A 288,358-nucleotide genomic window follows, 5' to 3' on the forward strand; every position below is an offset into this window, starting at 1 on the left:
GGTTTATACCGTTTCTATATTTGGTTTCATAAGCAAAGTAGCAAATTCAAATGAGACCATTGGTTTTATTTATTTATTTATTTATTTATTTATTTAAAAATAGAACTGCAGCTTCATTTTGAATATCAAAACAGGTGCATCTCAATAAATTAGAATATAATTGATAGTTGAAATAGCAGTCCGGTGAAAAGTATCCCCATTTACAATATAGATGCTCAATAATTGGTTTCTGCTCTTTTGCATGAACTGCTGGTTCAGTGTGGCTCAGTGTGGCAGCTGGTTGCCTTCATCTGCTCCGATGGTGTCGTTTGTCTTCATAGGTTCTGTATTAAGATTAGGTTAGGGTAGTTTGCTCGAAATCTAAATGAGGATCTCCATATTGTTTGTTAACAAAGGGAAGCATAAAGTGCTCTAAATGTTGATTGTTGCGCTGACGTTAGGTTTGCTAAAACAAGGTGGAACAACACCGGCAGATGCTGTTTCTTCCAAAATTAGTGGGAATTTCCACAGTCAGTTTTATGAAGAGCTCCACTAAAAAAAGGCTGCACCTTTTTTCTACTTTACTTTTTTTCCTTCCACACAACTTCCCAGTAATATACTAAGATACAGAACTCAACCAACTTGATAATAATGAATTTTTATTTCTTGCAAATTAGAAGTCTTTGCCTTGATTTTCAATGCTGATATTTGTAAATTATAGCATTTTTTTCTGTCAATGGTCTGATATAATATTCAAATTTCTGAGAAATTAAATTTGGAGTTTTCATTAGGTGTAATCAAAATGAATGGAAATGACACTATATTACATGCAGGTTTTTTAATGATATTTTAATTTACTTGGATTCACCTGTTCACTTTCAATTCCTGCTTTTCTAAATAAATCAGTTATTTTGCTAAAACGAAACGGCCAGCTTTAATCAGAGAACATAAGGTCTGAACAGTTTTACCAATCCAAAAGTAAGAAAAGGCTCTTGCTTTCCTTCTAGTTGGGATATATTCATTTTAAGATGGAGCTGTGATTAAAGGCTTTGTGACAGATTTCACAAGGGCTGTTAGGTGAGAGCAAATTCCCACAGCACTTTGATTTTCTGCTGTGATGGACTGATCATCGATATTTTATAACTTCATCTTCTGTTTCCTGCAACATTTAGGAGGAAGTAGAGAAAAAAACTAATGACAGTTGTGAGGTGAAAAAGACCCATCATGGAGTTTGTTAAAAAAAAAGAAAAAAACTCCAAAACATTCTCCAAATGGATGATCGCTCCTGAAGGAGCTGGAAAAATCTTTTCTCTGTAACTCTGTGAGTTGTTTATTTTTTTTGCTTGCATTTTTGTTTTTTTATTGAGAATATGAACATATAATAATAGTGGCCTTTAGTCATTTATAAACCAATTTTATCACACTAATCATCATACAACTCTGAAGCCCTCTGTATCCACTCCCTATTAAGAAATTTCACATTCTGAATTTTATGAATACAGTACATGTTATTAAATAACATGAAACATAACAAGAAAGTGTAAGAAATGGTTTATCCTAAAATACCAGAGGTATAAGAGAAATTATGTGGCATAAATGGTGAATAAATGTGCCAAACTGAAAAGAAACCACCAACAAACCCACTTCATATGCAGATGGTACAGGATTTTTCTGGATTTCCTTTGAGATTCTGTCTCTCATGATGCAGACCTCTCCAAAATGGAAAATCTTTTAAAAATGGAGGTGTCTCAAATATGTTTCCTCCCACTGTAAACATCAAACCACTTCTGAAGTAGTAGCTAATCATCAAAAATGTTTTTTTAGGGATATTTAATTATTGTCAACACTGCCTGCTCATGTGATGCCGTGGTAAATTACGATCTTGTCTCCTGAGACTCGCCTTAAATTGAACTAGATTTTCCCACTGAGGGGGAAAAGGAAACATTATTCTCTTCATAATCAATTCTGTGGTACGAAATAAACCTGATAAAGAGAGAAAAACAAACTGTTATCACCATATCATAAACTCTGTATGTAGATAGTTAAGCTTTTGCTAATTCACGCTGTGGAGTAACAGATCAGACATGTGGATGTGCAGGACTGCCACACTTCAAACTACAATCAGATACGTTATTTATGCAGAATTTCTCTCTGCGGCTTCAGCAATTGTTTCTCGCTGGGTTTTGTAAAAACATAAGGTAGTAGCCAGACTTTGTGGAATGGGAATGAAATGGCCAAAATAAACAAAGAGGACAGAAGCCTCTGTGCACTGTGAAAAACAAAAACAGAACAGCATGGCATTTCTTGGTTTTCATGATTCAACTTTTACAAAGAAGGGGGAAATCCCATTCCAGTGACTGCTAACATAACCATGATGGGGCAGCAAGTGGCTACAACGTCTTTATCACATTTTAAAAGCCATAAAAAGCATTCTACGTTTAGCCGGTGATTGTGTTTCTGCAGCAACTTCACAGAAATAAACAATAGGAAACCATTGTGTCCACTGAACACATCAAGGTGTAATGGTCAGAACAAACTACAGGACAAAAGTACACCCTTTGTCACTGTGTGCCCACAGTTGATGTGTTGCAAACATTAGGACCTGAGTTTATAGTGGCCTTGTGACTGGGTCAGAGCATCCAGCATCCCTGTCTGCAGTGGTCAGTCTCTATTTAAAGTGGTCCAAGGCAGGAGAAGTTGTGACTCTGTGACAGGGTCATTCATGTACAGGCTGGCCTCTAGATAGACTGGATCTATCCAACAGAAAAGACACCAAATTGCTGATTAATTTAATACCAGTTCTCACAGACCCTCACGGTGTGTTGCCCTGCTGACTCCTGTCCAGTGCTGAAATAACCAACAATCTGATGTATTAAATTATCTTTCATAATCCCTGAGTGGCCCAGTGAGCCTCCGTTGGCCATCTGGGGAACACAAAGCACCACGAAGCGAAAAGAAGGCAAGTTACATTAGCATGATAATGACAATGTTCTGCTGCAAAACGTCTTGGTGGATGTTACTTTGACTTTGACCCATCCAAGCATTGTTATACACCCATCTATGGAAGCAGTGCAGTTGTCTGAATGTACCTTCTCTGTTTGAGGAACACAACATGTTTGAGGTGTTTACTTGGCCTTCAAACCTCCCAAATCTAAATCCTCTGGACTGACATGAATCCATAAAGTTGCAGCCAAGAAGGGGGAACCAGTCCAGTATTTGGCTGGTGATCATAATGATATGCCTGATGTTTTTCTCTTTGAAAGAAGAACAATTTTATCATTCTATTAGGGAGCATAAAATATGCTATTTTTATTTTTTAACTTTATTTTTGTTTACTTGTGACATCTCTCTTTGGGCTTTCAGTTTCCCCTCTGACTAATCTGTAATGCGGTGACCTCCACCTCATTATAATCTGGACAGCAGGTGTAAAAACATAACACACCCGATTTAACAATGCCTTGGTTTGTTTGCTCGCAGGAATTTGAGCCAAAGAAGATGCTTTCATTATTGTTAGTTTTCCCTTTAGTGTCAAATGCTTAAAGTGCTTTGCTGAAAAGAATCTACCATGATTGTCTCTGTAGTCACTAGAGAATACATAACAAACCGCATGTTGTAGGCGAGCAGATGAAAACACTCACAACAGGATTCAGTTGAACTAAGGAGATGCATGTTTATTTCTTGTTGTTTACTCAGTATTACTGTGAAAAACTGAAGGTTGGTGAATTAAAACCACAGTTCATTTTTAAAGAACTCGTTTTGGGTTTGTCATGGAGAGCTAAACTGTCAATGTACAGTCAACGACCTGCTTTAGCTCCATGGTTTTATATCTGTTTCACTGACAAACATTTCAGTTCTCTCTTCTGCCTGATGTTTGATGAAAAGTAGGATCTGTTTAGTTTGTATTTTCCTTTCTGCATGGTTTTAGGTGTACCTCTTTTCCTTCTACATTCTTTTATTTTGTCTAACGTACAGAATTAGTCACTGTAAAAAGCTAATTGTGAGGACTGGGTTCGTAGAGTGCTCATTGCCAAACACGAGAGTTAAAATTTAGAAAATTTAAATTTGGTCAAATTTTCCAGGCCCTCCCACCAAACTGTGAGCGACATCTTCTCTGTGGATGTTGGAAAACATTTGCTTTTTATATTTATTATCATTATTATTACTTTGCTAAGCTAGATAAGCTTAACATATGCATGTAAATGTGGAGCCAAGGAGCCACAGCACCAAGAACACCGATCCCTCGCCGCAGCGGATCAGTCATGTTTTAAAAACACACTGAATGAACGTAGTTTTGGACGGACACGATGCTGGAGGACGTCTCTGGGACAGTGGAGGGATATGTTTAAAGGAAAATGGAAAACAGAGACCTTTCATGCCCCAGAGGGGGGGATCTGTCAGTTATAACTGAGGGGACAACTTTACTTCACGGGACATTTTCTTGTCAAATGTATTTATACACAGTTGTAACATCCAGTTGCTTTATCTGCTGTAAATAAACAATACCACTATGCATGTTTATCTGGTGTATGAATGTGAATAATAGCAATAAAAAGGTTTAATGTGTTATTTGTTGATGCTTTGCCAGTTTTGTTTGAAGGTGTTTAAGTAGCTTTCCATCATCTAGCAGCAGCGCTAAGAGCTGAAGAACCGACTCATCCTTCAAAAAAGATGGAGATGCAGCTTGTAATTTTAATAAAGGAACATTAAAAGACTGGTAATAAACATTACTGATTTCTTAATAATTTTATCGGCGAGGAGATAAGAAAAGAAAATCTGCTATTGTGCATATCGGCTTAGAAACAAATAAAAGCAGGATGGATATTTAGTTCAGATCCTGACGAGGTGAAAGAACGATGGTTAAACGAGTGATCGTGCCATCAGTGATACATCCTTTGTTGTTTTTCCTGAATATCGCTCAATTCCAAATGCAAAGTGAGGAAGTGTCAGTACATCCCATCCCATGCTAGGAGAGACAAACACTGCTGCTCGTCTCAAAGTAACCAGTAAACAGACCAAAAGGTGGAAAAGGTTTCTGCTCGCTGAGAGACGGAGAAAACTGAATATGTGAAAACGAGCAGCTGCCTCTGACCCTCAGTCTTCCTGTCCTGATTGGACGGTCGTAGTGCTGGAAGCAAATGAACAAGATGTGGTTCGTTAACTTCCTAATCATTCTCTCTCTTCCCTTCTTTTTCTTCTTCCTCAAAATAATGTTAGGTGTTAGAATATTAGGCTATGAAATCTGTTCTTAAAAACTATGAGAGATCCTTAATCTTGTGATTTAACTTTTAATCAGTTGAGATAATAATTTGAAACCTTGAGTCACTTTTCATAAAACCTCCTCTTTATCTTTGTTTTATCATCTTTCAGGCCTTTTCTGTCAGAAAGTATTTGGACAAACAGATATTAAAATAAATATAATCCTTGATTATACTATTAATTCCTCTTGTTCTGTCCTTATACATACATGAAGTGTCATTTCTTTTAGCAATACTAAATAAATCATAATTTCATGCGTTCACCGCCTAAAGCAGCTTGTTCTTGCAGGTTTGTGGGCAAGTTAGTTGGAAAGAGTAATTAGTTACTAATTACTGATTACTTCCCCCAAGAAAATGATCTGGTTATTTTAATAATTATTAATTTTCTAAAGTAATTGGTTATTTAATTACTCAATTAAAAAAACAATGCACAACCTGAATATACATTTCTTTCTGCATATTCAATAATTTACAATATAATCAAATTAAACTGTCTCTTTTTAAAACTTGATTTGTTTCAGTCTTTTAACTTTATGCTCAGTGCATCACCAAAAATTATTTTTACACAACTTTATTAAATATTTACATCTATTCTCTATGTATTCTACTATATTTTAAGAAAATCATGTCTTTCTGACGATTCCACTGTTTAAAATAAAATAACTTTTGTGTTAAAACTCCTTCGTTCAAATAGATGTAAAATACAGCAATGAAATGAAATCATTTCAATCAAAGTCTCTCCTGAATGCAATCAGGATTTTTAACATTTACGTCTTTAACAAGGTAAATGACAATGACATGTGATTGTCTTGAGACGCTCAAATGCAAAATTACAGTTTCAAAATGCAGAGTGTTTGTGGAGAAGTAACAGTAATATAACTACCTTTTACTTACTTTACTCATTACTTGAAAACTGTAATTAGGTTACAATAATGCAATTAATTTAAATTCAAATCAATGTGCATATTCACAAAAATGTAATGCCAAGGCACTTTACACGTGAAATATGTCCAATAATAATGAAGTCAATACAAAAAAACTGACTCATAATCAGATTCATCCTGATTTACAATCAAATATAGCCAAATGATGAAGTTTCCCTGCTTAGCATAATAAATATAAATGCTGCTCATGTTGATTTTATCTTTGCTGAATGCTTCGGAAGGTAATCAGGACAAACTGATTTCAGTCGCTGCTGTTTGAGCAGCAGAGTCCCAGTGGGAGGGTCTGTGTGGGTCTCAGTTCCCTGAAGGTTTGGAGCAGAAGAAGAGATGATCTAAGATCCTCAGACACACAAAAACACACTGAATTAGTTTTAATGGGAGAGCTGTGCGAGATGCTTTCGTTTAAGGATATATCAGGTCACTTTGCTCTGCCAGGCAGCAGCAGATCGCAGATTCCTCCTTTTAATGATTTCATTACCCAGCTGTACCCAGAGGATAAACTAGAGAGGAAAATGCTTAAAAATAGAAAAAAGGTTTATGGGCCTCAGAAAAACTCTTGCATTACTCTTTTTGTTCTTTATTCCTTGATTTGCCTTACCAAAATTTTAGCATATTTACAGCTTAGGCTTGATATTTACATAGACTAAAGACACACATGACTTTTTATCTCATTGACATTAAAGGTCATATTTAGTTTTTCAAATACATGAGTATCCTCCTGAGCATTTTCACATCCAAACTTTGAAGTATGCGGATAGCAGCTTGTGTTTTGCTGATATAGAGATGGATTTATTTCATTAAAAAGATGTTCTCATGAAAAAAAAACACATTCAGTGGAAATACTGAAGAAATATCTTCAGAAATCAGCAGTTTGGACACGACTGTGTCTTCTGACTGAAAAATGACTTACAACCAAATTTATTACAAAAGGGCTTAAGCACAATGAAGGCAATGTTCTGGACCTTAATCTCAGTTCCATAAAAAATTAGGACAAAGCTGTAAAAATGTTCCCTACAAACCTGCCTAGATATTATTTTACAACTTAATTCTGCTTTAAACGTCGTTAATCTTTCTCCGTGGCCTTTCTCCTGTATTTTTTGGTCTTCGTGATGCTTTTTATTCACTAATGTCCTCAACAGATCTCATCAGAATTAACAGAAATAAATAATTGAAATAGCTCCCCTTTAATCAAAATGTTTCACATTTTGAGTTAAATTGTTGAGATAAAACTAACTTTTTCATATTTTCTAATTTAATGACACTCACCTGTATGTTGCTATTCATGTTGCCATATTATAGTGGTGATTTAGTTGCGTCACAAACCATTTAACAACAGCTCACACTGATCCCTTCAAGGTAACAGCAGGTTCCTTTAAAACCCCAGCGGGGCACTGACATGTGCTGCTCTGTGTTGCCACAAGATGGCAGTATGGAATCAAGGAAGCGCCGCTGAATACACTGCAGTGCAAAGAGCTGCACAGTGCGCCACACGTCACATGTTGATCCACTGAGACACAGAGAAAACAAACAAAAACTGATGGCACTGATGATATTTTTGATATCTTGAAATGTAAAAACGGTTATTCTCTGTCTTGTGGTGAGACCCCAGAAAAAAAAAGATTATTCCAGAACAGGAACGTTTAGTTTTTAATGTTACTTAGAAACTGTGGAGTACTTATTACTTTTACACATTTAGAGCACACTTAGAAAGTCCAGATAATATTTATACTCATTTAGAAACCCAGAACAGGGATTAGAACTGGGAATCTGGAGAAACTACATTAGCAGCTACTTTGTAGACTCCTATTCTTCCAACCCAGAAATGGAATTAGACCAGGTGATATTTATTTATACTTATCTACCGACCCTGGATATGAGTATCTAGTTTATTTACTTTGGATCAACATTATTAGCTTTTTCTTCTTTTGCTCTTTCGTTTGGTTTGTTATGTTGTTTGTATTTCCTTTTAATTCCTGTAAAGCGCTTTGTATTGCCTTGTTGCTGAAAACATGCTACATAAATAAAATTACCTTTACCTAACGTTGCAGGGACAGATGGGATTCTGAAGCCAATGTTGTGAATGCAAATCTAGTAAAAAATAAAAATAAAAATGAGAATATTGTTTAAATTAGCTTATGTACTTAGGCTAAGCATTGTCTAAATGTTCTGTGACATGAAATTAAAGTGTAGCAATAATAGAGACTATATAAAAGAGCTACTGGCGTTATATAGAAGCATTAAGAATAATTAAAATTATGGATGTTCAGATTCGTAAGCCTGTATATTTAGTGCAAACTATGAGGGGTTTTTTTTTCTTTTCAGAAATCTTTGTTCAAATCTGAAATACAGTCATTAAAACTGAACTACAGTACTGTGCGCTTTAACTAGACCCCTTTTTGGATTTGTTTAAAAAAGAAAAAAAAATCAGCCAGACTATAGAGACTTCAGATCAGAACTGCTTGATGTCTCTTGATAACTCCTCAAAACAGGAAGGACTAGAGAGCATGTCATTTAAATGACATCAAGAGGGAGCTGTGGGGCATCAAGGACTCGCTAAATGTAGCAAAAAATACATTTGCAGTCATAGAAAACATGTAGGAAAATGTGTTACAAAAGAAAAGAGGAGGGAAATATAGAACCTTTTGGTTTTTACTCATGAGTGATACATGATGGCAGCATTCGGGTTTGTTTGCTTTAACTGGCACCTTAACTAAAGTGGAGGGAATTAAACAAAAGACAAATAAAAAAAATAAACTTCAGATATTGCAATGTCCCAAAGCATCCATCCAAATGAAGAATGATGACCTGACCAGAGAATGAAAGTTTGCAGTCTTGAGTTCAGACCTGAATCTCACCAACTCAATGGAGGGCAGTGAGCTTTAGATGCTCTCACAATCTGACAGATTTACAACAACAAGAAAGAACGGGCAAGTTTTACTATGTCAAGATGCTGTGCTGTCATAAAAATGGTTGAATTTTCTATATTACAAAAATCCAACACATTAACAGCAATGTGCAGACTTTTTGCATCCACTGTCAATGCATGTAGCTGCTTTTTGGCAGTTTAATTGCTAAAAAATAGAGCTACGTTTACAGAATAGAAACTAAGCATCTGGAGACAAATTCACTAAATGCTCCTTACAAAGACAGATGTAGTTTAAAGGTTGAAATGAGTCATTTGACCCATTACCTTGTATATCAATACACATTTTATGAACAATACTATTAAAACGCTATCATAGGTGGCCAGTTTGCATAAGATGTAGAATAATTAGTACAATCAAGACTTTTTGTTTTACACTGGAACAGAGAAAGAATGCAGTGAAAATTGCACACAGTATAATGTTTAATATAGGCTTACTATAAAATAAAACAGCATAGCTGCAAAGGTTCAGGGACAAAAAGTTGTCCAAGTACCCGCAAACCATTCTGTGCGGCAGCACTTGAACTAAATGCAATTTTATGCACCTCTTAGCAGCCATTCTGTGTCAATCAGCCTTCCTTGTAATTTCCACATTTGGGCCAATGGGACATTATACTGCAAATTGAATTTCAAATCAAACCTTTTAAGCGCGTTCATTTAGCTCGCTATGTTCAAAATACTCGCCAATTTTTATCACGAGCGCCACCGCTCTCCAAACCTTGGTTTTCTCATTATCGCCTGGTTCAGATTCAACTTCACCGTTTGCTTTACAAATTGAAGTAGACCACATTTTTTTCACACCAGGCTCTGACTAATCAGAGTATAAAGCACAGGTGTTACTAATCATATTAACCATATGTCTGTTCTATTCAGTCTGCCACTACAGCATGACAGTGAGCCAGCATGTGTTATACCTGCAGCTGCTGAAAGGACTGAAATCATCCTTCAGTTTATTAATTTCAGCAGCGCTTTTCACATTGTGATAAGAAGAGAAAAATGTCTGTGGAAAAGCACAGCTGCTGGTTCACTGCACCTGCACAGAGTGACAGGTGAATATGGTCACTTACTCTGTTCAGCTTTCACATCTGCACTCCGGCCAGATCACAGGACGACCATGTGGTCAGTTGTGTGGTTGTGTGCGATCTGAAGAACCAGCAAACCGCTTCCACCAGCAGTGCCCCTACGATAAGTGAAGACACCAAAACGGCATCCATTCAACTGTTTTTCAAACTGCTAAATTAGCTTGCTTTGCCATTATTACTTTGTAGTCAATTCTGTGAACAAAACACTTCAGATGTTCTAAAACACATGGATTCTCAGTCGGTTTGCACAGTTAGCTCATGCTTAGTCCCTTTGCTGCTGCTTCACAAGAGTCAAGAAAAAGTTTTAAAATTCGACCTCGGCTCAGAAAGACTCATCACCGCTGCAAATAGTCGTGCAAATGTTGTGGTACGTCTCAAAAGAGGCAAAACTAACTTACAAGGACTGTTCCAGCAAGACGTAACAACTCGATTTAAGTCAAGTATTCCTTATATTTCACTTATAGTAAAACATTTTCCTCATGTTATAAGTGAAATAATTCAACATTGGAACAAGTTATTTTTCATCAATATTAAGGAACTAAGCTTGTTAGAGCAAGTAATGTTTGTTTCGTCTTATTTCAAGAAGTGTATAATGATTCTGTGCAGATCTCATTCACATTAGAAGAGTAGCATAGAGTTATTTCACCAGACTGTTGATGGTGATGTACTTAAAACAAATTTAAGTAAAATAAATTTTCACTGATCAAAAATTCAAATTAAAAACAACACTAACAAGTCATGCTTTATTGCTTTCATTTCAATTTGATATCACATCCCACCGTGAAAAATACTCCACTAGATGCAAGAAGAACAGACTACACCCATTTATTAACTTAATTAAAGAAGAGGGTTTTAAAAAGCAAAATAAAAATAATTTATGACTCGTATCATGTCCTGGTTGCCTTGAATACAGTTAAAATGATCTACATACTTTTTTTCCCGTATGGAAATCAGGTAATTAAGTTTCATAGAAATTTTGTGTGTTGGTTTGTTTTTACAATAGAATTGTTTTGTGGCCCACAGCTACTTTCAGCTTGACAGAAGAAGTTTGAACGCCTCTGATTTAGCGGCTGTCTTCCTGATACACTCCGGGATTCTTGCTGTTTCATCCTGCGTAGCGGCGCTGATGCTGACTCATCATTTTCTAGTCCTTGACCTCCTGCGCTCGTTTGGCACGCATTCTCAAGATAAAGCCCTTGAAGCACAGTGAAGAGTCCCTTTGTCTCGATATCAAGGCTGGTGTCTCCTCCCTTGGCCAGGCTGGTAGAGTAGAGGGGGATCTGATGAATGGCAGAGCGAATGTAGTGATGGCTCGGACCTTTTTCAAGGGCATGTCTTACCATCAGTAAGGCTTCCTGGGAAGGTTAGCGACACCAGAGCAGACGAAGCAGATGAGCCTAAGGCTGCTGTTTAAGCAACCAGGCAAATCACCTTCCTCCCAGTTTCATCTTTTGAATAGAAATATTGTCTGCTGTAATTTATGAAGGTGCCCCTCTACTTTTTGTTATGACTTTTAGTCCATTACAATAGTCTTTTTTTTCTCTTTTTTTTAACTTATTTATAAAGCAGCACATTTTATTTATTTATTTATTTTATTTTTATTTTTTTTGAAAAGTCATACCAGAGTGAACATTGTGTAAGTCACGATGTGACCAATATCCAGATGACTCCATGCTGTCTGAGGGAGGGAAAGCACAGAAGCTGAGCTGGTTGTCATGGCACCTTCAATTATTTTGTTTCACACAGTCAGCCAGTACAGATGGGGCTCTTTAACACATCTCATCAAATGTGCCTTTTTTCATCTTGCTACAGAAAATGAACTTCTCACTAAATGTATCTTTCTCTCTCTCTCTCTCTCTCTCTCTCTCTCTCTCTCTCTCTCTTTGTGTCTCACACACACACACAGACACACACATGTTTGTTTTTCTAGGCCTATTATTACTTTATTAAATCAAACCTCCAGCTGCTGCTGACGTCCTCACTAAAACCAGGAAGATGGAGCGCCTCAGCCCGGTTCTAAAGTCTGTACACTGGCTCCATGTAGCTCAGAGAACAGACTTTAAGATGCTGCTGTTGGTTTATAGATCACTGATTGGCTTAGCATCACAGCACATTAAAGATCTACTGTTATTGTATCAACCTTCCAGTTCACTCAGGTCTCTGGTTCTAGTCTTTGGAATCTTGAACAAACGTCCAGAAAACTGCAAAACAGCTGAAACACTGAGTTCCTTTAATCAAGACTAAAACCCCATTTGTTTAGAGTTGGCCTTAATTAATAATAACTGGAACATAGGTAAGATGTGATGGGATTTTTTGTTTGTTTACTGTGTTATTTTTCATCTCGTCAAGCAGAGTGAACTGACTTGAAATGTGTCTTACAAATAAAGTTGACTTATTGACTTTCCTTATTTCTTTGGACCTGTGAGCAAACATGACCAAATTAGAAGTATGTCTGCATCTCTGAGCTGTTCTGTCTGTGATCTCTGCTGGCTTTGTCGGACTGCAAACCTTTTTTCCTCTGCAGACCTGCATCCAAGCCTCTCGGGTGCTGGCCGAGCAGCAAAACCAGAAGCTTTCAGCTTTGGGAACCCAAAGGTTTTTAAAGTTGCTGCAGTATCCACAGTAACAAGCAGTACTAATTTCAAAGCTAGTTGCACAGTCAGCTTTGACCCTTGAATCTGCAGTCAGAGGATGCCCAGCATCACTACCTTATAAAAACAATTTCTCTCTCCCAGTCGGCCTGCTTTGTTGTTTACAGGTTTGTTCTCTCAGAAGTAACCCTGTAACATGGAGGAGGAGTCCAAGCCAGAATCCGCGTATTTATGATGCTTGTTCTCCATAATATGCCTGTCTCGCTCTGTGTGCATGTATTGTTTTGTGTGTGAGCTCTGTCAGAGCTCATGATGAGTCATAGCTCAGTCTGGAGCCTCTGCAACACAGCAGGGAGTTTAGAATATAGAGCAGATCCGGTGTTTCACCAACAGAGTCGGGGAGACGCTCACACACAGGTTTGACAGGATGACTCTGCATTTATTATGCGTGTGCAAATGTATTCGGTTGTGCATATAAAGGTTGTGTGGATAAATAATATTTTTAAAGGACCAGTATTATAAAAAAAAAGACTTTCTGAACTTTACATCATTTTATAATGTCATTCCCTCATCAAAAAACATAACTCAAATGTTTTGATTCTTTCATGTTTGAGGAATCCTTGAAACGCCGTCCAGTGTTTAACGGAGGAAATCTGATGTGATGACGCGCTGAAGGCTGAGTGCTGAACAGAGCAGGAGCTTCTTAAAGAGACAAGGACCCAATTTGAAGGCGTTAAATTGCAAAGTCAAAATTGAAGGTGACATAATTACTTACTTCATTGTCTTACAAGATGTGGCTGGAAAAGAAATTACTGTCCCATTAAAACATAGTAGATTCAAATAACGTCAAATATTAGACGATAATAAAATCTCATGTGGATAATTCAAAGGGATTAATTCACAGTTTTGTTTTTCTGGAAAAAAAAAAAGTCTGTAAAGATTGCAGTGGATACACTACTAAAAATACAAAAATCCTTGCAACATGGCGTAACGAACCTCCAGTGAGCAATAAGAAATCTCATGGGCACAATCAGACTCTCAGATATCAGTTATTTATAGTAACACCTGATTTCCCACAGCAGAGAATCATATGGTCTGTCTGTAATATGCAGCAATTTGATCTTATTCAGTTTTTTTACTGCAACCGTCAAGAGACTTCCACATCCCTGATTAATTTGACTAAGTCTGAGTGAAGAGTACACAGCTACATTAACGCCGTTTCCTCTGTTGTATCGTCACCATTTTCCCCTGCACAGTATTTGAGTTTGATCTCCCTGTGACTAAGGAGCGTGTTCTCCCTCTTCTCCACCCCTGCACCTCTAGAGACTGCAGAGGGCTCTCAAAAGAACAGAATTGTGTGATGTATATTTCAGTGACTTCCCTCAGCAAGCCCCATCTTAAAGACCCATCTTATTTTCTTCTCCCGCTGCCTTTCTGTCTTCCATCATCTGTTGCAGTGGTGGTTATGCAGTCGTGACCTGGGTTGGTGAGTTTTCACTCCAACAACTTTCTGCTGCAGCCCTGATCAATGACTTGGATTTAAGCTTTTTGATGTCATACATCAAAGGTGAAATAAGGACTTCACAGGAGGAACTGTCTCCCATTTACCCCGGTGGGTTTCCATAGCATCCTAAATCTATTTGACTAAAGTTGTAGAGAAAATCCATAGTTGACAAAAATACTGTCTCAAAGGACAAAGCTGCATGTCCTGCAAAAACGCAGTTTGGCACACGACTGAAGTCGAGAAGTCTGCTCAAATTTATAATAGAAAAAGTCCACATTCATTTTTGCTGGAACAACATTTTTGTCCTGAGATGACATTTGTTGTGAATTGGCTGAACTGAAGTCCTTGAATTACATGAAAACTCCTTTCACACAATCACTTATCCACCCTGGATTTCTATAGTGTTAGGTTATTAACATTTCAGTATCGTGTTTCTTCATCTCTGATACTGTAGCATAGGTGCTGCATTTTATAAACATAATACAAACTTATTAGGCACAACATTATGGCCACCTACCCAATAGGGTATTTTTTGTCAAGGTTTGGACTCCACTGGACCCCTGAATGTGACATTGTATCTTGCACCAACATCCATCATTTTCTTTACACTCTTGTCCCTTAGTGGGGTCAGGAGGGGTGCTGGTGACTATCCCCACCTAACGTTCCGGGCGAGAGCCGGGGTTCACCTTGGACAGGTCGCCAGTCTGTCACAGGGCACAGAGACACACAGAGACACACAACCATGCATACACACTCACACCTAGGAGGAATTTGGAGAGTCAATTAACCTGACAGTTATGTTTTTGGACTGTGGGAGGAAACTGGAGTACCCAGAGAGAACCCACGCATGCACAGGGAGAACATGCAAACTCCATGCAGAAAGACTGGGGTCGGGAATCGAACTCAGAACCTTCTTGCTACAAGGTAACAGCTCTACCGGCTGCACCACTGTGCAGCCCTCGCACCAACATGTTAACAGCAAATCCTTCAAGTCCTATAAGAGTTTCCGCCTCCATGCATCTCTTTTGTTTCTCCACCACATCAGCTGATTGGACTGAGATTTGGGGAATTTGGATTATTTATCCTGGTGAAACGGGCCACAGACATTTGGGAAAGCAGTTTCCATGAATGAATGTCCAGGTTTTCAGTACAGGTCAAAGTAACATCCACACTGATGGCAGGAGTTAATGTTTTAACCAAAAGACATTGGACACATCATCACACTGCCACCACCATGTTAAAAATGCCAGAATAATGATAAAGTTGAGTATGATTTTCTAAAACAGCATCTAAAATTTACTGTCCATAATATATTGTTGCACCAGTACTGAATAAAAAAGTAAGTAAATTCAGTGCTTACATTTAAGACAACACATAAAAGCAGTTAAATCAAATTGTATAATCTATATTAATCTATGTGTTAATCATGCCACTTTTGCATAAAAAGCATAAATAAATGTCAAATCGTGTGTTAGGTAAAATAAAATATAATTTTTTTGTATGTTTGGAGAGATTTTTCACACATTTTAAAAGCTAAACTTATTTTTGGGGTGGAAGATTTTACCAAGTAATTGGGGTGCAATCAGAAAGTTTTCATTGCTGTAACTGTCATAAACAGCACATCTATACCTCAGGGTGATTAAGGATCCACTCAAGGCATGAAGTACATCTCTGAATCATGTACAGGGTCGGGTTCATTAGCAGGTTTCAGAGAGCTTGACCTCTGCATGACCTCGTGCTTATTTACAGTGCATTGCAATCAGACATTAATGCTCCTCTGAGATTTGGGCTAATTTGGTTTCTGTAAATAATATCTAATGTAATGCAGACACAAAAGCCAGTATTTGTCATTCAGTGACACAGTTGCTGGATTATAATTACTTTGTATTATATATATATAAAACAGCGTATATAAACCAATCTCAGGAGAAAACACAAGCATCATTACAAGCCAAATCAAAAACCTTCTTTAGATGAAAGTTGAACTTTCATTTTATTTTTTTATTCTCCCTTTACAGATTCTGTTTGTTTACAAAAAATGCAGTAAGGTTCAGCAGGGGGTGTTCACTGTGAAGGACAGAATAAAAAGCAAAAAGAAAATAAATTTCTAAAAGTAAAAAAGTTGAAAGAGACAATTAAAAAGTTTCAAAGTGAATTCATCTGGAACAATCTTTACAATCAGCAGGAGAAGACAGGAAGTATCCTCAATGACATCCTGGTGGTGTTATTATATCCATCCATCCATTGATGGAAAATGATGCATCATTTTCAAAATGTAATAATAAAAATAATGTAATAAACACAACTCTATCATGAAGGTTTCAGAGATTCCTTGGACAATATTAGTGAACATATTGTCCATGACTCTATCACTTAACATAGTACAACATTACAAAGTATGGAAATGTCAAAGAAGTGTGGGTAACACTTTATTTGAAGGGGGGTGAATAAGACTGACATGACACTGTCATAAACATGACATAACACCTGTCATGAACATGAATAAGCCTTCATGAATATTTATGACTGTTGTCATAAAGCGTCATTTGGTAAATTATGACACTTTTAACACAAAGTTGACATTATTCAAAATGTCTTTGTTATGACAACTTGACATTAACCAAAAAAACATTACTGACATAAATTTGTTATAAAAGTATTACTGATTGTACTTTAAAAATTAGGTAACTTTATGTTATTAAAGGTAAAGTTTAAAGAGTAATGATTTCTTGGTTAATGTCAAGTTGTCATAACAAAGACATTTTGAATAATGTCAGCTTTGTATTAAAAGTGTCATAATTTACCCCATGACTTTTTATGACAACAGTCATAAATATTCATGAAGGCTTATTGATGTTCATGACAGGTGTTATATCATGTTTATGACAGGTGTTATGTCATGTTTATGACAGGTGTTATATCATGTTTATGACAGGTGTTATGTCATGTTTATGACAGGTGTTATGTCATGTTTATGACAGGTGTTATGTCATGTTTATGACAGGTGTTATATCATGTTTATGACAGGTGTTATGTCATGTTTATGACAGGTGTTATGTCATGTTCGTGACAGGTGTTATATCATGTTTATGACAGGTGTTATGTCATGTTTATGACAGGTGTTATGTCATGTTTATGACAGGTGTTATGTCATGTTTATGACAGGTGTTATGTCATGTTTATGACAGGTGTTATGTCATGTTCATGACAGGTGTTATATCATGTTTATGACAGGTGTTATGTCATGTTTATGACAGGTGTTATATCATGTTTATGACAGGTGTTATATCATGTTTATGACAGGTGTTATGTCATGTTTATGACAGGTGTTATGTCATGTTTATGACAGGTGTTATATCATGTTTATGACAGGTGTTATATCATGTTTATGACAGGTGTTATGTCATGTTCATGACAGGTGTTATATCATGTTTATGACAGGTGTTATATCATGTTTATGACAGGTGTTATATCATGTTTATGACAGGTGTTATATCATGTTTATGACAGGTGTTATGTCATGTTTATGACAGGTGTTATATCATGTTTATGACAGGTGTTATGTCATGTTTATGACAGGTGTTATGTCATGTTTATGACAGGTGTTATGTCATGTTCATGACAGGTGTTATATCATGTTTATGACAGGTGTTATGTCATGTTCATGACAGGTGTTATGTCATGTTTATGACAGGTGTTATGTCATGTTTATGACAGGTGTTATGTCATGTTTATGACAGGTGTTATATCATGTTTATGACAGGTGTTATGTCATGTTTATGACAGGTGTTATATCATGTTTATGACAGGTGTTATATCATGTTTATGACAGGTGTTATATCATGTTTATGACAGGTGTTATGTCATGTTCATGACAGGTGTTATATCATGTTTATGACAGGTGTTATGTCATGTTTATGACAGGTGTTATATCATGTTTATGACAGGTGTTATATCATGTTTATGACAGGTGTTATATCATGTTTATGACAGGTGTTATGTCATGTTTATGACAGGTGTTATATTATGTTTGACAGGTGTTATGTCATGTTTATGACAGGTGTTATATCATGTTTATGACAGGTGTTATGTCATGTTCATGACAGGTGTTATGTCATGTTTATGACAGGTGTTATGTCATGTTTATGACAGGTGTTATGTCATGTTTATGACAGGTGTTATGTCATGTTTATGACAGGTGTTATGTCATGTTTATGACAGGTGTTATATCATGTTTATGACAGGTGTTATATCATGTTTATGACAGGTGTTATGTCATGTTCATGACAGGTGTTATATCATGTTTCTGACAGGTGTTATGTCATGTTTATGACAGGTGTTATATCATGTTTATGACAGGTGTTATATCATGTTTATGACAGGTGTTATATCATGTTTATGACAGGTGTTATGTCATGTTTATGACAGGTGTTATATCATGTTTATGACAGGTGTTATGTCATGTTTATGACAGGTGTTATATCATGTTTATGACAGGTGTTATGTCATGTTCATGACAGGTGTTATATCATGTTTATGACAGGTGTTATGTCATGTTCATGACAGGTGTTATATCATGTTTATGACAGGTGTTATATCATGTTTATGACAGGTGTTATATCATGTTTATGACAGGTGTTATGTCATGTTCATGACAGGTGTTATGTCATGTTCATGACAGGTGTTATATCATGTTTATGACAGGTGTTATGTCATGTTTATGACAGGTGTTATATCATGTTTATGACAGGTGTTATATCATGTTTATGACAGGTGTTATGTCATGTTCATGACAGGTGTTATGTCATGTTCATGACAGGTGTTATGTCATGTTCATGACAGGTGTTATGTCATGTTTATGACAGGTGTTATGTCATGTTCATGAAAGTGTCATGACATTCTTATTCACCCCCCTTCAAATAAAGTGTTACCGAAGTGGGTATGCTTTTATTAAAAACAGTGACAGTGAATTCATCATAGGATTTGCTAACAACATAAAGTGTAAAATAGTGAGGGGAAAAAGCTTCTAATTAAGCGCCCACTGTTTATTAATCATCAACAACATTTTGATATTTTGCTGTTTGCAGGTCTTTACTTTGTTTTTCAAAAGTTTGGATAATGACGCTTTCCTTACATTTTTGGCCTGTGCACTTTGATTATCAGTGCAGTTTTTTTATTTTTTTAAGTTTTACTTCTCTGCTCCATCAGAAGAGTTGCTATGAGCCTTGTCAAATTGAGCTCTCAGATCCCCCTGATCAGAACAGCGTGGGAACACATGGATGCAGAGACTTACATGAAAGCTCCCGAATGCTGTGCTGGGGAACCAAAATGTCAGCGGCATGCCTGTAGTGTATTAACTCATATTGATTGGATGGATTTTTTTTTTTTTTTTTTTTGCTACCAAATTTACAGAGAGTAGTGCAAAAATCTCTTTTTTTAATGCAGACTGTTTATATTTAAGTAGTGGGACTGTGTAAAACCTGAGAGTAAGAAAAGATGTTATGGAAAGGCAAACAGAGACAGTCAGTTTTAACAGACTTGCAGTTAATCGTGGCATTACTTTTTATGCTACAGGTCAGAGTGTAATCAGGCTTGAAGTCATAAAATTGAAACTTAAGTGTTTAAATTGGTGATTAATTTGAGTTAATTAGCAAGAAAAGGTGATGACTTTTTCACTTAGGGCCTCGTTGGCTTAGATGCTTTTTCCCTTAATGAACAAAATCACATTTTAAAAATTGCTTTTGTATTTACTCAGGTTGCTCATTAACCTGAGTAACAAGAAAATAACCCCGTGTGACTTTTATTGGGTTTTGTAAAAACTCACAGATATATGTCTACAAAAGAAGAGAAGAATCATTCATTTTATATTCACAAAACATTCCCTAATAAGCCTCAACAATCTCTTTGAGACGCAACAATTTCATGTTTCCAAAGCAGAATAATATGTCACAAAATGGAACCACACTGTTGGTTCCACTGCTAATCTGGTGATTTTGTTTGCATGGCACCATTTATCTACTTTTCCACTGACTTTTACACCAGAAAACTGAGCAACAACATGGCACTGGTCTGCTCTCTTGCAGTTTACCTTGAAACTATCTGAAACCAAGTTCTGCTGAGCACCACTAGAATGACCCAAGTACATTCACTGACTCTTGTTCCCACAAAAACTACTAACTACTAACTTGCATGCATGAAAACCAACCAGAAGGGAAAGTTCAAACAAACAAACAAACAATAGAATCTAATAACAATCCGTGCCATTGTGACTGATTTTTCTTCGTCTGTGTTGGGGATCACAGGATCAAACATGTCAGAATAAAACCTCCTGCAAATTAAATCCAACTCTGATGTTTCAGAATAAATGCTGCAATCTTTCAGAGGATGATCAGCATGAGTCATGATGGAAACTCACCCATTTAACATACAAACCAGAACTTGTTAGATGTTTTTTCTCAGTCCATCTTTTAAAACCTTTATTTTGTGAAATGTATCAGTGAAAATGCGTACTTCGTTATCCGGTTGACATTTCGTTGTCAGTATGTATTTGTTTGAGAGAGAGAAAGAAAACTACAACACTGTTTAGTATCTCTAAATTGCAGATAGAGGAAGGACTGAAAGACAGACGAAATATTTTATTTTGCATCCAAAAACAACCTGAATTGAACTATAATGTTTAAAACTGAGATTCTATCTCCTCACAATCAACGATTCTTTTTCATAGTCACATAACTAAGGTGTCAACATAACCTGATAACATAAAAATGTGGGCTGTGTTATTACTGGTGTTGACAGTTTTGAACTTTTTAACTTCTGAGCGTTGTGAAGCCAACTTTAGAGACAAACATTACACACACGTTTAATCCGCCATGCGTTCTGATGCACAGAAACAAATCCGACGCCGTTTCGTCTCTGCCTCTGTCACTCTCGACTGTTGCTGTCTCGACAACAAACTAAGTGAGATTTGGCAGCCGTGGGGCTGTGCTTGCCTCACCTCGCTGAATCATGATCTATGATGTTTATACAGCCATAAAATCCCCTCCAGAGGTGAAATGCTCGCTGCTTCCCTTAATTAAGAGCAAGCAGACATAAACACAGACTACCACGCACAGCTCAGACACACACATACTCACAAGGGAAACGTAACACATGCATGATTTAACACCCGCGCAGACATACAGGTTAAAAAGCCATGCCTCGTACAAAGTTGCAGAAAATGCACAAATTCAGTCACCGCATATATTTTTTGTTTTTTTGCTTCAGGCGAAGGAAAAGTAGATATCAGACTCAGCCTACATCAGTTTTTACATTCATAATCATCAAGAAGAAATTTAGATGAGACAGATGTCTCCCTTGGTGCTCTTTACACTCAAAACACTTAATGTCAGGACGGCGATCAATAAATAAAACTTTAATTTTCTTACTCAGGTAATTCTAAGTGCCCATCTCTTTACTTTAGTTCAGAGAAATCCAGACTCTTGGGGACAGTAAAATCAGAGACTGCATATTAAATGGAAGCATAGATTAGAAAAGTGTTGAGAGCTATGATTTTATTGTCAGTGTTAGTAGTGAGGTGTACACACTGCACAAATCCAGACATCAACTCAAGGGAATAAATCCAGCTGAAAACAGTCCACTGTAGATGAACTTGTCTCTAAGGGCTCCAGTCCTTTAGTGCTCATCTTATCCCGAGCAGATTGGCCTGTTCGCTGCTGCTTGTTGTTTAGTGAGCTCTTATCTGCTGCTCTGAGCGGAGGCAAGTCGAACATCCATGGAAACACATGGCTACTATCAACAACATCCTTCACTGAAAAAATATGTACTTGAAGCATTGTTTCATTTGACAACTTTTTCAATTTTACCACAAGGCAGCAGGTGGAGGCATAGTAAAAACAGAAAGCATGCAGGGTATTCAAAACATGCAGTATCTGATTATTACAAGTCAAGGTTATACTTTTTAAAGTTTGCTCAATGAGTTACAATTGGAGATAAACTTTTTTTCTCTCTTTTTTTTAACTTTTTTCAGAGGAAAGCTGAAATACTCTGAAACTATTTAGATTTTATCAGCATGTCCTAAAGCAGGAATCCTCGACTCCAGGACTGCAGAGCCATCGTCCTTCAGGTTTTAGGTGTCTGTGCTTCAGCACACCTGAGTCAAATAAACGGGTCATTAGCAGGACTCTGGAGAACCCGACAACAAACTGAGGTGGAGATTCAGGCATTTGATCGAAGAGTGTTGAACCAGGGACACATCCAAAACTGTGCAAGTCTGGATTAAAGGACCCCTGTTCTAGAGTTTCAAAGAATCTTTTACAGAACCGACAGGACATTTAAGTACCAGTTTCAGTTGAAACCAGATATTTACATACACCTCTGATAGCTTGGCTGATTCTTTTCCCATCTGAGTTTGACCGTTTGGATGCTTACGCTTTTCCTTTTTCATAACTGCTCAATTTGCATTCTCCTGTTTTACCCAAATGCACCATGTATGTGTGATGCTAATCTTTATTGAAGAGCTAAATTTGATTGGCTTGATTGTGTTTTTCCAAATGGCAGCTCACTTGACTGCAGTTGCTCAACATACAGCATAAAAACGATGCTGTATTTATTTGATACGCATGTAAACCAAAAGAGCTGTTACCAAAATTGTTTGGTATGAATTCCTGCATTGTTACAACTCCTCTAAATACTGACACATTTCAGCTTATTCACTCCAGGGGAATATTTCTCCATTGTTTACCAACCTACATCCGAATCACCTGTTGGTTATTTACGTCACATGACTCATCTGTCTGGCCTTTCGTCTGTTTTTCTTTTCCGTGTGTTCCTCTGATTGTGAGTTCTGTTTTCCTTGCTGGGCTGGACATGATAAGATGAATTGGGATGTTACTGGTCAACTCTCATTTGCTTTTCTCTCAACACAATAGCAGGATGTGATTTCCCCTAGTGGCAGTCTTAAGCCTGCATGCAGCCTGGACTGCAGAGTTGTGGCCTTTATGATCCGACGGCGACCAACATAAGTAACATAAAGACTATGAGGAAAGCATCACACCCCATATTTAGAGTCTATGAATAGGCCTTTACCCCAGACGTGCTTCTTCCTGAAAAAACATTTTACATATTGCCTTCAGTTTTCAAGAACAGCAATTTAAGAAATCGGCATACTCACTCCTTGCTCATGTACATTCTTTTCTAAGATACTGTACCTGCGGGCTTCAGATTGCCATTTGCAGGTCAGCCCTTCCCTTGGCCAGGGATTGAACCCTGCACAACTGGCTCCATGAGTGACGCCAGGGAATCTACGTCAACATTTTGCTTGGCGAGTTTCCAGTGTCATGAACTGTGGGGAGTGCAGAGGAATGGAATGAGGGGGAAAAAAAGACCAGGAAAGAGAGCAAATATTTTTAACTACTGCAGTGCGTCACAGTAATGTATGGGTCCATCTGCTGAGGACAAAAGCACTGAAAAGGAGAAGTGTCATCTGCCAGGATCAGATCCTGACGTCATCAAAACAATCCATTTCCCATCTTATTATGACTCCATTATGACCACAGAAGGTGATAAATAACTCTATGTATTTTGTTCTTCGTTTTTATAGCATTTCTTTACTGCATGCATAAACAAAAGAGGCCGACATGCGGGACATGCTTGTGTGTGTGAGTCGTTTGCTGTCAGGAGACTGTTGATTCAGCTGGAGTCTGAGCGCCTGACAGCCAACTGACATCCTATGTCATCGGGTGCTGCTGCACAATCATGACTCAATAAGCCCAGGAAATCAGGGGCGCGCAATAGCGTGAAATACACACACACACACACACACACAGACACACACGCAGAGAGATCAGGGCTAGTGTAGAGGAGAGAGCAGCTGAGCAGAGGTTAACCTGCCTCAGGGGGTTACTGGCTTCAACTTACATCCAAGGCCTCCCTGCAGATTACAGTTTGTGTGATTATGAGAAACCCTTCAGGGTGAGCAGGTTTTAACTGGGGTTAATCTGCTCTCTAAAGGAACATTCTGTCACAGAAAATCAAAACATAAGCTAGTATTTATTCTAAATCATCTTCAGACACACAGGTTGTTTTGCGGTGTGAGATCCTTGTGTTGAACATGTATTGTTTAAAAAAAACAAAAACACATTGAACATTTCCATAAACTATAAAAGCAAATATTAAAGTCCAGTATGTTGCTAGCAGCACATCAGATTATCATCAGATCAGGAGAAACTCTGAAGCCCGTGTCTTGATTGATCTCTGGTAGTTTAAGTTTCACTAATGCTCATTTCTGTTGCTGGCGATTAATTGTGGAATAAAAACAGATCAATCTGGCAGGTCATTTCTGCTCCGGAAATGTTCTGTCTATTTAGGATGAAAATCCCTCCAGTTGTGCTTTGTCATCACTTCCACCAGAGTCGACTGTTAAATAATGCACCCACATGGCTCACCGAGAGGTGAAGAGAAAGGACATAAACTTACCCAACTCACTCAAGTTTTCCCAGTGTCTCACTTTCCCCAATTTATTATGTTGCAGCTTTTTTCCAAATTGTATTCAATCAATCTCTTTCCTCAAAAATCCAGTGTGTTTTTGAGGCACTGGCCAAAAATGTTGAGGATTTTTGGCTAATGCTACAGTTCACTTCAGTGATATTTATTGTGCTTCTTCAGCCTTCAGGTGGACAAAGATGGAAATGTGCAGCATATTTACACAGGACGTCCAAAGCAGGTTTAAAAACAGACAAAGCAGTACCTTCACTGAAAGAGTTCATCAACTTCAGGGAGACTTTTCTGGAGTCTGTTAGCTCAGACTGGCTCCCTGTGGTGCAGAGCCACAGGCTCCGCCCACCGGAAGCCCAAACAAAACAAACAAAAAACTAAACAATTACTTGTAACTCAAGTAAACTCTTATCAAAATGTACTAAATAAAATAATCATAACACTGTGAGAAAAAAATAACTAAATAAACCTGTAAAAGAAAGCACTCAATACGTCCCGATGACATCATCACAGCATCATGTGACTCCCTCTGGTCTTTACAATTTAACTTTCTCTGGACTCACTGTGATCTTCTAATAATTTAAATCAAGTGAAAAGCATAAAGTCCCTTTTTAAAACATTCAGGCTTCAGAAATACTCCCTGAGCTCCACTTACCTCAGACTTTCTTTTGGGCAGTTTCCATAAAAACAGGCATCAGCAATTCACGGTTGCACTTTAAATAGGATAAATCAAAGTCAGACGTGTTTACTTGGACTTTTACCTTGCATTTTATCAGATTTATGTGTTCTTTTCATTTGAGCAATTAGTTGGAGATCAAACCACAACAAATTTGGAGTGAGTTCCCAAAGTGTTTGGGCATCTTTTTATTGAATTTCTGTGAGAGAAGGATTCTGCATCTCTTCTTTTATTTGTGGTCTCAGGTTTAAATCAAGCCAGGATCCCAGAGTTTGATGGATGGATAAATCAGGTGAGGTGATATAGAAATGGATTATGATAAATAATTTAAGATCCTTTTCCATAAATAACATGACATGTAATCAATATGATGTTTGTTTGCATCATTTACTACTCTTAGCCATTTTTGTGAATCGTTCCTGGAGATTTTTATTCAGCCTTGACTTTTTGTCCTTACCATAATGTCACTTCCTTTAAGCGTGTTTTTCCTGTGTATCCCACGCAGTTCACAATCCAGAGTGGATGCAACAAAGTGCAACAGATCCAACAGCTGCCAGCCTCCTAGTGACCTTTGGGCAGAACCACAGTTGGAGCAGAACAGCTGGTTCTTCCTCGGCTCTGAGAGAAAGACAGACGTGACGGGACCCTGGAGCAGAAACTCAAGTCGGTTCCCAGAGAGCAGACAGCCGTGTCTGACCCAGTAAACCTTTCCAAGTCAATCCATGATGGTTGCTTTTCTTGAGAGCTGACAGATTAAAGATGATTCTGAACTTTGTTTTCATTTTCCTCAAGAACTTGAACCCATCAGATTAATGTTAGGCATAACTAAGAATCGTAAGCTTCTGAGGGTCCAGAACATTTTTGATGAAGATTGAATTTCTAAAAGGTTTAATTACTTTGTCACTATTTAATTATTTAGTAATGACACCTCTCCTTTTTAGCCCTTACAGAGCCAGTTGTTATAAAAATGCTACATATATTAAATATGTCTTAAAAAATTATCTCTTTAAAAACTTCTGCACTTTCATCACAACTTTTTAACAACGGTTTTACATGTGTTGCACTGAATAGTAGTTCATCATGAGCTCAGCGAGCCTCAGTCCCACCAGGTGTTTGCTAATTGCTGCTGGCTAGTCTGAAGGAGCTGAGTGGGGGATTTTTGGACCAGAGCTGTCCTGTGAGGCGGTGTTCTGTCAGATAGCCATACGCTGTCAGGATAGCATACATGCAGTTAGTATGCATGCCCACGCATGCGCATTAAGAAGACCGACCGTCAGTGGAGTTGTAAGTTCAGCAGAGGGAACAAGTTATGACGAAAAGAAGTCATTAAATTGTTTATAATATGATATAATATGATAACTAGATAGATATGCATGTGTTGTCGTGGTTTCAAAGTGTATTTAAAGCAGAGTCTAGCTGCAGCTGCAGTCAACTACAACACAGGCCCATGTAAAACTCATTAACTGCTAAGTCGGGATGCCATAAAGCTGTTAATAACCAAGTGTATGATGATCTACGTCATGATTCTATGTTGCTGATTAAATAAAATCATATGGTAATGACAGCGTATACATGTCTGAGCTAAGCGTACGACTATCTGACAACATATGCTGATCTGACAGAACAGCGGAAGCTTGGAAACTGCAGCTCTGAGGAAGAGCTGTGTCTGTACACAGCTAATTGGTTGCCATGGAAATTAAAGGATTTCTCAAACCTTCATGAAAGAATCAAAGGAACATTCCAGGTATGTTTTTGAATAGAGAATAACATAACATGAAAAGCTAAGAACAGTAAATTTTGCAAATTTACTGACTTTTAACAATCTTATGATTAGTCTTAGTGCTCTTGTTTCTTTTTCTATGAATTTATCAAGAAACTCACTTTTTGTTGTTGTTTTTTGAACAGCCTGTGTTTAGCAAGGGGGTTTTGTGGCAACCAACACTCTCATGGATTCCTCCAATCCTGCGCCTTTAGTGCTGACAGGAAATAGAAAAGTGATGTCTCTGTTGGGAGGCCATGTCAAGGATGAGTGCAAGGAATTAGTGATGGTTAAGAAAAAGAAGGCCTCATTTTCTGCACGTTGTCACGCAGAAGGAATCACATCTAAATGCTCACTGTAAGCCACTCTCAGCAACTACACAGAGACGGCGCCGCAATGAGCTAAAGCGTGTCGTTTTAATGGCAAAGGAGGCAAAGAGGAAAAAGAGAGATCTACTGACAGGCGTGAAATATCTACTGTGGGAGATCTTCAGTTCTGAGATGACCTATCTCACCGCTGTGAACAAGTAGCAATTATTTTACAGAAAGGGGCATGATAGGGCAGGATATGGGAGCCCAGCTTGTTACCCTGCACTATTCTAAGTTTACAGCCATCAAGGCCAGAGTTCATGAGAAAGCCAGCACACCCCAGGGCTTTTTTTAGATTCATTCCTCACACACAATGCATCTTTGTTGGATGCAAGTCCAAGATACATTTAGAGATGTCTACAAATGTTGTTTTGTGCATCCTTTTTATTGTTTGTGTAAAAGATGAGAGACAGATTCTCAGGGGGAACGATGGGGAATTCCCTGGTCTCCTCAACAGAACCTAAAACTGTCCCTTAATATCCAGATCAATAATAATAGATCACACTGGTGAAAGTGTTTTTGACATGATTGTCTCATCGTTTCTCTGCACAAATGTATTCTTCCCTTTCCCAGCTCTGTGAAGGAGACATTGCTACATGCAGTCCCAGAATAACTCAAGATAAGCAAAGGGCAGCAGGGAAGTTTTTCTTTATTATTGAACAAAGCTGCAAAAATAGATCTATAGTGAGATCGCCACACAAGGTTTTTCTTTTCTCTTTTACACCTTGGGATTAGCGTGATATGTTTCAAAATATTGTTTCTCATTGCAGAAAGAAAGACTGATTGTTTTCATTGTAGTAAAGAAAAATAATTTTCGGATTGGAAACATGATAACATGGCTTGTTGATGTTATTCTTTTGCTTTCTTTTCATTCTTATTCCGCTCCTTTTCCTCTGCCAGGAAACGTTCCCATGGTACCTCATCTCTTCATCTGGTTCCTTCTCACGCAGCTGAGATTATGGAGGAAGACTGGAATACTTATAGTGCAGAAAGAGCTGCAGATATATCCCGTCTCACCGCCAAAACAAAGCACTTAGCGTTGAGGATGGCCAGATGGGAGCAGGGCGACCTCCGTCACCGCTCGTCATGACAAATGAGCGTGGTTATGAAATTTCAGGGAGAGTTTATTGAAATGTGGAAACAAGAGTTGAGTTTGTGTACAGCACATCTATAGGACTCAGGGGAAAACAGATGTTATAAATGAGTGCCTTCTCCATTCTGCGTGCAGTCTCCCTTCAAACAGCGTTACTAAAGAAAATTTAATTTGCCCTGTTTGTAAAAGAGGTGAAAGTAACTGGAACAGAAAGTCGGTGCTGGCATCTGCTGTTGGATGTGGCTGCATAGCCAGCCAATACAGCATGGAAGAAGGCTAAATTAAAAAGGTTTTTACATGCTCTAAACCTTTACTGACATCCTTGAGCCATACCACGCTGGTTGATGGTCAGTGGCTCCACCCAGTCACTGGAGCTCTTCCCGCTCACACCACATTGTCCTCTTTCTGAAGTTTAAAAGTAGACTCGGTTTCCCAAAGCCTTTTGGCATCTTCATTTATTGATGGTAAATTCTGTCTAAGTGCTCTCTTTAACCAATGAGAAATGTACTTCTTGTCCATATTTAAAATTATAATCTATTTTCTGACTGTGGCACCATAAATTTAACCCAAAAATGCAAGAAAGTCTTTTCTGTCGAAGTATAAGCTCTTATATAAATTGCTCTGACATGATTTCATTTGGCTTTTCTTGTCCAAACTCCTTCAGGCTTTAAGCATCTTAAGGGCCACTGACTTTTCTGTCTGTTACTGGTGTCACAACAAAACCTGTCACAGGTGCCTGGTGCCCTCTCTTGTTCCATCAGTTTTTCAGGATGACGTGTGGCTGGCCGTGAATTGTATTTGATTCACCTAATGTCTTGTTTTCTACAAGGTTTCTTTGTTGCAAAAAGGTTCTAGGTTGGAAATGTAGGCACAGATTGTTTTGTGTGGTGATGTACGCACACACGTTTGTATTCCTACTTATATTAGGACTTTGTATTGACTTCTTTTCATTTTAGTAACTGCAATCATTTTCCCTAACCACAACAATTACTAATATACTTAAGACTATCATGCTACTGATAAGCTGAGGAAACTACTGTTGGTGCTTCCATCTAACAGTAAGGCTGAAACTGATGGTGGAGGTAAAGAAACTTTCTGTATTTACAGATAAAATACATATAGTTTGGGGAAAAGTGATGCTAATGGTGTGAAAAGATTACCAGGAATGTAACAACCAAACAACTTTATGACCACCTAAAATGTGTCACACTATATTTCACACTTTAATGGGATTTTCCAAATTTGATGCAATTCAGTTTAGTTAAAAATGGTCTTGGAGGTTCTTGAGACTTCAGGACAATCTTAAGAGGTTTAAAACAACATGTCTACATTCAGAGGCTGAGGAAAGGCTTCTTGATTTATGATAAATAATAAATGTGACTGGTTAAATACTCACAGTTTGACATTTTCATATAGATTAATATCGTCATAAGCAGCAACTCAGAAGATTAAAACAACATTGATTAACCACCAAATTTGAATAAAGATATAAAACATACATTTTTGTAAGACCTTGTTGATGAGGGTAAAACATTGATACCATTTGCAATTGAAATAAACTGTAACACCCTAAATGCAGCACAGTAAATTCAGTCCCTAATCCACTTTGCATTATTAAACCTTACTCTTTTCAAAGGCTTTTTGATCTCAGCTGTTTCTGCAGGCCCAACCACAGAGGATATATTACTGTATACGTTTTCCTCTTTCAAACCCTTCAGATAAGACCAATATTAATGACCGTGCTATGAAGCCAGAAACCACCTGTCACATTCGCCAGAAGCCGTGGCAACGGTTCTGACCTTCTTTTACGCTAAATCAGCAACACGGCTCGAAGTCCATAGGGCCCGAATAAGTTGAAATGTTAGCTGTTAGCCTTTATCTCAGAAGCCACTGCATCCTAATGAGAGTCTGTCATCCAGAAGTGCTCTGGCCTCTGCAAGTGAAGCTGGTAAATATTTAGTGAGGGCTCCAATTGCTGCTCCTTCTCCTATTTGTCGCCAGGTAATAATGGATAGCCCTGAACAGCGATGTGAGAGGGAGAAAACGGCAGAACATGCTTTGCAGAAAGATATTGTGTGCAGTGTCTTAAGTAACTCTATTCTTTAGCTGTGCTGTAATGAGGCTTTATCTTAAATTTGCAGTACGATCTTGAGTTTCCTAAAACGTAATCTCCAGCTATAAAACTTTTTTATTGTTCTAATCATTTTCCTCACGCATATGAGGGATTTGGTTGGTGTGAAAATATGGCCCCAACCAGAGAGAAAACAGGCTTGTGTGTATGAATCTGTTTTCCATTAGGAGTGTACAAGTAGCTGAGTGAACAGCTATGGCTGGTAGCCAAGGAAAAATGTTTCTGCAGGGTCCGGTAAAGACGGATCGCTTCAAACAGTGAGGTCAGCTGTAATGGTTGATTTTTCTTGAGGCTTCTCAGGGTCGGCTGGCTGGACAATCCTCCTCTGCACTTACAGGAGGAACAAGGTAATTATACATCTGTATAAACAGGCCTGACTGACAGTAGATGGGAGTGTTGTGGGAGCATGAAAAGAAGGAGGACTATACAAGTGGATAAACAGAGACAAGTGATGGGTCCTGCCCTGTGTAGCCTGCTCCTATAGGGAAAGGGGAGTCTTGGTTTGTTTGTCAGACAGGAGAATTGGAATCATGTAGTATCATGGGCTGCTTGCAGGGTCAATGGGAGAGGCTTTAAATCTTCTTCACAGCCCTTGGGTCTGTTTTAAAGACAATGTGGATAAAGACAGAGGAACTTTCTACACGGCGCCGTGTAGGAAACACTTCACCTTGGTCCAAGGAAGAACAATCAGTCAAGCTCTTTCTGCACCTGGTCCGCCTCCGTGATGGACGTCAACAGGGCTAATTATGTGGGATGTTTAAACTCTCCATCCCAGTCAAAACATAAAATCTTCAGAAGTATTCAGAAAATAATTGTAAAAAAAATTTTTTTACACTTTTTTGCAGTAAAAAGAGAAATTGTGGTTAAATTCAGATCCAGAGAAGCTTAAATGTGGTGAGATTATAAAACAATGTCCCAAACCTTGATGGACATCTGTTGGACCAGCAGACATCCGAGACTAGAGAGTGTTTAGCTTCAGCTAGCGTAGCATAGGCTAAGTGGAGCGAATCTTATTCATAAAGTCATTATGCTATTTATATAGCATAAATATGACTTTAAAACAATGTTAAATGAAGAGCAGCTTCACTTTCACCAACGTTTCTGAAAAAAGCTATACTGAGTGCAACAAAACCAACCCTTTCATGTAGTTGTGCCAAACTACCAGTTGTTGGATTCAAACAAAATACCTATCAATCACTCCACATCAGTTTAGGTGAAATTCTATTTTACTTCATTAATTTCACATAAACATTTTTTTTATGTTGCACATTTCTGCAAATTATTTCTTTTTATGACATTTGTGAAAAGGTTGGGGAGGTTTTGTCAAAAATGGAACCGCAGTCTGTCTCACAACAAAACAATAAGATACAATCAAGATTGTGTCCGTAATGCAACAAAACACTTCAAATTATGTTAATAGTTTTATTAGTTACAGTAAGAACAAACTCATTTTGGGACAGTGGGCCTGGTTGTCTTTGTTTCTCTCTATTGAGATTCAAAGTATAATATTTCAGATTTGCTTTGCTTGATTAGACTGAATGAAGACTGAAACAGTGCATATTGCTCAAGCTGTAGCAACCCAAGAACATAAGGGAAATGAAAGCACTTTATCTGGAGGAAAAAAGAAACATCATTAATCATCTCAATGCACCCAACAGTGTGTTACTGTGTCCACCTGGTCTCTTGCCAGTTTATTCATCATTTTTATTATATATTCAGTGAAATGAATGAGAGCTTTACAAGTTTGCTCTTTGTGTGTAAAAGTGTCTGATGAGGGAACAGCAACCAAAGCTAATCAAAGCTGTGCAATATGGTTATCAGTGTAAATCTGAACAGTGGCTGCAGAATGGAAATATTTTTCATATTTTCAGGACTAATCTAATCCAGTGTTTTGCTTTTTGAAAACACCTTGAATCATTTTGATCCATTCCACCCATAAAACTGAGAGACAGTTCAGTGGACAAAGCTCATCTTTCCAGAACTATTTAAATGCTGCATTTTATTTGGAAAGTAGAAGTAAAAGCAATTATGAACACCCAACTCAGCAAGTCCACCTCTGGCCCTGTGCACTCTCCTCCCATGTGCAGTTAACCCGGCGTCGCTTGTTCTTCACCACATTGACCAAGTTGGGAAAGACAGTGCTGACTTCAAAGAAATAATATAAAATAAAATAATAATAAAAAAATATTACAAATCCATAAAATTTCCCAGAATATATTTTGATAGCCTTGTTTGTATCTGGAACCATATAGTCACATTCCAACGGATGCCAATAGATTAAATTATTTTTCAAGGAAAAATAGTTGAATGTTATTTGTAACAATATTGGCAGTACCAGCCTAAATTCATAAAGTTTTGTAAAAGTAACAGTTTGTCATAAAATATTGTTGAATAAAATTAAGCTTTTTCATCAACAAAAAAAATGGCAAAAGACAGTCACTATTTTATCAGCAATGAACCCAAATAATAGTAAAAAAATCATACAAAACCCACAGTTTATCTTTAAAATTGTCCTCATGTGACTAAACGTGAGACTATAAAGGTCTCAGAGTCTGGAGGAAGAGTGAAGAGTGAGACATGGAATCCAAGTTGCTTTAGATCCAATATGAAGTTTAAATTGCCAAGTGCCATGCCAACATTTAGAGACGCATGTTAGTTCCAACAGGGAATCTGTGTAGTATTGTCAAGAGGAAGATACAAGAAACCAGAGCCAAAAATGCAGATGAGCTAAAGGGCATTATTAAAGCAACCTGGGCTTAAAACCTCAGCAGAGAGGCTCATCTCCCCCACGTCACAAACAGGTGCTGTGCTGTACATGGACATGCTTTTAGTTCATTTCTGTGATTAAATACATATTGAATGTCGGGACTTTATTGAGATGCAAACAAGAATCATCAACAATAACATTTTAAGGATGTCACTTAATAGGAGTTTCGCTTTGTGACTTGAACAACTAAAATAAATATGTGTTGACGTTATCTGACTTCAGTAAATGCACCTGTACTCAAGACTTTACTGAATGTCGAGAGGTTTGGAGCAAGAAAGGTGGCCAAAAAACTGCACTATTGCAGAGGAAGAGACCGTTTAATGTGCTCATTTCACACGTCATTAAAAGTAGAGCCTGTCCGGAGACTCTGGACACCGCGGGGGAGGGACTCTGGACGCCACATGCGCAACAAGTCCGAGGGCGCACAGACTGCGGCGGCGGCAGCGGCTGGGATCCCGGCGCGCTGCGGCTCGGAGCGGAAAAAGGACTTGACGCTGACCACGAGGAGGAATTTTGATTGGCTGATTCATCTTCATTCTGGTTTGGGCTGAAGGACGCACAGCCGCCAAGTTTATCGCAACTTTTGGACGTGCGTCACTGGAAGTTTTCGTTAGACCTTCAAGCATAACGAAGACGCTGCGGAGTTCTTTTAAGAGCATGGAAAGTTTACGGTGGCGGGATTATATTTCTGGTTTCACAGACAGAAGAAGTTCAGCAGAGGATTTAAAGCGCTTTGTGACTCAGCAGGTGACCGACGCGGTGTGACACTGTCTCGACGTTTGCTCCACTTTTACTGAACGCGATGTGAGATGGTCCCGACTTGTCACAGAGGCTGGGATGACATAACTTGAAGAGAAAAAGGCTCCCTCTTTTAAAAGCAGCGTTAAGCCACGATGAGAGCGCTAGGCTTCCTCTGCCTAACAGCCCTGCTGTGGGAGGCGAGCCAGAGCAGCAGAAACTGTCCGGACCTGATCGTTGACAGCTGTCACTGCTCGGCTGAGAGGTCCAAGGAGCTGAGCAGGCATCACGTCCGAGTCAAAGTGCTGTGTGATGATGTGGACCTGATGGACACCCTGCCGCCCAGCTTCCTCCCAAACAGAACGGTTTCCCTGTAAGTAGGAGCCATCATGAGTTAAACATCACTGACAGCTGAGTAGACTCAGAGCCTTTACAGAAGTCAAAACAATCACACTATTATCTGTTTTATAGGAGCTTTATATGAGTAACGCAAAGTAGTGCAGCTGTGAAAAGGTGGCAGAAGGATTCATTGTTTTAAAAAGAAATCTACAAACAACCTGAGAAATATAACACACAGCGTCTCCCTCCTCTTAAGTGGATATTTTGTATTAAAACTTTCTTTCTAGTAGCTTTGCAAAAATGTAAAAAGTTTTCCAATTCCTTTATGTAGTTTTTTTGAAAAGATGGATGGAGAGGATCTGTTTACACCAATTTTAAAGTCTTGCCACAGATTCTCAATTACAGTCTTCTTGTTAAAGCCACTTTGCAGGATTTTATTTTATGTGTCTGAGTAAAGGGGGCAGGATATAAAAGTGTGGGACACTTTTATTTTTCAAATGTTTGAAAATAACATATTCCTCCCTCTGTCACACCAATTCCAATAAAATAAATATATGCTTGTGGATGTAATCTGACTTTATGTGAAAAACTTAAAGGGATATAAATACTTTTACAAGACGCTGAATGAATTAACTCGGCAGGAATTTGTTTTAACGGGTTCAACACCATGCATGGCAGCAGACAAACAGGTTTAAGGAGGTAATTTTAAAATAGGTCCAGAGAATATTTCTAGTAGAAAACTTAAAAAGGTCACTGAAACTCTATTTTAAGTAATGATTGCTAACTTTAAGACACTTTTTAAGAAACAAAAATCAGAATTAAGAATAATGAAGACATGAAATAATGCCTACTTGGAGAAAGTGAAGACGTTATTTATCAAAGATTGACTTAAATTAGGAACATTTCAGTAATATAAATGTCTAATTTCCGCATAATAAGTATTGATCATGTCAACAGTTTTCTTAGTTTAAATATTTCTAATTAGGCTTAAAATTCACAGCAGATGTCAGCAACAGCCCATGTTATCCACACTTAGAAATCAATGAGCTAGGGGATAATTATTGAACACATGTAGAAAAGGATGTTCAAAGGTGTGGAAAGCCGAGAAACCAGCTGAAATATGTCAGTACTTAGAAACTATTTTTGCTGCTTTGTGCAAACAAATATTACTGGAAACATCTGCTGGCCAAGGGGGTTATCGACGTAAATCCATAACTTTCTACTCGTAAGGGATTTAGAGTCCCAACCTGCCTGTGCAAATGTTTATTTATGGCTATTTAAAGTCGGTCGTCGCTGAAATTAGAAAAAGTTTCTTTCTGCTAAAAGGTCAGAAAACACTTGTGAGGAGAAGGCATCTCTCCAAGGTTTTGTATGTGGCACAAAATGTTTCTCTGAAGTCGCACTGACTGATGGGACGCTTTACTTTCTATGAATTTTTGATGAAGTAAGTGTCGCTCATTAAAGTTTCTTTATTTGAACTTAATGTTTTTGAAAGATTTAGTGAGAACAGGAAGGGCAGATGAATGGTGCTATTATAATCTTATAATTCTGCTTGACAAAATCTGCTGCCTTTAGATCCTGATTGAATCTGGAGTCTCTCGGCTCTTTGCGTTTTTGGTTCTAAGTTCTCCATAGGCCAAGCCAAAATATGTCCTGCTGTTCAAAGGTGATGAATAGTCAGATGTCAGTTTTTTAGATATATTGATAAATGACTGATGTGTGTATCTGCTTAGATTTGTTGAACTCTTAGTTCCCTCCGGTCTCACTGATCTCTGTCATGCTGAGACTTTGGTGATGCCTCCTGTTCCATCTTGATGTTTGACCTGTTGATTTGTGTGATCATTTGAAAAGTCGATACTTAATAAAAGCAAAAAACGGAAAGACCATGGAAGTTTTTTCTGTTTAGTAGATAAAAATGTTTAGTGTTTAGTGTCTGATGTTGTGCTTCTAGTTGTGTCAATTTAGGCTTTTGTTCAATTAGAGGTGAAATACTTTTTAACAGCTTCCCAGAATGTAGTGGTTATCAAGAACCATTTGTATTTAGTTGTGGTTTGTTCACTGATTGTTCACTGCTCAGAGGTGATTAATCTGAAATCTGATTTTTTGGTGCTTCTCTAGTATTCAGTGCTCGAATCAACAGAATTATAAAAGGTAATGTATATTAAAAACAATGCGTAAATCAGAGAAATGCGGTTCTGCTTCTGCTAAATATCAGATTTTATGTGTGATTATGCATGCATCCAGTGCTAAAATGTGAATTATTTTAAAGTGTAGTTCTTTCTTTGGAAATATTTATTCCATCTTTGCAAAAACGCTTCTTAAATATTAATACTTCATCTTGTGATTTTGCACTTAGTTTTCCTATTCCTTACTTTTATTGCTGCTTTCGAGCTGCACCTCTCTTGCTTTGTCCACGTAAAGTGCTCGCTGTTCCTTGTGCAACGTATTATTTGCATTGCATTCAAAATTATTCAAACACAAATTGTGCAGGTCCACAACTGAGAAACCTCCTTTAGCATTTAGTCCTGTCTCTTTTTGCAGATCAAATAGCACTTCAAATGTTAAAAGCGTTGATAACTCTTCCCTGCATATCACCACTCTGTCTCTTTTCAGGTGCACCAAAATGCTGTGAAATTAATAGACTGCTTTATTATTAGAAACTAGATGCCTGGCTTTGGTGGGCAAAAAGGGAAATTGTAAATGTGAAGGCCCTTGATGAGTCTGAGCCAACGACCACTCGTTCCAAACTACAAGCACGGCTGATTAATGAAAGGCACTTTGCATGCAGCCATTTATGTAGAGTGACATTTCCATTCCTTTATATGGGGAGTGGTTAATGGCTTTGTTTTATTTTTTAACATTTGTCAAAATGGAAATGTTTTGTTGCCCACAGTTACTAAAAAAGGGTCTGTATGAATAAATGAAATAAATGTAAAGCATTTTCCTTTTTATTCCTTTATTTCTGAAGTTAGCACTGTCATTTAGAATATTACATTCAACAATTATCAGGATGTGTAATGTAACCATAGGGCTCAAATTAGGCTTTTTCATGGTGGACTGATTGCAATTTTGTAATTTTCTTAAATCCATATATGATATAAATTAGACATACATGATTTAATAGGTGTGTGTGTGTACCTTCTGCAATATTTTAAATGTGTTTTGGTCATCTGCAGAAAAAACACCAACAAACCTTTGATGGTGTAAATTTGACCACTTTTTTTTTTTTTTTTTTGCCAGAGTTGCTTAATTTTCATTAGTTTCATCTTCATGGAGATGGTTGTAGTTATAACTGTAGTTATAATTATTAACTACTGTTAATAATTATAATTATTAACTGTAGTTGAGGTTGGGGCCTTGCCAGAAGCTTAATGTTGGCCTGATCAATACATTTCAATTTAGGTGTGGGGATCAATGTTCAGTCATGTCTTTCAATGATGTGCTCAAATTTCAGTAGATGAATACGTCATTCATCCCATGACTGAAATTTGGGTACCCAGTTGCCCAAGAGTCCAAAAAAAAAACACAACAATCTAAACAAACAAGGTATATTAGACCAAAAACATTGCACTACTACTAACATCACATGACCCTCAAGTTCATGAGCCCCTCCCATCATCAAGTTGTTATACAGTCTAATGTCAGACTAAGGGTCTAAAGATCTCCAGAACCTCCCAGTCCTCCAGTGTAGTGAGATGAGCCTCTCATTGTAGCGGCTTCTCTGCTTCACCAGGATGTTATGGTGGGAATGGTTACCACTCTCCATAATGGTCAGCATTGTGCTGCTCATCCTTCTCTCCTCCGCAGTCTCAACGATGTCCAAACTACTGCCAAGTAGTTCTCCACCATTATTATTTCAACTACTAACAACAACCCTTATCATTATCCTCAGCATGATTCTCCCATCAGAGGGGTGCTGGTGCCCATCTCCAGCTAATGTTTCGGGCAAGAGGTGGGGTCACCCTGGACAGGTTGCCAGTCCATCGCAGCCTTCAAGACTCAACTAATTTTGTTTTTGACCAAAGCCCAAAGCAAGCTTCCCTAATCTCCACTCACCTCTGCACAGAGTAGAGTTCCGTTCTCCAATTGGCTTAGCATAGGGCAATAATGTTGTTGCGCGATGCATGTAACACACATGAATGTGCTTCAAAGCTCAGCACAGCCGGAGCCGTTTTCAATCTAAATGGCTAATTAGAGAGCTCCAGTCTTCCAAATTAGCTCCAATAATCTTAGAGGAACCTTAACAATGCTGTTTAAATCACTTCTCTCCTTGAAAGACGAACCACCACAGGAACTGGAATGTCAACAAAATGTCAGCAAGGCATTGATTTAGAGTTACATACTATCTTTTTACAGAAAACGAAGCTATTAACCCTCCTCAGCATGCAGACTCTTTAGTGACCCCAGTCACCAGTACAGGTCTGTACTGTAGCTGTCGGTGATTAGGAGCAGCTATTGCTGCCCGCTGGTGGACTATCTGACTGCCCCTGGGCAGCTGTGGCTACAATTTAGTGGCCTTTAGTGATGCAGAAAAAAATGTATCTTACAGAGAATCACAAGTCTTAAATCTGGAAATTCTGAATCGATTCAAATGAATCTCCAGACTGTTTGAATAAAAACACTGGTTTCCGAATCAAATCCTGACCCTAAAAATCAGAATGGAATCGCTAGACACTAAAATATTTGCACCTCTAGTAGCGCGTCACCATCAGCATGTGAATGGGTGAATGACTGAAGGTAGTGTTAAGAGCTTTGGGGTCATCTGGACCAGATCCCAGCCAGCATGCCTAGTTGGGCCCCATGTGGGGGAAAGTAGGGCTGTTATATGGGTTCCATATGGGTTTGCCCATGTAGGGCCACAGCCCTCATGGGCCCTCAATGGACAAACCCATGTGGGGCCATCGTGGAACCCGCGGACAAACCCATATGGGACCCATATGGCCTGCCCTCCTTTTCCCCACATGGGGCCCACCTAGGCATGCTGGCAGGGATAAAGCACTATACAAGTGCGGGTCATTAATTATATTCGTTTTTATCTTGAAATCTGATGGCTATTCTGTTAAAGATTATCTCTCCAATAATCAATGATTGTTGAGACCATGACCTCAAGCCAAAGGAAAATTTTATGGACTATGCTGCATAAAATTTTTTTTTTAAAAATCGCCTAATTTAAATGAACTCAACCGTTCCTGAGAGAGTCCATTTCAACAGCCCAAAAATAAATATGAAATTCATGACACTGATGAGTGGAAGTTAACTGACTGGCATGCCATGACATCCATGACCTTGTTGAGAGAGTTATGGTTCTGCGTGTGTGTGTGTGTGTGTGTGTGTGGGCGTGTGTGTGTGTGTGTGCACGCGCTTTATGCGGCTTTGGGACCCCTGGGGATCTGTGGAGGTCTAAAGCTCGCCTTGCTCTGTGCCTTGCTGAACTAAATCCTACAGCTAAGTTGTGCAGGAAGCAGTTTTCCTGCATTAGGAAACATGACCTTTGTCGGGCTGAAGTGGCCTCCCCATCCACTCTTTTGTTTAGATGTGATGTGTAAATATAGGGAAGCATGTACATACCACTCTCTCCCTGCACACTGCTTGGATCTCCAGAATCGCTCCCTGTATGCTCCGTTCTCACCTCTTTGAGGAACTTGTCCCACCGTTTCCTGAGTGACAGCTTAAGCACAGATGTGTCACTTTTGAATGTTCTCCCCGAGAACCAAAAGCCATCTCTTGTTATAGGCACAGATTGGGGTATGTTGCTCGGATTTTTATTACAGCATCTATAAAATGTTTATGAGGAACAGGCCCTTGCAGCATTGGAACACCCTGCTAGTGCCAAAGAGAAACAATTCAATGAGCAAATCAAGGAGCAGTAGCATGAATAATAGAGATGGAAATGAGCTGTATGCAGGAGTGAGTCAGTAAGTCTCTGCGCTGCATAGTGCCCTCGATTAACACCTGTGCCTGTGTTTTCCTTATCATCTGTGCTGCGGGGAGTGGAAGTTAAGGAGTTCGGCCTGACAGCTTTGCCAACCTTGGGACCTATCGTTTGTAATTGTTTCTGCAGTTTTGAGCAGCAGCGTTCCTCTGCAGAGCAGCAGCCCAGATTGCAGCTGACACCCATCTTGGGTTGTGCGCTAACAGGCGGACACGTCACCTGTTAGCTGAGACTTAAAACTACTTATATCACATGTTGTCACATTAGAGTCACAAACATCAATGTGTTTTATGTTATAGACCAAAGGAAGGGGAATGTTATAAAATTAAACACAGTTTTCACTATTTTAGGAGGAAAATATGTCAAATGTATATCTTGTAATTGGAATTCAGCCTTCATGTGCCAATATTTTGTGAAACACCATTCACTGTAATTACATCTTTAACTCTTTTGGAGTTTGTCCAGAGCTTTGTTCATCTTCACACCGTTTTCTTTTTGCAAAATGATTTAAGTTCAGTCAGTTGGATGTTATCTGTGAACATCAATATTCAATAGTTGCCACAGATTTTCAATTCTCATCCTCATTCCTGCCATAGAAAAGCATTCCCACATCATGGTGCTGCCACCACCAGGTCTCACCTTAGCGATTGTGTGTGTGTGCAATGGACAAATTTTCATTACTGAAATCTGAAATATTGAAAGCTTCTTCGTCGTGTTTGTAAATAATTCACTTGAAGAAAAGTGAATTGCCTTCAAGGTTGGCATTTCCTGACCCTGAAATAGAAAATAGAAACAGAAAAAACATGTATTCAAGGTTAGGATATTATAAAATAAAAAAAAAAGTCAGAAAATAAGTAAGTAAAGAAATCTACATGGAAAGTCAATTAATAAAAGAAACTGTGAACAAACGGGTTTAGTAAAAATGAAGAGGAAAAAACAAGTCATGAATGGAACCAGTATATTTTCATAAAACCAATTTGTTCACATTTTAGTGCACCAAGCTGTAGAAACATCATATGCATGATTTTATTTTTTATTATATTCAATGAATAGTTATTAATAAATCAATCCCTTTTTCACAGATGGTTTTGTATTGATGGGTGCAGTTTGCTAAAGGCTTTCTTTCTCTGCTTCCCAAAACATAACCGCTTTAAAGAAATGAGCTCAACCTTTCAAATCGAGGGAAAACCTGCATCAGATGTGAGACATTAAAACAGAAGAAGACTTTTAGAGCAAAATATGCCAAAATAATAATATAAAGCAAATGTTTTTTTAGTAATTATAGCATTTTATCCCTGTTTGGATCCAAAATTGAAATTTAATGATTCATTCCACCACCCTTGCTGATGAGCATGTGTATGTTTTCTAATAGATATATTGTTATGAATGTTGGCCAAAATGTTTGGTGTGCACCCTAGTGGTTTGTGGCAAACTGTAAATGTGACTTGTTAGTGCTTTATTTTTCACTCCAAAGTCAGATTTGTGGAGTTGTTGTGTCACCAGATTCTCCTCGAGCTGCGAATCTCTGCATCTCCTCCACAGTTTAAACTCTCTGGCTGCTGCTCTGAATATTGCCCTCCTTGCTCTTCTGTCAGAATTCATGGATGTTAATTTTATAGTTTTGTCAAATGCTATTTACTAAGTAGGAGAGCTGTGAAGCAACTGGTTACACGAAGTTTCTTTCAGAGGTGTCTGAGTAAAAAAAAGGGTGCTGACATGCCTCACTTTTCAGAAAACAATTTATTCTCAGATATGTACTACTTCGTAGTCTGTCACATAAAAGTCCAACAACATTAAGGTTAAGGATTTGTAAAATACCAAATGTGAAAAAGTTTAAAGGGTATTTTTACATCCACATTTGCTCTCACAGGCCATTAGGCAGATACACACAGGATTGTGCTTTGTGCATGCAAAAAGCTCAGCTGCTAAGAAAACCAAAAACAGATCTACCTCTGCTGTGTCCCAGGTGATGTGCTCAATTTGCATACTGTTTGTGCTTTTTTATGATTTACCTGCTGAGTGTGGAGCATGTGGGTTTAATTTAACTTTCCCATTTTGAAGGTATGTGCAAACATATTAGTAAATAAAATAAAAAAAAATAGGTCCCACTAAAACATTCTTGAATTTGGCTGCTCTAACACACAAATGAGGCAAAGTTAATTTCTTTAAATTGCACATAACGCATGCTGCAGCTTCATGGAGCAACAGATGTTTGCACTGTTGCCTCACAGTAATAAAGGTCCTGAGAACAAATCCAGGTGGAGATCTTTCTGTTTGCATGTTCTCTGAGTGCATTCAGGGATTCAGGCTTTTCCTCAGCATTCAAATTAAAATGTTTGCTTAATTGGCTGCTCTAAAATTGCCCTTACATGTGATTCCATGCATGCACTTTTGCGTGTCCCGTGTGTGTTTCTGTGTAACCCTGTGATGGATTGGCAATCTGTCCAGGGTCCGCTGCTACTCTTGCCTATTGATTGCTTGACATGGGTACCAGCTCCATATGACCCAGAACGGATTGATGAGAAAATGAATGAAAGGAAAGCTACACATGCTACTCTGATTTGTGGGGTTTGTAGAACTGTTTCCTTCATTAAATCCCTAAAATTAGGTTAATAAACTGCTGTCAGACCAAGGGAAGACACAATTTAGCCGTTCTATTGATCTCATTGAAAAAGCATCAAAGCTAGAATTAAAGAAATCCTTTGTAGTAATAAAAAGCACAACTGCCAGCTTTAATGTGAAATTTGGCATGTTCAATTTTTGTTTTATTTGATCATTCTTCTTTTGAATTAAGAAAACATTTTGGCATTTAATCTTTCATAAGTTTACCTTTATTTTACATTGTACGTGTGTAAGTGTGCCTGCACTCCTTTTGAAGGCTGAACTCTCGCGCGTCATGCAGTTGTGATTTGAAGTCGGCAGAAAGTGAAGAGCTGCAGCAGGAACCGATTTTAGGAAGGAAATAAGTCGCAGTCAGTTCATTTGTGCTGAAGATGTTGGTTTTGAAGACGCTGGTATGGATCAAATATATGACGTGCAAAACTTCCTTCTCTGTTGTGTCAAAACAGAGTAGTAGAATAAATCTGTGGAACTTCAAATTTAAATCTAATTTATTTACATGTCAATTAGATTTTAGTACCTCAGTTCACTGAAGTATGAAGATTTTTATTGGTCAAAAAACATCACATCATCTGTAACGAGTCAAAATAATTCCTATTTTATGTATTATACAATTATTGGTACATTTTTTTCCATTTTATTTTCAATGTATTACTTGTGGGTTGCACGGTGGAGCAGTCGGTCGCGCTGTTGGCCTGCAGGGTTTGGGTTTGAATCCCAGTTTCTAGTCTTTCTGCATGGAGTTTCCAGGTTCTTCCTCTGCATGTGTGAGTTCTCTCTGGTTTCTCTCACTATTTATTTATTTTTTTTGCCTTAGATTGGTGATATACTTTTTGTGTTTAATTTTTATATGTTGAGGCTAATTTGAATAAAAACTGTCATTAAACAGTTGAACAAGAAGGCGTCAGTGACGTTTTCGTGCTCAGGGTCGTTCACTGCTCTTCTGTTTGTTGTCTTTAACTAAATTGAGGCTTTTCCAGATTACTGCTTGGTCTGTGAGGTTTTAGAGATCCTCTTAATCTTTTGTGAAGGAGGTTAAGAACGCATGAAACAGCCAAATTAAAAGCAGCTCAAAGTGTTGTACTTTGGATATTTTGCTACTGCATCACAGACAGCTTGTTTGAACATGTACTGAACAATAAAGGGACATTTAGATTGATCTACTTTTGTCATTCTAAATAAATATAGCATGACAGGCCATCATAGATATTGCATCACTATAAATAAAATTGTGTGTATTCTTTTCTTTACCCCTCTTTTATTCACTCTATCTTTGTTATTCTCCCTCACTGTTATTCCTCGGGGGCTTTTTTTTTCTTGTCTGCCGAGGTGCTGTTTGTGCTCTACCCTCTTCAGAGTTCTGAGTACTTATCCATGAATATTTCATTGCGCACACACACACACACACAGCCCCTCTATGTACTCTTGTGCATTAGCTCATTGACAAACCACGTGAGCGCCCAGCAGATCAAGAAACGCAGAGTGTAAAATGCATTAATGGCTTTGACACACATCGACACGGAGAGCCTGCTGTTGATCTACACAGACGTGACCGAGAGGACTCTGATAAAAATGTTGCATGTGCCGTCATTCTGAGAGGAGTGGTGCCTGTCTCGTCTTCTCTGCCCCCCTGTTTGCTTCTGCTGCGCATTTCCCAGCGAAACCTTTTCTGTTATAAAAAGCAAAAGGTTTCATCTTTAGATGGGTGAGTCATCTAGGCTCCAGAGGGGGGGGACTTTTAGATCCTGCCACTTTTTCACTTTGCAATTCCTAAAGCTAAGAAAATCTGCCCTTGTGTTGTCGGCGCTCCCTAGCAGCTTAGCCCTGGCCTCACTGTTCTTGTCTGTGTAATAGGTAGTGGCTGATGAAGTTAGTTATAAATTGTTAGTATTTTATTGGGTCTTCCTTGACTTTTCAGTGCAACTATATTGTTATATCATCAGGAACCGGCGCAGACCTGCTGACCTGCAGTTGCGCTGCCTGAAGTTGTCTGGCCATCAATCATGTGTCGCTCTTTAAAGAAACAGACGTTTTGCTTTAAAAAATAATGATTTGATGATCTGCAGTCCACAACTGCTGAAGAAGGAGGTTATAAATTGGGTTTGAATAACCAGCAATGTGCCAAAGCGCAAGCTTAGCATGTGCAAAATATTAAGCAATGACAGATGGTGTGTGTGCTATAGATACTTGACTGTGTTAAATACCAAAGTTACTCAAAGAGCCATAAATTAGAAGGAGCAAAAGAGGTGAACTCGGAAGCCTGTTGCTTTTTCCCGTTTTCTGACTCGCAGTAAGACATCCTGAATAAAACCTCAGTGTTGTCGTGTGTTTTCTCCGTGGGGAGTGATTGAGCTGTGTGTCCTGGTTTAGGCGCCGATCTATGATCCTGTTTGTGTGCAACCAGGCGGTTTCAAAGTGAGCCTGCATGTACAGAGATGTCTGCTAACTAATAGGTATTCTTATCACTCAAACTACCTCTTTTTATGTATTTCTTCACTTTCTTATTAATGCTGGTTTTTGTGTAGCACCTGCTGCTCAGAACTTCAACTGATATTCAGGTTGTGCTCTTCCCTTTTTTATGTAGAAGTTAGGCCTGGCAGTGGTTTCATTAAAGCTAAAACCTGCTGTTAGACCCTTGAATTCAACTTTTTAAAAGTTTGACAAACTTTTCATATCAAAGAACTGAAACAGAACTAGAACCCATAAGCTGCATCCTGAGCAAGGGGGGGAAAAATGAGCCGAATCAACTTTACCCAGAATTCAGATTTAGACATGCAGCCGGTTTGGTTTGCAGTTACGCCTCAGAATTTACCCAAACATCAGCAGGTGCCACGGGAAGCTCATCACATGAATAACACATTAGTTCTCAAAATTATACACAACCCTGATGGCTTTTCAGGTGTTTGTAGGGAAAAACTGAGACCAGTATAAGTACTGTCTAAACTTTGATAACATTTAATGTGACATGCATCCTGTAAAATCCTACTATTTCAGGAAACATTGAATAAGGTACTCTTTCATGGTGTATAGTGATGTCATGAGTAAAATCACAAGTTGCAATTTCTAATCCAATGATAAGATTAAAGTTACGTATCCAAGTCACTACGTTACTATTTTCACCATTTCACAGAGTGAAAAGATCACGTTTCGCTTGCTGCTCATAATAATGATTGTTTTATAGGGGTGACGGTAAAACAGCATGTCTGTCATCTGAAACTGTGTTTTTAAAACTTTATCTTTCCATATTTGTGTCTTATAGAACTAGTTGACGTTATAATCTCTGCTGGATTGGTGTGTTGGACCACTGCTTCTCTGGGAGCTATTTCTGTTTCTGTTCCCCTGTAATAATAATCTCCAGTCAAACATGTATGCTGCATGGCAGCCAGGATGGTTTGCAGGGGGAGAACTCTGGTCAGACCTCCCAGAAATATCCCAGCAGTGGAGGAGGCTGAAGAAGCAGAGCTGAGCCGATATGAAATCTGGGGAAGGAGGGATATGAATTTCATAAAGTTCGCCTCTGATTCTGTTATTGTGGAACAACAGTGATGTTTGGTTACTTTTCTTTGTCTCTAAGGAGAAGTTTATTGTTATGATTGAGTCATTTTTTCTTTATTATTTTCAGGGAAATTATTCAAACTCTATTAATTAATGAGAGAATTATTTAGTGTTAGTCGACTAAGCCTAACATTTTAGCTGACTAAATGTACTCTAAATGTATTCATCTAAAGCATAACATCCTGAAGAAATTGATTTTTAAGAGCCTTTTACGTCGTTATGAAAAGTAATTTCTTGCACCTGGGTAAGAGATGCATCTTTACATGTCTGCAGCTGGAGCAAAAATTCAGGAAAATAGAGTTTATGGTTGATAAACATCCTGTTTGCTTAAAAAAAACATTTTATGATGTTAAAGAATCTGAGTTTGTGTCATTGCGTCAAACAAACGTAGGTCTTGGACTGAAAGAAAATGTGTTCATTAGTGTATTTCAAATCTGATTCTGTCCTCGTCTATGTAAATTACCTTTTTAGTTTTTCCTCATCAATCGTTTTTAGACACTTTTAAGAAATCAAATTCCACTGTTTCTTTGAGATTTTGTTCAAATGATTAGATCCTAAAAAAACACATAATTATATATTTCTTATTTACAATAGCTTGGTAAAGTTTGCTATTTTTTCTCCAATTTCAGGAAGTGAAAATCATTCTAAACGGCTTCATCACACGTAGAGAAAAGTTTCAAGTCATTCTGAGGATTATGGCTTAAAGTTAATACAATTCCCAAATTCAGCCTGTCAGAAAATTAGAATATTGTGAAAAAGTGAAATACCAGAAACTCATGGTGTCACAACGTAATCAGCCAATTAACTCAGAATACCTGCAAAAGTGCCTGTGACTGCAAACCTGACAGTGAGTGACATCCTCCACAAACGGAGAACAAAGCCTAGAATTAAACACACGTTTCAGAATCCTGAAATGTATGTCTATAATATCATATGTGTATTGATATTTTGTGATATTCCACTTTTCTTAGACTCTGAATGTTGGATTTTTATTATCTGCAAGTCATAATAATAAAAAATGCTAGAATACTTTTTAAATAAAGCTACGTAATGAGTTTCACTTTCTTTTATAGATGGACATGCATGTCAGATAATCATTTATCTTCATATTTTAATACAATTTCAAATTTGTCTTACAATTGAATGCAGCATCTGACAGTCTACAAGCTACATCTTGGGTATTTCAGAGTAAACTCTTCTTTGCAAGTGTTTGAAACATTTCTATTGTTACAAAGGGGAAGGGTGTTTTTGCAGTATTGGATTAACAATCAGTCCTTTCATCACTTTTTACACAATTAATCTATTTATTTATTTATTCCTTTTTTTCTTTCACTTTGAAGGACCTTCACTTTTAAAGGTTTGAGAGAAATTCTGACTTCTTGGAAAATGACAAAAAGTACCTTTTCAGCTTTTTGAACTTTCCCTCATGTTTTCCTGGTTGGGCTCTGTAAAATGTTTTCTTTCTCTAAGTCGCACTTCTCTGATTTAAAAAAGAAAAAAACTCTTCTAACAAGCAAGGCTTTGGAGCTTAGACAAAAACAACCTCTGGCTGTACAAAGACTATCCTCTGATCTGCACACAACAACGCTGTGCAGACAATTTAGCATAGAACTGAAAATAAATCGGATCTTAAGGGTTTTTATTAGCAGCAGTTCAGAAATTAATTTCTTCTCCCTGAAAGATGTCAAAGATAACAGTTTGGACAAATGATTGTGTTTTTATTGCTATTGATACGAAGAAGTAAGGTCTCATAGTAGATTTTTTTGTTTTGTCTTTTGATAAATTTTATACAATTAATCTACTCATAGATTCTGTTTCTTCTTTTACTTTGAAGAACTTTTAAATGTTTGTGTGAAATTCTGAGCTCTTCCATAGAGACAATACGTTACTCTTTTCATCTTTTTTAACTTTTCCTCATTTTATCTGGTTAAACTCTTATCTTCAACTCAAAGTTGGACTTCTATGATTTAGAAATGATACCTTTCCAATAACCAATCATAAATTAATTTATTCAGATTTCTTTTCTCAGTGAGAGATGTTAACAACAACAGTACAATGGACAGATAATTGTATTTTAGCAAAAACAAGAAATAAAACCAGTTGGATAAAGACATATGTTTATTTTATATCTTTTATGGAAGTATCTCCTACTATAAAAATCTTATTCCTAATCCGCTGTTCTTAGTTTTTTCCGTTTTAGCACTAATTTTCCCCGCAGCTTATTACTCTCCTTATGTTTCACACATTAAGCTGTTGACACTGGATTGTGTGAAATTGATAGAATGTGTGGAAAAAATGAGCAAGTAGAATTTTGAAATGCCTTCAGAAAGCTGAAAACGTGTTGAACTGAGACCGTTTTAAAAGACTGCAGATTTTCTGGCTTATTGGAAGCAGTTTATTATGAAATGATTTAATCAGCCCACAGTATTTGGCTGTGGCTGGAACACAGTAAGCAGTGACATGAACCATTTGTTGCAGCCCATAGAGACAATACTGAGTCTTTGCTCTCCTCCCCTGTTGAAAGCAGCTTATCTACAGAGAGCACAATTAATAATGTAAATAGACAGTTGAAGGTCTCCTCCAGAAGTTTGTCATGGGCTGTTTACACAATGTTCAATTTGGTTTTCTTTTTTTTTTTTTGTCTGGGATTTCCTGGACATTACACAGGACCTGAAATATGTATGCAGGGGTCTGCGAGAAGAGGCGGATATACAGAGCAGCACAGGACACACTTGAGTTTGTACAAACATGATGAGTCTGTCCTTTACTGGAAAGTCTTTCTGTTGAGAGGAGTGAAGCAACAAAGAGAGCAGATAGGAGAGAAGATACACAATGCAGAGAACTGTTTGGTGTCTTGACTTTATGCCAGATTAACGCTACTGTTTTCATGTGGTAGACCAACACAAAGTAGCACATGCAACTGCATGGGAAGAAATAATTCATGCTTTTTTTTTTTTTTTACATTTGTATTCATCCACTCTTCCTCTGTTATCCCTAAATAAGCATCATAAAGATCAAGAAACAGCAGACATGTTGTAGTTAAGGCAGTGGTGAAGGTCAAAGCACAGGTTAGGTTACATAATATCCCAAACTTTAAGAATCTCACAGAGCTTTATCCTAACATCTGAAAACAAAGAATGTGGCAACCAAAGTAAACCATTCAAGACTTGGACATTCACCTAAACTGACATGCTGGTCATGGAGAGTGGGAATCATAAAGGCCAGCGGTAACCCAGGAAACATGCCTCCAGTTCACAGTGAAATCTTTGACAGGACTTGAACATTTATGTTCATTGAAACTTTACATCCAGTTTGATTGACCTTGAGCAAACAATTTAAATCTGGTAGCGACATGCCTCAAAAACCCTTCAAACCCACAGCCTAATTCATTCGTCTACTAAGTCTTGGCAGGTCAGTAAAAATACATGCCACACTTTTCAGATAGTTTAAAAAAATAAAATAAACAAGACCTTTTCACGTCACATTTTTACTATACTTTGTGTTGGTCTAACAAACTATATCACAATGAAATACATGAAACGTTGTTGCAGCATTACAAAACGGTAAACAGTTAATATTGAATACTTTCAAACAGACTAAAACAAGCTGTGTTATTTTGATAGATTTTGGTGTCAAAGTATTTCTTTGACTGAAAATTACCTGTTTAAATTTTTTCTTTCGGCCGCCTTCATGCATGTTGAGGTCTGCTGCAGTTTTCTTTTGTTTCAAACTCAGAGAAATGCAGTTATATGAACTACAAGAGGCTAATTTGAAACTTGACTTACAGTACCTGAAGAATAAAGTACTGTTGGCTAAAAATAACCTCTCCACAAGTATTTTGATAATTATTTTAGTGATGATTTTCAAGTTGTTGAGGTTGGAGTGCCTTGTTGCCATTATCATAATCATTTGCTCTTACAGTCAGAAGAAATATCTTTGTGAAATTTAAAAAAAAATCTGACACAGGTGTGAATAATTTTGCGCCTGACCCAAAATTATGACACTATGAATATTGACTGTGTCTGTTTACATTTTGAATACAAATTAGGAGCTGAGAATTTAAACTCTTTGGTTATATTGGTCTAATATTGCATTCAAAATACAGCTGTGATTACTTAAACTTTTTTTTTCATGATCTTGGTGGAACAAACGAACTCAACACACACAAAAAATAAAGTTATCTGAAATTTGAAGAAACGTGATCCCCAGATTTTAAAACCAATCACTTGCTGCTGTGATGAGCTGGAAACATTAAAATGCAAAGAGCCCGACTTTACAGGACTTAAAGGATCTGCTGCAATGGTAGTGCAAATTCAACGGAGTGATTAATGCAAGGGACCTCTAGTACGTCTTAGGGGTCTTTCTTCGTCAAATCTCACTTTCCTGCTTTAGGAATGTGCTTGATCACTTAAAATGACCGAGAATAAACCATAATTTAATGCTTTTTTTAATCACAAAACTAGTTGGTACACTGCATTCATTGCTAGTGATGTCTTTAGATTATAAGATGGCGCCTACAGGTGAATCTGAATGAATTGTAATATTAAATATTTTTTTATTTCAGAAATTAAATTCAACAAGTGTATTTTGTTTTAGATTTAGTGTGAACAGTGATAAACTTGCTGCTGTGATGAACTGAAAAAAAAAAATTAAACACTTTTGTTTTTACTTTTAGTTAAAACACTTTTTTATTTTTTGTAAAAAAAAATAGTCATCAGGCGAAAAATGACTTAATTCTTAAAAAGGCTACTTAGGTACTGAGTACTAGCAGTGCAGTTTAATCTGATTGAATTAGTGAAAATGATGTAATTATACAGACAAAATATAAAATTATGAGTAAATGTAAACCACATCATTACAACTTAACAAATTTGGGGAGAAGAAACACTTTCAAATCTGTTTTCTACAAGATAAAACATTTAAACCAGTATTTCCAGTAAATAACATGTTAGAACAGTGCAAAGTACTTCCAGTGACCATATCTATTTTGTACTGTTTGTTCAGTAGATAAACATACAATGAAGATTTTAACACTCTTTTTAACGTGGAATAACTTGAGGTGAGTAAGTATCTAGAGATTATACTCAAGTACCAATAGGAGTAAAACTTATTCCTAGAAGTTCATTTATAAAAAGTTACTCAAGAATGCTACTTGTTTTTACCTACAGCTGCTTGTAGACAGTGAAAACTCAAAATTCAAATAGTTTCTCTTGTCCTCATTTCATTGACATTTAGCACTTGGAAAGGAAAGCATGTCTTGCCACCCTGCAGTAGGAGAACTTGCCAAAAGAAAGCAATGCAACTCTTTGGTCAGCAATGTTTCCTCCAAACTTTTGTTCAATTTAAGTTCAGAACTCTCCTTGCAGCAGATCCGCTGCTTTGTCTTGTGGCAGAAGGATGCCAGCTGCCAGGATATATTGACTCCAAAGGCGTTAAACTCCATGCGAACCCGGTGGAGGCAGGTCAACTGTCCACCCCCAGCGGCCCAACAGAGGCCACTGCGAACATAAACTGCTGCCATCCTTGAACTGACACCAAGTCTAAGGCTAGAGAGGAGCATCGGGGGTATAAAAAATAATCTCTCAACCTAAACAACAAGACTATTAGTGTAATATTTTGCAAATCAGCTTGAATTTTCTTGGATATTGGCTGGGAAATAATAAGTGGATGGTTTGTGCTTTTACAGACAATCTGTCCTGAAACCCAGATGATAAATGGCTCTTATCAGATGAAGACACAGTGGTGGTATGGAGTTGAAAGATTAACCATATTTCTTATGTGTGTTATTTGTATCTGACTGGTATTTTATCTGGCTTTTTAATTAATCTTACAATGAGGGATAATCTTAAAATGTTGATATTCTTGGAAGCGTTTATCCAAATTTCACATTCAACTTTGTTGAATGTGAAATTCAACACATTCAACAATGAGTTGGTGTGCTCACTTCAACATCCATTCAAATCACGATGGACACATTCAACTTTGTGTCCATCGTGATTTGAAGAGGTAACTTATTGTTATGACAACTAGCAATAGTCATTGAAGATCCTTAAGTACAATGCAGAGTCATTTCACATACACATTTGATTGTCTAGTTAAATTAGGAAAAAGATGCTCTCACACACACAGCTTCTTCGATCTGTGTGACCACACTGACAAACATTTAGCCGGCTGATTTTGCTGCATTGAGAATCTTCACCTCAACATTTTCAGTGGACACACTTCCACTCCGCCCCCCTGGCAGTTTGGCCAGCAGTTTGCCCACTCAGCACAACTCATTGTGGGACCTCACTGCTTAATCCTAGAGTTAAAATTGAGTATATGTTTCCTTGCAGCTCTAACGAGTGCTCTGTCGTCACAGTGGAGGCCAGCGACATCCCAATTACCCCCCTCTTGCTAAACCTGGCCAATTATTCCCAGAGCCAGGCTTGTTAAAGGAGGACGGTGCAGGAGGGTGATGGAAGAATCTGACCTTGTGAGAGTCTGTGAGAGGGGGGGGGGTCGTTTGCTGACAGGAGATGCACAACATCACACATGCAGAGGGGCGCTCAAGGCAAGCTGATCACATGGAGGGAGGGAGGGAGGGAGAGAGAGGGAGGGAGGGAGGGAGGGAGGGAGGGAGGGAGGGAGGGAGAGAGAGAGAGAGAGAGAGAGAGAGAGAGAGAGAGAGAGAGAGAGAGAGAGAGAGAGAGAGAGAGAGAGAGAGAGAGAGAGAGAGAGAGAGAGAGAGAGAGAGAGAGAGAGAGAGAGAGAGAGAGAGAGAGAGAGAGAGAGAGAGAGAGAGAGAGAGAGAGAGAGAGAGAGAGAGAGAGATGCAACAATCAATATTTCAGCAGATATAAAAACCGGAATCATCATCCTGTGTGCGTTTAAAATGATTTGAAACTTGGGTGCAGAATGAGCGCTACATTTATCATTAGCTACTGGCCGTACGGGAGCTTGGCTTACAGCCCTGTAAGAACTACATTTATTCTAAAGCTGACAGTACCGTCGCAACTTTCTGGTGTTGATACCAAAGTGAAAGTCAAAGTAATGAATCTGTTGAAAGTTCTTCATGGATAGTATTGAAATTATTTCAGTACAAAGACTTTGGCTTTAGATCCAGTTTTGAAAGAATCTTAGAAGTTGTGGCACATGTTGCTTACATGTGACAATTATTTATTGCTTTTAGCCACACTTTGTTATTCTCAATGTTAAGTTTCTGAGTGTGGAACATTTTTATGTTTAAATTGAAATAAATTAAAACCAACAAGGACATCTTTATTGGATTTATATCTGCAGTATGTAACTTTAATTAAAAAAAAAGTCACTTTGTTGTGACAGGATTTTATAGACAGATAAGAGCTCCCAGTACTAATTACAGAAATACACAACTTGGTCAGAAACAACCAATCAGAGTTAGGAGGAGGGTCTTAACGCTCTCAATCATGCTCGTTCTCTGCTATCCTACGGCGTCGTCCCTATAACAGAGCCGGCCAGGAATGCTCAGGTTGGTTAGAAAGGCCACTGTTGATGGCAGTTAAACAGTTTTCCTGTGATGGCAAGTTTTTTCTTTGCCATTAGAACATTGAGCAGCTTGATCAACAAGTTTATACAAATATGTAAAAAAAAACAGCTTTTCTTTTGTAAAAGTTGCATATCGTAGCTTTAAGGAAGCAAATTGAACATGTGAGAGCTTACCATGGTCTGATTTATACCTGGGACCTTCTTCTTGCAAGGCAGCGGTGCTACAGACGGTGTCACGTTACGTCCAGCTCCCCATATAAAGCCATTGTTCATAAACCTTCAATTAAGGAATTATCAGTAAGTTATTGACTGTGTTATCATGGGAAACAAAAACTTCCTGTTTTGCGTATTGTCATTTTAAAGCGGGGGCTTTCTTTATTTTCAAAGTGAAGCCTTGCAGTTTCCTTCTTGTTTCTACCTGTCTGCCTCTAACGGCCCCGTGAGTTGGTGTGCTCACTTCAACATTGACAGACTGAGAGCGAGGCTGACCTGGTGATACCTCAAAGGAGAATTGGACTTTTGTCTGAGATGTCTTGCCTGAGCTGCAGGTTGCAAATGGTAACAAAACACCTGATTATATCCATTGAGAATGTATTTCCTTCGTTGGCAAAATTTGCTATCCTGACTCTTTAGATGTATTAGATTTTGGTTTGGATTCGGTGTGTCAGCTCAGTTGTATTTTTGAAGGTCTGATATACTTGGGAAGTTTAGCTGAGCATTGTTGAGGTACCAGAAGGGAAGGCATAGTGTGTTCTGAGTATGTGTTTGTTTTCCTGCCTGGTTTTTCACTCTCCTGTGTTCAGGTTTGAGAAAAAAAAAATTGAGCTACAAGACCCAGTGGGCTGAATAATAAGACAAGATTGCATGCGTGTGCGCGTGCGCGTGTGTGTGCGTGTGTGTGTGTGTGTGTGTGTGTGTGTGTGTCTTTGGCTGTCAGTGAGGACAATTTTTCTATTTTTGTCAGACTAATGCATTACTCAGAGAAACATACAGTTTATCATTTTGCATTCAACACAGCCATAATTCATTCAAAACAAAGTTTAAAAAAAAGGAAATGCAGAGACAGCTGCCACTGAAATAATCAAAATGAAAGCACAGACTCTCCTGAATATGAATTCATCACCTAAATATCCCTGTTGTGTCTTTCATTGATTTGTTCAGTGTAGTGATGCTGTCCAATGGATGACTGAATTGTGCTGAAGTGGCGTTTCTGCGAGAACTGCCATTACGCCGCTATTTTGACACGGAGAAGCAGAGGATCTTGGATCATTACCCGTCTTAAACAGAAACGGCAATAAACAAGTCCTGAACGTGGCTTGGATGAGTAATTTACATCTGCAGCCTCATCAGACTTGAATCCTTAACACTCACTGGCATATCCACAGAAGATAAACAATTCATCAGCCATTTGACTAGGCAATTTTCAACAACCGTGACAAAAGTTTGTCATAGTTAGAAATGGCATGAGTTGGTTACAGGCATCAACGTACACTAAGGATGTAAAAAGTTACAGTTTAATACTTTGATACCGTACTCCGCTTTTCTCTGTATAAAAATGGCTGCACCTCAGCCGACATGTCTGCAAAACTCCTGAAGTTTGCTGAGCTTGGTCTGATCCAGGACAGTGATGAGTCTGTGTTCAGTCAAGAGGTGGATTCACTGCCACCCAGATGCACTCCCCTCAGCTGTAAGGTCCGGGGTCAGGAAAAGGGCAGCTAACATCTCTGCAGACCCCACACATCCTGGACATAACCGTCACATGATACAAGATTACAGATGTTGAAAAATTCCTAAATGTGTGAAAAATGTGACTCGTTTTTTTCACAATCTTGGCAAGTAAAGCTATTCTGAGTCTGATCTTAAAGATTTCTCTCATACCTTTCCAATGGTCTAAAGTTCTTTCAACAAAATACCAAAGAACGTGCCAGAGAGGCTTGAGGGCTCTTAAGCTGAATGCTACATGGAGTAATGTTGCTCCAAACTCAGTGAGAAATCTTCATTGAAGTGCAGACTCATCAAAAAGTGCTTTAACTTCACACCAATAGGAAGCTCTGACACAGATACAAAGGTAGCCTGTTGCAGCATTCTGTTGGTGCAAATCAGGGGTATTTGTTGTTTTCTTTTTTCACCCCAAATGGTTCCTGAATAATTGAAAAGCATCAACAAATCTTAAAAGTCCCAAAAATAGACACAGGCTCGTGTAAAAATAACTTCCACCTAATTCACCAGATGAAGACATGCTGGAAGTAACTGGCTGTTCTTCACAAGTCATTTTTCACTTTAGGAAAAAAAAAATAGTGGTGTTTTAGTATTACGGGATGTCTTGCTGTGAAATCTTGTTACATCCCTATTATAAATGTACCTCAGCTTACTCGGTCTGTCAGCTCACCTTGACTTCTTCTTTTTCTCTCCACTTTAAACAGAAACCTGAGTAACAACAAGATCTCGCTGCTGAGAAACGGCTCCTTCTATGGCTTGGCCGCCCTGGAAAAGCTGTAAGTACTTAAATCAAGCACTCTTAACTGCTTTGTCCTCCCCAGAGTCCTAGTAGCTGTCATCACGACAGCAGTATTGTGCTTTTAAGCGGTAAAAAGGCAAACAGGGAACATGGTGGGAATTAGGAGATCTTTGTCAGTTTCTACCCTGCAGGAGGCTCTCCTGTGTTTTTTTTTTTTAACTCCTTTCCCTTGTGTTCGACTTGCACTGCGGCAGTAAAAAGTCTTAAAAGGGGATAAAATGGAGCATTATATGAAAGATCAGTGAGGTTTGACTGCCGACTGACGAGCCATGTCCATGTCGATGAGTCTTGTACCGCATGCAGAGTCCCAGAGGGTTGCATTCATGAAGCCTGATTATAAGCTCCGTGTCGGCTGCCCCAGCTTTGCCCCCTGAAGTCATCTATTGATTGCTTTCACCTCTGTCCAGCGCAGTGATCGCTGATTTTCCACCTGATGGTGACACTGACATCGGCTACTGATTAGGAAATCAGAAGAGAGGCCAACACCACACAGAGCAGACAGCTTGATACCGCACTCCCCTTCAGTCAGTCATCCACATGGAAGCACACACTTCCACACACACAGAGGCTACAACGGTGACTGGTGTGAAAATTATGATAGTCAGTTTGGTCCCTGTCTCCCTGACTAGTTGACAGCTCAATCCACACTGGAATACTGTCAGTGGAATGATTGTGTCCACTTTCTTCTCCTCTTTGTGACGTTGGTGGACCTTTTGGATGATGTCACCCGTCTCTCTGGGTCTTATTAGTCGCATTGAAAATATCTACTTTCATCCGTCCGGCTCCACTGCAGTAATGAATGGCTGGCTTTTAAAGGCGCTCGGCCAAATGTTTGCTGTGGCCGCCCTTTCAGAGCTGCGCTTTGTGTGGCCTACGCCTCCCCTTGGCCCGCTCCGTGGCCGTGTTCTGTTCGTCCACCTTTCCCTCATGCAGCCTTTGGCAGTAAGGCGTCTGTCGCCAGCAGCCGATGCAAAGCCAGGTAGCCACAGTGGGTTGAAAGTGGCAGCCAGATGTTCCTTCGTCTGCCCCAGCTGACCAACTTTCTGCTTGGACGGTTGGCTAGGTGACTGGACAGGATGGTTGAGCTGAATTGGCAGCTGATTGACAAGTCTAATAGGGCGTGTGTGTGCACCAGCACTGCTGCAGCTAGCCCCACTACAGCTAAACAAACACACATTTTAAAGCAGCTGTGGAAATTTAGCTTTCTACATCTTTTGTATTCACCACTTGCATTACTCAGACCATTTTCTTATTTATGTTTTCATAAGTCCTTCATTATGAGGAATTATTTTCCTATCCAAACCTAATAGATGACTGTTGCAGATCAGTCAACAGAGATTTTTAACCAACTGTTACAGCCCTTGTTTGCTTTTTATTGGGGTGTGCCAGTCAAAACTGCAATCAGTGAGTGAGCATGTAGCATATGGTAATATGCAGTGCTGAGCAAATGTCTCAGGTCATCCCTATTCAGATGTGTCCAGTAAGTGAAATTTTCTTTGTCAAATGTGGAAAAGTCATTTAAAGCAGATTCTGAAAGTTTTCTCATCTGGAAACTGGAAGCAGACTTCTTATCGATCTTTCCGTCTGTCCCAGTTTCAGTGCACACATGAAATAAAACACCTTAGAACATTTTTTATTTTTAATATTCTTATTTCTGTGGTCTTTTTTTAATTTGTGCACCCATTTCAGGTGCTCATGATGAAGGATTGCGTTTTAGCAGGGGTCTGAACAATTTTCAAAGCAAATGACAATAAAGAAAAGTTTTATGTCCACAGAAATCTCTGACAGACTTTCTGCATGTTTACTGATCAGGAAAATCACTTTTGTACATTCGTGTCACCAACATCAAGTTTAATAGTAACATTTATCTGTTAGGTTGACATTAGCTACTCAACATGCTACACCATTGTGTACCATCACACAATGGTTATCACACATTAGCTAATCTTATATGTTCACCATTTTTATAAAAACATTTTTTATCAGGACCATATTAAAAAAATAATCTGAACTCTCTCTTCCCTTTATGTTGGTTGCTGGATTTCTCTTTGCCTTTCGGCTTTCCGAGCACAAACGTGGTAGGTTCTTATGATAATGTGTTATTATTCCCATCATAATTCTCCTCATCACCATCTGAGGTCACCATAAAATTTGAGTTCTCTGAGGAAAAATCGCTTCCAAAGAGATTTATCTGGGTAGAGCAGATAGTGTCTTCTTAAATGCAGGGCCCCTGTCTGTTGGATGATGGCCCCCATATGGACACCGGCCCATTACTGTCAGCCAAAATGAGTCCCACAGGGGCGAAGCCAAAACAAAGCCCAACACTGTTCTCTGTTCAGTACACAGAGTCTCGCTTTAGCAAAGGTTCCCACCGCAGAATGCCTCACTGTTAAGGGCCTGTGTGACATCGATGAGACTGGCATAGTTTTCAGTTCTCATGCTAATTCTGTAGCATTTTGAAGCTTCTAAAAGACTTTTTTTTTAAATAGCAAATTTGGATTGAAAACACTTTTAAAAATAACTGACTTAAGCTGGTCAGATTGTTGAAACAATGTCAAATATCCCATTAGCAGAAAACAAGATGTTTATTTTTGCATCTTAAGGCCCTGAACCTTTGCAAAACTTGCACAGATTCATTGCTTCACATGACATTAATTCATTCTTAGCTGAAAGGAAATACCGTTTTTTTCCCCTGTCCGCCTGACCAAACATTATTTATCTAGCCAGAGGTATTTGAAGTCCAGCTGAATGGACAGAAGTTGCTTCAACTCGGGGCAAAAACAATATCAGAATTCTAGGTGGCATCTGCAATAGATCATTCAGAGAAGTGGATATCAGATGTGCAAGGAGGCATCTTTCCAAAGTTTTGCAACTCTCATTTTTACAAACAAAGTGACGTTAAGTCAGTCTTCCTCATGAATGAGTGCCTGGGCAGTGATTGATGGAGTGGTACATCGCTGAAGGATGCATCCTTCCACTGGTGTTGCAGAAAAATGTATGTACAAATGCAAGACTACATGTCGAATATTTGGGAAAGTAATTATTAATTTTGCAACTATAAGTCAAAGTGAATGTTTTTTAGAAGGTGACAGGTCAGAGGTTAATGGATGAAGTTCTTGTTTAGTCAATCATATCTAATTTGCCTTTATGTAGTAATTTACTATCAATAAGAATTGTAAAAAGTAGAAAAAAAAAATTAAAATAAATATTTTTGACAGGAAGCGAGCTGGTATCAGATTATGATAGTCTTATGTAAAATTACCAATGCATTATGCTGGTTAAGTAATTAATGTTATATCCTTGGGTACAAAGTGACAATTGGTGACAAACTGAGTTGGTTAAATCATGAAGTTGGACATTTTCCTTGAACAAAATATTCTTTAGGAAGTCCTTGATCATTTTTTTATTTAAGACCCTTAACATAAGGTTAATATTTTGCTACTTAAAGTTAGATTTGCATACAGTACCGTCTCTAAAAATCTTTTTTTTTCTCAATTGATGGAATGTTTCTTTCCCCCTTTGTTTAACAAAAGACAAATATGATAACGCCTTACATAAACCAAAGTTCTGTTTGGAAATATAAATCATTTTATTGTTGTATCTAAATCTCTGACCAAGTTTGGAGAAACATTCAGGCATTTGGTGTTTCTCTCTTCTCTCCTGCTGCTGGATGTCGTTGATCACAGATTTTTGGCTGCTATTGAAAGCAGTAGCAGATGAAGCCGGTAAACCTCAGTCATAATTTCTCTCCATCTTGTCCTTTGTTTCTTTTATCCTTTTTCTGTTCAAACAAAAAAAAGCAAAAGAAGCAGGATGGATTTAATCAAAGTCAAATAATTGTTTTTATTCTCCTTGACATCTTGGTTAGTTTTGGTACAATATCTCATAAATAGGACAGTGAAGCTGCTGCTACAGAGAAATCTTCCTCATGATTTCAGACATTTACTGAGCTTTTCTTTTCACCATATCCTCTAAAATTGACTCAGACGGTGTCATGTGACTGTTTTTAAATATTTTGACTGTGCTCTTAAATGAGAGTGACTGCTTATTTCTCCCACTATTTTTGGAGCAATTGAAATGAAGAAAATCAGAGCAAATATTTTAATGGGCGACGCTCATCGGGAGGAATAAGCTGCACTCCAGCAGCGTTGAAAAGTGTTTACTCGTTGCTGAGAAATGGATCCAGACTGCAGAGATCTTTAACAACAGAAACGCCTTTGAGATCATTTCTTTCACTAACAGCCTGAGTAAACTCCAGAAATACGCTCGTATATTATAGAAGATTTTTATTTGATTAGTATGCATAACTTAAAGTGTCAAGTCACTTTGTGCTTTGTCTTTTGCCGTGTAGGTTAAAAAAATAATTAGCACTGGAGTCATGTCGTCTTTCTTCATGTAATGTGTATAATAGGAAAACAAACATGGGAGGCTCCGTTGCCATTTGATGGTCTGGCTGTGCTAGTTACAAAGCTGTCACAGTGCACACACATTCACTCACTTTAATTGGACTGACCTGTCTGGCTGTTTGCCTTCCTTCTCTTCTCGTTGAGCTTTTAGCACATATTTACAATTCATTATATAGTTATCCATCTCCGTTAGGGTTTAGGTGGATGGAAATAAGGGATAGGCCTTCATCTGCAAATTGACCCATGAATGTCCAACATTATTGCATGGATTTAGATTAACTTATGTTGTGTGGGTTCACCTCTGCCTTCAGTGTGTTTGACGTCTTTTTTTGCCTGCCAAAGCTTTGCAGTTACTGTACATATTATATCATGATCATTAGGATATGGGTCATGTCATTAAAATCTTTTTAATTAGCAAAACACATGCCACTAAGTGAAATAAAAACCTCATTGGTAGATGTTTTTTTCACTTTAATTAAAGGAAAATAAAGTTTTTTAAATTGCAGTTTAAAAATATATATATTTAAATGCACCACTGGTTGTCATTAATATTTTATATGGCTTACTGCCCAGAGTGGTGTCCCAACAAAGGGGCGGCATGATAAAAATAATTAGACTGACTTTTCTGCAGAAAGAGTTAAGTGTTTTCCCTCTTTTGTTTTGCACAGTAAAAACTGGCCGGTCATACGACTGTGCTTTTTCTGTCTACTGGTGCTCAAGCTACTGTTTCATTAAACATCCATATTTAAACTTTAAGGTCTATAAGGACTCTGGACATTGTGTTGAATCTTCTCTGGTTAAAACCTTAAAATATTTAGACAGGTCAAACCTGAGCTAATCATTAAAACACAGAGGAGGACAGATGGGACCCACTCATTCTACCTGAACTGCAGATTCTCTAAAATACAGTTTGTGATTTGTGAAAGTTGTACTTTATTTGTGAAAACTATACGTGTTGTCCTTTGATTACATTAAAAGGCTTTTGTCACTTTTGCAAACCTGACATGTTTAAAAGTTTCCAGGAGGTAAGTTTTAAAAACATAAAGTCTGATTAACATTTTCCTGCCTAAAGGTTTGCAGATATTTTTACTGCTATGTTGTACAAAGTTAAACGTTTAGACTTCAGCTAAATTATAAATTTTATTTGTTCATTTTAAATGAAAAACATCTACATATTGCAATGAGCCTTTGTTTGATATTTTAGTTAAATAACTTAGCACTAACTTTTTGATTGGAGTTGTATCCTTTTTCTTCTAAGACTTAAGTTTTAATTTTCCCCCAGTGTACAACTGGGAGGTTTGACATAAGACACATTCGTGGATATATGTTGTTGTCTCATTTCGCTGAGTGGACATTTAAATTTAGTACACAACGCAGCATCACTTTCCATTTGGACGAGTGCCCAAGTAAGAGCGCCAAGCTGCTCTTTTATTTATGCATGTGTTTCACATTGACCCCAAGTGCATCTGATGGTATTTAAAAAATTATATCAGTGCTGAGAATTAATGGCTAATATTAAAAATAAAGTTTACTGAGCACATCCTGCTGCTTTTCGTGCGAGTCTTGTGAATGAGTCTGTTTGCTTTAAGTGAGCCTTTAAGTGATGTTCTAATTATTTGGAATAAATATTCCAAATAATTCACTTCAAACTATAATTTGGCTACCTTAAATTAAAGTTGCAGTAGGTAACTTAAATAAAAATGTTTTTTGCGTATTTGTTAAAACGATCTCTATGTTCTGACAGTATAATATGAGATAATAAGAAAAAAAGAGCTTCCTACTGCCAATTGCAGAAATACACAGATCCCAGTCAAAAACACCAATGAGAGCCAGTAGGACGTTTGTAGCATTGTCAATCAAGCCTGTGTATGTGCTGCAGTGGAAATTGTCTTAGCTTTTCCACAGAAGCTAACAGCTAACATCTTCTTTATCGCCACTCTTGGTGGGTACAGCCAATCGGCACCAGGGAAAAGCAATGATACTCCTGGACTGGCTGCTTTACAGAGAGCAATCAGAGGCAAGTCAAAGTGCTGCAGTTAGGTCTTCCAGCTTATTTCAGCTCAGTTACGTTCCACAGAAATATTTCCGTGAAAACTTAAAACTCACAAGACGAGACAGGACAAGATTTTATTTCAAGAAAATGTCAAAGATCACATTTATGCTCCTAAATGGTCTTTATTTTTGCTTTTTTTATTTATTTTTTTTTATTTTTTATTTTAGAAGAAAATCAACACACTGATGTCCTTCTTTTGACAGAAAGCCCAACATTTACCAGGCTTTTTGAGCTACAGTGCAACATTTACCAGTTTCCAGCTACTACTGATGGCGTACACTGTGATTGTGATGTAGCTCACCGTACCCATAGACATCCAGGAAGCTGGTTGTTATGGCAATGATTTTTGTCCCTGCAAATAGGCGGGGGTCCACTGTAATCAGATCCACTTTAAGCATTTGGCAGTGGCAGCATTGGGTGGAGAGGAATTCTTCATCAGCGCAGATAGAGCATCTAGATGAGGTTAAGTAACGTCACTATTGAGTCATTGCTCTGACCCTTGAGTGACATTTAATTTCCACAGCAGTGATGCATATGCAACCAATGATCAAATATTTTCAGATGCTGGATTTTTGTTCAGTTCTGCTCACGTGTCTCATGTATCTGTGTTGTTCATCTCTGAGGCAGAAGGAAAATGCACAACAGTCTGACAGCGGTATTATGAAGTCTAAACAAACAGAGTGCTTACTAAGAGCTTTGGCTTAATTCTTATATTCATTGTCGGACAATCAGAGAAGGAGAATCATGCTTGTCTTCTCAGATGCACTGGTGATGAGACACAAGTGGGCAGATATGAGTGAACGAGTTCAGTTACACCCCAAAGGGAAAAGACGTTGGAAAAGAGGAGGAAAACCTCAAAAACATGGGATAAAGACATCTAAACACCTCTAATATTATTAAAACAGTTCAACCATAACATATTAAATATACTTAAGCTCTCCAAGCTTAAATTATTTTTTATAACTAGTGCAATATTTCCTTTCCAGCCTTTAGATAAAACTGCAAACCTCACATCTAAATTTTGCCCTTTCAGTGACAGATAATGAATATGCTGCTGTCCTCAGAGTCACTTTGCTCAGAAAACTTTGTGCAGGCTTAGATATACGGCGCAGTTTAACAGAACTGGGAAGCACTTCAGTAGCTTTTTAAACATTAAGCACAAATTGTGCAGTTTATACAGTGAGCCGCTACCGCTCCTCAAACAAGCGCCGCATGGGAGTCGAAAATGGTCATTGTTTAAACATTCATCTCATTTGAGCGACTCCAGCTGTTTCTACAGATATGAAGGTCTGGCCTCCACGCTGTGGTTATATTCTGTTTATACGTGTGAAGGAGTGTTATAAATGCTCAAATACTCACCACGTTTTTGTTTACTTCAGCTTAAAAAGAAAAATAGTGTTTTATAATACATTTCCGTAGTTGCATCTTTGAAAGATTTAATCCTGCTGTTGTCAGCTGGTACAGAATAGTATACGTTTTTTTTTTTTTTTAATCATAAAAACTTTATTAACATTTTTATTTTTGCTGCAAAATTGAGAATTATTCATTTTAGCTTTGGTTTAATTGCTGAGCTTAATCTCAGAGTTTGTGCTTTTGAGTGCATCTGCTTAATGTGTCATCATTTGCTTTTGTGCCACCCTGCTAACAGCTGTTCTCTGTTTTGTGTGTTGATGTTAATTAGTTTTCTGCCTGCTGGGTTAGACCTTAGAGATGGATACTTTGCTCCGCTGGGATTTCAGCATGGACGTGTTTCTAGCAGATGGATCCACTTAGAGTTGTGAACTCATTATTATTGCAGTATCATCCTCTTGCCTTTTAAAAATGAGGAAAAAATTAAACCTTTTAATGTGATATTTATTTAGTGGGATAAAAACTTCCATCAGTTAATTATCAGAAGCAACGTTTCTGATATTACTGAAGTTAGCGTTTTTACAGCCCTCTTCTGCCATTAGGACATCACTTCTCCTGAAACATTTCATAAGGTTGGAACTATAGCTGCAAAATATACTGCAAATGTCTTGTTGTTTTTTGTTGTTTTTTTTTTCAAAATCTTACAGTATGCAATGTAAATGTATGTTTCATTAAGAAGTGCTTGAAATGCAATTATCAGCTATATCGGCACCTTGCATTTATTCTCCATATGCCAGCAATATGTGGTGATCCTTTCTTAATCCAACAGAAAATGTTTCAGGAGGACTTTAAGTTGTTCTGGTAAAGTTAACTAAACTGCAGCTAATTTTTAGTTTTAGTTTTAGTTTCCTTGCTTAAAAAAAGCAGATGTTGGTGGATGCAACTTTTTGAATAAAAAATATGTTGAGATGGAAAGAGTGATTTTTTTTTTCCCACTGGAAAGGCAACATAATATCAAATTTCATTGTCACAAGATGTATCACCAAAAACATTCCCTGTTGCATATTTCACATAATATAGTGGGTCTTAGTAAGCTGTAGTCATAACATGCAGAGAAAGGGAAGTTTGATCACTCCTCTTTGCACAGTCCGCCTGATTATCCAGAGTCCTGAGCCATCACTCGTACTTTCTTCTCTTCTGGTCACCATGTGTAAATGAAACCGCAGAGCACTGGGAATGATGTAGTGTGCATGCCAGTCCTGTAGGGGGCAGTGAAGCTATAACGTTGTGATCCAGAGGCATTTTCACAATTCTTTGCTTGTATAGAGATGAACATATGATCTGGTGCATGTAATCTTCGCATCTTTGCGAAGAAGATGTGCAGCAGCAGCACAGACGGAAACACGGAGGGCCGCCATTGTTGCTGGGTAAAAACCGGGCCCACCTGTGTGACTGTAAGATCATGTGACGCCATTGGTTCCAAATGTTTTTAGTTTACATTTACTTGAACATGGTCAAATCTTTGCATCTTTGTCCGGCAAAACGTTTGTTACCATGGAAGCGTGGGGCCAAGACCCAACTCTCCGGTAAATAGGGTCGAAAGCACAAACTTCTAGTTCTTACCAGTTGGTGACGGTGAAGTACAATTAGAAAGCTGTGGGTTTGATTCCACATCCCTAACACCACATATTGATGTGTTTCTGGGCAAAATATATCCTCACACCTTTGCTGGAATATTTGGTATATACAGCATAATTCAGGGGTATTAAACACACACCACAGGTTCCACCATTCCAGTTTCTGTTTAACAGACGCACAACTCATGCCAAAGCTTTGAATGCAAAGATTTTCACGTTGGTTTTATGCTGACTGAAACCTAAACGTAGGGTCAAGTCTCGGCATATTCAAAATGCTTTAACTTGAACAAAATGTTGTTTTTGTTGATAGTATTTTATAAGCTGATGTAAAATAAAGAACTCATAGCAACTGTGAGTTATATTCCTGCTTTTCTTGCAGATATGATAATTACATAACATTCGTCACGTTATTGATTTTCCTCTTTATTTGCATTCTTGTCAGCTCTGGAGCTGCTAATTCTAAGATACAGGCTCTGAGAAATGGAGTTATTAAAGGTTATAAACATTTCTAAATGCATAGGTAGTTTTTCACTGCTGCCGTTTCCTCTGCAGCTTTTTCTGAAACATTTGAAAAATGGTGCTTTAACATAATTGCTTTGTTGAATTGTAATTCAACAAGCCTTTAATTTTGGTGTTGAAGTTAAAACATCAGTCAGTGTACATACAGCCATGATTTAGATCTATATATTTTGTTTAGTTTTAGATAATGCAACACTGTCTGGTGTAAAAATGAGTGTAGCAAATGATGCAAAAACACCAAATGCCAGAAAATGAAAATAGTGTTGGCTGCCTTATTAGTGATTTTCAGTTGTGAAATTGATGCAATAAAATCAATATCAAGGAAACTACTTTTGATCTTCATGTGAGAGCTGAAACCTGAGAAAACAGTGATTAATATGAATTATTTGCATATTGCTACTGAGCTTGCAGACGGAAACACTTTTAACCTGATGTGTAGTTTGGCATTTGAGCTGCACAGACTGTAACTTCACTGTTTTCCCTATGTCTCCAGAGATGAAGTACGGTTTGCTGTGATAAAAGTAAAATGTCAGTTGTCCAGGATGAATTATAATTTTCGACCACAAATAAACATTCTTAAGCAGCAGTAGCACTTTCGAGCTTCTTTCATAACAGAGAGAAGACGTTCTGCTGACAGCATGCTTCCGAGGAATCTGAGGGACAGAGTTTAAGTTGGATTTGTAGAATATTGGATGTCTGGGAAATGTTGAAAAACAATTCACTATAAGAGTTGGTTTTTATTCTAAAAACCTGCCTTTTTAATCTAGAACACATTGAAACTTTTAGACATTACTTAGATATATTTCTTCAACCAATAATGATCACTGGCTTCCTGTCACAAACAGGAAAAAATTATTTATATGCAGCAACTTTTTGATGCTGACTGATCAAACTTACACAGTTCTGTTTTGTTTTATCATTATTATTTGTGTTTTTTAAGAGCTACAAATCAATATTCTATTTTGGAAACTAGAAGGACCATTAACCATTTGAGTCAACTTTACTTTTTGTACCTGAACAATTGAAAGAAATGTAACACCAAACTATAAGTAACCCTGAAAACGGTAAAAAAAAAAAGAAGCAACTTTCTGTTACCTGGAAACTTTCCCAGATGCTGCAGCTCTTTGTTGCACCTTTGAAAATCCTGGACTGTGACTCCACAGACTTTTCTCTTCGGTTATAGTTACTCTAACAATTCAACACAACTTCCACCACTCCAAATGCTTTTCACAAAACAAGCAGAACTGTTGTGTTTTCTTTCTCTCAACACTAAAATAGCTGAGAAGAACCAAAGTATGACTTTTGTCAACACTGTACCAGAGGACCAGCCTGATGTCTAATGCAAGAATGGTGTCTGGGTTGAGTTTGATGCATATATTTACATGAACTAATCCTTTCTCTAGTAATATATTCTATTTATTGCATAAGATATCTCTTTGCTTATGGTGCTGAGTTTCTAAAGAACAATTACTTTTCTTTATTCAGCACCAAACACTAAGGAGTTTACTGACAGAGGATGTCACGGATCATTTCTGATCATTAATCATGGAAAAGGATGTAAAATCCACTTTCAGAAAGTTTCCTCTGATTGTTCAAGCCTTTGGCTCCCAGACTGTTGTATTCTAGTGTGAACTCTACCCGTCCTGGTCCAGGTAATGACATGCACTCATAGTTCATATTTATTTGAAAAGCCTTGCTGGCACAGATCGGTCGGATGCTAACGGTGTTACCCTCGGCACCAAAGTTTATTTTATGTGGTTTCATGAAATCTTCAAAACAAAAATGGTGTCAGTTTCTCAGTGCAAATATGTTTTTTGTTCTAAAACTAAGTCAGAAAAGAGAATATGCAAGAATCTTATCTAAACACTTAAAAAACTAGTTGTTTTGTTATGATAAGGAATCCATCTTGTCTTAATAATGCTCCTACGGTGATGCATTGTCTTTGTGCAGACTCACGGAGCGGTGACCTCTGCCCCATGTTAAGGCAATAAATCGATGAGTGGCAAGAATTTTGAGTATTCAGCACATTCAGGGATGGCAGAGCGCTGAGCTGCATGATGGTTCAGAATAAAAGACGGTGCTCCGGGCCTAACCACTTGGCCCACTTGCTTTTTTTGTAGCATATTATGCACCATCAAAGAGAGAGGTAGGTGCGAACAAAGTGGGAGATAGCCGCTGACTGACCCGACCAGAACCTGGAGCTCAGTTTCTCAGGAAGACAACTTTCCTGTCCTTTCCAAAGTATGCAGTTAGAATAGGAACTTCAGGAGACTGCCTATTAAAATTCCTCGGTGATTCTGCTAAAAAGTCAATCAGCAAAAAGAACTACTCGTCTCAGCTTCAAGGTCAAACCATAAGTGAAGTTTTTTTTTAAATGTAGAACTTTAGAAAATTGCAAAATAAATGTATGAGGTGTGTGTCATTCATGCATGTCTTCCCTCAAGATGAAGCAGCAGCTGAATGGTTATTTGGGAGTCCTAACATTTCAAGTCCAAAGTACCTTTATTCATGGAGTAGACAACAAATCACACATCATTAGCCATAAAATGAAATGTTATACTTCTAAAGGAGGCCTTTCATTTTTATTAATAGACATGCTTTACATGTTCTACACTAACATTACTTCATGGAAAGTAACAGCTTTCCAGGAACTGCAGCTAGCAGTAGACAGATGCTTATTTGCTCAACAATGCATGTGTTGGTCACTGTGTTGGTCTGTTTTTTTCTTGACTCGTGCATCAGAGGAAGAGTTCAGTCATTCGGTTGTAGTCAGAGGTTTGTATTACACATCTGCAATGATATTTCAAAATAAGAGTTGGGTAATTCCATTTCCTTTGTGTGTCTCCACCACAGGCTTTCTGTATTCATAAAAAAGTTTCTGACACAATTACTTCTGAATATTTGATAACTTTTTTAATCTGCAGCTTTTTATAGTTCAGGTCCAAAATCTTAATGTTGGCCTGCTTCATATGTCCAAAACCAGACCTAATGTGTGTAAATCAGAATTATGCTAGAATAACCCACTGTGTGTGTTTTAACAATATATTTGATTACCTGAAAAATTCCATCTACTTTGTAGAGTTAATCACAAGTAAACAGGCGAAGCCCATAACATTATGCTGCAATATTCTTAAGTTTGAACCCCGAATCTTGGCTAAAAACATACTTTTTGTTATTATGTCTAAATAGTTACATTTCTGTTTTGTCTGACTTTGTTTTCTTCAGAATGTAAACCAGTTTGACAAAAGTTCAGTCAAGCTTGGTGGTCAGTTTTGGATCTGGGGTTTATTTTTGTGGTCTGGACTCTCTTTCTGTAGTACAAATGTATAGTTTAGAAACTGATTTCGTTTAACTCTTCAAATTTGGCAAAGAGTAGCTAGAGTAATGATAGAAGTCAATAGTAGATGAATGTGCATGGTTAGTTGATGTTAATATCCAACCTTTTATTTCCACATTAAGTATCTGTTACTTTGTTTGTTAGGAAAAATAACCCAGAAAAGAAAAGTCTGAACTGTTGCTCAGATTTTGAAAGAAGCACAACCAGACTTCTGCTCCTCAACACACAGAGCATACAGGGCAAAGTTAAAGGAAACCAGGGACACAATTTCAGGAAGTTTTCCTTGGCCTCCGAATAAAAAGCAGAGAGGAGATTTTTCTGAGATCCATTTTTAGTATTGTGAGAGCTCTGGGGAAGGCGGGGTGGATGGACAAGGAGTGCTGGTCTGGAACTGCCACATGTGTGTTTTTGCCTCTGTGCTGGATGTGGTTTGGGTCTCCAGCTAGCAGGAAATGGTCTGTGTGGTCTAGCTAACAGGTGCAAGTTAAGTTACTGAAGCATGACACCAGCATTTCCAGCAAATTATGACTGTTAAAATAGCAAAATTCACTGCTTTAATTAGACTTCTTGAAAGTTTCAAAGCTCTCTTTATTCCCAAGCAAAAGCTGAACATCCTGAGTGGGCTTGACCGGCTCCATGGATGTGTCGATGGAATCATAGTTCATTGCTTGTTTGTATAGTCTGCAAACAGAAGGGCACTAGATTTGATCTGACAGCTCTTTTCTCACCTGTGATCAGATGGATGGATAAATGGGAAGTGTAGTCATGTCTGACTCTTTCTGTGTGTCTCTCTCCTCCAGGTACCTGAAGAAGAATCTGATAAGTACCGTGGAGCCTGGAGCTTTCCGTGGTCTTTTGGCCTTGAGGAAACTGTAAGTGTGATTAAGAACTGAAATAGCCTGATGCAAGGAATCCTGCAAAAAAAAAAAAACAAACAAAAGGCTAGATCTGAAGTTTATTTTTTATTTCTGTTAGTTTTATCCCAGAGTGATCCCATAGATTTTCTGGATCCTTTAGTTAAGTCATGCAGAATACAATAGAAGTAGTCATTATTTTTTATAATCTGCAGTCTAACTTTGAAAATAAAATGCCATAGCATTGTAAAAAATAAAGTTAACTCATATTTAAGACACAAATTAGCTGTTCCTGTTGCTGCTAAAATAATGAAAATATATTACTGTCATGTCTAACCTTGGTGTAGTTATTTTGGGTTTGACAAAAAGACTTTCATAAAATTCACAAAATGAAAAATACAAGTGAAGTGAATAAAAATGCATTGAAGTTTGTGGTGGCAACGTGACGAGATGAAAAGCTCAAGGGGTTTGAATAAGTTTGCTTCTTAATTTATCATGGCATTTCGGTGCATAGATCAATAGTTACATGTTAGTTTAACAAAAATACTCAACAAAATATATTTTTTATTAGTGTTCTTTGCACAGTGCAGATTTTTGATGACTGGCCCAAAATAATCTCTAACATTAACTTGGATGAACGTACTATCACCCTACAAAGCTGTTCCCTTTTGGATTATGTGTTTTAGAATGTTTGAGAGTTTTTATAATCATAAAAATAGCAACAATTACAAATCAAAGATTTTTCTTTGCTGTTTTTTGAAGATAGCTTTGACTTTATTGTCAAAGCTGCCGTTCTTATACTGTTTTTGCACTGAGAAATAACAAAGTGTTTTGTTTCACCTGCATTTTTTCAACCTCACTATATAAAAAAACATTAATATTTGATGGGTGAGCCATAATGTGTGGAATGCAAATAGGGGGAAAAGGGAAGCAGGAGTGTGCAGGAAGAGCAGCTGTTTATTGTTTTGGAAGCATCAGGGTCAGAAGTCCTAGTTATTGTTCAGCCGCATTCTGCAGCACAAAAATAGAGCATTAAGAATAAGTAGACCTTCACACCCAGCAATAAGCCATAACAATGGCTTTTACCACTTATAAATGGTATTTTTATTTGTTTTTTTTTCATTCGAAGCTTTTAAAAGATTCAGTGTTTAAAAATAGAACGAACGTGTCTTTTTATTTCTAAGCAGGCCCAGCTTCTTTCTACCTTCGTGCTTTCTTCAGTGATTGCCTCAACATAAAAGGTTAAGGAGTGAGGGACATGATTACAACCTGGTAGTCAGTAGGATCTGGACTGGCAGGGATGCAAACAGTGAGTTAACAATATTGATTCTGGGCGCGTGTGCACGCAGCCTTGGGGAGAAGCAGAGGGCTAATTTAAGTTCTCCCCAACTGGTGATTATTCGAGTGCTCTGCTTATTTTCCCACAGCTGCTCCAGCCCAGTAGCTCTTTAATTACAGTGTGTGTGGGCGCGGAGATTTGGACACAACAGCGCTCCGCCACTCGCATATGGGCGCCTGCTCCAACTGTTCATATCTGTTTGTGTTTAGAAGGATGTGTGTGTGTGTGTGTGTGTGTGTGTGTGTGTGTGTGTGTGTGTGTGTGTGTGTGTGTGTGTGCGTGCGTGTGGGGGTGTGTGCGTGTGTGTGTGTGTGTGTGTGTGTGTGCGTGTGTGTGTGTGTGTGTGTGTGTGTGTGTGTGTGTGTGTGTGTGTGTGCCAGCAGTTGTTATGTGAAATGTGAAATTTTGCAAAAGGTCAGGACGGATTCCTCAAAGTGGCATAGATGACAGAGAAAAAACAGCGTTTTCAGCTGCTTGGGTTCCCTGAGCAGGCAGGCATGCATGGAAGCACATATTACCACAGACGCATCTCTGATTTCTGTTCCTACTTATTCTGACGACCATGTCAAGAAAATGCTCCTAGTCAAGTGAGGCATACTTCTTCTTTGCCTTTTTGTCCTTACAGGGATCTGTCCGACAACAGAATCGGCTGCCTCTCACCTGAGATGTTTCTTGATCTGGGCAGACTCTTAAAATTGTGAGTAGCTACCTGTGTTCTCAGAGGTTTTGTTTTCCATTCTGTCTGCAACGGCTAAAGCCCGACAAGTAGCTGCAGTTTTGCATAAGGAATAGTGAGAGTGAGAGTTGTTGGCTGTTTTTGGACGTGTGTGTTTTCTGTTTTCCACCAACAGAAATTTATCTGGAAACATTTTCTCCACACTCCCGACGGGACTCTTCACACACCTCCTGGATCTGAGAGTGCTGTAAGATGAACAAACAATGCATTTATTTAATGGGTGGTAAATATACTCACTTAGTCTTTACTCTGTTCAATTGCTTGTTAAACCAGTGGTGAAACAGCCAATCACATTGCAGCAGCAATAGTAAAGACAGCTTGGTGTAGAGCAGCAGAATGGAGAGAATCTAAAGGGGTAGTATTATGTAAAAATGACTTTTTTGAGCTTTACAACAGGTTGCAATGCTGGAGTTTTGCCTTGATTCTCTCATACATGTTTGAGAAATCCTTTGATCTGGCTGAAGTGTACATCTGCTAAGCTCATCATAGAAGCTACTTCTCAGTGCAACGCTGGCAAAAAAGTTGGTAAAAATGTCATTAAAGGGTTAATAGAGGAGCGATGTTGTGAAAGCAAAGTGTTGGAAAGAACAGGACTTTCTTAAAGAGACAGAAGTGTAATGTAAAGGCCTTAAATTATGAAGTGATATTTTCTTTCCGTCATATTTGATATACATAGTATTTTTATAACAACTGAAGGTACCATAGTTACTCAGTTGTGCTATAAAATGATGCTATGTGGCAAGAATACATAATATGGCCTTTTAAGTGACCGTGGACGTTGTCAGCACCAGGTGGGCTGGTCTGAGTATTCAGAAATTGCTTGTTAATGGGCAACTTCTCAGGTTTGCAAGCAAGAGAAAATATCCAGATATCAGCAGTTGTATGGTTGAAACCGACTAGCTAACGTCAGAGATGAGAGGAGAATGGGCTTACTGTTTCCTGATGACAGGCAGCGGTAACTCAAATGACCACTTACTGGAGAAAAAGGGTCCACTCTTCATTTAAAATTATGGTTCCTAATGGGAACAGTGTGGATTTTTTCAAGTGGAAGACTTAAAATGCCTTGGTTTCTTGGGCAGGAGTGATGAGAGGAGGATTTAGTGGTTACAGTATTTGGGGCCTCATCCCACTTGGATGTTGCTCAGGTCTGTTGCAGAGAAGAAAAGGTAAAGCCAGTAAGCAAATCCCTCGATTTATCAGTCCGTGTACGTTCCAGCTCTCACTATGATCAATACTGAAAGAATGAGATCCTGGATTCAAGTGGCTGAAATGAATTTGCTCCATAAAGGAGGCAGACTGAGCCTTAGAGATGGGGTTAGGAGCTCTATCATCCAGGGTCAGCTCAGAGTGAAACAGCTGAAGCCAGTTGAGGTAATTTCATGGCGTCTCTTGCATCCCTGCCTTCCTTTAGAGGCACACAGAATGTTTTACAGAATTTTGTAATGGCAATATGGACCAAGTCTATTTGAAATGTTTCTGATTCTGTGTTGAAATTGTGCCATGAAGATTTAAGGCAGTTCTCATGTCAAACTGAGGTCAAATCTGGTGAAGAATTTGACTCACTGATTTAATATGAATAGTGAGTCAAATTGTGGTAGTTTGTCTTTAAAATAAATCAGTGGATTTAAATCGATAGAGAACACCTGTCCACATAATAATTTTCCCCCAAAAAACCTCTTAAACTCAATTTCTAACGTTGATGCAAATATTTAACTCTGCTTCTTTGCATGGGATGGAAGAATTACCTCCTAAACTCTAATTGTCACTTTTGTTCATTGTGCAAAGTTTGTTTCTGTTTGGATTGCAGGCATTTTGCATGTTGAGCTAACTGCTGCAAGTGTGTCCTTGACATTCAAGCCCTACTGAATTATATCCTGACTGTATACTGGTACTGCCACCAGGAACTTTGGCACCGAGACCTTGTTCTGTGACTGCCAGCTGAAGTGGTTGCTCGTTTGGGCTCAGCAGAACTCGGTGAGGGTTGGTAATGACACGGTCTGTGTTTTCCCAACCCACCTCCATGGCCTGGAGCTGCGCAGCCTGCGAGAACAGCAGCTCAAATGTGGTAAGACCTTCTTTTCTATAACTGTGTAGGGCTAACACAACTCAGACAAGACGAGCTCCGAGTTCCCTAAATGTTGCATCATTTGTGAACAATCGTTGAGTGAATGTATACATGCTTTTATTTATTTTATAATTATTCTAAGTTGGAAACATGCAACTTGTTTTTATATCCACTTTCTTTACTCTGATACTCCTAAATTATCTAAGTCAGCAATGTTTTAAAGTCCACCTCAGACCAGCTATAAAGATGTGGAGAATTTTAAAGCTGCTCTTTCTAAAATAATATATCCTAAATTGTGAGTATCTCACACAACCGCAAATCCACCTAAACATGGCCAAGGACGGTATTAAAGAATCAACCAAGGTTCCTCTGGAGGAGCTGGAAGTAGATGTTGACAGAACAACTATTACTCCACAAATCTGGCCTTTATGGAAGAGCGGCAAGAAGAAAACAGCTGTTGAAAGAAAACCATGTGACTTTACATTTATTTAAGGTTTCACAGGTGGTGCAGACGACGCAGCAAACCTGTGGAATAGGATGCTTTGGTCACATGAAAGGCATAATGACCTCACTGTAGGTTTTTACAAAGATGAGTGAGCAAAAATGCTTCCCTGGTGGGGATAACTTAAAAAAAACCAATGCATCTGTAATTTTATTGAAATGTAGTTTTAGAGAGTATTTATTCAGTGGAACAAATGCATGCTACAGTTTCCTGGACTTCATCTGTAAATATGAAAGCCGTGTATTGTTTCCCTTCCACTTCACAGACATGCATTACTTTCTGTTGGTCTCAGGTGTTACATTTCCTTCACAACAAAGAGTGAAGGAAAATGCAAGCTGAAGAGATGCATTTACTAGACATTGTGTGTATTAAAGACAACAACATTGAAACATCTAACGTATGTTTTCTGCTCATTTAGGGCAACAGATTTTTGAGGATATTAAAATGACTTCATCAAGCAAAAGGGAAATCCAACAGTCTTTATCTCCTTTTATCTAAAACTGAAACTGTGGTTGTCTTCCCAGCCTTTCTCTGTCCTTCCCTCAATTTTCCCTCTTTTTTCCCTCCCTCTATCTCCTCACTTTGTGCCGCAGTCCACAGGGGAATTGTATTTCATATGTGATAGAATCGTGCTCCCCTTCTCCTTATATCTGGATTGTGCCGGGGACATTGCTCGGGAATGAGAAAATGTCTGTGTGTTTGTCCTCGTGTGCGTATATGTGTGAACTACAGGCATCTAACATGAAGACGCACTGTGTGCACAATGCGACACCGCTCCCAGGAAACTAATTAAGAGATATGCGTTTTGGTGTGCATCATGCACACGATCCCCCTCCTGCAGTTCTTGTTTTTGCGTACACAGCCGGTGCTATCCAAAGATGTCTAAACCAGAGACATTGCAGGCTGATTTCCTCCAGTCCTAACTGGATGTGTTCTTCATTTAGTCAAAACAATCCAAAGCAATTACAGGCTAATTCTGCACAGTCCCCAGACAAAGAGCCAAGAGAGGAATCCAGTGGCAGGACAAAGAGCACTCGTTTCAGGCCCTAAAGCATCCATTATGGGATTACAGTGATAACATTATGGGCGCCATGCTCGTGCAATTCTTGGCCTTCATACAGCACTCTACACTAACTTCATCTTACACCACCTTGTTTGTTCACTTGGCAGCAAGCAGTTTGCAGCTGGATGCTGTGAGATGCGGTCAGAGCCAGGCTTTAGCTGCTATTTGTTGGTTGTTCTGTTCAAATGTCTGCACTTCTTTAGAGAGTCATTCACAGTCCAGGTAAGGTTGAAGCCATTATTTATAAAAATGCTTTTGAAAAACGGAATAGAGCATGAATATACCTCAACAACTCAAGGTACTTTACAAATATTGACATTTATTGACTCATTTTTTTATCTGCAGTTTTTATTAAAAGGATGCATGTCACACCCTGTGTTACTTGGACTCTTTGCTTCTGTTTTTCCTTCTATTGATTTCTTATTTTCCTTCATACATGTTTGTTTCCTCTCTTGGTTGAGTTATTTTCATCTGATCAGTCCTGTCAGGTTTTACTCTTGATCTGCTCTTAGTTTTATTCTTTGTGATGGTTAGAGGTAGATTAATTTTCCCGGTTGGTATTAGTGCCACAGACTCCCAATTAGATTTAGACTTAGACTTTTTTTTTAGCTATTCTAACATATCCATTGATTTTAAGCTGCTCCATTGTAGCTTTGACTGGATTTTCTTTTTGTCCCTCTGGCAGGTGGACCAATCTCAGGTCTTTTTCTGCTTTCTTTGACTTGTTTAAAGGCACAGCTCACATATTTGTTTATAACCCAAACCCACTTTAAACCTGACCTTCAGTTTCAGCTTCTGAGCTGATAAGAGGCTGTTTGCTCCTCATTGTTCCCAACAAACCTCTGAAACCTTCATAACTATATTCAGATCAGTATTTATTGGACTATATTAGTTATGTGACCTTTGAAAGCACTTTGCTCAAGATTTGGATTATCACAGTAATGGAGCTATTTACATTCCGCACTTTTCAGATTCATTTGTGGGGAGAGAAAAAAAAATCATGCATTACTTTTTGTTAAAATCCCAACAAACTGTTAGAGTTTCTAAAATAATAAAAAAAGTTAAATGACATCATTTGCAAAGTTTTGTATATTTATTTTGCTCTGCAGCATCCTGAGTGTGATGGATAACAGATGTTTGCCATTCTGACGCCGTCGCCGTGGTGATGCACTGCAGATGAGTGGGAACAGAGAAGCGTGCTGGGCTTCCTGACTTCAGGTGCTTCCTGTGTTCAGAGGCATCTGCTTCATGCGTTTGGCCGCTGCCTTCTTGTTTTAAAACACCGCTGGTGTAAGACAGCAACACCCCAAACATGAAGTACAGATAATATGGTGTCTTACAAGTTCAATAGATGATTCTGCTTTCATTGGCAGTTTTTTTTTTAATTATTCCTATGATGACAGTGTAGTGTAACTGCACGTCTCAGAGTGTATTCTTGAGGGTGTTATGGTCTCAACCGTCTCATTGGTGAACTATCCTGTTGCTGGTGTTGCTTGAGGCCTCTTTTGTTGCATTAGTTTCAGCAAAAGAGAGTCAGGAAAATATCCTGAGGCTGAACCTCTTTACTGGCTGCTATTTGTCTTGTTCAGCAACAGAAATGACTTCCATGACGAGGAGTTTGACTGAAAGTCCGCCAGTTCTGTCTGTCAGTTGTGGTGTTTGTGGAGGGATGCAGCAGTTTGTTTAATATAAGATACTTTTAAAATTTGTGAGTTATCTTTCTGAATCTTTTCTTTTCCTTTCCACCTCAGTAAGATTGCAGGGGAAGGGTTTCACGTTCCCCTCATGTTACTTTCCTTCTCGCCGTACAGATGGTCCTTTGGAGATGCCGCTTTTCCAGCTCATCCCTTCCCAGAGGCAACTTGTTTTCTGTGGTGACCAGCTTCCCCTGCAGTGCACCGCGTCTTACCTCGACCAGTCGGTGGAGCTGTGGTGGCGTCACAACGGCCACGGAGTGATCACACAGGAGGACATGGGCATCTATGTGGAGAAGACTCTACTTCATGACTGCTGCTTGCTCACCAGGTACCTGAGGAAACGTGAGCTGAGTTCTGATTTCCTGGTGATTGGCTTGTTGCACTTACTTATAATCTCCAAAGTCTGTCAGTAAGTAGGTAAAATAGAAATTTCCTGCTTCACTTTCAGAATTAAGTGCATATAGCCTTATATAAGTATTTTCTTTACAATTTGTCAGGTTCGCAAATACAAATCTGAATGTACTCTTGGGGGACTTTAGGTGATATACTAATACCAAGATGATAGATGGGTTTCTTTTTTTTCTTTGTTTTTCAGATAAAAGTCAGAAAAGTGGAATATCTCCACAAGATGCTAAAATGCTTCCCTACTCATCATTGAAAACATTTCAGTCACTTAAATTGGATAGAGAGCATCTTTCAACAGCAGTGTTTACGCTTGCATAGATCCTCAGTCAATGCTGGATGGTGCCTGAGCTATTACAACACTCAGTGGTTTGCATCTAGGCCAAAGCTGTAAGTTTTGGTCTCATCTGACCAGAGCGCCATTTTCTACTGACCTCCATCAAGTCCAAATGTTTGGATTTCATGATTTAAACTTTGGTTTGGCTCATCCACAAAACGGGAGAGAACCAAACTGCAACAAACATATTTGCTTATATGTAGTTTAGCATAGTAGTTTAAGGAAAACGCAGCTAACATTCTCTGCAGACCTCACACATCCTGGACACAAACATTTACCCTGTGGTCTAACCTGCAGGCTGTCTCTATGATTAACAGAGCAAACGTCTTACAGCCTGAATTGTCAGCTAATTTGCTGTGAAACAAAATAAACATTTTATGCACAGTCACATGACAGTCAAACCAATTTTTGTTTCCTTATCTCTAGAAAGTTGGCTACAAATAGTTGCACATATTGTTTATCCTCAATTATTTCCTGTATTGCCAATCGATTTATGATTTATGTTGTGAGCGCTTTAAAACCAACGTCATTTTCCTTGTTATTCTGATTTAAAAATGGCCGCTACATACCATGGTCTGCAGCACCGGTGGTCAGTGTGTGTCGTTTCATAGAAAATATTAGGAATTCATTGTTGTGCATCTGATGCCGTAGGTGTGTTTTTATTCTTAAGAAAAACTTTGAAAACTCCATATTCTTTTCTGTACACATCACAAATAAGCAGCAAGTCATGTCAGCTTGTTACTTAAATTCCTAATTAATACCTTTAGGTTATATTGTCACATTGCCATGTAACGTTTTTACGATGCAGCACTCGGACACGGAGACCCGTTTCTTTTCTGTGCCTCAGTCACTCGGAGGATCTTGGGTTTTTCTTTTATTGCCGCCCTTGAAAGGACACGACAGAATTGGCTTGGCATGGCACCAAAACCTCACAGCAATCCACAGCTCGTCTCTTGAGATTGGCCGTCCAGTCTGCCCCCCCAGCGCTGGCGGGGCACTGGCTGATCACACGCTAAGAGGAACAGATGCTGAATCATAATTGAGGTGATAAAGTGGACCGACATCACAGACGTTTGTACTTTTTTTCTTTGTTATTGAGAGACTGCCACAAGCCTCTATCCTCTCTCTCTTTGTCTTGTACGTATGAGTTATGGTGAACACATTTCGGTAATGGTGTCGCCGTAGTTTTGGGACGCTGGAGCTCATTGCTGTGGATTATGTTTACTGGTGCCTCTTCTGACTTAGAGTCTCTGACATAAATATTGATGGGGAGCTAACAGAATTATGTTTCAGTGTGTCAAGAAGGCCTTAACGTTGTTTTATTTTCATTTGGTAACGAGAACAGTGGGTACATTCCTGGAAGGGTCCTTCACTTCCCTGGCTTAAAACACCACACACATAAATATGCGTCCAAACCACCCAAAATGTGCCAACTATATGTAAAAATGTTCTCTATGATTCCTGCATGTTACTTAGTAATTCAAATAAATTTATTTTAGGTTATTTTTGGGGGGGGGGGACAACAACACAGTGCTGTGACAGGTTTTCGCCCATGTGTCAAATTTAATCCAGAACTGTTTTTTAATCATATTTATAAAAGCTTATTTAATTCCTAAATGCTATTTTTGGCTAAATTTCAATCTCATTTTTCACATTATAATATTGTAATTGGTAGTTTTACTTGCTTAAGTGACAACACATCACAGTACAAGAAAAATCACAAAATCTTACCAAGTAGTTTATGTCTAGTTTCTACACAGCAAATCCAGGAGGCTTTTTGGAGAGTTGGTACCTTAACTCTTATAAAGTCTTATCAAATCTGCTGGAGTTAATCATTTAACACTTACTAACACTAATTTAGTGTTAGATCTTAATATTAACTCTCAGAGTATTTCTTTAACTTCTTAAGAGTTATTTGTAATTAATATTAAATAGGTACTTTGTTTTGAACTTTTAAAAATTCTTTGGAAAATAAACATTTAATAAAAGGGCAATGATTTTCTCAAATGCATTTATTTCAACATGTGCACCATAATTACAAAACATATTACAATGTGGAATAATGTGCAGGTTTCACATGTCGCTTTCCTTCACATATTGCTTTTTAAAAGGTCTAACATATCAGCTGGGCAACACAAAATGCAGTATGCTTAATACATAATATGCATGAAATTGTGGATAAAGTAAAGCCTGTACCAATGCATGCAGTTCATGTAATATGAGAGTTTAACAGGTAGATAGCCAGATATGTACATTACATAACAGACCAACCTGATATTCAGATCCATCATTTCTTATCCTGTTTCTGTTGATAAGAGACAGATCCACTCTGCACTCCACCAGAGAAATGTCCACTCACCAACAGATTGTCTTCAGGTTGTTGGGCTGTTCGTGACGTTTGGCCGGAGACACAAACATGCTCCTCTACTGCATAGGACCGTCTTCAGTCTGAGTAGGACAGCCAGTGTCGGACTCTGGATCATAACAAACAAAAAACATAACAATGAGGAATGGAACAAAGGAATACATTTTTACTACAACTCTAACAACAAGCCTCCATTACAGAAATGTGGAGTTTCACAGATATTAACACTTGCATAATCATTTTTGGAGCTTGAATCTTCGAAGAATCCATGGAGGGATCAGGAGGGGAGGTTAGGCTGACGACTGGCGATTTATCCTCAACCAGACTGATTCTAATATATACAAAAAGGCAATAAAAGGATTAAAACATGCTGCAAAACGTATATAAGAAGACAGAACAGCGGGAATAATGCTCTCAACGTGAAAAAGCCTTTTACATTTTTTGAAAGGAAAAAAACGATCAGAAAGGTTGATAAATCTGACCAATATGAATGTAAACGTTCAACATCACGAAAAAACATACTCCAGATTATTACGGATCTGTTCAAGTTAGCCAATAATTTGATTAAATCTTCACCGGCTCGATATTTTTCCAACAAATACTCCGCTAACATTCGGCATGCTAAGCTAAATATGCTAACACCGAGCCGTCTGTCATACAGGTTGAGCTCAACTCAAAATAATAGTTATAAACCAGCTCAGAAAAAAAGTAACTTACGAAGCGCCGTAAATAACTCAGACATGTGGAGAGTAAATAGTCCTGAAATGACCTGGCTTCTGTCGCTTCGCTTCGGTGGGAATCTGTGATTCTGGGGCGGAAGCAGTGAATGAACTCCTTCAGTGTTAGAGCCGCTGGTGGAGTTCAGAGTTCAGAGGTCAAGAGTTATTGGTTCCATTTTAACACCTCTAGATTTGATACGGAAACACTTTGTTTTAACGCTGGAGTTTAACTACTAATAATATACACCCCAGACTTACATAAACAGAATGTGACTATACGAGTAAAATTAACTCTGCTTTTGCACAAAGTCTACTAACACCAAAAGATTTGACACTTTTGAATGTTAGTACTTGAAATAAGACAAAATTAACTTTCAAATAACTTTTCAGCCAAAAATATGAGCGTATGTCAATAGTTCCTTTATATTGATGAAAAATGCTTCTTTCATTAGCAGATTATTTCACTTAGAAGAAGATATTTTCCCCATGTTTTTAGTGAAATACTCTGCAGTGGAAATAGTTTTCTCTTATTTCAAATATACAAAGATGTTTGCAGGGACTGGACCAAAAACACTTGTTAAGATTTTGTGTTTTTACAGTGCATATGTGTTTGCAATTAAAGCATAAACTTGCATGTACATATTCTTATGGCCTTCATCTCATATTATTACTATCATATGTTCTCCAACAGAGTTTCACCAGTAGCTTTCCTACAGAGTATATGTCGACAAGGAGAGTGACTCGTCTTGCTCTCCTCTTAGACCTTATAAGCTTATTCACTGCATGAGAGAAGGCTGGTTAGTGGGTTTTTCTCTGTAAAGGTTGCATCATGCTGGGTTGGCCATTTTGCGCTGTAAATGTATCCTAGAGGAATCCTCTGTCTGCATATCTTGCCGAGTTCAGTCAGCTGGAGTCTTGCACAAAAATTCAAAATCTGTTTATATTCATCACTCTTAGAAGATTAGTATGAAACCTGAAATTTTAAACTGTTGTAAAAGGATATTATAAACCCAGTAAGTGACTCCTAACACTGTTTTATTTTCGTCTGAACTTGAATGTATGTGAAAAATTTTTTGCATTTCAAGTTCATCTCAAAGAACTCACAATTTTTATACTCAACCAGGTGCAATTTGGAGGTTTGCAGGTTGCACAGAAAATGCCGATCTCTGTGCGACGAGCATGGACTTTTTTTTGTTCTGCATGGTGAGATCATTTTTGTTGCAGTCAGGGCAGTGACAGGAAGCAATGCGCCAAAAGCATTAAACTCTCACACTCCATCACATATAATAGGGAGCCAGCTGCACTGTTGATGTTTCCAAAAAGACTTCTCCAAAACTCTGCAGATACGGTCCTTCTCTGACTGATAACAGATTGATGTCAAGCAATGCTTGCCACGTCTGTAAGAAGATCTTTCAGTCTTTATCAAATAATAAAATCATGCTAAATCAGAAAGCCTTTGTGTTTGTAATTGCACTCCTCCTCTACATCTAGAGACCAATATGCATTTTCTTCACCACAGGTGGAACCAATTTGGGTCACGTTTCTTTTGGCACCTGAGAATGGCTCCCTCCTTAAAAAACCCCCAGCAAAAATCTGACATTATTTCCATAATTGATGAATGTATAACAAAGCCAGTTCCAACAAAAACAGTGTGCTCCTCACGAGCTTAATTTTACATTTTTACCCTCTACTTCACCTTAAACTGCGAGGAGCAGTGGAAAATCTGTGCTATTTGCTTTTCCATCAGTTGTTTATGTAAAAATCTATGTATTAAAAATGCATTGAAAGTGCTTCTAATGGTATGTTGTTTGAAGTGTAAGATGCTCATGTCAGAATGGTTCACCTTGGCTAACTGTCCTCTGACTCGGTCAGCCTTGCCCTCTCTGGCCCATCAGAGGGGAGAGACTGAATACACAGGATTTAGCACATGGCTTAAAGCCCCTGTCTGGATTTGTCGCACAGAGTTGCAGCAGAGTGAGCAGCGATGCCAAAGCCGTGCAAAGTGACCTCTTTGAAGGTGAACCCAAAATGTTTAGCGTGTATTTTCTCAGCTAAATTGTGTTTCATCCAGTTTTACGCTATGCTTGGTAAGTTGCCAACGTTGGCAGCAGAACATGACGGGTTCCTTCACTTGTTAAAACTTCTCTTGTGATATTTATGAAATGAAATTTGTTTTGTAATTCTTTAGGATTTCTCCTTCTTAATAATTCACCTCCCTACTGTTCTAAGTGCACACTGTGCTCTGTCATAACACGCAGTTATTTGCTGGCGCAGGAGGGACTTTAAGCTTCTCCGTTTACATTTCTCACATGGAGCAGCAGCAAAGAAACGGGCCCTGTGAGGCCTGATGGCTCTCCAACGTGGGCCAAACTCCTGCTGAGTAATGGTGTTGAGCCAAACTCCCAGTGTTAGCTATGCTAGAGGCAGAAGTGGGACCAGCCTGAGATTCATGTTTCATTAATCAAACATTTTAGAGCCCTGTAGCTAGCTGCAGCAGACACTTGGGATGTATCTCTCTTAATCCTCTCCATTTTTAATCAGGCTAATCTTGCACAAAATAAGGAACCTGTTTGAAAATATTACCGAAAGCAAAGGAAAGAATAAAAAGGCTCTTTGAATTATCCGTCATCCTTTAAGCATTTTAAGCATTGCATATAAAACAAAAAATAAAGTTTGTCTTTATTGCTTTTTATAGTTTTTTTTTCTACTGCACTTATCCATCCATTTATCCCACCATCACTCATGAAGAAGACATGACAAAACAAGAACTGCCCACCATTCTCTACCTGAGGGGAGTGACCCACCTGTTTCCAGTTGAGAGTTTGAAGACCTTAAAAGTATTTTAGTTTTCCATAAACCAGCAGCCTTAATAACTGCCTTGGGGATGAAATCGTCTGCTTTCTTCAAATTACACGAGGTTTGTACAAGGAAATCCCCATGACCCATCCAACGACTGTGCATTGGTGAAGATCCGGTCCACTGTCAGGATGAAAGCTTCACAAGTTACAAATTCTGAAAGTAGAAGAAGGCAAAGTCTTGATCTAGCTTTGTGCTTCCCAAGTTTCTTTTTGGTGGGTATTTTGCAATGTTTTTTGTGGAGTTTTTTCAGTCTGTCTTAAATATTTCTCTATGCATGCTTTTGTACAGATGTTGCCAAGGAAACCGGTTTGGATTATCTTCCAACACTGTAATGAGTTTTACCTCTTGTTTCATCACTTCACTGTTTGCCAGTTTAGGTCTTTCAAGAAAAATAGAAGCTTAGTTCTAATGAAATACATTAAACAAAGGCAAAGTAAGACGTTAATTAAAGGAGATAGACGTGATATACGGTGTGGAGTAATTTAGAGATTGGCAAAAATTTCAGTTCTGAAGCCAGTCAGTTTTTATAGCCGTTCTCATCTGTGTGTACAAAATAAACGGCCATTCATTCATGCATGTACGTCATATTGCATCTGTTCTGACAGTTGAAGCCAGAAATGTACATTACAATCTAATGGCCTCCTGAGCTCAGAAAAAAAAAACAAACCAAAGTCACCAACTGTCATTAGCAAGCTTTAATTAAAAGATCAGTGCTTCAGAGCATTCAGGGGGTGATGGGGACAGACTGAAAGTTTACAGTCTCATAAGCAACATTATGTAAATCAATTGATGAATGTCTGCGCAGACGCATAAATGTTTCTAATGAGTCCACAGGGAGCTGCTCCACAATGATGCAGTGTTGCTGTGGATGTAGGTCAGGGCTTTGTGTAAGGCTCGTTTGGGGCCCTTCTCATCTGATTTTCCACAAAAGTGCAGTTATTTATTCAGTTTAAAAAAAAAATCTATTTGATGCTTTTGAATTGAAAACTGAACCAGTCACTTTGCTCCTGTTGTTTTGTTTTTATGGATTAGCAGGTCAGGGTTGTGTGATTGATCTATCACAAAACAAAAATCTTCAGTAGTGAAATTTCTGCAGAGAGACAGAAGCAGGAGCAGGCAGTTGTGTCTTGGTATGGTCAGTAATTCTCTGTGCATTCCCCAGCATGTAATGAGTTGGCACATGTTCAGCAATGATGTAACTGTTCCCCCTGCAGACAGCTCATAGTTAGAGAGAGTGGAGCCACGTAGCCTTCCATACATCCATGGATGAAAAAACAACTCATCTGGTCTGGAGTTATTTCTGTAATCGTGCTGCAGCCACGCCTCCACTTCTGCATTCTTAAGCTTCTCATGCGTCTTCTCCCTGATCTTGCTGTAGCTTAGGATTACAGTGTTTATCGCTCCTGCACTCTTTTTCTGCTTTGCCTAATACCACCACTGGCGGGTTAATTAGCCGTCATCTGTTCAACAGTTTGAACCTGGAAGTGTTTTAGGATCTTGACCTTCTCATTCTCAAAGTCACCCACTTTGACTAGTGGACTTCCAGCTCAGAGTTGACAGATGTTCCTTGGTGTTTCATCCACATTTTATTTGCTAAATGCTGAACTGTTTTCAGAGGTATTTTTTTGTACAGATTACATCTATGTCCTGCAGAGAGCCAGTATTTTTTGCTGGCATAATTAGCTAAGAGTTCTCAATGTCTAGTACTTCCTCATTCTGTCAGTGGTTTGAACCATGAGAGCTCATCTCTCCATGATTACAGGATTGTTTCTCCTTGTGCTCAGGTTTTTGCTACCTGAGTCGTTTACTTAGAAACTCTTCAGTTAGAATCATCTTCCTCATTCTCCTACTTAATTATCTTTGTTGGATTTTCTTTGCACTGTGTGGAGCTTTTATGTCTAAATATCTGTGACCTCTTTGTCCTCCTCTGCAGAAAACGGATCTATTGACAGATTGGGGTTATCATTTAGGTGACTTTCTGCCATGCTCACTGTTTTTATTTGGTAATGGCCGACTTCCTAGAGGCCTCATGAAGGTCACCACTCTCCATTTTATCAGTATTGCATACATAATTTTCTTAATGGCTGATCTTTTGTTATAACTGGAGTTTCTTAAGGGCAGAAATATATTTGAATCACAAACTACAGCTTCAGTCTTCAGTAAAGTTTGTGATAATGTTTTTGTGGTCTGTGAGACGAAACAGACTCAAGCAAGCGTCAGGAGTTCCTGGGAGAAAACCTGCCTGACTTGATCTATTTATTTAGTCTCATGTTGGATTTGAGAAAGGAAGTTGCTGCGTGCAAATCCTACAAAATCAATAAACTGGAGGTCTTTGTTCTTGAGGAGTGGCCTGAGATTCCTCCTGAATGGCACCAGAAGCTTGTGCTTGACGTGGAACTGTATTTGCAGGGCCATCTTAACCATGTCTCCTTTCCTTGCTCTAGCCCCGCAAATAGTCATTAAAATGGTATATTATGCTTAATTTGGAGAAACCACCTGTCATAGCAGTTGTGTTGAGTTATGAGTAGCTGGATTGAGATTTTTTAGTCAATAACCTTCATGGTTTAAATAAAAAAATAAAAACAGTTTACCATTTTGTGTAGACTGTTTTTCTTCTGCTGGACTTGTGTGTGTGCTGCTGACCTGATGATGTTTACTTTAAGGTCAGAACAGTTAATGTGAGATGTCACAATAAGACAGTAACTTACTGATTTAATCTGTTACAGTTCAATCCCCAAACAATCAGCTCTAGTGAGGAAATTCTTCCTACTTTACGATATATTACTGATATAATCAGAAAAGTGTTTGTGTTGCCTTGTAACAAACAGATATTGCAGAAACACAGTGATGGTGAAATTCTACCGAGTCATTATCAACATTTGTCTAGAGGCAGATCTTCAGCTGTGCACCTACATCTTTACAAACTAATTCATATCTGATATTATGAAGCAGTAGTGAATAAAACAACAGCTTTAAAAAATGCATGAAATACAAATAGTATGACTAAACGCACAATTTCACTGAGAAAAGGCAGATCATTATTTTAGTCTTATCTTTGGTTCACTCTTATATAATTCTTGGTGCTATAAATACCTGTAGTCATGCATCATGGTCATAAGCTCTGCTCCAATCCTCTAGTATAGGAAACTTTAAGAGATGGATATCGATTTAACCTGATTTATTATCTGGTATTGTTTCTCTGTTTGCCACCTAAACTTTCTGCAAGATGTTCTCAAGCTGTGTAAGACATGCCTGTTGACGGGCCGCATTCTTTCTTTTCTGTTGCCTTTGTCATTACGTCCATTTGGTTATCATGCATATGATATTGAATCATCATTGGATCGCCTAAGGTGGGAGTAGTTAGAAGACTATTTGAGCAGATGCCTGGATTTTGCAGTTGTTGAGATTTATAGCAAAAAAACCTGTGAAAACATTGCATTGTAAATCTGTCACTATGAAGCAGCCAGCCCCAGGTGTTTTCAGCTAGTTCTCTTATCATTTTTAAAATATTTTATTTTGGGTATTCTGTTAAACACTGAAGTGTTTGAGCAATACCAGAAACTCCTAGGCAATACCAAGAGCTTTACTCTTTGACTTTAACCTCACACGTCTGAAAGGGTACGCTTTGTTCAGACAGAATACATTTCTGATTGCAATAACTAATGTCACCATGTTTCTACAGATTAAGAAATGCTTGATTCTCTCAACTATTCATATTCAAGATTGACATTTGGTGTTCTGGAAGAATAAGGAGGTTGTGTTTAAAGTTACTCCTTCTCAAACATAAAGCATTTCGGTAACACTTTATTTGAAGGGGGTGAATAAGAATGTCGTGACACTGTCATAAACATGATATAACACCTGTCATAAACATGATATAACACCTGTCATAAACATGACATAACACCTGTCATAAACATGACATAACACCTGTCATAAACATGACATAACACCTGTCATGAACATGAATAAGCCTTCATGAATATTTATGACTGTTGTCATAAAGCGTAATTCGGTAAATTATGACACTTTTAATATAAAGTTGACATTATTCAAAATCTCTTTGTTATGACAACTTGACATTAACCATGAAATCACAACTGTTTAAACTTTACCTTTAATAACATAAAGTTACCTAATTTTTAAAGTACAATCAGTAATACTTTTATAACAAATTTATATCAGTAATGATTTCTTGGTTAATGTCAAGTTGTCATAACAAAGAGATTTTGAATAATGTCAACTTTGTATTAAAAGTGTCATAATTTACCGAATGACGCTTTATGACAACAGTCATAAATATTCATGAAGGCTTATTCATGTTCATGACAGGTGTTATGACATGTTTATGACAGTGTCATGACAGTCTTATTCAACCCCCTTCAAATAAAGTGTTACCAGCATTTCCATATATGGATGATGATTTTAGCTCACTCCTTATGTTTTTGCTGAAAATATTATTGTTTGGTTGACAAGAATCACTTTTTAAAAGTAGTTCATCCACTAATTGTGTTTCCATGTCTTTGCAAAATATAAAAATAAAGTTTTAGTGAAGACCTGTGATACAAAGAGCATCACTATGGATTGTGAGACTGAGCTCTGTGCATGTGAACTGGTGAAGGGAGTGGATTTTGGACCTTTACATAACTTTTAGGGGCTGCATGGCCAAACAACTGGAAACTAAAACTTGTAAAAAATGATGACATTTGCCCATGGAGAGGCAGTAACAAGTATAGTATGAAATATTGTGTGGAAGATATTTTAGTAATGATAGAAACATATTTATACATATTAACATTTTACATAAGGTAACATAATTAGATCATATTATTTCCAGGTTTAGTCCTTGTTTGGATGCAGAAGTCTTGCTGGGAAAAGTTTCAGTAAAAGCTTCAGAAAGCTGTCATTCAAAGCCGTTAACTATTGGTATAAAACTAGCTAAAAATATGATGATCAGCCTTAATTTTAAATGAGATGACATAGAAACACGAGCACTGGCAGCACAGACCCTGGTACCATCTCATTCAGATTTTCAAGTTTGATCTTGACCATTAAAAAAAAGTCAAAAAAGAGGCTTCTGGACTAATTTAACTTATTTTCTGAATCCTCTTGCAGTTTCCCATCAGAGTAGAGTCTTCTGCGTCGCTGGTTTAGGGAATCGTAACGTTGTCTGATTTGTGTTTTCCTTCACCTCCTAAACAAGCAGCAGTGGAGATGGGCTCCCATGAGAGACTGGTGAAATTTTATATGGGAATGTTACTGAATAAACAGGTTACCTTGCCTTGTAGATTCACATCATAAACACATGGCTGTGACAAAACATGATATGCTCACTGTTCTCTCTGCTGCTTGTTTTTCTCTCACTTCCCTTTCTGAGATTTCCACCTTGATGTGGAATTCACAGCTGAATAGATTAGAATAAGAAATGCCCAAGCTGGGACCTGTTGTGTTGATGTGGGCTTGGTGCTCCAGTTTCTATCCTCCCACCACACGCACACACACACACACACACACTTCCCATAATTAAATTGGGAATAAGTTCTTTTCTTTGGGTTCTTGGTTGTTTAGTTGTACAGTGGCTTTCAAAGATCTATACACCGCAGTTGAATTTTGAAATCATGATAAATATATTTCACATATTTCTCTACTTTCATTGTAAAATATTCAGTTAATTAAAATATAATGCTGAACTAAAGAGCTCCTCTTTATTACTGTTGCATCCGAAGTGCACAAAAGAGCTTTATAAGAGATGCTTCCTCCCAGCAGCTGTTAGACTCTATGATCATCTCCGCTCCCAAAAAACTCAATAAGTGCTTAAATGCCTGATTGTAAATTTTACTCATTTTAAACAATATTTCTACTGGCATTTGCACATCTTTGTTGTTTGCACAGTTTTTAATCTTTTATGTAAATAGTATGTCGTTTTAATGCAGAAATACACATGCACATATTTTTTTCAGACACAAAGATTGATGATGGGTCTGAATTTAAGAAGACTAAATGCTGAATTGGACTGTTAAACAACGATAATGTTGAAGTTTATTGATTATTTCTTTTAAATAATTTTGTCCCAGACTACTTTCCATTGAATATATGCATATATGTCATGGTAAAGGTAGAGAAAGTTTGGAAATTAGTTTTTTTTTTTACAACAGTCGTGGGTGGGAGGCTTGTACAATAATTGTTTGTAATGCTGCAAGTTCTAAGTAAATGTTCTATTTATGTATGTACATAAAGGTATAAAGTGAATGATAGAAAAAAGATCAAATCTGATGAAATAGATATTTACATTTTTATTAAATAACACATATATGACCACCTCTTTATTGACAAAAGATGATTTTAGTGGGGAAAAAACACTTTTTGCAAAAAATGACTTTGACAATTATTCTGTGTTGGACCTGGAGCTTAAACAGCTCCCACTTTATAAAGAAGCAGCATTTCCATGGTGACTATTCGCGTTGCTTAGTGATCTCTGCCGACTTCTCCCCCTTTTTGTTCAGAGTGAGTAAAAATCCTCGAGATTAGTCTCCTTGGTGAATGCTTTCTATTGTCACTGTTTCACCATCTTTTGTTTAATCAGACATTTTCCGCTGGGATATGCATCTCTGTTTCAGAGTAGGGAAGATAAGCGTGAGTAATGATCATCTTAAGTCCCAGCCAACATTTTAAGCTGCCACATACTCAGACAGACACACTCTCACAAGGGTCTCTTAAATGAATTAGACTTTGTGAGACACATATTGTCTCTGGTGTTTGACTGCATTCATCGCCCTAATCCCAAAATGATCCAAACACCACAGAATTAAGTCCAGAAACAAAACCCTTCCAAAACGTTATTACATTTAATTATAAATTGAAATCCATATCCTAAATCAACACTGAATATTTTAATCCACACACTGGATGAAAGATGTCTAAGGCTTACAGATAAATCTCCAGTACTCAAGCCACAAAACAGGCTATTTAAATTCACACTCTCATATTTCTCTCCTTTCCACCAGTGAGGTGATCCTTTCCAACATCGATGTGGCTCTCGCCGGAAACTGGGAGTGTCTGGTGACCAGTTCCAGAGGAAACGCATCTCAGCACATGGAAATAGTGGTGGTGGAGACTTCTGCCCCGTACTGCCCTACAGATAGAGTCTCCAACAACAAGGGGGATTTCAGGTGAGTCTGCATGAGCTTATCTTAAAATGCAACGTCAAATTGTTTATTGATGGTTTTACTCAGCTTCTTATAGATGAACATGTCTGTTTTCAGTTTGAATACTTGCACTGAAAAGAAGTGCAGCTACATGTTAAATGTGGTCTTTTTCTGGTGTCTTGTTCATAATGATTCAAAAGTTCATACAGTTTTGAGTTTTTGTTTTGCATATCAGGTCTAGTGGATTGACTCTGTGTCATTACCTAAGTAGTCCAGAAAGGACAAATTAAAAACAGCTTCTTAATCTGTCCTTCCACCTTTTTCAGGTTATCGAAAACATCCAAATGAAAGGATCCGAAGTCAAATAATTCAAATGTATTTATATAGCACATTTACACTCAAAGAAACTCCATGCTTTCACAAATTGCAGTACACAGGGTAAAAAGAAACACAGAGCAACAGATTTATATGTAGAAACAGCTTGTAAATATGCATAAAATTAGCTTTTTAATTTTAAAACAGATTAAATAGAACGAGTGTAAAAATCTGTAAAAAAAAAACAAACAAAATGCAGTAAGTAGAGGTAGAGCATTAGGAGCAGCAGCTCAAAAAGCTCCCTCACTCCTTGTTTTTAATTTCAAAGCTGCGGTTTTTACCGACTTGATGACTCCAGTCCTCAGACTTTAGCACTTCTCTAGTCACAGCAACTGCTCAAAACTTTAACTGTATTCTGAAAATCTGCAGGAATCCAGTGTAGAGGGGCAAGTTACAGCATTACACATCAATTTCAGCCAGTCAGTGGATTTAACCATTTATGTGTTAAAAATCTAGATACTCAGTATCATTATTAAGAATGTAAGACTTTACCTCTCCTAAAATCCTCAGATAAAACCAACAAGGAGGAATTAACTACTGAAATGTTGTTTTTTTCAGCTTAAAATACTGTAAGTATCAAGAAACAAACCTAGATTTCTGACAGCAGGGAGGTCATGTGAGGTCAGCACACCTAAAGGTGGTAAACACATAGTAATCATTCCAGTGTTTTAATGAAAACTTTAAAAGTTTTGATTCAGGATTTATTGTCATTAAAACAGTTGTAATGTTCTGTTTCACTTTCAGTGGGAGGTTAATTTGATCACCATATTCAAAGTTGTTAAAAAGCCTAAATATAATATTCAAAGATTAACCCAAAGGCAGCAGATTCATAGAAAAAAGAAACGGGCCCAGACTGGATCCCTGTGGACAATATACTGACCTATATGGACAGAAAAACTATTTAATACTTGATATAACTGGAACCATTTACCACACTATTCAATCCCTGCAAACAGCTCAACATGTGAGCCAAAACTACCAAATGGTTTTTAAAAGGTGCAAAAGCACCAAGACAGCAGCGTTTCTCTGTAGTCTGCAGCTAAAAGTAAATTAACAAAATCTTAAGATTGCTTTAGAACTATGAAGGAGAACATTAAATAAACCCTGATGATATTTTGGTCTTGGAAGTTTAGTTTAACAACAATGTAAATCTAAATGACTAAATTGGTCTATTATCATTTTTGAAGCATTGCCAAAATAAAGAATTTCACGTCAACACACGACACAGAAACACTAGTTCATGGTTTTTATTTTCTGGAGATTAGATTAATGACTTTACACTCAAGATGCTGTAGCATCATCCAAAATGCTGCAGCCAGAGTCCTGACCAACACCAGAATCAGGTCACACCAATCAGCAGGTTCTCACTGATGTCGTCTCCTTTAAATCACAACTGAAAACCAGAGTTGTTTACATCTCATTGTGATCTAAAGATCTCCATGGTAAACCTTTTGCACCATCGCTGATCAGTGATTGGAGAGGGAGATTAAAAACAACCAACTATGCTTTTACAGAGCTTAACAATTTCTTGAATTTCTATATTTTTTTAACTACTTGTTGAAAAATAAAAATTTTCATTCAGTTGTCAAGGATTTGATATTGAAATCTGTTTTTAAGCAAGACTAAGATCATTTTTGTAATTTTAATGTCCTGTAAATTGCCTAGTGTATGAATGAATTTGCCTTGCTTTGCCTATTTATTACACATTTATTGTATCGGACTCAAAATAGAGTAGCTGTAAAAGCAATCCTTTCCTAGAAACTTAAGTGTACAACTTGTTCTGTGTAATTAGCGGTAATGGGCAGTAATCACTGGCTTTAAAAGCTCTTACTAGGAGGTCTCCTTCAAAATAAGGCTCTAGTTTAACCTCATTATGAATAATTCCTCCAGAAATTCCTCCAAATGAAATGTGATTTATCACCAGAAATTATTTTTAAATCACACCACTCACTTGCTCTGTTATTACCTTTATAGTTACTGTGGAATTTTGGTTCTTGAGTCTTTTTCCTGGTTCCTGCTTTTTTTTTCTTTCTTTGTTTGTTTTATTTTCAGCCTGAAATCTCGTCTCATTAGTCTAAAATGCAAGCCCCAAAGTCAGATAGTCTACCTTTTCAGATTATGTAAACCAAATGAGACCTCTTGTCTTCATGAACCAACATGTCTCCCTCTACCCATCCTGCTTTTCTGTGCCGTCCACTCCAGCCTTGTAATGATGTACACTCTTTCACACCGTCTGCCTCTCTCTTTCATGCGGCCGTGTTATTGTCATGTACTGTATGTTCCCTTGTAGATGCTCTACTTTACTGCCCACTTTCCGAACAGCCAGCTTCAAGGCTTTGTCTCTGACACAGGATTGGAGTAATGGGCTGGAAAATGAGCCTGTTTTTTTTGTAGGGGTGAAATTAATGCCATTTATTACCAAGTAGCTCCTGCTCCAGCTCCAGCACCAGCAACATGAATGAAAAGAGAAGGGGAGCAAAAGGGGAGAGCGGGCGGGGAAAGGGTAGTGAGATGCCATGTCTCTAACCTCTGAACAGATTACTCGCCTCCTAAGCACCCTGCTTTAATTTTAATTTAGATTAAGTCAAAGTGTGTCGACAGTAAGCACTACGTGACATATTTTGTGTGGTAGACTTTTTAAGTAGCTGCAAGCAGAAAACCAGAAATTGTGCAGCAAGCGATTTTCTTTTAGGTAATTTAAATCATTACAAAGCATCTGTTTCCAAATGCTACACAGTGATAGGAAATGTTACAATCTGCACTTCCAAACTCTTTTAAATCGTTAATGAAGTTTTAATTGTCTTTTTGGGAGATCAATTGATTATGTAAAACACTAGTTTTTTAAAAAACAATTTGTATTTATCGTGACTCTTCATTAGTCCACACAGGCTCATGTACTTCTGTAGATATTTGGTTAAATATTTCTTTAAAAATGTGCATGTTAGCATCAGAAATGATGGGTCTTTTTGAATTTGTTGGATTCCTGGTACTGAAGTGGCTTTTCAGCACCGTCCATAAATAGAGTTGAGGTCAGAGTAACTTGTTAGCTTTCTGTATGGATTCCTAACCACTTTTAGACCCAAGTTTGGGTGCAGTGCATTGTCTGAACCCCCAACTGTCTCAATTCCGATTTTTTTGTCAATTCCGATTTTTCTGCCGGGGCCGTTCACACTGCCAGTAATTGCGACCTGTATGTGTTTTGCAGTCTGTACTTGGTCTCAACGGGCAAACAACCTGAAAGTGTCCCGCATGTGCAGTAGAGGGCGCTATAGCGTCAGCGTTCTCAGAGTTCTGCCAACCGCCATAAAAAGAAGAAGTAGTTCTCGGTGTTTGCGGAAGTAAACATGGAGGCTAACGGTGGAGCTTAGCTTACATATCTGAAGTTGTTGTCCAGCTAGAGAAGCATATTAACAACTTAATCCTCATATTGTCCATTATGGTTGTTGTTTTCTTCCCGCTTGCGCAAATCAGGACGCAGAATAGTGAGATTTGTTGAGAATCAGTGACGTTCAGTTCGGATTAATGCGACCTGGACGTTAGGTCGCATTTGAATCGGATACGTATCGGATATGGGTCACATTCGAAAAAGAATCTGACCTGTGCTGTTCACACTGCCATGACAAGATCGGATACAGGTCGCATTACGTCAAAAAAATCGGAATTAGGTCACTTCAGGCTGCAGTGTGAACGCACCCTAAGGGTCATCCGGCTATTTGACATGAAGTTATACAATTTAGAGGTATTTCTCCTTCTTCTTCATTCCATTCACTTTGTACAATGCCCTGCTACTTGCTGCAGGGAAACAGACTCCTAGCATGATGCTACCAACAACATGTTACCAACAAATTACTTTTGGAATAAAACAGCAAAACATTAAGTTTCTTGTTGACTGTTGTTAAAGCCCTGAACTATAGTGTGGGTAAAATGTTTGGATTAGATTAAAAGAGTAAATCAGTGCCAGAAAGCCAGCAAGTTTTAATGGATCCTGCCAACTGTGTCATAAGTTATGGGCAAGTATCCAACCAGAATGAAGTTGGAAGCTGGTTGGTGGCTAAAAGGAGGAAGTTTCTTCTTATTTTGCTGATACTTATCCAAATGTTAGTTGTGTGTCTACTTTTCAGCATGTTTGCTTAGCTTTCTGATACTGAGTGTTAATGCATTTCTGACTGTAACTACAGATGTTTTGCTGGCTTTGTACTGTGAACAAAACTTTATTTGGCCCAACACTAACAGACAGTGCCCTGAAAATGATCTATTTGCCTGATAAGCCAATCTGACTCCACGTCCAGGTTGGTCAGCAGAGCAGCGCTGGGTGCTGCTCTGTGATGACATTATTGAGAAAGTCTAATTTCTTGCTCCAGAGGAGATTTTATTGAACTTTGCATGGTCATCAAAACAACAGTAATGTGAGAAATCGGTTTTAAGTGGAATTGGGTTGTTACATCAGAGACACATTCACTGACATTTGCCATCCTCTACTTTGGTGCACATTAAAGTGTTGTGCATGCATGCAGAAATGTTAGGTTCACACTCAGATCAATCTCCTCATTATTTGGATCTATTAAAAAAGCAGCATGTGCACGGTTTTTGAAAATAGTGTGAAAGGTTTTCAGAGAGATCTTGCATGCACACGGAGAAAGTTACACAACTGTCTCACTTTGTGACAATGGCAAATGTTTTTAAAGTCATTTATCAGAATCTAATGAAATGCTGCAATAAAATATTTAATGCAAAATGTATGATTTAAAGGAGTGTCTTAGGTAGAATATGAAACTTGATTTCTAAATCTCAGGTTAATATGTTTCAGAATAATTTCATTCAATGATGTATTTTTGGGGCCAGGTGGCCGAAGACTCTGGCCGGGATTCTGGCTTTCCTGCCCTGCGCTCCTGCAACCTTTGGATCTGCCCCCGGCCCGGCTGGCAGCACTCCCCAGCACTCCGGCCAGCGGGAGAAGAAAGCGTGGCGACGATGCGATCGCGCTGGACGGTGGGCTGAAGAGGACTACACTCAGTGCCCGTATGCCAGTGAGCTGACCCGCGTGCTGCACCAGCTCACTCAGGTATGACGGCTCATAACGAAACCAAACTGCTTTTTTTTTTTTTTTGTTCTGCAAAACATTTTGTTCATGTTGATTTTTTTTTTACTTGCTTGCTTTGTTTTAAATAGCAAAGAGGTGCATCTCAATAGATTAGAATATCACCAAACACATTGTATTTTAGTGGTTATAATATATGATATGATATAATCATTATTCAGAGTAATACATTTTAAGTGTATGTTTGTTTTGTTTTATTGTTTGTTTGAAATTGCAATATATCATAAGACCTATTAAAAAGATGTTTAATGTAGAAATGTTATTTTATGGCATTTAATGACAGGTGAAAAACCTGAGTGAAGTTGGCTTCCCCACCTTATTCAAAGTGAAGGTGTAAAAAGTTTGTGCAGCTATAATTTTAATGATAAATGTTTCCACAGGTCATGAAAGGTCAACCAGCCCACCAGGGTAGTAACAACATGGGTATCTGTTTTGGACTTTTATCAAATTCTAAGACAATAAAGCTGATTCTAAATTAACTTTATCATAATATTCTAATTTATTGAGATGTACTTGTAGTCCTGAAATGAAATGCTGCAAAACATTACTGTTAAAATTGTTGAAAACTGTCAGTCTGACTATTTTAACCTAATATTGTCTCTAATTATCACTTTTTATTTCAGATACCAATTAATATCAGCAATTCCCAGCCGCTGGGTCAGCAGTTAGTGGCTTTCACCAGCAGGGCTGCTGACTTTACTGACGTTATGGATGTCATCTTCGTCACTCACCTTGTGGAAAGACTAACAAGACTGCTGGAGAAAAAAAGAGATGTAAGAGTGAAGGTTTACCTCTCTGTAAGAAAGTACAGTTTTTACCCGAAATGAACTCTGGATTCCAGAGGCAACAGGAAGGTTTTATATCAAGCCAAAGGTTAATTATGCAGTAGGAACAGTGCTGAGGCTAGCAAGTTAGAAGAATCTGCATTCATTTTCATTTACAGGGTTAATCAACATAGTTCACTTGAGTGGAGATATTATTAGAAGATTCTTAGTGTCCTTTTATCCCAAGGACAATGCACAAGAGGCCATCCTCATTGAGCCAATAAAAAATAGTCAAATGAAGCAACAATGAAATATATAATGAGTAAATAGCAAACCGCCATCCCAAAGCAGCGATTAAGCGCCTTTGGAGCTGCTAATCTAAATTAAATCTCTCTTTTATGAATGAAGACACCATTGTCTACTTTGCAGTTCTGACTGGGGTTATAAATGTACCTGTTGGAGGGGATTTATTTGATGTTAACTGTGTGTGTGTTTGAATAATTGTGTCTGTACTTACCTATTTCCTTGCAAAAGCACCCACTTTGCCTCCACATTGCCAAAAAAAACTATTTATTTTTATTAGAAATTTATGTGACAACAAAAAGTAATACATCATTGCAAAATGGAACAAAAAGATACAGTGATGTCCATTTGTAGCTCTTCTAAATCTGTTCGTTGTAGAGTGTTGCAATTACAGTTTCAACTCTTTTGGTATGTTTTCACCAACTTTCAACATTTAGTCAATCCCTCAGTATGAGAGATTGCTGGAAAAGTCAACAACCCAATGCAAACAACTTTTAGCTGTTGCCATTCGCTCATCCAGGAGGAGCGAATGCTGCGAATCAGTGGCTTGATCAAATCTGTTGGGTTTCCTTGGATAGAAAACCTTTTAAGCCATTTGAATAATAAAGTGAACATGACTGCATTGTTTAATCAGTCTGAGATGCTTAACTTGGAATATATTTCATTAGATTTAATTGACTTTTTGTTATGTGAGACAACATGTGTTGCAAATTAGCAGTTAATAAATAAACCTATTTGAGTGAAATTGCCACCATCACCATGTTTATTGGTTGGGATGTCACTTTTCGAGTAAAAACGTAGGCCAAAGGTTTAAACTCCAAACTGGGCTTCTTCTGGCTTTTCTTCAACAGATTCTCCCATTCATGCTTTCTGTTCACTGATCTGCTCTGACAAACTACAGTAACTCTTTGAATATGCAACAAAATTAAATTTCCCTTTGGGATCAATAAAGTGAATTTGAAACTTCTGCGGTCTTCACAGCTGAATTTATACTACGACGCACACTTCTGAAATCAGTTGCCCATATTGGATTTTGTTTAAGGGTACTGAATACAAATGGATGCCACACTTTTCAGAGTGTACTTTATAAACATGGAAAACCATTTTGTTCCCCTTTCATAGATAATGTAGTAGAGTTGGCGTCGCTCTGTCACATACAATCCTAAGAAAACACACTGGATTTTGTGTTTGTGATGTTACAACATGGGAAACCCAACGAGCTAGAAATGCTTTTCAATCCTGGTGCGTAAATGTGGCTGCTCGTCTTTGTGCAGTTGGGGGACTACATCTCAGGCATAGCCAGCAACATGATGCTGGTGGAGGAGCACATCCTGTGGATGGCGCAGAATGAGGCCAGAGCGTGCACGCGGATCGTCCAGTGTGTGGAGCGCATTGCCGACTTGGCGCTGACGGAAGACAATCGGGTCATTTCTAAGGTGCGTTACACCTCAGGTCAGAGAGAGGTTAGATTCTCTTTCTAAATATCTCCCTGCTTTGCTTGCTCTTTTGTCTCAGAATAATGAAGTCTAGATGGGGTTTAATCAGAAAAGTAGAGTAATGAAACACAAAGATAAATTGCTTCCTCCCATTGTTTCATCTTGCGTCTCCCTATTCTCTCCTTCTGGCTGTCATTGGGGATAAAAGCATCTGCAAAATGATTAATATAAAATCTCTGCTCCTCTTCTTTCTCTTTCTCCCCCCACTACCCCGCTCTCCTGAACATTTGGGGGATTTTCCATAGGTGTCTGCTAATATAGCTCTGGAGGCTTTTCTGATCAAGCCGTCAAACTTTCTTGGTTTGTCCTGCACGGCGCTCGAGCAGACGCCCACGTCCACCAGCCTGCCCGTCCCGCACAGCCACTCCTACCGCGACAAGGACAAACACGGAGAGCCGGAGGCCGCAGGAGAGTCGTTGCTCAGTTTCAAATGCCACACTGTCAACAACAGCGGCTCGCCAGCCAGTCAACTCAGCAAGGTAAGACGAGCAAATAAGCAGTGTGAAAATGTGTAAAATGTCCCAGTTGCTCCATTGCTTGGTGTAATGTATCAAAGGAATCAGGAAGTGACATGGTTTGTGTGATTTTTGACCACACAGTGGGAGGCTGTTTGACAAGCTGGAGCCTTGTTTTGTGTGCCGTAGATCATCTCGGGGTTGCTCTTGGGTCAGTCCTTTCATACAAGTCAGCAGCTTGGGAGTTTGTGAATGAGAATCAATCTTCAGTGATGGATATGATGGCCTTGTGTTCTTGTCGCTTTATATCAGCGCCACCATGGCCCCAGTTGTGGCTGTCCCAAATGACAAATAGATGCATCTGCAGCAGGCGGGCCAAGCAGTTTTATCCCCGGATCACCTAAAAAATACGACATAAAATTTCATAGAAAAAAAACAATCATTATGTATGTTTTTAAACATATAAGTACGAAAGGATAAAAATAAGTACGTGGATCTTTTTCCACGTTTTACGGCGTTTTAGTTGTGTTTGATTTCCTTCTGCTTTCATCTGACTGTGTGAAATCCCTCTGGTCTTATCAGCGTTTTCAGGGCTGCTTGTAGCTCCAGGCTGTGGAAAACGTCTCTTTACGTAGAAGACTCTGCAAAGATCGCACACTCAGAAATCATAGTTGGGCAGAAAGTAGAAGAATATTATTAAATCAGTAGTTAGCTTTAGACGGTGTTCCTCAAATGTGATGTTATGGTCATGGTTGTTCCTCCTGCCTAAAGCTCACATGCTCTCATCAATGGCATATTTTTAGCTATTAATTATGTTTTAAAGCAGGTCTTTTGGGAGTGCACTAACAATAAAACAACTTGCATAACTTTAAAAACAAAACTTAGGTACAAGATATTTAAGTATATTGTAATTATTTTTTGATGTCTAACAGCTAAAATACATGAATATTATTTGGATAAGTATCAGGTTTTTGTAGCTATCAGTAATTTTCTGAAATGATTCTCCCTCTTATTTATATAATTTGTAAGTCTCCTTTCAGTCCTGACAAGCATTGTTGAAAATATAAGTAGCTAACAGCTAACGTTCAACTTGTTTTATCCATCCAGTATCCAGTCTTTTGTGTGTTTGAGATCATTGCTGCGTCGAAACATCCAAATTTATCTAAATTGCAGCCAACTAGTTGTGATTTGAAGTGAGGTTGATGGTTAGTCCTCTGTCTAGATTACTCCATCCAGTTTTTGCAGTGCACCAGTTCACTGACAGCTAAACAAACCACTCAGCTGATCACCATCAGCTGAGTGGTGTTGTGTTGCTTTACCTCGACTCCTCCAAGTATCGTTCCTGACATTCTGCTAGATCGCTCCCTGCCCCACTTAATCATGAAACTTTTCTCCAGACAGCATTAAAACAATAAATTATAACCTGTCAATTCAACATTAACTTAAAAAATAAAAAAGTATTGTCGCTTTATATTGTTGATTCATATTACCCCATTAAAAATGCCTGATCCTCAGATTTAATGACATCAGTGCTGAGTGGATTGAAACTCCAGACTGACGCTGTTTGTCTGACTCTGTTTGCCATGTCACCGTCTTGCCTTTTTATGGTTCTGGCTGAATGTTTTATTGTGGTGTGATACTGCATAAATATTTTGGATCAATCCTGATATGATGCCTTGTTGAATAACAAATAAAAATTCAAATACATGCACAGAGCATTCCAAGTTTTGCATACTTACTGAAATAAGAAGGATGATGTGAAGCAAATACGTAATTTAGGAAACACAGACACGATATCTTGCTGTCAGCACCTGAATGATTTTGACAGAACTTTGTACAATCTCATCATAAATGATCCACTTAGTAAGCAATCAGACATGCTGCATGCTTGGATCGCTGACTCTCAATTTAAATTTTTTCTTGTTAAAAATGGTAACCTTATTTACAGTGAACTAGTGATTTATCACCATGCAGGAGTGTTACTAGATGAGCTGCATAGTCCATTCTGCAGCCAGTTTTCAAAGGTGTCCGTTTTTAAAAGTCTGCTTTTAAATCTACTCCAGATGTTATTTCATGACCCTAAACGGGCTTTATGTTTAAGTGTTCCATAGTTGCTGAATTAAAACCAGTCTGCATAAAGTTCTCCACGGTGATATAACAGAGTCTATTAATGCTGCATTATGCCTCGTTTGCACTGAGAAGTATGGCACAGAAGGGTGTGATCTGGTATGCTATTGTGTCTGTTTTTATCATTAAAGTGGCATAAGAGGGCAACAACACTGAAAAACGATATATACTCTCCAAAGTGTCATGATCCGTGTTTCTGTTTATTTATTTTTAAGGGTTTTCTGTGATCAGTTTCTGTCCTGGTCTTCCCCGTTGATTGCTTCCCAGGTGTGTCTAGTTACCTGATTACCCTCCCTGTGTATTTAAGTCCACCTGTCGTCTCTGTCTCTTGTCGGGTCCTTGTCAAACGTACGTTGTATGTCATTTGTCTGCTTGCCACCACAGTTGAACTGTAAAGTCCTGTGTTGGTTTAGCTCTCTTTCACTCCTTAGTTTTTCAGTTGCTACCGGTAATTAGCTGTGTGCTAACTCTCTGCCGTGCTGCCTGTTCTGGACTGTTGTTGAGCTTTCCTCATTAAATCCATCATCATCTTTATCACAACCTGGGCCTCTGCGTCTCTCCTCACCACCTCGCAACCACCAAACATGACACAAAGAAAACTGGATTTTTAGAGCTAGATGTAATCCTTTGTGAAATTTCTGATCTTGACGTCTCTTCAAGCTATGCAAATTTTCCATTTGAAGTGTAAAAGCAGTGAGTGCAAACACACGTCAAATTAAATACTTTATTTCAACCGGGACAAATCCCTCCATGCAGTGTTGGCGAATGCAACAAACGCAGCGAGAGACGGGAAACAGAATATTCTAAGTGATGCTGAAAACAAATGATCCGACTGGAAGCAAATGCTTTATGTGAAGCTCTTCTAGATGTGAGGTGTCAGGTTCATAGGAGATCAAATGTAGTTTTAGCAGCTGTTAATGAATGGCAGTGAAAGCCTGTTGAGTTAAAGTTAGCATCATTTTCCTTCACCAGAAAGGTGGCATGGCTATTCAGAGCATTCATTGTTGTGCACATTAAAAACACTGAGTATCACTTATCAGAAACAGATGAAATGCTCCAAAGGAGCAGTCAAAGACACGCGCTCCCATGTGACTCATCAGTCGACTTGTCTACCACTGCTCAGTTTAACAGCCCACAGTGAAGACTCCGGACGCACACAGCTCTGCAGCTTAACGAGGAGGTGCTACAAAAGGTGATGGCATGTCGGAAAAGATCCCAGTTGAGTTCATGGGATGAGCTAATCGGGATGCTAACTTACTAATAACTTAACACTCCCTGTTTTTGTGTAGTGACAGATGGATAGGTTGTGTAACCGTGTTGGTGTGTGTTGCAGATTTCTGCCCAGGTTTCTCTTGAAAATGAGTTTTACCTGGTTAAATTAAAGAATGATAGACAAACTTCACTTTGACTTGACTCCAAGACGTTATATCTCATACCAAACGGTGCCTCCTGCCATGCATGTCATTTTCTTGTTTCTGTAAGCAGCACATTTCGTCTAATGTGCTTGTGGATGAAAAGTGAAAGCATGCAAACAGTCATATTTACCTGCTTTTCTTCTGTGATGTCAGAACGCTGTGCAACCCAGAACGATAATATGAAGAAAACTAAAAGTTAAAAGTCCAGATGTTGTGTTCCACTTTGTTTTGCGCAGCGAATCTGATGCTGATGTCGGCTAAACATCTGGTGACAGTATTGTTTTCCAGTCCAGAGCAGGCATACTCCAACATTTATTGTTGCTTTTGGTGAGAGTGTTGTGTAAGTCAGCAACAATGATAAACCACACAGTTTATATATAATAGTTTTATTCAGAACTGTGCAATAAATCATGTCATAACCATGAAGCAACATCAGTGTGTGGAGCATTGCAGTCGCTAAAGAACGCTTGAACCCAATGTGTGAAAAACATAGTTGTTGTAATATTATTAAATATTGTGATGATAACATTGCTTACGATCAGCGCACCTTACTTTTTCCTCATCACGTACCTCAACACTCTTTGTGAACTTTAGCATATCGCCTTCTAAAAATATTGTCATAATATTGTGAGTAAAAGGCAGCAAAGTAGATCCAACTGTCGCAAAATGTTATTGATATGCAGACTTTGCATGAATAATCCTACTTCATTTTGCTATTCCCCACAGATATTGCTATGACAGTTGCAGTTTAATAGGTTGTGGATATTGACTGGTTCAGACTCCTCTCCTTGTGTTGGTTTGTATTTAGTTCAGCTCTCTGTTCTCTGTATCAATTTATTTCTGTGTCTTTGCTTCCTGCACTCCCCAACTGTCCCTCATCTCCTCATTAACTCACCTGTTTAGCATTCCAGCAATCAAGCTCCCCAGTATGAATATTAGTTGTTTTTTCTCAGTAGGTGTTGCAGCCGTCCTGTGTTCCTCTTGTGATTTATTAGTTTAAATTTTCCCTGCACTCAATAGATTTCTTGTTAGCTTTTGATTTTCCCTGTTTTAAGTAAAAGCTGTTGCCATTACTGACAGAACAAGGGTACGTCATAACGATCCCAGAGACTCTGTGCTGCACAGATGCTCTCCTGTTGGAGCTTTTTTTTTATTCTTCTGTTATATCTTAAAATGTTCCTGTTTTTGTTGTCGTCTCTAAAACTCCCCATTATTTCTCATCTTGGGGTCATAGGAAGCAGCTGTTTGTTTGTTTTTTCATTAGCATAGAATATGTTAGCTTCTCAGATCAGTTGAAAGCAGCATGAAATCAGTTATCTGTAACTCAAAATGCATTTAAATTGTTTTTTTTCGAATAAAAACAAATATTTTCTAATAGTAAAAGGGTAACTATATTCTGAAGGGAAGCTTTTAAAAAAAGCCCAGCTATGCATCAACTCTTCTGTCACAAACTATTTCCTCTCTTTGTGTGTAACTGATTGCCTGGATGAGTGATCTGTCTCCAATCTGGCAAACACTTACCTCTTTTTAAAATCCTTTTTATGTCCAATTGCACTTAGACTTGCAGCATATGGCCCTGCTGATTGACACCTTTCCAAAAAGTGCCAACATTATGCATTACACCTCTCAGACATTAATGCTTGTGGCTTTATGTAATGTGTGTGTGTGTGTGTGTGTGTGCGTGTGTGTGTGTGTGTATATATATATATATATATATATATATATATATATATATATATATATAGACACGTTTTTTTTTTTTTCATTTCTTTAAACAATTCCTTTAATATTTGAAATAAATTAACTGCATTTTTGTTTTTATCCCGGTCGCTGATGTCAGCAGTTATAGTCTACATTTCTGAAAAAGTTACATGGATGGCCATGCATGTTATATTTCCAGATTCTAAAATGTTTTAACATTTTCTTGATCTGTGAAAACCAAGTATTTCCAACATTTTGAAATGACTTTATTATTAATCCTAGTAATATTGATTTTGCACTGCACTTTGTTGTGATGAAGCTAAGAACAGCATCTGGCTCCAAACCAGTTTTTTCAATTTTTGTTCGACAGTAATTTGACTGGTTTGGCTGAACCTAAATAACAGGTCTTTAAGAGGATTAAACTTTCATGGAAAGAGGATGGATGTGTGTTTTTCTAAATAAACATAACTCCCACTGCAGTAAAGACTAAGTGATAAAGAAAAAGCTAAGGCAAAGCTCACATAAGCACAAGGATTTGCCTGCACAGAGGTTTCAATTGAAAACTGCTATGCACACTCATTGTTGTCTTGGTAGCAAAGTGTATTAGAGGAGATTTGGCTGCAACTTCCTCCCAAACAATCACATCTGCTTCTTCATTCTCTCCCACTTTCTCAGGGTGCATGTGAGTGACTGAAAGCTGCTCTACGATGTTGATTTAGAGACTCAAACTGATGAACTGCAATCAACTTGCTACCTCTCACCTAATCCCTAATGATATGGGGAACAATGACGTGAAAGGCCTGCTCTAAAGCAAGTGTTGGGAAGGTCTGAAAGTTGTTTCTGCCAAAATATTACAATACCTCACCAGCTGGAAGTGTAACGACAGTAAGACTTTTAAATTAGAAAATCTCTTAGTTATTTGTCACGTCTAAAGAAAGAAATATGCAAATAGATCCACACGAGGCAGAGGGCATTTGTCATTTTCAACATTGTGATTATTGCAGACTTGACTGCCTTGCACAATAATTATACACGTTCAATCTTTGCACAGTTTCTCATTATAAATGGATATTTCAACGTGTTTGAATTTCATGTGATAGAGCAACACAAAGCAGTCCGTTAGGTGGGCCACTGTAGGCCCTTCATGGTGAGCGTTTGGGTCAGGAGCAGCAGAGCGGCCTGTGGCAGCTTTTAACTGTGAGTCTTAAAAGTCATTTCAAAAAGTTTTCAAGATCTTCTCAGTGGTTTTCCTGGAACATAAGATCTAAATTCGCCCCTCAGTTGGTAACTGATGACGTTCTGCACAGATTCACAACTAATCATCCTTAAATTACACAACCATACGGCATCCTGTCTTATTTCCTGAGCCAATGGGCATAAGCCTTGAACTGAACTGTAGCGTGAAGATTTCATAAAGGGGACACAGTTTGAGACAATATTTCCCATTTCAGATGTTCCTCTTCTGGGTCATTGACAGGTGATGTGTGGTTGGAGCTTCCCGTCTCTCACTGACCTCCAGAGGTCCACAGCTCTCTGCATGCTGCTCAATGCTTTGCTGAAGTATTCATACACCGTTTGTCATAATAAAACCACATTTGTCAATATATTTTACTGGACTCATTTGTGATAATGAAATATGCTTTTGCACGCAACAATCTGAAAAGTATAGAAGCCATTCATATTTAGCCCTTCAGCCACTACGTTGTAGCACCAGCTTTTTCTGCATGTACTTTAAAGGATGTCGATTAACTGAAGTTCGCTCAGTTTTTAAGTATTGCTACTGATTCTCAATTAGATTTTATTTCAGTTTAAGAGATGAATATCTTTAGCTCTAAACCCATTCTACTACTTTTGTACTTTTTCAGTCTTCAGTGTTGCCGTGCTCTCTCTGTTTTCAGATGATTATCTAAACAGCGACAGTGAGACGTGCAGGCATGGAGTATTGTTTTATTCCTCAACTCTAATTTAAGCGTCTCCGCAGCTTTTTCACTGACCTGTCCGCTGTGTTTTCACGATGCTGTTCACTGATGTTCTCTGAAAAACCTCTGAGGCCTTGCTGGAATTATACTGATGTGAAATTACACACAAGAAGACTCTGACTTCTAAAGAAAATAGATTGTCCGGGATTTTATTTCACAAATGCATGCCACAGTTTGCGGATTTTTGTTAAAGAAGTTTGAAAATATAACATTTTACTTCCACTTCCCAACTACAAAGTATTTTGAGTCGCTCTATCAAATACAATCTTTTTAAAACACACTGAAGGTACTGTGCATTAGCCTCCTTTAAGGCTGGATTTTCTTTCTACTTTAACTTTGAAAACTAAAGAACGACAGCTTAGGGGGTAGAAAATCATACATTTTATGAGATGCAAACTGTGTAGCTGTGGCTTTTCTGCTGGATAAAGTGGGAAGTTGTTCCCAGGCCACGTTCCACTCATGGCTACAATAAGGCTCATAGCCTACATGTATCAACACCAACGCATAGATTATTTTGTCTGGAGCTTCTACTCAATTACTTTACATACAGATATCCATAAACATCTGATCAACGACATAAGCATCTCCTTCTCCATTTTTTAAATGTCGGGGAATGAGTTTATTCTGACCATATCATCCACCAAAATGTGCTGTGGAAGCAAATATCTCTTCATTATAACCTCATGGTCTCAGCAGTGAGTCATTATTCAGCCATGAGGAGGAAATATTTACATTTCTGCATCTGAGACCCACAGAAGCAGCATCGCTGTCACCATCCTGTCATAAACACTAAACAGTCTTAAGGATGTTGCCAAGAAGAAATTGATCCCTGAATCATCTGCATTAAAAGCACGTTTAATATCCTTCCAAGCTGAACCATCACCATCATCACTGATTTGCACAAGAGAAACAGAGCAACAATAAAACCCAACTGTCTACTGCACAGGAAAATATTGACATCACACATCATTCAAAAGAAATATAGAGAAATCACGAGCTCTTGGCTTAGAAATGATCAATTTGATGCAGTTCATTTATGTAGCGTCAATTCACAACACGTCATCTCAAGGCACTTTACAAAAAACAAACTGCTTTAGACTTAAACTTAAAGTGAAGCACATGCATTCCAATTGATCCAGACATCACAGCCGATATCAGTTTATTTTATTTACAAAAGACAAAAAGCCCTGCAGACTGCCTCAAGTCATTGACTTGCAGCATCACTTCTCCTGAACGAGCACATAGCCAACGATGCAGTAGACAATCACTTGTGTTGTCATTAACTTTGTGACAATCTCGTACTGAGCATGCATGTAGCAACAGTGGTGAGGGAGAAACCTTCAACAGAACCAGAACCGGAATCAGCTGGGTGTGAACAGCCATCTGCTACCACTGACTACAGAGCATACACACACACACACACGCACACGCACACGCACACACACACACACACACACACGCATACACACACACACACAGAAAAACAAAGAAGCAGAAGTACTGATCAAACTTTGGACTTGATCATAACATACTGTAAAACATAGACATCTAATTCCTTTGAAATAATTTTCTCTACTTTATAAATGTACTCAAATGTAATTTTTTTCAGTGTGCCATTATGCACCTGCAATAGAATAATTTATTTTATGTATGCAGCTTAAACGGAGAGACTATGTTCTAAGACAGAGGTGACCTGCTTCATTTGAAGGCAAATACATCAATCAATAAAAAATGCAATATGTAAAACATAACCCACAGCCATACAAGAAAACCAAATAGAAGAGAAACTGAAGGTGACGTAATCATTCCTTTCTGATTGGAGTTTGTTAGGGATGTATTATGGATCGGTTTCCAGTAAGCAGCACTTAAAGTGCTTAACTCCAGGATGAATGTTGCAGGGGCTCCTCATTAGCTTGTTGACCTGTGACTCAGAATGCAGGGGCCACACATTAGAAAAAATCTCCCTTACATGTTTGACATACAAACAATTTGAGGTTAATTGGATGGACGCTCAGCTACGATTAACTGACAAAGTCAAATGGCTCCTGGCATTAACAGTAGATCAAAAAACAGGCTTGTAATTGCTCTTGCTTTTTCTTTTGATGAAGCGGGGATTGAGCTTGTGTGTGAGTTTGGGAGCATTTATGCATACTTGTGTTGTTGAACTTACTTATGCATGCAAGCTGATATCATTTCACATCACGGATTTGATGAAATGCAAAGTTTGAATCTTAAGTACGAACTGTTTATGTATGCGTGTTTGACCGCACATCCATGCATTACTCTTCAGTGTGAAGGTAAATTTTTCTCCCTCCCAGAGGAATCACATCTTTCTTTCTCTTTGCAGCTCGGTGATACAAACAGGCCTGTGATGCAGCAGTGAGAGGCCTTGAATGCTAAACACATCATAAGAGAGGAAAGCACAGGGGAAAAGGGGAGGGGAAGCAGGAGGAGGGTAGACAAAAAAGAGAAGTGGGAATGCAGGATAGTGAAAGAGAATGGATACAGTACAGCCCAAAATGACAAATGAGAGACTAGAAACGGGGCTTCTACTGGAGCAAGAAGCGAAGCTGTGAGATTCAGTGGGAATAAGAGTAACATTAGGAACAAGAGGAGAGAGAAATTGCCTAATCAATAACTGGAGATCAACAGACCCTTGGGGCTACTGTCTATTTCCATTGACTCAGAGAAAAAGATTTATTTCCATTTTATGAAAAGACAAGGAAGTTGACCTCCTACCTCATGTATTCTGTTTTCAACATGAATCCATCTCACTGCAATTATCTAAACTTTTTTTTTGCATTTTCCTAAATCAAAGGCTAGAGTTTCCTTTTTTTTAAGTTACTTCTTCCCAAAGTGGCTTTAATACATTATCAAACATCACATTGAAGGATACAGGAAGCTCCTCTGTGGGCTGTGTTGTCCGTTGCAGAGTTTAACTGCTGCATAACAATGATTTCCATCTCACTCTGCACCACAGGGCACAGATGAATGGATCCATTTGCTCATTTCTGATTCATCTTTATTCATCTAATTTTTTTCAGCACTTTGCTTAACACCATTTCATCAGACGAGGATGTTCATATAATTCACAGATGTATCTCAACAAACACGGCCACTGCATAAAATTTTATAAAATATAGGAGTTCCAGTTTTGAATTCATGAAGTCATGAAGTTTTTGATGCTATTCTGTGACGCTACCTGCATACAGTCAATTCGGAGACATTCTGAAAACGACAGTCATGATGACAACGGGACAGAAATGAACTGAACTCTGGTGAACAATAATTATCATTTTCATTTGTTTCAAGTCTGATGAACCAGAAACCAACTAAGACATGCATTACACCTGCCCTTCGGGACTTTTTCTTTTGTAATCAGAAGAAAAGTAGATATTGAAAATATAAAAGTAAATACCTTCCATTACTCCATTCATTGCCGTTTCTTCATCCAGAATCGGGTTGGTAACCAGTTCATCTTTTGGGGATCTGAAGGTATTCCCATCCCATAATGGATGTACGGTTCTAGGAATCCTCGATCACATTCCCAAATCACAGCTGACCCTGTAGAGGACTCTGCTTCCAGTTCCTCCCCAATGATGGAGCTCCTTCGCTTCATAAGGCTCAGCCAACCCACACGACCAGAAGGTTCATAACAGCTGCTTCGACCAAGGGTCTCCCTCTTTTAGTTGTTGACCAAATTGTCTGACCTCATATGATGGTCAGCATCCGCACTGCAAAAACACAACAAACTTTCAGTTTTCTGAAAGTTTGTTCAGGAATAGTGGAGCATAAAAACTGAGTGCTGCTTTTTCTGATTCATTATTATTCATGATTACCAAGGTTTCTTATAGTGAGTCCTCCTGAATTGACTGCTCCGCATCCGGTTGTCTGTAATGTACCTTTAAACTTTGACTTTTGACCTCTGCACACTCTGCTTGTTTGCACTGTTTCGCTGCCAGTTTTTCTGTGGACTAAATAAACTCTTACTTGTTCCTGACAAGTTACAGAATCCATTCCAGCTGCAGGCAGCTGCCATGTAAACAAAACAATAAAACTGCAGTTTGTAATGCCAGCGTGAAACGCATAGCATGCAGAGAACAGTGAGAACAAACATAGTTAAAGTATTTTTTTCTTGAAGTACCCGAAATGGGGTCTCCGACATGCTAACTCTCTTTCAGTTAAGCTACTTATTATAGCTTGGTGCAAAATTTCCCCTCTTGCAGGAGGACTAGAACCATCTGTCAGCTTTCAATGTTCTCTGAAGCAACCTTGAGATTTATTTTACCAGACGTGGCATTTTTAACAAAAACGGCACGTCTTCAGCCAACAGCACCAATATGGTTCAAATCCCAGAGTAACTCAAAGCAAACAGGCAACAGCACATTCCCTCTCCAAATAACAAATGAAGTCCAGCCAGGAACAGAAAGTTGATGGTCTTGGCAACAGCCAGATATTTGTTTTGCCTTTCTAGAAATTTTCGGCAAGACGTATGCAGGAATAGTGTTCTGTATAATAAATGCTTTTCCTTCTTCATATAGTAAATCTTCTAATTCTAACAGTTTAAATGGCTGTGTCAACTTGGTGACAGTTGATGATATTTTATCTCTGAGGCCAATTATCTGAGCCTCCACATTGACATGACATTAGGTCATTAGACCAGGCAGGAGCTGAGCTTCCTTCCCTATTATAGTCAGATGGCATTTATCATCGTTGCCTTCTCATTTGCACTTAGTTGACCCTTCCCTCCAGTAATAAAGAGGTAGGTTGGTTTGCTTACATTGATTTACTCTGCATTTTATTTATTATTATATTTGTTTTTTGGGGTTTGTGGAGATTGTAATGCATTATTGCTATGCATGCATAGTTTAGATCAGAGTTGTCTAGAAATGTCATGTTAACCTGGTAAATACGTATGAAGACCAGTTTTAATTTGTTTGGGACCTTTGACCTTTTGGAATGTCCAATTATGTTTTAGTTTCAACCATCTGACCCAAACAGTCATCCTTATGAAATGTACAAAGCAGACTAAGAATCTTAGCTGACCTACCTGGTCACGATTTTAAGGACAAGTTTGGTTTTCACTTCAGTTTTGAGTTCTGACATTTTTAATGTTTTGGCACACGTTTATTTATCTGTCTTTTGTGTAGTCCTTATTTCATTCATCCCTCATTCAGTTATGTTCTTCTGTGTTTGGTTGCAGTCTTTACAGACTGTGTCAAAGCCATTCTCCCTCGGTGCCTCAGTTCATGCTCCCCCACAGCTCAGTGCGCCTCGTTCACTAAAATAAACTCACCTGAGCATTGCTCTCCCGGTTTATGTGCTCAGTCTTTTATTCAGTCACTGCTGGATTTTCCTGTTGGTTTCTTTTCCTGTGTGTTCAGTCCCAGTTGTGTCTCAAGTTTTGATTCCTGATTTTATTTAAAGTTTATTTAAAAAATGATTCTGCCTGCCTCATGCATTTGTTTGGATATTTGACAAAATTATATTGACTATTTTTGGACTATAGACAACCAGTTTAAATTCCAGTCAGAAAACTGGTCAAATATCCAACCAGAATTACAACAGAAGCTTGTTGACCATTTCAAAAGTTGTCAAAGAGCATCATTTAAGCAAATCCCAGACATTTAGAGTTTCTATTTTAATATTTATTGAATATTATTACTGAATCCCTGTTTTTGAAATTATACAACTATTAACAAAAAATGCTTTTCAAGCATATCATTAAACAAATATATAAAAAATAATGAGCACAATGAGTGTATGTAAACTTTTGACTAAAAATCCAACAGCATAAGCATTTTTCATATTTTTCCTCACCTGTTCTCCTCATGCTCTGCTCAGCTGTTTGAAATGTGTCCTGAAGCTGGAAATGCTCAGCCAGATTACTGAGTTCAGCTCCGACGCTCAAAGTATTCCAAGCCTGTCCTGCTTTATCTGCCGCCTTTTGCTTTTGGTGTGAAAATCAAAGTTGAACTGACTCTGTTCTGTCCTCCTTTCTCTCCCCCCATTTCATCTCCGAAAGCAGGCGCCAGCTGAAAGTAGGGTGAAGCACCAGGGCGTCCTTTGCAGTTCAACTCGTTTGGTCCCTTCATTGGCTTCTCTTCCACACCATTGTGTTTTACTCATGCTGTTCCAAGCTACTTTTGCTCTCGTTCTTGTAACTTGGCTCCCATGTCAGAAGGAGGGTTGTGAATTACCCTGAGGGAACATCTTGCCCAAGGTCGCCATGAAAGCACAGCACGGGATACGTACAGAAAAAAAGAGAAAAACAAATGGATCTTGTTGACTTGATTGGATATGCTGCTTAGTAATGGATAAAGCAAAACATCAAACTCGCATTGAACAGCTGTTGATGTAACAGCCTGTCAATTCTGCAAATCTTGATGCAAAGCAAATTTTTTTGATGGGGATTTTTTTTTTCTTGACTATAAACTTTGCATCTGTTCATTGTCAGCTCCTAAGTTTAACCTGAATGTTTTCACATGTGCCCCGTCTGTAGGCTGCACAGTGACTTCAGACAGGTTCATTTCTACATAATATTAGAAGTTAATTGATTTTAGTAATTTAAGAAAAAGAAATCTCGCAATGTATGACATTTCCATGTTTTTTGTTAATTTTGAGAATCAAATGACCTGATATCCCAGGCTGACATTGTACATGAGTCAGTTCTCAATAGTCTCACTTAATTACATAAAGGTCAAATAATAACAAACAAAAAATGAACTGTCAACCTATCCAGGACTCTTGTAGGCATCAGATGCAGCGTCCCTGCAGTGTAAACAACTTTAAAATACAATTTTTGATAAATAAATGTTCTGTTCTGGCAGTCAGTGACGTACTCCACAAATCAGAGAAGGCACAAAAAGTCATTACTTCCTGTTGAGAGATTCCTAGGTTGCAGTGTATTTAGGGAAAGTTGAGTTGAAGGAAAAAATGTAGGAAAAAGTTTGAAATGTTTTCTGAAGCACAGTCAAGTCAGGAGTTTAGGTACAGTTAAAGTGTGGACTGGAGCTGGAATCAGTTTTTCGATAGGCGGCACAGATTTTATGAAACACTGAGTTTTGCGTTTTTATGGGCTGAAAGCCATAGAGCTTTAATTATCAGTTTGTACTTAAAAAAATGTCTCACATTTTCAATGTGAATGACTGACATTATTAACTTCCCATTGTATTTTATTGAGATTCTGCTATTTATTCCTTGCGCTTTTTGTTAAAATGCTCCATCTGCTCTGTCTGTGTAAAACTGCCTTTCTCTGCAGCTTCTTCCTCTTCACGTTTTTGGGAAGCAGTTTATTGTAACGTCCATGAAAAAGATGGAAATGGCAGAGGGGAGCTGGGCTATTTCCTAATTATTCTGTAGTGCTTGCAAGTTGCACCATCTGTCGAGCTTCTGCCACTCCTTCAATTAAGATTCTTAGATCGGCCAGATTTGAGTTTTACTGCTCAGCTAGTGTTTGCTCATATGAAATCTGCTGCAAAAGCACCGGCGTTCACAAGTTATAATTACAGTGACAGTGTTCTGCACTCAGCAGTGGGATATCGCTCGCGCACTCTGTATATTTCTCTCTAATTATTGTTATTGCTTGTGTGGAAATAGTGGTTCTCACCCCCTGCCGTAGCCACTGCTGCAACGTTCAGGGCTGTAAGTTTGGCATAGCAGTTACAAGTCCTCCCACAGAGTGTCCATAATTTTGCATTTACTCAAACAATATAAGCTGCTTATTTTTAATGCTCTGCACACTGACGCAGCGACTCGCACAGATTCGAAGTGTTCCATGTATTTGGGATTCTATTTGCGAAATCTATCAGTAGGTTGGTTTGGTTGCTGTAAAAGCTTTCCATCATGCTGTGATGCAGAATAATCGGAGCCAGCTATCTGGTTGGTGTCCTACATGTTCTGGTGCTGCTGAAGAGTAGCATGCTGGAAGAAGTAAAACTAATTTTATCATAAAAATAGAAACTGAAGTATTTTCTGAAACATGTATCGGGCTTCCACAGGGACCAGATTGGGTGTGTAAAGGTGACAACAGTCATGTTGTACAGACTGACAGAGGCGACTTGATGGTATGAATTAGGTTTAAAGGCTCCAGCTTCTGTTTCATTGAACATCGTGTTATGATTTCCTCTCAATCATTAACTTTTTAGCTTTTGTTTACAACTTAATGAAATCAGTTTGGACAAAGTGAAACTGCTGTAAAAAGAGTAAAAACAATGTGTTTACTTTAGAGTATTTTAGCTCCAAAGTGTTGTGGGAGTGTTGATAGAAGGCTCTCTTTCACTTTTATCTTTTCTGGGTGAATCTTTAGTGGGAGGGTAAAAAAAACCAAAATCCACCTACTTTTAATTAACACCAGGTGTTTATTTATTGTCTCATTGGGATTTATTTTCTCTTTTGCACTTGTGTAACCACAAGGATCACTTCGAAAGACAGAGTAAACCTCGTCTTTTGGAGAATGTCACTGAGTACAACGGTAAACTGCTCAAAAGGTTAAACTGACGATCGTTATATCTTACTGTGGAGTTAGTTTGGATGCGTTCATATATTTTGGTCTCTGTAGAGAAAAGATGTCAGATTTCAGTACCTCCCTCCAGTGGTCTGCATCTTAATCATTGTTGTTCACACGTTTCTAAAAGGAGGAAGGAAGTTCTGTGCTGCTTGATTACAGATGCACTCAACAACTGAAAATGTGATTTTATTTTCCTCAGCTCTATTGACCTATAATCTACCGTATGACACGCCTCACTGAGCCGTTTCAGTTTTTAATGTGAAACATTTGTAAGATTTTCCTGGAGACTCTGTCGTTGTGAATGATGGCATGATTCAAACTGATTGCACCCTCTCTTTATATTTAATAAGAAGGATATTGATATTGATCCAACAACAGTTGCTTGTTAAAAATGGCTGTTTAGAGGAGTGTGCTCATATGAAGTCCTGCTAAGAATAAAGTTGGAGGAGAAGAAAAATGATTTGCTTTGATTCCCTGCCTGGTGTGATGACAGCTCACTCAAATGAACTAATGAGCTTCTCCGCTGCCGGTGGGAGTGTATGAGCTTCTCTGAGTCTAATTATGATCCTAAAGCATTCATTAGGAGCAACTGTTTTACTTCAAGGCGAGAAAAGCAAACTGGAAGTTTAAATTGTGAGGATTGATGGTTTGCAGGTTAATAGTCTTGTCTTGCTCACTGTTGACTGCTTTGACAAAAAAAAATTCTTTTAAAGAGTTAGTATGTAAAATCAACTCGCTTCATATTTACGTCATGTTGAAGCTTTGTTGGTATCCATCCAGCTGTGCAAAACGTCTCGGTGGACTTGGCTCCACGTTTGAGCTGCAGCTCATCCTCAGAGCTGCAGCTTCAAAGCTACCAAGCTCTCACCTCACAGAGCAACCTTTCCCCACTCGGCTCCTTCAGACTAGCCAGCAGCAATTGGCAAACACCTGGTGGAGCTGCACATCTGCTGAGCTCATTATACCAACTGTTTTGGTAAAAATGTTGTTGGTTAATAGGGTTTATAGAGGAGCGTTGTTGTGATGACATGCTGAAGGCGCAGTGTCAGAAAGGGCAATTTCAAGGCAATAAATTACAAAGTAATATTTATTTAAGCCATATTTGAAATGTATAGCGGATAATACCGCCCCTTTAATAGTATTAAAGGAGCAGCTGTTAGTAGTGGCAACTGTCAAGTTAGCAGTCTTCAATTTTTCATTAGCATAAATCCTCAAATAAATATTTGAAATATGTAGGGGGATCAACTTCTACACTAATATGTGTGTAATTACCTATAAAAATACATTTTATTTAAAGAATTGGACACCTGAAGTTCTTAGGTTTGGAAACACATTCTGATTTACTGGGATGCATCTCTTGGTGTGAATCGACATTAAGAACCAGAAAACGGATCCCTGCCTCGTTTTCTTTGCAGTGAACTCTGCAGCCCTGCAGCTTTATAAATCAACCAGAGGGCAAAGCTGCATCAAGCAAACAGAACATATAACAACACTGTCAGAAGACCTACAGAGGAATCTGTGTGCATTCATAGTCGCCTCCTGAATTTATTTCTGTTTATTTGACCTTCTGTCTTGTTTTTTGTTTGTTTGTTTTTTTGTTGTTGTTTTTTAAGTTTTCTTTTCCCAAAAAGTCCTTCACAAATATCCAGGTATCATTTTGGAGCCACAGGGAATGCTTTTTATTTATTTATTTTTTTTTGCAGATTTGCTCCACTGCAGTAATAATAGGTGTTTTATTGCTTTAGTTTTATTGGTTATTTTAGTGGGGCTATGGTATATTTTCAGTGGAGCAACATTATTGTAATCCAGTCAGAATAAGTAAAGAGATGTGTAAAGTAGAGTTATAAGTCTAGTGAAATGCTGGTTATATCCCTTTATTACAGAGCAAAGGGGTCAACTGCTACAGTCGTTCTGCTGCTTGTATTTAATCTGCGGTTTATTGTCCATGTCCCTAATTGAGTCACCTTGTTTTTCTTGCTCCAAATTAGACAATGCATATTCTCAAACTGAGTCCAGTAATACCTGCATTAAAAAGACTGAAGTGTTTACTCTGTTACGTCTAACACTGACCTGCTGGAGTATCTGAAGCAAGACCGGATTGCATTAATTACAATAAAAAAAGTGATATTTTTCTGCACTGGCCTGGAATTTTAATGCCTCATCAGGCAACAGTTTGTTGATTTCGGCAGGAGCGAGGAGAGGGCAGGGAGGACCGGAGGGGAGGCTGCTGGTTCCTTTTCTTCTGACACTGTGCCAGGACTCAAGTTGACCTAAACCAAATAAATGTGCAAGTCTAACCTTTTTAGAGCCAAAGTTTATCTCATTTCTTCCTAATAGTAAGAAATGAGTAATACACACAATGATATACTCAAAATGCATTGCAGAGAAAGGAAGAGTAGGAAGAGAGCACTCGTACTCTGACCTTTTGGGTTTTGCCCAGTGGAAGTGACATGGTCATTAACAGGTTCAGAAGTTATTTAAATCTAACCTAAAAGGAACAAAAGTACACAACAGCATTCCTGTTTTTCTTTTCTGCACACACACTGCAGACCACCTGGTTACACCCCTCCCACTTCAGCATATGTCACAGTTTGTAGTCATTTGACAAACTTTGAAGGCATTTTGTTAAAAATCGTACAAATGTACGTAATAAATCCTGACCAGGTCTGATTAAAGCTCCTCATGTCACCTGCAGATAAAAAAAATGGTTAGTGGAAACTAAAGATCAGTACTGCTGTCCATAAGATGAGGCAACAAACTTCTGACCAAGCAAACAAGTATGGAGATAAATAATATGTAATAGTATATGATACTGGATTTGTAATCTGCTTTAGCCTTTTTGTGTGTATCTTAGGATAGTTGTATCCAAGAGTATCTTTAATCCATGAAAGTGACAGTTTTTTTCCTAATTGTACTTTTAAATCTAACATTCTAACTAAATCAGTTTCTCAGAGCATCACAAGGCCTGACAGCTCACCTTCTGGGATGGTCACCCCTGAAGATGGTTTGCTGTCAGCTGTTTAGGAAATGTGAATGGTCTTTCTCACTTGTAAAATAATAGACTTCAAATAGTGTGAAAACCCGTTCCATGTTGATGGGCTGCAACAATTGCTCCTACATGGTGAAAGCTGATGTCTTTCCAACTTGGCATTGTGTTGATTTGATACACGCCATAATGTTCCAGATCAGCAAACAGGGGAAATAAAGGAAACGTCAGTTTTTAACGCTGGATGATGAAAACTCATCCAGTGTGAATAGCAGCACCTGGGTTGCCTCTTAAATAAATTAGAGGCAGAAAGGGTATTGTTAGTTTTTAACACATGACTTTTATTCCAACTATGAAAGTTAGCATATTGTTGGCAGTTTACTGGCGATACTAATCACATGACTAGTTAAGTCATGTCTGATTAAAGCATTGAGCCACGTTCTGCTTGATGGCATAAGTAAATTTGTATTATTCCAGTACATTATTATTCTATTATTTATGTTCATTGGGAGAAATTACATAATTACTGAGTGCAAAATATCTGCTAACAATCCAAGTCACATTTAATGTCAAGCTACAGGCTACCCTGATTGCCTCATTTCTCACTGCTAATTAAAAGCAGAATCTTAGCCCAGTAATTACAGATTACAGAGAAAGTGTTGGAATTTGTCCAGAAGACAAAGAAGCAGAACCATTTCACCCACAAAGCCGAAGTCAAAAACCGGTTCTTGCTTCCGAGTGAACAGCGTAAGAGTTCAGGTAATCTTCCCAGCATCTGTCTGGCTGTTCTGCCTCAAATAACAGGAGTTGTCTAATTATCCCTCCTGCTCTGAATTTGTTCTTTCTCCTCCTCCATCTCTCTTGTGCACAGCGAAGTCTCCAACCTTTTCCCCTGCTGCGTAATCCAGTGCAGTGCTACTCTGTGCTCTTCTGAGGAGCGTAAGCAACTCCGGGCCCCACTAATCCATGTTGGCGCTCTCAACCCTCTCTCTGCACAGATTTTAAGATGAAGGATCATCTGCATGTATTTCCCAGAAGCTCATCTCGTTAGCTGCCTCACTTTGCATTCACATTGCCTCTGGCCATGTTGTTTCACTTCGGTCTATTGACATACACGTGATATAGTCAGCTTGTTACAATGAATCCTGAGCTGTTTCACTGAATTAGATGTATAATGAAATTGGTGTGGCTGCACAGCCGGTAATTGGGGAACTGAGTATATTCAATTCATACGAACAAACCAGAAGGCTTATTAAAAGAGAAGGTCACTGTCGTATTTGAAGGTAATCAACATTTTGCTGCCACACACAAATATTGAACTTCTTTGCACTTTGTTACATTACAAACTTTTCTGTATTTACTGGGACATTATGTGACAGACCAGCATAAAGAGTGGAGTAATTGTGAAGTGAAAAGAAAAGGATACGTGGATTTTCAAATTGAAAATCTAAGTGTTGCATGTATTTATATTGATGCCCCTAAATACAATCTGTAACAACTAACTGCCTTAATAGTACACAGTGTGCAATTTAATCCCAGAATAATTGCAGTTGTTAAGTGAAGGCCTTAGGTTTGTTAAAGAACATCAGTAGAGAAAAAAGCACCATGAAGGCAAAGAAATCCAAATCAGCTGCAGCTTATAAAACAGTATTCCAAACTTTGACCATCTTAATGAAATGAATGCAGCACAGCCAACCATAATATGGCTCTTCTCCTAAATCAATGGACCAACCAAGAATGGTATTTCTCAGGAAAAAAAGAAAAAAGGCAAGAAGTCCTTGAATATCCTGGAAGAGCCACAGCAATATGCAGGCCATATGGGAGAACCTGCTAACAGGACGGCTATAAGACGTAAACTCCACAAAGCTGGCCCTCATAAGAGAAAGGCAGGGAGAAAATCAATATTCGAAAGAAAGCCATGAGACGTCCTGTTTGCAGTTTATTAAAAACCATGTAGAGGACACAGCAAACCCGTGGAAGAACGAACCATGGCCTGATGAGACCATGCATGCAAAATCCTGAGTGGTTCTAGCATCACGGTGGCAAAGTTCAGACGTAAATGCTATTTGAATGTTATATTCACAGACAGTCTCCATTCAGTGATGATGGGCAAAACATTTCAGTGTGCAGAGCTGGTAGAGACACACCTGGAGAAGTAAGTGCAGCTGAAATTTCAGCAAAAAGTGACTCAGGATAGAAACCACACTTTTCACCATTTTTTAAGGCAACCTTTGAAAATCTTGTATCAAATTCCTCCAATTTCACAAGATGCAGCTCTTTGTGTCGGGCTGTCACATAAAATCTCCATAAAATGCATTAAAGGTTGTGACAAAACGTGAAAAAACTCAGGGACAGGAAGTACTTTTTGTAAAAGTACTTTCAACATGACGGTTTTAATTGCATGTCCATTTCATAACATCATTCTGAAAAGAACAGAGTAGAATTTATGTCCCTTTAATAAATAATATAAGCTCCAAAATACTACTTTGATTGGAAGATTTGTTTAAAATGGTTATAAAAGGGTGTGTAAAATTGTGCACCATAGCACAACATACCCTCAAATCATAGCAACCTGTTTTTTTTTTAAGAATGTCCCATAAGATTTTCATTTTTGTTCCTAAAATGTCCTACAAGCATTTTTTTTTTTTTTTTTACTATTATTTATATGGACAAGTACCGGTTTGAAAAGCATTTAGTCATTAGCTCCCAGGATATTGAGCAACAATCTTCCTGTTGCAGCTTCTCTTATTAAATGACATTATTTGCCCGGTGAGCTCTCAGCCTTACGGCTCTCCTGTAAGCTATTGGAGTTTTCTAAGCTTCCCGCTGTTGAAGTATCTACTCACACACTGACTTTCCACAGCCTGGTGAAGTGCATCAAGTATGTTTAATATCTCATGTTAAAGATCTGGCTTCTGTTAGGCTGATTGCCTGTGGAGCTATTAAAACACTGACATTTATGGTTCTTAAGTGTTTAATTTGGACTTGTCTGTAGTGTGTATTGAAAATGAAATATTTTTGGCAGTATTTGTTTTTAATTATGAACAGCATTTGTCTTTCTGCTCTGGAAAAGTCCCCCAGTGTCATGCAGGAGGTCAGTCATGACTTGACAATTGCATTCAGTTATTTTATGTATGATTTCAACATTTCCATGGACAAAATTGCAAAATTTACACACTGGCTGTTCAGATACAGGAAATCGGTGTGAGGTGAGGCAGTGATGAACTGTGAACTGCTTCATTCAGTGTCACACACACAGAATGAAGCAGGCAGTTTACAGTTCTGCATCCTGTTTGTCTCAATGTTGCCAGTATACATGTTTGCTTACACATGTACTGAACATGTCTAATATATTTAATGAAAATTAGCATTTTCACTGCACGCTGTAGCAGATCAGAAAAAGTGGAGATTTGCACCGATAGGGGGCAGTGCTGAGTCCTATATGTGCAAAAGGCAACAGAGGTTCTTCTTCTGAAAAGACTGAAAACAATCGGAAAAAAATACAAAAAATAGTCTGAGTCTCTTCCTTAGGGATCATTACCACTACGGCAAAACATTACAATTTATGCAACACAGTGATGGAGATATTCACTCCGTTTGTATTTATATGCAAGTAAAAGTAAGATCATACACGATTTTCAATTTTAATAGTAAAAAAAAGAGATCAGCCAAAAATGTGTAAATAAAATTCCCTCAAATGTATGCTTTTATTTTTAATTCTGTCACATTTTTGAATAGTATGAAGTTTATTAAAGCATCTTTTTTCAAAATAACTGTTTTAATTCAAGTCAAAATTGCAACGTAAGCTTTTATTTTGGATTTTATATATTTGTACACCCAACTCTGAATGAGCTCACCAGTCGTTAACCTCACCACATGTCACTAATCCACAACACTTACCGTGTTTTACTTTGGTTATGTGTCAAAAACAGACACTACTCGTTTTACAGTTCTGCATCAACTTTATATTTGTCTGTTAAATAAAGTCCCAAAATGCGGTTGTAATGTGACAACAACGTGAAAGAGTTCTGGTGGCATAAAGACTTTAGCAGCATAATAAATAAAAGTGATTAAAACACTGAACTCTGTAATTAATCTGGTTCATGATGATTCACATGAACTCACTGGATCTGTAGATTTATGGCTTAGATCAGATCAGTCTAGTGTAATCCCTTTGATTCTTGCAATGTGTTCATTATTAGTCGGCAGATTTTTTAATGAGCCATTAGTCGTATTTTAGAGCATCCTAAGATTTTACGCAGCACACTGTGTTGTTAAAAATGTTTATCTGATTTAGGATATTATTCTGTTATGACAAGATGATTCGTGTTTTCCTCCTCACCTGAGGGTCTTACTTACAGAACTTCATCACTATTTTTATTGATTACTTCCCAGAACTCTATTTGTAGCTTAAATTGATACCAAAGTTTGAATTGAAGGAAGCATTTTTATTTTCCAAATGAGTCCTGATCATTTTCAAGCTTCAACGTGTCGATCCATAGCAGACTATTCTCTCCCGATGAAAATCTCGTTGTTGTGACAGTAGATGTCTGCGAGGGCTAAGGGCTTGAAAGCAGACGGCTGATTTTTCTGCTGCACACACAGGTTTAGGAGGGCTGAGGTGGGAGGGGTAGATGGAGGGTCATACCAGCTTTAAATAATTCACATCATAGACCGGCATAGCGAGGTGTTTGTGACCATATTGCAGTTCTGTTCTTCTCTGAGCTGCTTTAACAGAGAGGCACGCAGACAGTGAGATGTGTTTCTGTCCAGGCCACTGGACAGTGGCTCTTCATAATTCATGAGAGTTTGATAAGGAACTAAAAGCCTTCCCTTACTCAGACAAAGGAGGTGGAACAGAAGGAGACTGGAGAAATTAAGGTGTGCAGTTAGATGTGACAAAGCTGCATGTGCATCTCTGTGCACCAGAATATAAAAAAGTTTAGTCATTTCAGTAATTCAGTTTAAGCGCAGGGTCATTTTAATTATTTTTCAAGTGTTTATAAAATTGACTATGGCACAAAAAAAAAAGCTGAAAATCAGTTTCTCTGAAAATTAAAATATTACTTAGAACTCTTATGTCATTAGTTGTAAATGTTAATCATTAAATGGAAGAAAATGGAAGATAAGAAACCAATTTGTTAGAATTCAAGCACTACTTTTACTATTTAACTGCTTTTTAACAAGCAGTTTTAATGGTATTTTTCATTTAGATGCCCCTATAATCGAGGGCGCAGAAAAGTGAGGAAATTAGCGATCGGTATAAATAAGGTTGTGAAAATGCTTTTTAAAGTGGCTTTTTGTTTCAGGATGCAGCGATCACTATTCCATCCACAGATCCCAACACGTCTTTGTCCTCCTAAACAAGACGGTTCACAAAGCTGCCAGTCAATCAGTTGAGTTGTTTCAGTAAAGATGAACCCTGAATGCCTCCAGACAAAATACGTTTCAAAGGAAATAACACATTCTATACAACGTTTCCAACTGAATTTATATTTATATAATATGATTATTGTTGATGGAAAGCAAAAAAATCAATCTCCCCACTTTTCCAGGAAAGGAATAAACTCTAAGTTGACAGTTTCCTTAAGCTCTCTCTCTTTTTCAGGTATTTCCGTTTAGCTAAAGTGTGTCCCCTAGTTTTTCCTTCGCTGGAAGAAGGCAAACATTGCAGATATTTGCACCTTGCTGCATCAGCCCAGTTGTCCGAGGATCAGAGTGTTGACTGAAAAGGCCTCGGAGTAAGACAGCAGTTAATCCCTCTGCACTAAACTAGAAGAGGGGAAACGCGCCACCTTGTTTCAGAACAGCCGTTGACAGAGAGGCAATGCATTGAAAAGAGGGTGATATGAAGGGAAGAAGGTTAGCAGTAGGGGATGAAAGATAAGAGAAACCATCACACGAAAAAGCAAGTAACAGGTGTCTGCTGCGTTTCCAGATAAGGCTCTTCTAAGCAGTTATACTTTGGAGGACACTGGATAAAATCTGAGGGATTATGTAAGCAGAGGAGGGTTTCTTTTGAAGACTGCCGCTTTCTCGTTAGCTTTTTAAGAGTAAAAATGGTGGTGAAATGGTCACAAAGGTTCCTTCAACAAGCAAGAAAATCACCAACAGTGTAATTCAGTGAGCCTGTCAGCTGTTAGCGCTCATTAATGATTGATGAGCAGATTGGACATCGCAGTGAGAAATGGTGACAAAGTAACAGCAGACAGGTCAATGAAATGCTAGTGTACTATCTTACTGAAACAAAGACCAAATGGTTTTGTTGACTATTTAGAAAAAAAAACATTTTTAGAAATTAGCAGGGTTTACTCTAACACCAGTTTATTTTTGTGCATTTTTAACATATGTAAATAACTGATCATGTTACTATTCTCCATGGCAGATGCATAAAAACCCCAAAATAACACTAGTTATTCCTCTTTTGCACCATCCAAAAGAGTTGCAGCAAACGGATGATGCAAGTTTACAAGAAGGCATAAATTCATATTTGGAAAAGATTGACTAGTTTCTACAAAGTGTATTATTATATTATAAGCAAAACAATCTACCTTAGAAATACTTAATTAGATCATGTCGGTTGTAATCGTGTGTAAATATGAGATAACTGCAGTAAATTTATCCACGTTTATCACACAGTGAGAGACTCATACTGGCCCATGCATTGATGTTATGAGGGAAATATTTTATTGAAAAATGATGCTGCTGTGTGACATGGAGACCCCTTATTTCCTCATTCCTTAGGACATGAGCTGCCACATCCCATTAAGGTAGATCAGCACTGGGAATAGCAGAGAGCCTGATGGACTGAGATGAATTTAGATGTAGCGATCTTGCCTGGGATAAGCTTTAATAGATTACATTTTATGGTGATGTGGCCTGTCCTGTTTTTTTTTGTGTGTTTTTTTTCACTTGTTTTTTTCTGAGCTTCACACGCACAGAGACCTGCACACGATAACACCAATCCCAAACAAACGCGCCGCCACCCACTCTCATCAAGAGTCGCTCTCTCTCTCTCTCTGCCTATAATAATGTCTCTCACTCGCCCCCTCATCGCCGTGTTATGGCGCAGTGTTTGGTTTGTGTTTTCCACCTGTGTCTCACCTCTTATGAGATTTGGCGTCTGCCTGAGCGATACGTCCGTTTACCCTGACATTAAGGAATCAGATGGGCTAATGTTAACGACTCTATAATTCCACAGATTTAATATGCTGTTGTTTTCATTTCCTCTCCTCCTGCTCCATCTTTTATCGGGACATGCTGGAGGTGCCTTGTTATTAGGAGAGCAGAGAGGGGAAAAAAATCCTGAAATGACATTTTGCACTGGGGATTAAACGGCTCAATGAAAATCAGTTTTACCTTCTGCTGCCCACCTGTTCACTCATCCGACTGATCACTAACTTTTATCCATCATTTTGTTTGTTTACCTGTGGCCCTGCTATTCTCTGCTTTTTTATACCTTTGCGTTTAAATCTGTTGCCGTAAGATGAAAGTGTGTTAACTTCTTACAGAACCCATTTTCACATACTTCCTAAGTGTGAATTCGTTTTTGCACTTTTATCTGCTGCCTTTAAGGTTTGCCATAGAAAATCATCTGCCTTCATCTCAACCCATCCTTCTGTTAGACTAGCATATCTTCTTTTTACTAAATCAGTCAATTTTGTCTGTGTGATCTTCCTGTTTCCTTCTTCCACAGTTCCCAAAGTATCACTGCCATGCCTACTTTATCTGAGCTCTTCCAGATATTCTCATTTATATTCCTGTAAATCATTGTCACTTACTGTTACATGTTAGCTTCAAACAAATGACAAAGTCTGTTTGGCAAAGCTTCTGTTTTCATGTGAATTGATGCTGAGCTTCACTTTTGTCAAATGGTGTAGCGCTTTCTCACTTTCTCAGTCTGTTTTCATCTTCCAAATATTCAGTTCCACCTGCTTTCTTTTTGTTAGATTGTTTTGGTGTGTCCCATGTCAGCCTGTAGGCCACCGCGGTCAAATCCTGTACTTTCACTACCAATAACATATCATCTCTAGGAGCAAGAGACAAATGTATAAAATGTAATTTTCAAAAAGCAAACAGACAAAACCCAAAACTCTTCCAGTGACAAGACAAAAACCAGGGTCAGAATTTAAGGAAAGGAATTAGCAAAGTAAACATGACAGTAATAAGTGATCACTAGAACAAGAGGAAAGTGAGACAAATTAGCAAAGAGCTGATTGAAACATAGATTAAAACTATGAGAGGTAATTACCAAACAGAACGAAGGTTTGGGAAATTGCTGTAAAGTTAAAGGTTCACCCTGCAAACCTTCTGATAAAGGTTATTGACTAATTGTTAATATAAATTGCATTTGATGGCTTTATATTATAGAATAACTGGAGTTGAATTGCTGCATCTTTTTGCACGTCTTTACCAAAAGTGCCTCAGAAATGTGTAGTGTGACGTAATTAGCTTCTTACCTGAGCTGCAAATGAACATGGAGAGATCATGCTGATAAAGCCTCTTCACAGATCACATTAAAATGAACCCCTGCCTCTTTGCAGCACCAGAATGAACCTAAGAATGGTAAGAATAAATTCAGAAACGGGAGTTTATAGAGCAACTGAAGTGAAAAGAAAAAAAAAAATAACACTGAACAAAGAACCCAGACTTTCAAAGCTAAACATAAACTAACATCTACAAACAATAAAACTCTAACAAAAGACAAATATATTTAAATATCTTGATGTTTGTGTTTTAGTTTTCATTTGTGTGTATTCAGTTCATTTCTGAATTGTTTTACATCGATAAGGTCTTGCCGAATCCGGTTCACTTCGCTCTTTTCCTCTGTATTTCTTGTCTCTTCTTCTCTGCGTTTTGTTATTTATAGTTTTCTGTTAAAACTTGAGTTTTCCATTCTGTTAAACTCAAAGTGTACATGTTTGATAAACCCATCAGATCTCCAGGTTCTCAAATTCCATGTTCAAAGTCAACTAAATTCATTTTCTTTATTAAACTCAGATTGACCATCAGAACCTTTAACACTTCAAAATGCTGAAATGCGTAGAACGTCACCCATGTGATCGAGTCATTGTTTGTGTCAGTTTGTACCTAATGAAGTGATTCTGTTTGCCCAGTTGGACGGACATTTGCTGCTCCCGTTTCTCATGCTTGAGGTTTTAGGTCCTACAGATGGAGAAGAGGCTCATCATTACAGATGGTGTCCTTGTAACCAGACAGTTTCAGGAAATTATTACACACGTCTTCACATAGTGGTTTTAACAGATTCGGGGGAAATCTTCCAGCTTTATATATTCATCAAAAGACACCGTCTGATTATCTTATCATCAGCATTTTGTGTTCATGTAAACAGAGTGTAAGAACAATGATGAGATGCACCTAAACTTGTAACCAACTCTGTTTTGCCTGCTGGGCTTCGGAGCGTCCAGCAGGATCTGATTTTGCGTTAGTCGATTAAGAATTCATATGGTGGGCCGTGTGGGTGGGTGTGTGGGGTCTTTGTAGTGGGGGACGCTGCACAAAACAAGCCAGAGTCAAATACGGAGCCAAGCCACTCTTGGAGCACATGAATAATGTAGTGGAGGGAAACTCTGCATCCTGTCGTCGCATCCCAGTGGCAAACCGGCAATTAACATAAAGTGGAGAACTGGATCCTAAATGCCGGTTTCAGAGAAATCCTAAACTTTTCTGGCAACAGTTGTTGCAGAGTCGGGTTTTCACACAGGTGCATACAAACCCTAAACTACTCAGTGGTAAAGATGTGTAGCTGTTCTGTTATCAGTCTTCTTCAAACTGTATAAGGTTATTCTACTTTCAAAATCTGTCCTCCAAAAGTATCTTTGTTCTATATTTATCCTAATGCCCTAATTCTTATTCTGTCCATGCTTTCTCATAGATTTCCTTCTTCACTTCTCATTTTAATAAGGGTTTCAAGGCAGCTTTCCTCCCATTTCTGGATCAGGAGTTCTTCTGGGTATCGTCATAGAAAGGTTGTGCGGCATCATCGATTTTCTGCTTATTTATTTTTGCCAATTGAGGTATTAGCTTTTTAAGCAGGATGAAATTTGGGAAAAGGTCAAGTTGTCCTGCATGAGGGTTGAGATTTGTTGTGTTAGAAATATAGCTCATTGTATATTTGTGTCTTAATCTTTAAAAAATAAAATAAAATAAACACTTACTGTAGTACTCACTACCAAGTCTGTGTAAATGTTTTTAAAATTCAAGTTAATTATATTTAAATCTAAACAATCAGCATTGCAGAATACATATATATTAACACAAAGTCAGAAAAAGAAGTGTTTAAGTCTCCCTTAAAGTTTCTTGTTAGTTCCAGGCAGTAAATTGGTTTTGCGATCTAAAGGTCAGAATATTGACTGTGTGAAATTAGATTTGATCCCCTGGTGTTACACATATTATTTTGATGAATCACAGTGTAATGAGGTAAAATGGGACTAACTGCAGGTAACCAGTTTGTGCAGCAGCATTCTCTTTATACATGCAAGCATATCCAGAGATTTGCCTCGCACTGATTTGATTTCCCGCATCACGTGTCTCTGTCTGCCTCTGCCCAGCTCCCTCTCTCACACTTTAATCCAGAATTCGAGGTTAAGGAGTTACCTGGGGTGCTTTAGCAGAGTGAGAATTACATTTACACTGACATGGAAGGGCAGGTCCATCCCTGGAGTGGAACTAAAGCCCAGCTGGCCGGCCGCTGTCAGGCATTCGTTCTCGTTCCAGGCTCCCTGGAAACGTGGAGCTCACGTTTTACACAATTCAGTTCTCACTGTTTTTCTTAATGCTGGATTCATTTTTTTAAATACTCAGATACCTACATAACTATGGGAACCTAACTGAAATTGTCTTTGCGGCTGAAAAGCCGGTCGGTTATAGCTCAGTTGTAAGTCAGGAGCCATTTCCTGGTTTTGTTTTGAAAATTTACTGCTGCCACCTGTAGGACCTCTAACAATTTAACCTAAATAAAAACAACTCGGACTTTTTTATGGACATTTTAATTAGTCATTTAAGATTTTGTGTTTACATAGATAAATTATAATGTAATATGTGCCATTTACAAATGTAAAGCTATACATTATTGTTACATCTTTTTACACGTCTTTACCAAGAGTGCCAAAAATGCGTTGGGTGACGTTATTGGATTCTTACCTGAGCTGCAAATGAACATGGAGAGATCATGCTGATAAAACCTTTTAACAGATCACATTAAAATGAACCCCTGCCTGTTTATGGCTCACAAATTTATCTATTCCTGGATTTCTCTGCAATGGAATGAAATCATTTAGAGAAAATTCAGTTGTTTGTGATTTTTTTTAAATTTTTTATATAGAGCTTGGGGAAAGTGCAATGCACACAATGCTGCTTGACACGCCACTGGCTGGCATTGACGAAGCAGACAATCCAGGAGCTCCATTCATTTCCTTTGTGCTGATCTCCTAAGAGTGGAGATTGAGTCCACAGGCTGTGAGTGAAAGAGCTAAGTCCTGAGCTGGCTGTCACTGAGTCTGAGCTGAAAATCCAGCCAATCAGATCAGACAGAGGAGTGACCGTCAACAACTGACAAATATGCCCACTAAACGCAGAGAGTGTGTGGTGAGACCATACAGATGGGCGGCGGGGGCCACAGTTTGCGCCTTCCATGAATTCATCAGCCTGCATATAAATGGAAATGCCCTTGAGAGCTATAAACTCTTTTGATTAATAAATGGGATTTTGCGACTGTTAAATATTGTAACCTTCCTAAAATAAAGGCTTAAGTCCTTTTTTGCTAAAAAAAAATAAGATGCTGATGATGATGATGATATGTTCCTTTGGATTTTTTGCAGGAATGTGATGCCATACATGATCACCAAGGTTCGGATAATGGGTGTTTATTTAATTAAAATTTTCTTTGTTGTCCCTTAAATCTTTAAAAAAAAATTGTACCAGGGAAGTAAATAAAGTACTAAATAAATGGGAGCCAAGAAAGAACCCTGTGGAACTCCACTAGAAAAAAAAAACAAAAAAAACCTAAAAATCGAAACAAAGCCAGTCGAGAGGTCTTCCTGAAATGCCCACCAGACATTTCAGTTTCAGTCGAATGAGTCACTCTGTCCACCACATTTTCTGGCTACCACCAGAACAATTGTTTAATTTAAATGACACAAAATACCTACCTAATCTGACACTTGTGCAAAATGGTGGCATGTACTGAACCAGGCTTACAAAATAATTAAAAATGTGCAAATGATACTAACCACCCCGAAAGCGGTCCTGTTCAATTCTCAGTAATAACACCTCTATATTAATGTTGACCTCTTCCAGAGAGACCAGCAGACTCAGACTCTCGTTATTAAGAGACCAATTAGCTTCCATCTTGTAAGATCCTTGTAGCTGAGATGCTGTGGCATAGCAGTGATCACTGCTGCCATGAAGCAGGCTCTTCAGTCTGATGTAGTGCTTGTCAAAATATTCCAGACATGGAGTGTCTGAGGACATGAGGTGGAAGCTGGGAAATTGATCTAAATCGGAGAACCTCGTTCCCCCACCCCAACTGTCTCCATGTCTTAGCTGGAGGTGATTGATACCGATCCACTCTGAAACCAGACAAGAGAACCAAAACATGAGTATTGTTTTCCACTGTGATAACTTGTCCTTGCGTACAAATACTGTTAGCTTAATAAAGCCAAAAGCAGTTTGAATTTTCATATTTTTATAAACGCGTAACAATAGTAATAGTGAACTAGTCTCTGATGAGATCCATTATCATGAAATCCTTTGGTTGTGTCCACATCCATTCAGCCCTGCTGTGGGTTTGCATCCAGCTGCATCCTCTGTGGATTATTCATAAAACTAGAGGTGAATTTTCTGAGAAGTTTCATCCATTAGGATGACGGATGTCTAACACAGACCTAATGATTGTCCTCAGCTGAGGTATTTTCAATGTCTCTGTGCTGCCATTAATAAGCTCACATCTGTGTTGGACTGGACCGCCTGGATTGTTGGTTAATGGATGGCAGAGGTGGCTTAAGGAAGGGCTCTCAGTTTTAACTGCTTAATAAAAAGGTTAATGTTTAATTAGACCAGCGTGACGTCAATAGATTATTCTTGTGTTTAATTAAGTAGATTAGTGTCCTCAAACACGTGTAATGTTGCATGTAAAGTGACATTATTACCCCAAGGCAACAGCTTGATCGTGTTTCTGCCTATGCGTGGCGCTTGTACTAGTATTTTAAATAGCTGGACAGTATTTCAGTTCTTAAAAAAAATAATATTGGAAAAAAAATCTTTTAGAGTCATTGATCTAAATCATAAAAAAGCATAAAATTCATAGCTGCTTGTCTTGGTGTTATATAACAATTGTTGTATCACTGATGCTGTGAAAAACCTGAAATGGTCATTTGGGTGTATGAAGATAAATTGTCCTGAGGGTGGAGTTCTTGAAGAAAAGCTGATCCTCACTAAAAACAGGAGCTGAGCAGAAGAAGATTAATCATGCAGCACACGGTCCAAACTCTGCAAAAATCAATGGCAAAACCTCCCTTTAAATCTCTTTGTTCTATCAGTTTAGCAGCTTTTAAAGTTTGGATTGGGGATGATTGTTGCGTTCTCAGACACGGGGGCGTGGAGACAAAGGTCAGCTGCTTGTTAACACCATTACGTTGCTTGTTTTCTAATTATGGTGGAAACAAATCCGTGATAAACGACTTTGTTCCCCCTTTCTTTTTCATTCTGTCTCCGTAGGCTCATTGTTTACTCGTAGTGCGATCCCTAATAAGTCCCCGTAGGGCTGCATGTTAGGCTCACAGATAATCGCTTTCTTGAGACAGAATCTTCAAAGTGTCTCATGTTAATTTTGAAAGCTGTGCAGATGGTTGTGAGTTTGCGGTGATTTGATTGGCTCTGGCTTATTTCGCTCAACCCAAGCAGCCCACTTAGGTCCAGCTGGAAATATTGTCAGACAGTTTAACACTTTATTGTTTCATCTTATTTTCCATCAACTGTGTAATGACCTTTCCTTCAAAAATCCTAAAACAATCATGTAGAAAATCGATGGTCTGCTTCTCCACCAAACAGAATGCATTAGGAATGCCACCTTCTATCTCATCATGTCATCTCCATCATATGCTGTTTTGCATTGATTCACATCCTCTCCTTTAAACACGGAGTGGGCACCTTTAAGCCATCAAAACGTCGGTGCAAATCCCTCTTGAATTCATCCGCCGTCCACATCACAATTTTCACCATCAGTTTGTACCTGCCTCATTATTGTCTTTGGAATTAAGGCCTTGACTGAGAGATGAAAGACTTTCTGCCTGCTTTACTCTACGTATGAATCATTTAGCTCCAGCCCCATTGTAGCCAAAGGGGGGGTGGGTGCTGGTCGGGCTTGACAATTGATAGGATCTGTATTGATTAGATCCTAAAGGGTGGTGGAGAAACATCAGCGGTCGGTGTGAGCTGACTATGATTATCCTTCAACACATTGATTGAAATGATGTGCATGTCCATTGAATCCTCCATCCAGTTTCTGCTTGCCACCAGAGCTGTCTTTGATTTGTCAGAATCACCAAGATTAGGAGACTTGCACAGTATATTACACAAAAACGCGTTCAGGAAGCAGGCGGTGGGCGGAGACGATGGCAAAGAACTGGTGAGCAGGTGTTTAGAGTCTTTAGGGGACAAAACCTAATTGTTTCTGGAATCATGTCTGTTGAGTGAAAGAGTCACATTTCCAAAGGGTTGTAGTAGTATCTGTAAAACTACCTGCTGTCAGAATGTGAAACCTGAAGCTGTTGTGTTCCTGGTGCTGCTCATTGAATGTAGCCTGTTTATATTAACAGTATGTTCACCTTTACACTCTCTGGGAAATATTTTTGTTACAGTTCAACATTATTCCACATTACAACAGTTGTAAAAGTCTAGACTTCTGCATCTGTTTTTGGTTTCGTGTCCCTTAAAGACACATTTTAAGGTCTCCTGTTCTTAAGTACCAGTTTTTACAGGTACTCTGCTTTAAAGTCCCAAATTTACAAAGAAACTCAGATCACCAGATTGATGCATTTAGAGAAAATAATATTTACTAAGTTAAATACTAAAATGTAATTCATTTACATGACAAATATCTAATTATAAAGACAAGAAAATTAATAAACTATTATTTTTATGCCCTATTAGTTTTTAAAATTTGTGAATCTTTCATTTCCTGAAATGTATTTTTTCAAATGAATAACTCCATGTGTCAGTCCGTGGAAGACACAACTTCAAGATGTCTTCTTTTTGTTGATTATAAACTTTAGACTTTGAGGTTCTTTGGTTTGAGCATAGACCCTCTCTGAGATACATGTCAGACATTTCTAATATATGTTCAAAGTCTTATATCTTCAGCTGGAACTAGGTTTTTCAAACTATAGTTGATCGAAAAGAATTGCATCATTTATTGACTGTTAAAATGTGAAGACTACTACTTTTGTTTTGTGTCTGAGCATCGCGGGCTGAACTTTGATGGATGCACTTTTCTGGATCTGTACTATTGATCCGTAACCAAGATATGTTTATGTTTCTCATCTTTCTCCTTAAAGGGTGTATCATCATGTGGGATGTTGAGCTCAAACAATCAAACGGCACAAAGCAAAATCTCACACTTACAAAACAAATCTGCATACAGCTCCAGTTCTGAAACGGCTTCGAATGTTCAAGGTTTGTCACAAATGTAGAAATTACAGCCACAAACCCAAATATCAAGTAAAAACTGGATTATTGTGAAATCGGTTGTTTTCTATCACCTTAACCATTCATTGTCTGAATTCTTTGCCCATTCTAGTTGTAAGCCATTTCATTCTCAGTCATACTGAACAGACATTATTTCTGAACATTAGATACCAACTTTTGCCACCTCTGGCTCTTAGGTTCCTTTTCTTGGAGGAAGCTGGACCTCCACTCCTGTCTCAAGTTTTTTGGAGCCTCTAACATGTTTTCTTCCAGGATTGTCTCGTATTTAGCTCCATACGTCTTCCTATCAACTCTGACCAGCTTCCCTGTCGCCTCTTTAAAAAAGCGTCTCTACAGCTTAATGTTACCACCACATTATTTCACTCTAATGGTGGTTTATTCAGGTTTTTTTCTTTTCTGCCACTTATAGCATTGTGAGTAACAGACATTCACAGTCAGAAGTTCATTTTTGGACTAACTTTAGCAGACGTTGGCCCACATACTGTGCCCCCTACATGGGATTGAGGAAAAGTATTGACAGATTCCCCACCTGGGCTGTCGATATTCCCTGTATATGTTTTGCATTATAAATATACCCCTCAAATGTGAGGGAGTAATTTTTGCCACCAAATTCATCATCAGCTTGGTGTGCTACAGATGACCACTGCAGCCATTAGAGTTTTATTTGGAGCAGCGAAGGGATTAGTGGGCAGGGATTAATATTGTGAAAGGAGGACATATAAATACAGCACTCTTCCTGCCTCTTCTCCTGCTTTAATTCCCAGATCCGTTAGATTTGCCCTGGCATTGCCCAGGAGCATTTTTCAGGCAAGGCACTTAAATGCAGAACAGGAGAATAGTCCATTAAAGACAGGCACATCTCCAGACAATTCTAATTACAGCTTTAATACAGTTAAAGGGATGTAATTCTTCTGCTTTTTTACGTGCTTGTGTCCTAAAATGCTGTGTTGATTAAGAAAATTGGTTTAATTCTAAGCAAATAATACCGATTTATCCATGCAGGAACACCTGATTGTTGTTAATGCCGTATTGTAACAGTCTGATGGGGTTTCTTTTTTTTATGTGTATTAATTTGGCATACAGTGTCTGTGTATCTGAACACAGCATTATTAAGTTCATGGATGAAGGGATGTGTGTTTGTAATTTGTTGGCACCCCTCATCCTGCAAGATTCAGATGGAGTTGGCAAGCTCAAACAGGATCTGCTGCTTTGCTGGGACTGAGGAAGCGCCATTATCCTGTTTAGACTCTTATCCATGAACATATTCTCCAAATCTCCCTCTCTGCAGTCCTCCACCTGCTTTTCACTTGTTTCTTGTAGACAACAACAACCCGTCAGCCCTCAGAGCCTTTCTTATGAGCATGTTTCAGAGAGAAATCACATCACCTGGCTCCAGCTGGAAAAAACGTATCTGGCTGTGCCTGCAAGAAAAATAATTTAAACTTAATTCAGACCAATCGAAACACTGAATTAAACTGTATCTGCCTTTTTTTTTTCTGAATTCTTACTAATTTAAAGTCCTAAAAAGCAGGTGGTAATTATGGTGTTGAACAAGCTGCTTGTAGCATGTTGTTCACAGACCGTTCTGTTAAATGACCACAAGTTCCCCGCTGCACACATTTTGATTCATGTTGATGTAAAGACCATTAAGACATGGGCCGCCTGCTTCTCTGCTGCTCTGTGGAGAGGAAAGTGTTAAGTCACTCAGATTAATGAGCAAGTTTCCATGGAGACGAGTTATACCTAGAATACTTGTTTGCGACCAAATCCAATAGTGGAGGAGGATCTATGGGCCAATTTGTGTCAGTTATGTCTAACGTCTAAAAAAGAAGAAACACAGCAGCAGGAAAAAGTAAGTACGCTCTGTATTCAATGATTATCAAATTTGACAATAAACAAAAACTCTGTATCTGTTTTCTTACATAACTGTGAGTACATTTGGGCCTCTCTTCTTCCTTCACCAATTGTTCATGAGATTAAAGTCCCAGACTACGAGTCGAACCTCAGTTCTGTACAGTCAAAGTGTTTTATGGTTTTTGCAGCATAAGTGTGACTCCAGGTTAAGACGCAGACCTGAGTCCCTTTTTCTCGGGTCCTGTAGCTACAGAACCAACCCAACTTCTCCACCACCGTGCATGATGGCCTCGCATGGCGTCTGAGGTTTTTCAGCCGATGTGTTTGTTGGGTTTCTGTAAACCTGCTTGTTGTTTTGGTCTTATCTGTCCAAAACACATTTCTCAAAAAGTGTTATTGACTTAGATGCAACTTTTTTTTTTTTTTTTGCTTAATCTTAATTGTCTTGTTTTCCACTTCTGAATAATTACTTTAACCACAAAAGACAGCTTTGAAATACCTTTATAAACTTCACAAGATTAATTAGGAGCAGCGGCTGCTTCTGTGTGTCATTTGTGTCTTTTTGCCTTGGCTTTGTCTTCTGTATTCTCCAGAGCAACAAAAGTGCCAAACCTCCAGTTATCTAGAGGTTGTCACCGTTTTTTATGATTAATTAATTAAGTGCATTTGATTAGTACCACATGGGTTCCACTTACCTTTCTAATCCTAACAAACTAACACGTGTATTTAGTTTTTCCCTCATAAAAAGTGTATAAATCAGATCTGTGTGGATGGTGGTGTTTGTCTCACAACAGGATTCAATATTTCATGCTCATCGGCTTTTATATTTACTTGGTTATCATTATTATTTCATACCAGTTAATTCGAGAAGTCCACTGACCTCCTCAAAATGCATCATGACGCCCGCTCCCATGATCAATAGCTGGCCTTGAACTGCCAAAAATGAGAGACTGTGCAAAACATCACAGATTCAAGAAATTTAAATAGTTCTTGAAAGTAATTGGCTGATTCAATCTGTCAAGTACACACACCAGTTCACATTCATTTCACCCCCGTGCTCAGTCTTAAATTACACTCTGAAAAGGCCGATGGAGGGTGCGATTGTTCTTACCCCTCCTCTCATCAAGTGAGAGACCTACTTTAATCACATTGATCTGCTGGAGTGCCCATGTTATGGCTGAATCCACGTTTGCAGCTGCAGTCAGAGAGATGGAAAAACTTCTGACGTTTAATATCTGCACAAAATAGTTGATTTTAGCTTGAAGTGAAATGAGTTTAAAACAATACTTTCAGACAGAAGTAAGACGTTTATTAAGGAATAAAGAGTTCAACATGACCTTCATTGCGTCCAGGTCTTGTCATTTAATGTTCCTGACTGATGATCTAAAACAAACAAAATCCAATCTGGGAGTAATTTAAAAAGTATCAGCTCCTTTTGGACATGTGCTGAATTAGGAAATGCTTGTATAATAATCCATCTGGGCAGCGCAGTGGACAGAACTGCACAATGTAACATCAAATAATGACTCGAGACATTTCACCTCAGACAATGCTCACACACCCACTTTCTGTGACAGCCGACTGTTAACACTGCGCCAAAGGATTCCTGTCTGTCTTCAGCAGAGCTGAGTTGAAACCGAGAAGCGTAAGAGACAAAACGTTCAAAACCTAAAACACTTTGAAAGAAGCTTATGTAAGTTCTGGGGGAAATTTCCATTAGATGTGCTTGACACTCTCATTGGCACTTCTGGGAAAGGCTTGTGAAAAGTCTTAAATTCAGTTTAACCTCTACCCCAGACAGCTTTGGATAAATCTAACCTTTAGTTTGAATAGATATATTCAGTTGAAGAAAAAAAAATCCACTAAAATATATATATATTTGTGACATGTGCATACCACTGTTATTGCCACATCTGATGCATATATTTCATGCAACCATCGTTTTTTACTCGGCTCATCCCACAGGTTTTCTCTTGTAATGAGATGTTTTTATTTATTTATTTTCAACAGATTTTTATCTCAAATATCCAGATTATTAAAGACTTCACAATGCTATGCAAGGAAGAGATCCTACCCTGTACTAAATGTAACCATGAGCTTCTATTTTAAAGAGCAAGAAATAAGCCTGTGTTACGTCATATATCTGCCCCGGGGAAACAGGAAGCCATGAATTACTAAAGGAAAGTTCCTTGACAATTTCATCAACTTTAAAAAGAAACATAAATTATAAAAATTCTTAACTTACATTTATTTATAGAATTTGTAAGAGGTATTACTAAGTCTAGTACCATTAATTCTGCCTTTTTAAAAAAGAAATCATTATTTCTTAATGTCTTTTTTGTAGCATTTTTGACTTTAAAGCTCTTTAAGCATTTCTGCCAGGATTAGCGATAGTTGTGAAGGAGAATATAACAACTTAATCACTTGGAAATACGTTATACATTTTAGGTTTTATGTAAAGTTGAATTTCACATTGGTTTTATTTTACTCCTACAGTAGCTTTTACATAGTTACTGCTTAATTTCAATAAATAATAATGAAATATCTGCAAGTAATTTTTGTCATTTAAATTAAAACATATTTGGTTGAAATATAGTATTTTCTCTTCCTTTGTGAAGAGCAGCACATGATTGTGCTTCATGCTGCTGCTGTATGCATTTCTCTTTGACCTCTGGCTACTTTTATTGTTCAGAAACTTCAAAACTCCTGCATCAAATTTGTAGCTAAACTGGAGGAATGTAATGTAATAGAAATGTAATCTTAACAGTGAATTCAATGTTTCTCTCAAGGCCACAGAAAATTCAGTTATATAAAGTTCACCATCTAAAGTGCAAAAAAACAACGTATTCTTTGGAGCACTCTGTGCTTTCTGATGTCAATGGTTTTATTTCTTCAGGTTTTCCTGCACAGTGGAAAATCTGTAGATGTCTTAATACAGAGGTTTTGCAGTTTAATAGTAGTTAAATAAGTATATGTATTTATTTAATGGTATTTTAGCCTTATCTGGAAAAAAAAGTGCATCTTTGTGGCTTTGAAGTGATCAGGCTGAACAAACTCCCTAAACTTGACTTAATTTTGAGATCCTTAAATTCAGTACTCTGTGAACTGCCAGCTTCTCCAGCAATGATTGTTTGGACCTTTTACTTTTTATTGAGAGTGAGAGTAATTGCTGAGCGGACGTCAAAGTGAACAGTTTCCCCATTATGTTGGTCATAAAATGAGCTAAAGATTTTTGTATTCAAATCTTCTTTTATTGGTCTTTTGTATTCATCAAATTTTCTCAGAAACGAAACATAATGAATATTTATCCCAGGTTCACTTTTTGAATTTAATTGTAGAAAGAGATTAACTACAGTGTAACCTGATATTTTACTTAGACACAAATCTGAATCTAACATGGAAAAACTCATTATCATTGTCATAAAGCAAAGAAACCAAACCTTGTAGTTTAAACTGAAGGAAACATTTCTGCCATGATTGTGTTTTTATTAGTTTCAATTAATTTCCCTTAATCAGTTTTGGTTTACTTTATCAGTATATTATGCCAGTACACCAAAGAACTTTCCATATGAACCTTTAACATGTACTTATTGCCAACTTTTCACATTTCTATATCTTATTGATCCGTTTGTGATCAAGTTGTCAGATTTCTGAAATCACTACATCAACTCCAGTAGGGTAAAGAGATTGCTATCATCTCTGTCTAACTCAATACTTCATCATCTGTGGGCCTAATTCAAAGAGAATACAACTGAAAAGTATACTCTTGTTGAACCTCATTTATTCAAGAAGGTGTTTTTCTCACATTCTTTCAGCTCTGCTTTCCTCCTTACCAGTTCTAAAGATAGCCTGCTGTGTATGTTGGGTGTGAAAACACATTTATTTCCCAACTGAGAATAAACAATCAATTAAAACATAAAAGTCTCACAGTCTTACCTTTAGAGAGACAGCCAAAGTATTTAACAGAATTACAGGCTTCTGGTGAAGAATAATAATTGTATGCCCTAAAATGAAAACAACAAGGCTTGGCTGTTTTTTTTATTATTATTTTTGACCAGTGCACGGTCCAGATTTTACTGATACACATGCACACCACTGCTTCAAAACACACAGATTAAATCTGAAAAAAAAGAAGAATCAATAAAATAAACTTGCATATTTTTAAGGAGCTGTATGTTCATTTTCACAATGTTTCTACCTCCTTAATGCAAGCTTTTCAATATGTCGGCAAAAATAGTAAGAACCAGTGTGACAACAGAATAAGATAGAGTTAAAGTTGGGATAACATCTTTATGGAGGCTGTGGTCTGATTTCATGTGGAACAAAATCTTGGCAAAACATGCACAGCTATCTGGATGGAACTGAGTATTTTGACAGTGTGTTATCTTTTTAAATCAATATCACAGCCAACACCTGAAATAAAACCTAAAGATGGTCCAACTGAACATTGAAATGCTGGGATTTGAACAAACCTGATCTATATTCTTTGCAGCTTTGTGGTATTTTCTTATGTTGTGTAAAAATAAACACCCCACAGTGAGAAGTTTTCCCAAATTGATTTTTTTTTTTTTTTGAAAACTATATGGTTTGGTAGTTTTATTCAGCTTATTATCCTCAAATCTCTGTTGGGCTTGACACCAAAACCGATAAAGTTAGAAACTGGGTTTTTCTTGCTGTGGTGAGCCTTTCAGAAAAATGGGGGAAGCATTATTGGAACGGACATGTTTTTCCTCCTCTATCTCTTTTTGTACCAGAATAGTCTCTTATCATTACAGTACTGCATGGAAATCTGTTTTTATTGATGACACCCTGCTCTGAGTCACGATCATTTTTAGCTTTATTAACAATGGTGCACAATAAGCCTCAGTGATGTGGAACCAAGACGCTGGTGAGACAAGGTCCTATTGGATTGTCCAGACAAAATTATACATTTAACACTTGAAATCAATAAATGTCTCCGCTAGGATCTGCCTTAAAGGCGCAGTTGGTTTATTAGTTATGCTTTGATACACAACACATTAATTAATTTGCACTCGACTGTGACATTTAAATCAAACTATGTCCTCTGTTTGTTGCAGCCTCTTCTGTGCTTGCATTAAGCCAATCCTGTGACGTGACACTTTGAGTCACAGCTGACTGAAGAGAACATGGCTGACGTCTGAAGCGCAGCTCAGCCTCTGGAAAGAGTCTGATTTCCTGCATCAAATCTCGCCCCCCGCCCCTCTACCCTTAACCGACCTCCTCATCCTCTTGAGAGAAAACAGAATCCTGTTGGCATGGTAACCATGAAGGAATATTGTGTTTAATTTCCCTAACAAGGATAAAACTTAAATATCCTAAAGAGGAATCCAGCTCTTAAGCTGCAACCGTGGCAATCGTTTTTGTGAAACTTCTCTTTCCCTCTTTTGGTTTATATTTAGATTCTGTAAATATAGCTAAACACTGGCATGTGCAGTTGGAAACCTGTCAGAGTTTAATGAATGCTGCTTAAGAGCACACCAGTATATTTTCCAGAATCTGAAGCATCGGGAGCAGAAAGGACCGCCTGAAGTCTGCCAGTTCCGATTTGTCATTGTGCTTTTGACCACGTCTGCAGTGACGGGAGTGCCAGTGATTACAAAAGAAATTATGCAAATCTGCCATTGTGCCTGTCAGCAGTTCTTCTTGGCTGGAAGACAGCAGAGCAAGCTGCCCTTTATATTACATTCACTTTATATTTACAGTCATGGAAAAGAGTAATCCCACCTTTTAATAGGTTATATTAAAAAGAAAAAAAAAGAAAAGTTCTCAGTAGTTTAAAACCTAACTGAGCAACTGCAGCAGCTACTTTAGGATGGATGGATGGATGGATGGATGGATGGATGGATGGATGGATGGATGGATGGATGGATGGATGGATGGATGGATGGATGGATGGATGGATGGATGGATGGATGGATGGATGGATGGATCCTATGTAAAAGCATCTTTTGGCAGATAAGATTTTTTTGGAAAAACTTAAATTGAAACTTTATCTTATTTATTCCTCTGGAGATGAAAAGCACAAAGTTGATCATTTTAGACGTGAAAAGATTCAAGATGTTTTTGTTTTCTGAGGAGGAGATGAGACCTTCTGGTTGTTGAGGACGGTAAAAAAAAATATCTGCAAAGTCTCATTTTTCAGGTCTTTTTAATATGCTAATGTTCAAGAAGGAGGCGTGGCTCATTAAATATGGCTCTTCAGAGAGCAGGTTTTCTCCCAGCTATTAGTTTCTTCTGGAAATAGTTTGTGGTGTCTTAAAGAAAACATCTCTGGATAAACGAGATCAAATTAGGTTTTAGAGGCAAAAATCAACTAAGATGAGTTGATTAATTTGATTAAATTGAAATTAAGTATCAAAACAATATTTCTACTGAGCATGTACATGGATGTAGCATGCACATAATTTGTAGAGTAGAAAATTAGTTTTTGTTTAATGCTCTCTATGCCAAATATTCTGTAGTGAAACAGTGAGACGATCTGCCCAGCAGCTGAAAATGGGTCAAAACTGGGCAATGAAACAGAGAAATGATCCCCAAACACATCAGTAAATCTGCAACAGAATGTCTGAAGAGGAAAATAAAACAAGCTGCTGCAGTGGCCTAATCAAACCTCTGTCCTGAACCTAATTAAAACGCCTTGGCAGGATCTTAAGCAGAGCTGTGCACAAAATGAATGGAGCAAACCTCAATGACCTGAAGCCATCCTGGCAAGGGGAGTGGATCAGAATTACTCCAAAATAATGAGAGACTGGTCAGGTCTCATAAAGGATGGTTACTTTAAGTTATTCTCTCCGAAGGGGGTCCTACAGACTGACATGTTTTGGCTTTTTGAAAAAGTTTTTATAAAAAGAAGTTCTTGCTTTTTAGATTACAGAAATGAATGAAAACTTTGGCATGTATTTGTATTCAACTCAAAACTTTGCTAAACAACGTTTTGCCAAAATTACTTATTACTGACTTTTTTTTCTCCATTCTTCTTTCCAAAATAGCACATTCTCTGTCAGATTAGAATAAATCTGTAAATATCAGTTTTTCCAATCTTGCCACACATCCCCAATTGGATTTAGATCTGAACTTTGACTGGTCCATTCCAACACAGCAATACACTATGATCTAACCATTTCTATGGATTTCTGTCTATCTTCTCAGGGACAATAAGTTGTAGTAAATGATATTTTATAGCATTTCATTTTAGCATCTTGCAGGCTGCTTTCTGGGTGAACCTGCTTGAGTGGTAGACCTTTGCGTGTTGGCAGTTGTTTTTGAAAATCTTTAGCTCATGGATTATTTTCCAGAAAGTGCAATGACTGATTCTCAATTTCTTTGAGACTTCTTTATAATCCCTCAGCAGACTCATAGGCTGGTATAATCTTCTTTCCGAAGACCTGGGGCAGCTCTTTCAGTCTCATTATGGTGTTCACTCTCACTCCAACAACCACCAGACTAATTGAGGTTTAAACAGGACAAACCTCCTTCGAAATGAGTGTGTGTGTTCTCATCATTTCCACCTGATGTGATGCGCCTGTGTGTGATTTCACCCATTTCAAGTGGGAGTAAATATGAGGGCTTCCTAATTTATTCATCACCAGGTGTTTCATCCTTTTATTACATTCTATAAAATATCATTAATGTCTTTTCCATCGTTGTTTTAAATTACTTATTTTTTTTTTTTTTTTTTTTTTTCCGGATGGTTCAAATTGGAAAAACAATTTTGACTGTATGCATGGCTAAGCTTTAGGTTTTCATTTTAGAAAAAATAATTTAAACCAGGATTTGTTTTCCTTACTATGTTGTGTTCTCATGACATACAGCAGCTTACAAAAGTATTTGCCCCCTCTTGAAATGTTCCGTATATTATTACACTACAAACGCAACAAATGTGTCATTGGCTTTTAATGTGAAAGACCAAAACAAAGTGTGAAGAAGAGAGTTGTGCATGATTCAAAATTTGTTTTATGAATTGAAGAAAAACTGAAGTGTGGTGTGCAACAGTATTCAGCCCCCTTTTCTCTGAATGCAACCATTTGCCTTCAGAAGTTGCCTGATGACTAAATACAGTCCATCTGTGTGTAATCTAATCTCAGTGCAAATACAGCTGCTCTTCATTTCCAGAGAAATATGTTTGTGGTTGTAATGTGACAAAATATGGACATTTTGAAGGAGTATGAATGCCACTGTAATTAGTTTAAGATCTACAAATACTTTTAAACCTCAGATGTGAAGGTGGGTCTAATTCAGTATCCTAGTAAAGAAACCCCTCGACGACCTCTTCTTGTCCTCTTAATGTCTGTGCGCATTAAGCAGTGATCCCACTGAAGTTCAGGAGCCAGGTCTAAGTGTGATGTTTACATCTTGATGTGGTCAAACACCACCGTTGTGTTTTACCCCGCGGGGTGTGTGCAGCTTTTCTTGGTTTCATCGAGCAGCGCTGTGCATCAATAAACAGGTGCAGAAGGCGACAACCTGAAACAGTGGGCAGCGTTCAACCTGCATGTCCTTTGTGAAGAAAGGAATGAGTGAGGTGGGGGGAGAAAATTAACCTGAGGCTGAAGCAAGAGACAGAGGGGAGTGACTAATTGTGGTTACCACGGCTACAGCATGCAATGCGGCTAGGAAAGGAGGGGGTTTTGGGAAAGGTCACGCAGTTTAGGTAGAGACGGCTAAATCAACTGTGATGTGAGAGGTCCCTGGTGATGCTGGGATTGAGGAAATGTGGCTGTTTGGGTTGCTCAAGAGGAACATAGATTGATTCTGAGAATGAGACCCTGTGCATGCCATGGCTTATAGCAGACCCTCTGGGCTGTAAATCCCTTTGATTTGCCACATAAAAGATGTAGAAAGAGTAGAAGAGGGCAGGCGTGTGAGATAAAATGTATCTTAAACAAATGTATAATTTAAAAACACCACCCTCAGGGGGAAAGAGGTCAACTGCATCCATTTCTGGTGCATCTGAGGACGGCTGCTGGAAAGTGCACAATGCCCACGTTTAACTCCTCCTCTGTCATCCGGCTTCAAATCTGCAGCTCAGTCCCTGATGTCTGTATCCTGTCACGCCTTGAAAATAGACTGTCGAGTTTAAGCCGCTCAGAGAAAGGAAATGATGCAACATAAGTTTCAAGGCGAGGATGCTCTGTCTTGCTTTGTTCCCCCACAGACACACACTGCAGGATGGAAATCGATAGCCTTTCAAGAGAGAGTCGATGCAGAAACAAATAGCAAACAAAGCTGACGCTGTTGGATCACCCCAGGCTTTTCAGCCCTGGTGACTCTAATGTAAAGGCACTATGTTTCTGTACGCCCAGCTCTTATTTTACCAATACTGAATTATTTTCAGGAAAAGAAAGAAGCATGGACATGAAAATAACCCAGATCTATATATCTCTAGGGTGTCAACGTTTAAAAAAAAAAATAAATATATATATATTTATTTATTTTATTTTATTTATTTATTTTTTTTTTAAGCTAGCCACACTACTGTGGCCAGAAAAGCAAACATAACAAAGCATGGAAAGTTATTGATGAACTCGACTGAGAAATTTGACACAAGTTCCTCCTGGGCATTGGCTGGTCTTAATGTGCAGCTATTCATTACCTCTAAGCAGGAGCAGATACAGAAAATGTCAGATTTTGTGAGTTGGGTTTATATGCCAACAGTAAATGTACTAATAACCAACATCTATTGATATCATCATGTTAAATTTGAAAGTCCTCAAATGCATCTTTCATTCTTTTTACCATGTGGTGGAACTGTGTTAATGTTTTCCTTGTCTTTCTTTTGTCATGTTTCTAAAGGTTTCTGTGTAAGGATCCAAATCCAGAGAGTCATTTGAGATATAAAAGAGCCATTTAATAAAAATAAAAGGAAACTAAGAGAATCTCTGGACTTCAGGTGAAGTTGCATGGAGACAACAGTAGGTGAAAGAAAACGAGGAGCCTAAATGCTAAGGATCTTGATTACCTGAGAAAGAGCAAAGAGCTGATTGGGAACAGGGTGCAGCTGTGAGGAGAGACCAGGCAGGCAGGCTGAGGGAGAGAGGGAGGGGAGTTAACGTAGATCAGGGGTGCCCAAGTCCAGTCCTCGAGAGCTACCATCCTGCAAGTTTTAGAAGTATCCTTACTCCAACAGACCAGGATCAGCTCTGATAACGAGCCATTCATTTGATTCAGGTGTGTTGAAGCAGGGATGCATCTGAAAGTTGCAGGATGGTAGCTCTCGAGGACTGGACTTGGGCACCCCTGACGTAGACCAACCAAGAGACAAATAACAAATAAGTAAAAAATAAACTTTAAATGACTAACCAAAGTGAGAACAGCTGGAGAAGACTGGTGTAAAATAAAGCAAAGAGGACAGAGAAATTAAACAAAGAACAACTAATGCAGAGCACAAATAAACAAGACGTCAAAATGAAAACAGTGGAGACAAAAAAACCTCACGATCCTGAATCTTTTTTTCTTTTTTGGAAAAATTTTGTTTACTTCATGAAACATTGTATTGAAAAGAAAATAATAACACCCACTAATAAATGTTTGTTTTTTAATGAAACTAAATACTTCAAATGATTACCTTTTAAAATAGAATAAATACAGTATAACACAATGGGCAAACTAATGAATATCCTGTTTAGCAACATGATTTTTGTTGTAAATTGTGCTTTTTATCCTGATTCAACACACTTTGGTGTGATCATATACATATGAGCTCAGGCCAGCTGGAGTCACCTATGATGACCCACACACTACCTGAGCCGTGCTGGATGTCTAACCTCTGTGGGATGCTCCTCCTCTCCCATCGCTTCATCTTTTTCCACTTCTTTCTTCATAATCACCTTTTCCTTTTATTACTGTAATAAATTCTTTTTTTTCTCCCACCTCGTCGTGTCCCTGGTCTTCTGTCCTCACCTCATCACGCACCATCATTCTGTTCAAGGATGCTTAATACATGTGATTTCCTTCAACCTGTATTTAACCGCTGCATGCTCTTCACATACAGTCATGTCAAAAAATTAGGACAGTCTATGAAAGCCTGTGATATATGCAACAAAAAGATTCTGTTGAAGTTAATATTACTAAAGCAGGTAAGCTGTGCTAGTTTTTTCCTGTTGGAATGCACATTTTTGTTGCTATATTTTGTTTAATAAGTAAAACTAGGCTAATTTTACAGTGTAACTCTATAATAAATCACTTTTGGTTAAAATAAGTAATCTTCTGTGTCTGCGGACTTCAGCACAATATCTCTGACGTGCATTAAAGATACAAATGGTGGATAAAAACTGATGCAGTGCCTGGTGGCCTTCAGTGATCACCGACTGTTTTAAGCACACACACACAAAGGCTCCGTTTTCAAATGATGGACATTTATTATCATGGTGGCAGAGTCCTCAGTGGAGTGTAGGTAGTAAGTCACTGCAATATTCTTAATAGCACAGTTGCTGTACCCTTTGCATCTTATCACTATGCCAGATTCATCCTAAAATGTCTCACCAAGCAGCTGCACAAACAATCCACACCGTGTATGCCACCAAATCCCAAACTACGCCCAGGCCTCCTGCTCATAGACTATTTACTGGTGTAGGTTTTGTAGGAAACTGAAGGAGGTTTTGAGTTTTTGGATGCAGCCTGAACCCGTCAGGATGTTTAAGAAAAGCCCTGGGATCATGGGAGGAATAAGCTCAGCTATGTGTTCATATTTATTATCCAGAAGGTCATAAAAGAACCAAGAAAAAAGGACGATAAATCAGTTCATGACAAAACTCTAATCATGTGCTTTATCACAGAAATGAAGGAAAATAGCATGATTTTAGAATAAAAAAGAAAAAAACTGGGAACTAGATTTAGAATAAAAACTTTCACCATATGTAATAACTTGTTGATATGAATGCTTTCTGATTGCTTTCTGGCACTTTACTTTCTGTATGTCAATATCCAATGTATGTGACAAATTACAGTTACACACTTTTATTAAGGATTTCCAAGGTAATTAGAACTTTAATATTGTGCAATAGTTGTGGAGCAGGACTGTCCAATATGCTGCTCAATCTCTCACAGCCAGCTAAGTGAGTTTGGTGGCATCAACTAACTCACCTACTCTTTGGTTACCGTTGGAAATCCTTCAGATCGTGACAAGGTCGTGGAAACATCCTCACACGGAAAAGAGAGCCAGTCTTGGAACCGACCTTTTGGTCACACCAGGCGAGGGATGAGATGTGGTGCCTCTGATGGGTGAAGGTGGGAGAAATATTGTGGAAACAATATGAGGGACTGAGGACATGAGAAAAGAGGAAAAACCTGCACCTACACTAAGAGCTTCCCACTGTACACTGAAGCAGGTTTTCCAAATTTCTTCCAGTCCTATTTTTTTAATTATTTGTGGAGATCATGGTGACCTTTGTGCAGCCTTACATTTAGTGCAATTAATAGGTACTCAGATTCATCTGAGCTCATTCATTCAAGTTTGAAGTCTTGTCATCGTAGAAAGCTTGAAACTTCATCAGAATTATCATCTCTATTATGAATCGGCAACATCCCCTTCATCATTTGAATAATTTCTAATTAGGGTCATTCGATGAATGACTGCACTGTGATTTTTTTTCCATTTTCCCACAAAAATGGTGCAGAAATATTGTTATATTATATACTATTGTTTTGAATCTCTTCACTTCTTGATCATCAAAGAAAGTTTTAGTTTGTTTTTCACACAAAAACATTTCATATTCTGAAAGATGTGGACAAAAACAGGAGCAATTTTCTAAATGATTTGAAATTCAGCTCATGCTGGCAGCTTCTCCCTTTGAGCTACATGTACTTAATTTCCTTTGAAAGTACAAATAATTTTTTCTCAGTGGTTAGAATTAAACTTTAAATTATTATGAGCTGACTCAGTTACCTTCACTCAGAGTTTAGTACACATGAGGCCTTACAGACATGAACTGTGGACCGTTGATGTGGAAACTCCAACCCTGGAAGTGTTTTAATGCCTGAAATGACCAGACAGTGATTCTGCATGCCAGTGAATACCCATGGGTTGGTGATCAGATCCAATACCTTCACATTTACAGTTCCAAAACTACTAAAACTGTAGCCATACAACTGTTTACAGAAAATATGCTGGAGTATCCTGAGTTTGCTCATGCTGCATGGCTCTCCTCTGCTGGTGAGCTGGCTGAAAGCAGGCTTCTACACTTTAACCTGAGTTACAAATTCAGGCCATATGGGCACCACAACAAGTCCAGCCAGTCATAACTAAAGGAGCAAATTCTCATGTAGGTGAGACTTTGTTTTGAAGCTACATCTGCTAAGGTTTGAGCAGCTTGTCTGCAAACCAGTCGACATTTTCCTCCTATCAGCTTGGTGTGATGGTTATGCTATAAAGAGCTGAGCAGCAAAAAGGTACTTTCTTCTGTGAAATTAGCATTTAAAATGTGTTTATTCTGTACTTCTTCTTAAATCATACCCTATCAGTGACTACACATGATGTCCATGTAAATAGGAAAAGAGGGCCAAAATTGAATTGTCATTGTTTGCTGCTATGTTTTGTACTTTTATATCCTTGTATTTGTGCTAAATATTTTTTCGTTGTCATGGTATGCTACTCTGCTTTTTCGTATTTTTTGCTTGACGTTCTTTCAAGACTTTATTTGGTTTCCCTCCATACAGGCTTAGAGGGCTCTGTCAGCTTAACCCAGTAAGCTTTTCCTGGGTTGCTTTGTAATTCCATTTAGCCACGATCCAGAAGGAACCTCCAGACACTGCAACAAAAAAGACAAAAAACAAGAAAAAGCCAGAAAAAACAGAAACACGACTGCCTTATAACGACTTTTCGGTCAATATGTTGAAATTCACTCAGTTCCATGAGTTACTAAGCAGCTTGAGTTTTCTTGTTCTGTTGTGGTTCTAAAAGCTGATGAGGTTGTTACTGAAATTAGATACTAGAATAAAAACCAGGTCGTCTGAGTGTTAGATTTTCATCAGCCTGTCAGTATTTTGAACTTTTTTCCCATGTCATTAAATTTCTCACTTTTTTTGTGTATTTTGTAGAATACAGTTAGGTCAGTTATTTTGTTTGTTAGATGCTTGTGTCTTTATTTAATTAATCATCAGTCTGGATTGCAATTGAAGGAATGACTGAATTCATATTGACATAAAGACATTTTAACGCTGAGAAATGTACAGAAACCTTGTTCTTTTTATGTAGTAGAGACTGCTGCATGGAAAGGTCATGAATTCATCATTGAGATTGATTTAGATAGACGACGATGATAAAGATTAAGTTTGATGAGCTGTTAGACCGGTTTATGAACCTTTTTATAGTTTAACAGATTAATGAAACATAGCATTAGATAGCTTTACTACACAGTTAATAATCAATTTGTTTCATTATTTTAACCACTGTATGAATATGTTGTTGTTTAAAACTAAAGCAATTTCTTTATTTCTTTGTTCAGTTGCATGATACTATAAAACTGATATTTTGACCTCATCTTGATGAACAGTTTGAAAGTTCTCCTATATATAAATTAAGTTACTTTTGGATATTTAACTCGGGATTTCTTTGACAAGTTGTTTAGTCAAAATGTGCAGTTGTCAGGCAGGAAGGTCTGCTCTGTTTTATGCAACTCCGCTGGGACTTTGGCTGAGCTGCTGGAGGAGCCTGGATGCTGCCTGACACTACAGGGAGAAAGGAAGTTAGAGACAGAATCAAAGTGAATTCACATGTGGCCAGAGACGGCCGGTGCACTCACTTTGACATTTCCAACCTATTTTTGTCGCACTGAAATGTTTGTCTTCGCATCATGTTCGCAGATATGTTATTGTAGGAGGTGGCTGGGGGGATGGAGGGAGGGGTGTTACGGGGGTAATTAGTTGGTGAATGGGAGATAAAGTCACAACGGTTGTCTCTTTAAATCAAGCTGCAGTGTTGATGTGTCCTCAAGCTGAAATGGTAAGAACCATTCCACCTTTGCTGCAGAGTCGGACCTAACCGGCACACCAAAGCGCTTCAAACGTGCGACTCGTTCCTTTGCTCACTTGTCCCTTCAACACTGAAGAGAGACGTTTCTGTTTTTTCTTTCTTTGTTTTAATGGAATACATGTTCACAGCAAAGTTGGAGGACACTATGTAACTCCTAAAGTCTTTTATCTGATTGCTTTTTTTATTTATTATTTATCCGCAGAACTCCGTGGCAGTCGCCTCGATCCATTTACCGCTGGCTGGTCCGCCTGCCTCCTCCTCTGCGTTGCAATCTGTTGATAACTCCACTTGCAGGCTGCAGTTCGTCCTGTTTCGCAATGGGAAACTCTTTCCCTGCACGGGGAATTCGTCAAACCTCGCAGACGATGGGAAGCGCAGGAGCGTCTCGACACCAGTTGCTTTTGCCAAATTAGGTAAGAGGAAATCCATTTCTATCTTTCACGCCTGTGATGTCAACGCCGGACCGAATGCATGCACACGCGTGCGCGCGCTCACATACGCAGTCACGGCTGTGTATTTTTTTATTTATTTATTTATTTATTTTGCGCAACATGTGGATTGCATAGATACAAACATTAACAAGGTGCGCTCAAATGAATGAATGAATGAATGAATACATGAATACATGAATGAATGGCTGAAGTCAGAGCACGGATCAGATTAAATAGAGTTTACTGCAGTGTGATGCACGAAAGTAATCTGCAACAGTCCAGCTGCAGTAACTCATCCGACACTTGCATGTGTGCATCGTTTTGCCTGCATGGGTGTTTTTAGAGCCGCGGCTCTGCCACTGTTTCCTCTCGGCTTCCTTTCCTGAACGTGTTGCCTTTCCTTCCAGATGGCTGCAGCCGCGGCAGCTCTGTGCACTCCGTCGCAGTCGCTCTCAGGCACTTCGCGCTGGGTGTAGACCCCACCGCAGCCTACTGGGATTTTGACCTGCTCGATGGACACGGTGGCTGGAGGGCAGAGGGCTGCCATATAACCGCCTCCGGGGGCAATACGACCACTATTCACTGCAGCCATCACAAGAACTTTGCCGTGCTAATGGTGAGTAGTTATTTCACTATGACCCCCCCGCAACACATAACGTGTCTTCCACATGCTTAGGGCCCATTACGGATCAAATCAACCTTTTTTTCCCTCTATCTTGGAGTAGACTGAGTCACGTGTTTTAAAAGAGGACCTTCAAAAGCCTCCTTTATTGTTGCTCCCCAGCAGAGGGATTGGATTGCCAAATGCTGTATGAGGATTTATTAGCGTTGGAATATCATAGAGTCTTCTTTTTCTTTGGGAAACAGACGAGGAGAAGTTGTGCGCGTTTTACAGTCTGCCATCCTTTCCCAAGCTGCAACAGAAGCGATGCTCTGGAGAAGGAGCGCCCTGTCAGGAGCGATTCGACTCTGAGCGCAAGTGGTGTGCTAATTGGTTGCAACCATCGCGAAGCAGAAAAAGAAGAAGCCAAAAAAAAAGAAAAATGCTGGACTGTACAGCTTAGCGTCGTTCATCTGCGTTTCTCAAGTTGGTCTCGACGCTGCAAGCCGAGATGCTTCCCTCTGACGACGTCCCCCCCTGTGTTCAAATTGATTTCATGAGGATTAGAAGCACCAAAAGCGCAATGGCAGCGCATTGCAAGGTCGCTCCTTAGAGTCGCTGCTTCTGGTCCGCTTCTTCTTCTTTTTTTTTTTCTTTCTTTTTTTTTGGATGAAGAGAAATCCTCCGGATGTTTACCGAAGAGTGGGATTCGTTAGACTGGGAGGTCAGTTCTCAGTGGAGCATGAAAAAGTGTTGTGCCTTTTTTTTTTTAACCTGCATATTTTAAGAACCCGCCGATCAGGTTGCTGTCGTTGGTGGAAACATGCTGGATCAGGGGGTGAAACAGAAAAAGCCGCATTAGAGCAGGGAAGAAGAAAAAGCAGCGTATGATAAAAGCACGGGGTGCACAGAGGGGTAGAGGGGTGGAGGAGGTGTCTGGAGAATACTAAGCTGTTGTCAGATGGAGAGCAGATGTCAGGATGTCATTGTGCATGTGTGTTTTTCGCTCCAACACGGCGCGCCATCAGCGGGGCGCGCTGTGGCAACCGGAATGACGCCGGCTCTGATTTTATTTATTTATTTCTGGTCAAATTTAATGACACCAGGATAATAATTTGAACTTCAAAACACGTCCGACAGGCAGAGAGGGGTTGTCATAGCGATGGTAGAAAGCCGTGACGAGAACGTCCACATCACGGTGAGCCGGTGTTTGCACCGGAGATTGCGCGCGTCTGCTAATGCAGTCACCACACCCGCCTGGTCTCTGCAGTGCCCGAGAAAAGGACCCTTATTTACAGACCTGTGACATCACTCCTCCGGTCGTAGCACCTTAACTGCTTTCTGATGCAACAACGATTCCCCTCAGCTCAGGAGGCTTCTGCAAGTACAAAACCTGTTGCATAATCTTTTCATGTCAAAGGGAGACGGATTGTCACTACCGCCTGAGTGCAAGTTGGCCATTTACTCACTGTGTGCCTCCATGAGCGGAGCTGTCATTTGTAATTCAAGCAGTGTCAGATCTTGGGCGGTCTGCAGGAATTTAGCATAGTTGTTTAGTGTATATGAGAAAAGTTGAACTATGTCACCTTTCCATGTAGTCGCACAATCACCGGCCACTTTATTAGGTACACCTTGCTGTTATTAGTTGAACCTGCTTCTGCTTTCAGAACTGAGACTGAGCGTTTGGGTTCATATTGACATGGCAGCGTTAAACAGAGGAGAACACTGGAGCACCGAAAACTGAGTTTATTGATTTGAGTTTGGTTGGTGGATTACCCTGCTGGATGTAGCCATCTAAAGATGGGATCACTGGGTTGGATTTTAGTTTATGGAGCAGGAGTGTTCAGTAATTTGTGAAAATCAGAGAACCTTGGCTGTTTTTGACATCCTCAGGCCTGCCCATCCTGTGCCAACAACTTTGACACATCCAAGCATACTTAAATCCTCTTTCTTCAACATTTTTATGTTCAGTTTGAACTTCAACAAGTCATCCTTACCATGTCAAGATGCGTAATTCAATGAGTTGCTGTCAAGTGATTCATTCTGTGTGTTAACAACAATCTTAACAGGTAGCTTTTATAATGGCCTATTGGCATTAGAAAGCAGTACCACCTGCTTTGCTCCTATATTTACTCTCCTGTGGTGCTGAGTAAATGTACAGATGATTACACTGGATATAAAACTGCATTAACGCTACTGACCATATATTTCTATAAATTGAGTCAAACTTACTTTAGATAGTTTTTCACCCACAGAACACGTTTTTGCTCTTTTGCAAAACACGTGTTATATTATTATTTAATCAAGATAACACCTTTAAATGGTAGGTTGAGACAAATCTGCCTCTTATGACACAAAGCTCAGAGCTTTCTTGAGTGTGGCCTTCATTTTTTCTGTATTTGCATGTTTTTAATTAATTTCCTTCCTCATAAAATGAGCTGAATCGGAACATTTGAGTGGTGCCCGAAAACACCGCATGGACTTTAGTAAAACTGGACCACAATAAAACATGTTCAAATAGGAATAGATCAGATTTGATCAAACCTTCCAGCAATACCTACCAGCCTAGTTGATATAAAGTCACATGTTGTGGTTGATTCTGGCATCACAGAAAATAATTGCCAGGCAGACTTTAACCCCACCATGCAGCCTGGTCTCTGCCATCGCCTCAGCCCCAGCACACAACAGAAGGAAGGAGTTACACTCAGACAGATGGAAGTTGTTAAGCTAAGCTAAAGTAGCTGTTCAGCTGTTCATTTTAAGAAATGTACCAATGAATAGTAACTACAAGAGATGAATTAATGCTACAAAAACTTTATGTTAAATGTTCTCACAGGAGGTTGAGGTGTGCATTGCCCTGTTAGTGTGTGTGTGCGTGCGTGTGTGTGTGTGTGTGTGTGTGTGTGTGTGTGTGTGTGTGTGTGTGTGTGTGTGTGTGTGTGTGTGTGTGTGTGTTTGTGTATGCAGGCTCTGATCCCAGCATGGATGTCCCTAGAGGCTGGGGATTGGGCTGGAAAAAAATAAATAATGAAAATCTTTTTAACTTGCTTCAAAAGGAATTACATGGTAGAGAATCTCCCTCTCGTGGTTTTGTAATCAGAATGCCAGATTATGGACATGGGATAGGCTGTGAGTAGAAAAGCTCAACTCAGCTAGCTTGTGGACTGTGACTGGTGCATTTTGCTGTCCAGATGAATCACTGTGTGTCTTTAGCATCTAATAATACAGATCGCTCCAGATGGGGCAACTTTTGGATGTCAGCCGGCGTCTATTTTGGAGTTTTGTTTTCTTGCTCCATGCTGAACCTCTAGCATGGAGCTGTTGAAAAGCAGCCCCCTCCAGATTTCAGCACCAGGGACAGTTCCTGAACATTTTTCCCTCTGCTCCTCCCATAACGCCTCCTCCTCCCCCTCCATCTGCCTCACGCAGGCCCGTATTTGCCGAGAAGGAGGGCTGACTCACTCGTTTACAGCAGTGCAGCTTTATCGTTTGTCTTGGTGGTGGTGACAAGCCTCAGTCCCACTCTGAAGCTTCTCTGAGCCACTCGCCGCCCCCTCTTAAGACACACCTTTTGCTCTTTTCTGTCAGAAATGTACAAGTTTATCAAAATTTCAATTATTTTGTTTGTTTATTCAGAGGTGGTGTCAACAGCTAAGTTTCTGCATGTATCTGCTCCGGCTCACCAGGCTGTTTACTATGCAGGAGCAGACCTTTGGAGTTAAACACACACTCAGACACAGTCACACATGGTGTAGGTGGTTGGTTCTGTAAGTATCCAATCACAAGGAAGGCTCCAGGTCATGGCTCAATAGGAAAGTTGTATTTTTTTTAGAAACACCTTCTTATTCATGGAGCTGGAAATAGTGACTCTGTAAAAGGACATGATTCCTAAAAACCAGGTCAGGATTTCTGGTGCTGGTTCTGCTCCATCTGAACCAGACCTGATAATGTTTATCATGTATTTATGATGGTTTATGAAACGTGAATGAAGGTATGGAAGGCAAGAGTGATACAATTAGATTGTGTTTACTTCTACTCTAATTGAAGTATGGTGTTTATCACCATACTTGTTGCTCTGTCAAAATAAATGTCTCTTGATTCAGTTAGCAGCATGTTCTATTAAAACATGTAGAAAATGCCATCATCAATTTGCTTTTATCCAATGGGGGAAAGTCGCATGTTAAGTAGTTATTGTTTTTAACAAAACACTTCACTTACAACATTTATAACGTACACAGAGAAGGATCTTTTCTTCTTTGCACAACCACACTAAGTTTTCCAGATTCCTGGGTACTTTCTTCTTTTCAGTTCACCGTGTAGTTTTCCCATAGAATTTGGGTCATAACTATGTAAGAAGCTTGATTTCTGTGTTGATTTTGCCATATGTTAGTGATATGTTTTCTGCTAAAGGCCCAGTGATGACCTAGTTTCAGTTAACTAGTGAAATCCAGCAGGTCTGTTTTTAAAATGTTCAGGTATTTCAAATGACATGAACTCTAACAGGTTTTCTAACAGATCCTCCACACACCTACAAGCAGCACAAGGCTCCTTTCTATATATTCACTCTTAGTTTTATGCCAGAACGACCTTGAGATGCTTGCTACCTTATTCTCAGCTCACCAGAAGCACACAGTTCCAGCAGAGTTTAGCAGACGTCAGATGTTTACTGTACGTGATCATGGCTTCACTCCCAAACAACTGGTTTGTATGTAGATAAATTGTTTCTACCAAGAGTTTGTCAAACCAATCACAGCTTCAAACGCGAGGCTCACCATTACCGCTGAGCTTTTCAGATTTTCTCTTACCTTGCCCTGTCATCCTCCTCGCTGTGCGCGGTGACAAGATGAGTATGAATCCTCCTCCAGTTTTATTGTTCACACTTGCACCTGTTTTGAATGTTTTAATTATCGCTCTAATTGTAGATGTGAGCAGGTTTGGGCTTGTAGCCGTTTTCTTGGAGACATTTCTTGACCTTGACCTTGACCTTGCTGTAGATCAGCGTCTTCCTTGTTTGAACAGCATGCTCTCTTGTCCTCTTTTTGAAGAGAGACTAATAGACATTTACCTCTGTGTCATGACAGATACATACCGAACACAAACAGGAAGTCCTTCTGCAAAATATCCCCCCCAAAAAAAACACAGCATACTTTTAAAATTAACATTAATTTAAAAGAGATTATTACATTTATTTTCGCTTTTGTGATTTGCAATTATAGAATTGTTTCACTCTCTAAATAAATTAAACTAAAATAAAGGTTCTCCAACTATTTGCACATTTTCCAGGAGTGCTAACAGATGTGGCCAGTGTGTGATGAAAGGAAAATTATCAAAATAATTGACTAAACAATTATTTTGTTTGTAATATAAAATAGCTTCAGAGAATTGCAGGCAAAACTACAATTTTTCTGCCTATAAAGGTTGATACAGCTGACGACAATCTGTCGTCTTATTTGCTGCATCTTGATTTTAAACGTAACCGTCCAGGATGGAGGATGTCTTGATTAGCTCTCATTGGCTGAGTTCTCTAGAGGCCGAACACCAACTCGACATTCCTGTTGACTCATGACACTAAGTCTCCAAATCAAGTGACACATTCAAGAATATTGTCTTAATGAAAAAAACAAACCACTGAGCTTATAGAACAATAATTTATTTTCTTTCTCTATTCCTCTGTATATAGATTAATGGTTGTATGTCCTCGTTAGTCAATCCGTGCTCAGCCTCGGTATAATGAGACAACAAGCCGGCTTCCCTTATTTGCCCAGAAACACACCGAGCTCCAGCACTTTATCCCCAACCTGTGGGCTCTTTTATATCTCTGAGGCATTTTTCTGCTGGAAGAGCTGCAGTACATGACTGTTTTATGAGATGGAAGGATTTATGACAATAATAATGATGACCCGTTTAGATATGTGTGGTGTCTCGTAGCCCTCGGTTGGCATTTTCTTTTTGGTATGTGATGTAAAGGGAGGAGAAGAGAGAAAAAGTGATGATATCAACTGAGGCAGTTTGTTGCCTCAGTTTGTGTTAGTGGATCAAACACGGTTTGCGACGGAAGATCAGGGCAAGAAGTAATATAATATAAAGCCACAACCTACGAAGAGTCATGGCATTACATTGAATAGTCTTTGAACATATCTCAGTGGAAATACATTTAATATCACATGTGATGTGTACTGAGGGACAAGCCACTGACTTCACATCCTTCCATTGTCCTAAACAGAGATACTTACACGTGACAGCAATCGTACCCACCATCTGATCTACAGCTGCAAGAGTTGGAAAATCGTAGTCACCCCTCTGTCGCCAACTTGGCAACTCTGTCGATATTTTAGCAACTTTTCAGACCCCACTATGCACCTCTAGTTAGCATGCATATGGTAATAGTGAAATAAAAAGACTGTATTTTCACAGGAACATACCTCCAGCAGAACCAGGCTCAACGTGAGCGGCTAACTGTCACCGCCAGCTTTGAGTTTGAGCCCAGAGCAACACATAGTAAAAAGTAAAACGTTAATGCCAGCAGTAGCTGTTTCAGGACAAAGCTAAATAGATAAACTATAGCACTGTAGCACAAATGAGTGAATGAAAAACACTACAAAACAGAATTTCTGTCAGCAACAACTTCTTTAATTGATGTTTGTTGGAGAAAGACCAGGTTGAATACAGTTGAGTTAACAGAACATGATCTGTCTCCCAGTCCAGGATCACCAGTAAAACTGCACTCTGAGAGCAAAGTGCTCTGTTGGGAACATACGGAACAACTGGATGTCTAATATAGGATGGAGATTGATTATTAAAGACTTTACAAGTAAGAAGGGGAATTTTAAATTAGATTCTTTATTTAACAGGGGTACAAAGAAGAAAAGCTAAACTTGGAGACATCAGAACTCTCACTGCAGAATTCTGGATAAGTTGAAGAACTTGAACTTTTTGGGCTTCCCAGTCGTAAAAAATGCAATAGCGAAACCTAGAAGTGCATGCACCAGTTTTTCTGGATTACTAGTTCATGTTTCTATTGTTTGCAATATCGCAGAAGTAGAATAAAAAAGTCCTAGAAAGTTATGGGATGTAAATATCATGACCTGGTCAAAGATGACACCAAATAACATTTGGAAATATAATCCAGAAAAAGTGACTAAATCGATTATTTTCATACTTACTTGTCTAAATACCCACAAAAAAGAAAATTAAAGGTCATTAAGGTTATTTCTTCAAAACTTGCACATAGCTGTTTGGATTAATCAGCTTTATGAATAAATATAGGTTAGTATCAACAAGCTGGAAATTTAAATCAGACGTAAACGAGGGACTACCATAGACTACCCACACATATTATTTTTTCAGTTCAATTAAAAATACTTTAAATGTTATAACTCATACAATTTTCTTCAGAGTTGTTGTAGTTGTTGGGGCCAAGCAGAATCTCCTGTAGCGGTCTGTGTTACACTGAATGTGAAGAAAGCTCTGACTGAAGACAGTGATTTCCTCAGATCAGTGTTTGTTGAGATGATTAAAGAATTATAATATACGTTTATTAACTAATGATATGCTAATAGCTCATTAGTTCAATCCATATTCAGGGCAAGCAAACAATGCAAACAGTGAACATAGTTATGCCAATAGTTAAACTATATTAACATAGCATTATGCACAGTTATGCTTGTAATTTGATATATTAGCACTACAGATTAAACTGCAATGCTAAAAATGTAACATTTAGTGGTGTGCTTTCAGCTTGACAGTTTTCAGTCTACAAGCTAAGTACCAAACAGCTGAAGGGTAAATTACTGCACGCCTTTATGGCAACAAATGTCACTAGAAGTTCCACTTAGACAAAAGTGTCATGCATTTTTGTTAGCCTGTCCTCTGAGCTCCTCACCGGAGCAAATTCAAAGCCTTCAGCTCAGTAAGCCAGCGCTACCTTTCACCCTTCACCTCACTTGCAGTAGCTTTTTATTGCTGCAGACATTAAAAAAGCTCCAGCCCACCTCTGTGCCTGCTGGTAGGCAGCACTGCAACAGCTAACATGAGCAGGCACAGAGAGCTTTGGGTTTAAATTGCAGGGAGTTAACCTACCGTACATGTATTACACTTGGCTCTGGTTAATTTTTAACAAATGTACTTGTGCTCCATTTGAAAGCATTTCTTTGGGTTTGCTGTTAGCTGTGTTAGCTGCTTCACACACAGGGTCTGCATGCACTGTTCTTCCTGTTTGCGTGTCCTCACCACGTCAACAACATACATTTTGTAGACCTTTTGTGTTGCTAGTGTTGTGCCGTAACCTCTCACTGTTTGCTGACTAAACAGGGCGCATTTGCTCGGTGTGAAAGGGAAGGGAACTGACTCATGATGCTCGCACAGAACAGATTGCTGCTGGCCAGCAACCTGACATGTGATGCAGATTGTTTTCCACCTGACTAATGACTTCAGAGCTCACTGATTGCCATTAATCTGAGACATCAACGCTTTCATTTGGCGTTGCAGGAGTTAGCCATTGCTTACTGCTATTCCCTCTTCCTGGTGCTTCTATTTTAAATGCCGTGTATATCCCTCTCTTAGCCTGGAATTGCATTGCTTTAACCTATTGTTATTCAAATTATGTATACTCCTCAGCTATGAAAGATTATAATATTGCTACTGGCAGCAGAAGGGTTTGTTGCATTTAATGGGAGTTCATTTGTGAATCCGTGAAGAAAGTTAATGGGCCTCGTGGTTATGATGTTGTTTATGTGCAGTCACTGATTAATTGGCAGTCAAAACTGTGTTATTTTTTTTATACATCAAACCAAATTTCTTGCATGGAATGTAAAGTTACTCTTGCTTTATGGAAATCTAGTCTGTATGAAGAAGAACGGTTCCAGTCACATTCTTACTTTCCTTTCTAAACAAATGAGATACAAATATTTTCCATTTTCTTATTTATTGCAGGTTTGTGTGGATTCTTCCACTTCACTGTCTAAATCCCAAATGATTCAGATAAAAGCCATGCAGCTTTTCCTTTTTTGCATGACGGCGGCCATGTGACAGACATGGTTCATGTCCTTGGACGGCTTTGGCATCCACAACAATTAGGAACCAAGAAATATCAAGAAATATCGTGAACTGTTCACACCATAATTCAGCAGCTTGATCTGAAACTGCCCAAGTCAAACACCCACCAGCCTGTTTCTCAGCAGCTGTGTTTCAGCAAACAGTGCGACCCTGTCGGAGCTCCAGAGACTTTCTGCTAGAAATCAGGTTTTTGACTCTGTTTCTCTGTCCCGACTGTTCTCTCTGAGTTTCTGTCACTTGCTTCCAGTTGGATGGTTGTTTGTTCATTTGCGCACTTGTTCAGTTTATGAAGACGTGCTTAAAGCTTTTTTTTCTTCCTTATTAGGAAAGACATCTAAACCCTGCAGCTTCTTGGATGTTTGGCTATTTAGTTTTCCCAGAACTGCTCGCCTCTGCTCCTTCGTTTCTCAGCTTTCACTCTCTGATTAGTGAAAACACATTGCTGCTAAAACATTAACAACAACAAAAACATGGATTGAGAAGCAATGTTGTTGATAGCTTGTAAAGTCAAACTTTTGGAGGCAGTTGCGTCGTCATCGCCATGGTTTCTGGCATTTTATCCACGTCCTTATTGTTCTATGAAAACTCATTAATCTTGTAAAGATGAGTAGGAAACTGTAACGTTGCTCTAAATTCTGCTGCTAGATGTAAGACCTTTTGATTACAGAGCAGTAATTGCTCTCCATCTGCTCTTAGTACTTCTAGTAAGACAATGACAGCAGGAATTAAGAGTTAAAATGAGACTTGTGAATTTTAAAAGCAAAAATTCTATACAGATATGGCATAAAACTATGAATGAATGCTTGTTGACAGGATTTTCCTTGTCCAGAACATGTGGGTTAGCACAATGCCGAAAATGAAAGATGTGAGCAATGGACTCACTCTGTATTTGCGATTTTTACAACCAGGAAGGGTGAAGGCTCACAAAAACCAGGTATTCTACAGCGGGAGTTAATATTTAAAACATGACATCTTTGAGCAATAAATATCCAATCTAATCAAAGTCAAAGCGATGCAATACCCGGACTTTACAGGCCTCAGTTGGCACATTACATGTCTAAGTTTATTACAAGACGGTTAGAAAATATTGTACCAATATATCTTTTCATAAGGGGTAAAAGATAGACACTTTTTTTAAAGGATATGGCTGCTTGAACTACATTTGCTGAACAACTAGAAGATGTTGTTCGTCTCCTCTGCTTCTGAGATGAGCTCAAAGTGGAGATGTTTATAGAAAACCTGGCTGTGTTATGCAGAAACCTTGATGAACTGAAGCAGCATTAATGAAGACCAAAGTTCCTCCCTGGCATCAGAGACCGATAACGACAGACAGAGAGCAACTACCAGGAGTGATTGCTGCTGAAAGTGGATCCTCAATCTGTTGAATGATGGGATCAACTTAATCTTTCCCCATCACTTATATGTGGCTTCAGATGTCACTCAGCATTAACAGGCCAATACTTCTACAGTTGCCAAACATTTTTATGGGAAGTCAAACCTTCCACACGTAGGTAAGATATCCTATTGATAAAACAAAAATGTTTATTAGTAGTCTAATTTTAAAGATAGTAAATCTGTTGCATGTTTGCAGAGATGTTCAAAGCAAATTTCAATATATAAAGTTTGGATGCTGCTTAAAGTGGGGATTGTATATAATTAGCATGTGCTTTGTTAATGGAAAGTCAAAAAATCCTATGATGCAGGTACAGTTTGTCTTATGAGGTCAGCATTTGAAACAGAAGAAAGGGAAACTCACCTAAATGATCATAATCTAGTAGAAGAAGTCTGTTTAAAATTTTAACATAAGACATGTAATGAAAGGAAAGAGTTAAATTACTTCAATCAGTGACTTCAGCAATATGAGCTCGTTAAATTGCTTCAAGTCCAGAATCCCAGCTGGGTGATGATGTTGGGGGATGATTAGGATTTGTGACAATCTAATTTGAGAAGAGGTTTAGTGTTTCTGAGGTGCAGCGGTGTACACCAAGGTTTGCTTGACAGATGACAATAGAGATTCTTTACAAAAGGAGGCAATTTCCCACTGGGTTTATGTGCGGTGTGTTTGGAGAGTGTCAGAGTAAATGAGGATTTGTGTGAAAGAAGTCAATTCCTCAGCCACCGATGCTTCTTTGTGGAGCTGTGTTTCAACCTCAAAGCCCCGACACCCCCCAAAAAATAAAAAATCGCCTCCTAAAAATCCCATTTCCAGCAGCTGAGGAATGATCTTCGGTTCCAAAGGTGAAAGCTAATCTGGACGCAGAGGTTTTCTCTTCACTCACTGTCCTGACAGTCCATGTTTGCCTTTACAAATAAGCCTAACGAGATGCAAACATGTAAATTGGCTGCAACAGAGATTGAGCGTTCACTTAGATCTGAGTGGCACAGATAGCGCCGCTGACGAATGGCGAGATAGAACCGGGCTGAGATCACCACAAGCAATCTGTAATCAGAAATGGAGGAAAATTGCATTGCGGTGTAGGGATGCAGGGAATGGAAAAACGACGGAGGGAGGGAGGGATTGAGCCAGACATACAGTACCATCCCAGATAAAGGGGTAATAATTTCCCTATTTGTCCTTCTTTCTCTGTCTGTCTCGGTGGTGTTTGGCCATATAATGCCACCATTTTTCATCTCCTTATCTCCCCATCACTGTTTTTCATTGCTGTTCTTGTTACAATCCTGTTGGATACCTCAGACAGCTTCTTTTTCATGCATTAGCTTATCCCATCGCTGTCTGCTTGCAGTCCAGAGTTTTCTTCAATACTCTGGTGTTCAGAGCTTGGCTTACAGAAACACAATCACATGGCAGGTTGTGTTTTTTTTACTTTTACATCCCCTACAACCTTTTACTAAACACAAACACAATCTGTATTGTGTGACTTTTCTCTGCTGGATCAAAACAAAGTAGCTCAAAGCCGTTGAGAAGATGGAATAACATATACGTTTAAAATAAAAATCTGAATGTATGGAATGCATTTAATGAAATCAAATGCAATCAATTGCTTCTATAAGTCACCTAGTCAGTTAATAGACTGTGTTTAATTTAATCTGAATATAAATCCAGCTGTTTTTTGGAGGTGTTTTTGGAGGTTTTGTCATCATGAAACCAGCGGAACAAAGTAGAAAGGCCTGGGGTAAAGTTTTGGAGAAGCTTAATGCATGATTTGGTTATAAAACAGTGGCTAAAGAGGACTGATATCGTTCAAAAATGTAAATAGTACGGTGCACCGCGAGCCTAACACAACATGGCTGTCCACCGAAACTGATGAGCTCAGCAAGGAGAAAAATGATCAGAGAGGCAGAAAGCTGGTCCGAGTTGATTGGAAGGCGATGGAGCCAGAAAGACGACAGAAAACAGACAAAGTCCTGAGACTGGGGCCGGGTTCCAGACGTACAGCCAGTTATAACAGGGTGGCTTAGACCAAAGCATCTCCTGTTAGAATGACATGCATTTTACACTAAACAGCAAAGTTTAGCAGATCTGATTCAAAATGTGTCAAGACTTGAACATTAATTGGCAACTTATCTCTATCCATTCGGACAGAGCTGTTTTTCAGAAGATGACTTGGCGAGAATGTCGGTCTCTGATTGGTTAAACTTTCCCCAAGAAACTTCCTGTAACGCAGTGGTTCCCAAACATTTTCTTCTGCGCCCCCCCTATGGATTACAAATGGCTGTCTGGTTGAAACGACGCGTGTGAGGTGGGGGGGAGGGGCATCGACTTTTTTGGGGGCAAAATGAATGTAGTGGCTGAAAATAGACACCAACATCGGTAGCCTACAAGGTACTTGTTAAGCTTAAGGTTCTGTATTGATATTAGCTAGTCATCTTTTAGCTAACATTACCTGCATCCAACATCTTTACTCAACTCAGTCGGTTAGTTTGGAGGGAAAAACTGTGAAAAGTTCTTTGCGTTTTGCTGGTTTGCTGCCGTGATTCTAACACACCTGTAGCTCCACACAGCAGCAGCAGGTCTCCTTCACAGGTGGAAACCCAGCGCGAGCGTCGTGGCGCTCATGTTGCGTTTAAAGGCGGCTCGGAAAAACAGGTTACAACATGTTAACAACGGATTAAACAGTTTTAACTGCTGACAAAAGTGACAGAGGACACAAATATGGGAGGTGTGGAAGCCTCTACTGTATCAAATTGACATAGGAATAACAGAGTTGGCCATTCTAAGGTAAAAACCCAGCGCATACAGTGTTCATGTTTTGTTTTTTTTCATCCAGACGGCTTCCCGCGCCCCCCCTGCAGTGACACGGCGCCCCCCAGTTTGGGAACCTCTGCTGTAACGGCAGCTGAGGAAGGGAAATTAAAATACCACACTTTACATAACCTTCTGTAAAAAAAGCATAAATTATTGTGTCTCCCACTTTAGAAACAAGAATTACTGTTTGTGGTAGTACTTTAATTTAATTTCCCTTTGGGATCAATAAAGTATTTCTGAATTGAACTGAATTTCAACAAACTGTGCCGGAGGTATGGATACTATGGCAAAGCACTGGATTTTTATATTTTGTGTAAAATGGTGTCAAGACCACATAGCTATACTCCTTCTTTTTTTTTTTACAACAAAAAATCTCATAACTGTGTAGTTTCTATGGTGATGGAGTCATCAAGGACCCAGCATTACATGTCTTTTTATGTATTTAGCCAGTTTAAATGGACACTGCTGGATGTTTGCGGCGGCTGTACAGAGAGAGCTCATGGAAATGGTGGACAGCAACAGATGTGTGTGAGCAAGAGACCTTTTCAGATCCACTGGGCGTGCACAGCAAAGAACCACACGCACAAGCCTAAGCTTATTTACCAGCTGAGACCTGAACAGCCAGCAAACGGAGCATTGTGTTGCTTTGCAGAGGCTGGCTTTAGAGAGCCTGCTCTCTGCCGCGGCGTCTTTAAGCGTCAGCGGAGCAAAGCCTGCAGAACACGGCCCTATTCTCATGAACTGTTGAAATAAAACTGTCAGGTTTTCATTTAAGGTATTTAGCTGGTGAGCAGAGGGAAGGAGCTGCGGGCCAGAGTAATGTATGCTCCCTCTCTGTGCGCCGAGTCGGGGAGCTTGAAAGCAGAGCGTGAGCGGGATGAGTTAAAGGGGCCGCGGCGCTTCTGCTGCTCGCGTGTGCTCCCGTTTGCCCTGTTCTTTCATCTGAGCGCCTGACTGCCAGCGCATGTGCTGGTACATACATGTGAGCAAAGCCAGCAGCGTCTATTTAGTCTTCTGTAGTGTGTGTAGCAACTGGAGGAGATGAGTCACCCTCTCAGACAACACCTACCTGCCCCTCTCTCACTCACACACACACACACGCAGGAAGGCCATGAAAGAGAGGGTTGGCCTCCATCTGCTCTCTGCTGCCATGTTTTAAAGCAATCTTCTCTTTTATTTTTATTGATTCATATTCTTAGGTTGAGACGCTAGAAGATTTTTTTTTCATTACATGGTAGAGTAGGATTGCTGCTTCAGTGACCTCCACATTAAACCAAGGTTGTTTTTTTTATTTTATTTTATTTTTTGTGGATTCTCCTTTGTTGGTTCCAAAGTGGCAAATGTTGGGATTCTTCAAGTACAGAAACTAATAGATATATTACAATTTTTATTTGGCATTTGAGTCATTCCAGCATAGATGAAATCCTGGTTCTCAGGTCTTGATATTATATAAAATAATAACAAAAATAATGAAATACAACAATATACAAACTATAGCAACATATTTAAAGGGAGCTGGCCAGGTTCAGAGTCTGAGGTTCGGAGTGAAGTGATGATGGTGGAACTGCTCAACAGTCTGACTGCAGAAGTTTCTGCAATGTGATTGACTGAGCTTTTACTAACGAGCAATTGTACAGATGCACCTATTAAAGTGGCCAGTGAGTATCCATGTATAATCATGAAGTGACAATTCAATATTAAAACTAAAATTAACAGTTTGCTCGTCGGTGAATCAGAAAAAAATCTGAGCACGTTGTGCGACGGTTATAAATACCAATAAATCTTGAGGTTTACATTCGAATGCTTTAATGTCATTAGTATTGTTTTTTTCTTGAGCTTACACGGGTTTTGCTAGAATAGTTGCTACAAATGAAAAAATATATATAAATAAATAATTTTCTATTTTTAAAAAAATAACCATTTTGGAACTACTAGAGAAAAGTTTTTTGGTTTTATTTTGTTTACAATGCCAATTATTTAAAAATGTTAAGAGCGCAGCCTGGTTATTGGGAGTAAAATGATGAAACAGAATAAAGATCCCTGTGAAAATGTGAAGCAGCAGTTAGTGTGATTAGTTTGGGTTGTTCTAAGCATCCAATGTTTTGAACATGGGTGAAATTAGATGTCCTGGTTAAATAATCCATAAATAAAAACTACAGAGAGTGAGAAGGACATTAGAGGCTTACAGTACATTAGACAGCAGCCTCCCCCTGTTTTTATTTGTGTTTTTATCAGTTGCTTCTTCTTCTTGTTGACATTTTTCTGCTTGTTAAATGGGAAGAGGGTCAGGGGGGTTTGCTTACATGAATTAGAAATTTGTACTTGTTTGTAAGGTTGAGCAAGTCATTCATTTATGAGTTGGTTCATTAAATGCAGTGCCGTGTTAAAGAACTTGCTCTTTTTTGATGCTTTTGCTTTTTTTTTGTCAAAGTTTTAGATCCTTAGTCTAATTTTAATCTCAAAGACCATCTCAGTTTTAAATCCTCTCATGCAGTTTGAGGGAATCTATATCTCCAACAACTAACGCAGCTTTTGGACTGCCTGGCCAAAGTCTGGACTTACACCTCAGTCTGTCAAAATAACATTTTTTTCTGCAATTTAATGTGACATTAAATTGTCACATTGCGGTTAATAATGTTGTTTTGAGGCCATTTTCCAGTAACATATTAACAATGCCCTAATAAAGCAAGTTCTCCCTCTCTTTGACTAATAAACTTTAGTTTTGTACAGAACAGTCCACACTGGAACTGGAAGACATTTTAAATATCCAACAACAACAAACATCCCAAATAAAACAGAATTAATCACCAGAATGGAAATGATTGAGCTTATTTTAATTTATCATGCGATTAATGAATTGCTTACTGAGTCATGGCCCTTTGACATGATCCTAATCTGGCTAAAATATCCCCAATGTGACTGAACTGAAGCTGTTCTGCCAAACTCTTTCCACAGTGATCTGAACGACTCGATGCCGGTTCTCACAGATTCTGTTGGTGTCACCATGGCTGGTACAACCAGTTATTAAATATAAGGGCTGATTACTTTTTTACTTAGTGAAATGTGAAAAAGATATTGATTTTATTTTCCATTTAAAAAAACAAAAACATTGTTTGGAAAACAGCCATTTCTGTTTATTCAGGTCATCACTGTTTGACAATAAAATGTGTTTGAATGGGAACATTTAGGCAAAAAGACAAAATACAGAATAAATTCGTAAGGGAGCAAATACTTTTTTCATTGCACTCCGTCTGCATGGCACAGCAGCTGCAGTTCCTTTTTATTGAAATTAAGCCTAATGTCAAATGCAACACTTCTAATCTGCGGCTCTGGAGAAATTAACTCTAATGAAAGAATGTCCCTCTGATGTATGAAGAGATAAATACAGCAAGACTGATGTGTCCATGAATCAAATTACACCGCTCATCTGAAAGGGGTTCATCCTTTATTCCCAGGCTCGACTTCCTCATCAGCTCATAATGCTTATGGATTTGATTGATGCGTGCTTGATGCCAGGTGATTTGATTATTTGCCGTGTTTACCTCCATCGGTGAGGCGCTGATGGCAAACGTGACCGCCGGTCGTGACTACGAGCCGAGTGACAGCCACCAGGTACGGCTGATGACCTGCAGTAATGGTGCATGACCGTTTTTCTGCCTGTCGTCACTTTCACACTGTTTTTTTTTTTTCTTGTTTTGTTTTTTTCTTGTGCTGCTACCATCTTGTCTCTGTTTGCCAATATGTATAGGCAAGCCCGAGTGGGTTTGATTTGCAAGCTCGCGCCGGTTCTGTTCCAGAGTTGGCGCGGCCACTCAAGGATGATAAAATACGTTGCTTGATAGAAACTTGGAGCCGGCAAGACACGGGCTGTTCACTGGAGGATTTTAATTTTGTTTTCTCTCACTCTTCCTCTTTTATTTCCCTCCCTTACAGTTTGTGCACTCTTGCATGCACCAGTGTGATTACGACGGGAAAGGTGGAATGTTCTCCAGCTGACGGTCCTGGAATTTAAACGACAGCAGTTGCAAACAAAATCCTTTTAACATCTGGGAGGCACTTACTTGAGGGTTTTACAAGATGTGCAATTCATCATCTCCACCAGTTATCATGTAAATCCAAGACATTCAGCCTTTAAGTGCTCACTGATCAGCAGTGTACTTGTCCCTTTGGATTTTGTGGGCTTGATAAAATTGCACCAACTGTGCCTGCAGGAGATTATGGATCAAGTTTAATTGACTCTGGTAATCTGATTTTGGCATGGAGACGGAGAATACTAGATTAAAGTTGTATCTCCAGCACAAACAAGGGATCAGTGCTGTGTTTAGTCACTGAGGCTTGTGGACAGTTGAGGCATGTTTCAATATAACATGCCAGCTCCAATCCAGGATAAGTCCAAGCCAAACTGACCTGTGTGCTAATACAGTCCCCTGGCTGTAATGAATTGTAGTGTCAAAGGGTGTAGCCACATTAACCTGTCAGTCAGACGCAGTAGTAAAGTGTTTACAGTGCTGTGATGTAAAATGATGGGAGTAATGACAATAACCTGAGTGGAGGAGCTACATGTGACGCTTTCTTCAGCTGACATGCTGCTATTGGCTTTGGCTGTAAAGAAATACAACAGGGAAGAGATGATCAGAGCACACTGCAAGCTAACACCAATAGCCTATCGATCATCACGACAGCCAAGCCAACAAGGGAGCCGCAGCTTCGCAGTCTGGATCAGCTGCACGGCACAGATGTATCTCTGGATAATTGGAAAAAACATGTATCTGTGTCTGTACATTTAAGTCTGGGTGTACAGTTACCTCCAAAGGTATCCGCATCCCTTGAAATGTTTGACATTTTCTCGTCTTACAGCCACAAACCTCAATATGTCTTGTTGTGACTTTAATCTTGGTCTCTGCTGACCAGAGCTCTTCTCTCTGAGTGTTGGCTCTGTCCCAGTGATGTGTTCAAGACCACCTAACCCGAGACCAAGACAAGACCAAGACCAGAGTGTATCGAGATCGAGACAAGACCAAGACTTTTAGGGTCCGAGACCAAGTCAAGACCAAGACCGAGGGGAGTCGAGACCGAGTCAAGACCAAGACCAGCGGCCCGCGCTACATAACACAATAAAATGTAAAATATGATCGAAATTGCTTCTCAAAATAATCTGAAAGATCCATATTCCCATAAAAACACCTAGATATTAAATACTTAATACATTTTACCAATATTAAATATTCCATTTCTGTGTTACAATGTGTGATGGTCTCGTGCCATCCCTAAAAACATAACACCCTGGGAATTTGCCCATATTGCTCATATAAGAATCCACCACTGTTGCACCATTAAACATAGCAATTGAGGCAATGCCCTGACGGTAAATAACGCTCAACTACGAACACTGACCAAGGAGCAACAAGCAAGAAGTAGCCAAACAGAAGGCGCTCATCGTGACTGTTTTCACTCTCTCTCCCAGTACATGAAGCCAGGTAGTCTGACACCATGGCAGACATTACAGCTGCCACTTTGAACAAAAACAAAAAGCAATGTGCATGCTCTGCGTGCTCTTTCGTTTTAGTTATTTGTTAATTTAAATATCAACGTACATAATTAAATAATGATGCAGTGTACACAGAGCATTACAAGAACAAAGAACGGGTTCTGTCAGGTGAGATCGTCATACGCTTAACACGAACTCACGGTGTTCTGTCAGATCAGCATACGTTGTCAGATAGTCGTACGCTTAGCTCAGACATGCATACGCTGTCATTACCATATGATTTTATTTAATCAGCAACAAAGAATCATGACGTAGATCATCATACACTTGGTTATTAACAGTTGTATGGCATCCAGCTGCAGCCAGACCTACTTTAAATACACTTTGAAACCACGACAACGCATGTATATCTATCTAGTTATCATATTATGTCATATTATAAACAATTTAATGACTTATTTTCGTCATAACTTGTTGCATATGCTACTCACTGCATGTATGCTAGGAACATAGAATCATGACGTAGATCTGTTAACAGTTGTATGGCATCCTGACTTAGCGGTTAAGTGAGTTTTACACGGGCGTGTGTTGTAGCTGACTCCAGCTGCAGCCAGACCTGCTTTAAATACACTTTGCAACCATGACAACACATGTATATCTATATAGTTATCATTGAAAACAATTTAATGACTTATTTTCGTCATAACTTGCTGCATATGGTGAACTAACAACTCCTCTGACGGTCGGACTTCTTAATGCGCATGCGTAGGCATGGTACTCACCTCATGTATGCTATTCTGACAGCGTATGGTAATCTGATAGAACAACGGCTCTCAGTGAGTGACACTCCAGTCCTATCTAATAAATAAAGAGCCGTGGAGAAGAATCTACTGTGTCTGAATGTCACATCACTATATTGCAGACTTTTGGACATAGCGTTGTCCCATATATGCGACAAGTCAGTCAACACCTCCGCACAATAATTCAGGCAGTGAGTGACTTTTTTTCATCACAAATTCTTATGTGTCTCTGTACAGCTAGCTTTGCTAACATCACGTTAACGTAGCTTACCTTCTTTGAGCTACTTTTCTAAGTGACGAAAATAGTTAGACGTTGTCCCCATCGTCTGTGAAAGCGAAGCGCTGCTGAGTTAGCTGTGGCCATCGGATTTCTTACTATTTATGCAGCGCTATTATATTACTGACGATTAGACAAACATTTTCTGCCGCTGAGAGAAAACCACTGCGCATGTCCTGGAGCGCCGCGTGCGAGTGAAAGGTGGGGAGGGGGAGGAGGGAGGAAGGAGTAGCGCCGCGCGCGAGTGAAAGGTGGGGAGGGGGAGGTGGAGAAACACGTAGTTGCTTGGATTTTAATTGGTGCGTTTTGCATCCAGTGAAAACAAAGATGTTAACAAATAAACTGGACAGTATGCTGCACGTTTAGTGATATTTTCACAGTTGCGGTCTCGACTGGTCTTGAAATAAAATGCCGAGTCCTCAGAGCCCGAGACCGAGACAAGACCGAAAATGCGGTCGAGTCCGAGACAAGACCGAGACAATCAGAAAACGGTCTTAAGACCGGACTCGAGACCAAGACCGATCTCGAGTACCACAACACTGCTCTGTCCCCTACATGACTTTCAGCAAACCTCAAGCAGGATGGCTCCATGAAGGCTGTGCATGTGGAGCAGATTGTTAAATGTTCGTCACAATAGATTCTCCCACCTGAGCTGTTGGCATCTACAGCCCCTCCAGAGTTTCCAGTTTCTGTTATTACCGTCTTTGGCCCAGTCCTTCAGTTTCAGACATCCCGGTGTAAGGGAGTGTGTGAAGGAAAGTGCAAGTCGTTTCTTAGATTCCTGGTCATCGATATTTTTAAAGTAAACACATTTTGTTGCTTTTATCTGTTTGTTTGTGATTTCATGGGATGATATGCTTGGAATTTTACAACATAACCAGATTAGCACCACAGAATATTTCTTCAGATTTCCACATGCTTTTTACATTACTGGCATGAAGAAATGTTTCGATTGCCTCGGTTGCAGACTCTTAGTTTAGATGGACGGCCATGTTTTGTTGCTTTTTAAGCTAATCAATACTCTATGTCTCGATGATGCATCGAATACTGCTGCTTGCAGTGATTAAAGTCTGGGATGTAGTTTTTCATTTCTAACGCTCTTTGTTCACTAATGTTCTCAAACAAACCTCAGAGTCCTGAAGAGAGCAGCTGGAATCATACAGAGGTTCTAGAAAATGTAATAAATTTCAAGGGATATTAATGTTTTTGCAGGAAACTGTGTGAACGTATGTATTTATTACTGTGGAGTGAAAATAAAATTCACAGAGGAGATCACCAAATGCTAATTAGTAACAACTAGCAAAGTTGCATGATGAATATAAGTTTTTTCGCACAAAAAACAAGGCCAGATGTTTATTTTCATTTTATTTCTTTTACAACAGGTGATATTCTGCACACAGAAGCATGAAGGTTGGAGGTGGGGGTATGGGTGAATCTGTGAATCAGTGCAGAAGATGTGGGATGCAATGCCAGGAGGACAATGTGAAAATCGATGCGTTTTCTTTAAAGCCCATCAGTGTGAGTTGTGTTGGTGCTGACAGAACCGAGAAGCATGTTCAAAGCAACATACAGAGAATAGTATATTAAGCCGAGGGATTTATCTACCTGTATGCACTGTCTGGCCTCTGATCTTCTGGAAAGTTTAACAGCAACTTGAATATGTGCGCTTTTGAGACTTTTATCCTTACATATGACTTTTCAAGAATCTACAAACTTTTTAGCGCATGCGTAAAAAACAAAAGCTCCTGCTTTTCCAGTCTGCGTTCTGTATGGGTATCACATTGTGCGGTCATCCTTCTTGGCCCTTCCTTCTGGGGCCTTTGGCTGTTTCCCAAATGTCACAGCAAGATCACAAACGCTGCTTCTGAGAGCCACATGTATAACAGATCAGCCTGTTCTCCTTCTAAACGTTTAGCTCTGAACGGATCCATCTGCTGACAGACACCGACTCGTTTTAACCGTCTTCCTTTCTTCCACTTCTCCTCCATCCCATTCAGCTCTAAGGTCGTTTTAAATTGCCTGTCACTGTTTTACTCTATGCAGAGCATTAAAATTAGAGCTACGTTCCAGGCTGCAGCTAGTCCTCACCTCTCTGTTATTATAAGCATTTTGGCTAAATTATAGTAAAATCTCAGTGTTTTCCTAATTGGAAAATGTCACTTCAGATTTATAGACCTGCTGCTCTAATATTTAGGGTTTTAGTTAAGAGATGAATTTACAAACCTTTTCATTAACAACTAGCTCTTGTTTTTTAATGCCAAATTAAGTGTTTTATCCATGTGTGGCCAATAACCAAAAACACAGTGTTTTATATCAGATCATAAATTATTAGATTTGATTAAACTCAAATAAAGATTAAAAAAATAACTGTGATTACAAAGTAATTAAGAGATTTTCAGCTCTGCTTCCACTCAATCTAATCAGCAATGAAAAGCAGACTCTTAAGTACTCCGACTTTCTGAAAAATAGTGTTTTATGAATTTATGTGGAAAACAGCACAGATACTGAGTTTCTCCTGCAGCTGGAACCCAGATGTCAGCACAGGGTCCGCTTTGCTCATCTTTAAAAAGTTCAGCTGGGTGGTGACATTGTTCTTTTTTTCTGTTTTCTGTTAACATCACTGTTAGGATAATGGGTCTCTCTTAAATTTCCTTGTGGTATCAGTGGTTAGTGTTTGTGCATAGCTATTGTCCTGTGTGACCCTGTTGCTCTTTGTTGGACCAGTGACCCCAGGACAGATAGACGATCATTTATGTAACATTATATCTTATATATGTATATGTATTTACTCTGTTTAGTTGTTACACCTGCTGCTGACTTTTATTTATTGGGTTGATCTGTGGTTACAGACTGACATTCTGAATTAACATTATAGTGATTATCACTTCACGTCCCTTGAAACCATTTGCCTTCTTGCGTCTCACTTGAAGCCATTTTGTCAGAGCTGCCATCACTCATCATCACCTTTAATATTTCACAGTGTTTTAGCTCGGCTTGCTTTCAACAATGTAACAGCTAATTTCTAATGAAAGCTGTTTTCTATGCCCTGTAGTGAAATTGATATTACAATTTTTTATACTATTAACTGCTGTTTGTTTTAAAATTGTTGTCTTCTTTCCTCTTTCCCGTTAAAAATTGGCAGAAACTGAGCTGAAGCCATTTACAGTCGGAACATCTTTGTGGTATTGTGTTTTTCTCCCAAAAGGACCGTTTGCTTCCGTACGCTTTCTGTTTGCTCACAGTAACTGTTCATTTGATTGGTTGCTGAAGTTGGAGTTTTACAGCTTCTGTTTATTTATGTAGATAAATTTCACAACCAGAGTCCTCTACAGAAAAAAGCAAATTGGGTTATTCAAATCCAGTGGCACACAGTCAAATGTAATCCGAGCGTAATGCAGTTCTTATATATTGGAGGCTTACAGCATATCAGGATGTCAGACATGGAGAACATTTGTCAGTGTTGTGTTTTTACTGTGACCTGCATGTATTTTTGATAAGTTTGTGAAACCCATAATACTTCAAATATAAACCCTGCAGTTTGCTGTTTTATAAACATCGGTTATAAAATCATTTTAATGCTATGAGTAGCTTCATGGATCTTTTATAACATGAGCACCATGTGGATGCCGTCCTCTCATTGCCATGGCATCCACTGACAGTGGATAGGACGCCTGTTGCAGCAGCATTGTGTTTTATTTGCTTCATGATGACTCACAGTCAATGTTTTCCACCATCATTATCACCCTTGTAATCAGATGTTGCTTGGAAAAACCTTCAGCGACCTTTGTGATTGTATAACCAGCTGTCTACTGACAGCAGACACTGAGTTGCATTTACACAGCGTACCTGTAAAATGCCTGTTCATTTATGCCTCGTATCTGTTATTTTGTTTCTGATGAGCAAAATAAACATTTGGTGATTTTTTTTAATATGTGTTATCAAGACAAAACAGTGTAGATGTGGCCAAAGTGGTTGAATAATTTATGTCATAGATGGATTTTTTACTTTTCTTTTTTCCAGAGTTGAATGATTACACAACAACAGTTATATGCTAGGTTATGCATACATACTAAAATACATGCATAACGTGGAAAAACTGTCCTTAGCACTAGCGGTATATACATTTATCATTTGGTTTATCCTTATTGTGAAAAACCTTTATTGTGATAAGAATTTTGAATTATTCTGATTACATTAAATTTAAATTATTATAATTTTTTTGGTTGTGATTCCAGGGTAGAACTCTACAGCATAATGCTGCCACCACCATGCCTGCCATATGGTACAACATCAGATTCAAAAGCTTTGCTTTGATTTTTTTGAACATTGTGGCCAAAAAGCTAAATTTTTGTCTGATATGGTCATAGAACCTGTTGTCTACATGTGCTGCTGCACATTCCACTTAGATTTGCATTTTAGGGCAGGGTTTCTGCAGAAACCATGGTTTCTGGTTTCTGGTCAGTACCTCTACCATCCACAGAGCTAATATTAGCCAAAATGCTAATTGGCTCTGTTTTAGGGCAGGGTTTCGACATCAGTTCATTTCCAAGCAGATCTTCGAACCTCAACACTGTGTCTTGCAAGGATTTTTAGTATAGAGGAGATATTAGTTACCATGTTTTTTTCCCTGAGTTTTGGCCTTGGATATTTTGTTACTGTTTGAATGAAGAAGGTTTGTGACAAACTATTTCCTGGTAGCGATTCAGATAGTAGTAGCTCTCAGGACAAGAGCACTTCCTCTGAGTGCAATGTTTTCGATGCTCTTCTTTTTGAACCTTCCCCAGCTGGGAAGCAAGCTTCCCCGACTGGGGAAGTTCTTCGTGAGCCTTTCCCGGCTGGGGAAGTTGGCTTCTCTGAGTACGATGTTTTCAATGCTTTTCTTTTTTAACCTTCCCCAGCAGTTGAGTCTGAAAGCTCAACTTTTGCTTTTGCATTTCAAGACAGTAGCCATGAAGAGAGCCCTGTCCAGACCACTGTCCTACCGAACGATTTGGCCAATCTTCCCTGTGAGGAGACAGTTGAGTCTGAAAGCTCAAGTTTTGCTTTGAAGAAGACGGCATTAGAAGTCAGTAGCCATGAAGAGAGAGCGCTGTCCTAGGGAACAATTTCTCCAATCTTCCAAAAGAGCAAACTTCTCTGGCTGGGGAAGTTTGCTTTGCAGTAGATAACGTTCTCTCAAAAACCACAGATGTCGTAAAGAATGAAATCGGCAGAAATGAAGAAAGCTACATTGACAGTTTTTGTACGTTTTCCAATTCGTTCAGAAATTGTTGGATTAATGCCAGTATTCAAGGCTTACTGAACTTGAGTTTTACTAGAAAGTGCCTTTCTCAGAATCCCCAAAAATCCTTCCGATCATCTTCAGCCACTCCGTTATGTGCCAATCTGATCCATTCAGCAATTCACAATCCGGAGAAATATTTTTTCCCACTGGAAATCTACCGGGTTCAGATGGAACTGAGGCGGAGTGAACTGTTGTCAGACATGGGGAACGACTACCAAATTTCATATTTACTGGAAGCTGTTTTAGACTGGCTAAATTCAAGTGACAGAAACATGGATATGCTAATGAACAGTGAGAAAACCTGTGAAAGGTGCAAGGGAGATTTCATAGACCTCTTGAAGAGCAGTGCCCTCGTTGTTCAGCCTGCAAAACGTCTCATCAGGATCGCCTCTTTGTTTAGCTGTTGGGTGGATTATGGTAGGGAAACTCGCTGTTCATGCTGCAAGTCAGTCTTTAGCAGAAAGAACTTCCTCAGTAAAAATGAAGCGATAGTCTTGTTTCTGCCACGGTCGGCCATGTCTGTTGAATCCAACACGTCCAGTGATTCCAAATGCAACTATTGACGTTCCTGGACAAAGTGGAAATTGGCTGTTCCGTCTTTCCTCCATCATCTGCTGTGATTCAGAGCAGACCCACTTCTACACAAATCTTATGAGTGGACAACGGACGTTTAAGCCTGATGATGACTGCGTTTCGTTTGCAGGTGGCTACTGCAAAGAAGAGATTTACAAAAGGGGATTTGTTTATATTTATGAGAAGCATGCACCAAATGTGATGTCTTCCCTGCTCCTCCTGTCCAAAGCTGTGATGGTTACATGGTGCCCGGTGTTTTTGTTTGAGACCATCCATGTCATGTCCCTCATCTCCCTTATTCCCTGCAGCTGCGTTGCTCCCTGATTGTTTCCCTTCTTAAGCCTCATCGAACGCTTTCAGCAAGTAGTTTCTAGCTCTCCCTTCTCGCCCTCTGTGTTACTGCCTCGCCCTTGTCCTCTGGATTTGCCCCTTTTGCCTTACCCTTGTCAGACTGCTGTTTTGCCTACCCGGATCTCGACCCAAGCCTGTTTCTTTGACACCGCTCACGCCCACTCCCTCAGACTCTGCTCTCTTCCTCATTGTGTATGACCTCGGCCCAGCTGACCAAGAACTTGTATCTGGTCTTAATACCTCTAGCTTGGTAATGGCTCTCTCTACAGTACCGTGCCACTCCTGTGTGGCCGTCGAGTCCATAGTGGCCAGATTATACTGTAAAAGCACCCTAGGAGGACCCGAAATCAGCCACAAGACAGAAGTGAGCAGAAACCTCAGATTTTTATTAGAGACAGCTAAGAGTGGCACAATGGATAGTCAGCTATAGCACTGGCTGATGCAGGGCAGCGTACTCACACCGTGGAATCAGAGGTATTAAAAAAGGCACCTATTATTCTACAGATGGTCTGCAGTCAGTCACTGCCTCCATGCATTGCTATGGGTCGGCCCCAATAAAGAGGTGCTCTATTGGGTGTAGAAGAATAGGTCAGTCACTGCCTCCATGCATTGCTTTGGGCAGGCCCCAATTAAGCTTCTGGAAACGCCTTCCCAAAACTCTGACGTCAGCCCTACTAAAAGTTTTCATGCTTAACAACTGCATTTGTGTCAGGAAACAATTCTTGTTTTTAAATGTATTTGAAATTGCTTTGTTATGTAATCATTTTACTCTGGAAAACAGTGGCTGGTCTGAATGCATCAGGTTTTCCATCCTGAATGAATGGATTCTTATAACCAGAAGTGAATTTCTATATGTATGTGGGTAAAACATTACAAATGTCTTTTTGGGACTGAACTATTTTTTACAGAATATATTATTTTAAAATCTAAGGCTTAAAAGATCTACTGAATGGATTAGGATTCAGGATGGATTTATAATCCCAACAATCAGCAGTCTACTTTGGAACGGTGCTGGTAAAAGCTCTGAGTCAGGTCGCAACCCCTCGCAGGTCCAGACAGGCTCATCGGCCTTTTGGATAAACACGGTGAGGGAATCTCCCACCGGGCTCGTTTCTGAGACAATGATAGAGCCAGACAGCTTGTATGTGGATCACTCTCCGAGACACAAAGTCACACCGAGCTGGCGGGGCTTATGGAGATAAGGTGCACTTTATTTAGTAACTTCAACATGATGGAGCCAAAAATCACGACATCACTCTTCATTTTGCCTCGATCGGTGCCAGACAGTGCGTTGGCTGCATACAGGGTGAGACTGGATTGTTTTCAAAGGCCCCAGTTTGCTCTTGTGCAGATCTAAAGCTGACAGGAACTCTTACAAAGAACTTCGCATCCTTACAGATTTAAGTTGTAACAGTCACAGTTTGTGCCACAACTTAACGACATTTTTGCGAAATTTATTTCACCGTCACATTCATTGTATTATATTTTCTCTCCCCATTTGCCTTCTTTAATCTATTTCTGGTCCAGAATTTTCTCTGCTGGCAGCCTGGGAAGCTTATGATATTTTTGCATTCAGTCACTCTGCCAAACATTGTCAGCTTAATGCCTGAAATGCTGAATGTAAATGCAGAGGGAAGACTATTCGCTCGACACGGTTGTTTCTCCTTTGTAGTGATTTGGACAGCATTCGAGCTGAGAGACGTTTCCTCGACGTTTGTGTTTTGCTCACATATCTCATCAGAGCTCTATGCTGTGAATATGTATCCTAGGAGCTCATTATGTGTCATTATGGTTTTTTTTTCCAAAGTTTCTTTCATTTTTCACACCAAGTTTTTACTGACTGATGGTTTTTCGTGGCGCTGATAGTGACAATGTTTTTCTTGTTTACTTTTTCTGTGCTTCAGGATTTGAAGAAGGTGCTCTCTTTCCCCCCTTACCCCGGGGAGTTTCTGCACCCGGTCGTGTACGCCTGCACGGCGGTCATGTTGCTCTGCCTCTTCGCCTCCATCATCACGTACATAGTGCACCACAGGTAAGAGGAAATCTCATAAACTGGATAACATGCCTGCTACATTCGAGGTTTAATCCTCTTCAGCCTGGCATGCTGAAATTTAAATTCACAGTCATTAACTCCACCTCAGCGTTTGGACAAGCGGGCAGACGGTTACATAATCTCCTAATTTCTCACCTTTTTTTCCAGCCTCATGGTGGTTTGTGACTCCTCTGCTCACTGGGGTGTGAGTCAGATGCTTTAGGCTGCTGTTAAGCCCTACAATCTGTCTAAGAGGATATAAAACATGTACACATTAGTGTCTGTGGTAAAGCATGTGTTTTAGTCCATCATAAGACAAACACATGCCCCCAACGGATTTGTTAGGAGGTATAGAGGCCACCTTTGCTGCTTTGTATCTGAACGAGGTGAGAACAGAGAAGCAGGCATTTTGTAGTGTACCTTCAGCCTTTTTTAGGTTTATAAAGTAGAAGTTTGCTCCACTAGAATATTGTTTAAGTGCAGCAATAAGTCATTTTGCTAATTGCTGTGTTTTATATGCAGTGTTTGTGAATTAAAACGATACGATGTTGAACTTTTTTCGCCGTTCAGATATATCCCGTTGAACTAGGAAACAAATTTGTTAGCAGCAGAAATAAAAACATTAAAGAAACATCAGCTATTACTGTATTACTGTTCATATTCCATCAACATTTTACTTGACACTAAATGTATTATTTTGGTTACTGGAAGTCCAGTGAGATATTAGTGTGACCCTTTTTTATTGGTGTTACATCTAAAAATATCTGCTAAACATCTGATTTTTGAACAAGGTGAGAAACTGTGCAACTAGTTTCATCAACAAGTTTCCAACAGGTTTTAGGCTGTGTGTATTATGCTTACATCAGTAACCCATATCTTGAAAACTGCTCAAACCACAAGCATCTTCAAGTTTTTTTTTGGCAAAAAGAACATCAGTTCCTGTTTAGGCTAGAAGCAAAAAAAAAAAAGTCCATATTTTAAGGTGTGATGGCAGATTTTATGTTTTGCACACACAGAGTTAGAGGGGATTTTCCTTCAATGTAGCTCACATTAACGAACTCTTCCACCTCCTCCACACCTCCCACTAGGCTCTCCCTAACACTAAAACACATCTCTGTTTAGTAACACTTCAGTATCACTCCAGCAGACTGACAGGATCCAAGCCGTGAAGCGCTGGGACTGGGTGTTAAATGGGCAGAATGCAAGACAGTTCAGTGATAGACACCGCATGGAGTGGGAGTGCATGTAGAAATATATTTACCCACAATGATGTGTGTGTTGACTTCCTTTTCCAACAACAAGACATTTCAGCACAGAATTTGTGATTATTGGTAAACGTAAGATGTTGGAGCGAAGGGAAATTCACAGCAGTTGGTATAATTTCCTTAAACCCGAAATCCTTTGAAAGCAACTGACACAATTTACATCAAAAGTGTTCACAGTCAGGACAAATTAACAAATACTTAAATCAGACTGCAGCAGTCAGAGACATTTTCCAACACTTCACAGTTTACATACCAGCATATTTAGAGATTTTACAAATCAAACTGTGGTGAATTAGGTGTGAACCCCTGGTGTTTGCAGAGGTTGGGACCAAGTAGCTGGAATCCACAAATACTGGAGACTTATCTAAGAATGCATTCATCTGCTTATTGTAATAGTTCAAACACAAAATATACCATAATATGCATTAATATGGACAATGAAATGGTCCAGCCGTAGAAGCTAATATCAAAGGTCTTCTTCATGGCGCTATTGAGGTACAGCCAATCATCACCAAGGAAAATAAATAGTCCTCCTTTATTGGCTGTTTTCCAAACGCCAGCCAATAGTGTGCCAATAATCATTGTGCCTAGATATCTGTGCTTCTCAAGCTTTTAGATGAGCTCTATGAAAAAAATGACATGTAGGCGAATTTACCACAAAATACTTTGGAGTTACTTCCACAGAAAATGAATCTACGCAAACTGAACGATGATTAAGTGGGAGTCCACTGTAGACATAAAACATGTTAAGAAAATGGGATATAATTGATCAATCGTTTATGTATTGTGAATAATGATAAGGGTAAATATTTTTTTTCTTAATCACTAAGATCTATGTAATTCCCTACTTCACAGAGGAGAATAATGTTCATATGGTAAATATATGACATTTTAGCGAATGCTTCAATTTCAAGGAGGGTCCAGTAGAATCCAGATTTATCAGGAATTGCACTTATGTATTTTATTGATCTAACAACCAAACATTAACCATGAAGTTAAAAAATGTCTGAAGGAACTTGGTGCTCAAAATAATTGTTAATGTTTCAGAGAAACGGGAGGAGTGATTCATCCTGGCCTCTGCTGGACGGCCACAATAAATCTGATGAGAAAACTGCTGATAAAAAACCCAACATTGTTTTTCTCTTATTTGAAACTCCAAAAGTAGTTTTGCGTTTTCTTTCTGCCACTGTCTCTGAATGTCAAATAGATTGACGGGAGAAACTTCGCCTGTGTGTTTTTACAGTCTGCTCTCTGTCAGACGCTATAAAACCACATCGTTTTCACTTTTTGTATCTTTTATTACTTCATTCGGCTGCAGCTGCCTCCTGGCAAAGTTCACTGATGCAGATGTCTCTAAGGAAAGAACCTTCATTACCTGTGGTTTTTTTTCTGCCTTAGGGTTGTTGTTTTTTTACTTTGCTAAAAAAGCAGCATAAACAACATTTTAAAATAATTTAATTCATTTAGCGTGTTGTCCAGCCTTAGGTAGCAGCACAGATTCACTGTGAAATCAGACCTCAGTTTAAACTGTTAATCTTCTTGCAGTAAATGTGTCAACTTTTCTGCTGCCTGCAAATTATTTTGAAGTCATCACCACAGGTTTTGCTTAACAACAGCAGTCAAATGCAGTTATGGCAATCTCTGTGCGCATGCATACCGCCATGTGCTACGTTTTAGCTTTTCTATTATTTGAATTATTAGCAGTGCTTTGCAGAAGTATTCATCACCTTGAGCTTTTTCACAGTTTGTCACTTTGCACCAGACACCTCAATGTACTGCACTGGGGCTTTATAGAAGTAGAACATGGTTATGAAGTGGAAGGAAAACGATACATGATTTTCTTTTTCAATTGTCAGTGTAAACAAAACAAAAACAGACTGGTGTGTTCTTGTTTCCAGTCAGTGCTTTGTATAGCCATCTTTCAGTGCTGTTACAGTACTTGGGTAATGTCGGTAGGCCTGTTCTGACCAGTTTGTTTTCTGTTCTCATTTGCAAAATAGCTCAAGCTCATTCAGATTCGTTGAAGAGCATCCCTGAAAATGATGTTCCAAACATCGTCGTAGTTTCTCAGATTGATTTAAACTGACCTGCTTTGACCTGACCCATCCTGCTGCAGCTCTGACTGTCAGTCCAGGGTTGGTTTCCTGTTGAAGGTGAATATCTTCACCAGCGTCGAACAGCTTTCCTTCAGGATCGCCGTGTTTTTAGTTTCCTCGCAAGTCTGACCTGCTTTCCTGTGTTACTAACAAAAATGATCCTCACATCATGATGCTGCCACCACTGTGTTTCATGACAGATAGGGTTTTTTTTTTACTTCAGAAGTTGTATGTTGGCTTCATTAAAAGCAATCACCTTTCACAGTTTTCTTGGCAAGACTTAGTTGGTGCATGAAGAACTTATTTTGACTTTTTATTGCCACTCTTCCATAAAAACCCAATTTATGACGTTTATGACCAACAGTTGTGTTCGTCTCCTCCTCGCTGTGTTCCTTTATCTTTATGATCCAGTTTGTTCATAAACACACTGATGCTGAGATTACCCATCAGATAAATTATGCACAGTTGGATTTGATTTAACAATGATGTGACTTTTAGGTTTTTACTTGCACTAGATTTTATTTGAGAGTAAAAGAGGAAGAATAAAAATGCATCTTTTTCAGATTTTTATTTTGATTATGAAAGTATTTTTAATTTCCACTTCAGGAAGATTTCCCCCTGTGACTCTAATAAACTTTGTGCAAAAATGCTTAAGATATTTATAGACTAAATAACTAATTTAGCAGAAGTCCTTCAGCTTATTCAACCTTTCTGTCATAACATACATCCATTATATCAACCTCTGTGTCTTGTAGTGTTTCTTCATATTCATTTTTTTTTTCCTTTGTTTGTTTCTCCTGCAGCAGAATGGGACACAGTTCGTTAAACAGAGCAGAATTAGTTTCTTTCATATCGTCTTGTTAATTCCAGCCACGGATCTTTATCTTATCCTCACTCTTGTCTCTTTTTCTGACATAATAAATATGCATTAGACTGTAACCACTTCCATTGCAGCTTGTTACCAAGCCTGCGCTCTTCGGTTTATGAGACATCAGCAGCACGTTTGGCTTGGCTAAACCTCGTCCATGTAAAACGTCTTATATTGCAGTCTGTTGCTTTATTGCCCCTTGCATTTGTCGGAGCGGCTGGTTCTGAGGTGAGGGAGTAGATGCAGAGCCGGGGCTGTTTTATCCCCCACCAACCCTCTGAGAGATGGAGATATGGAGGGTTGCCAGGTTAATGTACTTGACCCAATGAAAGCCCGCAGCAGAACCTGTGAAAACCTCTACCAGGGAGGCCAGCAGCCACCCTGATTTATGGGCCTGGTGCTGGATGGACTGGAACTCAGCAGCGGCCCAGAAAGCAGCAGCAGCTCTAATTCTCCCTCCCCTTTGCAGAAGTCAGTGAAGCCCGGCCACAGACACGCCTCCAGGCTCCAGCAGCCGCTGCTTCATCTACAGTGGGCTCATGTGCAGCCGGGGCTCTACTCCTCCATTTTGGGGAGGGAAGATTCCCACAGCAGGGTTATGTAATTTCAAATGGGGACAGTGACTGAATCAACAACAACAACAAAGAAATTAGAAAAATAAAACAATATGAGCTGACAGAGGACGCAAATTAAAAGATTAGATGGTCTGCTAACTCACAGCCCAGAAAACATGTTGGAAATGTCTGACCTATTTAGCCAAGTCTTCTAACAACTGGGTGGAAACCAATGATGTGGGCTGAGTGCCCAGCTCAGGGCTGCATGGACCCTGATTGGTCACATACTTCTCAAGGTGGAAGTGCATTTGCATCAAAAACTCCTTTAAAGTTTGGAAAAGTATGAAACAGACTGGAATTTGATTCAAGTATTCCTTCCTTGTGTCCTATTATCTGTCTCTCTTTGTGTCTATGATGTTTTTATGTATTAAGGTGCATGTAAAGGAGTTTGGAAAGTGGAGTATGGAAAAGTCTGGAATGTTATCCTTGAAAGATTTGATCTAACTTTATCCATCCATCTTAAAAAATATAATGATCTAGCTCATTGTGGAACCCAGCAGAGTGATTGTTGCACATAGAGCTATAATTACTAGATGTGTGAGTTTCGGTGAGTAGGTTGTGTGGGAATGTTGCAGGCTTAGTGATAAAGTCATACTGGAGGATGAAAATGCACACTCACTGGTGCCTGAAATTTTATGTGGTGAAACAAATGAAATTGATCCTGTCCTGTTTGGTGCCTAACTGAGCCATGTGGCTCAGTGAAGTGTTCACATTTCACAACCTGTCCTATTCATTCCTTTATTTTGTGAAGTGCTGAAAGAGCATCTATCTGAACATCAGCTTTCTAAGGCCCCGTCACTAAATGGAGCAGGTGGGTTTGTTCTCGCTTCTCCAGCTTTGCCTTCTTTAGATCTCATGAATCATAAGATTTAAAAATGCAAATGGGCAGCAGAAGAAGAAACGGATACATTGTTAACCTTTGAGATGTCTTAAAAAGTGTATCAGTGGTGTTACTTTGAATATAAAATATCTAATTGTGTAAATATTGATCAGTTTATTTTTAATTAACTAATTAATTTATAAATTCTCAATTAACTAAACAATTGGTCTTAATCTTGCTTCAGTTCTATAGATGAATGTTTAGTGTGAATTAAGTCTTTGCAGGGTGAACTTTATTCATTTTGAACTGAAGTGAAATTGGAAAAAGAAACAATATTTCATAATTTATACATTAAAACTCCCTGTGGAGTATTCTGCCAGTGTGGAGCTAATAAATGAGAACCAGGATTTATCTTTGTAGAAAATTATATAAAGGACAAACAAACAACTGTAACTTTCTAAGTACTATATATATAGAGAGTATTTTACACCAACTATGGTGGCCTGTAATCTGTTCTTTCTCTAAAAATATCTCTGTCTTCCAATCACTGCTCTGTTTTTTTCTGTTGGGTCATAAATTGCACAAAGTTACATTTTGGGACTCAATGCAGCAATATCTGAATATTGTTCATCAAATTTTTAAGGATCTCTTAATCTTGTTTTAATCCGGATCTGATCTACCCCAATCCTGATCAGTTTTATAATTTTACTTTACAGTTTTCTCAAACTAGGACGTGTAGAAATCCTGTCAAACCAGTAAAATGTATATTTCACCTTTATTATAATTATAATCTATCCTAAGTCATTAATTAAGTATGACCAAAGAGTTCAATGTAAAAGAGTTAGGCAAAGCTATTTCGACTCCTTTTGACATTGTACTTTTTAGAAATAGTTCTTAAAAAGTAAGGAAAAGGAATAAAAGTTTGTAAATAAAGGCATAATTAAATCATTTTTGGAAGAAAATAACAGATGACATCATAATACATTTAAAAAATTGCAAATTTGAAGATGAGACAACCTTTAAAAATCCCGTCCTGCCCTCATTCTACACATTTAAGTTGATGAACTGACTTAAAATCCTCCCTACACACAGAAACCCCATTGAGTAGAAATTTAAGCCAATTTCTTTCTGTTCCATGTAAAAACCTTTGCGACATGTGCAGATGGGGTGGAGGGGGGATAACAGCTTGAGGTAGCAGCATTGGTACATCAACAGATTGTTGCTGCTTTCCTTACGTAATGAGAAAATCTATTCAAACTCAAAGCTATTTAAAACAAAAAGAACATGCAAACATGTAGGAGCGCTGTGGTAAGGAGCTACGTGAGTCAGTCTGCATCCCACATGGAGAAGTTGTTCTCCTCCGCACACCTCATCCAACTCCTCAGTCCTAGTGAGCTGCATCCTGGCTTTTCCTGTTGAGCAGTTAAATAAAACCTGCTGATTGGATCATTTCTGAATAAAATAGTTTAGCTGCATCTGTAATTTTTTTTTGTGTCGTCTTTTTCTTCCTCCCAGCGCTATCCGCATCAGCAGGAAGGGATGGCACATGCTTCTCAACTTCTGTTTCCATACGGCGCTGACCTTCGCCGTGTTTGCCGGTGGCATCAATCGAATCAAATACCCCATCATCTGTCAAGCAGTAAGTGCATTCTCCTTTCTTCCACCCTCACTCTCAAAGCTTTTTGGGGAAAAAAAGGATTGTGAATGTGTATCCAAGTGTCAACAACCAGGTCAGTGTGTGCAGCCCATGAACCCAAAGCAATCTTGGTTTTATGCTTTCATGCTTCAGCGGCGTGTGGTCTGGGCATTCCTTTAGTACGGCTGTGGCACAATGACAGTAATAATTCATCCTTTTGCTCCACATAAATAGACACAGCTCCAGTGGCTTTTGTCTGTCTGTGTAACCACATCTGAAAAAGATATTCCGTACAAGTGTTTGATTTATATATTACCAACAGAATCCTGTCATATTCTTTAAAAATGACTTATCCGAGTGACCTAGATATAAAGAAACTACTGTGGTTGAGATGATTTCTGTATTTTAGATTCTTTCGTTTTGTTGGTTCAGTTTTCAGTTTGGGTTTTTACAGGTGAACCACATTCAATTAGAATATGATTAAAATGTTAATTTGATCAATGGAAGTTTCTTATATGTTTATTAAACACTCCGTCGGAAGGATAAGGCATAAAAGATCATTACTAAAGAAGCTTAAAAAGTTAAGTGGAAGGAAAACAGTTTATTCCCTGGATAGGTAATCCCATCCTGTAGAGGATTGTAATGTAAAGACTCTTCAAGAGTTTAGTGGAGATTCACCACATGGTTTCTGTTCCACATTTGTTGCATTGAGCCAGTCTGAACCAAAGGAAACATCAGACATGGTGAGATGTTCCCAGAAAAATGACCGGATGGTTGCTCAGCGGGGCTCCTTTGTGTTTAATTTGTAGATTATGCTCCCATTGTCTGGTTTTTACAGTTAGTTATGATCATTATGATTATGATCAGACTGTAGATGGTGCAGAACCGCAGTCTGATCGTTTCCGTGTCATGCTGCATTGATGCAGTAATTCAGGCATAAGGAGCCCCAACCAAGTTCTCAGTGGACTTCCTGTTCGGTGTGGACAGTCATTTCAGGAGATTGAATTATTAAAAATCTGTTTTTATTGGTCTTATGCAATATTCTAATTTTCTGAGAAGTTAAGTTTTTGTTGTTTTTTTTAGCTGTAAGCAAAAACCAGTGATACATTGTTAAAATAATGCTCTGTGTGATAAATCTGCATGAGTTTATTTTTTTTTTATTATTTTTTCATATAGAATTAAAATAGTAAAATAATTAACCTTTTTCATAACATTTAAATGTGTTCATTTTAGCCACTTTTGTGGCTTTTAGTCCTTTAATCTACGAAGAGGGAAAGCAATAAAGACGCTTTGTGTTTTTTTACCAACTCGATCTGGACAACTCCTGCTCTTCCTCTGATGTAAGCCGCTCTCTGCGCCTGCATTGGATGTCCTGTCAGTGTGATCATCTTTTTGCTGCTCTTGTCTCTGAAGCCCACAGAGTTGAATGAATGAGTTAGACGGAGCGACACGGAGAATTTAGTTGTCAGTACAGATTTGGAAGCAGGACATGCTTTTGTGCCTGCTAGCAATTTGCTATTTTTAGGTATTCATGAGGAGGAAACATGAAGGGATGCCATAAAATATATTAAAGTCTGTACTTTGAATACAGATTAACATTAAAGTGCAAAAACTGTTGCAAATGTTGCGTAATTTTTTTTTTCATTTAAATTATTTGAGAAACACATTCAAAATAATCATTTTGACAACATTTGGCCATTTTTACAAACTTGCTTCATCAAATTATCCTCCACTGTCACGTCTTCTGGTTCACCTTTCTATAAACAGACTTTTCTGCCTCTTTTTCTATTTTCCCATCTCAGTTTTCGCTGCCTTCTGTCACTCCCTGTTTGTTTCAGTGGGCCTTGTTCGCTCTCCGTTTTGTGAGCTGCAGCACATTTGGGACTTAGCTGTCTCTTCTGCCTTCGCTGGCACTCAAGGCGTCCCCTCAGTCCACAGAGTAAAGACTCCACTGTTACCTGATGAAATGCGCCCAGCTTCTCCTGGCCTGTCTCACCAGCTGTCATGTCTTCCTCCACTGGAGGAACAATCACAAATTGGCTGAAGTTTGTCATAAAATGCATCACCCATCCACCTACCTGCTCCCTACCATTTAGCATCTCCCTACTAATTTTATGATTTGAAAATATGTGGTTCTGTTCTGCTGTGACAGGAAGTGAATACCTGACAGGTGAACCACATTTTTTTTCAAATTGTAAGCAAATCTTTGCCAGCTTAAACAAGTCAGCCATGAATTTCTGACCACTGGCAGGAAAACTGAGTAATGCTGCATGTCTTGCAGAAACACAGTGTTGTGATGCAGTGACCTGGCTTTCATAAAGAGGTTACTTTAATTTTTTTTGTGTGGGGAGGAAACAAATCATGCAAAATTGTGACAACAGAGCGACTCACAAAAGGACGGAAGTTGGCTGCAGAAAAGGACAGAAAAAGTGATTTTTCAGATTTGTTCTAACAAATCCAAATGTCAGCATAGCCTTTCCACTGGCGTTCACAGTGAAAGAGCAGCAGCAGACAGGCTGTGCTGATAGCTGATGCTCCCTGTCTGTGTAATGTGACACGTTCAGCTGAGGCTCAAATGAAAGCCGTGTGGGAGCGACCTGAGCTGGTAGCGTGTGCTGCTATGACGCTCAGCAATAATTACAACACGCAAAGGAGGGAAAAAACAACTCTCTCTGTTATTTCTGTCACAGCCACAAAGGGAGCGCGTTATGTGTCGAATTAATAGCAAGTCATATCAAATTATGGCAACTCTAGCCTCACACTTTAACAAATATCTCCCTGTGCAAAGATCCTCAGCAGAGCAAGATGTTCGACTTCACTACAGCTTTTCTAAAAGCTACTTCTTGCTCTGATGGAGCGGAGAAGACGTCCCATGAATTGAAAAGTCATGGTCCGTGTCAAAAAAAACGAATAAAGCACCTCGGACCTCCTTAGTCCTGATTGGGTTTGTGGAACTCTTTGCAAACCCAGAAAGTCCCCAAAGTCCATAAAATAAAATGAGAACTGCAAACAGAACCACCTGCAATAAAACAGACCAAAAACAACAAAAGAACAGTTAAAGCAATGAAAACCAGAAAGTGGAAGAATATAAAAGACTAATAAGTACCGACTGATATTTTCAGCTAGAAATAAAAGTCAGTAGCATTAGGCACTTGAACAAATAAAAGATGTTGGATCCACAGTTTTGTTACAGAAATGTTCTGTGATCTCATCTTTAACAAGAACTGGTTCACTCAGTTCAACCGGGTTAAAATGAATTGATTCATATTTACAATTCACCTCCTAAATACTCTGAACTAAGTTCAGAGCTCCAATTGGAAATAAATCTCATTCATTTATCATAATTTGTCTGAAATAAATATGACATATATACTAATGTTATTCATAATTAGCCTGTGGATTATGTTGTCGCCTAACATCCACTTTATTTTGTCATGTTTTCAAAAACAACAAAGAAGATTGTCTGAACTTACAAAACAAATAATTTTATCCAGGCTCTCAGTAATTTCCCATTTGTTCATAATTTCACAGCCATAAAATCAGAACTAATTCACGTTTCCATTATGAAATTTTGTTCAGAAGGGAGTTAAACCAACATGGTGTTCATTTTAAATACTGACAAAACCTTCAATCATATTTATTTTATTTCAGTTGTTTACCTCCAAGATGATTGGAGTTGGAGCTGCAGCTTATCTGCAGCTTTTTGCTTCATCTCTGCACAAAAAGAACAACAAAAAAATAAAAGTCTCCAGGTAATATACTTTAATAAAGAGAAGAAAAAGGCGCCATAGTCCAGTTTAAAGGGAGAGCCTAAACTATCGATGTGGGTCCAAACGTGCTGCCTGTGCACACATACACCCCCCCCCCCCCACACACACACACACACTCAGACAAAACGTTGCTCTTCCTCCTCCAGGAAAGTTTGCTTCTATAAATCAAAGGGTTTATTTTTTTTAACTTGGACATGTGAGAAGAAACTAAAAAAATGAAACTGGGAAAAAATAAAAGTAATTTTGGAAAGAAATCAGACTTTTCATTGGGACATGCCCTTTGGCAGTTTATTCAGCGCAGAGATTTATATTTAAATTAGGATGCGGTGTTCTATGTGTGTCTGGATATCTGTAAGTTTTACTTCTGCTTGTCTCACTCACAGTTTATCACATGCTTTTAGTTGTTCCAGACCTTCAACCTTTTCCACAAAAGCTCTGAGAACTGCTGGCTTGTAGGAATGTCTAAAAAAAGACTAGAAGCTAAAACCAGTAAATTTTACCCCCTGAGTGTCTTCAGCTCTCTGTAACTATGTTAATATAAACCCCTGTGGCTCATACTTAATGACTTTTTCTGAAATTACTCTCCTTTGCATCTGTTCAGTGTGAAATATTTGTATGGCCATATAAGCTTGGAGCTGCTGAGATGATCCTTTTTACACACAGAAACAATGTAGACTTCAGCACTCAGCTGTATTACTAGGAGTTGTGTGTTGCTGTAGCAACCAGGTTGACACTGACTATCAAAACAAACCTTTTCTAATTAGGTAGACAGATTGAATTACAGATAATTATGGTGGAATAATATTTAATATGGATTTTATTTGCTTCACTGAAGTAGTTATAATCACCTAGAAGACAATCTAAGAAAGCAGCATATGTATTACACGCTCCAGGGCCTGAACAACCTGAAGTAGGATGTAAAGTTTGACTGACAAACATTATGGAAACATTTAAAAGAGCAAAACAATGGATGTAAACCAGGTTTTGGTTTACACTCAAGCATTAATGCCCAGGCTATTTCACATGGAGCAATCTGAATATGTGTATAAAATCAGTGATCAGTATGAAATAAAAGGACAAAGTCTGGAGTATTTTCTGAGTCAGTCAGTAACAATCAGCTCAAGAAAAAACTCCAGCTCAGTCAGACTGACTGGAAACAGATATTATTTTATAATCTTACCACAGATCCCAATTCAAGTCAGGTCTGGACTTGGACTGGGTTACTTTGACAGATAAGTGTGCTTTGATCTAAACCAGGAGTCTCCAACCTTTTATCTTCTGTGATCTACTTTTACACGAGAACATCAGAGCTACTCATGCTTGGCAAAATGTATCTAAATATCCAACTTCCACAAGTCATAAGCAAACACTTATTCCCCATATAATAAAGCACGTCAACACACATTGTGTTCAAAAAACTTTCATTCACAAGCATCTGAGCGCTAGAAATGAAAATGAACACAAAGAAATAAAATGAGTAGCACTCCTGAAGAGCACTTCAAAAAATGTGTAAAACTGAGGTAATGAAATAAGATTCAACAGCTGAATGACTTGAACTTCTCTTAATTCAGATTTTGTGAAAAACAAACAAACAGCATGAATGTCTGAGCTCATAAATCCGCCATCTTTGTGTACGGTGTTTGTCATTGATGGTGCGTCATCAGTTGTTACAGAAACCAAGTTTTCGACAGGAATTTATTTCCAACATCTCCCCCTTTGTTGCACAGTAGATGTCAACTCCCTTTGTGGTGATTTTCAGTAGCAGTAATGTCAGAATCTCCTCTTTTATGGTAAAGTAATCAAACACCATGTGTGTGAAAGCAGCCAGACGCGCCGTGTCACTGCAGTCCACAGACTCATCGCACTGCAGTGAAGACGGGATCAGAGAGAAACTCAAATGTCACAACTGCTTAACAGATGGTTTAAAATAACAGCTACAGCTTTGATTCAATTCAGATTATTTCTATAGAACGGGTTTACAAAAAATGTTACTTCAAAGCACTTTACAAAACAAACATATCCAGTGTTTATAGGATCATAAAGAGGGAGAAAATATGTTCCTACTTTCTTCTGTCATCTTTACAAACTTTACACTTTTATGGCTGAAATATACCCAAAACCATTTTTTTAGGTGTCAGCTTTGAATGGGGATCACCCAACACTTGTGGACCACAGAGCCTAAATTTAATGGCCCATAATTACACATTTGTCAAGAAATGTAGCACTCTGCTGCTGCAGTGATTTAGCAGGGTGGCTTTGATTGTCTCTATTTTAGGTGGTCATAGTTTTATGACTAATTGGTGGTCATGAAGGACAGATTTTAGGTTTATATCATCTTAACATATGGTGATAAATACTCCAAAGCATACCCAAAACAATCTCCTTTGGACAAAAGATTTATATGCCGGTTTAGGGATTTGCTGCTCATGTCACCAATAAAGCTGTCAACACAATGAAAAAACAATGAATCTCCATAACTACGTTCTGATGTGTTGGTGGACCAGCAGACTGCAGAGTCCTCATCAGGAATGGATTTAGCGCTGTGTAAATAGATGGACGTCTTCTTAGTGTAACACCGTTTCAGTGTCACCTGAAGCCAATCGTTCTACAATTAAACATTCAGTCTGCGTAATCAGAGAGGCTTTTATCTGCACTAAGTGCATAATGGAGACAGAGTTTAATATATTGCTAATTATACTTTTATTTAGCCATATAACCCGTGTGAGGTCGAGGCAGGACAAAGCAACAAGGCATCTTTGAATAGACTCAGAAGGTTAAAATGAATGAAATGAAGGTTTAGTCCTGTGTAATTAACATCATTTATAAATTGTTTTCTTGAAACAAATTCTAAATTAAACATTCATGGAATCACCCATGGTGGGCATGGCTTTGAAATTAAATTTAAAGGGCATGATTCTTTCTTCTTTTTCTTTTTTGTGCAACTTTCTCTTCTCAGTTGTTGGGCGTCACACCATGGTAGTTTCATTGAAAAGTTTTGGGTTTGATTCCTGCCACACAGTTATGTACATCTTGCCTACATCATCCGTCTTTGTTTTACTGGGTGAGCTTTTATCCGAACTACAGTAATGGACCTGTCAAAATGTTATTCTGAGGACACCATCTGTCACAACATTCACTCCATAAGTCCATCTTCGGTGAGTTTTTTCACAACCATAGATGGATAATTAGACTGCAGCTGCAGTCAAACAGTTACTCATTTGAACCAGAAAAGAAAAAGTGTTGCAGCTGAAGCAAATTATCCAGGATACACAGGCAGGATTATTTATTTAACGTGATCTGCGGACATCAGCAGACGTTCTGCATGGAGTGGACACAGCTGTTCTGTCCCGGCTGAACCGGCACCGCGCAACTGGGTTTAGACTCTGGATAGATCCATTGATTATTCACTTTGAAAAACAACGGAGAAGTGAATTATATAGTTACAGTATTTTTCATATATTGAAGATTTTCCATTTTTCTAGCTGTAAATCTTGATAATTGCCTTTTAACCACTGAAATAGTTTTTACAGAAAAACTGGAAAAAGTAACCACACAAAATAATATTTTTGTTTTTTTAAATGAGTGCACAGTGCATTCTACTTATCTGCTGTGCTGAAGCACAGAGCTCAGTAATGAATGGCATCAAGCTATTTTAAGGTAGATGGAGCATGAGAATAAGCGTAATCTTTACAGCCACAATAGCTGATAGAACAATAATTATGTGCCCATGACAGAAGGGCTTAATCGATGTGAGGAACTCGTTTTTATCTTCAGTTTCCAGGCCACTTGCTACATGTGTTTATAAAAACCAAGACTGCTGTGGCAACGAAAGGTGCATGGCGATCAGACGGCTCTATTGGCTTTTAAATAAACTATTTCCCACAGAGCTGACCTGATATAACACAAAATGAATTCATGCTTAAGGCTGTTTTTAATTTTTTTAAATCTTAAATCAAGATTTTTAATCAAGCTGGATAAAGTCGTGCAAAATTAAGAGTGTCAATCTGTTCCTTTTGTTGATAATATCTGCAAATGACTGCTTATTAGGAAATGAGAAAAAGCTTCCTGTAAATTAGATGAGTAATAACAGAACATGTGAGATAATAGTTACAGGCCAGGACTTTTTCATGTTACCCATTCAGCTACTGAAACACTTTTTTTATGATATGCATATATGAATATTAATATCTACCAGTGCAGATACTTTCCTATCCACGTCCCTTTAACCTTCAACCTTCAGGGCTGTTTTTGGTTGTATAGATGAATATCAGTAAACCCACAGAGGATCTGTTAGATATGCTGCTGTAATTCTGTACTCTACCTGTAAGTGTATTTATATTTACAGGACTGATTGTTATAGTTTAAGCATCAGAATGGCTGTTTTTACGCATTTATTTACATCACTGTTGCTGCTAAATCTGAACAAAGATGGCTGCTAGACCCAGTGACAAAAGTGTAATTAAACGAGTCTTTCTGCCACCGTAAATTATTCATGATTCAGAGCCAACATTGTCTGTGAATTATTCAACCAAAGATCCCAGAGAAGTTAATAAGGAGGCTTCATATGGATGCAGATCAGGACCAGAGAGCAAAGAGAGAAGGAGGAAGTTCAAGCTATCTCTTCCATCAATCACAAAAGGTCAGGATCATTTCCCCGTCTCAAACTTTCCAACCGCACAGCCAGATACAGATTTACAGAAGAGCGGCAAAAGCAAATGAGGTGGATGAGCAGTGGTGGGCAAACAACTGGTGGTGATTCTGATTCAGGAGATGTTTCTGTCTGGATATTGAACTATTAGAAGGACATACAGCAACAGTCTTCAGTCAGAAGCCTCTTTAGATTCGTTGCGAGACTGGTTGCTAGTGGAGATCCGTCCTGCTCACAGCTTTAACATCCACAGCGACTCTTTGAAGGCATTTGCGACTCCTTCCAGTCTGGTTTTTGTGCTCACCACAGCACGGAGACGGCCCTTGTAAAAGTGTTCAACGACATCCATATAAATACAGACTGTGGGAGAACCACAGTGCTGGTTCTGTTGGACCTCAGTGCAGCTTTCGACACTGTTGACCACGACATCTTACTGAATCGACTGGAGAGTTGGGTCGGACTCTCCGGTCCAGTGCTCAGCTGGTTTGAATCTTACATAAAGAACAGGGATTTCTTTGTTTCAATCGGAAACTTCTCATCAGAGAGGTCAAAGGTCACATGTGGGGTACCCCAAGGTTCAATCCTAGGACCCCTTCTTTTCAGTATTTATATGCTCCCACTGGCTCAGGTTATAACAGGAAATAAGATCAGCTACCATAACTACGCGGATGATACCCAGCTCTACATCACGATGTCACCAGGTGACCTTTGACCCCATCCAATCACTGAACAGATGCTTAGAACAGATCAATGTGTGGATGTGCCAAAACTTTCTCCAGCTGAACAGAAACAAAACTGAAGTTATTATCTTTGGACCTAAAGAGGAGCAAACTAGAATCAATGCACAGCTTCAGTTATTACAACTGAAAACCAGCGATCAGGCCGAAACCTGGGAGTAGTGATGGACTCTGACCTGGACCTTCAGAGCCATATTAAGACAGTCACAAAGTCGGCCTTCTATCACCTGAAGAACATTTCCAGGATTAGAGGACTGATGTCTCAGCAGGATCTAGAGAAACTCATCCATGCGTTTATCTTTAGCCGTATTGATTACTGCAACAGCGTCTTCACAGGTCTGACTAATAAATCAATCAAACAGCTGCAGCTGATCCAGATGCTGCTGCTCGCGTTCTCACTAAAACCAGGAAGATGGAGCACATAACACCAGTTTTAAAGTCCCAACACTGGCTCCCTGCTCAAAGAATAGACTTTAAAATACTGTTGTTAGTTTATAAATCACTGAACGGTTTAGCACCACAATACCTTAAAGATCTGTTATCGCTGTACCAACCGTCTAGACCCCTCAGATCTTCTGGTTCTGGTCTGCTCTGCATCCCCAGAACCAGAACCAAACGAGGGGAAGCAGCATTCAGTTTCTATGCACCGCAAATTTGAAACAAACTTCCAGAAAACTGTAAAACAGCTGAAACACTGGGCGCCTTTAAATCTCAACTTAAAACCCACCTGTTTAGAGTTGCTTATGGCTAAATTAGGGTTAGAGTGTGGATTTTGATGTTTTTAATGTTTTTATCTTTTTTTATCTATTTAAGTTCTTTTTATTTGTCTTTCTAAAATGGCTATTTTAGAGGTTTGAGTATCCTTGTTAAACTGCGTTTTGACTAAAAATCTGTACTCGGGGAAGAAGAGGTGTTCCTAGAGCCCCTCTCTGTTCGAGGAGACCCCATAAGGGTAAATCCTCATGTAGATATGAAGCTTGTTAATACTGTTATCTTTGTTTTTTATCATGTTTTTATCTTTACTTTTTGTATAGTTTTTAACTTCTTTTTATTTTTCTTTCACACTGTCTATGTAAAGCCCCCCCTTAAAATGTCCTGTTTTTAAAAATCTTTTTCCAAATGTTTCTCTTTCTCACTGTTTCTTTTTCTATGCTGCTTTTATTTTAATTATGTGAAGCACTTTGAAATGCCTTGCTGCTGAAATGTGCTATACAAATAAAATTTGGTTGATTGATTTATTTGGAAGATATGAGTTTGGACATTTAAATTCCCTTTGATGTCCATAAAGTTTATTTGAATTGAACTGAAATGAACTGAACATGTCATGTTGTGGAAGTTATGTGAAATTAAGTACGACACAGTGTTCAGTACGCCACCTTGAGTTGATGTAGTGTCATTCCCGTATATCTTCACATAGCAGTTTCTATGAGAGAAAAGGTGAATTACTGCAAAGTTTACTGTCCTGACATGTTACTGTAAGGGAATTTCAGCTGTTGGTTTGACAGTCAGTGTGTGTAAAGCTCCAGTATCATGCTTCATGTTCAGTCTGGTAACATAATTGGCCCCATTTCTGCTCGGGAACCTTTTATGGTTTGGTTTTATTTGTCTGTCTTTGTCTCAGGGCTACTGAACATATTTTTTATGCCATTTCTTGATTCAATCAGTGCTAACGGGATAACTCTGGGCAGATTTTGGGCAGATGCCCATAACGTTTGCCAGGACACAATTTGGCATAATTGCAGGACTACTATAGGAGACGTAAGATCACATGACACACACACACACACACACTGTCAGCCACCTGTACACCTCCAAGCAGTGCCTGCAGTGTCACCCACCATCCAGCATGTGTGCACATGTTCAGGATTGAAAATAAGTGCTTGCTCTCCCTCCAAAGAACATTTTTTAGGAGTTGTTGCTAAATTTCAGGCGTACACTTTGACATCCACCTGTCCTTTATGTGCCTGTTTCCCCTGTCTTGAACAGCGGCGCGGTTTCTCTGGAGGATCTCGTGTCTTTGAGGCCTCAAAGTTATCTCTAATCTCAGTTTCTGTCTTTCCTTCAAAGAGCGCCTGCTTCAATATCGACTTGAACGCCACCCCAGCTGTCACACTGCATCACCTCGGTGGCTGTTTTTAGCAGCAGAGCAGCGTATCCTTCCTCTCCCTCCTCCTATACCTTTTCCTCACATCAGAACATCTGCATTTGGACAGCACGTTTCAGGTGATTGCTCAGTGACTGAGACTGTTGGTAGAGCATCAAACATTAATTAAGAACGAAACTTAGCTCAGGATGTGACCTAGATGTGACTCTGCATTGAGCTGTCAGTGTTAAGAAGACACACAGAGAGGATTTCCTCATTAGTTTATCTCTGTGAAATTAGTTTTTTTACTAAGGAAATAGTTTCGTCGTGTTATAGAGAAGAGATAGAAACCTTTGCTATTGTAAAGCAACAACAGCACCAAGCGTTGCTTTGCTCAAAGACTCATCCAGAGCTTTTTTTTATTACTTTTCTGATGATGACAAGTTGTAGAACAGCTTGAACAGCCACAGTGTCTTGGCATGTCAGACATACAGTCTGTGGACTGACACTAGTGACAGAAAAATGTAATGGTTTCTTTCACCCTTGGTTTGTTTCACAGCCCAGCCGTTGCCCTGAGGACCTTGGCAAATAACCCATTTTATTATTTATCACCACATGTTTTTTTTTTATTAAGTCAAGATTAATTAGCTAAATCCTATTTATGAGTTTATTTTGTTTTATGTTGTTTCATTTGAGGACATCAGGGCACAAACCAAGGCTTATTGAAAAATTAGTTTAATGACATTTTTTGTTTATTCTTTTCAGTGGAAAATGGTAAGAAAGTCGTGAACTGCCTGAACATGCCCGCATGTTTTCCAGAGTTCATAGCAATTGGGAGTGGCTTGAACCAGGCAGGACTAAGATCCATGTTGATTTTGTTACGACACACAATGAGGAGGGTGGCAGGGAGAGAAAAAGATCTTTAATGTTCGCCGTTAAACAACATTAAACCAGGGATTTTCAAAGTACGGTTGCTGTTTGTGGCCCTCAGGAGGATTTCTGTACAGCAAGAATGGTGCAAGTTTATATTTTTTTCCATTTTCTTCCTCTTTTTTTACACCTGATGATGTTAAACCATGTCGCAAAAAGATTGGCATCCACTTTACATTAGACACTTTAGATGCCAAATTGCTGCTTAGGAAAAAAAACGAGATAAAAAAAAAATTCCTGCAGAACTGAAATACCAGGAGAATTTAGGAAACATCTGTTGGCAGCTAGCAGAAATCTGAAAATAGGACATCGTCAAGTGGTTCCTTCAATAATCCAAAATATATGGTTAAATAAGATAAATTGTTAATGAGAAACGAATTCAATGTACTTCCATGGCCACTCCAGGCCCTGAACTTGAGTCTAATAGAAAACTGTCGGTGAGCTGAAGAGGAGGAGCGTCAAAGGACCCAGGACTCGTCCTCTGAGACCTGATGGTCTGCTGATAGATGATGTTTGCAGGAGGTCAAATGTAGACTACTTCTAAATATACACTTAAGATGAGCGTAGAAGGAAGGCACACTCTCTCTCCTGGGTCTGCTGCTCTCAGCTTGCTTATTACCCCAACAAACAAGGCAGGATGCAGGCTGGCATCAAGTTCACGTGATGATGAATTCAGATTATTAACATTTATTCATATCGTTGTTGTATGATAAAGTTTAAACAGGAGAGACAATAATATTTAGTTCAATTGTATTTGTTCATTATTAAATATTGATAAATAAACGATAAAGAAATGAGAATTTCTTGAAATTATATAAACAAGTTTTGCAAAAATGTGCAAAGCAAAACATTTTGTGTTCAGTTTCTATTCAGCTTTTGCTGTCACAGATTCACATCATAGTCTTCATCTTTGTTTGGCCAAATTTGGTTTAGTACAGATATTTTTGTTGTTCTAATCTTAACATTTGAACATCTCAGTCTTCCTTATCTTGGATTTTTCTGTAATCACGTATTTCTGGAACATGACTGGGAGATTTCAAGTAGCTTCACGTTTGATTCTTTTCACATTTTTGTTAGTTATCTTGTATTTTTTATATTTTTTCATACAACCTTAGAGCCTGGCATCCATTTGAAAGAATTGTTTTCCCCTCTGAAGCTGTTAAAACAATTTTTCAGTTGATTTGGCCTGAGGAAGAGAAGTGACCTAATAATGACGTACACCTGGATGTGGGGCATTGATCTCTGTAGGCCATCATCCCGTATACGCAAATCCAATAGACATTTAATTTTTATGTGCTGGAATTGGAAGCATACATAAAAACAATGATATGATCCAACAGCTAGTTGCCTGATGCACACACAGTGTGTTTTCACAGGCCCATAACAGATTATATATTGTGTTTTTGATATTGAAAGAAAGGAGACTTCTTCACTGAGCTCAGTTTCTTGTCACACCAGTTACTACTTTAACCTATGTTTTGTTTCTGCACACCTACAGCAGTACAGGACGGCTTGTGTGCAGGAAATGGGGAAAAGCAGATAAACACACGACCAGTGTGCTTTTCTAGGAGACTCTGATGCCCATAGTCATTTGTCTCTGATGCTGGACTTTTGTTTCTGTTATGTTTCCAATTCGTTGCTCGGCTGTCTGATTTGAGAGGGGCTCGTTGTGTCTGAATCACAACAGGAGTTTTTTTTTGTTTGTTTTTTGTTTTTTTTCATGCAGCTAGCTGTCAAGCTATAACTTTCAGATTACTTTCTGCTCCATCAGAGCCTTGATGACCTAAATTGCTGTTCTTTTCAGCTTTGGGGACATTGCAGCTCTGCAAAAGGATGCGGAGGGACAAAAATCACACCAGTCAGTCAACGTCATGCAATAGAAAATATAAAGATTACATATAAAGACAACACAGAACTTGAAACTCTATATCAAAGAAATACATGAAAGGTACTAGTTTACACAGAAATGTTGTATTAATTTAATACATGTTTATCCAACATAGAAATAACCCAGTAAATCAAAAAGATCTCATCTCAGGCATGGATTTCGGATTAGTTTTTTAACTTTGTTTCTTTTAATTGATGGTTTTGCAACATCCAACTTAGATTAAATCGAACAGATTTGGGTGGACATTTCTTACTGTGGATTTTCTAGACAATGTCCAAGGTATGCATTCAGGCTAAAATATGTCCACATAACGTTACACATTTCTCTGAGCAAGTTGTATCTTGACGTCAGACTTTTTGTAGCCATCAACAGCTTCAGCCATGATGCTGGTCCGATATGTTGCCTTGTGTCTTGGCAGAATTTGTCGGGTTTCCTTGCATAACGTAGCTTTTAACAGTCAGAAAACTCAGTCCTTGTCTCTTCTCATCATATGTTGACACCTGGACATATTTAGCTGTTCTAATATAAATATGATCCCAAGCATGTCATATAATTGTACCATTATTTTTCCCACAACGGCAAAATAAATGATCAAGAATCCAAAATGTTTGACCTTCATGATCTATCTTATGTTCCTTTTTTTTGATTGAAGTCAACTGTTGCTCCACAGTAGCGGTTAGCCTTTATTTGTTTCACTTTGTAAAACATCTTTAGGCGATTAATCAGTCAGATTCCGATCATTTGAAATCTTTTCCTGTCCTCTTGTAATCATATTAAAAAAGCATCTCCTCCTGTCTGTTCTTGGCTCTAATGAACCTCTGAAGTGTGCAGACTCCAAAGCAGTGATTGACTTCCCACCCGCTCTTTGCTCTCTATAAACAGCTCACGGACACTTCCAATTAGTGTCTGGTCCGCTGCATGCTAGCTTCAGTCCCCAGGCCTATCATGTTGGAGAGAAGCCATTTGATTGGGTGTCTCAGGTTGGCAGTTCATCATGAACAGACTGACTGGGCGGTGGAAAAGGCTTAGAGCATTTTAATTTTCTCGCTCCATTCTCCAAACGCTCATCTCCTCTTTGCCACATCCCTATCTGGGTTCTGTTTCTGTAAGCTGGCAAAGCCTTTAAACAAAGTTAGATCAGTTCCACCATCCAAACATATTTCATGAATATTAAAGTGAGCAGGAAAGGAGATGTGTACATTGCGTGCAAAAGCGCAGTCACTCAGTGCTGGTGTTCAACGTGATCATAATTTATATTCAGACTTGTTATTCAGTGTGCACACCTCGTGTCGTTTAGCTGAACTGATAAGAAACTGCTCCGTATCCTCCAGTGTCGCCTCACTACGATTCTCCTCTCCCAAACAACCTTGATGGTTCAATCTGACTTTTAAGCCTGTTTTCCTATTCTTGCACTGCTGTGCTTTAATGAAGCATTCTGGTCTTGCAGGGAAGCGTCTTCAGAGTTACCCTTGGTCTGACATTGATAATGTTTCACAGTGAGGTGTGTGAGATCGTCTTGAACATATTTTCTTTGAGCTAAACGAACGTTGTCTCATCTGACATTTTTCCCCAGGAACGTGCTTGTAAGGCGGCGCTTAAGTTCGGAGAAGTCAAAGAAATAATTTGATGCACCCTCTGCCACCCCCTCAGGTCGGGTTCGTGCTGCACTACTCGTCTCTGTCGACGATGCTGTGGCTCGGGGTGACAGCCAGGAACATTTATAAGCAGGTGACCAAGAAGTCTCCACAGAGTCAAGACGGTGACCCACCTCCACCCCCTAAACAGCCCCTGTTGAGGTAAGCACTGATGTCCTCCTTAGCCTTGACTTGTATGAGGTGAAAAGGACTTAAACCGTCGTGTCAATCTGTGCGTGCGTTCGTTTTCATCTTTCTTCCAGTTTTTGCTGCTTGTGCTGTGTAGTTCTTTGAAGGTCAAACTCTGGGTCAGTGCACAACTTTCCTATTTCATCTTAGACTTTAGGGTCTTCAAGGTGTTTCCAGGCAATTCCTGTTCCAAGTTTCTTTTTTTTTGTACAAGCATTGGTGAACAAATCATTCAAATCAGTTGAAACACAGATAGAAGACATCCATTATTTTTGCTTGTGAGTATTTAACTCTGTTAAAAATGGTCGGATGCCGCCTATTTCCAGCAGACAACGTGGTAGAGGCAACCAACAGCTGGTCATGAACACACTCAAACCCCAGGGCAATGTGTAATCTTTATTTGATCCAAGATGGATGTGTTCCCACTGGGCTTGATGTTAGCCTTGCATACTGGGGTAGGGTTAGGAGACGGGTGTTGGTTCAGGCACTTGTAGCAGTTTGTCTGGTAACGCCTGTGAATTGTTGGTCATTTTCTGCACCATTTTACTTGGAGAGTCACCTCGTTGTGACTGCATGCCAGTGGAGGGTGAGGATGACCCGCTGTGTTCAGGGGTCGTTTTTATATGTAGGTGGCCTGATTCCTGGTCTGTGTCCATCCCAAGGCCGATGCTGCAGCCTGCAGCACCGCCTACCCAACCTGCCCTCTCCTGCAATATGATGACAAACTGTTTCTGCCTCCACTTCTTTTCAGCAATGCAACATAATCATTACAGGTTTTCCTAATGCTAATGAGACTTGTGATAAACTAATAAGTAGATAAAAAAACATAATTAGTGTTTTTGCTATAGGTATATTACCAACATAGACCATAGATATGAGAATTCATCATTTCCATCTCAACAACATGGTTGTACTGACAAAGCTGCATCTGGTAAAGATATACTGAATTCTGAAAAACTAAGGTTGTCTGGTATACATTTGCTTTCATTTGAACTTTTGTACACATTTTACATCACTAAGATCATACTAACATTGTCCTTGAAATGTCAGATGAAACAATAATTTGTGGTTGGAGAAACGTTTGATGTATTTAAAGAAGTAAGCATTTAATCCTGTTTGCGTCGGTGCCATCGGCAGTGGTGATGCAGGCGAAGATTAGTGAAAACACAAACTTCACCTCAGCTAGAAAGGTTAAATCTTCCAGAAATAATTTACCATACAATACTGACTTGTTTAATATTTTAAATTAAATAAGTTTGTAAATAGTTTTTGCACTTTTCACAGATAAAATCTTCACAGAGACAAAGAAAAACTAAATTTCATGTTTTTCTAAAACTCATTCATTGGAGGCGTAATTGATCAGTTACTTTGGGATATTGTCAGAGGTTTTTTTTGTTTGTTTTGTTTCCTGTTTGTCCAAAACGTCGACCTGTGATTTCTGAGCTGCTCTGGGTGAAGGGAAGGTCAGCCATGATGATCCGCTCAGTCCTACAGACAGCTTTTGAAATAATGTGGTTAAAGAAATGACATCATCATTTTAAAACTGCATTTAACTTTATTTATATTGTCTTTGCCAGATGAAAAATGAGTCTGATGATCTAAAACACACAAAACCTTGTATGAGTCGTATGACCCTTCTTATTTTTTTCATGAAATAAATTGCTGATCGTCTCAAATTCACAGGTAGTTTTATTTTCTGTGGAATAATTTATTAATTTGAGGTATTTTTAAATCCTTGGCCAGGCACACAGGAGTCCACCTTTTATCTAATTTTATCTGCAGGTGTTTTATCTGGATGTCTCGGAAAGCTCTCTCAACATGACAGGTGATGATGGCTCATAGGCGAGGATGCCAGATCTTTGATGTCAGAAGTTTAAATTAGGCTGGTTTCATCTTTTATTTTTAAAAAGATTTTAACAACTGGCATCTCTTATGCGCGCCCTGATCGTATTTCTTCTTGCAGATGGAATATGGAAACATTTGTTTATAAAATTAGATGTATTCAACAGTTTCCCTTTCCTTCTTTTGTATATGACTGTGCATGGCCACTGATTTTGGTTTTTGGGTTTCTTTATTTACTCTCCTGTGTTTCCCATCTTTTGTTTTGTTTCGAGGGCAGCAATGGCTTTAATAGGACGAGTTATTGAACAGTTTATCTGCAGAGACACATGCAGCTTGTGAAGACTGTTGTAACTCGACATAGCTGTCAGATTTTCCTCTGCGTACCACTCTGGTCTCATTTTGGAGTTTTTTTAGTGATCATTTTTAATCAGTTACAGAAACTGTTTGTAGAGCTGACATTCGAGACAAACTGCAGCTTATGTAACACTCAGCCTTCAGATTACAGCATAAAGATAAACTAAACCTCCCTTAAATGCCACTAAGCACTGATCAATAAAGCTTTTTGCTGGGTATTGGGCAGCTTTGTTACATTCTCTGGCTTCCTGTGAAGTTTATTAAGTTTAACTGAAGCATTTTAATTAAAAAGCCTGACGGAGCAGCTTCTTTCTCTCACTACTATAAGAACATATTGGAGGCTTCAATCCCACAATTCTCTGCCTATTCTGGCATAATCTTGGAATACTTAAAACTATTGCTATGGGTTAGTTGTTTTTTCCTGCAAAATAATGCATTGTAGTTGCACGCTTGCGATTTGTTCTTTACAAAGATTTGACAAACATTTAAGAGGATTAGCTGTTAGACCCATCCAGAGGTCCTTCTGCAGTGAGAAGCTATTCTGTGAACTCTGATGCAAATCTACAACAGTTTCATTTAAACGATCAAAGGTAGATAAACAGATGCAAACTGGGGGAAAACACTGCATATGTTCTGTACTGTGCCATATCTGAATTAGTTTAGTAAATTGTATCAGCCTTTACTGACCTTTGAACTTCAAGAGTATTCCAGTGACTCACAGCAACAAGGACCAGGGTTAAAGTCTGTGATTGGGTAGAGTTTGCATGTTTGAGTGTCTGTTCTGGGACAGACTGGAAAAATATCAAAGGTGTAACCCACCAATAGAAATAAGCGAAGATTTGGCATGTAAAGAAAATAGATTAATGGTGGATTTTCACGTCTAAAAAAAAAAAAAAACAAAGCAATAAAAAAATTTGAAGTAAAGTTTCTATCAGGATTTGATCCCAACAGGTTGTTGCTTTAAAATCAAAGATCTCATTTACCAGAGAGGAAAAGAAAAATTACAAACTCAGTAACAAATAATTGGCAAATATGACTCAGTTAAAGTATTGGCTAAAAACTAGAGCAGGATTCATAAAAAGATTTAGCTTATCTCACTTAACAGTTTAGTTTTCTGTTCAATAAAATAAAATAAAAAAACTTCCAAATTACCAAAAAGGCAAACATTTTATTCTCAAGCTGCTCCCACATTGTTTTCTAACTTTTTAGCCTTTATGAGCAACACAGTTTCTGACAGGAGTAAGAATGAGAAAGATTATAGTATCATAACAGAACAAAATAACAAAGTATGCAAAAAACAAGAATATTAAAGGAATAATAAAACAAGAAGAGAAGCAACTTAGAGGCTGTGTTTGAGTCTAAAGGCTTCTTAAGTTTTTTCAGGAACGTTCCACCCTCGTTCCTCGTTGCCAGCAAATGACTCACAAAGTACGGATGATATTTAGAAAATGAGAGACTAATTCCTGCACTTAAATGTCAACATTGTTTTGTGAAACTGTTCCTACTCTTGAGTCACTTCTAATATTTTTAGATGTCAGTTTTCTAGAACAAATACTCTTATGCTCAGTTCATACACAATCAATGTGATGTGAAACAGTTGCACTGCAAAGGTTTTATGTTAACTCTGATCTATCCGCAGCACACATGCCGGTGTTAAATGATATATCCTTAGCTCACAAAAACATTTAAAGGACGCATGACATCTAGCAGAAGCAGAATTTAACCAAATTTCGTTAATCCGACAAAATGGACCATGACTCAGCCAGAGAAACAAAGAGCAGATTAGCTTCAGGTTAGCATTCAAAAAACTGTTTTAGGCTTAAACCATAAAGTCCAGGTTTCAACCGCTGATAGTTGACATACTGACAACTTTAAAAATAATTGAATGCTAATAAATCCTGCTGTTTATAAAACTCTCGGCGAAGTACTGGCAGCCGTACATCAGGGCACCTTTACGTGAAACGTAGCATTCAGAGTGAATTCAGTTACTGGCAAAGCAGGGAAAAGTTTGAACCTCAAACCTCTGCAGCATCATTTGAAATTAAAGATAAAAGGAGAAGATGGAGATCAGGAGACCTGATGTACTTTGTGCTGGGAAAGTGGTGAACTTTTGAACTCCAGATTTGCACTAGTAAAACTTTCTCAGTTATTTTGACTTTAGGTTCAAACATATGTGCCCCGAAGTACAGAAAGTGCTGAATGTCATACAACGGCACCAACTTCAGCCCAGTTGTCTGTGTGTAGGTTTTTACCACAAACACTAGTACCTATAAAAATATACACAAAGAAATGATCAAACCCCAAATCCGCTCAGGGATCTATTCCTGAAAAGTCTCAAAATCTAGTTACCCGCTGACCTATAAGCGTTGCGTTTCTTGCTAAATAAATTCCCAGACGCCTGCGTGAACGAGGGTTTTAATGGCGAACGTTCCAGAGGCTCCCCCATCCTCCTCCGCTTGCAAAGAGAGGTCGTTTGTCTGGGGGCAGGCGGAGGGATTGTGTGCTGCAGCAGGCTAGCTGATCCTCAGTGATTGACTGTAATGCTCGCCGTCAGACCGACTCATGCAATGAGACTTAACAGCTGGAGACAAATCTATTTCTCACTCCTCTCCTAACAACCACCTCATCCCTCCTCATCCACCTCTTTTCCTGTTCTCCCTGCCTGACAGCCTTTGATCACATATTCAGCCCACAATCACAGTGACTGTTATCAGAAGTAGGCCACTCTGTGTTTAAATACTTTTGTTAATGAATCAGCTGACTGGCATGTAGTCGGCTGTGTGTGTCATTCCTCATTACGACGAGGATTTCTTCTTCTTCTTCTTCCTGTATTAAGATCCACCATCAGTTAAACGCCCCAAAGTTCTTCTATTTCTAGTTGTCAGTAATTATAAGAGTAAACAGAGAAATTTATCATGTTACTGTGTGAATATATAACATTAGATTTGCACTGGACGTAAATATCAAAAGCTACTTTTAAGCTACAGCAGAAGAAAGTGGCTCAACGTCTTTACAAAAGCTGACTTAATAGTTCTTTAGAATATATTGTAAAGGAAGTTGGTATCGTTCTTATTTTCTTAGAAAATTATGTGTTTAGTCACTTTGTTTTTCAAACAGGGACCTTTAATGTGTCATTCGGCAAACATGAATTTGAACAAAACTTCCTGGCAAATATTTTGCTCAATATCTGCATGAGCTCCACAGCTTAGATCATGATAATGTGTCTTATCGTGTGCACACAACTTTATAGTGAAGAGCTTTTCAAACTCATTATTTATTTGCCAGTTTCAGCTTTGCAATGGGGAATGCATCTAGACAGTTTTGGTTGTTCTGATGGAAACGATCCTAGTTTGGACCAGAAGGAGCTGGATGCATTTTCGTTCTGTCAGTTTTACCAAAAATATTTTGTTTTGTTGACGTGACAATATGGACATTTTGCAAAACTGAGATATTATTTTGGTTTCATATCTAAGTCTCATGCAAATTTAGTTTTGGGTGAGAATAACTGAGTTTTAGGATTCTGCATCAGTTTTACCCCTTCATCAATTTTTAATGCATTTTCTTTCTGTCATCCTGCATCTATGAGCAATCCGTCTGATTCCTCTGTGGGTTTTTCATGGTTTTGTTGAGGTTTTTTCATCAATTATGGAGATAAGAATCCATAAAAATAATGAAAATGTCACATATAATTTTATTTATTTGCATATTAGTTTTTAAAGAATCTTATTTTGACTTTTCTTACTGCTGGTTCTCCATTTGGCCCAGTTGGATCTTTGGAAATGAGGACATCTGACCAAACCAAGAGACACTTTGTGATGGCAGATATGATTCATTGGAGTTTAGTGCAAAAACAGTTTCTGGTAGATAATATGTTTCATAAAGTACAACGTAACTGAGTCATTAGTTGTCAAATTGAGGAAATTATCAAAAAATACCAAAGGGACGGACTGGATCTGAGTGGCTGGAAAACCACAAATTAGTAGAATCTTTACCACATCCTGATGTCTTCCCAAAACTCTGAATGTGAGCCAAAGAAATTGAAAAGAACTTAAAAGAAAGATTAAAGGGATTATTTGATCAGATAAATATGACATTTTCAGGCATGTTCACTTAACCCAAACATAAAAAGGTTATTTGTCTTTTTAAACAGTGAATGTAGATATTTGGATTCAACTCCATAAGGCTCAAAATGTTCCAGTTTTGCATATTGGTTGATGTGTATAAAGAACCCTTCAGTATTTAGTGTAAACCTTTAAAGAGCCTGAATACATGGAGTCCTGTTTTATCCACGAGGAAATGTTCTGTGCTGGTTTTGACCGTCACTTGTCCCCAGCTGTTCTATGTAAGTCCTGGATGAGGTCCAGAGAGAGGACAAGACCCTGTCACAAAGCAGAGGACGGTGCATGGGCAGAGGAGCAAGGATGAGAGGGGAGTCGCTGTGTAGATGGCGACTAAAAGCCACTTCAGGGTCTATTTATATCAGATGATTGCTGCCTCTGAGCTCAGTTAAAAGCAAAGTTCCTTCTTAAAGGCTTTTTTTTTTTTTTTTTTTACTGGAATTGCCAAAATAAAAGAAAGTGTGCATGTAATGCAGAGCAGTGTGTGTTTAGATGTTCATGCAAAACAGTTTCTGTATCTGGCAAGACTTTTAAAATCACACAGCAGCTTTATGGACAAAACCAAAGCAGCAAGCCGACTGCCTCGGTCGCATGTTTCTGCCACGTCTGCTTCACGCGTGCTCCAAGCTGGCGTTCCTTTAGGGGACGTTGGACAAGAAGGGTTTGAGAGCACATGGTGCTTTAACGTCCACACGTTCCCCTCATGTATGCTTATCTGCCTGACGGCTGCGTAAATGGCTTTCTGTTGGAGGAGCGTCCCCCGGGGTGCCACTCCACTCAGAAACAGTGACAGGCCGCTAATGCCGACACCCTCAACCCCTCACTGACCAGCTCAGACAAACATCTTGATTGTAATTGAATTTTTGGGCTTCAGTGATGAAGGAAAGATTGTTAGAGAAGGAGAGAGACGGCAGAAAGAAGCAGAAGGGAGGAAACTAGGGATGAAGATGGATCGGTGGAAGGGTTAGGGTAGGGTGGCGGAGGCTGTGATTAAACAGGACGCAGGAGGAAATAGCAGAGTGTTATGCTGGAAAGTGGATGACAGTGCAGAGGAAGAGGAGGAGGACAGTAGAGAGGAAGGGGTGAGTTGTGTGTCTGTAATGAAATCATAGGGTCTCACTTCCTGTGATGCTCTGTGCCGAGTTATTTAGTTTTATTCATGTCTCCTCTGTGGTCCAGGCTTTTCTTTTATTATTTCTTTAACTTATCACAAAATAAATAGTTACTATTTTAGAGAACTAACTAGTTTGACACAAATAAACATCAGTTGTTTTCAGTAATTCAGTTCAGATTGTTGCTGTTGTGGTGCGTTCACACCAAGCGCGTCACACGCATCAAAAATGCATCCGACGCTTCGAGTTCGACGTATTTGCACTTTGAATGCAGACAGCTGACATATTGCTTTGCGCCTCGCGTTTGGCGCATCAGGCGCCTCTGGTTTGCATCCACAGAGGCGCGTCGAGGGCACGTCAGATGCGTCGTTGTTGTCGGTGGCCGGACGTTCTTGATGCGTCAAACGCCAGATGTGCGAAACGCGCCCTTGTCCTGCCGTCCTGCAGCCGGACGCGCCTGGCGCACACACAGCGCATTTGGTGTCAACGAACCGTTACATAGACTCATTACAAACAGTTCAACTGTTTCTTCTTATTAAATTTGAAAATTATAATTGACAGTTGTTAAATTCAACTTCTGAAGAATTTTAAAAAGTTGTTAAATAGATAAGTTTGCATGCTGAAAAGTATATTCATTTACTTTTATGTACCTCCACTCAGTTTGATAAATAATGACACTTTTAATGCAATTGTGCTTTAAAAGGGTCAACTTTGCATTAAGGGTGTCATTTTCTAACAACTGTCATGTCAGACGCACTGGGCTTATTGTGCTTTGACTGTATTAATGCAATACAATGACATTTTCTTTTTCTATTGACAACACATCCTGAAGTTGTTGAACGAGCCTCTTGGGTCCACAAACGTCTCAAAGACGGCTCCATTTGTAAGTCAAGTGCTCATCGTCTGGAGTATATTTTGACCGGATAGTTTGAATCGCTGCTCTGACTACAAATGTCCTCGTAGGGTTTCGTTTCTTTCTTCATCTTCCACAAAACCTGCTGTGTTTGTAGAAAAAGGAAACGTGTTTGAGCTTAAATCAAGGACGTTCTATATGCAACTCGTAAAACCACGACTTGCAGCTCCATCATGTTCAGACGGACAGGAAGCAGATTTGTTTATGTAGTACAGTTTGCACTTTGGTTTGCAGTGAAGAAAACAAATAGTAGGTGTGATTGCGCCCCAAGCGTGTAATCACAAACATGCTGACATGCTCGAACGGTAAACAGAAATGATCCTTTTCTTTTTTTATTTCTTTTTTTTTTAGATTGGCAGGTTTGGGAAAAACAAAGTAACAGAAACGGGTTTTCATGCCATGTGTCATTCTATGTCAGTCAAACTGTGGAAATACTCTCACACTGACTTAACTCAGTCTTACTTCCAGGTTAGCCAAGAACTTCACTCACGGCGTCATTCTGAACTCTGGAAGCAGTTCCAGCTTTTTAAAATGTTTTTAGAAAGTCTTGGTGCGTATATGTGTCTGTTTTGTGGCTCTTTTTGTTTTTGCAGTCATCGATAATCTTCTGGTACATATTTTCTCTGGATAACCGTCTGTGCCTCTTGTAGTTTTTTTTTAAAGCCTGTTAGTTTTCTGGCATTGAGGTGAAAGTATAAAGGTGAATGTGGAAGGCTGTTCAGGAATCCTCCTTCAGTCTGCTTTATCCGTCCCAAGGCCAGTTCTGATTTGGGATTATTGCCCTGTAGAGATGAATAAGATTTTAAAATTTTCTTTCATCTGGGTTGATTCCAACTAGACGATGATCAAAACCAGCTAAGAATGGATGAAACAAGTCAGATGTCTTCTTTACAGATATTGAGATATTTGGGATTCAAATTTTTGTGTGGATTAGAGACAACATGCTAATTGATATTTCTGAGACATCTCAGTTCACTGCTGAAATGATATAAAAATGTAGTTTTATATTAATAGCGTGTTTTATAAATTCTGTCCTATCTGACACTGTGTGGTTTTGTGTCTTCCTCTGCCACATCACAGATTTTATTTGGTCAGTGGTGGAGTGCCTCTCATCATCTGCGGCGTCACAGCAGCTGTTAATATAGACAACTATGGGAGCGGGGAGCAGGCACCATAGTGAGTTCTTGATGTGAAGACCTTGTAAGTTATGAATTTCCGATGCAAATCCAATGACTAAGCGTGGCTGGTTTGTGTTGCAGCTGCTGGATGGCATGGGAGCCCAGCCTGGGAGCCTTCTTTGGCCCCGTGGCCTTCATCGTGCTGGTGACGTGCATCTACTTCCTATGCACCTTCCTTCAGCTCCGGCGACATCCCGAGAAGAAGTACGAGCTCAAGCAGCTGACAGAGGAGCATCAGAGGCTGGCCGCCGCCGACGTGCCGACTCACTGTCACCAGGGAGCCGAGCCCGGAGCGCTGGCGGCCCCGTCTGGTGGGAGCAGCTGCCCCGCCGGCTGCCCCGGCATCCCCATCAACCCTGCACTGCTGGCCAATGAGCACTCCTTCAAAGCCCAGCTACGAACTGCGGCCTTCACCCTGTTCCTCTTCCTCGCCACATGGACCTTTGGTGCGTTGGCTGTGTCGCAGGGACACTTCCTAGACATGATCTTCAGCTGCCTTTACGGTGCCTTCTCCGTCACCCTCGGCCTCTTCATCCTCATCCATCACTGCGCCAAGCGTGACGACGTCTGGCACTGTTGGTGCTCTTGCTGTCCTGGAAGACGTGCCAACGCCTGCTCCGGCGCGCAGGGCTCTGCTCAGGCGCGGCCCAAGGTGAACGTGAACGGAGACACCCCGGGGCACGGTGGCCACGGTCACAGCCACTGCCACCACGACTCGCCGTGTCAGGCGAAAGCGCTGCTGAGCTGCAGCCACAGCGGGGCGGCTCACTGTAAACACGCCGCTCTTCCGTCCTCGCAGAATCACGTAACGTGTCTGGCGCCGGTGACTCCGTGCTGCGCCGCCCTGCACAGTCAGCAGTTGATGGAGGAGGAGCCCACGGCCACTCACGTGCTGCTGCACTCTGAACCAGGGATCCAGCTGCACCCCTGCCTCAAAAGCAGCACCAGGACTAAAAGTCGTCAGTTTGGACGCAAAGCCGGGGCGCCTGCCTGCGCGGCGGGGAGCGACAGGGAGTACGCCTACCACATCCCCTCTAGTGCCGACGGAGGCAGCATGCACAGCTCACACACTGACAGCCCCCACAGCACACGTGAGCGGCACGCCCACATCTGTCCGCACCTGGCCCACGAAGGCCACCACGACGGGCATCACACATGCCACGCTACTGCAGCCACCCTGCATGAGTCTCTGGCGTGCCATAACCCGTGCCACAGGCATATCTGCTGCTCCAAGGCAGACCTTTTCCCTTCTCTGTGTCCGGCAGAATCGGGGGACACGGGCGTCTTCCTGTGCGGCTGCAGCAAAGTAGCCGAGGAGGAACCCGTGGTAACACATCACCATCTGGAGATGCATGCTCCGCGCAGACAATCATGCCCCCAGAACCCGCCCAGTCAGAATGGGATTTTAAAGGGAGGCATGCATGAAGGACTTCTGTACACCTCAGACAGCACAGGGAATATACGCACCGGCCCCTGGAAGAATGAAACTACTGTGTAGTGCAGGAACACGACACGTTACGGGCGGCTCTCCCGCCTCATCCTGCCAAAATGAATTTCGCCTCCCTTTCTAGATGAAAAAAAAGGAAAAAAAGTGAAATAACATTTTAAACATCACAATCAACGTGAGGATTTTTTTATTTCAATATCCACGTTTATATGTGTGCTGTTTTCTTGTACAGAAATCTTATATCATGCAAACGCCTTCAGAGGTCCATCCATAGACCGAGGAGAATCACTTTCAACACTAACAGTTTGTGAAATGTGTCTCACGTTATACCATCAGATTTACCTGGAGGTATTCCCACTGTTCCATATTACTGCAGATCTATCTCTCTATATATATTCAAAAAAAATGAATGGTTGTATGTGTGACTATGTGTGTTAGTGCTCAGAGGCAACAAGCTGCAAGACGTTTTTACCCTGAATCTGAAACTACCGATAGTCTACGTTGACGGTGAATCTCCAGTACTTTGGCATTCATGTTCTAGACGACTAAACCAGCAATTTTAGACTTCATATGGGTATTTTTGCCATCACAACTGTGAATACCTACTAGAGATTTTCTAAATAATAAACAAAGATACCTTTGCTTGGCAGAGATGTGTGGGTGCCAGTTTAGTTGTAGAAAAATCACAGCAGAAAAAGCGAAGTAAAAAACTATGCGTGCTCCTATCCAGGTTTCTATTGATCGTGATGTCTATATGATGTCTTCACCTTAGTGTTTCCCTCTGCCTGAAAAGAAATAAAATCGACGGCACATCAGGAGGAACGGCGATGTCACTGTGGATGGTGAGCTGATGTCAGTGAGTTACTGGATTCAGTCCTTTTACTCAAAGTCGGGTCATGGCAGTGTTTTATCAGTCGGATTTTTATTCGTTTCATCTCGGTTTGCACATTTTCCTCCTGCTGATATGAAAGCTGCTTGTAAAAACAGACATTAACAGCTACAAAGTGTTTGAATGTAATCATTGGAATCAAATAACAAGCTGCTAAAGGGCCCACTTTGGGAAGCCTGCACAGGAGTGATCCTTACTTTTCTTTCATACAAAGATGTGATAAACCTCTCATCCACAATTAGTCAAAGCAAAATAACAAGAGCTGTCTAAAATACAAAATAAAACTCCTTTATATATTTTTTTTATTTTATTTTTCATAAATGTTGAACAAAAGCTCCACATTGTGCAAATGCCGTTAATTATTTTGATCCCGTGCAACTATTGCTGCTGGTCTTAAATCTTTTTTTGTCACAAATGTCTGCTTTACATCCCATAGGTAATCTGCATTTGGCCACACTTTAAACATCTGCAGCTCTGGTCAGAAAACGATACGCATTTATCACTGGCAGAAATACGCTGTTAGTAGTTTTTGATGTATTCTTCTTCTCAGGCTTCAGTCTTCATACAAAAATGAAACAACTTTAAGGATTTCAACAACAATTAGATGCACAAGACTGAATTAGATGTGGATTTTTTCTAATCTATTATGGTCAGAGTTACATACATACATACATAATCATATATATATATATATATATATATATATATATATATATATATATATATATATATATATATATCAGCTCAAATACAAATATACTGGCCCACTAATATTTGGTTGAAGATCCCTTAGGTTTGATAATCACTCCTAGCATGGATCTTCCTATCAGAAGAAATTCATTAAAAATTACCTGCCACATTATTAATAGTCACTAAAATTTCATTGGGTTTAGGTCAGAATTATTGCAGAAGCTTGAAATGATCATTATTTATTGGTTTTCAATCCAGTTTAGATGCGTTTGGCAAATCTTTATGCTGTTTAGATCCATAATTTGTTAAAGTCTCAACTGTCTGGTTGTCCATCCGACAAGAGTTGGAACATTTGGAGGTAGTTCTTGACTCAATCAAACCCTGATGGTACCATCGTATCTGAGTTGTTACCGTCTTCCAGGTTTAAAAGCTTCACCTTGTCTGTTCATTTTGGCTTCACTGTTGGCGTCTCCACTGGGGTTCCAGCAGCGTTCCATCTTTGGCAGACTTAAATCTTGTTGGTTTGGTTGGATGGCATACTTGGGCACATTTAGGTGTCCCAGTTTGTTTCTATTAATGCCTGGGTTCTCTGTCCTGCTGGTTTGTTGAATCCCCCCCAAAAGAAGCACAGTAACAGAGCAGCCAAACTCGTCCCAACGGTCAGATGAGACATGATTGAGTACAATAACCCACCAAGTCGAGAGCTGCTTGGTGGAGTCAATGTGGAGCTTTTGAACCTAAGAAACGACAATCATCACTTGAAATTTGAATACAATGAATGTTCCAGCAGGACAAAGATCCAAAATACGCAGCAGCTCCTTTAACAAATCAAAAGCAGGATTAAGCCTCATTGTATCTTACAAAAGAAAAAAACAAAGTATTGTGTAATAATCTATTTTAACCCTGCAGAGCGCCACTTAATGCCTTTTTGGTTCTGCAACAACGACTTGAATTTTCTAAACGTCGCTTGTGTAAGATGCCATCCACTTGATTTGTGACAGTTCAGAGAATTTAAAGAGGCTATAAACACTTTGGAAACGATAAAACAGATTAACATTAATTTACTAGAACTGCCTCTAAAAACCGTAAACTTCAGCGGTTTGATTGAAAGCCGGGTCAGTTCCAGGAAATCAAACCTTTAAAATGAGCCTCACCAATTCTGCCAAGAAGACTGAATATCCCGCCAAAAGATTGCAAATGGCTCCAAAACGTGTTTCATGATTGGACAAAAGAATTTAGCCAAATATTAGTGGGGTTGCATGTATATATTTGAGCTTTTATGTTTAATTTTGACCATGTGTGGAGAGAAAAAACACAATCAAATCCAACCTGTGCGCCTGTTCTCGTTTGTCCTACGATGTAAAAAAAGGAACAGTTCAAATAAATCATTATAAAACCTATTTTAATATGACATTTATGCCTCACAATTACCACACGTAAACTTCTGACCTAAACTACATATCTTCTAATCGCGATGAGTAAAACAAGCCCAACATCTTACACATACTAACTTTAGTCAGGGCGGACCAAGGCTGAAGTGTGGATCGTTCTGTTGTTACCAAGAAGGTCACATCGCTGCTCTAAAGAGAAGGCAGACGTGTCTCAGCATTGATTCAGCAGCAGCTGTTTGTCATATGAATGATGACGCCTCAGACAAAACTAGTGACACATTGAGGCAAAAGACTAAAAATAAAAATGTTTCTAAGCAGCAAACCACATCAGCATGCACACTGTGTCTGAATCCCTTTGTGTGCTCCTGTGTCCTTGTACATATAGAATTGGTTTCTGATGAATTATTTTATATGAGATTAAAGATGTTTAAGAATAAAGTCTATATGTAAAGAAAGTTGGGGAAAAAACAATGACCTCTCAATGTTAATGCTCAGTATCTGAGTTTGAATATGTCCTGTTTGTTTTCAGATGGCCTTTATCTGTTCATAAAGTATGCAGACCAGCTACGTGTTGTGAGACTTTCATATCAGAAACAGACATGCACAACACCGCTCCCTTTACACTATAAATCACAATGCAATTGAAAAGTTAATTTATTATTTCAGTTTACATCTTCTAATTTTATGGTTATTGATTAATGTCAATGAAAACCTGAAACTTACATCAAGTCAGACCAATAAAAAGGGATTTTTAATGAGGGCCTTCATGCAATCAGACAATTTTAAAGCTGCTGACTGGGAATTCATCAAGCAATTTCTAAAAAGTGGTTCAGGCACTAAAAGAATGGGAAAATTGAGTGGAAGGAAAAAGTGTGATAGAAAAATAGAAAGGCCTTGAGAGGATTATCAACCAGAGCACAGTCAAGAATTAGGTTGAGATTCACAACTGGACCTGAGATGCTGCTTCTAGAGCCACCACACCACCAAAATCAAACCAGAGATAAGAAATGTCTTATCTGAGCTTAGGAGAAAAAGAACTTAACTGGTGCTTAATGAGTCAAAATTCTTGTAAATTTTCCATTGCAATTGGAAATCCAGCTTTTAGAGTCTGGAGGACGAGTGGAGAGGTGCAGTGTGAGGTTTCTTTGGCTTTGGGGCGCCGTGTCGCTTGCAGGTGGCGATCTAGCAGGAAATATTAGAGCTCTGCAGACGAGCCTTATCGAGATGCTGATGTCATTTTCCAGCAGGACTTGGCACTTGCCCACACCTCCAACAGTACCAGTGCTTGCTTTAATGGCCGTAGTATCACTGTGCTCGATTGGCCTGCACAGCGGCCTGAACTGAACCCCGTAGAGGATTTATGGTGGATTGGCAAGAGGAAGATCAGAGATGCTGCAGCCCAAAATGCAGATGAGCTGAAGGCTGCTTCCGGAGCAACCTGGGCTTCCTCAACTCCTCTGCAGAGCTGCGTATTCATTACCTCCGCCACACTGCACTGACACAGTAACTCCTGCAAAATGAGCCCCAAACAATTAGGAAGAGCAGATATTGTACAGTATCTGGATTGTTTTTCAGAAGGCTGTTATTTCTGTGTTAAAAATCCCATTTTCCTATTTAGTGACTTTCCTATTTTGTAAGAAACACATTTTTTTGGTTTTCATTAGCGCTAAGCTTTAACCATCAAAATTAATAGAAATAAACACTTGAGTAATATCACTCAGTGTGGAATGAATAAATTTACATTTTAATGATATTCTCATTCATTAAGAGTCACCTGTACAACCACAGAAACGTGTTAAACAAATTTTAAAAACAGGCTTCTAGACACTGGAGATTTTTAATTGTAACTAAAGTCAAGCCTCTGCTGCAAAATGAAATTTGAGAGAGCGCTGTGCTGGTCAGCTTCCAAGTACATGGTGTGTATTTGCTGGTGGTGTGTTTTCGGAGCAGCCCGAGCTTTTTTGAGACGATGTGTTTATCACAGGCTGCCGTAGGCCGCCTCCTCTGAAGTCATCGTTAGCAGATGTACTGCCCTGACCGAGTGTCACGCTGGCTCACTAACAGCCCACCAGACAGCTGCTGGAAAACTCACCTGTGGTACTGTGACAAAAAACCTGAAGCCAGTTTTCACTTTTTTCTACACTGACACAGATACCCAATAAATGTATTTTTTCACCATGCAACAGATGAAAGCGTCTTTGGCTCAGCGTGGATGTATGTATGTGTGTTTAAAAGTAACAAAAGCAAAGGCCTGTTGCTCCCCTTCAGCTCTCTGTGCTCCGTTTCTGTCTGTAAGCAGCACAGTGGAAAGTAAGATGTCTCACAGTGGAGGGATCCAGATGATTGCAGCCTTGGGTAGTGGCTTCTTGGTGAGTGCATGTTAGCATGTTGTGCATCCACAGACCTTGTCTGTGCTTTTCCTCGTGTGCTCACATCCCAACGGCGATGAGACGGGGGCGTCTTCTGTGTCCCACTAATCACACCCAGATTTGACAGGTTATGAAACGCCCCAGTTTAATATGCTGCTGGATTCTAATTTTTTATGCCCAGTGCCTCCCCATCATCAGATTATCCATCTGATCGAAAGCTGTGTGAAGTTTTAGACCGCAGCCCTCGCTGCTTGTCTACTGAGTAGATGCTGAGTAAACAAAAGCACCAAAAGGGTTTTTTTTTAGAAGGTAAGTTCACCAAATGTTATCTTAAGAAAACTAAAAACTTTACTGAAGTGATGTGATGGGAATTTATAAGTTGGTTTATCCACAAAAACAACAGCAGCTTAAAGAAAAATGTTGTTTCGCCATCTGCTGGGACGGCTGCTCTTTCATGCCCCCTGGTTTTGCAACATTCTGGCATCTTTCAGAAACAACCAGCCAGATTTTTAATAACACAAACACATTACAGCCCAAAACCTCTACATAAGCCTACAGAAAGTCGTGCATTATTGTGAAGAAGAAAGGAAATGATATATGGTTGTTAAACATTTTATAAAGAAAATTCAGAAGTTTTGTTTGCACATGTGATTATTCTAATTTCCCTAAATAAAATCCAGTCTTAATTTCCTTTTACTGTCACCCAGAAAATAGTTAACTACCCATTTTTAAGTGTCCCTTCATTATGGAGAGAACTGAATGTCTCCATTCTGCAGGACAAAGTGTTCATTTATTTGTTTCTTAATAAAAAATGTGATGTTTTCAGTATTATAAAGCCTAAAAATATTCATCCTGAGTTCCTTAATTTCACATCAAAACACTTTTGTATCTATTATATGTTTCAACTTCTTGGTTTCCAGCAGTCGAGAGGGTTTATGGCTCCAGACAGACAGAAATGGCTCTTCGACCTGAAAAGTTTCCTGCCTGCTGACCCGCCCTGACTGTCTGGGCAGAGAGAGAATCCATCAGAGAATCAGCCGAGAGGCCCCTGTTAACAAGTTCTGTAGAGATCCACAGCTCAGCAGGGACAACCTGTTAACACGGCGACAATTTATGGTGTAGTCCACAAAATCTGGCCTTTATGGAGTAGTGACAACAGGAGAGTCACTGCTACAAGGAAGCCTTAAGAAGGCAACAAACCATGTAGGGGACACAAAACATCTGGAAGGAATCAAAACCAAACTAATGACGCTGCTCCTCTAAGGCTGTCCACCTCCTGCTGGTTTTAGACGAGTTTCAGCTCCAACAACTGATTCAGATGACCCAACTACCTCTTCAATACCACAACGTTCTGCAAAGGCCTGCTGGTGTGTCGAACCAGGAACTGGAGAACTAAAATACTCAGGAATGACTGGGCACCAATGCCAGTAGAACATGGTAGCGGCTGCATCATGCTGTGGAGAGGATTTCCTCCAACCAGGTCAGGAAAAGAGTTGATTTGAATAAACTGCTCAGAGGGCAGGAATTCGCCTTCTAGCTGGAACACAGCTTCAAACATACAGTGAGATGGCCAAGTCAAAGTCCAGGTCTAATTTCAAATGAGAATCTGTGGGAAGAACACAGGCATCCAGAGGAGTTCTCCATCCCGGCCTGCTGGGCTTCTTGTTGCAAACAAATGTTCCGGTCTGTAGATGTGCAAAGACATACGCATCCACTGAGAGCTCGTTCAATAACTGACTCCAAACCGTCCAGATTTTATAGAAAACTTAGTGAACATCTTATCTCTTCCACTTCATAATTATGTACTACTTTACGTTGATCTATATCTCAGGATTCCAGAAAATACAGAGAAGTTTGTGGTTGAAACATGACAAAATGTGAAAAGGGTGTGAATGCTTCTGAGAGGTGCAGCGTTGGTGTTTATAAAACGGTTAAATGTGACGTTTATTTAGCCCCGTAAAGACGACAAACGGTGTTGAATCTTCCTTACAAAAACCCTTCACTTGATGAAGGCTGGGATTGTTGTTCCCATCTCTGATCTCCCACATCCCATGTCATCCTGACTCCATATGCCTCTGGCTCCCTCACACTCCTCCCTCTCCTCATGTGTTAAGTAGTTCTGTCTCCCATCAATAACCCAGCCTGCTCCTCCAGCTCCGATCTTGGCAGACAAGACTTGTGACAGAGGGCTGTGATCGTCATGCTAATGCTGTCCTTGACTTAAATAACATGCTCGAGACTCGCAGGGTGGGAGAGAGGACGGGGCGGGTGGCGGTGTGTGTGTGTGTGTGTGCGTGTGTGTGTGTGTGTGTGTGTGTGTGTGTGTGTGCAGGAGGTGAAGGCAGGATTGGAATTTGAGGCTCAGTGGATGAAGGAAGACGAGGGAGGAAGGTTTGGAAGATCAAAGAGAAAGAGAGGAAAGAAAGAGGTGGCAAAGCTGCTTATGAGATATCATCATTTAATTTCTAGAAAGCAGTTTTTCTAATGTGTGTGTGTGTGTGTGTGTGTGTATCCAAACCTGCTGCAGGATCTGAATGTATCACCAGTTTAACACCATCATGACATTTACTGAGGAAATGACAACAGTTTGATTAAAGCAGGGTGTCGACTCCACTATCCTGCACACGGTAGGAACAATGATTCGGTGTTATTTGGTGATGAATCAACTGTGAAGCCTGTTGATTTGTCACAGTTTGTCAGTCGAGGTTGTAAATTGCTTCAAACATCCAAACAGAATTTTTATTTTGTATTTTTTTGGTTTATTTGATCAGGAAAGCCGTGTTGGGCCCCAGTGTGTCACCCCAGGCAGGAGATGCATTCCAGCCCGTTAATAACTCTCAGCAGCTCCTAAGAATCCTTCCTCTACAGCAGAGAGTAATGAACAAGTCTGCTAACCCGTTTCTCCTCACCCAGCCCCGTTCTTCCACCTCCCTCTGCCTTACTGTCAACACACCTGATGTCTGTTTTGTGACAATCTGAAGGCAGGTTCCTGCTTCTGAAAGAACAACTTGACGTCTCAGTGAGTGACATGCCGAATATTCCCTTTAACTTGTTTTCCCGTGACAACCATGCTGCGCTGCTGAATTACTCCATGCATCAAATCACTGGCAAAAATTGTAAAATGATGACAAAGACTATGAGTCAAGCTAGTGTGATTATTACTGAGCTCCTTGTCTCTAAGTCGTGTTCTGGGTTTGGTGAGAGCAATCAGCATCTAATCTGTGTTGTTTCATGTGTTTGCTCTCCTTCCTTCCCCACCAGCCTTATTTTGTGTGTTATTTATATCTTCTGCTGATGGTGATGCAACATTGTACAACAGGAAGAGTGCAAAGAATCACGTGACGGTTTTAACCCATCAATCTGGCAGATTAGCCGAAGAGGCCGTCACTCCACCGGGTTACATAACGACACCCAGCCGGGTGAGGAGAGGTGAGGCCTCCCCACTGATCCTCCCAACTCCAGGGAAGAGAGAGAACGGGAAAGCTGGGTGGCGGGTGGCAAAGGACCAGGAGACAGGAAGCAGAGCTGAGTGTGTTGAGGGAGGGAGAGGAGTAAAAGCAGCAGATTATGCTGAGGAAGTCTGTTGTTATGGCTTGTTAAACCCCACATGGCTGCTGATAACCGTCCACCTCTGCTGGCTTATTCTCTGCACTGAAGACATTTTTGTCAATGTTTTCTTAAATTTGGAGTAATTGTTATATTAGTCTCCTTCTGTCCATTGACTTCTGCTTATCTGACATTAGTTCTGGTCTGCCGGGTCCAACCAGTGAGACGCGTCCAGAAGACCTTCAAAGTTACATGATCTGCCCAGGAAGCTTCAAGGTCTAAAGGTGCAACATTTTACTTAAATGTGGATATATTTTAGGGCACCTCAAGGTCACTTCTTGTTTGTGTGACATGAGACATTTAAAATGAATCAGACAAAAGAGAAAAGTATGGAAGCCAACAGCAGACCTTCTCTGCATGTAACTTTCTCCAGACGATTTTCCCAGGATAACTAGTTTATTTCCCGTTTTCTCAAAAAAACCATTTAATTTCCTGATGGTTTTCTCAAGATGATTGGGGTGTGTGTGTGTGTGTGTGTGTGGGTGTGTGTGTGTGTGTGGGGGGGTGGGGGGGGTGGATGCCGTTGTGGAAAACACACACACCAATCATTTTGTGAGCTCGAAAAGACAAAGCTTCGTTTTTCAGGATTCCATTGTTATTTCAACAAAACAATTTGGAAAAAGTATATGTGGAAAGTGGGAAATTAACTTGAGGAGACTACTGGGGAATGAACTTGTTATCTGGAGAAAGCCACAGTAAAAAGAGCAGAAAACATCCATCCACTTCTGTAAGGAACAAGAACTGTGGACATGTTTGGATGGAGCTTTGGCACAAGGATTATTTCTATCTGAAGCTGCAACATTAATCTCTTCAAACAATTATACGCATGTAAATCTGTTTCCATCAAATAACTTTGGAAGAAGATGGATTCTGTGTCCCAAATGTGTTGTCATGTGAAATAAGTGTAAAAGCAAAAAACAGAAGAAGGTGGAAAGACATTGTCATGTTAGACTTCAGCATCATACAGGAGCTGAAAGAGAGAAGGAGCCAAAACTCAAAAAGCAAAATTACCATCGATAAAATCACACAGAGTTACAAACATTACATTTTGAAGGCAAATCCTGTGATCTGATGAAGCCAAAATGTAAATGTTTGATCATAATGACCACCATAATAACTGGAGGAAAAGCTTGAAATCCTGCGAACCTCATGCCAACTCAGAAGGATGAGAACGGCATTATCATTGTTTCATACAGGAATGACTGATCGATGCCAGTAAGAAGAAAGAAAATACTGAAACAACGTCTCCTCACATTAACCTGCAGCTGAAGTTTGGGCACAAATAAATTGTCCAGTGAAAATGTTGGCCAGAGATGAACAGATGTATCCGAGCTACTGCTGAGGAAGGAAATCCAAAACTTCATAATCTCACAAAGATCATTTCAAATGGCACAATTCAAATTTATCCACAGAGGGGCATCCTTCACAGTGACATTTCTGAATCAATGTTCACGTATTAATTTTAGGTTATAATAATAAGAGTCAATCTTTCTCCCACTGCAGAAGCCATCTGTATCCAATGAGGCATAAGAGAAATATTCAGAAATAGTAAATGTGACAACCGTGTTGCAAAGATTGTATCAGGCATTTTTGCTCTCTCCAACATGATAATGTCCCCCTCCAGGAGTGAGTCATAATTAATCAAACTTTTTCCATCAAAAGCATTGAAGAACATTGAAAAGAATGTCTTCTAAATTATTTGAAAAACAAGAAAAATCTCATTGTGTTTTTCTCATGGTTCTCGTCGTCCTTTTTGGTATTATTTTCCTTTCTCTCATGTTTTAAGCAGTATTTTATTTTAATTTTCCACTTTCCATTTTTCCTATATGCTAATGAACTTGGAAAGTAACTGTTCATGTATATCCAGCTGTTAATGCTTAGTAGTCATTCAGTTGCTATGATACATCTGTTCATTTGCAGTATTCTGCAACATCACATGGTGTAGTCCTAATGGTTTCCAAAGCAGGGGGAGTTTTATCAAATATTATGGTCTTAATTTACAGTCAGTTCAGAAAGTGGGACTTTCCAAAGTCTAACAGCTGTCTGAGAACAAAATCCAATTTAAAACTCTACATTCCCTTTAGGTTGAGTTCAGACTCTGCTCTTGGAAAATCAGCCTGTCACCACTTTTCTTTGTTTCTGCCAGATGAGCTGTGGGAGTCTCAGGCTGCAAATGAACACTTGACTTTGAAAAGGCTTTAGAAATATGGTCAAATGTGCAGGAGTGAGCTCTGACATGTCGGACTATTTACAGAACTCCTCGGTTTTCCTCTGGGGCAAGCCATGACAAAAACTACTGCTGTTCAACATGTGAACCAACAGTGATGTAAAGCGATTTGATGTACAAGGTGAGTAGCTTTAAGTCCATCCATCCATTTTCTTAGTGGGGAGGGGTGATGGTGCCTCTCCAGCTAATGTTCCAGGTGAGAGGCGGGGTCACCCTGGACAGGTCACCAGTCTGTCACAGGGCAACACAGAGACACACAACCATGCACACACACACACACTCACACCTAGGGGCAATTTGGAGAAACCAATTGACCAGTCATGTTTTTGGACCCATGCATGCACAAGGAGAACATCCAAACTCCATGCAGAAAGACCAGGGCCAGGAATTGAACCCAGAACCTTCTTGCTGCAAAGCAACAGCTCTACCGACTGTGCCACTGTGCAGCCTAGCTTTAAGTCACACTTTAAAAAAGAAGAAAGAAAAGAAAAGGAAATAAGAAATCCAGCAGGAGCTTTCCTGGCAGATTTCTGCTCTGGTTCTGCTCACTATCCAGGGACGCCATCTAGTGTTTAAAAACAGGAACTTATTCTAATAAAGAAGACACCCGCCTTTATGACTGACATCTGGAGGAAGACAGAGGTTAATAGTCAGGTTAATGCATCAGCTGGTTCATGAGTGAGTTTACTACGTACCTCTGGACTGGCCTGGCAACCAGGGGAAGTTATTAAATACAGGATGCTTCTGTCATATTGGCTTTCCCAAATACTTATTGTTAACCTGCTTTAAATGACCTATAGATGTAAAATAACAATATGTCAGCAGCAAGATAAAACAGTGATGAAGGACTAAATCAAGTGTGAAAATATGTTCCCTTACATCATAAGAAAAACAATATTGTACAGTTCTTAAAAGTAGCATAATCGGCTCAAAGAAATGTGTGACTGAGATTCTAAGACGTAGATATTTCTACAAAGAAAACAGCAACATGTTATTTACAAGAAATTAAAATATTGTGCTAATATCAGCAGGGATGTAAATACTGAAAAAGTTCGTTGGGAGCCGTGATGGTTATAAATTCAATCAAGTGCTGGGAGGGAAGATTTGCATTATTAAGGACGCTAGCTGCCCCTTCCTGCTCAGCTGGGCATATTTTTCTGATTTTCATCTCATTAACAATGAGCAGGGTGATTGAACTCCACCTCAAGCGCATGTGAAAACAGAACATGACTTTGCTTCCTTTCTTTCTGTGACTGGGGTGTCTATAAGGTGGTTTTCCTCCTTTAGCTCTCAACTCTCTCTGCAGCAGCTCAGCAAGTGCTGCGTCTGTGCCGTTCCACCGTTTTCTCTGCTAGGCCTGATGAATATGCATCCCTCCTTCCCTCTTGGCTTTCACGCCTGCATGTTTCTTCATACTCACAAACACTCAGAGCACATTGCAGACGTTTGCACAACAAACATTCAGAAATCCTGCAGATGCATTGGCTGGAACGTCTTCCTGATGAAGAAAATACCCCCAGTTTGGTTGTAATTTTATAATCCTACAACTTTAGCATCGTATGCTCAGACTCAAAGCATTTTGTGAGAGATTGTAAATATTTTTGAACATTTTGCTTCTTTTTACCTTGAACAAAAATGTTTCTGTGGATTAAGTTGTTTTCTATCCTGTATGACTGAGGTTTAGATATATTGCGTTGAAGGTAAAAGTTTTTGTTCTCAGATGTTCAAACCTGGCAGAGGCAGACCCCAAAAGGTTTATAACAAATGTGCTCTAAACAGAAACGTGCAAGACATTTTCCAGATTTAAACTAAGAAAATTTGATCGTTTTCATTCACTTTTAACTGTTTTCCCATTGTGACGTGACAAAATAAGAACAACATCCTCTTCCTCATCCTTATTGCATGAATGGTCTTGGACGTTGTAACTTTGTCAAGCATTTTCCGTCATCTAGAGCAGTACAAAGAGGCGTATTTAATTTCTCTGGAACCCGTTCCCTGTAGTTTTGTTTCTTACTCTGCCACATCAGTAAGAAAGAAAAAACTCCATGACAAAAGCATTCAATAAAAACTCTCCTTCATTAGCTTCAACTAGTGCTTCACCTTCAGAGATTCAGATGCTCATGGCAACAAGGAGCTCTGTGGTATTTGTAGATTAGCAGCTAATCCGTGTGAAGAATAAACACCTTTCAAATCTGTCCCTCTCCTGGCTACTTCAAGCTGCCAACAAAAATCAAACCACGCTGCTTTGTTCTCAGTAATAAGTCATTGAGGGGATACTCTAAAGTGTCTGTATGATCACAATAATTGTCTGGCTGCTAAAGGCAAAGTACTGACTGCTTTCATCTCAACATGACAAGACTGAGCAGTCAACAAATCCAGCTGTGGCTCCACAGCGCATGTTCAGAGACGGCGGCCACAGCGCCGCTGTGACTGCAGCCTCGTTCGCCCATCACCAACCTGAGCGCCACTGGACCCCAAATGGGTTCTCTGCTATTTATTACACAGAACAAGCTGATACTTAAACTGAGCAAGCAATTACGATGGATCAGGAAGGCCTGAAATTCTGCTGAAACATGCACAATTTGCACAAAAATAAGCATAGATCCAGGTATGAAGAAAATACTGCAAGTCTAGGATGAAGACTGTTGGCAGGTAAGATAAATGACATGGACTGTGGCACCTTTCAGAAAGTGAGATATATTAGGCAGCAAGTGAACTCTTTGTAAAGCTGATGTCTCAAAAAAAGGGTAAAGCATAAGAACTTGAACAAGTTTGACAAGAACCAGATTGAAATGACCAGACAACTGGGTCAGAGTATCTAGAAATGTACAGCTTTTGCACTGTGTTCCTGATCTGCTGCTGTCAGGATCCATCAGAAGAGGTCAAAGGTGGAACAAACAGCAGAAGTGATGGGCGGATTGTGAGGTCTGAGCCAACAGGTGAGCTCACCTGAGCCAAACTGCTGAATAAATCAGTGCTAGTTCTAAAAAAAATAATTATCAGAGTATAGAGTTTGAATCAGAGTTTGCTGAGTCGGCAGAGACCGGTCAGTGGAACAAGATGGTTTGGTCTGATGAATCATGTGTGTGTCATTTATCACAGGTACACATGATGCACCACTGATCTCATTTTAATGGATCAGTGTTTGCTGTGGCCTCTTTCAGCATGGTGGTGTCCACTGCCAGATTGTTTGGGACTAGAAGCGTTTGAGCTCTTGACTTGGCCTCCAAATATTCCAGATTTTTCAATCCAGTGGGGAATCTGTGGGATTTGCAGGACAAACATGTCCAATCCATGGAGGAGACACATCACAGACCGAGGGTCAGCGACCGACCAGACAGTTCTGCGTTGGTGAGCCACAAAAGAAGCAACTTCCTGAACAAAACTTTAACATTTCTGAGTTTAAAAAGTTTAATATTTTAAACTTTTGAAATTCAGAAACTTCAAGATTAATCTCAGAAGTTTTCCAGAATATTCTTTTTTCTAGAAGATCCACAAAAGCAATACAACTCTGAAACAAAACATGGACATTTCCACGTTTTTTTTTATTGTCAGATAAAACTTCCTAATAAATATCAACCAAACGAAAACATCCGTGGACTTTAGGGGAACTATGGTTAAGTAGAAAGTCCGTAGTGTTTTACATGTAAATGATATGAGCAGTGAAAAAACAACATAAATGCGCATATTAATCAAACAACACCCCAAGCAGAGCATGATCACAGGGATCAGTGGAGATAATGTGGACTAAGTGATAAATATGAGTCACTCAAACTGGAGGCTACTGTGAGCGGGGGCGAAGAGCCAACTGTGGCATCCAGGCAGAAGCGTCCTCCACTCCGCCTCCTCTGGCTCCTGCACACGCAGGGGAAGATCCATCCGAGGCTCAGGATGAAACAGAACGGTTCGCCTCGATTCTGAGGAGGTGCTGCAGCCGTGACAGCCTCAGAGTCCGGCTGGCGCCCCCACCACCGGCTGCAGCAGCAGCGCGCTGCAGGCGCACAGAGCGGACGCATTGCTGCTCTTCACGTCTTTCTGGGGCTGCTCATTTGGACGCCAGCGTCCCACAGAGACAGTCGACCGGCAGCGGGTCTCCCTCTCAGAGGATGGTGCTGTCCTGAGAGCTCAGACATGCCATCTGTCTCTGCTGGAAACGTCGCTGTCTGGGCTGCGATTCGCTGCGCTCCTTGAGGGAATCAAAGTTGGTGCAATGGAGACTTCCGGGAGTGATGCTGGCGTCACATACTTGGAGAAAGCTGATGAGAGAGATGGATATTATGATCTGGAGCATCTCCCTCCACTGCTGGAAGATGAGGTGAGGTTGTGGATTTTACTGGAATTGGTTTTTAAGGTGTGATAAAATAAAAAAAAAAGTACGTATGATAGATACATCATGGATACGTTAATTTATTCCAGCGTTTTAATTCACTAAGTGAAACTCACATACATGAATTAAAAAAACTGATTAATACAATTTAAGTGTTTATTTCTGTTTTGGATATTGTAGTTTATAGTTAAAAAAATGATCAGAAATGATTTTTATGACCTACATAACCAATGAGGAGGACTACTGGCTTGACCAGAGGAGGCATTGCTAAAGATGCTGGCTATTTATACAACATAATAATGCAAGCATGTTAATGGGAAGGAAGGAAAACTATGGCAGAAAAAAGGTCACTGAGAAAACTGTGAGGCAAAGCAGGAGTTTGGTTGGTCGGAGCTTCAAGAGCAACGATGCACAGATGTTCCCAAGATATGGGCTGAAACTCCTGAACCTGCCGGTACCACAGGTGTCTGAAACCACCCATCATTCATTCAGGTGTTTGGAAGCAAAGAGGCATTTAAAACAAACCCAGCAGGGGTTTGGAAAACACCTTCCTGGTGTGTTTTTGAGCACTTCCTGTTCCCTCTGCTGACAAGCTTTATGGAGATGCTGATTTCATTTTCCAACACAACTTGGCAGCTGTTCTCAGTACCAAAAGTGCCAAAACTTATGTTGATGATCATGGCAACACTTAGCTTGATTGGCCAGTAAACTGACCTGGAATTTCTCTACAGAATTTCCATGAATTATTGTACAGCAGAGAGCAAACAGCATATAGACGAAGTATATAAACTACATAAATTGACATTTTTCTTGTACTTTTTAAATCACCTTATCTAATATTCAGTTGTCTGAAAACTTGAACTTTGGGGTTTCAGTAGCTGTGAGTTACACAGCAGGTCTTGCTGCGTAACTGATTCAAATCTAAACTTTTTGTGTGAATGTAGAAACTACTTACAGCACATATGGGACAGCCTCCTGCTTCACATGTAATTGGCTTCAGCAGCCAGAAACGACTGACATTTTACACCAAAGTCGAACACCTTGTCCTCAAAAATCAGTGAGTATGCTAACGGTTACCAGCGTTAGCCATTAATGTGTTTATTTCTGTTTTATACAAACCCTTAAGGACAGCAGCAGGGCTCAAACATTGTCATGTTTTTTCCTGTCAAAGTGTTTCCTATGTTTATTCAGGGCTAATGTTAGAACCAGTTCTATATGGGTTCAACAAAGCGAACCAGCTTTGGACTGCTTCATCTGACTACTTAATCATCTCAACTGTAAAAGTTTGAAAATGCAACTTCTATTTAATATTTTTTTATTATTATTTTGAAATTAACCGAAATATTGTGAAATTTAACCTAAATATAATCTTAGGAACTCATGAGAAGAAAAACAAAGTATTTTCCTCTGCTGGGATAGTTTAGGGAGTAAACTATCAGCACAGGCTTTGCTACTCATTGGACCTTCACCTGCTTAATTCAGGACAAACTCTGAGAATGTCCAACTTCATAACTGGCTTTGTGTGGAAAACAATGACACTCAAGAACGCTGACCTTTCCCTTCCTCTCACTTCCAAAGGTCAAAGATCTGGAGCGCAGCATGAGGCTGCTGGGAGCCTTATGTAGGCTAACACATTTAAGTTGAGCAGGCTGAGAGACTAGTGTTCCCCTGCACTGTCCTCATGGGAAGCTATCTATTTCTGGTGATGCTGCTCCTGCTGCTACTGCAGGAAGTGGTTCATCTCTGCCCTGTAATTTCTCTCCACACAACTTGATCACACAAATTTGACATTTTCTAACAACCTGCTGCCTCCTATGAATATGTTCAATAATTATTTCTAATCAAGTGTTATTCATGGGTTTCCAAGGAAGACCTGCAGTGTAGGTGGCAGAAATGTTTAAATAAAGCCCACTTGTGAGATGCTTTAATTGTCTGTCTTGGAAAAAGTGTAAAATTCGTGTTCAAGTGCTGGGTGGAGGATTTGACAGTGACTGCATCGTGACACACTTTACTCTCCAAACATCCACCCCGGTGTCTGAGTGACGGCCAGGCTTTGTGTTCTGAGCCTACAGAAGATCCTGTAATAATCAGACTTCTGCATTATGCTGGATGCTGCCTGGGATTTCTGGGATCACTGCGCCTGCCAGGGTAAATGGTGCCAGTTGGTAATGGATCGCAGATGATGCAGTGTGTTCAGTGTGGGTGTGTAGATTACAAGTGAGTGTGTGCACTTTATGTATGTGCACCATTTGTCTTAGAACAAATATTGTCCCCTGCAGAAAATACTTGATTTCCTGCATCTGGTTTCAAAATTAGGTCACCGTTTCTAAGTGCTCTGTGTGTCTTAGAGAGGTGTAAGCACATATATTTCTATTAATTAAGATCTCGTCTGACTCTAGTGTTAGTACTTTTTGTTTTTCGTCAATTTGTCAGCGGTAATTTACAAGAAAAATCTTCTTGGACATCATAAATAACTGAAGTGATAATATTCAGTCACAGTTTTTGTTATTTTTGAGACAAGGAGAGATGGTGGAACTAAAGCAATTTGGACAAACATCTATGGAGCGATGAAATATATGAAGTAGTTATTCAAAGAAAAATACATTTCTAAAGCTCACTAATTTAAATAGGTTTTGTGGCTTCTTATTTACAATATTTGTGTACACATATTTGCAACACAGAACAAGATGAAGTAGGTCCTCTATTTTACCTAAAGACAGTGATTGTTGGATAAGGTCTGCATCGAATCTGTACGCTGAATTAATTTGTGTTACATTGTGATGGTCTTGTTGTTGCTCATATGATCCACATATGTAAATATTGGCTGGGAACAAAGTGTTGGCTAGACGGCAGCTGGCTGTGGTGAGTCAGCAGCCAGACCATGGAGGTGACAGGGTAAACCCCATGTAGAGTTTCCCCCCATGACAACATGTTGCTGCTGTGTTTGAGCCAAGTGGACTCCAGCTTGTGAATCTGTACTTGGACTTCTGACTACCTCAAACCTTGACGTGACAAAGTTCAGACTTATGGAGTTTGAGTGGCATGACAGACGACGTCCTGAGTTTTGATGGCTGCATCATTGTAGTACATTAATCCTCAGGAGGAAAATACAGTTTGATCAAAAATGAGGTGCTAAGTTTCACTGTTTCAAATAAGAAAACTGCTTCCAAAAACAATGCCCGTAGGAACAAGAGCAGAAATGACAACATTTACCTAAATGCTTCCTGAATTTAGCATAAATTAATATTTGTAGATGATGTGTGAATTAATGATTATCTGAGCTCAGTGAAGTGCTGTTAAATCCCTGTCTAGTTCTCAGTGGACTAAGCAAACCCAAGTCTCCATCTTATTCTCCACGTTTGAACTGCAGACTTTTTTATCATGACTTTCGACTTTTAGATGTCTTGTGCTGGTTTGATTTCTTTACTAAAACAAGTGTCATTTAGCTGTACATAACTATTTAAATAGTCTCTTTTTTTCAATAAATTGGGCCTGTTTGGATTTATATAAAAAAGCTCTTTAGATGTTGTGACTCCGCCTCTTCCCCACCAAACAGACAGTATTATATGTTTAGTATCCTTCAGGAATATGAATTTAAAACAGGAGAAACTAGATTTAAATGAGGTGCAACTTTTATTTATACTGCCATTTTGTTCATCATAGCGAGGATCTCAATTATATAAAGGCTCATCCTCATCCTCCTATAAATGGTGAAAGCATAATAAAGCTCTCCAGATGCTCTGGCTACCTTCCTACAACGTTTCTGGACGTTTCCCTGGCAGCAACAACTTCTGGTTAGGTGCCTCGTAATTAATCCATCTATTCTCTATTACTTTCAATTAAAGTCGATGACCTTTCTATTTAATTGAATTAACAGTTCTGGTCATTTACTGTAAAATTTAGTCTCCACATTTAAAAAGAAAAGAGAAAACATGTTATAATAATTTCTATCATTAGAAAAGACAAATGTTTCTGCCAAGAACAGATCCTGTGAAATAGGGCATTTTCTGAAGTTTTGAATAAGAATTGTGCATAAAACGACTGAATCCATAAAGAAATAAAACAAACTAATTGTAACCTGACATTTTTTGTTCATTTTGAACCGTCCCATGCTCTGCTTACAAAGAGTTTTGGTGTTTGAGCCCTCATGCTCCCTGTTCTGCTTTTGCAGAGAATAATATCTCCCCAGTATCTCAAAAATGCAGGTTTAAAATGACCTTCAGCCTCAGCATCAGTCTGGATAGCAGAGTAAAAAGCATCATAGGTGTTAAGTTTCCAGTTTTTGGTGTTCATTTTAGTTTAATTGATGGGTTGTATTTGAGTCGGTTTAAAGCAGTGATTGCCAGGTGATGCTTGCCCTGCTGGATGGTGTTCTTTCTTTCTTTATTTACCAGAACATTCTTTACCTCCGCAGGAAAATGTCTCCCTGGCCGACATCCTCTCTTTGCGGGACAGCTGCCTGAGTGAGGAGGAGGTCTGGGCCGTGTGTGCAGAGTGTGTTCTGGCCCTGCAGAGCATCAGACCCTCCCACCTCTTTTACACCTTATGTATAACACCAGACACTCTGGCCTTCAACGCTCATGGGAATGTTTGCTTCATGGAGCAGCTAAGCGGTGAGGCAACAGAACACATAAAGTTTTTGATTTCTTTTTTTTTTTTGTCAGATTTCTGAAATATTTTGCATGCTCTTTGCACTTACTTGAAAAATACTTTCTTTGGACAATTTAAGTTTGGAGGATAAATCCTACACACATACTAGATATAGCTTCCAGTTGTAGTACAGCCAATATGTGGGCTGCAAAATCCTACGTGCCTGTTAGTGCATAACACTTATACAAGAAGTAAGCTTTATTCCAATATTACATAACAGACTTGATCAGAAATGCAGCAATAGAAAGTCTAAATCTAGGTTTATCCAGGTTAAAATCTAGTTTTTTATTGAAGAACATTCTCAAAATTACTTTGCCAATTTCACAACACATGCAAAGTTTTTTAAATGAACTTCCAGATCACTTCCTGTTTTATTCCTGTATTTGTTTCAGCTCATTTTATTTTTCCTCTCACATTACGCACATCAGCACATTACATGTGTTACACTCTGCTGCTCCATGCTTTGCTTCCAGACATCAGAAATTGATAAGCATCGATTCGGTGAACGTAGGTTGCCATGGAAATTGTTGTTGTGGCAACCGTTTCAATAAAGCCAGCAGTCATGCTGCGTTGCTTAGTCATCTATTCATACTAACACACTGCTTAGCAAAGATCACACATTCTGGATGCAATACATGCACACAACAGAGATAGTTAGATTATTTAGTGTTGACCTATTAGAACATTCGATTTTTCTGTAAGATGTTAAAGAGGAGAAAGTCATAAGAACATGAAATATTTAGATGAAATATCACAAAGCAAAAGTTATCATTCTGTGATTTTTCCTTTTCAAAGTAGTCCCAGGGTGCAGTCAGTGTTAGTTACATATATGTATATATTTATATGTGACAGGTAAAAGAGCGTAAAATAAAAAAACAAGGACAAGGTAGCAGAGAATGCAGCCGAAAGTCACTGATGAGGGAATATGCCAAGTTTGTTCAAGTTTGTAACACCAAACTTGAGCATAATTGCAATACACAATCATTCAATTCATTAAGGTAAGATTCATATACTGCAGCCAATGAGAAGGAAATCAAGAGAAAAGTTATCTAAGAGTAGCTTGAATGTTCAAAAAGCCAGAACCCAATTAATGGACATACACCGTTGTCCCTAGTACGGTCAGGAGAGTTGCTGGTGCTTATCTCCAGCGAGCGTCTCGACTGAGAGGCGGGCTCGCCCTGGACAGGTCGCCAGTCTGTCGCACCCAGAAGTCATATTGAAAGTAAAAAAATAAAAAATAAAAACACAGGAAAAGAAAAGACAGCATATTGTAATCTGATCAACTTTATGCTCACAAACAACACCAAATAGTTGTCTCAGCGGTTATGTGGTTGAATCCTTAGTTGAATGTCCTGTCATAACTGTATCTGTATCCATTTCCATCTGCTCTTGGTTGTTTTTTCATTTAAACCAAAACTCCAATCATGATCGTTGTCATAATCAATGGCCGATTATTCTCTCCAATAAAGAGACTGTTGTGGTTAATAGGAGAATATCAGTCCTCTTCACCAAAGCTCAACCTTTTTTCTACATTTTTGATATTTGTAGCAAAGTGCTACATCCTTTTTCTGTAAATGATCTCAGATTTATTAAGCATAGAAATATTTTTTTGTCAAGAAAACAATCTGGTATGTGTTTACATTGAGGCGTTTGCAGATGTTGGAAATGGCTACATTTGATTGTTACAGTAGGGACCCAAGAAAACACAGAAATGTTCACTTTAAAATTACCAATATTGTTTGATCACCCAAGCAACTCTGACCTTGGAGGCTCCAGTTTCCATTAGCTCACCACTAAGACATATCAGTACGATTCATTTCAGCTGATTAATTACTGCAGTAACACCAGGGAGGCGGCGGGATGAGTATGTGGGTGCTGCGGCGATGTTCACATCATGCAAATTGAGTCAGAGCAACAAAATGTCCTCGTAGTCATCATGCAGAGAGGATAACAGATAACTGTTAACTTTCCCCATGAGACTTGACATTGCAAGCTGTTCCATTTTGGATGAAGCTCCTACTGGCGGAGCGCCGTGGGAGATCTGATCGGGAGGGTGTGTTGAATCTGGTAGATTGCTCAACTCATCCTACCTGTTGTGCTAAAATGCCAGAGGCACACATGACTCACACTCCATCAACCTGATATAAACTGCTTAATGACTATTTTTATTTCTCTTCTTTGATGACTATTTCAGCGTGTTACAATTTTTTCCTAGCTACAGTGGTTTTACATGTGCCTTCCACTACTTCTTACACAGTCATGTTCTTTGAAGTGAAAAGCAAAGAAGAGAGAAGGAATGAGAAGGAGGAGAGGATGGCAAAGACTTGAAAGGAAAGGAAGAAACATGAGATTACTGGGAAAGTGAAAGCAAAGATGATCTTAACTGGTGACAAAAAGAAGAGAACGAACCAAAGGAGGAAACTGTAAAGAGAGAAAACTGGAGAAAAAAACGATTAAATGTTTTTATGAAAGAAGCTAAAACTAAAACTTTAAAGAAGAGAATTCTGGGGAATAAAATATTAAAGTAAAATAAAAAATGTTAAAGAAGAGTTTCTGCTCTTTGTAGCAAAGAGCCGAACTCAAACGGCGAACTGTCATGACCCACTTTATCCCTGTTTCAAATCCTCCCTCTTTTCTTCCACAGCTCTCATGTCCTTCTCCAGTTGAGATGAGGCACACAGAGCTTATGCACCTGTATGTAGCAGCAGCCCTGAGCACTGACCCACTTCAGGAGGAGGATGCACCCGATTCCTGCTCACCCCCTTTCAAATTCTGATCCTGGAGATTATCTGGAGATTATCCATCACACATGAATTATGCAAATTGAGAGAAGCAGCTCCCGTTTCATTGGACTGCAGTGGCTAAATAAGCACATGCATAAGTCTAAGAGTTCTGTATTGATGGCATCAATAGTTGTGAGAAGGGAACAGGCCAGGATTTATTTCCCTATCAGTTGCTTTGCATTCAAAATGTCAATTCTCCCCCAGATGTGATGTTGCTGTGCAGCAGAGTTCAGACATGCGTGACAGTGACGTTTCTGGATGTTTTTGACCTGCAGATGATCCAGATTGCTCCTTTGTCCCTCCGGAGTTTGACAACACGGGCAGCACATTCGAGGTAAGAGAGATGTGTCGTCGCAGCACATCATTCTCACGTAACTCACTGTCAGGTGCATGTTGTGTAAAATGTTTTAACTAAAAGGAAATAGCTTCTTTAAATGTTCTTCCTTCCTGAAGCTATCAGCCATTCATCTTTATTTCTTGCACTTCATCTAAGCTAACCTTAACCTAGTTTCTCTGCAGCCTAATTGCCTGGAATGTTTTATACTACCCGGTCTATTTCTTCTGTATCATTTCGCTGTGGGATTCAGCTCCTTTGATGCTGAGAGGGTCATCCCTGTTTTGCATGAGCATTGCTCCTGTGGGATCACAATGTTACTGCAAATCCTCCGCAGTCTGCCAATCTGCTCAGTTTGAGTTACGCAGCAGGGATATTTATCGTTGTTCGCAAACGCAATTTCCAAACTTGGTTGTTCCTGCAGGTTCAGTTATTGGAAGTTACAGCACAGACCAGAACGGCTTTATGCATACATTAGATCAATGCAACATGAATCTGTGATTGTTACAGTTTAAAGCAGTGCAGATGTTGAACTGTAACAGATCATAAATTAATTTTGCCAGGTCTGGCATCCTGTTCAGCTATTTTAATAATAAAGCCTGCACTATGTACATTAACAAGCATAAAAAAATCAGTGCAGTTTCTTTCGAACTTATCAACAGTTAATGGTAAACGTTCTAGAGAGGTTGCGATTGTCTTACTTTGTTTCATAACAAAATGCTGTCAAACATCCTGAAATTACATTTTGTCATCCTTGGGAAAATAGCTGCTACATTTGAAATGTTCTTTTGTTCCATTCAATCTGCAACTCTTCTGGTTTCAAAAGAGAAAAAACTGAGATTACGTTTGAAAACACACTCCCAAGGTCAAGACTTTGTGGAGGAGTTTTTGCAACAGTTGCAGCTGCAAGGCTCCATAGTTCTGTCTCTAAGTTTGGCTCGCAAGACTTCTGGGATTTTATCTCTTTGCTCAAGGAAATATTACTCCTGTTCCTTCAGATTGTTACAGTTTCTCTTAGGCAAGTGTTTGAAATTTTTATAACCCACCCAGCCTTGTTTTGTGTGTTTGAGGACTTTGATACTTTTCTATTTTCATGGTAGTAAAATAAAAATAACACAAACAACAAAAGAAAATCAATGTGAACTGAACTTGGGAATCATTTTGAGATGAAGATGAGAAAAGCTGTTTCAGCTCAACTTGTTAATCTGTTTTAATAATCAGGGCATAAAATGCTTGTGCCAGCAGTTTGTACAGATAAATTATTAAATATTATCAGATTCTAGTTGTTATCAGGAAAATGGGTTAAAATGACTAATGTCTATGTCAAAGCTAAAAGTAGTTGGAAGGAATAACCTTATAGACTGGATTGTTATACCAGTAATGTTTGGATTAAAATGAATGAATGAATGAATGAATCTGCTAACACCAACAATAAGCAGGAATCCACTGAACTTCCTTCCTCACTTACAAATCAAGTCTCAAACTCAGACATTACAGGCCGTTACCTTCATATCAGGAGTTTGTGAAAATGCTGAGTCATGCTTCACATGATAAACTTCACTTTGATGAGAAATGTCCCGTCGCTTTCATGGTGTGAGATTTCATGCCGTTTTAAACATTTCATCACCATTGTTTTTCACAACAAACTATCATTAACAGTCAGCCTAAACAGGGGGTGTTTGTATTAAATCTACTGAAGGTGTTATAACCTCACACATCTTCTTTTATCTTTTAACATATGTGACCCAAACCTGGAAGAGGATTCTGCAATATTCAAATGTTTGTGCTTCTGTGACTCTGGCTGCAGGGCCACATTTTCTCTCTGGGCTCCACACTTTCCGCTGCACTGAAGTTTGTCATAGAGCCAGAGCTGGAGGCTGAACTGGGAGAAGAAGTTCAGAGTCTGCTGCAGCAGATGCAGGAGGAGAAGCCTGAGGACAGACCTGAGCTGGAGGTGCAAAAACACTGACAGAGACGGGCTGACGGATCGAACGCCTCACTCTAGCATCAATGTCCGAATTGCATATAAGAAAATGAAAAGTCAAAAGTGTTATTATTGTTGTTAATTTCAGTGAAAATTGCATTTTTGATTGATGAGTTTCTACTGATCCAAGATGAAAACCTTCCTTATAGTCAGTCTTACTGAATCACTGTAGTCTTTAAAACAACCAGGAGGTTTTTCATGACTGTATTGTTCTTTTATTGCTTGGCGCTCCTTAGCAGCACCAAGAGGAAATATAATGTAAGTGCAAATCTGTTTCAGGCTTAAAGCGAGATGAGGATGGAACTTTTTACAGCCTGGTTCTGTTTCAGCAAATCAAAAATGCAAAGTTAAGCACATTTGAATCACAAAATATTGCTTATACTATGTATTATAATAAAAACATAATTAACTATTATTATTATTATTATTATTATTTGCCATAAGCTGAATGGACTCTATGTTGGTAAGCAGTCCAGGTAAAACTAAAGTATGTTTTATGAAATTTCAAATAGAGTCTATCAGTCTTATTTTAAAAAAACAGAAGAAATGTATTTTTCTGAATGTTGCAGACTTTATGATGCAATTCTCCCACAGGATATTCTGCTGCTGGCTGAAGAGCAGCTGTCTCAAACATCTTCTGCTACAGTGTGCCGGAAGTTATCTTCAATTGGACGAAGAGTGCTCTCCATTGAATCAGTTTCAAATATTCAAGGTTCTTATATTTATTATTCCAGGGTTTTTTGCTGCCCAAAGTGATTTTCTGGCCTCTGATTTGTGTCTTTTTGCATCCACAGATGAACAGGAGGAATCTTTGGAGGAAAGATGGCATCATTCCAAAGCCAAATGTCTTTTGAAAAGACTAAACTCAGAGGACAAGACCAAAGACCTTTCTGACACCTCTGGGTCAAACAGTGTGTCCAGACAGCAGGTAGCAGTTTTTGGGACGATTTTAAAGGGAACTTTGTCTTTCCTATAATGCAGCCTTCTTCATCTGACCACTAAGTTCAGATTGCTACCAAAATGAGTTTTTCGTGGGCATTGTGTACTTCTATAGAGGTACCAATAAGGCAGAAATCTGTTTTTCACAAGGTCATGTGATTCTTGGAGGCTTGTGACATTTAAATTAAAATTGTCCAAGCTGGCTATTGTGTGTTTGCCTTGTTACCACAAACTTCCTTGATTTTCAGCTGCAAGATATCGTGTTCAAACTAAGTTAATCACATCTACATTGCCTTTGTGGACAACTACCACTGCAGCATAGGTACTTTCCTCTCCAGGAAAACAGGAAAAAACTCCAGGAGAAAACTCATTTTTCCTTTAAAAAATGAGTTTTTTAAGGAAACTCATTTCCTTAAAAATGATAAAACATTCAGCAGCATAAGCGTTGCAACTTTGCCATGTGCAAGCAAGAGATTCCGTCTTTTATTGTGAACTTATTACTTTGCCATTGTTGTTAGTTAACTCATAAATCTCACCGATTCTCTTCGTAGTGTTGCTTAGAAGCTCTTTATTTGACCTGTTCAGAACAGCTGAAATGAATGATAATGCTCTCCTCCTGCAGGTGTGTGGGGCCTGGGATTCCTCTCTATGGGCCGAGGATATGGACAGCAGTGAGGCAGACGGCATGAGTCTGACAGATGAGATGGATTGTCGGTCTTACAACAGCTCCCCAGTGAAGAGGAGATCCCAGCAGAAGTTCAGAGGAGCCAGGGGAGCCCTTAATCGCTCCTGCTCGGTGCCGGACTCCAACAATCCCCCGTGTGTCTCCACTCCACCTCACGGAGATATCAGCATTCCTGTTTCTGACCTCACGGAAATAGGAGCTGACGAACATCTAGACTCAAAGTCTATGTGGAGTAACAGACTGGAGAGACTAAACCGGGGCAAGTCCTGTGAGTCCTACCCTCACTGTAGAACTCAGGACCAGGAAAATGGATCGCAAGGAACCGATCGGGTATACTCTTGCACAGAAGAAATAAATATTCAAGACTGTGTCCAGCCCATGTCACGGGGATGTATCCAGGACTTGGTCGCCTCCTGTGCCTCCTGTCGAGAACTGGAGATGGCACAAAACTGTTTAGAGGACGAGAGCGCGACAAAACCCAGCATTTCCCTTTCCTATAACTACATGACCAAAAGCATGCTGTGCCTGAACGAAGAGTCTCAGGATGAGGTTAGTCACTTTTACGACAAGTTTTCACTTTTCTGAACCTGATGTTGCTTCACTGAATCTACTCACATATATTTTAGACACTTATTTAGTCTCCTGAAAACAAGGCTGTTTGAACCAAAAAAGCTCATCATTATGATGCATCCAAGTTGATTGCATTGCAAAAATATTTTTGCAGTTTTTCATCCTAAAACCAGAAACTTCATTGTGTTTTGTTAGGAGTTTTTGCGATAGACACAACAGAAAGTGGTGCATATTGTGAAGTCAAAAGAAAAAAAATGACTAAAAACATATTGCAATTAGGTGTTTTAGTCTTTTGGGATATATCGCTATCAGCTTTCATTATACTGATTAATTTCTCCCGTTCCTCATTGGACAGTTTGTCATGGATAAATGTCCATTGAAGAATAGATAGTCTTTGGATAAACTTTTTCAGGTTTTACTGCAGATTCTCTGTTCCAGCTGCTTCATCCTCACAGCATGATCCTTTCACCACCAGGGTTTAACCATTAATAACGAGCATTTAGCCAGATTTAAGTGTTAGTTTTTCATGAAGCATTCTGCATGTTACCTAACCAATTCTTCTTTTAGCTTCTTTTACATTTTGTTATGTCCGACACGTCAATAATGGCAATCTGAAAAAACAGGTACACGCTGTTTTCTATTGAATTATCCCAACCAAACATCAGATTACATGTTTTCTGCAGCCTTTCCATTCAGAACCTCTTACAGGACACAAATGCTAACCCTCCTGTTAATTGGACCTGCCAGGCCAACAGGTTGAACTCCTCAGATACTAAGTTACTTTTTGTTTGTTCTCGTTTCAGTGGATCTCTCTCAGGGAGCTGCTGACTCTTTGTGGACGGAGGCTTACGGTTAACGAGCTGTGGACTTTGTGTTACACCTGCCTGTCTTCACTGCAAACTTACACTGACTTTCCAGGTGATTATTTTCCTGTTTGTGTTAAATTTCCAGCTCTGAACCTGCTGATGTGACATGGATAATTTCATCTATCACACACCCATCTAGGGACAAGTCGTGCTATAAGCACTTTGATGCAAACATGGGGCTGCTGTGCTGTTCAGTCTGTCTATCGGCTTGTGTCCCTATCAAATATACTTAAATTGCTTCAAATTTTTCTAGTTTAACGTTGAGCACCATTATAGTCATTATGTCGTACAAGATAATATTCATAAACCACACGAGGACAGTAAACGGTACCAGAGGTTGGTGTGATTTGGGCACCAACCTTTGGTTGTATTTATAGCTGCAGGATTGATAGACTGAAACTTATTTTATTATCGCTGCACAAAGACATGACAGTGAAACTGCCAATGAAATGTCGCTAGACAGAGAAAAAAATAAATAAAAATTGTAAAATAAATTGTGTTGAAACTATACTGTCTGATTAATTCTTTCTTTAATAGGAGTGGCAGTCAAAAGTTCATCTACAAAAGGAGAATGATTGGTTCTTGTTCTCTCTTTGTCTTTAGCCTATTTATGCCTGGACACAGTTTATGTGAACTGCAAGGGAGAAGTGATTTTTCTCAAACCTAAAACCGTCGGTAGGTGTAATACTGTCAGCTGCTCTATGCTTCTTATTTTATTCACTTGTAAATGTCTGGAGTTCGTTCAGATGAACTGCTGACTTCATGCGTCTTCTTCACAGAATCACATGATGGTTTTTTTCTTGCACCTGAGTATCAGGAACACGGTATTGTAACTGAGAAGGTCTGTCTGTCAGTGCTGGTTTTACCTTCTTGTACAATTAAGTGGTTATTAGCTGCAGCTGGAGATTTTTATTCTATATTTATGCATGACTTGTGTGTTCTCAGGTCTGTGTGTACGGGGTTGCTGCGATCCTCTGGGCGTCAGCCAAGTTCAGCTTATCACCAAATCAGAAGCTGGCGATGCCTCGTAAAATGAAGAGACTCCTCCTGGAGATGGCTAAGAGGACCCCCATGGAGAGGCCAACCATCGTCATGGCAAAAAAGGTTTTACTTGGAGTAATGATTGTCCTGGAGCCACGCAAATGTTCTCTGAGGTTGTCTGCTGCCTGAAAAGCAAAATAATGTTTTATTTGACACTGAGATACATTCTTACATTTATCTTATTCTGCTTCTATTTAACTTCCAGCTGAATAATTTTACACTAACCTTTACTTTAAGCCCCTAAAAGTTCTTGGAAATAAATGTAAATGGAGCATTTTGACCCGAGTGAGTAGGAAGCAGTGCTAGTAATCCACGATTTCCTGTTTTCTTGGATAATATATATGATGTGAAAGAGGTCCATTTCTGGTTGCCAGTCTTCAAAATAAGAAATACAAAAGAACATACATGTCATGTAAGGCAGGTGTGTAATAATGTCTGATAAATGAGTAAATTACTGGCATTGAGTAGCTGTTCTTCCTACGTTGCTCAATAAAAAAAAGGTAAAACTGGAACTGTGATGAAAAAGTCATTTTATTTTGTGTCGGGTTCAAATCCATCTTAGTTATATGGACTGCAGTGGAGCATATATTTTTAATCCTCTATTGTTTTTTATTTTTTTCAGAGCTGCATCTGTAATCTTTCTCGTCAGGGGATTAGCGCTGAGACTGTCTGGGGAAACCTCATCAGCAGAGTTCACCCGGTAAGCTTTTCTGCAGCGCTGCAGTTTTATGTGTTCATTTCCTGGGATTATTTGAACCTCAGAGTCAGAGTTATCTGTTTTATGTCACTAATTGACAGCGTTGTTCTTTATTGTCATGAATGGTGATGTCTCTTTTTTTCAGCCAGCTTCAGAAGGCCACAATACTGATGATTTGAGTGAAAGTAATAATCAGAGCTCAACTGATGAGCCCCAACCAAACAGTGGTATGACGGTCCTACTTCAGTACCAATGACCCTCATGCAATATACAGAACTTTGCACTAACATGCAACAAACCTTTACAGTGTCTTGCAAAGCTGTTCCTATCACTGGATTTTTTTCAAATCATTTTAGAATGTGACAAATTTCAACCTTCTTATTCCGTGCCTCCTTTATTCTGATACCCCTAATTAAAATCTGGTGCAGCCAGAGCCTTCAGAAGTCTGTTGGTTGTAAATTGACAGTCCACTTAAATCTCAGCACAGATTCGAAGGCCTCAGAGGTTTGTTAGATAATCTTAATGAACAAACGGCATCACAAAGTCCCAGGAACATAGCAGAGGTTAGGGAGAAAGTTTAGATAAAGTTTGTTTAAAAAGCAATTTCCCAGTCTTAGTACATCTCAGAGCTCTGTTCAATCCATCGTTTGAACTTAGAAAGAGTGTGACACACATGTAAACGCCAAAGACATAATCACGTACCTCAACGTGCAGCCAAGTAGATAACATGTAGAGGAGAATCCTGAAACAAAAAACACTGACTCAGCAGAAAGAGCCTGAAAAGACCGAAGTCCAGTTGAGATGTTAGCGTGTTGGATGATGTGTTGATGTTAGCGGTTGTTCTCCATCTTGTCTTACTGAGTTTAAACTTGTTTGCAAAGAAGAATGGGTATAAAATGTATCTTCTAGCTATGCAGAGCTGGTAGATTCATACCACAAGAGACTGTAGCTGTAATTGCAGAACAAAGTGATTCTACAAGACATCCAGTCAGGGAGCTAAATTCAACAGCGTGCCACACAATTTGTATTTGTGAAAAAATGTATTTTTTGTGTTTATGTGCTAGTTTGTGTCAGTCTATCACATGAAATCCAAATAAAATACAATGAACTTGTCCTACGATAATGAAATGTAAAAATATTTGCAAGGTTTTGCAAGGCACTGTATAGCAACAAGTTAATTATTGTTAGCAATGTGAGCACAACAAGAAATTTGTTCTGGTTGTGCAGACATTTCTCTGTGTCGTTTGTAGTTTCTTTATAAGTAGAAACAAGATCATGGCAGCAGATCACCCAAAACATTTTAGAAGTGTTATTTGTACATAAGCAGTGTGCATTGCATGAGACAATATCACTGATATTGTGTCTGGGATTGTTGTAACCACGTGTAGGCTTTGTGCCCATGGCCACTGAGAGCCGACTGGCTCCTGTGCCTGGCCCTGTTCCCCACAGCTATCCTGAACTCCAGCTCCCAGAAGCCTTCACTTCCACTGCCACACACTTCACTCCAATCATCCTGACCAGTGAAGGGGAAACAGAGGAGGAGAACCAGCATCTGGGAACTGTCACTCTAGGGTATGACATCAGAAATACATTGTGTGAATGTAATGATAACCTACTTAAATTTGGTGCAAACTTAACTTCTATAGCAAAGAAAGAAGACTAACAACTCCACAAGACGTTCAGAACTTAACTGGATTGTTTCTTTAACAGGACAGCAGACAGACTGACAAAGAGCAGTGTTCATGCTGCAGAAGGCTGCCTACATGTCCCTCCTTCTGACGCCAGTCTACATTCAGAAGAGCTGACTGAGTTTCACACAGTCATGAGCACCTCTTCCAAAACGTCCAGCACAATACCCGAGGACTCTCCTTCAGCTCTCTCTGATGTTTCCCTCCTTGAAGTCTCCCTTCCCAGTCTCTCTTCCCCCTTATCCACTAACCTCAACAGCTGTGGCATTTTCAACAATTACCTCTTTTGGCAGGATCCTGTGACAGGACATCTGTCCTTGGTGCCCGTCAAGGTCAGGGCTCCTGAGTCTCTACACGGGTTGGACATAAACCCGTCTTTGGTCCCTCAGTCTTTGCTAGGCCTGATAACAGGTCAGGAGACCAACCTGTTTTTTGACTCTGTGAGTGTTACTCTGAGGCCTGGGACTCAGGATATATTTTATTTAAGTGGTAGCTCCACAACGTCAGACGGCTCTCTGGATCGTGCTTCACATCAAACGTACTGTGGGAAAACAGAAACCCAAACCCAGAGCTCTGCCTCCAGAGGTCAGCCTGCCCTGCAGGACGTGATCGAACTGCTCAAAGGACACTTTTCAATTAAGGGACATTTAGACAATGGCCGTCAAGACGTCATGATGGGTAAGAGCAACACACTCCTTCTACATGAGGAGAAAATTGACACAATATATTCGTGTATTATTGCTTCATTAATAACACGAGATTAAAATGATTAAATTTTTTTGCACTGGCGACTTTCATCAATTTGAGTGTCTAGCTGCATTTCCATTGACTGTACAATTTGACATTTCAAAAATAAATTTGCTTGATGAAAACATGGCAATTTCGAAAAAACTAGTTTGTTGATATAAAGTTTTGGTGCTAGGATGAGGATGTTTTTTTTTACCTTATCGAAGTTCGTTTATCTTGCAAAACTGAAGTGGAAGCACCTTTTTCTCATCACGAGTCACTTAATCAGCAACCGATGTTGCCACAGGTGGAATCCACAAACAAGATGACGACAGGAAGTAGTTAGAGGATGTTTCTAGTACCTTTTCTCAAGATAAATTTATTCAAGTGTGATTTGAACTGAAATATTCTATTAAAATATTCTTATTTAATAGAAAATCCACAATTGCAAATTGTTATTTTTTGATATTAGTGGAATACTTGCACACTTTGGTAATGGAAACCCGTCGGCAGTAGTTCATGTGGTCCCTGAGCTCCCCCTGTGCATTAGCAGGGGGAGCTTTAGCTCAGTGTTTTCAACATTTTAACGAGATGCTGAACTCTGCACCCAAAAAGATCTGCAGCTTTAGTACTTGAGTCATTGAGCCTTTACAGTTTGACTATAACTTAAAATCCTTATACTTTTGATGCTTGCTATGCATCCACTTTGAGGACAAAATGTGCACCTGCTCATAAATATATCCCTCCCACAAACATCTGTCCAGTTTGTCTGTTTGGTGCATACCAGCAGTTTTACAGCTCATTGTTTTTATCACCTTTATGTTCCTTTAATCTCTATTACCATTTGGACTAAACTTAAAGGAACTTATTATTGAACTTTTTAGTCAATTTTTGTGTGAAAATAAAATCATTTTTGTGTTTTCCCAGGGGAATACCTTTTCTGCTTGAAGGGACTCCGGTACCAGCAGTTTTCCAGTGTAGTGAAGGAGAGATTCTGTGACCTGCACTGGGACGATGACTTACTGGGTGTGTTGCACTGCCTGGTGAACTACAGCTGTTCAACACTGTGAGCAGGTCTTTTTTTGATTCTCTTAATACAGTTATTTATTTTGTAAATGGACGTTCATATGACCGGGACACGCTCTGCTTTCTTCTGCTCTGTTGTCTCTGTAAGAAGAGCAGGTCACAGTGCCTCGATTGCCACCAGCTTCAATAAGCCGATGAGCTTTGATATGAGTCACTAATTCTGATATATAAAAAGTTATTTATTAGTCTGCTTCCTGATCGCAAAATGTTCTTTTCCATTTTTTCTTTTTTGCCAAAAACTGAAATATATTGCATTGAGGTTTTGTCTGATAAACCAACACAAATGAGCACATTCTTATAATGTGAAGGAGCAAATGTTACACTATTTTAAATATTTTGTAAACATGAATCTGGAAAACTGCTATACATTTGTATTCAGGCCCTTTTACTCTTGCACCCCTAAATAAAATATGCACGTAACTTAATCTGAAATAGAGCTGAGAACTCTTACAAAATGTTTTAAGCCCAAAAAGGCCATTAATGGTCCCTAAAACTTGACTGTGAGCTGATTTGAGGACTGGTGAGACAAAATTGGACATTTTTGGAAAATGTGTGTCATTTTACTAACATATTATATCAGAAAAATAACATGATAAGAACAGTGAAACATTGTTGTGGAAGTGTAACATCTGGGTCTGATTTAATTCTGTAGGACCTAAATGTGGAGGCTGTAATTGATGGAGCTGTGAGTTCTGCTCTCTAGTAGAAAGTCCAGAAGGAGAATGCTCAGCCTCCAGTTCATTATGGACCATGCAGCAGTGATCAGAGTTACACTAGCAAGTCCACACAGGATCATTTACAAAAGAAGCAAAATGATTATCGTGTTGTGGGCTAATCAAAGCGGGGAGTCTAGGGACTTAAATCCAATTGAAATGTAGTAGCGTAATCTTAAACAGGCTGTTTGTGCCTTAAAATTCTCCAGTGAGGATAAAAACAATGCATTGAGCCAGAATCCCACCAATAGCTATTCATTATTCACATGGGGCCAAAATGGTACATTTTTCTTCTAGATAAGTAAAATCAAATGCATTCTGTGTTCATTCAGGTTGTCTATGTATGATATCAAATGTGTTTGATGATTGGGGATATTTAACTGACAACAAAAGCAAGCACAGAGGAAATTTATAAGGGGGAAAATACTTTTCCAGATCTAGAAAATACCACCATGAATCTGTTATCTAACAGCCTGTAAGCTGCTGCCACAAGTCAGCAACAGACTGTTTCATGGCAATTTCAGGCTTGCTGAATGTGCCTTATCATCTAAATGATGTAGAAACAGATAATAATATGGTTCACAGTCTCTGATGTTGCTTTGAGGAATCTTAATTTACTCAGTTGATAATTTGTGTACTACCAACGTAGGACCTTTTAGGATCGCTGAGTGTGTAACCAGAGATGATATCAGAGTCAATCGATTAGAAGTAGCTAAGGTACAAGGATTTGTGGCAGATAAAGTTTGTCTGTAGCATCAGGCCAAAGAAATCAGTCAAGGAGTCAGGACTGCTGTTTATCAGCCTGGAAATGTTGCCAAACTCGATTCCACTCTAATGCTGATGCTGATAAGCTTATCCACACCGTCTAGTCCTGCTGACATAATCCTGCAATGCACCTATCATTGGGATTCAAAGCAAAACAATGCAAAAGGTTTTGTACTTCCAAAACCATGCAACCAAGGTCCTGATGAGAGTTCAAAACAGACCACAGCTCCTCCAGTATTCCCTCCATTCACTGTCACACCCTGTGCCTGGATTGTGTACGAGTTTTGTCATCTCACCTTCCAATGCAATACTTTCCATCATGCTGACAATCTCACACTTCTCCTGCCTTTTCTATAATATTAAAGGGGGAGTATTATGTATTATCAACAGTTCTGAGCCTCACATCATGTCATAATGTTAGTCCCCTCATTACAATATGCCTGGATTTTTTCATGCATGTTTCATCCTTTAATCTCCCCTGGTAGCCAAACGAGTGGCATAGCCAAGCGCTGCCTCGTGCACCAAGCTCCTCCTTGGAGCTGCAGTCTCTGGTCCAAACTTCCACATTACAGAGCCCCTCAGCTCCTTTAGACTAGCCAGCAGCAATTAGCAAACACCTAGTGTAACTGTGAGTCTGCTGATCTTATCATATAATCGACATCTCAGTGAAATGCTGGTGAAAATGTCAAGGCCTTGATAGAGGAGCTTTGCTTTGATGATGTCCTGAAAGCAGAATGTCAGAAAGAGGAGGAGCTTCTTAAAGAGACAGATGCCCAATTTCAAGGTGTTCAATTGTGAAGTCAAGTTTCTATGAAGTCATGTTTGATATGTGCAGCATTTTTATTACAAATGAAGGTAACATAGTTACTTGACTGTGCTGTAAAATCCTATTTTAATTAACGTTTTTGCATTGTGTCCTATGGACTGCAAAAACAGTTAATAACACAGATCTAAACATTTATTCTGAATGTATTTTCCTGTGGGTTTACACCAATAGAAATGCACAAAGATAATGCAGACCACTCTGATCATTAAATCTCCTCTGCTCGTTATGGAGGTGTAACGTTATACCCACCATTTAAAAGAGGTTTTCACACAGAACGCAATTAATACAAGAACTAAAGTCAGCAGTTTAGATTGTCTCTACGGTAACAGCATGGTGTTTTAATTTCCGGTGCACACTGGATACATGCATAACCTACTGCTTTGCCTTGTCACTAATATGCTGAGAGGAAGCCCTTGGCCATTGGTGGAGCTTAAGTGTGTGAATGCATACAAACATGACATGCAAAAGACAAGCAGAGAGACTAGCCTCTCAGTTCCTCTGACTGCTTTTCATCCAGTGCTGCCATGATCTTGTGCCCAGGGCAGCGTGCTAAGAGACTCTTTAATCTGCTGCGTTAGGACGACACAACGGCTTTGGAGGGAGATGGACAAGCTTTACCTCTGGCTGTAGGCTGCGGATGGCACTGTAGCCTCAGCTCTTTCTGAACGAATCAGAGGAGAGTTTTATCTATTTATTACTCTGTCCATATAAAATTTGAGTAAGAATGGATCTGGGTGATTTTGACAAGCGAGAGCAGTCGCAGTGAGATTTGTCGGCTGCCGTCTTTGATTTGTTGCTCCAGCTCACTATTGTACTGATTAACTGATTATCATTGTTATTTCAGTGATTAATGTTAATTAATTCCCTCATTTCCAACATCTTTAAATGCACCGTGTGTTGTGTGTCTCCTGAAGCGCCCCATGCAGAGACCTTAATGAGCAGACTCCATCTACGGCTGTGAGGAGGGCAGCCATCACTCCACCCTTCACCACCGCTGCCTGCAGAGGGAAGACACAAGTTTGCCTGCACAGCTGTCTCGATCTGAATGGAAACATTCACGCTTCTCGTCCCGTTGCTGGCGGGATATGGGAGGGAAGTGAGGCGACATCTTGCTGTGGGGAAGATGAGACAGTGCTGGAGGGTGCTGAAATAAGATTGGAGAAAAATCGGTTTTGGATAGGTCAAGGTAGGAAACTCACCTGTGCACACTTATGGAACTGAGTTGGATTGGAATGCAGGTTTCTGACTGGTCAGTTTAATTTTGGATACATTTGTGAGGATTTATAATTTGCTAATTTGTCACTGACATATTCTAATTCATATTTAATTGGAAAATGGAGATATCTTGTTGTATTATCTGCTGGTTTGTGAATCTCAATGCGTCCAGCATCGTAAATGTTGGCAGTAGTTTCACCTTTTGCAATAAGAAACTGCAGAATATAGGTAGGGCTGTCACATTGGAATATAAAACTGAAAACTATAAAACAAACATGTCATCCACTGTTAAGTCTAATGCATTTGATGCATTTATGGTAATAGGTCAGACTAGAGATTGATCTAATATGTCAGCATTTTCTCAAATGAGAGTTTTTTGCTGTCATGAACATTTGAATTTTTCACTCTGGATCCTGTTTAAAAAAAGTTTTGTTCCTTTAAATGCCGGTTCCATGTGGATGCAGGGCACAAACAATTCATTTATTTAGAAAAATAAACTAATAACTTAAAATATGCAGCCTAATACTTAAAATGATCAACAATGGCAACTTACTACCGAAACTTAAGCAAGTTTTAAGTTACATGGAGAGTGACAATAATGGGTTACTGTGAGAATTTCAGCAACACTTGAAGTACAAAGAAACCAACTTTATTAAAAGACCAACATGTTTTGTAATGTTTCTTTTATCAGGGTCAACACAAATAATGAAAACAGTCACACTTCATTCTTTAAAGTGATTTAAATTTATGATATATTTAAAGAGCCACAGGTCTGATTTACTCACTGGTTTTCTGTATTCATGTTTGTTTTGCTACCTGCCTGTGCAGATCATTTATAAAAACATATCAGAGAAATTAGAGGGAATATTTCTAAAATAATTTGGCGCTGCCGCCTCTTTGAGTGCCTTGATGATTAAAACTAAGCTTCCTATAGTTTAACAAAAGTCCTGAAACATGTTTCATTTTGATTCGTTCATGTTTTTTGTCCTGAGGTTTTTAAGGTTTTTATAGGATTTGTATGTGCCGAAAAGAATCAATACTGCTTTTAGATTTGAAACGCTTCTGTGATGTGCTGGGAAATGTCTCTTTTTAAATCTACTGACTGACATATCAAGCTGTTCTCCAGCTTTGCACACATTCATAAGAGTCCAAGCCGCTCCAGAAAGCTCCAGAGTTTTTTTTTTTCTGGAACTCATTCCTGGCCCGTCACAGTCAGCAACTCTGCTGTAGTTTCTTTCCTGTTAAAATATGCCAGACAATCTTGGCTACAAACAAGCTCTATAAAAGGTATGCGGAACAAAAACGTTAGTGATAGGGCTCGAGGTTGAATTGCCTGAAAAGTCATTTTTGCAAACAGTAGCTGCATTGTGCAGCCACGACAGGGTTAGCAACAAATACCCCCAGCACCACTCTGGGGTATCTTTCTGTGTGGTTCTTGCACAAATCCAGTCAGGCTTGTTGCTTTCCATGTGATTCAGACCCCCTCTTCTCTTCTCTCTTTCTGTTTTTTTTGGTCTGTTTACCATTCGAGGTGTGAAGGCAAACAGTTCAGAGTCTGGGGTTATGGAAGCAGGAGGTCATTCAGCGGGTGGCAGCGATGAAAGCCCCTCTGAAGCCGAGTTTGTGTCAGGGAGAGAGGAAGATCTGATGGGAGCCCACGATGAGCAGATGAGTCCTGACCACTCGGAGGACATGGAGGACAGCGACTCTCTGGTGTCGGAGCGGCTCGTTTCGCCCGCGTCCACGACAGGCTGCACAGGCCTCAGCTTCAGCCCGGCCTGGGCCCTGGCTCTCTTTGGAGAAGATTGTTTTAGTCAGGAGGTGATTGAGTATGCATTGAATCTGGGAAAGCACACAGGATCGCCGAGCCTGGAAGTGAAAGTGCAGGTGAGTAAATGCTGCCGGCGGTGAGTCATCTCTGACCTTCTCTCAGTTTGTCTGAGCAAACAAGCAGACTGCATCATTTATTTATTAAGCATACTAACTAGATGAAATGTATTATAAAGCAGGATTTAATATGTTGCGTTTTGCATTGGCAGGAATGCCTATGTAATGACATAAAAGCTGTCAATATTTAAAATGTTGAAGCTGACCTATTAGACCTGTTGTGCTTCTTTATTTTTATTTTTTTGTTTAAAATAATGTTCAGATAATGATATTTTAGTCTGCTCAGTTCTGCCTAGTTTGAGCTCCTTTCAGAGTTGTCTTAGGGCCTCTTGTCACTTTAAATCCATCCAAGCTGCTGCTGGCCACGCCCCCGACTCCATATTTACACTCGCATGTGAAAATGTCTGCAAACAGTTTTGCAGTTTACAACCATATATATCTGATGTAAAGCTCTTTGGACTTCCTTCATGCTGAAATGTGCCATGGAAGCAAACCTGAACATGAAACTTGAACTTTGAAAAGCAGAAGTGTAGCCTCCTGCACAACCAACAAGAATATAGTAATTAGTTTTCGGAATGATAAGTGAACAACAAAACACTTGTCTTTTCCAGCAGCCATTGTCCAAGCGCATACAGCAGTAAAACCAACTGAGCACTTGGTTTGCTAGGTAACAGGATGGGCTTGGCACCACAGGTAACGGCACAGTAACCGTAGGTTGTGACTTAAAAATCGGGAGGATTTTGAAACAAAACATTAACTAAATTTTAAAAATGTCTGGGTGTTATTTAGGGGCAGTTTATACCCAAATTTTGCATAATAGTTTTCCTTTAGACTAGATGTTTTAGCCATAGAATGGGACTTACCCATTTTAAAAATAACTAAGATGTCCTTAACGTCTTTCCCTTATACCTTCATGTTGAATTATCCCTTAAAGTAACAACCAAATTATGTATTCAAATGTGAGATGTTTACTTAAATAACACAAATCACATCAGTATATGTTTACTTCGACATGCTCTGGAAAATTAAATGCTGAATTGAGCATAACTAACAAAACATTTACAGTTCAAAGAATGAACTAACTTGCAAAACAAATCAATTAAAGGTAGTATGTGAAATGAGAATATTAATAACTGCCACAATTAATAACAAATAGTTGTAAGTCACCATAACAAATTTGAAGACATTTTAACGCAATTCCTGAAATATTGTATGGATTTATGTATTGGCAAAATATTCCCCATAAATTTCAGCTATTTTCGAATGAGTTAAATATAGGTCAACTTTAAATTTCAGGTAGCTGCAAAGGTTCATTGTGTTGATAAAAGGCAACAAATCTTGGACATTTTTGGTGTTTCCAAGTATCGGTCACTTTGCCTCCTGCACATTCCAGAACTTTCCAGTTTTGGTAATTTAATTATTAATTTGTCAATGTTTTCTACCCCCAGAAACTTTCCCCTATGTGCCAATTCAAAGCCACCAGGAAAAGGTTTCACCACTTCTCCTTCTGACAATTAGGGTGATGGATTGTTATTTTTAAAGAACATTTCCTTTGCATTTTTTATCACCTGTCAGAAACACACTTGGTGACTTAAAGGACATCACTTTTAATTTAAATCTGCCTGGGGTGTGAATAATCTCCTTCAGATGTTTCTCAGTCTGTTTGGTTCTGATTTTATATCTGTTTTATATGAAGTTGGTTTTATGTAAGTATTTCATGAAGTGTTCTTTGTAAAATTACTTAATACTGCAATACAACTTATCTTTCATGACTGCAGCAGTTTTTAATGATCCAGAGAAATGTCACATTACTGCCTAGCCACATTACCAAAACAAAACACTCTACAACGACGTTCGAGTTTGTGGGCTTTGTGCTTCAAATTGGGGGCTTTATGATTGGATGCAGCTTGTAGTTCCAGTGCTTTCTGAATGTGCTTTCACTTTCCTCTACATATTGAAGCTCCATTCAGTCCGTTCACCTGATCAGGTTATTTTATCAAGTGCGGGTATTATTTTTCTATTCCCAAAGAAAAATGGGTCACGGTCAGGCTTTAGGGTAAATAGAATGGTAATGTGGGGAACTTGAAGATAATTGGCATAATATCCCCCTCTAACCGGATCTGAATATTAATGTGTTGAGCTTAGCCCTTGGCAGAGGAAGTTATTATCATTTGCAAAAGAATATTAATGAATAGTCTTTGTGTTTTCCCATGTTGATGGAACTACTGCTCTTTCAGACAGTTTGTGTCGGAGCTGATAGTACACCTTAATAGCCGCCCGCTACCGCTACTCCTCGCTTATTACACTTCAAAAGAGCCGTTGCCACGGTGAGGAGAAAACATAAAAAAGTGCTGCCCTGCACACAATGGAAAACAGCCGACAGCCTCTTGCAGTGGAAGGCATGTGGTCGTGTCATTCCTGTGATTCTCTGTGTTCCTTTGAACAGGAAGTGCAGCAGCAGCTGATAATTGAGACGAGGAATCTGAAGAAAACCAGAAATTTCTATCAAAAGCTGAAGAATCAACATGAGAGAAAAAACAAAGGTCTGTGCGCTCCATTGTTATAAATTATGAAGATGTCTTCTGGTGTTTCCAGTATGAATATAAATATGTTTCTGTGCATGAATCCTGAAGGTCCTGAAAGCAAACTGATGCTCTCAAAACTCAAGTCACAGCTTGAAGAACTCAGATCCAAGGTGGCCTTTTTGGATTGTGTGAAGAAATATCTTGAGGTATTAGTCGATCCTAACATTTATTTTCTTTGTTTTCCCTAATTTATGTAGTATAGTATTTATATTGTATCTGCACAAGATTTCAGTAACTTATTAAGACGTCTTACTTTAAGTAATTAACACAAAATCACCTTTTAATTCATTCAACACTACCACACTCTACAATGGATTTTTTTAAACACGCCTAAATATTCTGTGGTATAATCATCTTAATTTTCTGACATGTTTGCTCACCTTGGCATGCTAAGTGCTTGGAGTGGCGTTGATGGGCCAATTCTTTTATTCTGATTAATTCAGCTAATAACTATTTGACATCTTGGACAGCGAACAGACCAAGACAGACTAAAATAAACAGTTGCCAAGCGGCATCACAGTAAAAGTTACTTATTCTCTTCTCATTCTGTGGCACACTGGTAAATATACAACATAAATTGTACACGTGTCATACGTGTGTTTATGACAGATGTTTGACAAAATGGAAATATCTTTGAGTTTTTAAATGTACTTTCATTCAGTAGCTTGAAAAAAGTTTTCGATTTTGTTGATGAGATTTTGTCTTTTGACAGCCACAAAAATCTACGTATGTTATGTCACAATAATGCACTGTTGTCTAATCAATACATTTCCAAAAGTACTTTGTGTTGTGTAATAATCAAAAATGTTTGCTTATTTTGCACAAACTGTCTTAAACTCAGGTTGGGTTGTGAGCATCTGAGGAAATACTCTACGGGTATATCACAGAAAACGATGCATCATTTACCTTCCGCACAACAATTATTCTTTGTGTTGGTCTGATTTATATTAGAATACTTTGTAGTTTGTTTTTGCAATGTAAAAAATGTTAAAAGTCTCTTTGGGTGTGAAGATTCTGTGCATGTCTAAATAAGAAACATTGTGACAGCAGCTTTGAAATGATTCATTTGTTTCGTACCTGCAGGTCCTCAGCGTTGACCAATGGGGCCTGGAAGTTTCTCTGCTGCCCTCTCTGGCTGTCTGTGGATGCCACTCCGTGAACCTCCAGTCCACTGAGGACCCCTCTGTCCTGAGCTTTGGTAGCAGTAAAGGGAAGAGGACTCTGCAGGCCGGCTCTCCTCTGGGACTCATGGCTTACCTTTATGCCAGGTGCTGAGATCTGAAATATACCAACAATGTTTGTTCACAGACAGTATTTGATGGAGAACTCCAGATTTTATTTCATTTTAAAGGGAGTTTGGGCAAAAATACGATATTTTAACACTGTTTTGCACAAATTTTCATCCAGTCTCATGACAGCAATGAGTGACACTGAGGGGATAACAGCATTTTTTTTCTTCAAACAAGTAAAAAACAAAGGATGTATAACACAGTTAAAGTTCTCTTTTTTACCCAACAGCAAAAATCTGATGCATCTTATTCATAATCAGCCCTGACCAGACTATCTACATTTATTTAAACATTACAGTTCCTATTTTATATTTTGAAGGGAGGGACAGAGAGATGTTTTAAGGACTCCCTGATGCATTTTCAGCAATTATCCAGAATAATGTCGTACTTGACCAGATAAAAGTATTATTTATTATTAAAAGTATTGAGTATTATTTGAGTAGTACTCCGTGTTTCTTCTCTTTGAGTTTTGTTTCGAGTTTCCGTCTAATATAAAACCAAAAAAACAAAACAGAGCGCTTCTGGCTTGGCTGCTGCACAAGAACAATCAGGCCTGATTTGAAGTTACGTGTGCAGATAAGGACTGAAAAGCTGGTGGTGTGAAATGAAAGCTTTCTGCTAATCTGAGAGGAACAAGATGTTTTCTAACAGTTTTGAGACACACAAAAGCATTTTCTAACACAGAAAATTAGTTTCTCTCTCTCTTTGCCTCTAAGTGGAAACTCAAGGGTAGAAACATGGAGAGAAACGACTTTTCTCTCCACCAGTTTTAAGAACAACATAACTTAGTGTAATCACACTTCCCACCAAGATTCAAACTTCTCCTTTCTGAACTTTTCTGTACAGAAATGCTGCTGCAGAGGGCTACATCCAACAGTTCCTGTACACGTATCGTTTCTTTTGCTCTCCTGAAGAACTACTGCAGTTCATCATGGATAAGTTCATCAGTGCTTCAAGGTACCAAACATCCAGTAACTGTTGTCAAGAGAAAAAAGCAGCTTTTTGACATGTTGTTTTAACCAGGGAGGGGCCAGAGATGTCAGGGGACAGTGAAAGGATCTTCCATCGCAGTCTGGACCTTCTGCAGATCTGGGTGACAGACTGCAAATCAGTGGACTTCACGCCAAAGTCGAGTCTTGTGGAGACTTTGGAAACATTTCTAAATACAGAGGTACATATACACACACACACACACACACACGCACACACACACACACACACACACACCCGCTAACCCTTCCCTGCAATCTAAAGTAATTACTTTTTCCTGAGAGTTAATGTCTTACACATGTAACACTGATTGTGTTTTAACAAATGTGAACCAGATGTGTGTTATTACTTGAACAATACTCATCTAAATCCAATCTAATTAATATAAACTGTAAAGAAAATATACTTTTTGCATTCAAAGGGGATCTGGAAGCTTCACATGTTGACCCAGTGTGAGGTTTGGAAGGAAATATGGCTGAATTACAGCAAAATACACACAAATAGAAACTATTATTACAAGTCAGTGTAGATATGTTTTTTTAAAAATCATGTTAAATATCCTTTTACTTTGTTCTCAGTATGATTTCTTTTTACTCAGGGCAAGAAGCCTGAGGCATGACCTAGAGATTATTTAAGAATTATAAAACCTGTTTGTAGTTGTAAACTCTTAAAAATAGCGGGTGTTTTTTTTTTACCAGTACAAACACCTTTTATTAAAATAGAGAAACATAAAAAGTGCGATTTATATAAGAACTGCCCCTGGCTGACGTTCAGTACTTTAGAGATTTTTAAAGTTTTTACACTTTAACTTTCCACAGGTGATTCCAGTTGACAGTCAAGGTGAGGCTGTTCTCTCCGTCCTCTACAACCATCCAAACTCCGCCACGCTGGGTCAGGTTACAGGAAGTCTGATCAGCCTGAATGAAGAAGAGGAGTCTGTGTGTTTGCATTCATCTTCTGAGGATCTTAGCAAGAAGGTCTGAGTTTGGCTTTTTGCTGCTTTGTTCCTTAATTTTGATTTTAACTTGAATTACAGCACAGATCCTTCACTGGCTTGGATGAACCGTACTTTAAATAGCAAATTATTTCCTGTAATCTGCACTGGAGACATAGAAAAACAGCATACTAAGTTATCTGAACATGCACACTGTTGATTGTGTGTAATTAAATGATAAAAGATAAAATGGTGCATCTTCAAAAAATAGCAGTTTGGAGTTTAATCAGTGAAGTCATCCATTCTGTAAAAAATGTCAAACATGTAGCCCTGGTTACTTCCCTCCGAACGTCTGAATGAATCGGCTGGTGAATTGGTCGATATTTGATTAAAAAGTTGATTTAAGACACAAAAAGAAATGCAGAAAAAATATGAACTGAAACCAGAAAAATGTAAAAAGAAACTGAAAAGATTAGTCCAAATGGTAAAGACTCAGATATTTGCTCCTACTACGGTGTATGAAGTCTATTTATCATGTCATTTATCATAAATCACTTTTAAACTATAATTGAAGAGTTCGTATTGCGTAAGCAGGAGAGAAATTGTTTTTGAAACACACCAAGCTAAATGTTATGGAGTGTCCAACACAATCCTCGGATTTTAATCCAATAAAATACTTACAGGCTGATCTAACGTTGCTGTTTTTAAGGCTTAGTTTACTAGTGTCATTTTGCACACATATGTATTTTATCTGTGTTTATTGTATTTGTGTTTATTTTTTATCGTGAAGTACTTAAAGCACTATGTAAGTAAAATATCTGCTGCCAGAAACCTGACAGATGAGAAGCTGTTCTCATAAACAGTGAGGATACAACTAAGTATTAAATCAGATTTACAGGAAAGCTAAACTGTTTATTTAACTAGATTATTTTTGAATACTCTAATATTTTTTTTACTGTTGCTTTATCAAGAGGTTGAAAAAAATCTGTTAATTGTTTTGCGATATGGAAAAAAACTTGGGGAGAAAAAAGTAGTGTAAGAAGATGGAGCTCTGTGTACATCTGTCAGCAAACTATTCTTTCTGAACCAGCTGTATTTCTGTTATGACCCATCTCTTTAAGCACATAAATCAGTAGATTTTCTTTTTAAATCCGTATCTGAAGCAGAGCGAATCTGTGATGCTCTTATCTGGAGAAGCTTAGTGAAGATTTCTGCAGCTTTGGGAACAACGGTTCTTCTTTTTGCTCATGATGGCCTTCCACTGGTGTGTAAACTAATAGAATCGGGGGTTTATGTAACACACATCTACTGTGAACTTTACAGTGGAGGATCTCACGAGTTGTGGAGCCCTCTGCTTCCATGTCTAAAGAGAAGACCTTCTCGATTGCTGCAGCCCTGCCTGCTCCTTGCTACGACTCCCTGATGCACGATTTGTCCAACGTGTGCCTGCAGAGTGAGGAGCGACTCCCGTTCAGCCAAAAGGAGCTCAGCGCGCTGCACATAGCCCAGCAGCTGACGCTCCTGCAGCAGGTTTGGTCAGCCTCCATACAGGTTCTACACAAGACGTTGTTGTTATCCATTTCAAACGCTAGAGGGAGATATTTCTATAACAACACTGAAAGGTGTTGATTTGTATCAACCAGATTAAGCTTTGAGTTGGAATTGTCTTTCATTGCAGGAAGTTTTTCAAGGATGTCATCCAGTTAATTTCCTGAAGTCCAGAACACAAGGAGTCAGAGACAAACTCTGCAGCCCAAACAAGTGAGTGGGAAAAACAAAAAGCTGTATTTTAAAGTCCTTTTATTTATTTTTTTCTTATGAGCCTCTAGTAGTTATCTTTAGGATTATCTCTAGCAAACTCTTTTGCTGGTTGAACATTTCCTTTCGCCATTGTAGATAGAAAAACGGAAAAAAAATTCTACCAAAAAACTCAGAAATGTTGGGATTAATCTCAGAAAATGGCTAGAAAGAACAAGGACATTTTCTGAGCTTCAAAAGTTTTTTAAAAAATGTTTGAAATTGTTAGATTAATCTCTGAAACATTCAAGAAAAAAAAAATCAGTTTCTGAGCTGAAAAGTTTAAAATTTGCAAGAAAAGTCTCAGAAATATTCTAGAAAAAACTTTGACATGTCTGTGCTTCCAAAGACAAACATTTTCAACTTCTGGAAATGTTCTAAGTTTCAGAAGTTGAAAGTTATATGCCATCCTACTCTTTTGATTCTGGTGTCAGAGGTAGTTTCTGATATATTCATCTGTTTTGCCACCTAGGAACGTGTCACAGCTTATTCCGCCAGCAGAGGGCAGCAGTGGGCTTGCACTGGAGGGGAGCCTGTCAGACAGCTTCCTCCAGCAGCTGCTCACATACGCTGAGAGTGTCACTAACTGGATCTCTGCAGAGATAGTCATATGTGACTCTGCAAAGGTGAGAGGAGCTGTAACCGATGAAAGTAACAGGGAAGTGTGTTAGAAGTGTGTGGTGGTTTCAGTGTCATTTCTGGTGTCAGGAGCAAAGAAAGAAATCTCAAACCTGGAAGATTTCTGAAGGAAATCACTTCACAGGCTGACAAGTCACTGATACTGTTCAACATCTTCTGACAAGAACTATACTTTACATGCTGACATCCTCCTAAATTACCCCGACAGTTCAGCTGGTTCCACTGAAGCCATGTTAGTCTGAAGAGTTTCAAGGTGCATATCTGCTAATATCCATTATTTGATTTGACAGAAACGTATTCAAGATGAGATTTAATATTACGATTTCAACATATAGATATTGTTTTTGCATTTCTCCTTCTATAGTGACTCACAAAAAGAAGAGTTCCTCTTGATCTTTTCCCACATTTGACACATTAGCATCAAAAACCTGTTTGTTTTTGTTAGATTTTATGTAACAGACAAACACAAAGTTGTGTATAAAAATGAAGTAGAAGGGAAATAAATCCATCCAGCCTTCTTCCATTCCCTGTTGTCCTTCAGCGGTCATTGAGGCGGCGACACCCTGGACGGGTTGCCAGACCATTACATGGCAACACACAAACATAGAGGACAAACAGCCACCTGAGGAAACGTAGAGAGACCAAATAACAGCTCTGATTCTGGACAGTGGGAGGAAACCCACGCATGTTCATGGAGAACACCTAAGCTCCATGCAGAAAGACCTTCTTGCTGCAAGGCAACAGTCCTATCAACTGTGGAGGACCAAGGCATGGGTCAAGGATAAAGTTAGGTTGCAGAGCAACATCCCATCCTTTGAACACTTTCCATCATCCAAAAGGGAAAGAGTGTAAAACTGCTTGCAAACCTTTACAGACATGGTTATCCACCTAAACCATCCAGTCAGGGAGAACAATACTTAAGCATTACAACAACAATGAAAAAGTTTAAATCCAAACATGTTCAAGTGTCGATTCATAACAAATGTCCCACATCAATTAATAAACAGAAATATAGTTAATTCAATCTAATTGTCATTTCCAATTTGATCCTAGTTATAAGACAATGCATCGATCCGTCATTCGGATGATTTCTGTCTGAGGAAACCCAGCCGATGCATCAAGACACTGACTTGCAGCAATCCTTTACTCGGAGCATGCATAAGAAACCTCCAGCAGAACCTGGCTCAGTGAGAAAGAGAAAAGGAAATTATTGGCAGCAATAGTTCAGCTGATGGCCCCCTCCAGACATCCAGGGCCATGTGTGTCTACCATGAAGAGAAAAATACAGAGAGAGCATAAAGTTAATGGCTGCAGTAACTCCAGATAATGCATGAGTGTCTGAGAGGATTTGAGAGTTGTGGTTTTGCTTCTGTAGCTCCAGAGAATATAAATTTACACCACAGTTTTCATTAGTTATTTTTGAAAAACTGTGTGTCATATTCCATGGCATGAAATCCTCCTAAACTACACTGGTGTTTACAGTGGTAATGTGACAAAACGTGGATTTATTTTCCAAATTTTTATTTGTTATTTTTTTTCTTCACTGCACACTCTGCTGTCTTCCAGACCCAAGCTGCCTTGCTGACCAGGTATCTATGGATTGGAAAGTATTGCTATGAAATGAGGAACTTTGCTACAGCCATGCAAGTTCTTGGAGGTCTGGAGAATATGACTGTCAGGCAATTACCAGTAAGGCTTCACTCTCACAAACTTCTAACTTTGTCTAATAAGCCTGCTGCCCTCGAGCTAAGCATTTTTTTTCTGCTGTGATTGAGCTTGGATGGTATTTAATTAGTTTCACAAATGAGAAATTAGCATTAATGAATTCAAATAAGATGTAGACAGAGTGAGCTCAGAGAGGGGAAATGTAGGTATGAAAAGTAATTAAAAAATCTCACAATGAAAACATAGCAATGCTGAAATAATGAAGCAAATTTCCATATTTTTTCTAAAAGATATTAGGTTCCCTGACAACTGGTATTATAACAGCATTAACTCTACAATAGACCAAAATGCTCTTAAAACAGAAACATTAAAACTACTCCCTTTGCTGCTAAAACAATATTTTCACAATATACATATATGCATAAAACCTAAATGAACCTGTTAATACCTGAATACAAGTCTTGAGTTTCACTCATTTTCTTTCCATTTCCATATTTTGTTTCAAAATAGACAAATTAGTCTGTCTTGTAAGTGAAGGAAAAGTACTGTAACCTTCTTTCAGCCAGCTGACAGTAAGTGTGCTGCAAATTATGGAGGATGTTGTTACTTTGCTCTCACCAGATACAAAAAACTCTTAACTCCTAGACCTTCTCTGGCATTTAATTCAAAGTACTTTAAATCACTGCAATGTCATGTTAAAGCTTTAGTTTACCCTAATAACAGAAACCAGCACATATCTTGTGTGAAGTGTTTGGTATAATATACTTTTACGTTAGTGATGCTCTAAAGAGTAACATCCACTTGTTGCTGGCAGGCTTGGAAACACCTGGCTTCCAAAGTCTATGAGATCCTGGAGGAGCTGCGAGCCGTTCAGGTAATGTGTAAATCTGAGAAAGTTTAGGGTCTGAGTCGCTGCAAGACAATAAATACACAGGAACAAACCCCTTTGAGCAGGAGAGTTTCAGAGTTTACAGCGCATCCAGAATACCACAGTTTCTAAAAGATCCAACACTGTCCTGTTTGTCAGTCCTGAATCTGTTCTACGTTAAACTGCAGGTGTTTCTGAAGAGCGATGACCTGTGTCTGATTGGAGCAGAGCAGAAGAGGACGAGGCCCACACTGCCGTCCGTTCACATCCTGGCTATGCATGTACAGCAGCTGGAGATCGGTGCATTCACACTAACCACTGGGGCTTATAAATGGACCAAACTCAGGTGCGCTTTGGATGCAGAAAAATGTCATCTACACAGAAACTCAAAGGTTTTTCAGTTTTATTCAGGCAAGATTGGGCTGTTTAGTGTTTACCGGTTTAGTGGTTCAATAAAAAAATGGAAACAACGGGAAAAAAACACATGATTAGGTCACTCAATGTCAAAAACCAGAATTGGAAACTTGCACAAAAACCCAAGAGCTTCATCTTAGACTCAATAAGCTTCAGTTGGATGTTAAAGGTCATGATGGAATTATGAACCAGTTTTTCCTTCCACTAAACTTTTCAATAGTAGGCTTGAATACAGCCCTCTCTGAACAGCATTGACCTTTTGTGACCTAGTCTTTTTAATTTTTAAATTAAAGTTAAATAAATGTTTCAATGATTTCATTATCTAATCTAACTTACTGAGATATAATTAGGAAAATACTAAAAAAATAAAATTTGTTTGGAAAAAGTCTCTGCTCTCTAAAGAACAATGTTGCATCAGAATTTAGGTTTGCAAAATTCCTTCTGAATAAAATGCAAGACTTTTGAACAAGGAGCAACAATGTAGAGATTTATGGCCTTCAGCATGTTTGTAAAACAACTAAACGGGATTTCAGCGCGGCATTTGTGCTTAGCATTATAGAGTTAAACATGAGGAACTTTGTGATCAGCAGGACAACTGTCCCAAACACAGGAGCAAAAAAACAGACATAACTAACCTAATTTTAAACTCTAAACATCTCTAAACGAGATGTTGAAATTACATTAGACTTCTTACAAAGCTTAGGAGAGTTATTGTTATTATGAATAAAATTAAATGCGTAGCTATATCTCAGTAAGTTAGGTTAGATAATGAAATCATTGAAAAGTTTATTTAATTTTAATTAAATAAATTTTAATTAACTTTTCAATTAATTCCACTAAACTTTTATTGAAAAGTTTAGTGGAAGGAAAAACTGTGGCAAGAAATGTTTCACAAGCAATAGATATATCAGATTAAAGTTGATTATTTTCATTTAGGCCTCATAATGAAGAAATAAAATCCAAGTTGCTTGAGGTCCTGTATAGAAATATTCCATTCAGTGATCATTTGGGGAATCAGGTCATCTGCTGGTTTTGGCTTCCTTAAAACCTGAGCAGAGGCGCAGACTGAACGGCTCCATGCCACGTTGCAGAAATTCATGCAAAAGGAGCACAAACCAAGTACTGGATGCACATACTGTCCATACTGCTGCCTGTTATTTGTGTATTAAAAATCCAGTTTTATTTATCTTATGCAATATTATAATGTCCCGACCCCACTGAGGGACAAGGGTGTAAAGAAAATGGATGGATGGATGGAATATTACAATGTTCTGAGAAACTTTAATTTGGGTTTCCATTAGCTATAAACCTAAATCTTAAAAATATACCAAAAAATGTGTCGGTCTGTATGTACAAATTTAACTTTTGAATAAAATTCCTGACATAACATATGTGTGACAACAGTAAACAGATTTCATATGGCCGCCTGTCTGTGAGTTGTGTTACATATGTAGAAACTATGAGGCTCAAGTTTTATGTTCATGCTCTGCATTAGCAGCTGATACAGTCCAGAAACACTAAATGTAGATGATGGCACTAAAGTGGGAAAATTATCCAACCTGCTGTGAGATTTCTGCTTAAACTTGCACAACTACGCGTCCGGTTGCTATGTAACATGTATCCAGGCGGAAAACTAATCCTCTCATATATCGCCGCAGTGGCACAAAATGTGAACAGTTAGTATCATTACATGAGAACTGGCCTTCCCTCCCTCTTTTTCTGCAAATCAGTTTATGACAAAGTCGGCCAACTCACAAAAAGGACATATTTTCCTGTGTCCTTCTTCTCCACTCCAATATGGCTGACCAGATGCTGAGGTCAGAACAAGTGGGGCTGGGATGGCGACGGCACAGCTGTTGAATCTGGGTAGTTTGTTGGGGTGCCAGTGTTGCTGCAGATGGCGCCTGTGGGAGGAGGGGTTGATTGGAAAAAGGTTTGTGGCCAGATGCTGAGAGGTGACCGTGTGTAGCCAGATGATGAAGTCAGGAGAAAAAACAGCTGGTTACCATAGATTCTGGGTTTTTCCAGCTCGCTCCAAAAAAATCAGGTCAAATCTGATGAGATTAAGAAGAAGAAAAGCAGATAGAAAATGTATCTCCTCTGTGCTTGTTTCTTGCTTTCTGCGTTTCCTTAAACTTCTCTTTGGTTCTTGTGGTTTCAGGAACATCGCAAAGGTTGTGAGTCAGGTCCATGCCTTCCAGGAGGTTGTGTACCCATACAGCCCAGACCAGGACCTTCAGGCCTACCTGCGCCGCCGGATCGCCCGGTTCGCCACGACGGACATCCACCTGCTGGCCGCTGACAGCGATGCCAACTTTCAACGGTCCAGCGAGCGTCAGACACGGAGGATCCACGACACGCTGAGGAGGGTGAAAGCTACTTTCCAGTGAAGCCTGCTTTGCCTCATTTTAGAGATGAACTTCAAATCCAGGACATTGCCCTGCGTCCAGACTTATTACGCTGCAGTGCTGTGGAAAAGTATTTGCTCCCTTACAGACATCTTCTGTTTTTGCTTCCTTGTCTCAGTCACATGTTTCAGATGATCAAACAAATTCAAATGTCAGACAGAATTATCTGACATACCAAAAACTGCTTTTTAATTGTCTAATTAATTGTCCCATGTATTATTTAAATAGAACCAGTGTGACAGCATGAAGTAGGCTGAAATATCTCTAAAACCAATGCAGCATGCCCTGATCCAAAGAAATTTGAGATAACAAGCAAAATTGCTGAAATCGCCTTTTATCTCATCCATCCAAAAGTTATCAGACAACAGCATTTAAAGTGCTTGACTTTTAAATATGTTTCCACTAAAATACAGTGACTGTAAAGTGTGACACAGAGAGAGGTTGAACACTTCTGAACTGAAAAAAGTGGATAATGTACAATGTGAAACCTTCATTTAGATCCTACTAGATCTGTACAACATCATAATATAAGCTGTTTATATCTATTGATTCAATTACTTAACAGTATTTATTGCAATTGTAAAACATTGCGTTTTGTGTTAAATATTGCTTATGGATAAAAATTAATTAATTAATTTTAATAAATTGCAGTGCCTATAATGAATAATGAAGAAATTTGAACTAGTTCAGATCTGAATCTGTCGGGATGTAAACAGACTGTTCCTGCTCAAACTAAATTATATCAGTTTTGTAACCAAGAGCTGGATAAAATTCCTCTGCAGTTTTCATGTTTCAAAATTCCTTGATGGAAGTTGTGGCCAAAGGTGCTGCAACCAGTTATAGGGTTTAGAGGCATTAACATTTCAGTTTGAATAGATTTTTGTCCCCAGTAAATTAAATAATCATTTAAAAAGATGCATTTTGAAAGTATTTTTGCTTATCTTTGTCTAACATTATTACTTTTCTGAAACTTTTAGTTATGGTGGAAAAGCAAAAACAGAAGAAATTTGTAAATAAACTTCTAGGCAAACTTAAATCAAAACTCAAACTCATGTCATATTTTTAAAATTCATTTTGATTTATGTTTTTGTTTGTTTTCAGGTTGATCTGTTGCTGGGATCAGATCCCAGCCTGGCGTCTTTTTGCATGTTCTCCTGTGCAGGCTTGTATTTCTCTCCAGGTACTCCTGCTTCCATCCACAGTCCACATAATTATTAGTGTTATTGGTCTCTCTAAATTGATATTAGGTAGGTGTGTGTGTGTGTGTGTGTGTGTGTGTGAGTGTGTCCTGTGATGGAGTTGCGACTCGTCCAGGTCAAACCAAATGATCAGTACAGAGTTACCACACACCCTGTGACCCTGCAAGGATAAGTGAGGATAGACGACGGATGGATATATTTTTTGTTTGCATTTTGTTCCTTCAACAAACTTAAACAATGTTTTTTTGTGATGATTTTTTTTTCTTAGCTGATGCATATTTTTTGTATAATGTATTTAATTTGTTTGGTATGTTTTCTCTAATCTATAATCGTTTGTGGCCTGAACATGTGAAATGCATGTCCATCGAAATGATATAGGTGCCTAAAAATCACAACTTGCACATGCAGTAATGTAACAACGTGATTCTTTGCTTGGGACTGACTCAGCTAAAGCACAATTTCAGCAGTTGTGTTTCTGTGTTATACATTTATGAGCTTTAGATGGAAATGTTATTTTTTTTCAGCAGTCTTTCACATTTTCCACAGTAAATTATCTGTTGAGCTACTTAACATTAAAACTGTTTTGTGCAATGATGTATACAGTAATGCATGACTTTTTGCTATTTTATTCCAGTGCAAGTTTTAAATGAATCACATTCTGTTGTTTCATGTGGGTCAACATGCATTCATATTATAAACTGGATAAGTTGCAAGGTTTTCAATCATACATTAATTTTCTGTGTAATGAATTCCTTGTAGTTTTACTCATCCAACTGTTTTGTGGCAGATTTTCTAACTTCTGGTTTTGAAAGTTTGACCTGCTACTGCAGATTTTTGCTGATTAAATATTCTCTTAATATTTGTAATTCACTTCATTCTAATCTTTTTCTTCCCTTCATGCCAAGGGCAGTCAGTAAGGAGTTTTACTATCACTTAAATAAAACACATGATTATCATGGCTTTGAGATTTTAAGTTGTCTTAAGCATCTTATATCAGCATGCTTAACTGTGAAGTTCAGTGTTTGTGTGTAGTAAGACGATTAATTGTGAGACTTCCAAAAGAATGCTAATGTTTCCAAATAACGTACGTTCCCAAAGCGTCAGAGGTTAAAAGCTAAAAACGAACAGCAAATTCACTAGAACGCATTCAACGTTCCTGTATGCCTGAAGAAACAGTCGACATGTTTTCATTAAAAAAAAAAAACGTCAATTTGAATAACTTTTTATAACTTCTGTGAAAAAAGATAACTTTAAGCCTTATTCCCTCAGTATACCACACAAACTCCACACTGAAGACTGTTGCTGTTAGCCGAATGTGGTCTTATGATGTGGTCTTTGACTGGACCAAAAATGATTGTACTTTTGAATTTTATAAGTCATGCAGTTGTTACACCAAAGTGTGGGACTTTCTGGGTATTGTGACTCCAGAGGGCGCTGTTGCTCATGTATGCCTTTACTTACTTTTCAAACCCCACTGAGTCACTGGGCTAAAAACAGGTCAGATCAGTGGTAAAATGTTTTGTAGACATGAATCTGAGACTGGGAAGTCACATGATGTGATTTGATGTTCAAACCATTTTCTTCAGTATACAGTTTTTCTCATTTCCTGATAAGAGCTTTCAGAGCATGTTATTGGCTACATTTTATTAAAGTCTCATGAAGAATTGTTGGCCCAATTATATAGGAGTTGAAAATCACTAGCAAAATGGCGAGTTCATTTTATGATTGTCATGTTAGCATGCTGGTATCTGTTAGTAGAGGGGTCGGCAACCCGCCCTAGAGCCGCATGCGGCTCTTTAGCGCTGCCCTAGTGGCTCTCTGGAGCATTTTCAAAAATGTTTGAAAATGGAAAAAGATGGGGGTGGGAAATATATTTTATGTTTTAATATGGTTTCTGTAGGACAAATTACACCGATCACAATTGTGCTTTCGGAACATAATAAACAGAGCTTATTGAATGGATCCCTGATTTCAGTTAAAGCCAGCGCAGCCTCCTGCTGCTCCTCTGCACGCAGTAGGAAGCTGCGCTGCTGCGGCTCACTGTCTGCCGGATGAACTGACATGTCACTGCCTTTCTCTGTCCCGCACTGAGAGGTGAGTTAAAGCTTCTCAGATGGAGAAGAAACGGAGCTAGGCACCCAAATAGTTAATCAAACTTGCTAGTTCTCATTAAGATTGTGTGAAATAAAGGAATTTGTCACGAGAGAATTTCAGGTAATCAGTACGCTCGAGTATGAAGACACAACCGTCCACGGCGGACAGTACGCCCGAGTATATTGGGGCCTTAAGCCGCACCTAAAACTTGTTTTTTTTTTTTTTTTTGGGAAAAAAACTGGAAACGTACGCACGGTTCAAAGCGTGGGGTTAAAGTGTGGTTCCAAGGAACCGGGTCGGAAGTTCTAATGAAAAAACGGTCAGCCCTACTTTGAACCCGTGCCGTTCCGTGCCGGGCCCTGCAGTGCGAAAAGGGCTTTATAGTCCGAAAAATACAGTAATATGGAAAGACATTTCCAGGCAAGGCGCTACATTAGCTGCTGCATCAAGATTAAAGTTACATCCAGGGGTGAAAGTAGGCGGGTACGGTCAGGTACCCCTAAAAGATTTAGCGGGGTACGCGGCACCTGCAAAAGAGGGGGGCGGGCTGTCTGCGGTAAAAAACAAATCAATGGGTTCACTGTGCAGCCGAGAGGCCGGCCACTAATCAGCCATGACTGATTAGTTTTTCAAGAACAATCTAAAACACGACTTAATCAGTTAATAAATAGCTTTTTTTCCAATTTCATATTGTTCTGAACTGTTTGTGCTTTGCTAAAGCACAAACAGTTATGTGTTTGCGATATGCGACTTTCCGCGATACGTCGATGGCGGAAGGTGTTGAGTCGATCTCAGCATTAGGTGTCAAACTGAACGCCGCCACAAGGCTGAGACCAGCACACCCTCCTCTGACTCCTTATCAAAACATTCATAACTTAGTCAACAACAACAACAAAAGTGTTCAAATGAAGTACCCAACAAAAATAATAATGTCAGTAATTATTGTTTCAACAAGGTGTTGTGCAATTCTGTGCGTTTCGGTTCCATTACCAAAATAACTAGCAAAGCAGGAGTTTAAAATTAACTAATCAACCACCGCTGTGTTCAGGGAGGCTTATTAATAATTGCAAAATAAATATCAAGCCTGAAAACCTAATATCAACTGACCTAATGTTATGTTTTTAAAGTAATCTGTGCTCGGCTCGAGGAGCGCAGGCGGTTGCCGCGGCAACGGGTGTCCTTAAATGACAAAGAGAGACTGAGAATAGAAAGGTGCGAGTGGTTCTGAGTTGGTCATCTGTTCGGGTTGTTTAACCTTTGTTTACCTTTGCTGTGCCTCATCACAGCCGCTGTAGTTTCTGAATGTTCAATAAATGACAAACTGGGACTAATTATCTCGTTCCTCTGTGAGTATATGTCATTCACAACAAACTTCAAACACGGTTAATTGTCTAATTAATAAAAAACTTTTATTGCTCTCTGGCGTCTCACTTTAAGCTCAGAGTCTGAGAGGCTTTTCCTCTATCAAACAATTTTTTTGCTTCTTATTTAGTGGAAATGTTGATGTTGATGAGACTTTCTCCAAAATAACCTTTTACAACCTTTATAGCTCCACTGTTGAAAATGAGGCTCTAACATTCACAAATGATATTGAAATAAAATCCAGTCTAACATCTGGTTTGAGGGTCTGGAACCTGTCGGAGGAAAATATCCCAACTTCAGAAGATCAACTTTAACCTAACAAAGCTCTGTGGTTCCTCCTATCAGTATGAGAGTCAGGGTGAGGAGGCGCCATGTTAGGAAGAGAAGTGGAAGCTGCAGGATCTTCAGAACAAACAGGTCATGATGCTGGGCTACTGATTATCCCTCTGTCTGGACACAGGATCAATAGAACCAGTTTAAAAGATAAACTGAATGGTTATATGCCAGACATGGAAAACTGGGATGCACTCCATGCCATGATGTTCAGGATTTAGGTCTCATGCAGGGCCGGCCCAAGGCATAAGCAAACTAAGCGACTGCTTAGGGCCCTAAGTGATTTCCACTTAGGGAGTCCCTTCCACTTAGGGAAGGGACTTTTTTTTTTTTTTTAGTAATGATTTTTATGTGATTATATCAACAAAAACACACAAATTCATTATAAAGTTGTGATATTTTTTACAATAATATATATTTGATAATGTATGTAGAAATCTTTCTTGTATGGACAAAAAGAAAGATTAAAAATAAATTGCTCTTGGGGGCCCCCCGCTGACCACGGAAGGTACCGCACTGCACGGTAATATGAGCTTCTATGAGCAGAGCATTCAAACCTCCAAAGCTCTGGTGGAAGATAAGTTAGCAAAACAATGTCGCAAAAAAGGACTTATCCTTCAGGGAGAGATAAAAGAAAGAGGAAGAAAAGGAGAGAGAATAGAATAAAGACAAGATAAAGGCATGTTTTTTCTTAGAAATGTAATGTTTATCAGAAAGATTTGTGGAGCCACTAATAGACTTTAGACTTTAGACTTTAGACTTAGACTTTATTATCATTTTGCATGCACAAAGGTGTATACAGAACGAAATTTCGTTGCATTTCGGCTCAGGACAGTGTTTTGAGCTTTCAATGTTGTGAAGTTACTCCAGAATAAAATAAAATACAATATAAAATATGAATATAAATATGAAATATAAAATATAAAGTGCAGGAATGACAGTAGAAATAGAAGTTCTTTAGTTTCTATACATGTGCAAGGTATAAGGTGGAGACCAGATAATAGAAACTTAGCTTAATAGCGACCTGGAACAGTCCAGTCCAACAGCTGAACATTTATGTTATGTATTTGTGTGAAACTGAGTTTTAACTTTATGAGTTGATTGTCATGGTTGGCTCTGCATATTTCTGAGGGGTTTTTGGCTTCAAAATGGCATGTTTGATAACATTTGATAATTAAAACTTCTCAATGTTTGACACTGTCTAACAAAATGTTTTTACATCAGGCTACATGGCTACTACATTAATATATCAATTAGCTACTCTAAGCTATAGTTGGCTGTAATATCTATTATTACTGTCTATATATATATATATATATATATATATATATATGTTTGCTGCTGAGCATTATAATTTATGTGTCTAAAACAAACATTATTTTTTACATCAATTTATAAGTTATGTGAAACTTTTCCAATTAAAATAGTTTGAAGGCTCAGAATTAGCCCAGTACCGGTCCACATTCTCAGGTGAGAAAGACTCTCCTGGTATAAATATTTTTTTAACTATTACACCTAACAGAAATTTATTTTATCAAACAATGTCATGACATACACACATAGGTGTGTAGGGCTGCACCAATTTCAGTTTTCTGACCGATCACCGATTACCGATCTTTAAAAAACCTTACCTGTCAAAATTTGATTTTTGTCGATACCAATTTTTTTCTTTGTCTGAAAAGTTGCTAAATGTAGCAAGAAAGTCACTGAGTTGGCAACAGTGGAGTGAATATCGTTAACTCCAAGCATGCAGACATGACCTGGTGGACCGGTCTGTCAGTCAAACTTCTCACTGAGGAGCAGAAGAGGACAGAGGTTGATCTTTAAACCTTTGCTGAGGTGGATTAGATCAGCTTCATATGCAAGTATCGACCGATCACCCATCCCCCAAAGTTAAGCCCATTTATCCCCAAAGCGCAGATAAATGGGCCAACACATGTATCCTATATTATACGTTGTTATAGAATATAATGTAAACATCACTGTCAGAAATGCAATAAGTTTGATCGATTTTTGAATGAGCTGATAATCTGACTGTTGATAGCAACCAGTCCACAATATTAGCAAACCTAGAGGGCCCAAAACCAAACTTCGCTTAGGGCCCCATGAAGGCTTGGGCCGGCACTGGTCTCATGGCATCTCGCAGTGTCAACATTGCAGCCACTGGCTTCAGGGAAATACAGCTTTACTTTGTAGCAATTCAATAGCTAGTACCCCCAAGAATTTCAAACTACTTTCACCCCTGGTTACATCTTACATGCCCGATTTTGAGAAGCTGTCCAGTGATATCCGTAAACAAAAGTCACATGAAACGCGTAAGAACACAATCCTGCCATTGGCACGTTTAGTAACAAAGTGGTTGTTTTTATAAATTGATTAGTGATTTTGTTGTCAGTATTAGAATGACATCTTGCAATATTATTGTGTTTTGTTGCTCAGGTCCGAGGATCGTTGCGTGTCAAAAGAGGATGCTGCTATGTTTTGCCATTGCAATGACTTGCTTGGCATTTACACAGAAATCAAACTTAAACTGTATTAGTTTAATTGTATATACTTTGCCTTTTCAAAAGGCTAATGGTTTATTTTTATAACTGCAGGTTGTGTTTTTTTGCACTTCGTTTGTTGTTAGAAAAGGGGCACGTTAAACACGTTCCGTGTTGTTTTTTTCTCGATCATACACTTTGTGGTGATTACAAGCAAACTGCATTTGGGAGCAGATTCTCCGAGTTATGAAGTCTTTGATTTGATGTCTTTATTGCATTTCTTTAATTTCATCAATGCAACAAAACACAATATAAATATTGTAACGGAAGGTAATTTAGCCCTTTTCGCACTACAGGGACTGGCACGGCACGGCAAAGGTTCAAAGTGGGGTCGACCGTTTTTGCATTAGAACTTCCAACCCGGTTCCACCCGGCCCGATTGGAACCACAAGAGCTGTGGTTCCAATCAGGCCGGCCAAGCTGGGCTGCTTTGAATTCAGCAGCTGATTGGTCTAGAGTCAGCCTTTGGTTGTTTTGCAGTCAGATGTTGATCGGTTCTAGCTGGCTCTCACTAAACTGTTCTTACTGTATTTTGTAAAGAGTGCTCTTTTTAATTAATATTTTTATTATCTTTAATTTGCGATGAATTCCTCCCAATATTCTGCTGTTACTGGTCCAATGATGAGGTTTTTTTTTTTCCTCTGCTTACTTCCTGATGAACGAGTACAGAATGAACTAGATCGGTCAAAGAGGAATGAGAAAGTTTTCCACCGCATCTCTGAGGAAATGGCTTTGGCCGCTACATCGAAACCATTGTTCAGTTTCAAAAATAATGACGTCAGGTACAGCTTCGATGCTGCCCTAAGTGCAAACACAACAGGGTTGCAGTACGGGTGGAACCGGACCGAAACATGCCGTTCTGTGCCGGGCCCTTTAAAGCACCATTGTACCACAGAGAAGTCACGTGGTCCGTCATTCCATCCAGCACGTACAGCAGGGAAAATAAACATTTAATCATGAATGTTAATTATAAACACTTAGTCATTTTGATAACAAACTAATATAAACACTTAAAGCCTGTTTTACTTTCATTATAAGCCTTATATAAGGCTTTCAATTTTTTGCGGCTCCAGACAAATTTGTTTTTTTGTTTTTTTGGTCCAGTATGGCTCTTTCAACATTTTGGGTGTCCGACCCCTGTGTTAACATAAAGATTAGATGTTTCCAGTGATTGAGGTTAGCTTCAAGTAACTGCAAGCATAGCGGCCACTAATTGTTTCCTAATAACTGGAAACTTGTTTCATACATAATTTGTTTTCTGGGTAAATTGCACAGAGTAGCATGATTTAGTAGCTGCTACCTAGCAACGGTTAGCTCCAACAGTCTGCAGCACAGAATGTTTTGCTCCAGGTATTTGCTACATTGGGTTGGGCTGTAATTTGGAGTCTTTTTTTCTGAATGACTCAAATGATTCTCGAATCAGGGGCTTTGAGTGAAGCGTAACGCAGTAAAACTAATCAGCCTCTCCTGAGTGGCTTCGACTCTCTTACTCTCTACTGTATACACAAAAACTGATAAAAATAGATCAGATCTTATCTTCACACGAGGTCAATCATTCAGTGCATTGATTGTCAGGTTATTGGACTTTCTATCTTTGTTTCTTCCTGATACGATCTTTGCAACACAAAGCTCCTGAGGTTTACTTTTCAATAATCTCCTAGTGAATCTGGTGACCTGTAAAAGATACTATAAGAATACTATACGACCTGATACGGGCTGATAGCAGATGAGTAAATACTCGGCTGCTATCAGTCATGAATTTGAGTTAAAATGATGATGGCCCACCTTTCAACAGTTGAGTTGAATTTTTGTCTGGATTTCTGACAATAACTTCCACTTTGTTATAAAACCACTAACAGCTAACTGGAATATTTAGCAGTGAGGAAATTTCATGATCAGTGGCATCCAGTCATGTTATCACACAATTCCTCCAAATTTCCAAGATCAACCTTTTGTTTCATAAATGTTTCTAAAGGTATTGTGCATGTCTAGTTCCTAGATTTTATGTCGATGTATCAACTGGAGTGACTGGAGCAGCTGAATTCAAAGATTTTAATTGGCGAGTGAATATTTTTAACAAACTTCCCCAGCTGGCGAAACAGATTCTTTGTTGAGCATGCAAACATTTTTACCAAGTCAGTTAAAAGTGGCAACACAAAAACTATCAACAATCAGTATATTGTCCAATATGTTGTTTTATTTAAATATATCTTTTTTTTTGTCTTTTACTCTGTTTATAAATATGCACATATTTTTTAAAACTGTCATTATTTTGTGACAGTGTGGTATGAGAGGTAATCTGTTAAAAATCTATTTCCTCTGCAGTGTTGGAAACAACCAGTCAGTGGCAGGAGAGTTTTAGTGCTGTCGATCACAATCTCATGTGGTGCTGCTCATCCTTCCTCCCCCTTGATTTGTGCCGTACTGCAGCTAGCATAGCACAGAGCTGTGCAGATTCAACCTGTGAATGCTCAGTTTAGTTAGCATAGCTACCACTGATGGCAGATAAACAGTTTCTTTTAATGATAAGTCGTTTATCCACCATTAGTACATTTAGCAGTGAGTGAATGAGGCTAATGGCAGTGGTAAGAGCGTCCTACTGTTTCTGATTGGTTCTTTTGGTTAGAAGAGTGCATTACTTTAACAAGTAATTGTAATTCAGGAAGGAGATGGAGGAGATTGATTGTTTTCACAGATTATCTGTCTCATAACAAACTACTATGACATCATGACAGCTTTAACAAATATGGAAAAAAACATATTTTTTATTGAAGTTATGTACTGCAGCTTGAATAAAATGCAACTACATAGCATTTTTGAGAAGTCTAGATTGCTTTATGTGTCGTTGCACGTTGCTTTTGACTGTTGCTCATGGGGAGAGACAATTCAGTAATAGAAAACTAATAGAAAAAAATTAAGCAACCTACTTGCATACTGGATGTCGATTGTTGGATGTTAAATTCATGAGCAGTAAATATTGTGCTAATTATCAGCATTGAACCAAAGAAAACAAAGCAGATAAAAGCCTTTAAAATTTACGCTTTTTACGGGTTAAATAGATTCAAAAAATTGTAACAGCAGCTGTGCGGGGGGCCCAGTCTAATTTTTTGTCAGGGGGCCCCACAATTTCTGTATGTGAGACATGTAGGACCTAGCCTTAACGTGAACTTAAGTTCACTTCAGATGAAGGAAATAAAAGGCATTGATTGTGCAGAAAATATTTTAATGGCTATATAATTTACTATCTACATGCTGTAATTCAATTTCTATTTGCAAATCAACAAGAAATCTAAATGTAGAAAAATACACTTCATAATGATCATATTTGCAGCAACTGGCTAACATGTTTACAGTGATTACAAATTTTCATTGCAGGGCAAATGACAAAACATGAAACACCAATGTGCAAATGATTATTTGAGTACTGATGTTCAGCCAGAGCCCATTTTTTCCTGGGCAGCTCTCTTCTTCTGCTGTGAACTTCGCCATGGAGATGGAATGTGATGTGCAATGAAGATTTGCTTAAATTAGCAAAATAAATTTAATTTTATAGACTCCCTCTTGCCAAAGTGTATTATTGTCAGACAATAACTGTGATGGAGCAGCTGCATGACCAGTTAGTCTGCTTATGTCAAACTGGAAACACTGGCTGAAGTCTAAGCTTCTGTCATACAGTTTGAAACGCATGCTGCTGGATTTTAAGCTTTCTAAACTTTATTCCAATAATAACTAATAATGGTGTGATAAAATTTTACTTCAATTTTAACCTGGCTGCAAGTGCTGCCAATTGTTTTGTCATATGTTCATTTACTAATCTAGTCTGACTATGAATAGTAAAATTCAGTAAAATTTCTAAAATTATGGTAAAGTATTTAAATATATTTAATTAACAACAAGTGCTTCACTATTTCTCTCAGACTGGATTTACTTTGCCTTGAAAATATTTTTATACCTATTGAACCTTTAAACATTTTGTCACATTATAATGAAAAACTTCAGTGCATTTTTATTGGGATTTTCTGTGATACACCAACACAAAGTAATGTGCAATAGCAGAACAAAGCAGTAATTTTAAACCCTTTTTACAAATAAAAGTCTGTGAAATGTGCAGCTGCAGGTTTTACGGGGGGTATGACTCCACCAAATGTTAACATTTAGAGACTGAAATTTGGATAGACAACTTAAACACATGTCTGTCTATTTCAAGTTATTATTAATAAATGTTGATTCAAATATAGGTAAGTATATTTAGTGGTGTTCTGATGGAAGCTGAACTCCTTCCAGCCTCAAGTCTGTTGCAGCCTCTGGTGTGTTTTCTTCCAATAATGCAACGTATGTAGCTTTAAACAGATCTCAGGCTGCATGGTGGTGCAGTTGCTAGCACTACATGGATGCTTTGCAGGTCATTCTGCTTCCTCATAAAAATATTCATGTTAAGCTAATCAGCATCTCTAAATTGCCCTCAGGAGTGAGAATGTGTGTGTGTGTGTGTGTGTGTGTGTGTGTGTGTGTGTGTGTGTGTGTGTGTGTGTGTGTGTGTGTGTGTGTGTGTGTGTGTGTGTGTGTGCGTGTGTGTGTGTGTGTGTGTGTGTGTGTATTTCTTTGTTACTCTGTGATGGACTTTTGCCGTGCTGTCTTCCTTGGTCTTGATGACGCTGTTTATTAATATTCTGGATTATGGTGAGATTAAATTACACTGACGGCTGATATCCATCACCGCCGTATCTTTCCTCATTAAAAGTTCTACAATAAAATGACAAGTTTGATTTCTCTCCTTGTCTGCTTGTGCAGCCGACAGTTAGGATCCCAACAGTTGCTCGATTGTAAACATAGCATTTCACAATGATTTCTAGTGTTGGAAAGCTGCCAGTTGCTGTAATTTTCCCCTCGGTGTTGGACTTGGATACTTGGCGATAAAAAGAATGAAGAAGCTCTTTGACAGTAACTTTCCTGGGACTGATCTGGATGATGGTAGCTCTCAGCCTGACAGCACAGACTGGGGATGGATTTGTCGGCTCTTCCCAAGGAAGAAACTGACCCGGCCGGAGATTACTTCAACAAACATGACATCAAAAGGCAGTGATCGGGACAAGAGCGGAGTTTTTGACAACAGTGGAAAAATTGTTCCCAAAGTAAAAACTGACCCGGACGGGAACGTTTGCAAAGTGATTGACTTGAAAAACACAGTGTTCAAGATGAGATCACAAACCTTGGGGACAATTTTTCAGGTTCTGACAAAGTAAAAACAGATCCGCACAGGAAAGTTCACACGGAGGAAGAGACAGTTTTCTCTCCAGTCAAAGCGATTAGTTTGATAAATGAAACATCGCAAAACGGAGCTCAAGATGCGACCCCAGTCCTTGGGAATCAATTTTCCACTGGTGCCAAAGAAAAAACGGACCTGGACCTGAAAGTTTGCACTTTGTCAAACAGAACATCGAAAAATGGTGCTCAGGATGACACCACAATCCGTGGGAACAACTTTGTCCCTGTTTGCAAACTAAGAACTGGCCCAGATGTGAAAATTTGCACAGAGGAAGAGAAAGTTTCCTTCTGTCTGCCTCGGTCGGCCTTTTCTGTCACGTCACTGATAGCAGCTACTGCTGTGGCAGAAGAGACATCACTGACCAGTCCGATGTCCTCAACCATGACGGTTCCTCCTGCCTGTCTTCTCCAAAACAACAAAGTTGGTTTTGGAGAGGAGGGAGAAGCATTGAAAGACAAGATTGTAGATGATGGCAGGAAAATGGCAGGATGATGGCAAAAAAAAAATGGCAGAAGATGGCAGGAAACAAAACAAGCACCTCTTTTGATGAAGGTAAAACTGCCATGAAAAGCTGAGAGAGTGCCCTGAATTGTTGAATGACGTAAACATTCACAACCAAAATGCAAAACAACATTTATGGTTTAGATGTTTGCTTCTCACCATGTGTCTCCTGATTCTGTTTTGTATTTGCTCTCCTTTGCTTAGTCACTTTTTTCATACTTCCTGTGAGGGTTCTCACAGTAACCAGCCAGAGAGACGCTGAATGGAATTCAAAAATAATCTTAATTTATTACAAAAAAGTTCAAAAATAATCAAACAATGAAGAATTGGGCCCAAAAACTGAGGTCAACATAACAAACTACAACTCAGGTGTTAACACAAAGAACTCAAGCACAAAACTGACCTAACTAACAAGACATGAGGGGAACTTAAATAGTGGCTGATCAGACCACTGCTGACACACAAGGGGTAATTTAAACATACAAAAACTTAAACAAATACAATACCAAATCTTTAAATTAAACAAACATTAGACTGAAACTACCAAATAGAAAAAGCATTAAAGAAATGGTCAAATTATATTAAAGAAAACCAAATCTCCCCATTCCCTGGCAAACAAATGGAACGGCCCACTGAGGAGGTTTGCCAGCCATATAAGGACGTCAATTAGCTGGAGCTTTACTGTGACCCTCCAGGAGCAGCTCCAAAGGAAACTGGGAACTCAAAACAAATAAATTAATTTGTTGCTTTCAACAAAAATATAAAGAACTGACAAATAAGGTTAACTAAATGTGTGCACTCCAAACAGTTAACCAAAAAAGTCAGACTAATGAAAATAATTAACAAAAATCTAAACTATTCACTAATTAATGTCTAAATTAATGTAAAGGATAAAACAAACAAAATGATTACCATTCAGGTCTGTGTGACAGTAGGGTCAGCTGTCACACTTCCACACTTGTTTGCTTCACCAGTTATTTCTGTACACTGTATTATATGTTTGAATATAAAACATAATCATCGACAAAATTTACATTTTAAAATTTAAAATGTGTAGGTTCTCTCTGGGTCCTCCAGCTTCCTGTCACAGTCTGAAATTATGACTGTTAGGTTAATTGGTCTCACTAAATTATCTTTAGGTGTAAATCAAAAATAAAACATCAGGGTTGCACAGTGGCACCGCTGGTAACTCTGCTGCCTTGCAGCAACAAAGTCCTGGGTTTGAATCCCTGCCTGTCTTCTTTCTGCATGGGGTTTGCATGTTCTCCATGTGCATGTGTGGGTTCTCTCAGGGCGCGCCAGCTTCCTCCCACAGTCCAAAAAGAATTTGTTCATGTTTGATAATGGATGGATGGTGGAATAAAATTGAAACTTGTTTATTATAATGAATAAGTTTCAATAATAATAAACAAGTTAACAATCATAAACTTCTTTATATTATTGCTAATATTATATTATAATTACTATAGTATTGTTAATATTACTAATAGCTAATATCAGTATCATTTTTATATTATTAATATAGTATTAATATCATTATACTACATTATATATAATAAAATACATTGTATATATGTGTATAGTAATATGTATTATAAGAGAGGGGATTTTTTGTAAACACAGCACACGGAATCAACTGCAGCCAGACCGGCCTTTAAACGCTCACCGGCTTTTCACCGGTTAAGCTCATGATAATTTCACTTTACAACATAGACATGCCTGCAAAAGCTGATCTTACAAGTTTCACCACCACAGAGAGCGACTATGTCATTCTGAAATCCATCAAACATGAAGTATAACAAACCAAGTGAAGCAACAGAAACATCAGGTTACTGGTCAGTAATGATGAAACAACACAAATTCAAATCAGTTCAGAACCACGGAAAGCGATCGGATCATTTTGACAATTTATCTATTTCAACTCAAAGCCTGGAGCAGCTAGCAACTGCTGAAGCTAGGTTTATTGTTGACGCATTGAACCGAGCACGCGCAGCACGCGCTGAAGTGGACAAGCAGCGGCACGCGCCACGCGCCAACCACCCCGCATGCGCAGCGGGTCGCAGCACCTCTGGACGTTCGTAACTCGGCGCGGAATGCGCGCGCCGCCGTTAACACAACCTTAACGCCATACCGCTATCTCGGCCCCGTTTCACCGCTATACCACCGACAGAAAAGAGGGGATATAAGCTATGGGCTGATACAATTTACAGTCAGTCTACAGTTAACTCACACATTGTGAATAAAGAGAGTTGATACCTGTAACTAGTCCGGCTCCTTCGATGGCCTGGCAGTTTGGCGGGTCTGAATCGCTGCCAACAAAAAAGTCCGGTTAATCTCCAAGACGAAATATGCGTCCAGTTTGTGTCTTTCCTCTCTTCTCTTTTTTCCATCCTTTTCACGTTGCTGCTCCATGGAGCTCCACTCATGTTAACTTAGTCCGCAAAAATGCCCTAGCTAGTTTGCCGTCTGTTGCCAAATGACTGATGATGACGTTGGCGGACGGCTGGTAACAAGCTTTACCCAGAATACACTTGGAGACAATATTGGCGATCCTCTTGTAATTTTGCGTGTCATAAAGTTAAATGTAGGAGTAAATATAAAGCCAGTCATGTAGCACAACACTTTATTCAATATTTTACACCGACTATGCCACTAAAATCAGTTGATCTTGGAAAGGTTTAAGCAACCATGAGTCAACAATGACTGGGGCAGTCTACTATATATTCTACTGGGGTAACACATAATGATTATATATACATCATATATCATACTCAACAGGAGAGAGCCTGTTTTTTTTCAGCTCTCATCAGACGTGATAAAGGCTTTGATTTCTTAAATTATATTTTGCCCTCCTCTAGGCCCGGCCTGGTGTCTGTTTCATCTTCAACACTTCTGCCCGAGCTTCTTGTTGTCTCTTAGTTTCTCCTTGAACGACTCTGGTTGTTGTACCAGTGCGCAGAGGGGGCCCAATGTAATTTTTTTTTTTATCATGGGGCCCAAGATTCCTTGGAATTGTCCTAACTTTTCCCCCTGGGTAAATGTGAACAAGTTCAGAAAGTGTGACGCATTTTGCAAGATGCTGCCGTCTTAATCACTTTGTCATGTTGAAATTAACCACATAAAATGCATTAAAGTCTGAACATTTCTGGAAATATGTTTAAGCAGCTAGTAAGACTTTTGTTATAATTAAATAGGAAAAATAATTAAAAGTCTTCGCTACATCTGAGAACATTAAACTTCAATTAATACAGTAATGGAGTTTAAGCATTAGATCAATTTTTGTTTGGGTTTAAATAAAAGATAAACTTTGGTATTATAACTTGTTTTCTGTCTCATGGACTTCAAGAAACAAAACGGAAAACTGTCTCTTCTTTAGAGTCGTTAATGGAGTTCAGAGTTCGGCAAGAAACACGTTCATTTTCTTCCGCTTTGGTCCACTTGTGCACTGGACAGAACCGCTGCATGACCGATTCAGACTGTTAGAAAACATTAGAATACAACGAGAGAAGCCTCCGCGCTGCGGACAGACCCGCAGCTGAGGAAATGGGCCCAGTGTGCAGGCGGCGTCCCGGGTTGTTTCTTATTGTTATCTAACGGGATCAGAGCCCGCCTTCAAAGCGGGGCAGATAGAGTGCGCCAAAAGGCTGAATGGACTCCTGCCTGGATGGCAGCAGATCGCCGATAAAAGAGAACCAGACCTGGCCTCTTATCTGCTTTACTGCTACAGGTTGAGCTCAGTGGCACGCAGGGAATCCTTCACAGCTCCGAGAAAATATGGAAAAGTGTCCTGGGATTTGTTTGGCACATCCAAAACATGATTTCATTCTGCTTTACAGATTAGTCAGAGAAAAAATAAAGTTTGCTTCTCACCAAAGTAAAATCATTGCAGCTTGTGAAGCTCTGAGTGCTTTTTTTCAGTTGCCTCACATGGGCTCTAAACATGAACGCGGCGACAATCAAGCGTAATTGTGTTGCTACTGTAATGCCTTTGATCTCTTTAAAGTTTGGACCGTCTGTGCCAAACGCTGGTGGTTGGGTAGCTGGCGCCGACGCACACCCAGGGGAACTGAAGCATGTCGATGCAGAAACCCACTGGAGGGTTGATTCCCACTTGATTGCACAAACTTCACCGGGAATGCGCTAAAAATAAACTGGGATGAATTTTCCAGACAAGCCAAGTATGAAGTAACTCGACAAATTGGATTCTTTTGCGTATATTTCAGAAGACTAAACTTTTTTCTTATTTCTATTTTTTACAAAAAAAAGTGCCTAATTTTACTTGAATGTGGTAAAAAGAAGTGAAAACACTGATTATACACTGACAAAACGAACTGTTACATTTAACAAAAATGTTTTCTGCAACTTGTGTCATTCTGTTTCTGATCAATTTTCAATCACGTTTCTAAGTGGGTATGATGTAACCTGAACAACTATTACATCAGGTTACGTCATACATCAGGTATTTAAAATCAATTAAATTTCACAATGAGGGAACTAGGGGAAAAAAACCTGATGTAACCTGAACAGTTATTACGTCAGCTATTTCCCTCATTTTGAAATGTAATTAATTTTAAATATTAGATAAATTCAGAATATTTCAAAGATAGTGTTCCTCAAATTAGCTTGCTTCTAATCTTATGTTGCTTTAAACTTTCCATACAACAGACAACATATCACAATTTATATTTTATTAATTAAATGGAGAAACAAGATATTTGCAGCAGTATTTCTCAGTCTAGAATCCCCTCCCTTTATATGCTCATATAGATTAAAAGCTTCATGGGTGCTGTCATTTATGTCCACAAACATGATTCATAGGATCCTCTGAGGAATAACAGATGCCTCTGCTGGTTCCTCCTCAAGACTAACAAGCACCAGGGAGGAGGCAGGAGGCAGGCAGCTGAAAAGAAAAACTTTTACCTTAGGAAATTCAAAAACTTTGGTCCAGAGAGGAAACTGCAGAGATGGGAGAAATCCCTGACAAAACACACGGGGAAGCAGAGAATAGAACGCTCCACGTCAAAACTCCAAACCAAAATCCCAGAGATCATAACAGGATTTGACTTTAAAGTCTGCCCCAACATTGGGCTGCATATGAGAAATAAAAATATAGAAGATGTATGTAGTTGACTGAAGAATGTGTAGGAAACAGATTCAACCAAAACATTTACAAAATTAATAAAATTGATCAAGTTAATCATCAAAAATGTTTGAGCCATTCCTCATGGAGATAATCCATCCTTCCATCCATTTTCTGCGGGGGCAGCAGCTTCAGAAGGGAGGTCCAGACTTCCCTCTCCCCAGTTGCTTCTACCAGCTCTGCTGGGGGATCCCAAGGTGTTCCCAGGCCAGCCGAGACCTGGAGCATGGAGACAATGCTTTTTAAAAATGCAATCAATGTTACATTTGCACAGTCAAATTGCAATAATTTCTTTAGTTGCTGATGTATTTCCAGTTGTCTGTCCGACCCAAGAACCAGCATTTGGCACCAGGACTTCAAATACATTTAAAATATTAACTCTTGTGTCTTTAGTATAAGTACAAATAAAACTGTATGTGTATATCATTCACTCCAGCAACTAAATTATCTTATTTGTCATTTCATTGATTTTTTAAAAGTAATTAGATTTTGAAAATGAGTGGAAAGTAAACGTCCAAATTTGTAACCTTTCAAGAACAGCTGGCTCAGTGAGAGGATAATTATATTCAGTGAGAGTCTTTAAATCCTGTCCTCTGGAACTCCAGCCGTTGAGACGCGGTGGCGCCAGGTCTTCACACGGTCACAGGATATGTAAAGACTTCAATAACGAGCCATTATCCCCCAATCATCGGGATCGATCGGGCGTTAACAAGGGACTCTACATATGCAAATGGATGCGAGTGGCTATAAAACCTTGGCTGCAGGCCACAACACGTTTCCTTGTGACATTTGGTGGATTTGCAGACCACTGAGCAGCAGCACCGTAGACATGGTGAAATACTTTTCCGTAGACTGGTTGGCGCAGAGCCACAGCGGCGGCGGCGCGGCGAAGGAGGGGCAAAGAGCTTCCCCTGCGCACAGACCTCATGTCCTCTGCATGGTGCAGCCGAGCGCGCCAATTTTTGGTAAAGGTTACCTGCAGCCAAAACCCAAGCCGTCAAAGGCCGCTAAGCAGGAAGGGTCAGATGAGGTCAGAGAACCGCAGAGCTCCCGCGTCGGCTCATCTTTACATCCAGCAGACTTTTCCTCGCCAAGTAAGCTTCTGAATCAATAGTTTGTAATGTTTTTTGGTAAAAGTTTCAGATTTGTAACTGTTTTTATTCTGTCTTGAGTTTCTGAAGTGAGCGGGTATTCCTCCGGGTACGAGAGCGAAGCGGAATCCTCCGAGATCCCGTCCGTGGATGAAGGGAATGAGGCGGAGAAAGACGCGCCGCAGCGCCGCGTGCGCACCAAGTTCACTCCGGAGCAGATCAGCAGGCTGGAAAAGATCTTCAGCAAACACAAATACCTGGACGCAGGGGAGAGGGTGAAGACGGCACAGAAGCTGGGCCTCACAGAAACTCAGGTAAAACGCAGGGCCGCGCAGAGACCACTAAAGGGGCAGGTGCTCAAAAAAAGGGGGCACATCTAACCTCATTCTAGACAGAATATTAACAAAGCCACAAAGCTTTCAGAGTTTAATAAACAATGATAAATTACAAAATTGTGAGATGTACAATCAAAGCTAAGGGAAATCTCTATATACAGCATAACACGATGCATATGTGAAATACTTTAATAGTAATTTCTTTCTGCAGGTCTATTTTGTTATAGGAAAGTATTGCAATATCCAAACCCGCAATTTAGCAAGATATGTAAATCAGAGCTAGACCACCAGACATATTTTGTCTTTACAGAATTACACTATTAAAAATATAAACAAGGGCACAATGCAACCCTTTAGGGTACTGTATGAAGATGGTCCATTCAGGAAAGCAGAGCTGCATCAAACTTTAATGTGGAACTGCAGAAAAAAGAAAAAGAAAAAAGAAAACATTTAATTGTTAAAGCATGTCACCATGAGAAAAGCCTACTGAGTTTTGCTTAAAAACTTTTTTTTAATTAAAATCACACATTTTTATCTCATGAAGTGAAAAGATTATTTGCAAAACAAACTTACTTGCACATGTCATAAATCTTTTCTTGCTATTCTAAGTTTTTGCTTGTGACTCAAAGTTGTGCTTGTGATTCTCACATGACGTTGTGGGCGGAGCCTAAAATCGCAACAAAAGATTTCTTATGCGTGCAAATAAACGTTTATGTTTGGCAAATAACTTTTTAAGTTCACGAGACAAAAATGAGTTATTTAATTAAAAAAAAGTTTTT

The 288,358-nt window shown here is 39.0% G+C and overlaps 4 protein-coding genes across 4 annotated transcripts in view; all 4 read left to right on the forward strand.

Moving 5' to 3' along the window:
• gabrzb (gamma-aminobutyric acid type A receptor subunit zeta, b) overlaps positions 1-110 on the forward strand; it is an 18,089-nt gene extending 17,979 nt beyond the window's left edge. Inside the window, exon 9 of the mRNA XM_088012897.1 lies at positions 1-110. This exon is cut by the window's left edge and continues 485 nt beyond it. The gene's annotated coding sequence lies outside the window, so the exon portion shown is untranslated.
• Positions 111-33,841: 33,731 nt separating this feature from the next.
• Positions 33,842-216,640, forward strand: adgra1b (adhesion G protein-coupled receptor A1b). The gene is made up of 19 exons (XM_088013200.1): positions 33,842-34,674; positions 56,676-56,747; positions 70,873-70,944; positions 72,891-72,962; positions 73,117-73,188; positions 74,903-75,066; positions 78,443-78,656; positions 92,015-92,179; positions 97,373-97,592; positions 98,252-98,401; positions 99,970-100,131; positions 100,437-100,670; positions 152,135-152,345; positions 152,771-152,979; positions 180,903-181,030; positions 188,209-188,332; positions 204,036-204,181; positions 213,628-213,723; positions 213,807-216,640. Exons 1-19 carry the CDS (start codon positions 34,457-34,459, stop codon positions 215,221-215,223), a joined length of 4,146 nt encoding a protein of 1,381 aa, XP_087869326.1. The 5' UTR covers positions 33,842-34,456; the 3' UTR covers positions 215,224-216,640.
• A 13,419-nt stretch (positions 216,641-230,059) lies between these two features.
• kndc1 (kinase non-catalytic C-lobe domain containing 1) lies at positions 230,060-269,780 on the forward strand. The gene is given in 34 exon segments (XM_088013207.1): positions 230,060-230,086; positions 230,089-230,118; positions 230,121-230,441; positions 230,444-230,659; positions 235,086-235,284; positions 238,380-238,438; positions 240,246-240,392; positions 241,017-241,134; positions 241,217-241,350; positions 241,984-242,595; positions 243,420-243,534; positions 244,086-244,157; positions 244,262-244,383; positions 244,386-244,586; positions 245,146-245,223; positions 245,366-245,447; positions 246,609-246,792; positions 246,931-247,586; positions 248,562-248,700; positions 251,939-252,210; positions 253,771-254,126; positions 256,573-256,669; positions 256,760-256,857; positions 257,795-257,979; positions 258,847-258,957; positions 259,024-259,171; positions 259,809-259,967; positions 261,248-261,454; positions 261,603-261,685; positions 262,194-262,347; positions 263,927-264,049; positions 264,840-264,899; positions 265,082-265,239; positions 267,469-269,780. Coding segments are annotated over 34 exon segments (5,952 nt in total). The 3' UTR covers positions 267,698-269,780.
• Positions 269,781-286,920: 17,140 nt separating this feature from the next.
• Positions 286,921-288,358, forward strand: part of LOC106925626 (homeobox protein vent1) — a 2,471-nt gene continuing 1,033 nt past the window's right edge. The window contains exons 1-2 of the mRNA XM_015000067.2: positions 286,921-287,247; positions 287,326-287,558. Coding sequence (XP_014855553.2) covers positions 286,983-287,247; positions 287,326-287,558 — 498 coding nt within the window. The 5' untranslated portion in view covers positions 286,921-286,982. The remainder of the gene's footprint in view (positions 287,248-287,325; positions 287,559-288,358) is intronic.

The sequence above is a fragment of the Poecilia mexicana genome, unplaced genomic scaffold, assembly GCF_051168715.1.
Source record: "Poecilia mexicana isolate PSO_F unplaced genomic scaffold, ASM5116871v1 scaffold_15, whole genome shotgun sequence".
Lineage (NCBI taxonomy): Eukaryota > Metazoa > Chordata > Actinopteri > Cyprinodontiformes > Poeciliidae > Poecilia > Poecilia mexicana.

Excerpts from the sequence above, each read along its gene's own strand:
- adgra1b (XM_088013200.1), top strand. The coding sequence starts at position 34,457 with ATGAGAGCGCTAGGCTTCCTCTGCCTAACAGCCCTGCTGTGGGAGGCG. Across the intron at positions 72,963-73,116 it reads CTGGGCAGACTCTTAAAATT|AAATTTATCTGGAAACATTT; the intron begins GTGAGTAGCTAC and ends TTCCACCAACAG. Across the intron at positions 98,402-99,969 it reads TGCTGGAGAAAAAAAGAGAT|TTGGGGGACTACATCTCAGG; the intron begins GTAAGAGTGAAG and ends GTCTTTGTGCAG.